The sequence below is a fragment of the Bemisia tabaci genome, chromosome 4 (assembly GCF_918797505.1).
Source record: "Bemisia tabaci chromosome 4, PGI_BMITA_v3".
NCBI classification, from domain to species: Eukaryota; Metazoa; Arthropoda; class Insecta; order Hemiptera; family Aleyrodidae; genus Bemisia; species Bemisia tabaci.
Genome location: NC_092796.1, coordinates 17,547,224 through 17,769,773, shown reverse-complemented (window position 1 = coordinate 17,769,773; position 222,550 = coordinate 17,547,224). Strand labels below are relative to the sequence as shown.

General features: G+C 39.7%; 4 protein-coding genes across 4 annotated transcripts; 2 read left to right on the top strand and 2 right to left on the bottom strand.

Annotated features, from left to right (window-relative positions):
* Window positions 1–1,657: 1,657 nt before the first annotated feature.
* Adsl (adenylosuccinate lyase) lies at window positions 1,658–35,467 on the top strand. Its single transcript, XM_019047510.2, has 9 exons — window positions 1,658–1,969; window positions 29,528–29,731; window positions 30,204–30,328; window positions 31,628–31,785; window positions 32,143–32,294; window positions 32,770–32,987; window positions 33,418–33,598; window positions 34,150–34,326; window positions 34,988–35,467. Exons 1-9 carry the CDS (start codon window positions 1,829–1,831, stop codon window positions 35,072–35,074), a joined length of 1,443 nt encoding a protein of 480 aa, XP_018903055.2. The 5' UTR covers window positions 1,658–1,828; the 3' UTR covers window positions 35,075–35,467.
* Window positions 18,108–26,093, bottom strand: Ssk (smooth septate junction protein snakeskin). The gene is made up of 3 exons (XM_019047511.2): window positions 25,700–26,093; window positions 21,057–21,263; window positions 18,108–19,586 (listed from the first exon to the last, which is right to left on the bottom strand). The coding sequence occupies exons 1-3, from the start codon at window positions 25,748–25,750 to the stop codon at window positions 19,362–19,364; spliced, it is 483 nt and encodes a 160-aa protein (XP_018903056.1). The 5' UTR covers window positions 25,751–26,093; the 3' UTR covers window positions 18,108–19,361.
* Window positions 35,468–35,781: 314 nt separating the features above from the next.
* On the bottom strand, window positions 35,782–47,845 carry Dnaaf5 (Dynein axonemal assembly factor 5). Its single transcript, XM_019047529.2, has 14 exons — window positions 47,233–47,845; window positions 45,821–46,115; window positions 45,087–45,270; window positions 44,514–44,659; window positions 43,480–43,568; window positions 42,997–43,140; window positions 42,065–42,274; window positions 40,921–41,071; window positions 40,134–40,295; window positions 39,545–39,724; window positions 38,960–39,084; window positions 38,552–38,693; window positions 37,620–37,814; window positions 35,782–36,746 (listed from the first exon to the last, which is right to left on the bottom strand). Exons 1-14 carry the CDS (start codon window positions 47,551–47,553, stop codon window positions 36,586–36,588), a joined length of 2,505 nt encoding a protein of 834 aa, XP_018903074.2. The 5' UTR covers window positions 47,554–47,845; the 3' UTR covers window positions 35,782–36,585.
* Window positions 47,846–47,924: 79 nt separating this feature from the next.
* Window positions 47,925–216,082, top strand: LOC109034410 (solute carrier family 7 member 14). Its single transcript, XM_072299442.1, is given in 15 exon segments — window positions 47,925–47,986; window positions 107,908–108,091; window positions 155,981–156,134; window positions 165,394–165,624; window positions 168,304–168,512; window positions 179,707–179,878; window positions 185,972–186,000; window positions 186,002–186,156; window positions 188,470–188,594; window positions 193,682–193,830; window positions 196,822–196,955; window positions 198,069–198,252; window positions 200,595–200,833; window positions 205,827–205,954; window positions 207,910–216,082. Coding segments are annotated over 14 exon segments (2,370 nt in total). The 5' UTR covers window positions 47,925–47,986; window positions 107,908–107,917; the 3' UTR covers window positions 208,197–216,082.
* Window positions 216,083–222,550: the final 6,468 nt, after the last annotated feature.

The window sequence follows — 222,550 nt, the reverse complement described above, 5'->3', positions numbered from 1 at the left end:
TTTCTTAGTAAATACACCGAGATTTTTGTTTTCAGTGCGGCCGCGGCCTCATCTTGCGAAAGAAAATTTTGGAAACTTTGAACTTAGAGCGAAAAACGATCGCTAGAAGCGCATGTACAACTGCAGGTATACTTCTAGCATTGCGCCGCGCGCCGTCTTCCCAAGGGAATACGGAGGGCAGCCCGCGTACGCAGCTTTGAAAGGTTTACGCCAAAATGGAGCGCATTTTGATGAAAACGTGATAGATTTTTTATCATCCATTCAGAGTCGTAGCCTACGCAGTTTGCGAACGACCAAGTTGGTTCGTGAACTTCCCGCACCTAGCCTGAGCCCTGGCCCTCTCTCCGCCACATTTTAAATTCAACTTTTCTGAAAACTGGTGCGAACGACCAAATTGGTTCGTGAACTTCCCGCACCTAGCCTGAGCCCTAGCTCTCTCTCCGCCACATTTTAAATTCATCTTTTCTGAAAACTGGTTTTGGTCAATTTAAACAAGTTGTTGAACATCTTACTATTTTCTTTCGGAGTACTTTTCCACCTCCCCCAAGCAAGATTTCGTTCTTCTCAACAATTTTCGCCCCCCCTCCCTCCCCCAATAAGATTCTCCTGAAATAAGAACCCCTGATTATTTTAACTGCGGTGTTGGAAAGCCTGCTACGTTTGATCTTGTCCATCATTCTGTTCGTGATTTCGATAATAACAACCTCTCCTCGTTATTTTGCTGAAAAATATAAATGAAGGAACAAATGGAAAAAGAAATAAAAAGTAACAAAAAGTCAAATCTAAAACTAAAAATAAAAGTTGAAGTGTTGGTGAGATCCAAGTAGAAAAGACAAATAAATTCCGAGGAAAGCAGTAACATGACTGACCGTACCGATTTAAAATTGGATTGCGAGTATTTTTATAGAACTCAGAAAAGGGTTGAAGATTTTTTCTGGCATTAATGTATTATTTCAACAAAAAACGTGAAAAAATTGTAAAAGCAAATGAAAAGAACCCCGTAATCAAGAGATATAGTCTCTTGTTTTATTCAATTTCATGGAGTCATCCATTACCTTTTCAAAAGTAAGAAATTCGTATCCGTGCAACATCCTAAAACTATGATAAATCACGGTAGTGATAGGTTCTAAAGAATGTTGCGGTAAATAGTAAAAAGATCCATAGAAAGGATGAGAATGCTTGACCTCCCTCGGCGGACGCTTTTCTCTATCGAAATAAATCACCATCATTTAATCGTACCAAGTAACCTGTCCAATAGCCTCTACCGCTTGATCATTAAATATCTGCGGGGCTTTACGAAAAGAGCGCAAAATTGAATTTGGCGCCTCGATTTCGAAGCTAATAGTTTGTACCGGCCAATCAGAACACGCCTCTCTTTACCGCGCGCGTAGCGCCCGCCTTTTTTACTGAATGTTGCCAAAGTGCAAGAGTAAATATTGTTTAGATTTTTACTTGGTCGTCAATGTCACTTATATGGTCATCTTTTAGATATTAAAGTGAAAAATCGTGGTCAGGATCGTATTTGTAACCATTAATTCCCAATTTTGAACTTCAATGAGCCGTATAGATATGTGTGTAAATCAGCAACACATTTCACAACAATGCGGTACTTCAGCTGTTGTTTTTATTGATAACGAGTTTTAGGTTATGTCATTTGTTTACGGTCAATCGGCCTTTATCAGTTAGCCGTCAGCCTTTTTCGGATTGTGTGTGGTGCTGTTGTGTGGTTCGTTAGATAAAGGCAAAGACTCGTGACTTTTCTCTGGACACGCGCTCTTTTATTTCAATCGTTTGTGCCACAAATTTTTGGTGCTTCTTAATTATTATCATGTCGAACGAAGAGTATAAAGGCTACCGATCTGCCCTCTCCACCAGATATGCATCTAAAGAGATGCAGTTTAATTTTAGTGATTTTAAAAAGTTCACCACGTGGCGTCGGCTGTGGGTCTATTTGGCTGAAGCTGAGAAGGTAGGATTTATGTCAAAACTTTATCTCTCGGTCTGTTACCCGTAACGTTTGGTTCCGGATTGATACCTTATTATCATGGCTACAACCTCTGTAAGTTACCAACCTTTTATGGCGTTATAAATCTGACTGGCTACTATTTAGATTTTACCTTCTTTTCGCAAATTTCACAATTAGCAAAATGCACAAATCGGAAGTAGCAGAAATTTCCGGTAGCTCAGATTGTAAGCCGAAGAAACGTTCAGCCGCAGGTCTCAAGAGAACTCTCAAACGATGACTCACCTAAACTAAATGAGAATTCATAATTGCCAAAGAAATGATATACTCTTAGCTTGGTTCATAATTGCTGTTCTCTTGTGTTCAAAATGAATTGTATCTGATTTTCAATGAAGTGCTAGCAGTCAGCGACACCATGTAGAATTTGATAAGCGTAATCACAAGAAACATTGGTCATGGATTAGAGAGGCGTCTATAGAACATAGAAGGAAGTAGGGCAAGTAATAATTCTGTCTCATCAATTTTCTGCATAGTCATATCACTTGGAGATTTCATTGCCCCGTGGCTAGAATTAAACCTTGAAATGAGACAGACATTGTTGAAATTTTTAGGTTGAGGTCAAAGCTACTTTTGGTGATATAGTCACATAAAATTGACATGTTCAGCATCATCTCCGCATTTTTCATTGCTGAATACAATGGAGTGAGGCTCTATCACTGGAAGTAACTTTGAAATTGAGCTAAAACTTTACCCCTGGCCAACTTCAGCATAATGACGGCATAAGTCCACAAGCACGTATCTCGTTTGCGGTGTTTGAAAATCTCTGCCTTGATATTATTTTTTTAATGGAGAACCAATTGACATCATTTTTTGAAGGTTTCGCAGAATTTTCTCGGCACAGAAGAAAAATCCAGGCAGTTTTAAAGAATTACCTTTGATTAGTTTTCCGTTTAAAAAATAAAGTATGACAGGAAGTCTGCGAAGTTGCGAACCGGGATACGTGGTTGTAGACTTACACCATTGATAAGGTTTCATTTCACTTGCAAGTCAATAAATTTCTAAGATCGGCAGAGAAAGGTCATGAAAAACCCTCTCTTGGGGCGGTTCTTTTCATCTGATTGGAAAATTTTTGTCTTCTCATCGCACGATAATTCAGATTTCCGGAAATCGTTTTCAGAGATTCGGCAGTCGTAAAATAAAGTTACTAATAATTGTGGTGCCAAGTGTCAATCAATTTATCTCTCACTTTAATCGCACAGTTCTTAAGGCAGTGGATATTATTGCTCTATTCTTAAAGATACCTCGTAAAGATGTTTTGAGGATTTTTGGATAGTCTCCTAAGATTATCATATCTGTCTTAAATATTCTGGATCTTATGTGATGTCGCCAAGGAGGATTACAGTCTCATCATTATCACAGCACAGATGAAACCATCGGAAAACATGTCACCGCACACAAAATTATGTCTGGGTAAGTTTTCATGACTGTTATGAGTGTCACTGGTTTTGCATTGATCTTAGCACCCCCTGCAATTTCTTCTCTTCCCATCCCTTCCAACTTGATTATTTCATCTCCAGTTATTTAGCTAACAGCACCTGTTTTCTAACTCTTAAATCATGAGCTAATTGCATCTAATTTTCCTTCGGATGAACCTGATAAAGTAACCTCTCTCCGCATCTGCACTTTGTTCTATTATGGTGACATTATTTTTGTACAGATTCACCTTTTAAGAAGGTATTTCGTTCTTATTAACAATTTTTTTACGTCGCCTGATGCTCAGTAACTCCCAGCCTATATTATTACTGGAAAAACAGAAGGAAGATGAAGTATATGTGCTCTGCGCGTGAGCGTTGGTGTGCCTTCTCACATGAGGAGTGTCAGCATTATGCAGTCTTATCTTGTTTTTCGATGAAACTGTTGTTTAGTTGACAGTGCGCCTTCAATTTGGCGAGATACTACTTTGCATACTGCGAGCTTTTAAGAAGGACACCGCAGGAATAACGATCAGTTTCGTTTTTATCGATTCAAAAATCCAAATTCACCATCATGGGATTTATTCAAATGGCGCCTCATGTCGTTTTTGCGCTTTTCGCTACGTTTTCGAATTTATTAAGTTTAAAAATGTGTATTTTGTGTGGGTTTTCTGTATAAATGAATCGATGAATGTTGCCGCAACTTCTTTTCTTTTTTTTTTTATGTATCATCGATAGTTTTTGAAATGTCCCCCTATCCGAATCTGCGATTTTCTGCGCTGTTGTTATGAGTTTGTGCTCCAACTTTCGGGTAAGGGTCAAACTTCGGTTAGGTGGGCGTACCTAAAATTTGTCCATGTACTCATTTACTTTTAAAGGATTGTTGTAAACTCATTTAATTTAAACACGCCCATGGACGAATTTATAAATAGGCCGTCGAGACCGCCATCAATGGCAGCAAATTTTGCGCCGGAAAGGCGGCGCAGCGACGTAGCGATTCAATCCAAAAGTATCAGGTGCAAGATGTTACCAATATAGACAGTAAAATATTTTACAGTCCGGAAATCTGCATGTAAAAGTGTTTTGGCACAATACTTGCGGCATGATCCGACACCCCCCCCCCCCCCCCCCCGGTGTAAGAGTCGGAAATATTGACGGCTCAGGGGTGGCAATGGAGCTCTTGCAAATGTCAGGCATTTGCGATTTTGGTACTGATTCCTGTGTAAAATTTTGCGAGAAAGACGATGGTGCCATTGGCCATCTCTGAACGCAACTTGAAAGCTCAAAAAAAGCTCTCAAAGTAGAGAGATTTTTTTAATACTGATCTGTACCGAAATCGCAAATTCTTGACACATACAAGAGCTTTAGTACCAAAATTCGGTCATGAACACACCCTATATTTTGGCTGTGATGCTCTTGCAGTGGTGGTTGCAGGGAACCGGGAACCTCTCTATCACCAGTTCTGCGCTAAACTCTTTTTGTGTCGAAAAATTTGGCTCTTAAATATATAACAAGAACCTCTCTTCTGATGTACATCTGTCACCATTCAAGTCATTAGATTTTTCCTTTTTAGAGAATACCAAATGAGGATGACCTTTTTACTTACGGCTTCCTGAATTTTCTTCGTCATTGCATGCGGCATCTATTGCCTATACCTCTGCGACATACAATTTAACTAGCCCGCGCTTACTTTAAACCGGCTGACAGGAAATGTGAACAGCACGCATCAATTGCCTCGTCGAACACCCTATCTAGTTGCTTAGTCCCCCTACTATTTTTCTTCACGATTTTGATACTTCGTGACGCTTGAAAACTGACAAATAACTGCGCGGCGATTATCAATATTGCGGCGAAGCGCTTATCACTCCTCTCCTGACCTATTATTGTCTCATTCACATAAGCATGTTTTCTTCGACTAGACTACCACGCAAGCGCGAGCAAAATGAACAGAGATGTATATCGTGACGTCGCCTATTATCAACGTATGAAGTTTTGTTGTCGATTTAATGAAGTAAATCTAGTTGCGTCTGTATCTGCTGTTCCAACTGAGAGATTATTATTTGCATTCTATAGCTCTCACAATTCTCTTCTATTAATTTTAAGTTTTGAATTCAAGTCCGCACATATGGTTCGAATTGGTCTCCGAAGTCAATATTCCCCGGGGCTGATAACCTTTCCCACGAAATTTCTGTTTTACCGGCTCCTGGGTAGCTTTTTTCAGACGAAAAGTATTCGAAAGCACCTGCGGTGGGATTGCATACTCTTATTTTGAAGGCGAATCGTGTGGGCACATTAGTCGTTAGTAATGAAATATCCGCTGGAGTCGATTCGTTCCCCTGAGATGAGGCCTCGCGCCATGAAGCCTTAATTTATGTAGTATCCATAGATTCTTATTTTATAACACTTTACGGTCCAGGCGGCTTTAATTACCTACCTGCATTTTACAAATTACAATGGTGTAAATGAAAAGCACCTCCTGCTTTCTTAAATCCTCCACTGCGGTTAAGACTCTCATTTTAATACATTTGAACTTCGTTTTGTTTTTGTTGGTTTGTTTTTTTGCCTCTGTAAATAAGCATGTACTTAATGTTAATTATCTTTTTTCCATCTTAAAATGCGCTTTGATTTCTACGGAAAGATGCTCTTGGACATTGATTAACCATAGTAAAGAACTAATATATATATATATATATATATATATATATATATATATATATATTCAACGTCACGAATTATACATATATAAAAAAATGTTTTCCTCGAAAACTATCAACTGTCATTTTATTTTGTTATCAAAATATTCTCCAGAAATTATATACGTAATAAATTTCCTTGAGTAAGGTAGAACTACTCCAACCTGAGACTTAGGAGTTTTCCTTTTAATGGCTCAGTGTTGAAGTATGCCTGTCTCCGAGTGTGTTGAAGTCATTTTCGAGGACCAACCACTATTTTCGCCTGTTGATGACTAAAGAGTCTTTTTGACCTGTTGAGCAGTCTGTTCAGCCAATTGCCCTACAAATTGCCCATTGACCATTATCAGGCGAAATGTAGTGTTGATCACCGACATCGACTTCTGCCTCATTCCTTTACATCAATAGCGGTTGTGGAACCCAAATAATAGTTGGCGGATTTAACCAAAATCGACCTAACTACATTTCATATAGCATGATTTCTTATTAGCATTTATCTAGCCAATAGAGTACTCATCATTGTAAAGTATGCCTTGGGATTTTTTTTTCGGATGTTCCACTTCTTCTAAAAATATTCTGTCAAAATTTAAGTCAGAATTTTGCTGAATTATTCGATAATGAATCAAACATGAGAGGAAATTTTACGCCGTTTGATGTAGTTAAGAAGATTCAGGTTGAATCCGTCTATTTTTTCTTTGGCTTCAACGAAACTTATTTTTAGTACCCATCTGAATGTTGAGAAACGGAAGAGTAAAGATTTTAATCCGTATCACTAGGTTTTTTCCCCCATAGTATGTTTTTTCCTCAGTGTTTAATTTCATGTTTTCTAATTACAGTGGAACAAGCATATAAGCCTTTACAACAAAGACACGAAGAGGAACTCTGGCCACAATAATCATCACTCATCGACGGCGTCGAGAAACAACTCCAACTCCACATTCCCGTCGCAACTCTGCCAGCAGCTAGCTAACACCAAGAAGGGCAGACGGATCTCGCCCTCGGACTTCAAAAACCTCCAGAATTTCCTCCCGTTGTTCAACGGCGTGCAGAAGAACACCCTCGGAACCTCGCACAAACTCAACGGTCTACATGAGAGCCCAAACGGCCACCCGAGCGCCTCCAGTCGCTCCTCGCTCAACCATTCCACCCCCAACCTCTACAACCAGATAAACCACAGAGCTCTCGCAAACCTCAATGGGATCTTAAACTCCCCGAATTATACAGCGAATTACAATTGCGCTCAGAATTACTCCGCATCGAACTACTCAGGCGTTCCGAATTACTCAGCAGCGAGCGTTCAAAGTTACAACAACGGGACGAACTATAACGGCACTGCACTGAATTACAACACTACCTCTAATTACAACAATAATGCGTCAAACTATAGTACCCCTTCGAATTACACAGCTCCGGACTATTCCGGCGCATCGAATTATAACGCTTCGAGTTACCTCGGTGTCATGAACGGCGGGAGTTACCCGAGCTTCTACACCGACCCCGAGTACTTCAACACCGGGCGGCGTACTTCTAACACGGACCAAATGGAGTTGCTGACGCGGCACCTGAGTCGGATGAGCTTCAGCCCGAACAACAGCATGACGAGCGACGATTTCACGTTCGACTACGACCCCAAGGATTTCAACAACCCCCGGCTCTTGAACTACACGCCGCGGCAGAGCCCGGTGCAGGACAACCAGTTCTATCGCACGCTCGGCTTGACCAACGGCACCGCCCGCGACCTGGACCAGTCCTACTTCTCGGCCCCCGAGAACTCGCTGGACGCTTTCCGAGCGGCCGACTTGGATTTTGGAAGCAACGTCTTCTCGTCGCCCAGCGCGGGGTCCCTAGGGGCCAAATCCCTCCCGAATTCGCCGCTCCGCGTCTTGTCCAGCCCGAGGGAGCCCAATTCTCTCGAGTCTCCCAACTCGTCCGTGACAAGGTTCGTATCTTCTAGGTGAAATTCTAAAAAACGTGATCATTCGCAAGCGCAGCTGAAGAGTGGAGATGTTGCATGTGTGAGGAATTTGCGAATTGCCTGATGATTCTTACGTAAAAGTTCGTGAGAAACATGATGGTGCCACTGGTTTTCTCTGAAATCAACTCCCAAGCTCAAAAAAAGCTCTCAAGTCGAGGCCAAAAGGGAGGGGATATCCCCCGCTATCCTGAGAGTCCACCTCTACATCAAGACGAACTCTTCATGCAAAGATAGGGAGCAAATACATTAGCAGTGATGCCGTGTTTTCAGTTTTGGAGTCCCCAAATAAAGTGGCAGCCCTGTCAATGTATTCGCTCCCTATCTTTGCATGGACAGTTTGTCTTGATGTAGACGTGGACTCTCTGGATAGCGTGGGATATCCCCTCCATTTTTGCCTCAAGTTGAGAGCTTTTTTTGAGCTTGGGAGATGATTTCAGAAAAAACCAGTGGCACCATCGTGTTTCTCGCAAACTTTTACGTACGAATCAACAGTCAAATCGCAAATTCCTTACACATGCAACATCTCCATTGCGCTTGAGAATGTCGCGATGAAAAGCAGTAAAAGTTTACTTCATCGACACAATATACGACGTTGGAACTTGGCTAAGGTGTAAGAGAAACAAGTTCAGTTAGTATCGCATGCAACGAACACCAAATTTTCGCTACAACACCTGGATGCAACTATTCGAGCTCCACGGATGTCTGTGTTGCATACGCACGGAGATGAAGGCGTTTTGATTCTCCGGGTACTCACCACTTCACTCGCGGTGCAGAACCCAAAATTACAGAGCGTCTTCAATCCTTCGTTCGTACAACAAAGATTTTAGCATGATTTGTGGAGCAACCTAAGATATGTTTTTCTGGGTTGCAAAGGTGAGGGAAAACCTGGGAAAGTCAGGGCATTTTACTCCGAGTCAGAGTATTTCAGGGCTGTGGCTCAACAGTTAAAACCTCTATTGCGCTCCGGTCCGCCGGTACGCACCACACGTCAACGTTGCCGAGTTTTCGGGTATTTTTTGCCGCCAAGCGAGTGCCACGAGTAGTGAATCCGCGACATTCTATGTACCGTTCGATTTCCAAGTTGGCATAGCTGTTTAGATTTAAATTAACTTTTTTTTTTCTTATCTAGAAGTCAAAGAAAATTCACAGAATTCCAGCGCGAGTGGTAATGGAATTTTTCAAGAAAGTCCGGGAGAAGTCAGGGAAATTTGAACTTTGATTAAACCATCAACCTTACCTTTGTTCTATACTATGTCAATTTAGCTCTAAATAAGGGTCATCTGGGAAAATCCATATATAGAAGGTTTTTTTGCGGAAACATGTTGCATTAGGCAACCAGAACAACATATCAAAAGTTTACCAAAATCGGCCGTCCGCTAAGGCCGCCATCTTGAAAAAAGGGGGGGCGGGGGGCCAAAATACGCCGCCGGCGACCGGTTTTTAGCTTTTATCTTGAAAAATATCGATGCTACGGAAAAATGTCACTGAACCTTTTAAAAAGATCATAAAATTTCCTATTAGAAACACTATACATTTATCAAGTTGCGACTTCTGGTTCGTGAGATATGGCGGTAGTTTCCTGCGGCTAGGAAAGTCAAATCTTGCGAGAAATCACGTTTTTTCAACAAAATCTGTAATTATCTTAAAAACGGCGAGTCTGAGGCAAAAAAGTGTTCTCACCGGAATGAAAGAGCATGAAATTTCCATGCTAAAAATGCTTATGAATTCACTAGGGGGTCCGCCCCCGGAGCGCTATGCGGTCCGAACCAACGGCGGCTACTACGCGGTGAGGCTCGGCTTGGCCGCGCCATGCATTGTTGCGGTCCAAGATGAAACGGCTTCACTTTTTTGGTAGATTTACCGCGAGGGTAAGTCATATTATCCATTTAAATATGTGCTAATTTCCTTTCATCATGAACCCCCCCCCCCCTCCCCCCTTAGGTCATGCATGTTGTATAGTTAACAAATGTCAACGGTCGCGCTTGAAGATAATGTTATTATTTTATGCTTTCTTATTCAAATTAAATTTGTCAAACAACAAATCTTCTTTTTTCAAAGTAACTAAAAGGAAATGAATTAATACAAAATATAGAAAGAGGGAGTTTAAATTCATCCTCTGCTTCCTCTTCGATGAGTGTTTCTGCTTGATTGCTGCATCCCAAGCCGGAACAATGTAGACAAATGTCACTGCATGGTAGACCAGCTCTCTTACAAGAGCAGCGGTTACTACAGCCTTTCGAACATGTACATGAGATGATTTGTAAAAGTTCTTGGGGGGGGGGGGGGGGGTCAGGCGGGTTGAGCATAGGCACAAGGAGAAGCCTGAGTTCCGAAGATTTCCACCCCTATTCTTTGGGATTCCGTTTTCTTCCTCTCCAGAGTTGAACTTGATAATATACACGTAAGAAGTGTTGTTTGCACGCATCTGAAGTTGGATGAGGCAACGTTTGCAGTTTCACCTCAGTTTTTGCCTTGCCAAAGCACGATTAAAACATTGAAATCTGCATTTGTTCAAAGCAGTAACTGATTTTTCAGCACCATACAGCAAAAGAACGAGTTGCTCACCCGCTTGACAAAGCTCATCTTGAGTGCAGTCGGTTTCATCAAATTTCTCAGCAATACAAGAGACTTCGCCACATTTTTCCAACAGTTTAATAAATTTGCCTTTGCCCTTGCCACGAAATGCTGAAGTAGTATCACATCCACTGACGACATGGATAAACAGAATGCTCTTCTTCAAATTTACATTCGATGTTCGCAATTGATTTGAGCTAAAAATTTGGGCTGCATATTTGCCCTTACCTGGTTTGAGTAATAGGACGTCGCTTGATGCAGGCGTCAAAGCTATCATTAGAACAAGGAGGTCAATGTCTTCACCAACGATTAGAGTACCTATATTGAGAGAGTATGGCCACCGGTGTTACCACCTCTGATTGGCTCAGCCATCTTAGGCTGAATGGAGCCCTTAGGACCCAAAAATGGCGGACGCCATAAATTAATGTGATGCAAAATGACTCAAATTGTAGTTTTCTTTGCTTATCGTAACGAGAAATTTACCCAAATGCACTATTGCGATTCTTTACATATTTTTAAGGCTAATCGTGTGCAATTTTTGAGAAAAATTATCTTAGATGTAGTAAGGTTGGCAGCAAGTGCGGTTGGTGAAAACCGTCAAAAGTTGCCAATGACCCCCCTCCTATCCACAAAAACCAAAACAAAGCACCGCCATTTTTGGGTCCTAAAAGTCTCTCCATGGGGCCCAGTGGCCATACTCTCTCAATATAGGTACTCTACCAACGATAACAACTTGTTTCTTCGTTCCTCTCGGCAGACTGAGAGCTTCATTTACGATGAGAGTATCCGCATCGTCCTCTGCTTGAGATACTTTAACTTGACTCCCTGTAGTAAAGTGTTTCGATAGCAAGCAAATCAAACGCGCCTCATTCTTTTCATTATAGATAGAAGCAAGTCCTGGGCCACGGATAGAGGAGTGTCCTCACAAAAAATTAAGGCAGGACATTTCTTAAAGCTATCACGTCGTCACCTTTCAACGCTTTTTGTAGAATCTGTTGCGCTTTTTGTTCGTATCCATCAAAAACAATTGAACCTTCAAGACCATCATGCTTTTCAACACATAGGTATTAATAAACGATTCCACCGCTTAAGGTAATAAACGAAGAAATGCTTGTCTTATTCCTATTTCTATATTTTGTATTAATTCATTTCCTTTTAGTTACTTTGAAAAAAGAAGATTTGTTGTTTGACAAATTTAATTTGAATAAGAAAGCATAAAATAATAACATTATCTTCAAGCGCGACCGTTGACATTTGTTAACTATACAACATGCATGACCTAAGGGGGAGGGGGGGGGGGGTTCATGATGAAAGGAAATTAGCACATATTTAAATGGATAATATGACTTACCCTCGCGGTAAATCTACCAAAAAAGTGAAGCCGTTTCATCTTGGACCGCAACAATGCATGGCGCGGCCAAGCCGAGCCTCACCGCGTAGTAGCCGCCGTTGGTTCGGACCGCATAGCGCTCCGGGGGCGGACCCCCTAGTGAATTCATAAGCATTTTTAGCATGGAAATTTCATGCTCTTTCATTCCGGTGAGAACACTTTTTTGCCTCAGACTCGCCGTTTTTAAGATAATTACAGATTTTGTTGAAAAAACGTGATTTCTCGCAAGATTTGACTTTCCTAGCCGCAGGAAACTACCGCCATATCTCACGAACCAGAAGTCGCAACTTGATAAATGTATAGTGTTTCTAATAGGAAATTTTATGATCTTTTTAAAAGGTTCAGTGACATTTTTCCGTAGCATCGATATTTTTCAAGATAAAAGCTAAAAACCGGTCGCCGGCGGCGTATTTTGGCCCCCCGCCCCCCCTTTTTTCAAGATGGCGGCCTTAGCGGACGGCCGATTTTGGTAAACTTTTGATATGTTGTTCTGGTTGCCTAATGCAACATGTTTCCGCAAAAAAACCTTCTATATATAGATTTTCCCAGAAAAATGCTAGATTGACTGGACTATAAACGAAAAATTGAAGGCACTCTGCCATTCTGGATAGTCGCGAGCCGCGGGTGAAGCGTCGAGTGCCTGAATATTCAAAACGCCTTCCAATCCGTGTGTATGCAACACAGACATCCGTGGAGCCCGAATAGTTGCATTCAGGCGTTGTAATGAAAGTTTACTGTTCTTTGCACGCAATACTAATTGAATGTGCTTTGCTTGCTTCTCCTACACCTCAACTTTATTCCAGCGTTGTCAGATGTGCCGAAAAAGTAAATTATTACTGATTTTTATTGCAACATCCTCGATTCTCTGAGAAATGCTTTGAATTTTGGAATGTAATGCAACGTTACAATGAAGAAATACGATGTTGCCGGTCATTGAAATCCCAAAACAAATAGGTATGCAAGCATGATTTGTAGCTTTTCTTTTGACCTACTATTTTCATTTATTTTTTCCCCTAGGAAAAGTTTAAGGCTTCCAATTTTTTTCTCTTAATGTAAAAATTCTGGATCTTAATACTGAAAACCTCCGAATTAAACATGCTCTTTGAATTGAAATCTGTCAAAAAAGTGATAATCGTTGGTTGATAATGTTCCTTTACTTTTTAAAATAATCAAAGAACACTAACTTGTAAAGTTGCTGGATGTAAGAAAGCGGCATCTACTCTTTTAAACTTAGACATGGTCTTCGTTAGTTAGTTACATTAATTTACCAGTACATATTATAGTTTGTATTGTTCTTTTCAGCCCCTATGATTCAAGCCGTCAAGAGAAAGATTCGCAAAGATTGATAAATCAAGGCAGCATCCACCCTGCCCCTCCAGATCTTCAGTGCGGGAATTTTGAAGACTTTAACAGCAGAGATCTTCTGCCTGACAACAGAAATGCTGGGGTCTTGGGAATGAACATCTCCCATTGGTACGGCAATGGTGGCGACTATGATCTCCAAATGAATCTCAAAGGTGTTAAGAAGCCTTTAACAAAGACGAATCTTCATTTAAGATCCTACAAGCGTGGCATAGGCCAGTGGCGTTAAGTTCAGAGGTTAACAGCTCTCCTCCCTTTAAATTACTTATCTAACGATAATGGAAGGTTAATTTTCTTGGATCTCAAACAAGGCTAAAATAGTTTGAGGAAGCAAATTGTACTTCTTAAGTTTTTTACATTTACTTTGATTCTGCATGTTTTCTTATCCGTTTTTTTAATTTAAAACTGTAATCTATAGATTCATATTGATTTGTTTGTAAATACTTTAATTTTGTACTTCAGTTTGCTGAATTATTTTTCTCTCTAACATCACATTGATTTTACGAAATACTTTCTCTAGTGAACTTAAATTTTGAACTGTAGGAAATCAATGTACATCCTACCTCCAAAATGACTTAATTTTAAGATCAGTTCATCCATGTGAAACGAAAAAAAAAAACATGAGAGACTTGTTCCTTGATTTTCAAGTTGATAATCTCTCTTGTTGGAAGAAAATAATTTTAGATGAAATGAAATACTCTAGCACTGAAATTAAGGTTTAGTAGTTCTGTATTCATCAGACAATGCGGGCATTCTCTTCACTACTGTTGAATCATTTTATATCCCGTATTATCATATCATTTTCCTGGTCATAACGTTTGATCAAGAATCTTGCTCTGAAATCCTCTAACCCCCTTGCACATTCCCCAGCTAATCTTTGAAATTAAGAGAAAAATCAGGGAAGTAGGAGCATTCAAGGGTTAGCCAGGTAGTGTGTGAGTGGAGGAGAAAGTACCAGTGCTTGCAATTATGTGTAGCAAGTGAAAATCAATGTCTCTTTTCGGGAAGAACAATTGAGCTATGTAACCCAGAACTCTTCTTGTAGAATTGTTCTTTTAAAAGGTGAAAGAAATTCACAAATCATTTCCAAGAATTAATATTTTTTCATTTTTCTCATCAAGTGAAAAATGATTATTGAAATTCACCAAATTTTTCCATAGGAATGAAGTATGAAGTGCACTTTATTGCAGTTAAAGTATGTCAACTTCACACTGTGAATTTGTGCTTTTATTTTTTCATCTATATGCACAGTCTTTTAATAGTTTACCTGTTTTATCAATCCGTTTCAATCATCGCAGTAATTTCAAACAGCTATTCAGTGTGCTACAGCACTCTAATTTACAACATTCCTGTAACTTAAGTTGGTCAAATAAAAAACTTTTTTCTATAGAAATCTTATTAAAGTAAACATTTTTAGGATCAAAAACTGCAAATTGCATGAACAAAGTATCCAATCTAATTCAGCTTCTGAAAATTTGATTTAAAATTTTCTCTCTATTGAGTTGTAATCAGTTCAATCAAAAAATCTTAAACTTCAAAGTATCACAAATCTTTATTATTCGATTGTATTTTACATCAAATTTATAATTTTTCAATCACATCCCTTCAATTTCAATCATACTGATCTTTCAAATTTGGCGTCCAAATCCATCACGCAAATTGATTTTAATTTACTCAGCTTGTCCTTTATGAAATTGCTCTTGGTTTAGATGTTCAGAGATCAGATTTTTAAAGTATAAGCCGAAATTTTCCTTTAAACTTTGCAACATTTAATTTCTCCCTTAAACGTGTTTCTTGTTTAAGTCCTTAATCATTGACATAAATTAATTTGTAATTCACTCCCTATCTTTTCACATTTATTAATTTGTTTTCGATCTGATGTTATTGTTTTAAACCACCCTGTATAAGAAAAAAGCAGCAGTAATGCATTTTTTACACTTTTTAAATTCCCCAATGCCTCTGGGCAATGAAAATAATTAAAGAGGAAGAGGTTGATGACTGAATTGTTCAATCCGCAAGGTGACAGAGGTGACAGACATAGTTTTTTATCCAACTCCTGTAAAAACCATGCAGATTTAAAGTTTTGTATTATCTCTTATTAAACTTTGTAAGAATTATCTGCAAAGGAACCCCAAGGAAAAATAATTATTTTGCTTAAATTCAGCCAATAGAGAAATCATTATGTCCGTAGAGTCAGGTTTGTCACCACTGAATTTAATCAGCTGTCATTTTGGTGTAATTTATCATTGTAGGTGTGGTTTTAGTTAATTTAAGAGCCAAGCCTCCCCTTCTCATCAATATTTGGATACTATCATCATTAAGTAAGATAGCAAGGCTGATTCATAACTGTACTGTATGTTACTAATTGTAAGTCCTTTTCATCATGTCACAAAAGGTGTTTTAATATAAGCTTGTATATTCCTCACGATAGTTCATGAACTGCAGGTAGCCGACGAGCAATGAAACCTTTGTAATCCTCCATCATTTCCAGTAGAAAACTTTGAGTTTTCAAATTTTTCCAATTCTGAAAATTTTCAGAAAAACTGAGAGTAAAAAGCCTGGAAAACCTCTGACAACAAGTAGGACTTTCTAAATTCAGGATCGCTAAAGTGGACACAATTCAGCCCTGTTAATGAGCTTACTGAGGTCTACGAACTCTGTCACTTCAGTTATGCGACTAGTATTAATATTCTGACTTTTATTATAACACCTCTCCACCATCATAATTAATTTGTAATGGAGAGAAAAGCAGAAAATTATTGTCTTACAATGGTCATCAGTTGTCATTATTAATATCAGTGTAGCAGCCTTATCTGTTTTCGCAACTCTTACGTGAATATACAAGTATCCCGAACTAATTCAGAAGAGAGAACATCTCAGGAAAATAGTTGTTCTCCTGATCCGCAAAAATTTTAAGAAAATTTAAGGTTTCATGCTACCCTAAGTCTGTCAAGAACATGTAGGCTGCTCATGATGTACATTTGAAATTATTAAATGGCATCCAGTCTGCAAATTTAGAAGAAGAATGATTCACATTTAAGGAGGCTTTGAAGTTTTCCTTTTTAAAAATGATAGCTTTGCTGGTCCCAAGCTTGTATGACAACTTCCCTTCCTATTCACTTTCCATTAGCTACTTACTCCCTCAAATTAGCTCTAATTTGCAGAAACTTGCCAGCCAAATGGCTCTTGTTGTTCCATTGCTCCTTAAGTAATCACTGTACTTCTGTGTAACTCCCTTCATTCAATTTAAAAAGCGGAAACATCACTTTTTTATGGATACCTCTGACTAAGCTTCATTTGCATTAAATTGATAAGAACAGCATATAAAACGAGATTTTTAATGAAGAGAACTGCTTTTTTCTATTTGCAATTTTTCATCTTAAGAGCGAGATGTTCTTTCAAGCAGAAAATGTAACTCTATTTTTATCACACTATCAGTACGTCTCTCATGATTACTTCTTTTGCCGTATATAAAATAGCATATTCCCAATTCCTAATATGTGTACAGAAATTACCATTATATTTGAACATTTTTTTAAATTTTTCATCAGTCGGTATCATTGAAGTTATTGATTGTTTTCTAACTTAAGTTTCATCGTTGATTTTCCTCTTTTCTCCCAATGATTGATTTTTGTGACAATTAATTTTTGATTTTTTACAACATCAAAGCCAGGTTTTTTCAACTCATTTCATTTATGCACCCTTTTGCTGTCTCCATTTTATGAAATCGAACAGAGCTCACATGCTGAGGCATTGACATTATTTTATATCAGCATGCAGTGAGGTAATTTTAAGACCATTTATAAATGATTTTATACATGTAATATGGCTTTTTCTCTTAGATTAGTGCTAGAAGGTGTTATATATTATTATTAATTCCATCAAAAGATGAGTCATCTTCCTAAGTAATTTACACTTGTGTGCTGTTCTCTTTTGAGTGGATGTTTTATTCCTCAGGATAACCGGTCAATACTTAGATTTTTCAAGTTTAATGTAGGTATTTATTGTTACTTTTAAAAATTATGTACTTCTGTGAGTGTATAATTTCTCTGCAGGAAGTCTTTCAGTATTCTCCTGTCAGTTCACATTTTTTCTGTTTAAAATTATGATTGTATGTATTCATTTTATGTATCAATTTATTTTATACGCAATATTGCATGTAATTTTTAAAGTTCTAGACAATTTGTTTGAAAGTCTTAAATATACTTCTTTTTTCTTAAAGAATCTATTTTATTTTCACAGCAAATAGCCATAAGTTGTTTCAAAAATTTAGCTGCCTTATTATGAGTAACTTTACATATGAAACCGAAAGTTATGGGAAAACGAGGTCTGTGAGCTAATGAATGAAACATAGAAAATCGGAAAATTAAGAAACTCAACCAACAAATTAAATTAACGGAAATTCCGATGCATTTCAGGTCTCCACGGTCCTTTCTCCAAGGCTGAACTTTCCGATTTTCTTTATTTCATAAGTTCTTTTTTTTTTTATCCAATAGCAATAAATATTATTTACTATAGAATATTTTCCTTTGATTCTTCAAAAATGAACCTGTTCTTGGTAAACAGCACATTTAATCTTTTTTAGAGAAATACAACAAGAATGACAAGTTATTAAACATGTACTGATCCGATTTCAACCCATAACTCTCCTGTGATCTGGTATTAAAGAAGAGCTGACAAATTATTTGTTCAAATTTACATTTATTTCATCCACAAGTGTATAAAATAAGTTTTAAAATTATTTAAGCTGCAAAAGTATAAAAAAATACAACTAGATCTTAAAGTAACATTTGGACTACATATTGCAATAAGGAACTCCTATTTCTGGTTTATCCATAGAGGCATCTAACTGCGCGTGGGAACTTGAGGCAAATCTATTGTTTCTAACACAAGCCAAGAATGGCACTTAGATCCTTTTTGTAAAATGGAGTTCATTTACAGTTATGCTACAAGTACACAGGATTAAGTCGATGACAGTCAGAAAACATCAATGCTACTTGAGTCTTTAAAAGGTTCTCCCATGATGGGACATTTATGTTGGCTACCTATTGATTTTATTTTGTCAAGTGTAATGTAGCATTGAAATTGAGCACTCGTCAATTTACTCAACAGTATCTTTGGCAGTGAACGAAAAATTCCCATCCTCTTTTTACGATTTTCTTACATGCTCTGAACAAATTCGCAAGTCTGAATGTGATGGCTTCCCACTCGTTACCTATCCAAAGCCAAGACCGAGTCTGAGTATTAAAAAATAATTTTTTACTAACTCAACGAATATGAATTTCTGCATACGCAACGAAAACTTACAGTCAGTGGGGCTGAAAACCAATCGTGACTTATCCTGATACCAAGTTTTTAATACTTTTTTACAATGCACAGATCACGAATACCTCCTTCAGTTTCGCTAATTTCAGATATAAACAATCAAAATCCTTGCTTTCAGCATTTAGAACGGAGGAATTATTTAGACTACATTTTGCACTTAGGAACCATAAATTCCGTCCCGGTTTCAAAACAACGTATGTGCCATTAGTTTCCCTATGCACTCAAGTGTTTATTCAGATGAGCCAGAATTTTTAGGTCCAAATTGCAAAATGCAGTCCATTTAACCTTTGTCTCAAAATGCTCTGCAATGACAAAATACTGGTGAAAGTTGAAAACATTTTATCTCAGATCGTTACAGTGCAATTTAAGCAACACTTCCTCTTACTGTTTCCTCATATTTTTGTCTTGCGAAGAATATTCTGTAAAAATCCAGAAAATTATGTCGGTCACTTATATTCTAAAATGATGAAAGCCGAGCTCAAATTTTGAAACTTGTAGCCGAGGTATGTGCTGTTGGTCTTTCATCAGTGAAACATCCAATGGCAGTTTATGTTTGTTATTCTTTCATTTTCATTTTAACAGTCAGAGATGATAACGTTTCAGGGGAGGTTTATCTGTATTCTGCATCCCTTGCAAAGTGTATAAAGGATAGAACACCATCGGTCAAGTAGATAGCTCCAGAGAATATGCAGAGAACGCCCACTGTGAGCCCTATCGTGCGTTCGGGCATTACTTTCTGGTAGTGATGCTCATTTTGGTAGCCAGACCAGTAGTGCAGTGCGATTCCACCAACAGCGATGAATAGTATTGTCCCAACGAAGTTCATGATTATGTCCTGTTAAACAGAAATCGGAAAAAATTACTCATACTACCGACGTATTGTGCAGTATAAAAAATTTGGCAGAATCAACATTATTTCCTGTCAGATGAAAAATGGATTTGTAAAATTACCAAATCGATGGAAAATGAGGAAAGTTTTGTTTTAATTTTGGTAAAAAATCCTTTACCAGGGTGTCTTGCATCAGGATTTGAGGTCAATCAGGATTTAATCCCAATTTCATCAGGATTCGAGGAAAAATCGGTCGAAAATCAGGATTCGAGAAAAGCCGGCCATCCGATCCGATTTTTTTATCGAAATATTTTTGTGAAGTTACTTACATTTCTCCACAAAAAATAAGGATTTCGAAAAATTATGAAACCCTGGTAAAAATTGGCAGTAGAATCTGTGTTCCAAAATACCATAGACCTACAGCCGGCTGTAAGATTTCCAATAGCTTCTATAGCCGGCTACACAATTTATTATAGCCTTTTATAGCCGATGGCGATTAAGCAACAGCCAGGCGATAAAGTGTATGCTAAACGTTACTTAGTAATTACGGATGCTAGGACTTAGTGAGTTTTTGGACTACTGCTCTCTTTTTCGGCCGTAGTATCTCGATTTATTTTGCAAGGAAAGCTCCGTAGGATGCTTGCCATTCTTAATATATTAGAGCGCCTTCAGTTTCGCATGATACTGTAATACCTCTGGTGTGAAATAGTTGCTTCAAGCGCCGTGGCACGCTGCGGCGCGGCAGGCGGGCAGCTAGCGCGAAACGCGCTTTGGCGCCTACAAACCTAACAGGGAGACTTCACGCGTTGCGCAATGCGTGAAGTATCCCTGTTAGGTTTGTAGGCGCCAGTGCGTCGCTGCTCCGCTTTGTATTTAGGCTATAATATTTAATCTGGCGGAGTCAGCGTTATTCAACTCATGATTTTGAAATGTTTGCACATCCTGTATGGATTGTTCTCATTTTAATTGATGAAAAAAATATGTATTAAAGGAAAATATAATGTGTGTTTTGTAAATATTAAGGTGGTTCCGCATTAAACTTAATAATTTCCAAAGCACACGAATTTCTACACAATTTCTTATAGCCTATTATAATCGATGGCGAAAAAGCAACAGCCAGGCGATAAAGTGTAAAGCCCGGCGATAGGAACTATAGCCCGGCTGCATAATTTTTTATCGCTTCGTATAGCCCGGCCGTATGATTTTCTCCGCATTCTACAGCCAGCTACACCTATGATTTTCTTTAGGCGGCTATAAGAATTCCTATGGTATTTTGGAACGCAGCTCTTATCGCCAATTTTTACCAGGGAATCGGAATTTGCAGTCAAAAATCAGGATTTCCCATAATGGAAAAGAAAATTAGACACCTTGTTTACCTATTAGAGTGTATAAAAATCAATTTTTTTTAAAATCTAGTCCCCCTATTTCATCCATATTTTTAAAAGAATATTTCTCGAGGAAAAGTTATATTCTTACCACCAAAGTTTTCTTCTGCTCAGTCGTTCCAAAACCATAGGAAATGAGAGTGACGATGGTGTATATTCCGAAGCCCACGAAGACGCCTGATGCTATTATTTCGGCATCTGGGTTCTTCTCCTCGTTCAGATTCCATGTTCCTCCTACTCCCAAAAATCCTCCTCCGTAACCTGTCCGATACAGGATCAAAATTATAATGTTCAGCACCTACACAGACAGGAAAAAATACTTCAATTAATGAAAACATCTATCACATATTTATATTGGAAAGTGAGGCATGGAAAAATGGTCGTCGCCATTTATGTCTTGTATCATTGCGCATCTTAAATGTTAAAAATACACACCAACATTTCCGCCGCAAATCCCAAAATAAGATCTTCAGTCATTTTCTCAACATTTCTCTTCTGTTGTGCCTGAATGAAGTATTTGAACATTGAAAGAACAGTAGGTAGTTGTTTTTCTAGCACAACCGACGTGATGTAATGTCGAAAATAATCTGCTCAGTCTCTTTTTAATGAAAATTGATCCCTTAATTTTAGTAGATACAAAGTTGCTCTAAATTTCACGCAAACCTTTCTAAATTTTTCTCTGTAAGAATTTCCTAGTTCCACATAACTTGTTAATGGGTCCATTGCGGCGGGAGAGCTGACTGCTTGAGGGGTAATGCGCCTTCATGTGAAATCCTGCAACTTGGTGTACACGTACAACCAGATGCCGCTCATAGCTGCGCATGTCTAGCATTTGGACTGCATTTTGCAATTTGGAGCTATAAATTCTGGCTCATCTGAAAAACACTTATGAGCATTGGGAAACTAATGGCACACACGTTGTTTTTAAAACGGGCCGGATGTATAGTTCCTAATTGCAAAATGTAGTCCATTTGGTCTGGCACCCGCTCACCCAGGTAGCTGACGCTGATGCCGCACATTTCCTGGTGCTACGTTCAATCCGGGTTGCCTACCTATCGTCTCATCAAAAGAGCCGCACGCGAAGCCCAAGACCGTACATTTTAATTTTATGTCCACGGTAGAGGGTGCATGATTTGGACCTGCTCATTTTGCAACACTAGGAACCACAATTTCTACCTCATCTTAAAAACAACACACGTGCCGTTAGTTCCCCCTGTGCAGATGGGCGTTTTCAAAAATGAACCAGAAATTGTAGTTCCTTTTTGAAAAATGCAGTCCGTTCGTCTTGCGATTAGAATGTTTTGTACCGAATACCGTAAGACGTCAGGAGGGTACTTAGGTACGAGATGTCACCACATCCGCCTTGCCTATGAGGAGATGAATCATTACTTAACGGGGTTTCCGGAAGTTGGCGACCGGAAGTGGAAGCGCCCTGCAGGTGGATGAAACGACGATTCATGACTCATTGAACTGGTTACGTGGCCAGCTCATTGCAGCTCGTAGTAATGAGTTCATGAATGAAAGGGTGACGTGTAACGTGTCAGCTCGCGTGTAAATATTTTCAGGCGTTGTCTTTAGTCTCGCTCTCAAGTGTCTACGAAAATAACTACCTGTATGAGTCACCTCACCGGCTTCGAAACAGCGCAAAAAATGGGATCTATGGGAAGGGGTCTTAGGTATGATTTGCGTAAAATACTTAGGTAGGCACTCATGCTTTCCCTTTTCTTTTGTTTTTTTTTTTACTTTATTTATTTTTTTTTAAAAATATAATTTACATACCTACCTAAGCATGTCACTACGTCAGAAAACTTTTGGGCAAGATGAGTTGGACCCAATAATTCAGCTCTGAACTACTACCTCAAATCACCGTGAAAAATTAATGTGGGTATATTTCTACCCCTACTTGAATCAAAATTATTTTGTCTGGGACGTCGAAAAATCGAGAGAGTCGGGATTCATCAGAGAACCAAAAATCTCCGAAAAAATCAAGGGCAGTTGTCGGGGAGTCGGGATAAACACAGGGATTTCAAAAAGCGATTTTCCCCCAAAAATCAGGTAGAATGATATGTACTTTTATTTTTGGGGGAAAAAAAAAAATTGCCAGAGCCCTTAATTGTTGGAACTCGGAAATATGAAATTTTGGATCTATAATCATGTGCGTGTCATTCTCGCGTGACACATCCACGCGCATTGAATACCTACATAATTAAATTGATGTATGGAATAAAGTTGAGTAAATAGAAACTCGGGAAGGAAAGAAAAGAATGAAAAATGAGTCACGGGCTAATGCTTATTTACCTACTCAGAATAATAATTTCCATTGGCCCTGCTACTTACAGAAGTATGACGGCAACACTTGGCGTACAGTGAAACGAGTTCATCAGAGAGGTCGGACATGAAATTTTTGACTTAAACTGCAAATTTTGATGTTTATTTCGTCACATTTTAAATTTAAGGGGTTTTTCTAGAAGGCAAGTTCACGAGGAAACCAATGGAACCACTTTAGAACCTCAAAGTTTTGTATGAACGGAGTTATAAGCGTTTAAAGTCTCCAAATTTTGTCCGACCTCTCCAATTGACTAGATCCACTGTGTGGCGTAAGTCTGGGTGAGTATTTCCTGTGAGCTTGGAACTTGGAGCTTTTTGTTTACTCGCGTGTCCGGGCCGGGTATCTTATCAGCGCAGGGCTGCCGGATCGTACCGACTTAAAGTCGACTTTCACTCAATGGAACAGGGTTTAAATCAGATTCATTTGCGCAAAAAACTGGCAACATAGCATGAGCTGTTTGCACCGAAGACGCTTCGTTCCAGATCAATGAGTAATGACTAATAATGACTTTTTGGTGGGAACCCTTCGCGTGTACCCAAATATGCACCTGTAGTATTTTGCATAAGCTCGTGTATTTGGAAAATTATGCTTTTATATTTTGTTTTCTTTACAAAACGATGGTGAATTTATGAAAAACATGCCAATATCCTCGTTGCATGATTTCTCTTAGGTGGCGTGGCGGCTGCGAGAGGGGGGCTAGTTTCACGGAAAAAATTAAATTGCTGATTTCACAATTTTGTAGTTTAAAAAAGTGACTGGCACGTTTTAGTCGTTCAATGCAGATGTTACAGTAAAAAATGCTAATTTATTTTTTTTTTAGATTTATTATTGGTAAATATTGTACAATAAATTAGCTTTCTCTTATTGTAAATTATACATTTGAAACAGGGTTGTCACTCTTTTTAACAATTGAATTGTTAAATCAGCAATCCATGTTTTCCGTAAACTCTTATGACAGGATGATTACCTAATTGTCTGTTAATCAGAGGGGCTCAAATGTGCATTATCGGTGCGTCTCAAAGGGAAGGAAGGGTAGACAAACTAGAAGTAGTAGGTACTTGCGTAGTAGTTGAGCGGGCTTCTATTTGCTCACCTACGCGGGTATGCGTTCAATTTTGAAAATATATGTTAGTGAAAGGTTGAGAGTTCACTGGAAAAAAAAACACATTGGATCTAGAGTCCAGACTCTTAAAAATCGACAAGAAAAATACTTTTGATTCAATCAGATTTAAGCTTAAATCAAGGAAATCCGCTCAAATTAAGAGGCTTGGTTCTTGATTTAGGCTTAAATCTGATTGAATCAAGAGTATTTTTCTTGTCGATGTTTTTAAGAGTCTGGACTCTATATCCAATGTGTTTTTTTTTCCAGTGTTTGATTCTATGTATAGGTATGTCTTATGCATTCAGCGTGGGATAAATTTATGAAAATATGACCATCTGTAATGGCAAGTTCATGTCGATATACGCTGTTTTTTTGGATAACGTGCGTCCAATCTCATACTTGTGCGTGTGTAATGTCGCGTCGGAGGTTGTTTTAAAGATATCGCATGGCCCACAAGGTGTCATAAGATGTGTTGAAGATGACCTCTCTCTCTCTTCCTCGCCTGTCGTGTGTTGCCTTGCGCGTTTCCGGTTCAAGGTATAAGAAAAGCTAGAGTGCCTGCATTTTTAACGATCTGCAACACAGGCAGCATTTGAGCGGGTACCTATAGTTGCCTCTCAGCCGAGACTCTCAAGGAAAGGGCTTCAATCTTATACCATTTGAAATTGAACCGCGATTAAATTTTTTTTCTCTTTATGGATGAAAAACTAACAGGAGACCAACTTAATTTTAAGCAGCTTGGTTTCAAAACAATGATGTGAACAATCGCGGGTGTAAGTTCAAAAAATACCTATCTTGGTTTGAGACCTCGCAGATTCCCCCGCATATTCCATTTTTTGAGAAGAAAATCTGATCAACATTTTTCTGTGAAATTCGTTTTTATCTGTTTTCTTTCTTTCTTTCTCATTTTACAAAAAATATTCCTCATCAAGTTCAGACGACAAAGCCGCTAAAGTTGTATAAGAACCCTAGACGGACACGCCTTTTTTGAATATCAATAAGCGATTTGTGCCCCACCTTAATAGTACCTTGATACCCTTAGTAGTATCTTACACCCTGATAGTAAAGTAGCCTCACCTCAACCATCCCCACAATGTCCAAAACTATCATGTAACCCTAGGGAGTGCGTTTTCCGCGGTGGTAAATTTCTTATACCTCTTGCTCACTTGAGAGCTTTATTCCCGCAAAAAAACGCTAGTTAGGGCAAGCACGTTTGACATCGTGAAAATAACATTTTTAGCAACTGGCTTTGCATATCGTAAAAGTGCCTTGGCGTGCGACACAAAAGAAGATTTTCACTTACCAATTTCACAACTTTGATGACAATCGTCGCAATCGTAGCTATGCTCACCATCTTGATTTAAGTTTGGTTTTTTGTATACGGTGACACTAGAAAAAATACTGAAAATGTTCTTAAACCGGGGTTGAAACCACAACACTCGGAAAAAAAGGAACCAAATTATTTGTATCTAAAAAAAAACGATCTCCGCACTTTCGCGAATGAATCAACCACACGAGAAAATTCAACTCAGACGTTTAATTTTTGCAATTTTAAAAGCTCTAGCAAGGAAACGTAGGATTTTCCCGGGGAAAATTCGCGTTTATCCTATTGGTTCTTGAAGCAGTGACGGTTTTCGGGTGGCACCTGTTTCGCAGTCGAGGGCGCGGGCGAAACTCTTGAGCGTGTTTGAAGGATCGCGCATTCGAGCTAAGCCCTCAAAAGATAGGGCCGAAATCTTGAGATAAAGCGATCGGAACTTACAGGTGTGTTCGTTCGGGTTATGAAATATTTTCTCATTTTTTATTGTATGCGTCCGGAACTCATTCTCTTGCACCTTCGCAGGATGAGTCGCATCGTTGCCTCCGAGAGATTCCGAGTGTGAGCGTCCTTGCGTCCTGCTGTCAGGGGTTTTTTTTCTCTCAAAAGGGATAAAAGTGGCAAATTTTTTAGACTAAATCCAGTGGCGTGGCGTGCTTTGCGATTTATCGATTGATACGCCACTCAAACCTATAAAAAAAGATCGATTATCAGGGTGTTCCCAGCGAACACCTTAGTAATCGATTCTTTACCATAGCTTCAAATGGCGAGATATCGATTATTCACGCCACGCCACTGATTAAATCAATTTTAGAGAATTATATTTTCAAATACATGGTCATTAAAACAGAGTCTCCACGATCAGGAAATACCGGGAAATGTCAGGGAATTTTAAAAAGTATATAGGAAAACCTGGAAATTTCAGGGGAAATGATGCAAGTGTCAGGGATAATGTTGTAAAGTCACCTTTATTTGCTTTCCAGAATGGGGTTGATACTCCGAACTTCAGGGTTCTGCGTGAAAACTATTTCTAATTAAGTCTCTTAAGTTGTTACGACTAATAAAAAATATGTCTTAAATAAAAAATATGTTTACTACAGATTTCAAACGGGCGCGTCGTTTAAGGATGACCGCCCCCCCCCCCCCCCCCCGATGCACCTCAAAGTTGAATTTTTGGGGGGAAATTTTGGTCCTCCTCCCTCAAGTAAATTTTTGCCTCTCTTAAACAAATGCCCAAAATGGTTGAAATATACATATAACTCCTAAAATCGGAACATTTCTGGGTGACGAGCCTTCAGGTTCATCTCAGACCCACAAATTTTTGACTGAACCCACTGTAGGAAGCAATGGTAGATGTTAAAATGAGAAAGTGTCGGTGAAGGAGGGCTCCGTTGTGTACTATTCTCTCATTCCTACTCCCGCATTGCGACATCGCGGATGCGTAAGTCTTGTCTCGAGTGGCCCTATAGTAAATGAACTGGAATCGCAGCGTTGCGAAACTTATTTCCGGCGATTAATGGTCTTGCGTAGCAGCTGTCGAGGCATATGACGGGTATGTACTAGGAGAGAACCTCAAAAGTATGTTGCAACAATGTAGTTATCATCGTGAGTACAGTAGAGAAACATGGTGAAAAAACATTTAAAAGAATGTTCGAGGCGGTAATTTAAGGCCGAGGGAAAAAAGGAAGGTCCCATAAGACGAATAGGTAATATACCTAGCAAATCCAAAAAATTAAATTTCGCGTCGCTAGTTCAAGCAATGCAGATAAGGTCTTCGAATTATTATTTTTTTTTTTTATCTGGCTACCGTTAGGCAGCAACCTTCAACACAACGCACATCCGAACGAATTAAGAAAAAAAAAACCCAAACTAAGCACCATAAGCGTAGCCAGTGGGATCCGGGGGACGAGCCCTCCAAAAGGCCTTCCCTAGAAACTGTAAAGGCTGAATTATGAATTTTTTACCCGGGGCGAGATTGATTTAGGCGTTCTGCGAGGGAAGGGGAGGTGGTGGCCTAGGGACGGCTGCGATAGGGTTGCGCGAATGCCCCCTTTTTTATCTTTTTGGAGATGCGTAGAATTGCGCGAATTTTTCTGGTACTGAAAGATCATAGGTTTGCGAGACTATTCAATATTCAACGAGAAAGCGTTAATCTGACAACCTTGGTAGTTTTTGGTAGATAACTATATCGCAAAAGACTGTTCATCCCCTCCTCACCTGCGGGCATGTCTCTCTTCAGTGGATAGCTCTCGCAGTACGAATAGCCCAGAGAGCTTTCATAGACATTTATAAAGTGAACTAAGGGCCTATGGCCGCTACGGGGCCGCCAACCACTGGAAAAAAGAACAATAAGAAAATCGTAGAACAGCCACGTTCAAGTTTTTTAAGAGCTGAATGGATTCAAAATCCGACGGGTGCACCCGGAAGAAAACGTTGCACCCGGATCTCTGATTGCAACGTTATGCACCACTTTTATGTTTTATTTTTAATAAACGTTTTTAAAAGTTCCACACAGTTTTTCCGAGAAGTTTCTGCGAATTTCCCGAAATTATCTCAAATACTAGTATCGAAAATTTCGACGTGTTATTTTAGTTCGTTATATTGTCTTTTAATGGGACCAAAAGAATTTAACTATCATCCGAGTTTCTGAATCGTAACAATGAGTATATATATATGTTTCATTTAATTATGGTAATAACTGGAGCAGGAAGTCAAGAAAGATGACACGCAGTCCTACAGCATTAGCATTCTTACAGTCTTGTAGGCGCTAATAACCGTTTCACGCCAACTGACTGACTGCACCGCGCTTGGTGCAATGCGAGAAGTATTCAGGCAGTCTTGCAGGCGCTAGTATAGGCTGAACCTCGACCGCGTCGTTTGGCGCAATGCGTGAAGTATTTCGAGAGTCTTGCAGGCGCCGGCCGTCAAAGTTTAACGCCGGCCGCACTGTGTTTGGCGCGATTATGCGAACCCGCGTCACAATAATCGCGGCATCGAATGGTAGAGCTTGAAAGGCCCATGTTGTGTTTCGACGCCGTATGAGCATTCCAACGATGCCTCGTCTCTCCTGATTAAATATTTTTTCCGAGAAAAGTTAGGAAAGTTCTTTATACCCACTATCATTATTCAACCATCTCACTTCATGTATCATCAGACGGTCGAAAGCATAGGCGGTTCTAGACCTTCATTCTTGGGGGTGCCCAGAGGTGGAAAATGTCGGAAACCGGCTCCAAAGAGGGGACGGTCGCTCAGGGGAGGCCTAAGTTTCTGCCCTCAAGTTTTATCCCTTCCCTGCCCTCTTTTCTCTTTTTCTCTCCTTCCTCTCCACTTAAATACCTGTAAATTCAATTTAAAACATTTTTAGCAGTACTTTCCTTCAAAACTACAATCTTACGATAAAAAAACAGTGGAATCTTTGTAAAACACGGCTATCAATTTTAATTCTGTTTAAAGCATTTTCTATTGATTGCTGGGATTTTTTCTCACAGTGAGCAAATACAGAATCTTTCAAAGCAGTAATTTCACGGTTCCGATAACCGTACTTAATTTTTGCTTGGGGGTGCCTGGCACCCACTGGCACCCCCGTAGAACCGCCTATGGGTCGAGGCGAACCCTGGGTGAACAGTATCTGCCAAGGTAGTTTTAGGTACGCATGTTCCCACCATCGATATCCTACATATTACATCTTTAGGTCATGCTATAAGCAATGGTTAGGTATGCTTCATTTTATTTCCGCGCGCTATGTTCAAGACCTGTCTCATGCTATTGTATTCATGCTACATTTTGATTGACAAGTGTGTGATTGTGTTTCAGCAAGCTGGCTTGAAGATCACGGACGCGCAAATCGAGGAGTTGAAGAAAAACATCGAGAACGTGGACTTCAAGGCTGCCGCTGAGGAGGAGAAAAAAACGCGCCACGACGTCATGGCTCACGTCCACGTCTTGGCGCACCAGTGCCCGACCGCAGCCCCTATCATTCACCTGGGGGCTACCTCCTGCTATGTCGGAGATAACACGGTAAGTGAATAAGCTCCAAGGCTCGCTACAAATGCAGAGCTTCGGATAGGTCATTGGAAGTCATTCGTTAATCATATAGGGTGGGGGCGTCTGGTCCAGCTTGGTGTTCTGGGGGAGGGGGGGGGGGGGTTAACGCTGGGCGACGTAATTTACGGTGCGAAGCGCCAATTTTTCGGAAACTTGTCTGGCGTTTTGGTAAGAATATCGACAGCGAATTCCTATGTTTTGGTGGCCGTTCAAGTATTACGGAGCGCACTTTTTCCGATTTTTGACACCCCCACCTCCTTGTGAAGGTTTTTTTTTTTGGGGGGGGGGGAGGGGGGGGAGGGCGTTACAATGTGTCAGTACATTTTTTCAATTTTTATCGAGAGAAAAAAGAGACAGAACCATACATATTATTGATACAAATTATCAAAACTAAAATAAGTACGTCCGTTTCATCTAACGTCCCTGTATGTTTTTATTTGAACAGGATTTAATCATTCTTCGCGATGGATTTGATATACTCTTACCAAAATTAGCAACTTGCATAAGCAAAATGGCAAAATTCGCTCACGAGTATCGAAGTCTTCCGACTCTAGGATACACCCATCTGCAGTAAGTTTCTTTTCGCTTCCTTATTTTACTTACCTCATTTAAGTACCTAGACATTGGACTATCTTCAGTACCTCTAGCTTGCTCTATTCGTAAAATAAATCTCTGACTAACTATCAGAGACTGATTAGCCTGAAGAGCCGGAGGGGAGGACAGGACCGGATTTAGGGGGTGGCCACATGGGCCGCGGCCCACGGCGGCAAATTTTGCAATATTTTTAAATGTAGTCATAAAGAAAAATCGGAACCAGAAAAAAAATTACAAACGAGAAAAGGTGACAAAATCTCTCATTTCCTGAGAGTATATTTCTAATTTAGTTGTCTCTCCGTGATACAATAGACAGCACCTTTAATTAGTTGAGTTAAGACTAAGAGAGAAACCGAACACGGAATTTGGTCTGGAATGGTGCGACGCAGAGAGCAATGATGACGAGGACTTAAAATGAAACGGAGAAACCCTCGGCGCGGCGCGGCGGTCGGAATGTAACACATATTAGCGCCTTCAGGACTGCATGAATACTTCACGCATTGCGTCAAAGACAGTGCGGTCGCTGCGGTCAGCAGTGGGCGGCGTGAAACGCATAGCGCCTACAAGACTGCATGAATACTTCATGCATTGCGTCAAACCGCATACAAGACTAGGAATACTTAACGCATTGCGCCAAACACAGAGCGGTCAGCGCGGCGCGGCAGCGGAAGTTAAAATCATTAAACCACATTCATTAAACCACATTAATGTTTGTTCTGTCATTATTTTTACGTTCATTTCATATAAATGGAAGGCCTTGTCCACACAGAGATAGGTTTACGGAACATAACTTTTGCACTAAGTTCCGTGAACTTTTACTAGTATATTGTTGACAGGGCTTTCGCAAAAAATGTGTCCAACACGAGTATACGCGTCTTATGAACCCCTCCCCCTCCAGCACGCTCACTTGATGGATCTTATTGATGTTTCAAAACGAACGAGAAGGGGGCGGCAAAATACAGGCGGCCCATGGGCGGCAAGTAAGTAAATACGGCCCTGGGGGAGGAGGGGGATTGCGTCCTAAACTTTGGTCAAAAAGGCCTCACAGGGGCCCTTTTAGTAGACTCTTGGGGCTCCATTCGGCACTTGTCATAGAATCTCGTAGAGCCTCTCAATTAAGCTCTTTTGAACCTTCCTTCCCCTCCTTTTTATCAGGCCCATATTTTTATTCTTGGCGGGACACCCCCCCCCTTTCGAAAATTTGGAGCCAATCCGTCCTGCATGTCGCCATTCATTTTACGTTCTTCTACAATTTGGTTTTCTTTTGTCTTCTAGGCCTGCTCAGCTAACTACAGTCGGCAAGAGAGCTTGTCTTTGGCTTCAAGATTTACTGATGGACGAAAGAGCAATAAGCCAAGCACGCAATAATCTGAGATTCAGAGGAGTCAAAGGAACGACTGGCACGCAAGCTTCTTTCCTTGAGCTTTTTGAAGGTATTGAAATTTTGGATTACATTTTTCAAAAGACCTGTAAGAGGGGGAAATGAAGCGCTGGTGCGATGTTATGTCTTTTGAATTTGGTGTGTCTCTGGAACTCAGACACAGCTTTGCGCACTTGATGTTTTTGAGTAGGTGGAGGTAGCCAATGGACAAAAAATTTAATCACTCATGGGAATTACATAATTTTTTTCAACATATTTATGTCCTTCAAACCAATTTTCTTTCTTTTCAAGTTTTCTGTTTTGAGGAACTTCAAATGTTTGCCTTCAAATAAATATTGAGTTGAAAGTAGTAGTTAAGTTTTGAATTTTTAACTTTTTATGAATTTTCAATCTTTTGTTTCAATTTCAGGCGATCACAGCAAGGTAGAATTAGTTGATGAACTGGTCACCAAGAAAGCTGGTTTTCACTCGGCGTATATAATTTGCGGCCAAACGTACACGCGAAAGGTTGATGCAGAATGCATTGCTGTGTTGAGTGGACTGGGATCAACACTTCACAAGGTTCATGTTTATTCTCTGTCTTGTTTTGGCGGATTCTTCTCCATAAAATGTCTGATATACCTAATTATACTTCTCTTGAAAATTTAGTTACTGGCTTTTAGGCTAAATACTCGATGCTTTAGGTAAATAAAAAAAGTTTGGGGAAGAGAAGCTTTGTATGCGACCTTTTTTCCAATTGCTTGACTGTCCTCGACTTTACTCACAGTCAGTTTCTTCCCAGACATCGCACTTTTGATAAAGGTAGCTATCTTTTAAAAAGTTAAACTGGAAGTAGAGCTGAAGCTGATATTATGTAGCATTGTAGCTCATAGCAAAAAATTTCCTTTTCAAATTTTGCCATAGTTTTCTTGTTTTAAGAATCACATTCTCTTAAATCTTAGATCTACTCTGGTCATTTTAATTACTATGGGACCCATGAATCAAACAAACAAATGATTTTTTAGAGAGTAATCCCTCCACTTCGCCTGTTTAACAGATTTGCTCAGACCTTCGTTTATTGGCCAACAAGAAGGAAATTGAGGAACCCTTTGAGAAGACTCAAATTGGATCCAGTGCAATGGCCTACAAACGAAATCCCATGAGAAGCGAGAGGTGCTGTGCCATTGCACGTTATTTGATGAATCTGTCTGCAAACACTCTTCACACAGCAGCAGTACAGTGGATGGAACGCACTCTTGATGATAGTGCCATCAGGTAGAATTTCATTCTTCTCTTATTTTCTTGCTCATTCATACTCAGCTTATACTAAAGTTTTTAATCAGAAAGTATGTAGTTAGATTGAATTTCTAACAGTCCACACAGGCACATATTGTAAACAGCTGACAAGCCTGATTTAACTTTAAGAGGCCGTAAACAACGTCGTCAAATAATTGTATAAACTCCTAGGATTGCAATTGAAAGCATCGGTAGATAAAAGTTCCCTAGAAAAAAGACCCAAGCATTTGTCATCAGTTCATCAGTGAAGTTAATTTTCTTTTGGATAATAAGTATATTCATGATTATTTCTCAATTAATTTCTCTCAGAGTCATACTTCATTCCTATTTTTAAAATGTGGAAACTTCGAAGTGAGTTTCGTAGCGGTAATGATCTACAGGAACTCATCTTAAGCTTTCTTATTTTCAGACGTCTGACGCTTTCTGAAGCATTCCTGAGTGCTGACTGCATTCTCATTACACTTCAAAACATTTGTGAAGGCCTTGTCGTTTACGATAAAGTCATCAGGAGGCACATAGATGAGGAATTACCTTTCATGGCAACTGAAAATATCATTATGGCCATGGTTAAAGCAGGTGCTGATCGACAGGTACTGTAGTCACTCTAACTTTTTTGCTTTGTAATACTTATCTATTTTTTATGTTTTCTTTGAACAGCTTTTAGAAAGCGAGTACCTGTTGTTATAAATTTTTCGTAAGACTAAAATTGTTGCAGGTGTTTGGTAAAGTATCAAATCTTTCTGATCTGCTTCTCAGGATCAAAATTTTAAGAATCACTTTTTTACCGAAAAATCTATTCGCACCTAATATGTGTTCCCAGTAATTTATGGTTCATGCAATTTCAGTAGTATTAAGTTAATCACTTTTTTGCAGAACTTATAAAGACTTATTATCAATTGCCTACTTCTCCAGATTAATTTTTCACATTAATTTTCTCTTGTTTTTTCATCAACTATTCTTCTAATTGCTGTTCTGTAATAAACTGCATTCTACACTGTGTGACTCAACAGACATTACTTTTACTCGCTGAGGTAGATTCAAAGAGAATGGTCCTCATTGAATACTGGAAAGAAAATTTGACTCAACAAGATTGACCCATACAGTCAGCTGTGACGAACCCTTCTCTCATGAATTTTTTCAGGATTGTCATGAAAAAATTCGAGTCCTATCTCAAGAGGCTGCAGCTGAGGTTAAGTTGAAGGGCCTAAACAATGATCTCATGGATCGAATTCGCAATGACAAATATTTTGATCCTGTTAAAAATCAGCTGAATAATCTCCTAGCACCGGACGCCTACATCGGAAGAGCACCCCAACAGGTTTGTTCCTTTTCTTTTCTTTTTTTTTGCAACACTCCTGGAGCCTCAGACAATAATGTTTTTACGTAATGTCTCTGGGAATTCTTTTAAAAAAACAACCTAAGAAGGATGAGATGTCTAGAAAATAGGGTTTTAAGGTGTGTTGAATTTCTGGCTAAAATCTCAATTTCCAGGAATTCATGACAGAAAAACACACGCAAATGCACATTTACCCAGTAATCGCTTACATTTTGAAGAGCCACTAGGAACATGTCTCACAACTTTCCTGAAAATACGTGAGATCCCACCCATTGGCACTGGCACCTAACTATCCCAGGAAACTTTAATCCTTAATTGGATACCCACTACCCGAAATGTCTCCCAAAATTGTAATATTAGTCATGAGAAGCTCTATCAAAGTCAACTTAATAGTCTCCCAAAGAAAAGAATGAGGTTCATAGTGAAGAATCACTTAATGGAGGTGGATATATTATTTGAATTTATGAGGAATGAACGTATGCCTTTTTCCGCCTATAAGCTTCAGCGAGAGAAGAATCTTTAGTACTTAGAGAAGTGTTGCTAGAGTTGAAAATAAACAGCTACTCCTTCTCTACAGTCTATGGTCATAACCTTTGGTTGAGTAAAAAAAAATGTTGTACTGATTAACTTTTGTATATTCCAGGTTGAAAAGTTTATCAACCAGGAGGTGAACCCTGTCCTGAAGAAATACGAGGGCAAACTGGTTGATTCTGCTGAGCTGAACTTGTAATCCTGTATGCATTTAAGAAAATATTTCCTTATTTAAAGCTTTCAAACTCAAAGTATCTGCCAATTAGAAGTGCACTTTCAATTTAGAAAAAAATATGGCATTTTTAGCACTTTTTGCTCAATCATCAAACGTTTCAACTCAGTGAAGGAGGAAAGTTCCTCGCAGCGCAGCTAAATTCATGTACCTTTGCGAAGTATTTCAATCATATGATTCAGTTGTTTACATTTTATCAATATTATATTCTGTGATTGTAGCTGAAGTAGCAAACTCTCAATTGTGCCTTTTATGTTTTTAGAGTTTTATTGTTGTTTTTAATCATTGCTTAATTAATTCTTAGATTGTTTTCAATTATTGTTAAATCTTTTTGATTAAAAACACTACCTCTTTACCATTCCTTTTGGTTTTTTTTTCTCATCTTTTAAAGTACGTAGTATAATTGGAATTTCATTTTTAATTATGTCAATAACCCAGATTGCATGATCAAACTGAAATTATTAAACTAGCGAGGTCACTGTCCAGTGGATTTTCACGTGCCCATCAAAGATCAGTGTGCTCTTGAATTACTGCGGCTGTTTGTAATGGCATACTGACCTTTGATTGGTATTCGCAGACTTAATCAGAACCCTCGCCAGATTGATAGCTCAGTTTGATTGGGTGACCAATGCTAATTTAAACAGCACTAAACATCCGATCAAAAAGTGACAAAATGATGCTTGACCAGTTTATTTTAAATAAATTTAATACATGGAGCACAATTTTTAGTAAAAATTTTCACAGAAGATAAGCCCAGTAAAAGCGATTAATTCAATTTCACAAGTTCTAAAAGTACATGTATTATTTTTTAAAGTATTTTTCTTGATGATGTCCTGATGAAAGGAAAAAAACTGCATAGTTATACTCACTATAAACTAGAGACATTTGGTGCTTCCAAAGGATGAAATTAAATAATTGTAAAAAATGAGTTCATTTAATAAATTCGCTTTGAGAAGTATTCAAATCTATTAATATGCAAAGACTTGTAATGTTTGACTGAGGACAATGTCATATTGCCGACGTCAAAACTTTTTTAATTACTTAAGGGTTGCATATTAATACTCAAAGAATCAATGAGAGGTAACCGTTTAGAGAATGTTTGAGAGCTAGTCAATTTAGGCTACGATATAGAACTTAAAGTCGAAGAACTTCCTTTATTGTCCTCTGTCTATGAACTTGTCTATTGTTCTTTTGTAAGATATTTTTCGATTATAAAATATTTACACAATGGTAAGCTTTACGAGTCAGCACAAAGCAGTTTTGGAATCCTAGGTAGAGCTGGAAAAAGCTCAATAAAATAAAAGTTTGATTATCTAAATTTTCCCAAAGGACTTCTTTCCAGAATGATTATGTTGCTGAATAAAGACCATCCTGATCAACATAGTCAATATTAAAAACCAGTCATAAAAGACCTCATGGGAAAATCCATTAAGATTAAAAAATTAATTTTGGTCAGTTTAGTAAGTGTTGACAAAGCATCAGCTGGGGTTCTCACTTGTTTTTTCATTTAGTGTTAAACTGTTGAAGTTGGTGATGAAATTTCTGAGGTCTTCCAAAATTTTTTTGTCCCGAAAATTCTGCACTGACAGCTTCTCTGCCAAAATATTAGGTTCTAAACTTCCAACACTTTTTAAAACATCTAAAAAGAGAGAAAAAGATCAATAGAGAAAATGGTATGTCCAAGGAAAATATTCTACCTAACTTTTCGAGAAATTCTTTTCGGAAAATAAGAGGGTAAACACGCACTTTAAAGTATATAAATTGTTCCACTTAATTTGATGGAGAAGCGATCACATCAGACTTCCTAATTGTTCATTTGTTGATTAGAAATCATAGACTTACTCTTGTACCCGGCTTCCTTGAATTGATGATATGGCCTTAGCTAAGCCATCACTTATGTGCTAGTTGATGCCTATAAAGTTGCTTTTCTACTTAATTTATGAAACTGCACTTTGTGATAAGGTCAAACATAATTGTTTTTGTTGCATTCTTTTATCAAAGTAATAGTTGCAGAGGAGAAAATATGGTTAGTAATTTTCGTTATGTTGGGTTGAAAAATGGGAATTTGAATTTTCAACTGATAGGTAACCTTCTCTACTTTCCTAGAAAGAGGGACTGGAATTAGAGAAAACTTTTCCTCATAAACATGTTTTGAGCTGCAAAGTTTTAACTGGAACAACTCTAGTTCGATTTGAAAGTTTTGGGTGTTTGTTTTGCCAAGATGTCTATAATACACTTCTTGAGCAGTGGTACCAATGTCTTGCTTTGATTTATTTGATATTAAGGGCCTCGCACATCAGAAAAAACATTCTCCCACCACTTATTCATGAGGTCAAGCACATTAATAACTTGTGCAAAACCACATATCTCTGTTTGCAACAGACACACTTTTTTCTTGGGAAAATTAGCCGGTGCAATTTCTTAAAAACTTCCTTGAGTTTTCCTCTCCACTGGCAGAATATTCTGTATTTTCAAGAATCGTGCTATTGATGGTATACAAAGAGATACTTACCTAACACAATTTGTTGAAACTTCGGGTCCATGTCGTCTAAGTGAATGAGTAATGTTTTGTAGATGAATTCAAAATGATTCTTTGAAGAACTCATGTCATAATCTGCAGGAAGTGGTGTTTGGAATAAAACAGAAATACAGTTTGCGGCTTTTTCTCGAACTTGGTCATTCGCATCGTCCAGTCGTTTCAAAATTTCTGAGATAAGAGGAGAAAAATGTGTTAATTCATATGAGGGAAAGATACATTCAGTTAGATGGCAAAAGGAATATTCATAATATTGTGAATGAGGAGTGAATTTGCCAGCTGCTGAAAATACTAAAATATTAGATTTTTTAGTTTATTTTGAAAATTTTATACGATGTTTCTAGAAGAATATGTTTAATGAACACTATTGTGACAGTTTTAGAGAATACTACATTAATTTCTATGTTAATCGGTTAATGATTTTTGTGCAATAAAAGATCTGTAATTTTTTTTTTGGGGGGGAGAGGGGGGGGGGGCAAGAAAAAGACAAAGCAACCTGAAACCACCTATTGTATCCACTCATTACCCAGAAAATAACGAAAGTTACAGGTACCATGGTTCATCCTACTCCCCGGGTGCTGAATGACTTTTACCACCATTTTAATTTCTGTATTTACCTTCAAAGCTAAACTAACGATAGCAGATCTTCTGGTGTGCTGCAGAGTTGCTGAAACTTATGTGGCGGGTACTTTATGAAAATCGAAACTTTCTTGGATACTTAGCAGCTGATGGCACTTAATAATTGTTTAAATTTTCTTATTTTGGAACTTGATATCTCACCGCTATATTTTTCATACAAGTAGATAGAGTGATTGAAAATAGTTCAAAAATTAGCAAAGGAAAGGGTCATGGAAATTATGGGGGTACTGATGTTAAAATGATACTTCTGATCGGTGTGTTTCTCTTACCAGGATAAATTTTATTAATGGTTGCAGCAGTTAAGCTCCCAGCCTCTCTTTCCATGTCAACAAGTTCACAGATGGAGGAGAGAGCGTACAATCTTGTTTTGTATGCTTGATCCTCTATTAAGCTTAGTACAATTGGGGTGATCTGAAACCAAATTTAAGAAATTACAAATGAAGTAAAAAGGTTGCAAGTGAAGTCAGAAGGAAAGGGTTTAATTCATCTACAGTGACCAGTAAAGACACATTACAAGAAAGAGCTAAGTGCATAATTGTTTCTTGAAATATGATACAGAGCACAAATAATCTAAGTGATGCTTGCAAGCTTTTGTGCCTCACTCATGATACTCACACCATCTTGATCTCAATCTCAACACATACAAACACAACAAAAAACAATAGCAAAATATTTACCTTTGACGGTAGACTAGAAGAAAATGGCCGCACTGAGAGTGCAGTCAAGACACATGTTACAGCTGCGGTTCGTAAAGCTTCTGCGGATAAGCCTGCTCGCCATATAAGCTGACACTTCAAAATATCTTTAGAACAAAAAAAAAAAAAAAAAAAAATTAAATTTCTGGTAGAAATACCTAAATCAATTTGTTTTCGGTGTGTTTCCATGGGTCCGACCAGAGGTGCTGGAGTTGCTTGCAACAGATATTCTGGTACATACTTACAGATAAAAAAATTTCACAGCAGTCATCAATTTTTTTCACCTTAAGTAAAATATTCAACAATAAATTTAAAAAAAATTAATTTTAGTAATTTTTAAATAATCAATTCAATAAAAGAAAATTTTGTACATTTGATAATGCCCCATACAAAGAACCATAATTCAAAAACGGTCAAACGTTTTTCTCCTAAAAAATACAGAAGTGGCAGCCTGACTTTTGGGATTATAAAACTAAAAAATGGATGAGACCTTTGTATTTTAATCATTTCTTGGATAAGAAATCAGAGAGGAATTTTAAAAATGAGATTTGTAAAATTTATACATACCTAGAAGTTTTTCGATAGCTCCTGCCTTGTCCTCAACTTCAGCAAAAGTTTCCTCCCAGTTTGATAAAATTCGAGCGATAATCATCAGAAATCTCAGAACAACTTCTGGGTCATTATCTACACTGAATGCCATCTCTAATATTTCAAGGATTAGGTTGATGAAATTGCCAATTACTGGTCCTAAAAATTAGAGTTAGAATCAAGAAAAATAAGTCTCAATTAAAGGAATATTAAAATGAACAAAAGGAAAGATGTCCAATTGATTTTCAGCAGTTTTGCAATTGTTATTGCAATCATGCAGAAATGATCCCAAGAGATCATACATAAAACTTTAATTTTATTTATAAGTAAGCTCAATTACCTGAAAAATTTTGCAAATTTTTCTAATATTTTCTCGAAAATTAATGTTTTCTATCATTCCTTTCTTTTAAGAATTGGATGAAAATGGATTTAACTCCATACAAACATAAATAAAGTGGGAAGTCATACTTCAGAGACAGTCATGACTAAAAGTATTAAATGAGAGCAGCAAATGCTTATTTAGAATTTCACCCAAGAAAGAGAATAGATGTAGAAGTTAGAGACATACCTGCATGAATGAGAATAGCTTCAAAGATGAACCGTTGAGGACATTGAATGGAGAGTGACTCGACTGAGGTTTTCAGTGATTCCAAAACACACTCAATGTGTTGTTTGTATAAGGCTGCTACATTATCAAATCCACAAATTTCGCTTAGTGAACTGAGCAACTCTATAGGAACAAAAAATAGGTATTATTTTTAAAAAGAACTTTCCAGGGGGGTATGGTATGAAGAAAAAAGTCAAGCATAGACTGAACTTTTCACAGGTATACTAATGACAAAAAGAAAACCATCAGGGCTGTGCCTACTATTGAAAACAAGAGGTGATTTGTTTCTTTGTTGAGCCTATAAACATTTAAAAACCATTTGATACCATACAAGATGGAGTTTTTTGTGGTTTGAGGCCATCCATGAAATACGGCCCCCCTCAACCCTTCTGAACGCTTTTGTGATGGAGGTCCCTATCTTCCAAATTGTGAAAACAAAATGATGTGACGCTCTCCTCGACCCATCTTCCTCCTTGAGCTTTAGATATTTTATGGACAACCAGAGTGTCAATGCCCAAGCATTGCTGATGAGACATTAAAACGATAGGATTTACAGATTATTTTAAAAAAGGACATGCAAACACTTTCGAAAAACTAAGACAAAGCCTTAGCCTTCTGACATGCGAAGTGTTTGGCTTTTATAGAATTCATTTAGAATAAATAAATAAACTTCTTAGGAAAACACTACCATGGCAGGAAGTAAGATAAGATTGGAAACAAAAATGAGTATAAATGAGATTTTGTATACCTAAAGCTTGCTCTCTAATTTCTTCATTTGCAGCAAGGCCTAGAACTGATAAAATTGCAACAAACAGCTGTCTTGAAATAACGCTGCAATTTTTTTCACAGACATTTAAAATGGATCTGCACGCCTCCAACAGGTAGAATTGATATAAAGCCTGGAATGAGAAGAAAAGAGGGAAAGTGATAAACATTAGATTTTAAAACAAAAGGAAAATTTATAAAAAATGGGAATGCAAATATACGAAGACTGTCCTAAAAGTTTTGCAACGGCCCACTGTATGAGTCAATAAAAGAAGCTGACAAGTTGCAGTTTGCAAGGTGTGTAAAATGAGCCCGGAGAGAGAGAACTGCACAACAAGTCTTCAAAAAACTATTAATCTTGGTAGATTTTTGACAAAATAAGCACAACAATTGCTCACTTTGCAGGTCAAAAGTTGATGTAAAGAATACCTTAACTCGTAACTTGCTATAGTCCATTTCACGAAACCTGAGACTTTTTATTCAGCATTAAAATCTGTAAATAGCAACACATCAGTCCCGGACTCAGTGACCGGGCTGCTCACCAGACACCCTCTTTTGGTCAGCAACCATAGGCGGGCAACCCGTCAATTGTGAGAATAAGGCACCCTTCATCCTTCCTTAATGAGCCCTAGTACCCGAACCGAAATTTTTTTGCCGTTGAAGAATTCATCTTTTAGCGTGAAAATTTAGTTCCAGCGTGAAATTATGATAAAAACATACAATCTTTTCAATAATAACAACACCACACACACAAGATAATCAAATTACAAACCCTGTCATAAATAAGACAACATCAGCAGAGACTTACAACATCGTAATTTGAGATACGCATTTTTCGACTTAGCCATATGTAATAGGATAAGAATGAGTGTACTATGATGCAGAACCTGATGGATTAGATGAGAGAGTAATTCTTTCAAAGGGCTGATTGCTGGAAAAGCTAGAGCTCAAATCCTTCAAAATGGCAACAAAGTTGCTATCCTTTTTTTAAAAGTGCCATTTTCTCTTTGCTTGCTTTTTTCATAATCTTGCAACTGTACAAATAAAAGTTTGGTGTTTTAAGGATTATTCTTTTAAGGGTTAACTTATATTCTGGAAATATAATTAACTGCATTCCTCTTCATTACCTCCCTGCTGTGACACACGTTGCTACTTGATAGTAAATTGGTGACCTCCTCTATTAAAGGTATCAATGAATCTTTCGGCGAAGTTGAAATTAAAGAAGCTAATACGCGCAAATGGCCTGCATGATGGCTTTCTTCGAGGAGAGGTAAGACTAATTTACAGTAGGTTTCAGGTGGCACAAAATAGCCCATTGTTTTAGCTGCTCTATCAACCTGAAACAGAGAAGAGTAACATTATAATATGCCTAAAAATTGAAAGATTGCCAGCCAATCTAAAGGTCTAAAGGTGGAAAGTGGACACATGACTGAGGGAAACAGAAAAGAGTTCTTCTGAGTAAAAATAGAGTTCTAAATATTAGTACTTTAAACTTTCATCAGTCTGTCTCTGTATTACCTGGCAAATTTGAAGAACATTCTTATTGAAGTCATTAATTGATTTTCCTTTTGAAAAATCAATTGTAAGAGAAGATACTGAAAAATAGCAATGAGTTTTGCAGGTCCCGATTCTGTCGATTTTTTTTGGGTTCCTTAGCTCACTAGTTGTTTTCATACAGTGACAATGCAAACTTTGCTGAAGTCCGATTTAAATGTTCTGAGATAGGATGGTCCATTCAATTCCACTAGAAATACAATAAATTTTAGATTTCGTCTAATATAGAAAACGTCTAAAAATTTCAAGGAAAGATATTCATAATTTTCCTATAAAATGAACATTTTACTGCAGGAAATCTGGCAACTCTCAAATGTTCATACGACGTTCTTCCTTAGCACTGCAGAATAGTGGAACAATAAAAAATTTTGGGACAGCCTAAGTAACTTTTGTTTTGGCCTAAATTGACATGCAAAACTCAGGCAGAAGTTTTTTTAATTTTCTGATAAATAAAAATTATAATTTTGAATAAGTTTTTAAATAGAGGAATATTATGAAACTTTACATTTTCGGATACTCTTGTATCGGTGTCAATGATTGCTCGGTACATTGTAGGAAGTATTTTTTCTAGATGCATGGTTATTGAATGTTCTCCATGTAGAAGTGCAACAGCTAATAACTGAGCAGACTTCACTTTCACATCATCAACCTGCAAAAAAAGAGAATACAGGACAACACAGGATAACATCAATTAAAAAATGAAATGCGTCACCAGGATTTGTCCTCAAAGAGGCAAAAGTACATTCTAATTGCTAAAAACTATTGATAAAACATTATAATGCCCTCAGTTAAGACTTTCTCTTCAGGAAAAGTTGCCTCTTTCAGCATAAATACCGCTAGAACTAGGCAATTGCTCTTGCAAACTGATATTTTGATTATGTTTACGTTACATGAGTACACACTGTTTTTGCTAGACTTTCTCGATATGTAACTTTAAAATATATAAGATATGATAGAGCACTTTATCTACAGGAAGATAAAAACTCACCCAATCTTCAAGTTCTTTTGCTATTGCTGGGATGAATTTTGACATCTCGCGTTGAACCAGAACTCTACACCCTAAGTGGGGCCTTTCCACTATAATAAGAGAAATTAAAGAAAGAAACATTTAAATTGACTTGATTTTTTCAGAGATACATCAGTGCCAAAAAAATCTCACCTGGGGTATAGAGAAAACAGACGATTATGAACTTTTGACAGACATAAAAAGAGCAAACAATGCAGCTGCAATGTTCATTTGTAGTTTTGGAATTTTAGAAGGGTGAAGATGAGAAATTTTCAGCAGTGACCGGGAAATAAATTCTTTGCTTTCCTTTTCAAGATCCTTCAATCTCTGGCTAGGTACGTAACCTTTTGAGAAGATTATAGCTTTGACATTGAATGAAGGGGGACTATGAATTTTCTCATTGCCTCCTGAACGGAATGGGCTTTTAAAATCGAACTCTCTAGGAGATGACCTCGAGAAAAGTGAGGCTGAAAAGTGAACATTTCGGCACTTTTGCATGCAATATCTGCTGAAAATATTGTAACATCTTAGTGGTGGTTAAGGAGGTCTATTATTTCCTCCCAGGCCCGGAAGGTTAGACAGATATAAAGATCAAATGAGAGACATAAGAGTGTGCAATGCAGCATCCACACATATATAGCATCAGTCCGCTAAAAAAGGCACTTTTTAGCCTCCTTTTCCTCAAGATTGTCACACAGAAAGTTCTATTGTAAAAGCTTGTGCTCAGGAAGCCATGCAGAGGATCATATTAAAGAATGTTAGACTTTATCCTTGTGCCAAATTTCTTGGTGTTCTGTGCGTAGTCCTTCATTTCTTTATTTATACCACACCAACCATCAACTTATCACTACCAAAGAGAAATGAGGATGTATTAAATGTACTATGGTCAATCTAATCGAAAATAAAAACTAAACTATGAATACATTTTTTTAAAAATTAAGTCTAAAGATGAATAGTTAAACATGAAGGAATAAAGGTAAAAGTAGAACTAAAAATAAAAGGTTTGTTATGCATACATTTTTGTGGATAGTGATCCGGTTTTGCTGGTAGATAGTCCAATTTTTCTTGAAGCTCTTTTTCGTTTTCTTGGAAATACTGTTGACCTATCTTATCCCATAACATTGCTGCTTCAATTTGATGTTCGGGAATTTCATCTGAAAGTCTGTGGTACCAAAAAAAAAAAAAAGGTCAAACACAGAATTGGAAGCATTTAAGCAAAATAAGTCTATTTACGGAGATAGACCATGGCAAAAGTACATTTCTCCTTGAAAACAAGAGCCTGATTTTGAGCAGGGCTTCTCAGTCAAGCGAGCGCCAATTTTCGTGCACCCCCTCCCCCTCCCCAGGTTAGTTCAAGACTACAGCAATGAAGTCCGAAGTTAAAGAGATTTTTCAAAAGCAAGGGATCTGACCTGACTTAATATTATCAAATTTCCACCTGTTCCAAAATCCCCAGGCTATAGATTTCTCAAATGAATCAGTAGGCAACACATTGCATTTAACTTTTCTGCGCTTCCCCCATCCTCATTCCAAGAAAACTAACAGGCTCCAAAACAAACAGCATGCAAAAAATGCCTTGAATTACTTACGATGTTAAAATCAGGGGTATCAAAAATCTGAAATATGAGTATCTATCCCGCAAATTCAGCAACCAGTCTCCTACAACAAGTGTGACTGCTTTCCTGACACCAGGTGATTGATCAAATAACCTTTCTGCTAGAGGACCTGCTACAACTTCAACACTCCTGTTATTTCCATTCTTCACGACTAAACCTGAAAAAGAAACATTAATTACTTGATGAAAGTCTAAAGAAGTTCTAGGATAGATGTTCTAAAAATTACAAAAAAAGAAGATAATATTAATGTTAAATGAACCAATACCTCTGAAATTAGAAGTTCCACATATCTCATTTGCGGTGTCTGAAAATCTCCGCCTCTATGTTACTTTTTTAAAGGAGAACGAAGTGACATCGTTCCTTGAAGTTTTTGCAGAATTTAGTTCGTACAGTGAAGAAAAATCACAACAGTTATAAAGAATTGCCATTGAATGGTTTTCCGTTTAAAAAATAAAGTAAGTATTACAGGAACTTTGCGACGTTGCAAACCGAGTTATGTGATTGCCAACTTACACCGTTGATTTATAATTTACTTACAATAAAATAAAGAATAAACTTTTTAATAGAATCATACAATCATAGGTAAAACTGGCACTAAAAGCTGCCGAGCGCACATGGGCTGGGTTGAAAAAAGAAACTGCTAAATTTGGTTAAAGTTTGCACAGGAAACTTTACCATTGAATACAAGAAAATTAATGAAAACTTACCTATCGCATTTATGGCACTTATTCTCACTTTTGACTGGCGATGTCCCAAAGTCTGCGTGAGAGGAGAGATCAATGATTCGGACTGCATGTGAAAATGTGCCGGAATGACCATGGATAACTCTGAGGCGCACGCACAACTAGCAATTTTAACCTCAGGATATGGGTCAATGATGGACTTGCATAAAATATCAATTATATCGCTCAGGTAAGCTGGAAGATGGAGTCCATATTTCGAAACTATCAGCCGCAGAAAGTTAATCTCAAGTAACCGCACTTCTTCTGAATTTTCAGTAACCTGCAAGAATCATTACAAGTGAATTGAGTAAGCTTTGATAAAAGAAAATGCTATGCAACTCTCTAGAGTGATAGCTTCATTAAATGCCCAAGCAAACTTTTCCCAAGTTCTTCCTGAAATTCTAAAGTTAAAGCTTGGTCACTAAATGATAACATTCGCTTGTTTTGCTGCAATAGTACAGATTGACTAAATATAATGACTACCTATCTATTACTTCACTTGATGCTTAATCTAGCAAGCAATAAGGCGACTGTAAAAATTTAAAAATATAAAACTGAATTTTTACGTCTGTTTTTATTTGAAATGTCATTTACCTCTTTCAGGTTTATTCTGCCCTAGAATTAACAAAAAATAAATTGAGCAGGAGAGTTTCTGTATCTACAGTGAGAGTAACCATAGTATGATATCACTTTGCAAATTTTCAAACTATATTCTAGACTTCAGTTTAAACGTACACATAATTTCTTCCCATCGCTTTACGGATCATAATTTATCTAAGATAGTTGATCCAAGGAAGCAGAAAAAATATATAAGCACCTGCTTAAGACATTAGCAAATGCCTGATGAATCTTGTGGCACACAATTTTTACCATATTAACGCCAGATGATTTTAAAGAAACTTGTTAAAATAGTTCTACAGCACTGATGGAAAAAAAAACCAAACAAAAAGTCTGAGCAAAAGGGGAGGTAATAAATTCAATAAAACTCTGTAAATGTTCATATCATTAATCTGCATCATGACATAGCAAAATGATGGCGTACGTCCGCAATCACTTATCTCGGTTGCTGTGTCTGAAAATCTCCGCCTCTATGTTATTTTTTAAAAGGAGAACAAATTGACATCATTCCTTAAAGTTTATGCAGAATTTTCTTCGCACAGAGAAGAAAAATCACAGTAGTTCTAGAGAATTGCTGTTGAGTAGTTTTCCGTTTAAGAAATAAAGTATGACAGGACATCTGCAACATCGCAAACCAGGTTATGTGATTGCCGACTTATACCACTGAAATGGCAAGGCTTGGGGTTACACCACAAATGACAAGTAAGGATACCTCAGCAAGAAGAGGATCTCCTTTGGTGCTTTTTAAGTGATTTAAAGGAATCTAAATGTTATGATACCTTTTCGTCTCCGAGGCGCTGATGTAAAGTTGGGATAATCACCATGAGGTACTTCTCGTTCACAGGAGATTGTTTTATCAGCGCCTCTGCGAGCAACACAGATTTTTCACGGCAAACTTCAGCTGAGTCATTGAAACATCTAATAACTGATTTTAGTATCTGTCCTGAGAGATTTTCTAGAGCATCAGCACTGAGAGTGGAGGAGCATACCATTTCACACATTTCTGAGAGCACTGACTTACGCACAAACTTGTTCTGATCCGTAAGGGAATTCAAAAATTTATTCACATGGGTTTCTGTTGTATCGTCACTTGGAGGCATTTTGAAGAGAAATTGCGGCTACAGGAGCGGAATAACTAATTGGGAATAGTAGAAAAAGAGATTGATGTTAGGTGATTACAAGCTACTCTTAGAATGAAGAACTTCAATTTAAACATTTATGAAACCTTATTTGGGGTGAGATATTGTTTCGATTTTTTAAAAGTATTTGATCAAATTTGTACTCGTTTGACCGCACAGGATTTTAGACCGATTACTTAAAATAATTTTAACACAAACTCAAGAGATGTCCTCCGGGCAGGGGTGCAGAGAAAGTTTGGTTAGTTCACATGGTTACGTTTGTTTACGTTGAGCAGTGATGTCGTCAAGTAAGACCAAAATCAAACCAAAATGTATGGTTGATCAACGTGAGAAGTGAAAAGCAAACAAGGTGATTAGGTGCAAGTTAGGTGAAAGAGAGGGAGTAAAATGCCGTGTAGGTAAGTACTTTTCATCATTTTCAAATGTTTTTAAAAATGAAATGGACTTCAACAGAGGAGGGATTGTTGCTTCAATTTTTTCAGGCGAAAACGACGACGACGCGAAAACACGTGGTACATTCTAGTTACTTTTTCGTCTTCACATATTTGCTGAAATCTTAAGAAGACATACATCTACTTTAAACAATCTCTACACTCTTGCTGAATACGTTAATCCCTATTCAATACAACTTTAAACCAGTATAGAAATCTGCGCTGAATAAATCAAGAAAATAATCATGCTTTGTTGTTGTTGTTGTTTGCTTTTGTTTACAAACTCAACCATGCAATTCATGAATGAGCTATTCCAAACAGAACGGGCCAATGAGAGACCAAGGATCGTACGCTTCGTAGTACTATGCGTAGTATTTTGTAGTAAGCGTTGCCAGATCGAATGAGCCAAAGACAATAGAAGCTTCGCAGACCGTGCAATAGTGAAATATGATAACACAACCGACATATGATTGAGGGGCTTGTAAGACTAGGCAATAAGTGCAGATTTTACTATTTCAATAAAAACGTGTTCAAAGTTTCAAAATGACACGGAGCCTTATGGCAGAATGGAAATTTAAATTCACTTTTTGATGCTTTAAAGTTGGATTTTAGTCGTAAATTTTTCACAGAATATAATTTCAAACTAGTTTTAGTTGAGTTCGTAAATATCTCTATTTTTTCAAAAACTGCACTCATGCGCCTTGTCCTTCAATCCCCTCAATTGGGAATTTCGCAGTTTCTCATCTTACACGCTATCTCAGTACGAAAATGAACTAAATCCCTTGCAAATCTATTCTTGAGGGTACTGGCGTGCGCTTTCCGTCGAAAATTCGGTTTCTTGACTCCTCTCGACGGAAAAAGCTTAGGTGAATGTTGAGCCTCCATAGACTGATGTACTTTTCCTGGCGACAAACGGTTACATGTGGATCAGAAAACCTGACAAGTCATATAGTATAGCACGCGTAGTACTCAATACCCCCTTCCCCCAAATTTTATGCAGACAAATTTTCTTCAAGAGAGCCTCGTACGCGCTAATGGAAATTTTTTACGATGAAAATCATCACCTTTTCCGGTCATTCCAAATTTAAACCTCCGTTTGGAAACATTTAAATAGCCTTCCCGACGAGGACTACGTAGAAGGTGTAAAACTTTGTTCATGACAGGGTCGGAAGGGCTCACATCTCAGGGCGTAGTCCCTTAGCCGGCTGAGGATGCGTAAAGTGATATTGGGGGGGGGGGGGGGGGAGGTGGGGGAGCACCTCGACGTGGAAGGCGGCAAATAGAGAATATGAATAGGAAAGAGATAGGAATACGCCAATACATGTACCTACATTGAATGCACCAGAGATCTAAAGCATGGCTACAGGAGGTCCCACTCAACAATAATTTTGTTGGCAATGACAATATTTGGGATGCCACCGAAAATTTGAAGCCTAATTTTGCAAGATCAAACATAACTAAATTTTATTAAAATTCACTGACTGATTGTGAATGGCTTCTTTTGACTCCCCTCTTGAATCCAGAGTTTTTGGCGAACAAGGCGCAACCATATTTTAATGATATTTTCATTAGCCCGTAGATGCTGAAGCCCGGTCAAATTGACAGGAGACTTGTTTAAAAAACGTGCCACGTGAGTTGTGAGGGGCCGCGATACATACAAGCCGTAGATGAAGGTCTGTAAATATGTGTGCATTAAAAAAAGAATCAAACCTCAAATTTAAACAAGAAGAAAAAATTGAGGTACAACAGAGTCGAGACCTGATTGGGCCCTTTAAATTTTTCTCTCGAATCCGAGCGACACCTCACTGGCAGCACAGAACGGAGCGTTGCGAGTTCACGCATGTAGCGCTATCGCGCCTTCAATTTTGCAGATGCAACACGGACATCCATCATGTACGAATAGTTGTATCTCTGCGCCGTCATCAATGCGTCTCCTTTTACTTAGCTCGATTTCCATACCGTGTTTGTTTCAGTTTGTCTTATTTGTATTTTTAGCGGTGCTTTGAAGGCTGTATGAGCAACACAGCCGTAGATAGGAGAGCTGTAATAATAATCGAGCCTCGTTTCTTAACTTTTCTCACGACACCTTATTGGCAGCATAAAGCGGAGCTGCGGAACATCGCGAATTCACAGCTCGCGCCGTCGCGCCTTCAATTTTGTAGATGCAACACAGACATCCATCAACCACGAATAGTTGTATCTCTGCGCCGTCTTTTCATATGCTCTGTTTTTTATATTGTGTTTGTTTCGTTTGTCTCATTTGTAGTGGTGCTTCAAGGGCTACTTGAGCGACACACCCGAAAATAGGATGTGCCCAAATCAATTATCATTTTGAAAAGAAAAAAAAAACTGTTAGAGGTCTCTCGAGCGATCTAAAGGGCGCACATCTAAATTGACTGTACTACCTCTTCTGAGAAAGTGACACATGGCGGATGAGGAAGGGGGGTGATAAAGCGTCTCCATTTCCAGTTCCAGGATATCCATTCACCACTTTATATCATGCGTACGAGGACCTTTCTGTACTCTTACTTCCTCTTCTTCCGTTCATTTATGAATTTTCCGCATTTTTCTCGGTCATAATTGTTTCTCTCATCTTATTTTGCTGTAAGTGGCAGAGGGGCGCGTTTTCGATGGGTCAGGGGGGCGTATCTGCAAATGGCAGCTTGGCCTTGTGGCCAGTCCGACCCTGTTTCTATGCCTTAGAAAATCTGCTGTGAATACGACACAACTCTCTGTGCTGTATGGATGAAAAAAATGATTTTCAAAGAAAGTATATTTGGAGATAACTCCACGAATCAGTAGCTTTATTTCTCCTCATTTTTTTTATCGATTCTCGGAGCAAGAGGTATAAGACGAGAGAGCTTGCACTTCGAGAAACTCGGGGAAACGAAGAGAGGAATAAAGTAACGCTCTTTGAAGGCGCGAAGTGCACACAGACCGTCCGAGACTCCTCTCCGACCTTTCACTATTTATCCAAGCTCTTCAATTTATTCAACCTCTTACTTCTACCGATGTTGCGATCACAAACTAATGAAGGGTTTATCAAGAAGTTGCTTAAAAGCTTTTCTTATCTGCATTTAGAGGAGGTCCAGGGATTCATGACGAACTTGTCAAGCAATTATTCAGATGTTTGAAATTTCTCAATAGGAGTTTTGTTTTGCTGTGAAATGACTATGTCCCAATATTCTTGATACAGGGTGATCCAAAAGTCCCGAAAGAAGTGATCATGGCCCAATATTCTTGATACAGGGTGATCCAAAAGTCCCGCGCCCCTTCCTGAACTTATTAACAAATTGAAACAGAGACTTGAAATTTTGGGAGTGTACCCATGAGTTAACAGGAACTACTTTTAGGACTTCTCAAAAATTTTGAGGGGCTACATTGATAGCAGTCTCAGATATCGCTGTCATATTGGTGTCCCACTTCCAAACAGATATTTTTTTTAAAAATCGACGAAATTTATCTCCCTGATTTTGAAATCCAATGTCGGTTTGACAGGAGCTAGCGCGTTCTATTGCAGTAGGGCTCTAAAAGTGGCAAAAATATCGGGAAAATGTCTCCTTTCAAAATGAGGCAGGCAAAGCTTTGTCAATGCAAGAGTACCGAGTACCTCCTGATCTTTAAAAAAATGTTGTCCTAAAAAAAAGCGTCAAGCTAATATTGATCAGAAATACTTTACACCTCGGGTTGCATCAGCTGATCGCCGGAAACACTCCCTGATTCTGCGCGAAAATTACAGCGTCAAACCATTAGTTACCGGAAGTATTCAGCAATTCTGGTTACATCAGCTGATTGCCAAAAACGCCATTTGACTGCGTGGGAGGGAAGGTATACAGCGCCTAAGAGAATATTCAATAAAAATATTCAGAATTTCTGATAAATATTTACTTGACGCTGCATATTTTCGCACGTAATCAGAGAGTGTTTCCGACGATCAGGTGACGGAACCAGAAACGCTGAATACTTCCGGTGCATTGAGAAGAAAATATGGCGATTTGTACCAAGAGAAAGGTAAATTCTTGCGTTAGTCTACTTTATTTTTGATACAGTGACACTGTAGGGTAAAGTTCACCAGACATCTGGTAACATTTACCATACTTTTGGGGGAATCCGATTAGAATTAAGGTCTTTGCGACCATAGAGTCCGTTGGTGATTTTCATTCTCAAATGGACGTATTTGTGCTAAAAAAAACTATGTTACACGCAATCCCCATTCACATAGTTCCTTTTAGCATAAATGTGTCCAAATTACTATCACTCAAGTCATGCTTTTTTCTCAGTGTAAATACTTGATGCTGTAACTTGCACGCGCAATCAGAGAGTTTTCCGGCGATCAGCTGATACAACCAGAAAAGTGAAGTGTTTCCGGTAAATATCCTCTGACGCTACATTTTAAGATAACGTTCTTGGGGATCAGCGGGTCGATTGTTGAATCTATATCGAATGACCTTGATCGATATACACCATTGTGGAGCTAGGGATTTATCAATATGGATCATTCGATAACGATTCAGCAATCGGCCCGCAGGGGGTATTATTGCATTGGGAAAACTTTGTCTGCCTAATTTTGGAATGAGACATTATTTCGGCATATCGCCACTTTTAGAGCTTTACTGAGGTAGAACGCCCCAGATACGGTTATGCCGACGACGAGTTTTGAGATAAGCAGGAAAAGTTCTGTCGATTTTCAAAAATTTGTTGCTCATAAAGTGGGACACCACAATGATCGCGATCTCCCAGAATATGAGAGAAGGCACTGACCCTAACTTTTTTCTTTCTTTTTTTGTCTCCTTTTTCCTCTTCAAATAGAAGAAGCCTCCCCCCTCCACACCTGTGGCCTGCTCGTATCGCCGGTATCTGCTGGAATTAAAATCAGGACTGAAATTTTACATGAGTTTAATGGTGCGATTAATTTGAAAGATCACGTTCATAATGTTTGAAACAAAAAACCCCTTTAAGTCATTTCTGACATTTTCAACTCTATACACTCAGGCGTTGCCTCACTCTAATCTCTCAGCTACGGCTTATTATGTAATTCAAAAATACTTTTTTTGTATAGTCTATGGTCGATCGCACCCCCAACCATGGAATCTTGCCGTTCGAGTATTTTAAAATTAAATATCGTGAGGTTAATCTGATCAGAATTTTCGCCCAGGATAAGGGGAAAAATAATAAGGAAGCTGCGAGATTAACGATGCTCTATAGTCGGAAAGAAGAAAGACTAACATCTCGCGAACAATGGAAAGCATCTCCATTCCTCTCAACGGAAATAGCCCCAAGCGCCCGTGGTGCCTGCGATCGGCGCCGCATACAACCCGCACAGCCGAGGTTTTGCAGGTCAACTACCGCGCTCTGTCGGCGGGAGGCTCGCGCTCGCCCTGCGAACGATAGAGGAATTACGCGAGGAAGTCGCAGCGGCTCGCTTGTTAAATCGTTATCGAATGAGTTTGATCGATAGCTCCCTATCCTCACAATGCTATATATCGATCAAGGGCATTCGATATCCATTCAACAATCGACAACAATCCTGCCGAGCTGAGGAAGAACGCCGTATGAACATTCGAGAGTTGCCAAATTTCCTCAGAAGAAATGTTTATTTTTGAGGAGAGTTTTGAATATTTTTCTTTACAATTTTCAGAAAATTTAGGCCACAATCTGAACAAAATTAGCTGAGAAATTTGAAGAAAAATATTTACAAGCTTTCCTGAAAATTAGTGATTTGTCACAGGAAGTTTGGCAACGCCTGAAGGCTCATACGGCGTTCTTCCTTAGCACGGCAGAATCGATTCCAAACGCCTTGACTAACTTCGGAACTCGGCGCCTGCGGTCGGCGCCATGCAAGTCGCGCAGCCGAGTGCTGCGGGTCGCCTACCGCGCTCTGGCGGCGGGGGCGGGCACCCGACCTCCAACTGGGGATGAACCGAGTTTTGAGTCCGCTCTCGGTCAGTTTGCGTTCGTCTCGCGGCCCTGGCACCCTCGCGCGCCTCTTCGCCCAAATATGTGATAAAGAAGGAATCGATGGCTTTTGTTATTTAGTTTTAGTTAGCTGCAGCGCCCCGGTCGCGCGCCGCTTTGTTAAGTAGTGTTTGTTTCCGTAGATCCTAGCGGTAGTGAGTGCCCGGATATTCGCCAGCCCCCCGACTTGCCTAGCAGGTAATCCAACTTGAACCTACCTGTAAACCTACCCTAACCTATTCCGTTCTTGCATCACTGAGCTGGGTGAAAGGGCAAGTGGCGCAATTCCACCCCTGGAGAAAATGAGTGCGTACTATATTTTCGGAAATTTTAAAAAAGGCGTCGCCTCGTACCCCACGTTTGCTCGCTGTGCGATCTAGTGGAATAATCAAAGAAGCAAAAATGTAAAATCTGCGAAATGACTCGGAAATTAACTAGAATCAGCATTTTAGGTAGCCTAATTTCGTCTTACGTTTTGCTTTTTAACCAAAAACCATCACATTTGATGCTTTGAAATTTATTGCGATGTTACCATGGATTATCGTAAAAGATACTCTCATAATTTTTTAATGCGAATTGTCTTGAAATGATAAAACTAGAGAAAAATGTACGCTAATAATGTGTAGTTAGGCTGACTCTGATTAATAGCGCCCCCTCAGACGCCGTCTCATATACCTATTCACTTATCAGATTGACTACAATTTTGGATTTATAGGGAGAAACTGTTGATCTTAAGCACACGAGCTCTATTGAAACTGAAACTGGATTCAGCAGTAGTGTGAAGTCGTCTTGAATATCCGTTGGTACTCAAGCGAAGAAAAGAAACATTCTAACTCTTTTACTCTAATTTAGATTTTTTTTTCTATCAATGTATAATTAAATTCATTATACTTCTTTTCCAAACTGGTCGTTTCCATTCAATGAGCAAATAATACCATCAGACTTGGTAAATTGTGTTGCAAAATAAATTTGTGCAGAAATCATAGAACTGGGGGGGGGGGGGTGCCCAGACAGTTCACATAACATGAGCTGGGTAGACTCAAATTCGAAAAATGAATATGGGTTCTAAAAGGAGAATGCGAGGAATACATCACGTTGGTGAGACTAAGTCTTGAATTTGGGCCAAATTTGACAAAACAGGAGTCCCTCATAAGTACACTTATACGTTTATGTGAGGGAGGAGGTTTTCAAGTTTGATGGTTATTTAGCGTCTCATGAAACGAAATGAAGGGATTGATCGATGACATGAGAACGCCCGAATTCACAGATATTCAATATATGAGAAATTAAAAATGGTTTGAATGAACAATTGATAAAAAAAAAATTTAAAAAAAAAAAAATAAATAAAAAAATAACCGCAAACCCAACAGCAAGCGACCATGGAAAATGGATGAATGGGCGAGAATTCTGACGAGGTCTTGAGCTGGTGCCAAATCTAATTAAGGGAGACCAACCCCTCTTTAACACATTTATGAGAAGGGAGGCTCTGAAGTTTGAAAGTTACCTACATGGCGCTTTCAGACACAGAATTGCTTCTTACGTCTAAATTGAGCAGTATCAAGAGGTAAGAAACCACTTTCTGGAAAAAGAAAAGTTCTGCGCGTTAAAAGCTGTTCAACATGCAATCAAAATAATTCCGACGAAGAATATTTTTGAGGTTAAAATTTTTAATTGAATGATTGAGAGGTCAGTTTTTCTCGTGTTTGTAACAAGAAAATTCGATTTAGTATGAATATTATGCCCTATCGAGTGCAATATGTGTCGTTCGTTGATTCTCTCTGTTTATTGAAACAAGATCTTAATCTAGAACGAGTGCCGCTCGTAATTTCAATTTAATCTATATCACCATGTTATCACTCTATACTATCACGTAAAATATTTTAATATTATAAATAAAAGTGAATTTTGACAGTGATTCCATCCATCCCAATTCACAGCAAAAAGACAAAGGTTTAAAGCTCGGTACAGGGCTTCTTCATTACATTCCGTTGAATGTCTTCCACGGTCAGAAATCATCAAGACATATGAAACGGAGGGCATAACATAAATCCAAACATTACAAACGAAAAAGAATGTTCAATAGTAATCGAAATCAATATTCAGCTCTCTATAGAAGGGTGGTTTTGTAGTTCGAACTAATAAAGAAGTATTCAAGTGTAATACGTAACGCATTATCATACAGCCAAGGTTATAAATTCGTCACGAAGGGACAAATAAAAATTCTAAATTAAGCGAAATTCATGAAACACAGGAACTTAGCCGTATCATCGCTGCCTCCGAAGCTTAATTATGCATGCGTTATAATGGTTCAAAAACAGACGGAAACGTTTAACAATTGGCCGCTGCAGCGTAAGTTATTGAAGAGCGATTACGGACGGATTCGCCTTCATTTAGCGGAACAGGCAAAAGCGGTTTCCCCGAAGCCGCAATAGTGGTATTCGCGGCGCATTTACAATACATTAATCTACTTTTATGTTACTAATCTGGGCAGAAGCCAGTGAGCCCACGTGTTGCGGACCATTTGGCAGACTTCGAGATTCGAGAGGACAGAGGCAGACACAAAGCGGCGAGCTAGAAAAAAGGCCGAACGGTTCTCCGACTCCTGCCAAGTTCTGGATCCGTTGAGGCATTTATTTGAAAATCAAAAGACCGGTAGACTTTTAATCTTGCACATCGAGAGTGAAACTGGGGAACCATGTGTCTCGATCGCGACGTCTCAAATCTCCGATCTTATTCAATTTTTGTATGATGTTTTCAGAGAATTTCTTCGGAACGGTAGAAATGATTAAATACATAACGATGATTACAGATGAACCACATTTTGCAATGAGGAACCACTTTTTTATGGCTCAATTTAGAAACGACATATGTGCCATTGGTTTTCCTACGCAGAAAAGTGCTTTTATGGAAGAGCCAGAGATAGTGGTTCCTTCCTGAAAAATTTAATCCAGATGATCGACGTCCTACCGATGCCGACCCTATAAAAATACGACTGAAAATCTGCAATGTTGCGAACCGGGGAGTGAGTTTTTTTTTTTTTTTTTTTTTTTTTTTTTTTTTTTAAATTTCATCATTGACATGTACCTGCGTCGATTTTTAAAATCTTTTAGAGGGCTCTCTTTTTATAATATTTTGATTAAAAATTGAAAGAATTGAAACTTTTTTCCCTACACTGGAAAAAAAAACACATTTGATCTAGAGTCCAGACTCTTAAAAACATCGACAAAAAAAGCACTCTTGATTCACTCAGAATCTAGCTTAAATCAAGAACCAAGCCTCTTAATTTAAGCAGATTTCGTTTTGATTCAAGCAAAAATTTGATTGAAGCAAGAGTATTTTTTCTTGTCAATGTTTTCATCAAGAGTCTGGACTCTAGATCCAATGTGTTTTTTTTTCCAGTGTATGATTTTATTTCATCAAGAGAGAAAGAAGCCTCCCCAGGGAATACAAATTCCATTTTTTTTTTATCATTGTGAGAACATTTCATCTAAAGAATGTTCTTTTCTCCGTTGAACTCCCTCTTTTTATTTCTTCTTAATTTTTCCTTCCTTCCCTCTTTCCTTCTGTGCTCTTGTGGCTTAAAGAAGGTTATCAACGTAAAATGTTTTCAACTCTCTATCACTGACGATAGCGACCACCAAACAGCCGGAAGGACCATGGACACGTCTTCGTTTCCTCTGAAAAGGGGATAACAAATGTCAAATCAGGAGTAGCGAGGGGGAGCAGGGGGCGGGTCGGGGATGGGGGGCGCAATCCAAGGATTCCGCGGTTTCAGCTTTCGGGTGTTCTGACACGGTGCGAAGGGAGGGGGCGGCAGCGGTGCTTTACTCTCCGGACAATCTTAGGAAGTCAGTTGCGAGACAAAACCAGGACTTCAAAGAGGACCTAGGATGAGCGAAGAGAAACGAGATTAGTTTGCAACAGTAATTAAATCTAATTTACTTGAAGCCACCGTTGCGTGGTTGTTGTTGTTTTTTTATTACCTCAGTGAAGAGAAACGACGTATATGCACTCAGACCTCGTCGAATTCGATTTGAAACGCACGGGAAGAAAAAAACACATTGGATCTAGAGTCCAGAGACTCTTGAAAACATTGACAAGAAAAAGGACTCTTGATTCAATCAGATTTAAGCTTAAAACAAAAGGAAATTCGCTCAAATTAAGAGGCTTGGTTCTTGGTTTAAGCTTAAATCTGATTGAATCAAGTGTATTTTTTCTTGTGGATGTTTGTAAGAGTCTGAACTCTAGATCCAATGTGTTTTTTTTCCAGGGCAGCAATGAGTTTTTGAAAAACCTGTGAATTTTTTTCTCCGACTTTTTCATTGAACTTTGTTTGCATTTGGGTTCGATCCGTCGGAGAATCTCGAGAAAAGATACTGATAACTTCATTCCTAAATCAGTATTTAGCGCAAGAGAATGTAGCGGTATTCAAGCTTTATGCTTACTTTCGATAGCGAAACTGCAAAAATGCGTATCTCGGTTTGCTTTGTTTCGAAATCTCCGCCACTATTTTATTTTTTAAAAGAAACCGAATCAACATCATATCCTAAAGTTTTTACAGAATATTTCTCATTAAGAGAATAAAAATCACTGAAAATGTCAAAAACTGTCGTCTAGTAGCTTTCCATGTAGATTATGAAGTATGGAAAGAAGTCTGCGATGCCGCAAACCGAAAAACGCATTTCTGCAGTTTTACCACCGATTTTCTCTTTGCGCGGCAGCACAACGCATCCTCAAGGAATTTTGCCCAACCCTGATAAGTCGCGGGGAAAGTAAGGGAATTTCGCTGCAGAAATTATTTCCTCCGGCAAAAACCTTGCATTTTTCACGTTCAAGATGCTTCGCGCTGATAATTATTTGTGAATAGAGTTTTCAACAGGAACCATACCAAACAAACACGGAAAAGTCATGAATTCTCATGTTCAAAATATCTGAAAAGTCAGGGAATTTTTAAAGCCATGAATAACTTGTCACCTTCAAACAGCGATGATCAGGAAAGGTCATTGTCTTCGCTCATTTTTGCGGTCCCACAAATTTTACCGCTTGGCAACGCTGCCAACGACGGAGGATGGTAAATAATTAATAGCATACGATTTTTACACATTTCCAAGTAAATTGAATGAGAAGACTCGGAAGAGGGTAAAGAGCGTAATTGCCGATAAAGCCAGGCGAGTAATTGCCGCATGAATAGTCTCCGTTTTATTTATATACCTAGTATTATTTCATTCATTTCTTTTTTTCAATTTGATTAAATATTCAAACCTCCCTGTCTTCGTGCAACGACAACGTATGAATGCAATAAGCGACATATTGTGCTATCACAAGCGGCAAAAATTGAGGGTGCGCCAGCCTTTAAAGCGGCTAGGTCTGGTTGCAACTATTTGTACTCTCGGGATGTGCGTATTGCATACAAAAAAATTGCAGGCGCTCTGACTTTCTCAGACATAACGTATGACTGCGGCTGTTAGTTCTCAAGGGTTTTCTACGTTGCCTCTACAATAGTGCTTACCACGAAATCCTCATAGTCAGAATGAGCCGTGTTGCAATATAACACCGTGTATCACTATGCGAAATGGTGCAAAATGCAGAAATGACTTCGGCAATAATTATGGGGTTGACCTCCGCGGTACCTTTGTGGAAATGTTTTTTCTGGAAATATGCACCAATTGGCAACGCTACCTCGTTGCAACATGGCTCATTCTGACTCCGAGGATTTCACGGTAAACACTATTGTAAGTGCATCGTAAAATACTCTGGAGAACTAACAACCGCAGTCGTGCGTTATGTCTGAGACAGCTAGATCGCCTAAATTTTTTTTTTTTTTTTTTTTTTTTTTTTTTTTTTTTTTTATGCAATATAGTGCACTTTGCAGGACCGTAATGGACCGCTGGGGCGCTTTGATTATTTGATCAATCTAAAAAAAAAAAAAAAAAAAAAAAAAAAAAAAAAAAAATAAGTGACATAAATGTAGGTAATCATTTCGTCCAATGCCATCAGATGATTATACTTACGCACCAAAAAGAAACTTTCAATAATTTTAAGGTAGTTGAAGTTTAATCGTTACCGCGGTGAAACCTAAAACTTAAGGGAGTAATAAATAGGATAAATACGGATAGACATCGGCGTTATAAAACTACACTGGAAAAAAGTGAAGTTGATTTAACATTCTGGATGTAAAAGAAGTGTGCGAGAACTTACAAAATGCTGAATTAACCGCTACAGCAGTTACTTTAGCAATGTCAAGATGTAGAACTAACTGCCGTAGCGGGTAATTTAGCATTTTGTGAGGTCTCGCACAATTTTTTTACATCTAGAATGTTAAATCAACTTCACCTTTTTTTCACTATCACACTCTATCTCACACTATCACTATCTCGACACACTGTTTCAATATCTCTGCTCTGACTTCATTCTGATAAGGAAGTATAATCAGGTACCTATTTAGCAAAATTTTCCAAGAATCTTCTCGAAAAAAGCTTAGAAAAATCACATTAAATGTGCAACAACAATAACCATCCCTCAAAACGTAGAGTATGATTGAAAATCTGCAACGTCGTCAGAGGCGGATCCAGCAATTTGGCAACACCGGATTTCCTCCGTTTAAACATATGCTAAATAATCGATTCTTGTCAGAGCACCTGGCCCCTTCAAGATTCGATACATTTCCATAGGTTCAAATGGAGAAAATACAATGTTGCCAATTTGCTGGATCCGCCAATGAACGTCGTGAACCGAGAACCATGATTTTGTGACCTCGATTTCGACCAAGATTTTAAAAGCTGCACTGGTTGCATGACACAGTGACTAGTTGTCATAAGTGTAATGACTCGATCAAGTTGAATCACCCACCAATAATATAAATTTCAACATGAAAAGCCGACCCAAGAATGATCAAATTGTTGTTTACTATGCGTTTACAAGTATTAAAATATCTTTATGTTTGCCAGAGCAGAAGTCATCCAATAATGAACATAGATAACAATCGGAATCATAAAGTTCCCGACAGCTGTCGTAAATCTCCTTTATTGAGTGCTGGGAAATTTCGGGCTTTACTCGCGGCCCCTTTCAGTCCACTAATTGACACCGGGGTGACTTTGGATACCTTTAGCAGGAGACTTGTGGTTTTATTTCAAATGGCTCCCTGGACTTAAAGTTAGGAAATTCTCTCGCCGGGAGCTGACCTCAATTTCCCTCCTTTCGACCTCCTCTCTATCTTTACTAGCCTCTGCATTTGAACGTATTTCTGTCAAACGGAACTATGTGCATTATGACATGAGCCCTGTAATGCATATATTCCTATGGGTCTCAGGGCTCATGTCTTAATGCACATAGTTCCGTTTGGCAGAAATATGTATGTCCATCTGTAACTCCTTCCTGTATGTATTTTCATGTTCCATAGGTTTTGAGCACGCAGCATTCTTGTGGCTCATCATGTAGATGTTTGACAAACAATCCTCTTATTATTATAGGAGGAACAACACTAAGCCAACTGGGATGGGCGAAAAAAAAACGCTCAATACGCCCTAACTTGATATGTGACAGGAGGTTTTCATGAAAAATGTTGATATTTTGGGGAGTGCTCCCCTCCCTGGCCCCCCCAGGGGCCGGGCGGGTCGTGACCCCTAAAGATTTCCCTCACGATTGGACAACAGTCCAAATCGAAGTATCCAATATTGAACTTATTCAATGTTGAACTTTGAATTAACTCAATATTGAAAAATTTATGGCGTATCGAGCATTTCTTCTATCCATCTCGGAATATTCGGTCGAAACGTAAAGCATTATAATAAGTGCGTTTGGAATCCCCCCCCCCCCCCCGCAAGTTACCCAAAGAAGCTCAAGGCTCGAACATGGCGGTCACTTTGGATGGAAGGGGTTTTTTCTAGGTATACAAAATGTTATGACATCTCTAGAAACTTTTTGAATACACAGAAGGGGCCGCGGAATCTTAAAAGTTGTGAAAATTCAAACTTGAAAAAAAAAAGTTATCCCGAGTTGAGTTCCGAAGCTCCTCAAAGCAGTCTCTGATATTTATTGCGAGTTCCATATCAGCCCCTGAAAATCTTGCGGTATTTTATAAAATGCTCTCAGCAAGGAAGAAAATCGTGAAATTTCAAATCGTCAACATTTAGCACCTACTGCCGCACTCGTGGCTGACGCTCCCCCAGAACGGTCTGCGTATTTTCGGAGCAACTTAATTGCGCGGATGTGATCCCGGTCGCTAGGCCCCGATCGGGAAAGAAAATAAGGAGGATAATAAGGACGGAATCAGGGAATCCAACTCTTGCTGAATGGAGCGGCGGGATGGTGGTGGCGGCGCACAGTGCGGCTCTTTGTGGACAAAAATTAAACATTCACAACTCGACATCTGAATATTTTTTTTTGGAGTTTGTCATCTTGAAGATATTTCTAACTCACAATGATGGTTCATTTCCAAATTTTTCACTCAGAACTACTTCAAATTTGGGTGGAAAGTGGGCGGAAAATGGGTCGAGAATCACTAGTCCATTGGAAATTCACAGGTAAAAGACAACAACTTTAAATGAAGATTTCTCGCTTTAAACGCAAAATGCTCTGGGTGGTTGACATTTTCTTAATCCTCAGATATCCAACTTCAATTCCAACAAAAAGATCTCGCGTCTGTTTGCGACTATCAGAGATATTTGAAGTCAAAGTTTGGGTGTTTCAAGTTGCTTTTACATTGTTAACATAGGGCTGATTCGTAGTTGCCAACTTCAAATGAACTTTTCTTGAAAAATGCGCAAAATATCCTGAGATATAACCTTCTCTTATTCCTCGAGTGATATACGTTGATAGTGCCAAAATATTTTCCTATGTCGGTGCTTCTATCTTCATTTTTTAAAGTTAAGCGTCTTACCTATTTTTGTCCGCATCGTCTATAAGGATGCCGCACTGTGCGGAGTAGCGGGGGGGGGGGGGAGGGCAAAATCACGGACGGCGGGTTTGGGCCGCCCCACCCCGCCTCGCCTCGGCGACAGCGTGCTTTTTTGCGGCGATGGAGTAACCGATAGCCGTCTAATTTTACACTGATCGATTTGTATCATGCTGAGTTTTCTTTTTACGCGGGATCCGCCGCGGAAGGGTTGGCGCAGAGGGCTGGGCGAGGGGTGGGGGATGGGGTCTCCCGGGGCGGATACGGCATTTTCCCTCGATGCCGAGTTAAGTGACATGTGAAAGTAGATTACGCGCTTCTGTCCATCACCGGTGGTCGCCAGGATTAAGTGTCGAATCGCGTTGCCAGGTATCCTTGAAAGGAAGTCGAATCGATGGCGAAACCGGAGTCTGCCTTATCCCTACTCGCGAATTCTGTCTCGCGGAAAAAATAAGTTATACTTACAGGCTATGATGGATGAAGGAGTTAAGTAGGGGCATTCTTGCAATTTCGAGAGGGACCGAGGTCGTATTTTGTTCGGAGGCAACACTCACAACATGTTGTGAAAACAAGCAACAATCGTGTTTTATTTGAAGTTGTCTTGTGTTGTAGAGGCGGGGCTTATTTTCGCGCGCAAAATTTGGGAACCTCTATAGTAACATTGTTGTACAACAACGGCAACGTGCTCGAAGCAAGTCGTTTTTATGTTGTTCAAAAAAGCAGCGCTGTTGTCTAACCTAAAATTGGAAGTTGCTCTTTCGTTGGTTATTCAGAATAGCGTGAAAAATAACAAGAAAAAACGGAAACATTTTGTTGTTTCGAACAAAACACGACTCAAGTTTAAATTTACAGGTCGTCCATAAACGTCGGCCAATTTTTCCAAACTTTTGACCCTTCCTTCACCCCACATCACCCTTTCCCACCCTCCCCCATAACAGGTCCCATTCACCCCTCCCATCTATGTTTCTACAAGGACTGCCCCTTTGACTTAAAATTGTAATTTAAGGCTGAAAAAATTATTTGTAGTGTTCATTTTCTTTACGAAGCATTATCTTCGAAGAGGTTTACTTGAAAGAGCTGATATTTTAATTGTTTTTGTTTTTATTGTTTTTCTTTTTTTGTTTTTAAGAAATGTCACTTCCGCATATTAGACATCATTAAAAAGTAGCAATACCGATACCCTTGCCGTAAAATTTGAAAGTACTTTTGGATTTTCTTAATTATTGCAACGCTACAGACATCTCAAAATGGGAATGGGTGATGCCAACATTCCTGAATGAGAGCAGCAATTGCCATGAGCAACAATTGCTACTTTCAAGCCGCTCACATTGCCTACACAAGTTTTTGCAGGTGAACCGGCCTGCGTGCAGGTCACTGCACGGGTACGCAACGCACTGGACACAAAAATTAATGTGCGACTGTCGCAAAAAGAGTAAATAATTAGCTGACACTCACACATGCGATTATTGCTCTGTCCAAGCTACTCATATTCCTTGGCCAGTCCATCGAAAACTTTTAAGAGGAAACTCATGACAAAAGCTTCATTTCTCGCCGTTTTGCGAGTTTAACTTCCGAAAAAGTGAGATCAATATTTTTTTTTATCTCTCAACAAAACTTTCCTAAAAGTTTGTGTAAAATTTCAATTTTGATGATTCAAAGCTCTCCTCTCTTTCTTTATTTTTTTATTATTCGTTTGTTTATTTAATTTTTTTTTTTTTGGGGGGGGGGGGGGAGTTTGTTGTGTAAATTTGATCATGGGACTCAAAGTTGAATAGAGTGGCACGTTGGCGCGTACGAATAGATATCCGGATTGATATGGGATTATATTCTGAAATTCATCAATGTACGCTCATGCTGCTTTGCCGTCAATTTTAAGCATACGGTTGACAGTAAGTAAACAGTTGGCCGGCGGAAGCTAGCAATTTTGATTAAAAGCAATCTGTCCCAGCATTTAAACCGATTGTATCATCGAATGCTGTCATTCAGACTTATTTGGTACAATATTTTAGAAACCTCCTATTGATAAAATTTTTGTTCTCGATTGCAGAGTTTATATTCTTGCCAAAGTTAAATCATAGAGTTGAAGTACATTGTAACCAGGTGTATTTTTGTATGGTGTTCAATTTTCTTGGTAAAAAACATTCCCCCCGTTGAACTCTCAATGCAGTAAGACAATAAACGTAGCTCAGTGGTGCTTAATAGATTAAATTATTGATTAAGGTATTCAAGAATAGAAGAATTATATCAAATATTAAACCTATCCTACATAATGCTGTTAAATTTTGGAGTTTATGTTCCTATACCGGTCGCACGTGAAAATTAGCAAACTGCCTCTACAAAAGAATGACATTATAATGATTCTTATCATTCTTAAGCCAGTGAGATAAGGGAAGGAAGGTCAGCAGAGGATTAGTAAAGCCCTACTGTGTTGAATAAATCAGGAGATGCAAATAAAAGAGCGTTTTAAAGTCTGTTGTTTAAAACGCAAACATTTCAATTAATTTCAAACGTCAGCAATGGTTCATTTTATTCAAGAATTTATGTGTCGGACTGTCGGAGTCCGTATAATTATTTTCTGCGGTTGCAAAATGTCCCTCAGTTTTAGGGTGGAATGGAAAGTAGTATTTATAAAGCAAGGAAAAGTGATTATCATAACTTTTCGTGTAATTTTAAATCTTAAAATATTTATCTCATTTGCGGTTTCGGGCAATATTGATGCCATGGTTGATTTTAGGCCCTTCGTAACACTCTATGTGAAAATTACTCATCATTTTGCATTCGACGTATGCAGCGCAAACAGCACTCAAAGTCAACACATACAGACTCCACTCTTCGCAGGTCGCGGCCGGACCAATGTAAAACGCCTTCAAATGCGCGTGATACTGTGCAACACACCGGAGTTAAAATAGTTGTATTCTTAGGTTCGAACCTAACTCATGTAAATTGATCTACCAAGTAAGGCATGCCAACCTGTTAACTGCTATATTTCAAGTTACCTTTATTGCCCGTGACACAAATTCAAGCCTCAATTCATTTTTGAAAAAAAAAAAGAAAAAGAAAAATTATCATAATCAATGTGTACAACGAAAGAGGCTGAATAAAACTTCAAACCTATTTTTCTCGTTTCAAACTTGATTAGTCTTGGTGCGTTGTTTGTCAAACTCGATTCATATGATTCACGGTTTGAACAGCATCTGGAAATCTAAAGAAGACATTTTTAACTTTCCTTTTAAAAACATATTCTGTCCGCCAAAGTTTGCCAACATTCAAAGGCTCATACGGCGTTATTCTTCCAGGGCAGGGGATGTATCCAAAGATTTGGCAGCTACCGTCAAATCGCGTGCACCTCTCGTATTAAGACCTGGGGAGAGTGTTTTAGAGCCTTCATCAAATATCAATATTTATTCGAGAGCACCCACTTTATGTAATACAGTTTTTTCCAGAAAAGCTCTTGACCTTTCACCCCGCAATATTGTGTCTCCGCTTACCGTTTGTCGCGGGACGTAGGCCACGTGTAAAAACGTTTCCTCTCCCAACACAACCGCGCTATAAAGGGGAGCATCGCATGAGCATTCAAATGTTGTCAAATTTCCTTCGATAAAAGACATATTTTTACAGATAATCATGAGTATTTCATACTGAATATTTCAACTTCATGGGATAAAACTATATGAAAATCTTTTATCATTTTACATTCAACTTATGCGGCGCAAACGGCACTTAAAGTCAACACATGCAGACGCTGCTCTATGTGGATCGCGGTCGGACCAATATAAAACGCCTTCAAGTGCATGTGATACTGTGCAACACACCAGAGTTGGAATAGTTGTATTCTTAGGTTGTAACCTAACTCTAGTAAATTGCTCTACCAAATAAGGCATGTGCACGTGTTAACTGCTGTATTTCAAGTTACCTCGCATATTTTAAGCCCATTACTGCCCGTGACAAAAATTTAAATCTCAATTCATTTAACTCCACTCTCCGTAGGTCGCGGTCGGACCAATGTAAAACGCCTTCAATTGCGTGTGATACTGTGCAACACACCAGAGTTAAAATAGTTGTATTCTTAGGTTGGGACCTAATTCAAGGCTTCATTTTAACTCAGCTAATGGAGGAACTTTCAACTAATGGAGAAGTATTTACAAATTTTTCAGGAAATCAGTTCTAGAACAAGAGAAATATGTCAACTTCAGATGTTTCATACCTACGGCATTTTTTCTCAGCGTGGTATGGGAGTAATTTTTTTGTGGGGCGGCATCTAAATTCGAAATGGGTTGCGGAGTTGGAAGACGAAGTGGGATCATGATGGGGAGGGGGGTGGCGGAGGCATCATGCACCATCAAACAACGCTTGCTCTAGAATATTTACTTTGGCGTTTTTCCCCAGCTCACATCGCTAAATTTATTTCATCATCGAACTTCTCTTGAAAAATACACATCCCCTGCGATTGGATTTCCGTCCCACGGATTGACTTTTTAGATTTCAGTTTGAATTTGATGGGTTAAATGAATGGCTGTGTCGGCAAATATGTAACCGTCATCAGATAAAGAGACCTTAGTTCAAAAAACTTAACATTAAGGTATTCATACTAGTGATCAGATGAATGTTTTGGGGACATTTTAGCACAATATAATGCAATGTCTGATCAAACATGAGTTAAGCTGGTTTGAAGAGTTGGTAGTTAGAAATATAGGTTTGACACTAAGCTGCCATTGTCTCAATCCGCTGTTTTTACAGTTCATAATTCCATCCGAGTAATTTGCAACTTTACGCCTTTTTTTGGTGCAAACATTGACTAAATTGCTTCCAACGTGTTTTCTTAAATACAACTCGAGAGTGTGCCTTAACCCCTTTCTGGTCCTATTTGATAATGAAAGCAGTCTTGAAAAAGCCCCAGATACCTTTAAGATTCCTTCTACTTTAGATAATCTCATGTGTGCAAAAGTTGATGATGAAAATCTTCGATTTCCAAATAGTCCCAATTTTTTTCTACTTTCAATACCTTTAGTGAATAAGGAGCATCACAAGCAATAGTTTTTGATGGCTGCAACGAGCAAGAAACCTCAAAAACTGCCGGAAAAATGATTTCAGGACACAAGGACTCCAGCGCTAAATACGGTGGCAAGGCTTATCAGCGTCATTTCTTTTGATTTAAAAATTCAAGATTTGCGTGAAAGAAAAAAAAAACTACCACAGAAACACCTTAAATACTGACATCAACTGTTAAGAATAAAAGGAACTTTCCAAGTATATGAGAGGAGAGGAAGCTTATCCTCTCTTTAACTAACATCCCTGCTGGCCATCATAAAAACTTGAGAGCTTTACCAACTCTGAAGCCAATTGTCTCAATCGTGACGTTTCACAATTTCCACTCATATTTTATTTTTTATAGAAGAAAAAAATCAATTATAAGACCCGACATTTTTGATAATTTTTCTTCACTGCGCCACTGTTACCCAGCAAATATTTCAAGCCGAGAGCTTGATTTGTCTTTCCTCCAAAAGTTTAGAATGCGCAGAAGTTTTGAAACTTTGCAACTATTGACGTATGAAGTTTTTAAGTTTAGCAATCGAACTTTTGCCCAGTAAAGTCAGTATCACCTCCTACGCCTTCAACATAGCGTAAAGGAAAAAAAACGAAAAACTATGGCAGCTACCGTTAATGATTTACCTTTAAAAGTCACAATGAAGAAAAATATGTGTGCAGTTTGTTATTAATTGGATGTGCAGATATTGCATGCTCGCTAATTACAGACCTGGGGGCGCAATAAGTCACTCTCACTTGACGTGATGTAAAAACTTCTTTGTTTTCTATTAATCGTTTTTGCTACCGCTGAGGCGTTTCTCCGTGTAATTCATAATCGATGAAACGAACTGAAATGAACTTTCCTGTTCAATTGATTACATTCGTGTCAAATATCTTGAGTGTTAACGGATTTCGATCTACGCCAATTCGACTTCGCGAGTAACTCATCGTATCCCAGGAGGCGTTTTTACTGATATTGAAAAGAAGGCTTACCGACGATTCCAGAATTAAGCTGATTTCACGTGATCTCTCGGCCACAGCCAAGTAAAAATCTCTGTATGATCCTGATTTCTCCAAATTGCGCATGGTGACCCACACGTCTAACACTTTTGCGAAGCGAACTTTTGAGAACGTGGGACCCTCACAGGAGCTACACGAAAAAAATTGCTGAATTAAGATCTGGGATGTTAAAAATCTGTGCGACAACTCTGGAATGTTGATACAAGCATGTTAATGTAACATCCTCGTGACGTGTTGAAATGACAGCCGCAACGAAGCGTTCATATCAACATTTCTCTAGTTGTTGTTGCGCAGAGTTTTAACAACCCGGTTGTTATTTTCATTGATTTTAAATTTTGTGGAGGCGCTTAGTGGCATAGAGTCTGATATTAATAAAATATTTAAATTATAAAATCAATCAACATGACAACATAACAACATGAAAACATGACAACATGACAACACGACAACATGACAACACGACAACATGACAACACGACAACATGACAACACGACAACAAGGGTCATGACGTGGCAGCACCGTCTCTCGAAGGACGCCTTTAAGACTATTCCCCGTCCCCTAATACCGCACCCCTATAAATTTCCCGTATTTAGTATGTAAGGCGACCCAAAATCAAATCTTATACTCGTATATGAGGTAGGAAATTCACTGAAAACTGGGTCGTCATGAATGCAAGGCCTGCGCGGTTTCTCGATCTCCCTCGCATTGTTGCCAGATTGTGCTGAAAATCAGCACTATTTCCCATTTAAACCTATTTTATATATCTTACTTTAGTGGCACGACCTGACAACTTTGCTCCTACGGTTCTGCTGCTCTGGCTTCCCTTTACCATGCTAAGGCAGAACACCCTAAGCATTCGACTGCTGCCAAATTTTCCCTGATGAAAAACTTGCTATAGAGAAAAGTAATCGACCTTTTTCATTAAAATTTCCACCCGCTAGAGCACAACCAGAAGACAAAGAAACTAGAATAAAATTCTCCGAGAAATTCCAAAAGGAAAATGTACATGAGTCTTCAAAAAACTTCATTCATTAACGTCCTAAAGTCCATACGGGTTTTTAATTCAGGAAGGCAGCTCTGTAAACGCGCCTCAACAAAGGATCATCGTGTACACATTGTACACACTCCCGGCTAAAAGGTATCAGGAGACGCTGTTGCGGTCGGGTAAAAGGGGGAGGGGGCTAGGGGGTGGGTGGTTGGGGGGTAAACTCGTTACATTCCTTGCTCATTGATCGCTCATTTCACGGTTCACTGCTTTATATTGCTGCACGAGGCTTGTAGTCATAAGTTTATAACCGACCGACCCACCGACCATACCTCACCATAACCTCACCAGTCCACCTTTAACAAGGTTACTTCAGTTTCTTTTTCGAAACCTAATCTCCTCGCACCCTTGCGTGTCTCTCCTGCTGTATTTATTAATGAGTCGACCTTATTTCACCTCTACGCAACGCTTTGCCGAAGCTAAACAAACAAGTATCTTCCCGTCGTTGCAAATTTTGGAGTACATAATTTTTTAAGGAGTCGATTTGGCACCACTGTAAAATAGTTTTTTGTGCTCTACCGAAGGAGCAGGGCTCAAAATTCTCCTAAAATCGAAATTGAGCTTTCGCTATCGGATCATAGTGGCTATATAAAAATGTTCGATAGTTTTCGGAGAGGAAGGAGAAAGATTTTTTATCCTCTTGATAACGGTAACATTTTCCAGTCTAAAGGTAGGTAATAGTCTGCAAATTTTTGAATGAAGAGGAACTTTTTATCATGATTCCTTCGATGAAGAAAATCCAAGCATATAACCACCTTGTAGTGAATTTATAGAACTTTCCCTCCCTTATTTATTGGGATGCGAAGTGTTTGGCTCATTTTCAGTCGATTAGGGACCTCCAATAAGGAGTGACCTATGTTGATGATTCATCACTTCATACATCGTCGATGCCAAAAGTAAACCATCCCTGGATAGTTAGTGACATCGCAAGATTGTACCTATGTAGTTTTGAGTTTTGTCCTAGTTACGCAGAATTTACACGAAGTGTTGGTTGGGGGAGGGGGCTCGCCTAAAGAGGCTAAATTAGAGTATAGCGCAGTGCCCCTCCATAATGAAATAACCTCCATAAGGAAATGAATCTCGAATGTACGATATCTGTAAATATGCAATACTGAATACGGTAATATGAAATATGCATATAAGGAGGTCACAGACACGATTTTAATTACAGCTTTATCCTGTAAGTACATGAATGTTCTCTGGAATGGATTACCGGGGAGGGCTAGAAATTAAGTTTCACAAATCGTGCTCCCTCATGAAAATTTCACGCGGAACGCGGAGGACACGTGAAAAATTAACAGATGCAACTCATGTGTGAGAATTTAGCGTTTTTCATTTTCGTAAATACTACCTCTCCGCTCGCCAAAAATTACGAAGTCTTTATGCTCCAGAGTCCGTGGGTTGAAACAGAAAATGAACTAATTTTAGCGGGCTTTAGGGCGAAAGTTGAAGGTACGGAGTATGAGGGAAAGTTTCGTTAAACGGACGCTGGTTACGTATATTTTAAAAGTTTCCCCCTAGTGGATGATTTAACCGACGTAGTGGCTTCAGGTTTTTCATGAACGCGAAAATTTTAATTCACCTATCGAAGATGTTAAAAAAAATTGAAAGACTCTTTCGTCACAATTTACAAATTAATACCAATGATATAGGAGCATTCCACACAGAATATATTCTGTAAAGATTTTGAACAATTACTCTCATTTGTTTTACTTTAACAAAAGTAAAAAAATTCAGATTTTGAAACCTTGCAGAGTTGCTAAAAGAAATTTTATCGAATGAAATTTCGTGAAATTTCCTCATGAAATTTCTTCCTATAATCTTTCACGAAATTTCTTAACTCTGGTCGCAAGTGATACGATGTTATATATTCTGATATACCAACAGCTAATTTTAATTGAGCTGCTCTGGATGATATTCAGGTAACGAAATATGCTCGTAGAGCCAGTATTCTTATCCTGTCTAATGTTTAATCCATTAAGACTCTGTCTCCCCGCCTAATTTATATTAATTTTTCCATCAACACTGCTCGTGCCATAACCTTTAAAATGTTCATCACTCAGTTAATATCACAGGAAAACTACATTTTAATCTGTCGCAAAGTGACAAAAGGTAACAGGGTTGTCCCTCACATTACTTGGAAAGTTAAGTGACAACTTTTACGAAGTAAGTGCTTCTTTTATAAGTATATAGGAAAGGAAACGTTGAGGCCCTTGAAACTTTAGTGAGGAGACGATAAGCTTTAAATGTTTTACAACATATTGTCCGCAACGGAAAATTAAAAGTTTTCCCGTAATAATTCGAAGATTGAGCCACAGTCCCCTGACTCTTAACGGTGGATACTGAAACCACGACGAGAGAATGAAAGTTCAAAGTGGAAGAAAGCATGAAAGTTACCGCAGGCTGTATAAAACTGAGCTTGGTAGATTTTGTCTCGGAAACTATGAAAAGACGTTTATTGAGAAAGCCACCTCAGCCGTTACGACCCACTCCACTTCCGTTTTTTCGATCGCTTCCGTTACTAGCGCACGAGCAATTAATACGTTTTTATCGCCATTATATTTTCAGTTGAGCCAACTTTTTTCCGCTCACCGTTTCGGAGCGTGACCACTTATACGCGGGATCATAAAACCCCCCTTTTGTGCGGGGATAATTCCTGGAAAAAGAGGCAACAACAGATTTAAAGTTCGCCACGAGCCTATTTTAACCTGGATTTGTGAAACGTGACGAAAATATATTTTGGGAGTGAAAGCGGTCTTGTTGCCAAATATACCGGTTTTTTATTATTCGATTAATTAATACGGAACCTCGGAAACGTCCTTAAAAAGCTTTGAACCTATTAATTGGATTATTTTTTATCAGAAATTTTACAGGAAAGGGGATACGGTCTCTTTGACACAGTGTATTTATTCATTTATTTATTTATTTGGGTACTTACTCTGATAATTAGTCTTCAAGTTAGACAATTCATGTTTATCATAATAATTTCCAAAGTAAAACGTCTCTGCCGTATCCTCATAATATTTATAACAAGGTAAATTTTTTTAAAACATTTTAAGGAGTTTGCTTCGCAGTATGCAGAAAATTCACTGATAAATTTGCACACAAATCCGCACCACCGTTTCCTCGTAAAAAACCAAATTGCCGGTTAAATTTGGCAATAGCTGATGTGGCTTGGTTCCTTTATGCTTAACACTGTTCAAATATTAAGGGAACTTTGCGACGTCAAAAAAACAATTTAGTATTTTTCCCCCCATTAAGGTGATTTGTCAAGCTCGATACAGAAATCGATTGCTGAATCGAATCCGAGGTTTTTTTCCTAACACTATTCCGCTTTCATTTCTCTGAATTTTGCCAATTTTTGGGTTTAGAATGGTTCTTTAGGCTCATGCGCAGGGGCTATCGTCCTTTTTAGGTATGCCAAAAATTCAAAATCTGCCGAGATTTTTTACCGAATCGATGCAATATATCGCATGCCAGCCCGATCACGTCACTTGAGCTTGACGAACCACCTCAACAGGGATTGAAAATGGTTTTTTTTAAAACAATCTGTCTACGTCGTAATTTTCCTCCCTTGTTAAAGAGTGTTGTGGCCGCTAAAAGCGAGAGAGCAGGCAGGGGAGAGGTAGTTAATGCTCGATTTTGTGTATGAAAAAAGCTGAGATAGGAAGGAAGGAAAAGACAGTTTTTGGAGGGAACAAGGTCGGAGATTTACAGCGCAGAGCGCTCCCGCCTCGTGCTCTTCAATTCCGTTTCATCCCGGTTTCTTTCGCGGCGCCTAACGCCGGGCTTACCTCTGTGTTTACTCCTTGTTGCTCGAGAAATTTCATTTTCTATTCTGGGGTCTAGCCTCCTACATCAACATGGAATAATCTCCGAGATATTTTGCAGAACTTTACGTGACAGCGCGAGCAACTCCTCAAGGCTTTGTGAGCTCCTTTCTCTTCCTAAGGCGCCACTTTGGTGTGCTTGTGCCCGCTAATTTGAAAAATAAATCTCAATAGAGCAGTCCTCTTTGTGGAGGGTTTCCTCTTGACTCCATTCAAAACAGCGTATGCATCTGTTACGATTCGCTTTCAAGCTCATTCGAGTGCGGATGCACGTAAAACACTCGGTGCGGCTTCGGAATCGGCGCTAATCGATCTTTGAAATAGTGATTACACTTTTTATTTAAGCCCTCACAACTGGTCATGAATTACAAGACGCCTTATGACGTGTCTCCACTATGCGCAGTAATAGGTGGTGAGCAGTGGCGACGCGTGAATTATCGATTATCGATTATCTCCATTTGAAGCCATGGTAAAGAATCGATTATTAAAGTGTTCGTTGCGGGCACCCTGTCAATCGATTCTTTTCCATAGGTTTAAATGGCAGATCAATCAATATATCGCAAAGCACGCCACGCCACTGGTTGGTGAGCAGTACTCAGCGGAGGGTTCCCAACGTACCGTATTTTCTTTTGTATGTTATATCACACACATCTGCCGTGATAGCGAAGAGAGCAAATTGGCGGATCCAGCAAATTGGCAACATTGCATTTTCTCCATTTAAACCTATGGAAATGTATCGATTCTTGGAGGGGCCAGGTGCTCCGACGAGAATCGATTATTTAGCATAGGTTTGAATGGAGGAAATCCGGCTTTGCCAAATCGCTGGATCCATCTCTGAGAGAGCAGTAAGTGCATGCTGGGATGAGCCTCGAGACACACAAAAGCATGTGCTAATCATGGCTCATACAGAAATGCACTTTGCTCTCTTCGCTATCACGACAGACATGTTCTCAACAGACATGTTGAGAACATGTCATGTTCTGTGAACTGTCTGTGAACATGAACATGTTCACAGACAGTTCCTTTCTATCTTACCATTTTTTATTATCACAGTACTTTTTTTGCTTTAATATACAAAGAAACTCAGATCACTTTGATTGACTGTCGGGTTCTATCTTACCATTTTCTATTATAGCAATAACTTTTTTGCTTTATCAGACAAAGAAACTCGGATCAATTTGACTGACTTTCGGGCATCTCTGGAAAGCAGGAGGGGCTGCGTTATTGTCAGAGCTTGCATTACGGCACTTGCAGCGGAAAACCGTGAATTCAGCATTACGTAGTTCATGGACGGTCCCTTGGGTCAATAGGGTGGTAAAATCCTTCAAATAGAGTACGTGAAGACATTGGTAAACGGGGCCAGTGTTCTTACTAATTTCCCTGTATTAGTCAATTTACTCCATGATGGTATTTTACCTAACACACTCCTTCATTTCGTTAATTAGGCAACTAGATGTACCCGCACGTCAAGAGAATCGCATCACTTATTTTTAGCCATTGAAAAGAGTACCGAGGACCGTTGACAGAGATCAGTAAGAGGAGGGGGTGCTTTTATCTCAGCAGTTTGACGAATAGGCTAGTCGGAGTCTACGTCTTCCCCCTTCTTCTCCCTCCCCACTCGATCGAGGTCGAGGTTAACCATTTCATTGATGGACCAGTAAACTCCTTCCGACCGCAGAATAAAGAGCAGTACAAACTTGTTGCTTCAGAATAGATCCGAAGCTCTGCAGAATCCAGTCGCTATGATGCATACTGCACATAAATGGTTTAATCTCAACAACCAGAGGCGATCCTCGTAAGTAACGGTATTCTGCCGTGTTAAGGAAAAACGCCGCAAGAGCCTTCAGACATTGTCAACTTGCTTTCGATAAAGAAAAATTGAGAACATTGCTTTCCGAAATTTTCAGGCAATTTTGTACGTAATTTAATCAAAATATCTGAAAATTTCAAGGAAAAATATGTAAAAAACTGTTATATGAAAATTATTAATCATTTTGCATTCGACGTATGCAGCGCATACATTATACTCCAAGTCAACACATGCAGACTCTATTCTCCGTAGGTCGCGGTCGGACCAATATAAAACGCCTTCAATTGCGTGTGATACTGTGCAACACACCAGAGTCGAAATAGTTGTATTCTTAGGTTGGAACCTGACTCGACGGTATTCGTCAAAAGTGCATGTTTTATCAAGGGAAATTTGGCAACTTTCGAATGTTCATAAGGCGTTCTTCCTTAGCACGGCAGTATAGAGGTTCGGTTATACAACTGCACGTAAAATAATCGATTTTCGTCGAGGCCGTCTGCCTTATTGATAATCGATTATTTTAAAGGGTTTAAATGAAGGAAAAACAGTGTTTCAAACTTGCGATAATAATTGCCGCTGCAACAACTGACAACATTACGGCGAGCATCCCGCGAGAGAAGCTTAGCGAAGGCAAAGACGTGTCCGCTAAAATATTCACCGCGCTCCTTTCGGTCGCGTCCTCGTTATGTGCTCTGCTTTTGGTTTAATTCCGTTATAAAAAGGGAGAAAAAGGAGCACGCGGAAAAATGAGGAGGATGGACCGGAGGCGGAGGGAGGGGCCTCTATTTTAAAATTGTAATCAGCTTTATCCAGGCTATGGCCAAAGGGTTGTCTGAGGGATGTGAATTTTTGATTTTTTCCCTCCCCAAACCAGCCGTGGTTGCCTTTTTTATTCCCGAGAGATGAGAGATTGAACATGATTTGGATGCTCTCCGTGGAAATCTGGAATGAAGGGCACGGATGAATTAATTTAAGGGTAAACCGCGCAATTCGCGTGTGATGAAAGCTACGCTTCATAAAAAAGAGCGCGGAAAATGTTTGTTGCGGTTGCGTCATGTGTTAAGTACGCAGAGGTGGAAGTATGTTAAGTGGCTCACTGAAAAAAAAACACATTGGATCTAGAGTCTAGACTCTTAAAAACATTGACAAGAAAAAGGAGTTTTGATTCAATCAGATTTAAGCTTAAATCAAGAGGAAATCCGCTCAAATTAAGAGGTTTGGTTCTTGATTTAAGCTTAAATCTGATTGAATTAAGAGTATTTTTTCTTGTCGATGTTTTTAAGAGTCTGGACTCTAAATCCAATTTGTTTTTTTTCCAGTGTATGTTAAGTGGCTGGTTCAATTTCATTCTTATTCGATTTTTGGTTTTTTATTTTTATCCAGAGGCGGCAGGCTGTTCCATGATATGTATTAGACTGGCAGTGAGGATATTTCAAGCTTAGCAAGTAAAATGTTGATTGCTTGATAGTGTCGAAAAAATGTTTAGTCGATGCATTTTATTATCAATCTGACGAAAACTGGATTATTGAATTTTCTTTGAATATAGGGTGGAAAGCTTACGTAAGGCTCAGCCCTACCCCTCTTCCCCCTCATAAGGCACCGTGGGGCTGTTAGAGATCTCCCCTCCCCCTAAGGGCCTTACGTAAATTATGGACGGCCGCGAAGGTTTCTGTTGTTAGGACCAAAGACTGTGATTGTTCGGGAGCACAGATTCAGTGACAATAACGAAAAAATCTGGGGCTCCCTAGAAATAGGGTATTCTTTTACTAGTAATAATTGTTTTTAGATGCAAAAAGGAATTTCATTTTCAGTTGGCGCATTCGATTTTCACCTCTTCTTTTTCTGCATCTTACACATGTTTTACAGTACGGTCCATATTCGACATTCACGATTATTACATAGTAAAGGCTATAGGTCGAGAATAACCACGGAGAAACCTATTGTTGGTATTATATGAACAACATATTTTACATGAAGGAACTACTTTTTCTGGCTCGTCCATGACAGCAGCACAGGTGTTGAGTAAAAAATTATCAGGAAATAGCAGTTACAAATTGCAAAATGTTGTCTAGATTACAAGCATGGGAAAAAAGGAATTCTAGCACTATTCAAATTTCCGATCATGAGCTTCATCAGAGGAATAATTGACTTGATTCAAGCAGAAATATGCTGAAATTTACCGCCAAGAAGATATCTCTATGAATTATTAAAGAAGATAATGATTGTGTAAAGAAGAAAAGATGCTTATATAAAAAGAAAAGTCGGTTACATCAAGCAGAAACTAGCTTTCATTCAGCGATTTTATTCTTGATTCAAAATAAAATTTTCTTGACAGCATACTCAAAAATGTTTCTGCCTGAATCGAGTCACTTTTTTCTCAAATGAACTTAAAAAAATTATGTTTAACGAAATTAAATACGGATGCTAGGACTTTGTGATTTGTTGGACTACCACTCTCTTTTTATGCTGTAGTATCTTGACTTATTTTGCGAAGAGAGCTCCGTACTCTTAAAGCATGCCATTGCCCTTAATATGTTGGGGCGCCTTCAATTTTGCATGTGCTGTGCAACACTTCTGTTATGAAATAATTGCTCGAGGAGCGGTGGGCGGCCAGCCAGCACGGAACGCGCACAGGCGCCTACAAACCTAAGGGGATACGTCCCGCATTGCGCAATGCGTGAAGTATCCCCTTAGGTTTGTAGGAGCCAGTGCGCGTATCGCGCCGGCAGCACGCCGCTCCGCTCTGTGTTAGGCTCCAATATTTAGACATACGAAGTCGGCGTTTTTCGACTCATGATTATGAAATGTTTGCACACTCTGCATGGATTATTCTATTTTAAATTGATGGAAGAACAACATATATTAAAGGAAAATATAATGTGTGTTTGATAAATATTAATGATCTCATGGAAATCTAGAGTCCAATACTGGGTTTCTGACAGTGCCTATCACACGGTTGGTGAGCAGAACCGTAACCACATTAATATTCTGATATATCCGTGACATTTTATCACGATCACTAACAGAAATCTGGAACTGCATTTATTAGATTTCTTGGGGATTGTATAAAACAGGAAAGATAACCAGGGATTTAAAACCAAAATTATTCTTTTTTATCCTCGCGGCACTGAGGATGTGGCAGGAAGTCAAACTATTTTAATTCACATGTGGATAGATTTCTTGAAATTTTTTTTTCGGGACGACTTCATCTTATAAACACTTGCGCGCATCAAATAAGGGCCCAAAAGTCGTATTCCGACTTAGATATACCCCACGAACGTCGAGGCTAGACCAGAGAGAGAAGCTAGAAAGGAGTGTTCCAGAGCGTATTTATTTTGCCTTCCTTACCCACAGTGCCGCCGGGTAAAGCAAAAATCGCGTATCTGCAGAGGATTACCATGAGAATTTCGTGGTTCTTGGCAATGATAGGGGCATGGACTTCCGATCCGTTTATTTTGACGCGATTGCAACGACTTCCAATGCGGGGCCATCGCTTTCAAGTGGAGAGCCGCCACCTCGGAACCGGCCGCCGCACAGTGGATCAAGTCAATTAGAGAGGTCGGACATGAAAGTTCTGACAAAAACTGCAAATTTTGATGTTTACTTCGTCACGTTTTAAATTTCAAGGAGTGCTTAAAAAAGAAAACTGTACGGGGAAACGAATGGAACCACTTTTAGAACCTCAAAGTTTTGTATAAACGGAGTTATAAGTGTTTAAAGTTTCCAAATTTTGTCCGACCTCTCCTATTGACTCGCTCCACTGTGCGCCGTTACATCGATGAGAGGACAAATGTTTTGTCAACATCGTGTCCTCTCCACCCTCTTTTCTTCGACGGTCTATTTTCTTTGATTCTCCATTCGCGCAATTATATTTTGAAGCCTACGTGCTGCGATGGAGCCAAACGATTTGCTTATCTTCGCTCTGAGAATTTTATACAGGAAGTTCAAAGGCGATTTTTTAGATATTCGTTCGAGAATACGACTTTTTTCAATGTCAGCGTTCTTCAAGTACCAGCGAAAAGAGGCCTCGGCCTCTTTTCTAGATGCTCCGCGGTTATAAATATTGATCATTTCATTAATTGATGAAGTCTTAGGGATTTATCGTAGCAATTGACAGGGATCGTTTCGATCCCATCTCTATTCTTCTTCTGCTTTTCTTTTCTTTTTCTTCTTTTCTGGCTCTTATCTTTTATCAAACACTTTCCTTTTCCCCCTAGAAAGATAGGGCCATTCGTTTCTATTGTTCCAACCCAAATAAACCTGTTTAAATCCTTTTTAAAATCTTAATATATTTCATTCCTTTTCTTTCTCTTTATTTTACCTGTGTCTATTTTCAACCTCTTTTTCTTTTTCCTTATCTACTTGTGAAATCTAAAATCTTCTTATTCTTATTCGTCTTCTTTTCCTTCTTTCGTATATTCTCCTGCATTCTTGCTTGGTCTTCCTGTTCTTTCCATATTCTACCTCTATTCATTTATCTCTTCTTCCTCCATGCCTTTCACTTTTCATCTTCTTATATGCTCTCTCTCTTTCCTTCTTCTGCCTTTACCTCTTTCTTCTTCATTTTTCCCTGTTCTTCGTATCCCTTGAATATTCTTCATGCGACTGTGCCAAAAATTAGATTTTCAAAATTTTGAATTCAATAGCGAGTTTTGCGCACTCATTATTTAAACAAGTATAATTAGAAGCGTATACTTTTGATCTTTTCGTAACATGCTCAGATTTTTATGGTCACTTTTTTTTCTCTGGAGAAGGGATGATGGATTTGCCTAGATACGACTGTTACTGCTCGATGGATGAGTCTGTGTTTCATAAGCCAACAAAAAATGGCGCTGCTTAAACGTAAGTCTGGATGCAACTATTTCTGCTCAATGGATGTCCGGGATGCGTCGATAAAAACTTGAGGCCGCTCTCTATGTCAGCGCCCAGATGGTGCTATTCCTGATCGATGGATATTCTTGTTGCAATTTTGCATACATTTAAAAATGAAGGCGCAATCGTTTACATCGGATTCTTAAGGCTATGATGCGTATAGTATGCGCATGTGCTGACTTCCAACACATGCCCGTTCAAATCCAAAAGTTTTCAGACTGGTGGCGAACATACCCAATGACGTGATCAAGAACTGTGGCAAACAATAGGGACGATCTTGGATAGACGTTTCTATTTTTGTGATGAATATGAATAACGAAAAATAAATAATATAGGTCAACAAGGTCTGCTTTGGCGCACATTCAAGACGGGGAATTGTCCGAGCGGAATATTCAATTAAGCGGAGCCGGCGTGCTATTCTTTCGACGGTGCATACAATTTTTATTAAAATATCTGCATCCACAATTTCTTTTATTAAGGACCATCGGAGATGGTCACGTCAATGTGATAGGTTTCTACGGCAAAGTTTACATTCTCTTTTCGACCACAGACCGCAAATTGGCACTGCCAACATGTGACAATGGATTAATTAGATTAGGCTTTAATTTCATGACAATCATAACTGGAGGAGTTAATTTTCCGGTCATTTTTTGTGATAGAGAAAATTCAGCAGCTCTTAAATCATACAAATCTACATGAATTTTACTTAAATGCCCGTTGTTTTTGTTGATTTTAATCTAAAAGAAAGGTATTTCAGTGAACATTTTGAGACACCGCAAAAAAGACGCGTATTTTCTTACATTCGACATAGGTTTGTGGTTTTAGTGCAAGAATTGTTGGCAACATGGCACGGTTAACTCACTCGGTCGGCAATAAATTCTCCAGAACACTAAAAATTTTCGCTTTACGACGCGCAATTCAAAACGTTTATGGTGCAAATTGAAAAATTTTGCGCGATCTACAGTAGCTTTCGTTGTGGAAATAAGCAACAGAGGGGCGTAATGAAATGCTCCAAATTCCCTTTCTCGCAGCAAATGTCAAAGGAAGATAATAAAACTGGAAATCGAGACTGAGAAATGGGTTAAAGGGCCTACAACCACCACGTCGTCCTTCCACGAGAATAAGAAATTTAATTCCAGCGTCTCCTCTTCGTCGTATGGAGAACTGTGTTTACATAATTCTCTCTTGTGTTATGTAATAGTGGCTGCGGCGCTCTCAGAAGTCCTTGGGAGAGGATTCCGATAAACGCTACGCGTATTTTATTTCGTGGAGGCGAGAAATATACAAGCTGTGAATTTTGATGGCATGCATTTAACTGTTTTCCGGTATCTAGGAGAGGCGCGAGGAAAGGGACCCAGAGAGCCTACAGTTTCTTATATATGCAACCCGGACATCCACCGAGTAGGTTTAGTTGTATCGAAATATTGTGTTGTGCCCAAAGCAGTCCTTAATGAATGAGTGATTCGTTCTGTTTTAAGTCAACTTTGATGGCTTTTTGTTTTGCATTATTTTTCGTGGGGGCCATCCATAAATTACGTAAGGCACTTAGGGGGGGGGATCTCTAACAGCCTTACGAGTGGTGAGGGGGAGTAGGGCTAAGCCTTTCGTAAACTTTCCAGCCTATATTTAAAGAAAATGCAATAATCCAGTTTTCGTTAGGTTGATACCTAATAAAATGCATGATAAAATAGAGGAAATCAGCACATCGTCGTTTGCTGACCGATCGGACCATGCTCCTGACATTTCTCTTGATTCCCAATTCTCCACTGAGAGAGATGATGAGTAGTTACTCCATCCTTTTGTCAACTTTGTACTTTTATATATTCCAAAGACGCAATGCCTCATATCAGCTTCAAATCAAGTTAACTGGACGGAATCTTTAAAATTAATTTACATCCAACATTCGAAAATCAATATTTTCTCCCAAATTTAGCAAAAAGTACCAATTAATAGAAATAGGAATGACATGAAAATAGTATGTGTCCAACATTTCAGTAATTCGGCACGCTTTTTCAACATATTCTTTTTGGGTTCGTCCTCTTGTTTCTTTTAAAAAATCTATCGACGATTCCTCATCACCTAAGTATACCGAGCTGAAAAATCGTGCACGTCCGACAACGAGGCCGCTGGGACCCGGAACAAACATAACCTAACCTCGTAATTTACGGGGACACATTCCGGTTGCTATGGTAACAGGCGAGATAATCCGAGAGTAATAGCCCATAGCCTAGCTTGCACTCTAACAACTACAGGGAGCGTAACGCTGTGCCGCCGCACGGTGGATCGAGTCAATAGGAGAGATCGGTCAAAATTTGGAAACTTTAAACGCTTATAACTCCGTTAATGCAAAATTTTGATGTTCTGAAAGTGGTTTCATTGGTTTCCTCGTGAAATTTTCTTCTTGTAGCTCCCCTTGAACTTTAAACTGTGGCGAAATAAACATCAAAATTCGCAGTTTTTGTCTAAAATTTCATGTCCGACCTCTCTAATTGACTCGATCCACTGTGCGCTGTGACGTGGCTGCCACTCGGTGGCAAGAATAAATACGTATTGCAGCGTTTCAAAATCTCCGATTGGATTTTGATTTTCAGAGGATAATTCATCCGGTTATAATTATTACAGTTTCCGGGTAAGATTTCAAGAGAAGGATCTTGGTATGTATAGGGAATATAAATTAAAAATATTTTTAGGATGGGTTCAATGGTCCATTAACCATCGCTCCGCAGAAGGAACCAAATTTTAAGGTAGAGGAGACTACTGATTGAAAAATGTCGGCAAATGTCCCTACTAATTCTTTCATAAAAATTTCCGTACCAAAAATTCTAATTTTAATGAAAACTGGGGTTTTTTATTTACTCATATTTTATCAGGGAAATTTCATTTGGTTGAGGAAGATAATTCATAGAAAGAAAAATAAGCGCAGTCAGTATCGGCTCATATGGAAGATTGTGTCGACCAACCAACATGCACACCCACTGTAAAAAAAAAAAAAAAAAAAAAAAAAAAAAAAAAAAAAACCTGGTTTTTTCCGATAAATGTGGCATGCGGCTCAATTGAGCAAATCACACGAATTGAGTATTGTTGATCACAGATTAAAGACAAATATAGTAGTGAAAAGTACCTAATGAGTTCTATTCTACCAAGTTCTCGCGCCCAATATTAACAAAGATATCGCTCCCCCCCCCCCCCCCAAAAAAAAACATCCTAGTTTCTACCACTTTGGATAGAATTGTTTCGTTTGACGACGAGAAACCACTGAAAATGTATGTGCACTCTTGACTATTGTGAATCCGAGGGAGAAGAAACCAGGGTGTTTGTACTAACATTCGCGTTGGATGGTGAGATTCATAGATAATATTTCCAAAGGATGATAACTTGATAGGTATTAGACGAAGAAAGTTGACGTTTGGACGGATCTCATTATTAAGGCCTAATCTGTAAACCTCGAGGATGAAACGTGATCCGCAATGACACGTGAATCTGACCCACTGACTCATTACTCATTTTTGGCGGATCCAGCAAATTGGCAGCATTGTCTTTTCTCAGTTTAAACCTATGAAAATGTATCGATTCTTGGAGGGACTAGGTGCTCCGATAAGAATCGATTATTTAGCATAGGTTTGAGTGGAGGAAATCCTGTGTTGCCAAATTGCTGGTCCACCTCTGTACTCATCCCCTGAGGGAAGGAAATGAGTCAAGTCACGATTCTCATGGGGTGCTAACGCTGTTTTTCTTCCATTTAAATTCATTTCAAATAATCAGTTCTATTTGAGGCTCCTTCGATATATATTGATATTTTTACGTGCATTTAAATGGAAGAAACCCGGCGTTGCCAACTTGCAAGAACCTCCACCGAAAGGATCCAAGTCCACGCTCTACGTGACGCTGGAGTATAAAAGGGAGAGGTTCATCCAAGCACACTGACGAAATGCGTTGGTAAATAATAGCCCCTTCAAGGGAAAATCCTCTCAGGAAAAATTTTAACCTGGGTTTGGAAAAAAATTGAAAAGAGAGAGAAAGCGGATTTGTTCAAAGTTGCGTCATAATCGTCGGCCTGATTCGTGAAAGGGGATTTTGAAAGAAGGAGTTTCATGTTTTTAGTACCCGGTTAATGGAATGAAAATAGACGAAAGAGACATTGGAAAAAAAAAAAACACATTGGATCTAGAGTCCAGACTCTCGAAAACATTGACAAGAAAAAAAACTCTTGATTCAGTCGGATTTTTGCTCGAATCAAAACGAAATCCGCTTAAATTAAGAGGCTTGGTACTTGATTTAAGCTAGATTCTGATTGAATCAAGAGTACTTTTTCTTGTCGATGTTTTTAAGAGTCTGGACTCTGGATCCAATGTGGTTTTTTTCCAGTGAAGGACAAAAATATTGGCCGAATATATTATTTTTTGTTTTGAACTCAATGAGAGTGAAACATTTTTTAAAGAAAGAGGTTACAGAGAATTATCTAAGTAGAACGACTTTCACGTGCGGAAATCAAATAAAATACCAATGAAACCATCACAAAAAACTGAACGTGAGGGAGGCCAGATGTCGGAGGTGTGTAGAAAGTTTCAAGCCTTCTTTTTTTCTTTTTTTCTTTTTTTCTTTTTTTTTCCAATGCCCTTGACGACAAAAAAATATAAAAAACCATCTCTCTCCCCCCACAATGTTTTCAGTACCAAAATGCTGTTAAAACCAACATTTTGAAAGAATCAGACAGGAACCTTTCGTTTTCTTCGTTCACACAGGGGCTCCCGGACATCATACGACCACACCGGTCGCACATATAGGTCGGAAAATATTTGTACTTGCCCGTGTATCGTTCTGTAACTACTCAGAATAGTCGGTTACTTTCCACTAAGAAACTCTGTACGAATCGAGGGGTAGTAAATATCGTTAACTGCAACCCGTGCAGATACAGTCAAGTTTAAATTGCACGATCAAATTTGTATTTCTTGATGACGTCGCCTCTAATGAGTTCATAGATCGTATCATCGATGAAGTGCAAGGTGACCGAAAAATTTGATCTTCCAGTCAGACTATTTTGATAAATTTTGATGAATTTTTAAAGTTCTTCTGAATTTATTCCACCAGGAACGGATTTTACTCTGTTCACGCCGATCTTTCTTTCAAGCTCAAGCTGAAATGGCACCCCTGGAAATCTCACCATTCGATCAACGGTTCCGAGGTGGATGGTCGCGTAACGCCTGCGGTGAGGTTATTCTCATGATGAGAAATGCATTATCGACGGATTAAAATCGCGAGATGAGAAAAATGGAGAGCGCGGAGTGGAGCGGCGCGGGAGGAGAGGGGAGGGGGAAGGTGGGGGAGTAGGTCGAAGTGGAGATGATATGCAATCCACTTGCCGGAATGTGCCGGGAAGTTATCCATTCCATTCGTGGACAATGGGAAAAAATAGAGTGGTTTTTTCGACCCTCCCAACACTTGCGCGACGCAGAGGCGGCATCCGTCGTTCCTCTGATGTAAGGGCGTAACTCTATTTTCACGTGAGCTTTGGAAAGCATGCAGTTATATGAGCGACAGGGCTCACGTAGAAATAAAGATACGCCCTTGCGTCAGAAGAGCGAAGAATTGAGGGCTGCGCTTCGTCGCTCTCGCAAGGTGTCACATTTGCAGGGTTGCCGCTCGCCCAGAAAAATACTCGACGTTTCCAATCCTCCGCGGCATGAGTGCGGGTTATTTGCGCTAGTCACAGAATCGTATTTTGATGCTAGATTCTTGTAGATAAGCTGAAAATGACGAAATTCATCCAAACAGCAACTCGCTACGTTCAATATTAACCGAAGTATCCCGCTTTGAAAAATTCGGTTTGTGACGTCATCCACCGCAATAGTGACACCATTGGTTTCTTCCACCTTGCTTTCATCCAAGTCACCAGTCCAAATGTGTGTCTTCCTGACCGATGAAAGCAAGGTGAGGGAAACCAAGGGTGTCATTACTGCGGAGGATGACGTCATAAACCGAAGTTTTCAAAGCGCGATATCTCCGGTTAATGTTGAACGTAGAAAGATGCTGTTTGGGCGGATCTCATTATTTTTATGTAATCTACAAGAATCGAGCAACAAAACACGATTCTGTGACCAGCGCAATGACCCCATTAATTGTGATATTACGGCTTCTGGGGGACAAAAATCTGTATTGTTGCTAATCCCCGAAACAGATTCTGTAGACTCACCTTTAAATATACGTGTTATTAATTTTAATGGGCTGATCGGCAAAAATGCTGCTTTGGAGAAGTTCCTCGAGTCCAAAAGTACAAATGGTTGAATTTTCACGGAAGCTGAGGCTCCGGCCAGGGACTCGTTAAAAAGACAAAGATGAATCGCAGTCTTAATTGGACTCCTTTCAGCAGAGAGGGACCAAGGCCCATTAGTTTAAGAAGAGGCAATGATGATTGAGGGTTTCCTCTCTCGTGAGCCTTTCATTTTGCTCTTTCACAAAAAAAAGAAAAAGAAAAAAAACTACCTTAATTTCATGTTTGGGATAACAACAACTTATCGCAGAAAACCCTTAAAAATCCTTTAAATCACCTTTATGACTCATTGTTTTCGAAAATTTGCCTGATTTTTCTTCTGCTTAACGCAGTCAAAGGAATTATTTGAACGTGAAATCGGAAATCCTACAGTGTCCAAAAGGTAAAATTTCACTATCCATGTTGATACAAATGCGTATAGAGTGGCAATTTACGATTGTTGTGACAAAACATAGTTCACAACTTACGGTATTGGATAATAGAGAGTGTTTCTAACCGAAGACTCAAATGCCGATTTTCCAACACAACTTAACGATAATTGCTCACCCGAAACATTTGTAAACAAGCATGTTAATCCGTAGTTGGTTAATTAATTTGATTAGAGGCATTCAGCATTTTAGGCTATCGACGTCTTTACAGAAAATATAGAGGGATTATCAGTAATTTACAGTATGTACATGCGAACAAAATTCATCCGTTAATTGAATCTCTATACGCATACATTGTCCCAATGAATACATTTATATCCTTAGGGCAGTGGCCACGAGTACGAGCGCCTCTGTTGAGAGTGTAAGCATTGTGAGCGCGCTAAGCGCCTTCTCTTTTTTGCGTATGCAATTAGGACATCCATCGAGCAGGAATAGTTGTATCAAAGCGCCGCGCGCCGTAGTTAGCGTTGCGGAATCAGCGGTGACATAGCCTTGACAGTTTTGGAGATGCTCACCGAGTGATTTTCTTTCTGCGTGCAATTGCATGTTTTTTTTATAAAAAAAAAAAAAAAAAAAAAAAAAAAAAAAAAAAACACCACGCATTGAAAATTGAAACCAAAACGTACAAAGAAAAAGTAAAGAAATATCTGCTGACTCGTTTTGTTGATTTTTCATTTAAAAATAAAAATATTACTGTCATTTCTCAAACATACAATTTTTTGAAAATGATTTATAGGCATTCAATTCCTTTTACCACCGACGTAAATGCATTCGTTTGATCGGAGACATTTTAATGGTCCATGGATTCAATGAAAGATAGAAACATAAGGGTAATTAGCCGGTATTTGAAATCAAGATGTTACGTGACGATACATACCAAAATTAACCTAAAAATCATTCCGTTCAAACTCATGATATGCCATACTTTGTGAAATGATAAACACTGAACATAATTTTTTCGTGTCATATTCTCATTTATAAAGTTCCGTGTTTCTGATTTTAGAAGTGTTTTCTAAAGATTTTTTCAAATTAAATAGTGCTAATTAACACCTCTTTCTGCGATGTCCCTAAATCGATTTTCTTAACAACACCAATTACAGATTTTAACCAAAACACAGGACATGATGTGAAACATTAAACTACTAAATTCAAAACTCTATGGCAAACTGCCAAAACTTTTTGGAAAATTTTATATATATCATGGTTGGGACGATGACTCTGGTTTAATGCCGTTTTTTCAATCCAGATGCACGTTAATATTTTTACACGCAAAATGAAGCGTTTTTAACAAGGGACGCGTTGCAAAGATCCCTTCAATGATTGATTGACCCTGTCAACATCAAAAGTTCAGGGTTAAATGGCTGTTCCTCGTCGCCGAAGTAACTTTCGTGAACATGAGAGGAATGGTTCTTAAATTTCTCCGCTTCATTCTCTCCTCTTTTCCCTTTGTTTAACGACTTGCAAGAAAAATGAAATTATGTCATGAAACTCAGAATGTCGCGCTTAGAGAAGATAAATTGTCCAATTAACCACCGGTATCTCTTAGCCTCAAGCTAACTAACATAGAGTTAGTTGCTTCACAGGGCTGCCACTCTTATTTCCGCGAACAGTATGTCTAAAAATGGAATTTTTCTACGTCCTCGGATATTTTTTCATTAAAAATAGTTAATATTAATCATTTTTTCTCTTAAAATCATCTGACTATCGAACCCTTTTCTCCATCAGTCCTAGTGCCCTCGCTTTGGTCACGCCGCGAATTGATGACCGAACTTGGAAAACAGTCCCAAGATTTGCGACATTGCAGATTTCTTATAATATTTTATTCATCCAAAGAAAGCTATCTCTTTGAAGTTTTACTAATTTTCTTTAGTCTTGTGCAAAATATTCTGGAGAGTTTTAAAAAATACCATTACAACTTGTTTTTCTTTAAAGAGCATAACGAAAGCTGATATTTTGGAATGTCGTACTCAAGATACGCGTGTTCCAACTTAAACCATCAATGTGTGAAGAATTGCATGAAAAAGGACCCAAGTTAATTTTTTATCATTTTCAGGAGGCCTAATTATTAGTTTTTTCTTCTTCTTTTTTTTTAAAATTTCCATTTTTGTCAGGTCGGACTCAATAATATAGCTCACAACCACCTTGGTCTATCACAGCAGTTCCCACACTTTTTCACTCTCGGATCTATCAGAGGATCCGGAGGGTAGATCGAGGACCTCTTAAAATGCAAGACCCCTTTTCTCTCCTTGCAACTTCTTCATTATATCCAACCCCGCTCCCCGTAAAAATTTTTCTTCCAATGCGATTCTCTTTTTCCCAAAGTTCAAGTTCATCCTCGCCGCTCCCTCTCCCAATTACCCTGTTATCTTTCCTCTCTCGTTTCGTTGATTTTGATCTTTCGACTGTTTCTTTATCGTCTTCATTCTCATCTCGCAAACCACCATGGTGGCATAGTGTGGCATTTTGATGCCCGGAGCGACTGTGTCTACTTTCCCCAACTCCCACTCTGTTCCCTCCAACCCTATTCCTCCACATCCCTCGATTCTCCTGATGAAAATCGACCGTGGTAGGAAAAATTTAGACTTGCCCCTTACTTTCAATACTGATCTTGATAAAAATATTTTTCTAACAAAATCAAGCACGTCTTTACAAACACATAGGAGGGGAGGAGGAGGGTTTGTTGAGTTTTAAATGGACCGCGCAGAAAGGAACCAAGCCACATCATTCATTGCAAAATTTAACTGGGCAATTTACTTTTTTCAAGAGAACGTTTGTGCGGATTCCTTTGGAAATTGTGAGGCCTTTGCTTCGTGCTGCCCAGACAATTCACTGAAATTTGCACAAAAATCTGCACAACCGTTTCCATGTAAAAAATTAAATTGGCGATAGATGATGCGGCTTGGTTCTCTTCTGTTTCACGCGGTCCAAATGACCCGTTTGGCGCCCAGTCAGGCTGACGAGCCATAGATTTGGCCACAATGCGGGGCAAACAAGATGAAATGAAGGGATTGCTTGTGTCGCTAATTGATGACACATGAAGATAGCGAGTTTCGCATTTGCAGTCGAAGCGCACTGTCAGGGTCCCCTTAACCCGGGGCTTGAAATGAGCCCTGACGACAGACCGCGCAAGTGTGAACGCGTCTCCTTTCATTAAAATCAAAATTACTCCGCCCGCGCACCTCTCTCCACCCTCTCACCCATGTCTCCTTCCGCTTTCGTCTCTTTTCTTCCCTCCTGCGAATCCTGTGCTTTTGCACTCATCCCGGTTGCCTTATTGTTCCGGTAACAGCTGCCGTCATCCGATCCATGGGTCGCCGTCATTGCGACCTATCGAGGAACGTAATGGAACTTGTGGGAAGAAACGACCGTGGTCAGTCGGTATTGTTTTCTTACTGAAAAGGTCATTTTCCAATCCTCCGGCTGGAAATTGTTCTACGTGGCAAATTTTACTCCGTTTTAAATTTGCCATTACCACAAAACTCTGAGTTAGCTTTGCATCGGAGGAAGATTTCTGAAATAAGCCAAATTGATCCAAAAAATCTAAAATGGGGGGAGATGAGTGATCCCTTCTTCCGACTCCAAGAGTAGCTCTTTTGCGCTGGTTTCGTTCAATTTTGATTGCGTAGCTCTGCCGTGCTAAGGAAAAACGCCGTATGAGCATTCGAAAGTTGCCAAATTTCCTTTGATAAAATGTTTATTTTGGAGGAAAGTTATGAATATTTTTCCGAGAAATTTTCAAGAACTTTAGGTGAAATTACAAATAAAATTATCTGAAAAATTGGAAGAAAAATATTTTCAAATTTCCCCGAAAATTCGTGATTTACCGATGAAAATTTGGCAACGCCTGAAGGCTCATACGGCGTTTTTCCTTAGCTCTTTTCCATTCTACAAAGTCCCACCACTGCTCTTTCCTAAGAGGCTTCCCTCTTTATTTGCCCACTTGGAAAAGTTAGAGAATTATTCTCTGCACGGACGAAGCGATTCTGAGTTCTGCATGCCATTAGCAGCCTCTAACACAATTAGTGATCTCACACACACGAGACCCGGAAGTCCCCTCACGCGGCTCTAAGCCCCCCTCCCCAGCCCCCACCGACCCCCGCCAACCCTATCCGACCCCTCCTCATTCGCATATCAATTGCCCGCCCGCTCTTCCTCTTAGGCCGATCGCCACGCTTTTATTTATGCATTATTAACGTAGCTCGTCTCTATTATCGAACGATGAGAGGAATTCCCTAACCACGTCCACCGCGAGATCGAATTAATCGGACACTTGCACTATATTTCAATACCGAGGCTCCGGATACGCGCTTCGCAATTAAGCTTGTTGCCAAATCGCCGCATTTTATTTTTCAGAATGTTTCCCATGCGGGAGAAAATGGGCTCTGCCTCTGACTAGAGTACCTGGATAGCGAGAGTATGGACAGGTGTGAAACTCCGAAAATCCATCAGGCCTTCACCGATGCTTCTGCGAATAAAGTTAGGGCCCAGAAATGCAGCCAACCTATGAATTTCAATTATCCAGAACGATTTACTAATAATATTGTGACGAACCGTCGTTTATTAAGCACGTGTTTGACTCAGTTTTTGCATAAATGTACGCAATTTCGCGGAAGAACGCTCATTTCTGTACATTCTTGGCTATCTTGGTTAGAATTGGAATCTGCAGACTGGCAGTGAAATTTTGTGCGTTAGAAGTTGGTTAGAAGGGTGGCTGCACTTTTGGGCCCTAAGCCCTCCATGAAGCGATCTGTCTATACTCTCGCTATACAGGTACTCTACCTCTGACGGAACGAGATGCATAAAATAGTTACAGTTTTCTGAGCTTACGATATTTGGATCGCATTGAGCAAAAAGGAACCAGCGCCATTACAGTGTTTGCAAAGTTGTGCAACTTCCTCCTCCCTTTTAAAAATACTTAATCTATGTGCAGTATTAAAATTTACAAAATTATTCTCCTTGAAAATTAACAATTTTTTTGGTGGGAGGCAAAAAACATTTGCTATCCTGGGAGATGTTTTAGATAATTATGAAGAAGCAACATTTTTACAACACTTCAATCGCTCTGGTTCTTTTTTGCCAAATGCGAGCCGTTTGTCTCCTGGTCAAAACGGAACCCGCTCACAGCGGAAAATAGATGTCCACGTAAATTATTTTCAGTACAGCGAGACCTGCCAGAAAGGGAAAGCTCTTCTGGGAAATTGAACGGAGTATTTATTTAACCCTTAGATGTCCAGAGCGGGTCAAACTAACCCGAGGCGAGTTGGAGACACATTCCCCGCGGGTTGTATGGGGCCAGTACATTCGAGCTATAGGAATAAGTCTGCAAATACATCATAAAAAGAATCAAATGTCTATTTTTTTTAAAAAGGAAGGACAAAAATCGAGTGTCAACACAGCCAAAGACAGGAGAGACGTAATCGGGCTTCATTTTTTTGATGTTCATTCCGAATCTGAACAACGCCTCAATAGCAGCATAGAGCGGAAAATTGCGAGTTCACTCTTTGCGCCATCGCGCCTTCAATTTTGCGTACGCAACACGGACATCCATCAAGTACGAATAGTTGTATCGCTGCGCCGTCATCAATGCGCGTCCTATACCTCGCTCTACTTCGATGTTGTGTTGCTTCCGTTTGTCTGTTTTATAGTGGTGCCTTGAAAGCTACGCTTGCAGCACTGCCGAAGATCGGAGGGACGCATTCGTTCTTCAACTTTTCATTAATAAACAATGCAAAGAATTTGAAAAACGAAAGGCCTCGAGTAGTTTGGTTCTCTGTCAAAAAGAAAAACTCTAGAGAAAATTAGGCAACCGGAAATGCAGTCCGGCTGATTCCTGCTCTGTTTTGGTGTTAGATTTTAAAATCAATGCCTATTTCCACTTTCAAAACGTTTATTCTTGACTGTGAAAATTTGGGAGGAGATAATTTGCTGTTTCTTAAGATTAAATCCACGCCTTACTAAGTTTGTCCAAAAATGCAGCCTATTTCCCATATATTACATTCGACCTAATTTACATAACAACGGCCGTAGGCTCTCCGTGCGTATGGCTTGTTGTGTTTTTATGCAGGTCAACGACTTCATTTTCCAGCCTGCCTGCCTCCCCCTCCCCCTTAACTTGGGTGAGTGCAAACATTTGGTCACTAATTTGATCTGCGATGCTTTGTTTGAAATATAGGACAGCACCCCAGGTGCTAATTAAATTAATATGCCTACATAATATTCATGCGAGCACGAACCTGTCGACATGCTACAGAATAATCCAGTTATACTCTCACAAATCGGTTGAATATGTCGATCAAACTTTATAAATTTGTTTTTAGGCTGCAATGTCTAAAAAAGTTCGATCAAAATCCGTTTATGTGAAAGTTGTCAAATTCCTATTCAACGACACATGTAACTGGCGTAATATTCTTGATGTGGTTGAAAAATGTGAAGCGATTTAACTCCTTCGCCAATCGCAGAGTTCAAAAGAATACCGTAATTATAATGATGAATAATTTTATTGTACTCAAGGTCTTGTTGAGAAACTGTGATGCGAACAGAATTGAGATTTTCAGTAATATGACAAGTAATTGGATCACGTTTAGCAGAAAGGAGCTAATGCCAAATTTAAGTGGGCAATTTAATTTTTTACAAGAGAACATCCGTGCGAATTTTTTTTTTGGAAATTTTAAGGAATTTGCTTCGTGCTGTGCAGAAAATTTACTAAGATTTGCACAAAAATCTGCACAGCTATTTTCAGGGAGAAAATTAAACTGCCCAATTAAATTTGACAATGATTGATGTGGCTTGGTTCTTTTCTGCTTAACACGGTCCGATTGGCAAAGTAAAGAGGCTGCAGTAACGTTGAAAAAATGTAGATTCATCAAAACCACGATTAGGAATTTCGGTAATTTCTAGCTATTTTCCGTATTTGTTTCTAAAAATCATCACGAAGATGAAAGACTACCCTTCATATACTGCATGTAAAATATTATATCGACGGTGCAAGTCGGCAATCACATAACTCGTTTGCGGTGTCTGAAAATCTCCGCAACTATGTTATTTTTTTAAAGGAGAACAAATGGACATGATTCCTTGCAGTTTTTGCAGAATTTTCCTCGCACGTAGAAGAAAAATCACGGCAGTTTTAAGGAATTACCGTTGAGTAGTTTTCCGTTTAAAGAAAAAGTATGACAGGAAGTCTGCGACGTCGCAAATCGAGTTATGTGATTGCCGACTTTCACCGTCGATATGTATATCTGGTTTTTTGTTACCACCTAGCTGTGCATCTTCTCGAAACGTAAGGAGACAAGTATGAAAGATACCAACGAAGAAAAGTCAGAGAATTTTTCTCGCATTGTGAAAGTTCCGAGGCTTGTCCGGACAACAAAGTTCACAAATGCGTGCAAAATTCCTCTCCCGCTCACAACTCTATTTCCGGCGACAGATTAATAGCGCCAAGATGGGGTATTTTCCTTGTCACGGCTTTGTGTATTTTTTGTGATGGATTATAGCGGTGTGCGCATGTTGAATGGGACAGTTCACTCATTGTAATGGATCAACTTTACACGCGGCTTTTAAAACCCTCGGAGTGACTGCAAAATCGAGTTAATGGACCACTGGCCAGAGCAAGGACTTACAATTAAATATTTCGATAATTTGTAGCTCATTAAAATTTCAACCGCAAAATACGGGCCGGCAAACTAATTCTCTCGTACCCCACATTTTAATTTTTTGTCATAGTTATATCTAGAGATCTGCCAGGCCGATTTGCCACGAATTTTTGGCGAAGTCGGTTTTTAAACTCTTAAGTACCTAGCTGTCTTCAAATTTTCGGATCATGATTCGCAGGTTTACTATTGTCGCAAGGCAGCCCTCTAAGGGGGCAAAACATTTATAGAGGGTTGGACCGCATATCGGCCATAAGAGCGGGCCGCTAGTATTTTTAAAGTTGACTTGAAAAGGAGGAAATCGAAAACCTCTTATGTCAACCAAATCAAATATTCACCAAAAAACATAAACGTACATAAGTTTACCTTTAAATTTACCATTGATGCTGAGACGATAGTGTAAGTATTACTTCCCTCCGTGAACTGGTTTTTCTTAAATGTCGTGTAGGTATCATAGGAGAGAGATGCACACTTTTTACACGGCTTGACCCGATAATTAATCGAACATATTTATTAATTCTCAATGACTTAATAGTGGTCCTATCGTAATCCTTTTCGACGAATGGAAATTTTGTTCGACTAAATTTCAATATGGACGATAAACGCTACTTTCTAGCCTCTGAGTTAAGTGTGGAAGTTTTCAATACCTGTCTCGTGTTCTGCGTTGAAATTCAATGAGGTAACTTTCTTGATTACATGCTTTCTCGCACTTCTAAAGCAGAGCCTGGAGGAATTGAGGGTTCAGAGGGTTTGAACACCCCCCGAAACCAATTACTGTTTTTTTCTCAGGAAACTCTCTTTAACTCAAGCACTCTCCAATGATGGTGGTACTTAACCATCAAAAATTGGTAGCAGTCTCTCTCCCATCCAAAGTCGCCGCCATTTTTGGACCCTGTATTATTCATGAATAAAGCGAAAATTGTGTCTATGGTGTACCAATAGACACTTTTCTATCCTCTGTGTCTCAGATCATCCGTGCTAGGCTTTTTATCAGTATTTTATGACGGATTTTTCTGAACTATTCGAATAGATTTGATACAAATCTGGATGAAAATAACTCAAATTTGCAAAATTTCAGCCGTTGAGCGATGACTGTTGACTTCCATATTCAGCTGCCAAATTCAGCATGTAGCCCCGGATAGACGATCAAATTCCGATCAAATTAGACATGCTGATGACTGATGGTCACCATCTACCATCAAATTTTGACGGGCCGCACTATTTTGTTCAAAGTAAGATCAGAATGGAGTGCCACCATTCATCATTTCCTGCCTCATGAAACATTTCCGCCAAGTTTTCATTTTAAAATTAAGCAAATTAATGAGTTTAAGACTGATGACTCCCGACACTTTGATGCTACTTTGATCGGAATTGGTTCGGGAATTTGATCGTCTATCGAGGCCTTATGGACAATGGACCACTAGATAAGGTACGAATTTCAGCATTCTGATACATGTTTCTTAACCAAAATTTTACGTAAAACACGATGCACACAACGAAAATTACCGAAATTAACTCCTTACGAAGATATTTAATGATTCTTAATGCGTGAATTCAAACCACCCGCTCATGAAAACACAATGCTCTACGTGATTCACATCGCGCGCTAAACGTTATCATGACAGTCTCTGCGATATAAAAATCTGGCAACCTTAATCTTGACGCTTTGGCTCAGTTATAGCAAATTGCTAATAGTTTGAACAACACATGATGGGAAATGAACATTGCTCGATTGAGAGGCTTGCTGAAACCGTTGTAGTGGGCGATTTGACTTACGTAGAGTATTGAGTTTCTTGTGAGCGGGCAGTTCAAATTCCTCGTAACCAATGTGAAATAAAAACGTTAATATCTTCGTTAGGAGTTGGTTTCCGTAATTTTCGTTGTGTGAATCGTTTTCCACGTGAAATTCTGGTTAAGAAACATGTATCAGATTGCTTAAATTCGTACCTTGTCTAGTGGTCCATTATAAAGGAGCAATAGTCATCACTCTTTTTTCGGCTGTTGACCTACCTACATGGTGGATGATGAGCCTCGGGTGACGTCATGAGCCGAACAAATTTCTCAAACTACGACTTGTTTTGGCTTTTTTGCAAAACGAAACTGCCAACACGTTGTTAAACATCAACCATGTAGGTAAGTCAACAGTTTTATGTTGATGTCCCGAAAGTAAAAGCTTCGACAATAGCCGAAATACAAGTGGAGGGTCTCCTGTCTCTGCTCCCGGATCAAAATCGGGAGACAAAGCGAGGGCGCAGGACAAGACGTAAAACGACGAGAGCGTTGACGTTGATGCGGACGTCGGCGTGGAGCGGCAACGCAATCAGAGCGTGGGAGTCGGCGGCCACGGTGAGTCATTACCGGAACGACGGTCGCTGGAAATTGTTGATACAAGGAGTCCCGTCTGCGTTTCAGACGACTCGCGGGTCGGGCGCGAAGGGGGTTCCACGGGCGGCCGGGCGGATGGTGGATGTTACGGAGGGAAAGGCATATGGATCGATGCCAGTGGTGTGACGTCACGGGGACTCTCAATGCGCTCGGCACATTTCCTCCTTGCTCTTGCCCACCTTCGCCGCCCTCGCCCCCTCCCCCCCACGCCCCGGCCCCCCGGTCCCGCGCTCGCCGCCCCCGCAACCAGCGATACTACCCCCGAACGCGCCCTTGTGTACGAGCTCGACGGAAACCGCGGGTTCCCGTCGTGTTTGCCTCGCAGTTGCGCGGTTCTCGCTCAGCGCGGTTTCAACTCGATGATTCTCACAGGTGATGTTCCGATGGATCGATGGAGGTGAATGGTGACGTCACGATCTGAAATAGCTAGGGGTGAAATCGCGTATTTCTTGATGAATTTCCCCCTCCGTTGCCTTCTCTATTACAGAGAATGGAGATGTTGCATGTGTGAGGAATTTGCGATTTGATTGTTGATTCTTATGTATAAGTTCGCGAGAAACACGATGGTGCCAATGGTTTTCTCTGAAATCAACTCCCAAGCTCAAAAAAAGCTCTCAAGCTGAGGCCAAAATGGAGGGGATATCCCACGCTACCCTGAGAGTCCACCGCTACATCAAGACAAACTCTCCATGCAAAGATAGGGAGCAAATACATTAGCAGGGTTCCCGTGTTTTCAGTTTTGGAGTCCCCAAATAAAGTGGCAGCCCTGTCAATGTATTTGCTCCCTATCTTTGCATGGAGAGTTTGTTTTGATGTAGACGTGGACTCTCAGGGTAGGGCGGGATGTCCCCTCAATTTTGGCCTCAACTTGAGAACTTTCTTTGAGCTTGGGAGTTGATTTCAGAGAAAAACCAGTGGCACCATCGTGTTTCTCGCGAACTTTTACACAAGAATGAACAGTCAAATCGCAAATTCCTCACACATGCAACACCTCTATTCACCAGTCAGCATCTTAGCTGGAGATTTGCGAGGGGAATCGGCATTCGTTGAATGGTAAAAACCCAATAACGTCATGCTTTTTGGCGATTGCTTTTGCCTCGCAGATTTTGTGATGCAAACGTATCGTAGAGAACGGAAATTTCTGATTGAAACTATTCAATCTCACATAGAGTTTCGTAAAAAATAAAATAATGACACCGGATTTCTGTTGCTTAAAATTAACTATCATGCTCAAAAGAGCACTTACGGTTGAGGCTGCAACAGAGGAACTAAGCGCTTTTTACATGTAAGAAACTGCCTCCCTTACGCCATGCAAAGTTAGGGCTGACTACAGAGGAGAAGTTATTATGACAAAGTCGCTCTATCTTGTTTCATGGACGCTCCACACAAGTTGATAGCTCTACTTATGTAAACTGCCCTACCTCTGCATGGAGAGTTTGACTATGTATATGGCGATTTATTCTCCTCTATGGTGGAGGAAGGCTGGAGCTCCTTCATTACTGTCTCAAACCATGGAGCACATTTGAACTTGGGAGTCGGTTTCGTAAACCATCGTGTCTTCGCAAAAATTTACCATCAGACAAAAAGATGTTTGAATCAGAAATGTTCGTTATATGCGACGGCTTCAATTTTGCTATTATGAGGAATCAGAATTTTAAGCAAATGTTAGAAAATTCCATCTCAAACTTTTATGTTAAAAGTAATAAATTTTATGACAAGTGACTTAATTAAACTTCAGTTATTGTAAAAAATTAGCTAGACATTATTTTTTGATAAAAATAAAGGAATGAAATACCTGACCTCCCAAATATAAGTCAAGAAGGATCAAGCAAGAGAGAGTTGTATGCATTTTGAACCAGAATCTACAGATTTGGCTGTTTCCTAGAAATATGAAAACCACTCCGTGTTACAAAAAATACAAAAAAACAATTTGGGGCCTGAAATCCACTACGAGTATTAAAAGGGTTACGATTAATTTATCTAAGTGGACTTATTTTCAAAGGTAGGTTGCATTATTTAAGGTTCTTTTCAATGATTATGCATTTTCTGGGAAAGCAGTAGAAAAATCAGATAACCTTTTCGAGTCATACCGTTTGTTTTCTGTTAATCTGACCTTTTAATGGTCTAGATGTTTTACGATGAGGTCATATCCCTGAAAGGAGAGGTAAATGTGGTGAGGGATTTCAGCCTTAAAGGTGAAGCAGGGATTTAGGAGGTAAAAGCTAAAGGGTTTCAAGTTACGTAGAAGCTTAGATGACCCCTCACTTCGCGTTCCAGACATAGCCTTGAACTAACGCGCAACAGAGTGGCGTTAACACAATGTATAACGGAGAGTGATACTGTTGCTTTAAAGGCAGCTTTTACGAGCGCCCAAGCTTCATACTTATATTCCTTCCCAATTTTATTCTTTCATCGAAGACTCTTTTCTTAATCAAGTATTCAAATTACTCACTTGAAAACGTATGTAACGCTCCAAGAGTCTGCATTGACGCCCGGGGAGGTAGAAAGCTCAGCAGAATGTTACGTTACGAATTATGCAACCTTATTTCACGTGGAGTTCGACAAAAGAAACCCGGGTAAACCAACAATTAAGTTGAATTATTGCAATGCCGTAAGAGCAAAAATTAATACGTTTCTCATCAGCTGAGTTTTTTCATAACCTCCGGTGCAATATTAGAAAAAGTCGATACACCGAAAAGCGCTGTTCTTATCTCGTTGATCCCTTAATTATCCCTGCATCCCTACGAATTATTCTGCCCTATTTACGGTTTTTTAACTGCAATGCCTTCAGTTTTTGGAGGAAACACGCATACTATGAAAACTTTGCCCTGGTAAAAATTGGCGATAGGAAATGCGTTTCAAAATACCATAGGAGTTCTTATAGCCGACTAAAGAAGGCTATTGAAAATCATATAGCTGGCTGTAAAAAGCGGAGCAAATCATATAGCCGGGCTATACGAAGCTATAAAAAAGTATACAGTCGGGCTATATCGCCGGGCTTTACACTTTATCGCCATTGGCTATAAAAGGCTATAAGAAATTGTGTAGAAATTCGTGTGCTTTGGAAATCATTAAGTTTGATACGGAACTACCTTAATATTTACAAAACACACATTATATTTTTCTTTAAAACATATGTTTTTTTCATCAATTAAAATGAGAATAATCCCTACAGAGTGTGCAAACATTTCAAAATCATCATGAGTTGAAAAACGCTGACTCCGCGAGATTAAATATTAGAGCCTTACACAAAGCGGAGCGGCGACGCACTGGCGCCTACAAACCTAACAGGAATACTTCACGCATTGCGCAATGCGTAAAGTATCCCTGTTAGGTTTGTAGCCGCCAATGCGCGTTTCGCACTCTCTGCCCGCCCGCCGCGCCGCAGTGTGCCACGGCGTCTGAAGCAACTATTTCACACCAGAGGAATTGCACAGTATCATAAGAAATTGAAGGCGCTCCAACATATTAAGAATGACAGGCATCCCGCAAAAGTACGGAGCTTTCCTCGCAAAATAAAGCAAGATACTACGGCACAAAAAGAGAGTGGTATTCCAAAAACTAACTAAGTCCTGGTATCCGTATTTAGTAACGTTTAGTATAAACTTTATCGCCTGGCTGTTGCTTAATCACCACCGGCTATAAAAAGCTATAAGAAATTGTACAGCCGGCTACAGAAGCTATTGGAAATCTTACAGCCGGCTTTAGGTCTATGGTATTTTGGAACACAGATTCTACTGCCAATTTTTACCCGGGTGATGAATGCCGGGAGAGTTTGGTCGGGACCGGTGCGTGTCACCTAATTTTAAGAAGAATCTTACATCACAGTGTTACGAGACGGTACATAGAGGGTAAAAGGACAACAGACCCTTGAGATTCAAATTTTGTGACGTAATAGACGGCTCCTAAAGACCTTTAAGATATCTTTTCTTGGCCTTATTAGAAATCTCCCCCATCGAAATCCAATCTAATTTTTTTTTTAAAAAAATGAAACCACAAATATCTTTCATCCATGACAGTCTCCTTTTTGATGAGCTAAGGCATTAAAAATATATCTACGGAAAAACTCATTTCCACCTCCAGCAGCGTTCAATTTACAGATATCGAATCTGACTTCACAATAACCGTATTGACATAATCCAATTATAATAATCCATTTAAATGCTCACCTTGGATCAACCTCTTCCCCTTTGGTGACGTATTTCAAGAACTTTTTTTTTTTGGAGTGACGTGCCCAAGTGAGACGTGCCTCCTGTTTCTGTCCCGATGAAATCCGTACTTCGCCGCGCAACTTTAACTCGATTATGAAAATCGAAAAACACAAACGGAGAAACTCGGTTTGCGACGCTGCAGATTCCTTGTTTCATTTGATTTTCTCAATTGAAAACTTATGAACGTATTTCTTTGATTTCATACCGTCTTCGTTTCTTTCTCAACATAATTTATGTGTAAAATTACCAATAATAACGTTCACTTTCAATATTTTAGGTAATTTCCTAGTGTCCGACGTAAATCGCCTCGTTGCTGATCGTCGTAATTAACGAACTAACTATAAATAACTCATTCCTTAAGGAATGAACCAACATCGAGGGTGTTGAAACGTCGCAATTCGTCGTTTCGTGGACGAAGAAATATAACCCCATTTTAAGGTTGCCAAATTGACTCAAACAATCAATTTATTTTACAAGAATATATCCGTGAAATGTTTGTCCAAAATTTATCTGATTTTTGCATGAGTTTCGAAGAAAAATGGGTGAAATTTTTGGATAAAAACGCGCATGCTTCTCCAGATAAAAAGGCAATTTGCCAGTGGAAATTTGGCAACATTGAAATATCGTTACGTTCTTTCGTGAGGGAAACGACGAATTGGACTACATTTTGCAATTAGGAACTATAAATTCCGGCCCGGTTTAAAAACAACGTATGTGCCATTGGTTTTCCTATGCACATCAGTGTTTTTTTCAGATGAGCCAGAATTTATAGCTCCAAACCAAATTGCAAAATGCAGTCCAATTAAGATATGTGTTTTCCAACTTTCACTATCGAATTCTAGTTTCTCATTAAACATGGCAACGGAAGTTATTGTTTGAAATAAAATTTTCGCGAAAGTAATTATTCTAATGACCCGCGGGTGAAATCCTACAGAAGTAGGTTAATAGCTCCGAGTGAAATAGCTAATTTTTACCCACTATTTTCTCACAATACGTGTGAGTGTACCTCATTTAAATAATACACCAGTGGCGAGGCGTGGATAGTCAATTATCGATATTTCCCCATTTGAAGCTATGGTAAAGAATCGATTATTATGATGTTCGTTGCGAATACCCTATTTATCGATACTTTTCTATAGGTTTAAATGACAGATCAACCGATATATCGCAAAGCATGCCACGTCATTGTAATACACCCGGAAATGCATCATAACCAGCTCCAATAGGTTGCATTATGCGGTGCCCTTTTGGATAGCAATAAACTGCATCTTGTTCAATGAGTCTAAAAATATATTCCAAGTGACATTTGCCACGCATTTTACCGAAAACTCTTCACTTAATCATTTATTTACTCAACGAATTCAACCAGGTTCAGCTTAAACTCAAAGTCATCTTGCTTAATCTCCTTTTGGAATTCATTTTGTTATCATGGAATAAAACAAAACAACACCTTGAAACTGTTCGTGAGAATCCCGTAGATTATGAGAAGTATACTCACAGAATTTCAAGTCAGAATGTTGCTTTGTTTCCTACTGAAAAAATAAAACGTGGGAGGATTTTAGGCAACCTATGGATTTTATTTAAACCTATGGAAAAGGATCGATAAACAGGGTGTTCGTTGCGAACACCCTAATAATCGATTCTTTACCATAGGTTTAAATGGCATAAAATCGATGTTTCGCAATTCACGCCACGCCGCTGGAGACACTTTAACGACGGTAAAACTCCCAAACCACGTATCTCGTTGCGGTGTTTAAAAATCTCCAATCCTGTTTTATTTTTTTCAAAGGAGAACAAACTAACACCACGAACGAAGAAAATTCACGGACATGTTTGAGAATTGACGGTGAGTAGTTCCCCATTTAAAAAGTAAAGTATGGCAGGAAGTCTGCAACGGCGCAAATTGAGATCCGTGGTTTGGCAGTTTCATCATCGATTAGTGGTACGTCACAGAAAAGCGGTATATGTCTCATAGATTAATTTCTCATTGTTTGCATTAAAGCATGATGTTATTGCTGTCGTCTATATCAAATTCGATGTAAGTCATGGAAAATCCCTATGGTAACATCACCTCTCACTAATCGTGTCTATTAGGTTGATTCTGTTCAAGTCCATCTACTGTACCTTTTGTGAAGGTAACCCTCCAACAATCGCAAATTAAAAAAAGAAAAGAAAAAAAGTCCCCTTAAAGTTTGTAACTAATCAGAGCGAATTTGAAAACGTTCAAATATCCCATACAGCACCGCCGTGTTTCCGATACCACAGATTTGACAACACAAGTTTTTAACGCCTGCTTTCTACTCACGAGAGAAACATTATAAATTCCTTTTTTTCCCATTTTACGTACCTACTTTCCGTTCATCTTCTAAACTCCTCCCCTACTCCTCCGATCTAACTCACCGCTCCAACCGCTGCTACAATTCCACAGCGCCTGTCTCTCCACATTTTATGCGTTTTCTTTTTATTGGCGCCGTATGGTTGCGCATTCAAGGATGGGTTTGTCTTCTGTTAATCATCCCGGCATATAAAGCGCGCGCGGTCGTATTTATTTTACGAGCACTTCCGTTGCGTCTTCCCTCGAGGAACACCTTTCTCTCGCTCGCGAATAATGCACCGCAATTCATTTCGACCTCTCGCTCATGAATAATAACCTCGCCGCGCGGTCGCGAGGAGATGATTCCGGCTTTTAATTATCGCGCACGCGGATGAGAATGGGAGGAAGGAAGGAAGGAAAAATGAAAAGTATTCGTAAACGTAAGATTCTCTCATTTTATCTCACGTGCAGATGGTGTTCTAACCTCGCCAGAGCGCCCTGCACATATGTGCCTGGCACACATGCTTCAGCGCCGAAAAATCTTGAGCGCTCTTCAACCGTGATGGGTCAAAAATTGTGAAAAAGTCATAAAATATATGGTCTATAAAAAGGAGACTGTGGATTAATTGTTGAAATTGTTGAATTTTCAGCCGAAACGTTTTGGTTTTGTGTATGTGAAATTTTAGCCTTGTTACCCGTTTTTTAATTTGTTTTTTTATTGTATATCTTGTCACGGGCTGCAGAACATCTATCATACTTAATTGTTGAAATTAGTAGACAAAGCTGTAGAAAAAGAAGACAAGAAGGATATGGAGGGATCCAACTGGTGAAAGCGGGTGGTTTCAATGAACGAAGGAGGGACGTAATAGACTAACTACTGGCAAGCCACGAGAGACCCACTGGGAAAAAAGCACATTGGATCTAGAGTCCAGACTCTTAAAAACATCGACAAGAAAAAATACTCTCGATTCAATCAGATTTAAGCTTAAATCAAGAACCAAGCCTCTTAATTTGAGCGGATTTCTTTTTAATTTAAGCTTAAATCTGATTGAATCAAGAGTCCTTTTTCTTGTCAATGTTTTCAAGAGTCTGGACACTAGATCCAATGTGTTTTTTTTTTTCCAGTGCCCTTTAGTTAGTCCATCATTTTCTCCCTTAGTCCACAAGAGCCACCCATGTCAAGCAATAAGATCGCTCCATACGCCTTATGTCTTCTTTGCCTATCGTTTTGTCTATAAATTTCAACAATTAGCTCGCAGAAATTCATTATAACCGATTTTGGGTCAAAAAAATTAATATTCAGTTTTTGATATAAAATGCTCTCTGATACTTTCAAGAGTATGGGGTCAGTATTTGGAGCAGTAATTTTCATCATTGATGATGTTATACGTATGCTTTTAAAGTGAAGTATTCCTAAGATTGGAAACAACGCCAGCAAACTTTAACGACATTTTTTACAATACCTGGCATTGTTCCCAAATATTTAATGCTTGGAATTATCTTTCTTATCTTCGGCTGTGCTGTTCACTTATCTCTTGAAGTACCACTGCAGAAACAACACAATCACAATATGGAAATATAGCAAAGGAATGGACGCGCGCGTTGATGACGGCGCAGAGATACAACTATTCGTGCTTGATGGACGTCCGTGTTGCATATACGCAAAATTGAAGGCGCTTTGGCGCGAGGCGTGAACTCGTAATGCTCCGCTGTGTGCTGCCAATGAGGTGTCGCTCAGATTTGGGATAAAAGTTAAATAAGGAGACTCGAGCAGTTTCTTCTATCTTCAACTGTGTTGACACTCGATTTTTTCATTAATTTTTTTTTCAATTAATGTCTGATTTATTTTTTACGATGTATTTGTAGACCTTCAAGCCACGGGTCAGTTTGACATGGTTTGGGCATCTAAGGCTTAACTGACTCTTAAGAATACAAACCAATCACAGTCTCATCAGAGATCAGTGATAAAGAGCTTCCTTTATACAAATCGTGTTTTTCTGCTTCTGAAGTTTTTACCGCCGTTAAGAATTCACTATGCGTAATGGCAGAGTTTCAAAAGGTTTATAAAGCACTCGGATTGCTTTTGTCTTACGGAGGCCTGTGCTTTGTGACGGCTTGGACAAAGAAAGGAACCTGCGCCACTATTCCAAGGCAGAATATCGCGTTCAGCATTCAAATGTTGCCAATTTCCCTCGATAAAATGCTTGATTTTGAGAAAAATTGTGAACATCACGTAGAAAAATAAAATCAACTTTGCTTTAACTCCCGCCGGATGTAGTGGAGCACAGGAAAACATGTCGACTAGTAGAGGAGGTATGTGCGAAAGTACAGGAGGAATGTGCTGAGGGCAGTCGCCGGCTGTGCCCAAGTGCGAATTGAACGTTTTTCTATCAAACGGAACTATGTGCATTATAACGTGAGCCCTGTTATGCGTGTATTCTTATGGGTCTCAGCCTGAGACATGAGCCCTGAAACTCTCAGGACTCATGTCTTAATGCACATAGTTCCTTTTGGTAGAAATACGTCCAATTGGAAGGGTAAAGCAAAATCACCATCCGATGCACAGTGGATCGAGTCAATCATAGAGGTCGTCCATACATTTTTTTAATAAAACCGCAAATTTTGATGTTTATTTCGTCACTTTTTAAATCATAATTCGAGCTTCAAAAGGAATATTCCACGAGGAAACCAATGGAACCACCTTTAGAACTTCAAAATTCTGTATAAATGGAGTTAAAAGCTTTTAAAGTTTCCAAATTTTGTCCGACCTCTCCTACTAACTCAACATACACTGGAAAAAAAACACATTGGATCTAGAGTCCAGATTCTTAAAAACATCGACAAGAAAAAGTACGCCAGATTCAATCAGAATCTAGCTTAAATCAAGAACCAAGCCTCTTAATTTAAGCGGATTTCGTTTTGATTCAAGCAAAAACCCGATTGAAGCAAGAGTATTTTTTCTTGTCGATGTTTTCAAGAGTCTGGACTCTAGATCCGATGTGTTTTTTTTTCCAGTGCACTGTGCGCTGCATGTGCTGAGGTGCAGACTCTGTTGCTCAGCGTGCTTCTATTTTTCCCCGTGATTTTCACTGCAAATTCTCGGTCAAACCAGGTCAATTTCGTAAGATTCTGTAAACATTTCGGGGCAGAAAATTAAATTTTTCCAGAGGCTTCAAATTCCATCAAGAAATTCGGCAAGGTCGGAATGTTCTTACGGCATTCCTCCGTAAGAGTCCTACGGAGGACGGAGTGCGGGCGAGGGAGGATGTGGAGAGCCGTGGCTCCGGAGACGGGGTTCAAACGGGGGGATCTTTAAATTGCATGCCTCGTCTGTCGTTCATCGATTCAAAGGAGCTCTCCTGTTTTATTTTCCAAACCCACTGCAGACCTTAAATTACCCCTTTACTGTGTCACCGGGTCATGCCTCCCGTATTATCAACTTCCTCCTCTCCGTGCGCGGCGCTGCCGAGTTCGACGGTGAACTCAGACGCTGATAAATCAGGTCTGAATGCATGGTCTTATGTTTTAAATCATGGCGTCGATGAACCCAAAAGCTGAGTTGGTTGGTGGTTTTCTGAAGCGTTAATGGAGATGTTGCATGTGTGAGGAATTTGCGATTTGACTGTTGATTGTTAAGTAAAAGTTCGCGAGAAACACGATGGCGCCACTGGTTTTCTCTGAAATCAACTTCCAAGCTCAAAAAAAGCTCTCAAAGTGAGGCCAAAATGGAGAGGATATCCCACCCTACCCTGATAGTCCATCTCTACATCAGGACAAACACTCTATGCAAAAATACAATGACAGGGCTGCCACTTTATTTGAGGACTCCAAAACTGAAAACACGGCAACCCTGCCAATGTATTTTCTCCCTATCTTTGCATGGAGAGTTTGTTCTGATGTAGAAGTGGACTCTTAGGGTAGGGTGGGATATCCCCTCCATTTTGGCCTCAACTTGAGAGCTTTTTTTGAGCTTGGGAGATGATTTCAGAGAAAACCAGTGGCACCATCGCGTTGCTCGCGAACTTTTCATAAGAATCAATAGTCAAATCGCAAATTCCTCACACATGCAACATCTCCATTGTAAGAATAGCTTTCGGCATGTGGCAGGATCAACTTGTTTTGTTTCCCATGAAAACTACATACATATGCCTAATTTTTCGTTTTTATCTTTTTTTTCGCAGCTTGGTGGCGATGAAGATTCCAACGATCCCTGGGCCCGGGTTATTCCCGACGGGCGACTACAAAAAAGACGGCCTCTCATTATTCGCCAAATTAATTAGGACAAAAAATGTGGAAGGAATGGACGGCGAGATTTCGCTCAAAATTAGGACTGAAATCAAATCGGATAAAAAACTTAAATTGAAGGTGAGTTCTTTTTTGTACCTCAGACTATTGGAGCTGCACCGAGGGAATTCCTACAATGTGAATTGAGGTCTCTCAAAAAATTAATTTTGAATTTCAAAAAAGGTTTGTATGAAACTGTTTACGGGGAAAGGCACCTCAATGCATGATGGCTAATTTCTCGACAGGGAAATTTTTGTCGAAGGTGGGTCGAAAAATCGGTATCTGAATTTTCGAAAGAAAATGATTCTCTCTAACTTACTTCAAAGATCGCGTTTCGAGCCATGTAGTTCAGTTTAGTGACAGTAAAGGGCGTGTATTACAATTTTCGTACCAATAAAAATTTCAAAATTTTCAATTCTAAATCGAGCAGATGAAATTTTAAATCTGTAAAACACTTCTTTAACCATTGACACCCAATATCTCAATAATCCAGAGTTTCTCGGCGCCGAAAGCCCTTGATCCATTCAATGGTCAGATGAACACGCTAAATGGGTGTATTTTATGATGTGAAGACTAAAATTATAAAATCGCCGTACAATTGAGATATACTAAGAGCTAAGCTTTTTTCCACAATTTCACAGAAATGAGAGTTGGCATGGATATTGATAAAACGGTAAAATCTGCTGAAATCAATGTAATTATCAACGCTGGTTTTTCCCCCGAGTGGAAATTGGATTTGGTGGCACGATTCTGCGACTGCAAAGGCTTATTTTTCCCCCGTGAGTTGATTATTGTGGCCTCAAATACAGATGCTCTGTTTTGCAAAAAATTCTGATGAGCCAAATACTCATTATCATGATGATTTAATCCTCCTCCCAATAATGATTCATCATCTGCAGGATAAAGTTGAATGAATATAGAGATCGGAGCAATGATGGTTGATGATTGTGTTAGTCGACCGGAGATCATCGCGGAAATGCAACAGCCATGAGTGTGATTCTCCCTCGGGGGGTATTTTAGAAGAGCCGGGGGGAGGGGGGACAATTTGATCGGAATCGATTGCTTTCGAACAAGAGAGGGGTGGAAGCAGGTGTTAGGGTTCTCGTCAGCAAGCAATTGTGAGGATAAATAGAGAAGAAGTTGAATTGATATCGGTTCGTAACCTGACCCCCCTGTCCCCCTCCCCTGGAGTGCCGTGCGCCACGCGTTGTTAGTCTCAGAATTGAGTGCAGGTTGCAATTGATGTAGTTGTGATCACCACGTTTGGGATCTCTTGTCGTCTACGTGGATACAAATTCAAATTAGGATGAATTTTGTACGGGTCTTTTTTTCTCTTTTTTAACATTATAGAATTGATCTTCTTCTTCTTCTTCTTCTGCCTTCTGACTAGGGCCGTGACCCTGTTTGTCTGGCCTCTAAAACAGTAATATGATGCCGATGAGAGAGATCACTTAATTCTCCGGGGATGAAAGGCAGCTCTGTGCCCATCTCTTGGGCGGTCGTCCGGGTTGCCTTTGGCTATGAGGTCGTCCTACCATACAAATCTTGGCAAGCCTTTCCCCGTCCATCCTCTCAACATGTTCCGACCACATTTTCCGGCGCATCTTGGTCCATTTGGCAATATCTTGAATTCGGCACTCTTCGCGAATTGACTCGTTGGTCTGCCTATCTCGGAGCGTAAAGCCTGCTATTTTCCTCAGGACTTTCATTTCTACGGTCCGCAACTGTTGTTTAGTGCGCTTCGTGTCCGCTCGGGTCTCCGCAGCGTAAGTCAGCACAGGTCTTACAACCGTTTTATAAACTCGAACTTTGCTCTCTTTAGCCATGTACTTATTCCTCCAAACCATTTCATTTAGGCATCCGGCTACTCTAGTTGCCTTGATTGTCTGACTCCGCACCTCGGTCCCTAAATCCTTCACACTCGTTATTAAAGCGCCCAAGTACTTAAACTGCATTACTTGTTCAACTACGGTACCGTCCACGACTAGCTTACATCGTATTGGATTTTTGCTGATGACCATACTTTTTGTTTTTTTAGCCGACACTTTCATGTTGAATACCTCTGCAGCCAGGTTGAAGGAATGGAGCATTCTTTGCAGATCATCCTCGGAGCTTGCTACTAAAACAGCATCGTCTGCATAACAGATTATATTGATATTCGAATTGCCTAGCCGATAGCCTCTCTTAAATCTAACTGCATCGATTAGCTTATTCATTAACAAATTGAATAGAAAAGAGCTGAGGGAGTCCCCTTGTCTTACTCCTCTGTTTACAATGACTACATCAGAGGTTCCCTCCCTGGTGACTATCCGTGTCTTGGTGTTCGAGTTCAAGTCGGCAACTATCTCGATGAGACACCTGGGAACATTCCGCTCGTTAAGTATCCTCAAGACATCTGTTCTCCGTACGCGGTCGAATGCCTTCTCCAAATCCACAAAACATAAAAATAAAGGCTTGTTGAACTCGATGGATTTCTCTGCCAATTGTCGTACCATGAATATGGCATCGTTGGTACCTCTGTTTTTCCTAAACCCTTGCTGTTCCTCGGCCATATGCACAATCTGCTCCAAAATATCTTTGAGAACGGATGTAAATAGCTTGGAGCACGTGTTTAGGAGCGTAATACCGCGATAATTTTCAGGTACAAATTTGTCACCTTTCTTGAAGATGGGAATTGTGAAACTATCCTTCCAGTCTTCCGGCATTTTCTTTTCTTCCAAAATTTTTTGGAACAGACGATGCATCCACACAGCTAGGACTTTTCCACCATATTTAACGAATTCATTTCCGATGCCATCTGGTCCAGGGGATTTTCTGAGCTTTAATCTGTGAATGGCTTTGGTCACCATCTCCAATGACACGGTCACATTATCTTCGTTCTGGTAATCAATCCTCTCTTGGATGTCGTCATCTGCATCTTTGTACAGTTCAGTAAAATAAGTGTGCCATTCTTCTTTCCGAATGTGATGGGCCTGCCTAAATTCACAGATTTCTTTCCGCTGATTTCGAAGAGCATTCCACATTTTCCGTTGCGCACCATAAAAGTCATGCTCCATTCCTTTGGTGTAACTTTCCCAATAGCCTTCTTTAATTTTCCTAATTCTCTGGTTCATCGAATTGCGGACCCTTTTGTACTTTTCATATTCTTCTGGAGTGGGATTAGATTTATACTGTAAAAATGCTTCCTTCTTAGACCTTGCAGCATCTCTGACTTCATCACAAAACCAGGGTGTCCGGGTATCTGTGCGATTTCTGTTTACTTTTCGCCATCCTACTGCCTCACCAGCTGCTTCCAGCACCTTCGATTTTACATGCCGCCACAGCTCATTTGCTGTCAAATCTTCATCTGGCACACTCTCCAACTTGCCATGCAGCCTGGAGCGATAGAAGCTCCTGATGCTGGGGTCGGACATCTTTTCAACACAAAGTTTTTCGAAAATCACCGGTTGCTGTTTTCGCTGACTGAAATCGATTCTTAGTTCGCATAACACTAAGCCGTGCTGAGTACCAGCATCTGCGGATGACAAGGTGCGAACATCTAGGATCTGCTGTGGATGTACATGCCGATTACTGATGATGAAATCAATCATCGATGCTTGGCCTCTCCGATTGGTCCAGGTAATTTTCTGTTGTAACGGGTGATCAAAAAACGTGTTATTAATCCTCAATTCATTTATGGCGCAAAACTCAATGAGTTCCTCACCGCTGTCATTCAAGGTGGGCTCATTGAATCTATTTTTGATCCCAGGTACAACATTATTCCCAACACGAGCATTCCAGTCACCCATCATGACTAACTTTTCCCGAGCTGGTATTGTGTCGATGACTTTTTGTAAAGACTCATAAAACGTATCTCGCTCTGGCTTCCCTCTACTCGTATCTGGCGCGTAAATTGATATCAGATTTAATTTTTCTCGGCCTAAGTAGATGATAACTTTTAGGATCCTTTCGCTTATATAATCGATATCAATGATATTATCAATGAGGTTCTTATGAACCAACATTCCAACGCCGGCGTGTGCTCTTTCACTCTTGTCGACGCCTTTATATATGAGCAGGTAGTTGCCCCTCATTACACTTCCAGCTCCTTTCCTCTTGGTCTCACTCAGCGCACAGATGTCGATCTTCTTTCCATCCAATTCAATAATAACTTCTTGCTCCTTATTTGTTAATGATGTTACATTCCAAGACGCAATTCTCAATTTTTGAGCCGCTTTTGTCCATTTGTCCGTTATCCTTAAATCTTTGGGTCGAAAGTCCTTTCTATTCTGATACCGAGGCTTTTTATTTCTCCTATGAGCAAAAACGGGTCTTTTTACCGGAGGCAGGTTGCTAGCCTTACCTCCGAACCCTCCTCCTTAGCCCGGGCTTGGGACCGGCAGTACCGTCGAGGAGACGGCACAGGCGGAGTTATAGAATTGATCGATTGTGGAAAAAGGGACCTTAGCTCCCAGAGACAATTATTTAGGAGGGCCACTTTTGTTGCATTACATGCAACTAACAAATGTTAGTTGCATGTAATGTTTCTGAAAAACGTTACCAGTAACTGCGTGCCGATTATTGAAATGTGTAGACAAAGCTACAGACAAAGAAAACATGATGAGTATAGAGCGATCCTATTGGTTGAAATGGGTGGTTCCTAAAGACTAAGAGGACAAATGATGAGAGGTAAATGATGGACTAACTATCGGGCCTCTCGTGGGTTGCCGTTAGTTGGTCTATTACCCACGTCCTTTGTCCATTACAACCTCCCGCTTCCACCAATCGGATGCCTCCATATCCTTTTTGTCTTCTTCGTCTATTGCTTTGTCCATCGATTGCAATAATCAGCCCGCTGGACAGTCTGGAGAATTGTACATCCTTCTTACGAGGGTTTCCTCGCAACTCTTCCCAAAAGAGTCCGTACTTACAACAATTTTCGAATTTATTGTTAGCAGCAACGTTTTTTTAAAGGAGGTATCCCGGTTGCAGCAATTCAAAATCTTCGCTCATACATTATTTTTCAAAAGAAGACCCAACCAACATCATGACTTAATATTTTCACAGAACTTTCATCCCACAGAGAATAAAAATCGCCGATGTTTTCAAAAAATGACGCTCGGCAGTTTCCTAAAAAGAAAATAAAGTATGACAGGAAGTCTGCAACGCCGCAAATCAAGAAACGCATCTCTCTAGTTTCACCATCGAAGTGTAACGACGAGTGAACGCGAAAGTTAGTTCTCCTTCAATTCGATGACTATGCAATTCGACCTACTTTGACGTCGAAATAGTTGTATCTCGCATTGCGGCTCCTTTAATCCGGAGTTGATAATGAAACAAACAGACGGTGAAACTCCGAGACCGCGTAACTCGGTTTGCGACGTTGCCAACTTCTTGTCATTCGTTATTCTTGAAAAGAAAGACAGTTCAACATCGATCTTTATAGGAGCTTCCGTCTTTTTTCCTCTCAGTACGAAGGAAACTCTGCGGAAACTTCGAGGAATCTTGTTGATTATGGGAGTTTTACCGCTGAAACAGAGTTAACTACCTAGAATAAACGTGTAATCGAGGTTTTTTGCATGAATACGAAAGCCGAACACTTTGGACCTCATTGAAAACCAACCGCATAGCAAGTCTGCCGTGCTAAGAAAAAACGCCGCATGAGCATTCGAAAGTTAACGAATTTATTCTTGGAAAATATTTATTTTTGATGGAAGTTATACATTTTCTCCTTGAAATTTTCAGACTTTTTGGATCCAATTACGAATAGAATCCTTGGGAAAATTTGAAGAGAAATAACCACAAATTTTCCTGCAAATTCGTGATTTCTCGGGGGAAATTTGGCAACGCCAGATGGCTCATACTGCGTTCTTCCTTAGCACGGCAGACGTAGAACCAAACTTATTTTTTCAGTGATAACTGCTTACGGAACGGCACTCGTTATCGATGAATCGGGCGGTATAGGCGGTGGGGAACTTCTCGCACCGCTCATCACACATGAACCGGAGGCTGTTCATCACAGAGGCAGCACAATAAAGGGCGAAGAGCCGTTTCGGAGGTGCCGCGCTCTGGCGGGTATAGATGGCGAAAAAACGTAATTGATGAGATCTCCGGGTGTTTTTACGTGAGGGCGGGTTTGCTTCGCGCGCCGACGAGACAGCGGGCCGTTTGCCATTCGCTCACGTAGAGCGGGGGCGGGGGAAGAACTCGTCTTTCCGATGACGTAAGGACTCAAGTCGAATCTCACGTGGGCCCCAGGTAGCGTGGAGTCAAACGAATAGTAGGGCCCACGCGAAAGTCGAGTTACAGCATTGCGTCGGTAGAGCGGTGGACCGCGAGACGGTTTTATCATCTCCCTCAGATAAAATTAAAGAGCAAGCGAACCGGAAGCATTGACGTTTTAAATTAGTTTTCGCAGAAACACCTCGCTCGATCGCTGAGCTTAATTTCCCACGCTCTCGATTCGGAATGGGAAGGCGGGCGGTCGTGGGTTCTGAAAGAGCAGAAAATGAAATGAAAAATTGATTTGCTAATAAAAAAGGAATAAAGGGTTGTCGATAACATTGATAATTGGGTTGGAATTGAACTCGAAAGTCTTGAAAAACAGACAAAAACAAAAATGTGTCATTGTGTTGTCTTTATTTCTGTATATTAAACACCTGGGGTTTTCAGGCAACGGATGCCGTCATCTTACGTAAAGAAAATCTGAACATTACTAAAACACTTTGAAAGTTTACAGAGTAAGCTTAATTCAAGACAAATCGTAAACCATTCTATACGTTTTTATAAAATACGAGTCAAAACTGTAACGAATAATTATTCACTAACAATTTTTCTTTAATTATCGTGCCGTCTGTCTCAGACAATTATGACGTGATGCTTTTAATTTTGTTTCGTTATTTAACCCCTAGATGCCCAAGCCGAGCCTACAAACACGCGCCTCGCGAATTGTATGGGACCAGTACGTACGAGCTTTCGATATAAGTCCACAAATATATCCTATAAAACGAATCAGACATCAAATTGAATAAAAAAAGAAAAAAAAAATCGATCGCCAATGAGCCCAAGATAGGAGAGAAGTAATAGGGCCTCGTTTTTCAACTTTCCCTCCAAATCTGCGCGACACGTCATTAGCAGTGTAGACCTGAGCATTGCGAGTTCACGCCTCACGCCATAGCGCCTTCAATTTTGCGTATATGCAACACGGACATCCATCAAGTACGAATAATTGTATCTCTGCGCCGTCATCAGCGCGCGTCCTTCTCGCTCTATTTCCGTGCTGCGTTTGTTTTCATTTATCTTCGCGTTAAATAAATCGCGTTACTGTTCTGATTTTATATTATAGAGTGAGATTAAACAGTTTTTGCAACACGTAACTATAAATTTTTGTATTTATTTGTTGTTAATTCAATATTATTGCTGCTAACCCAACAATGTCTTGGCACGTGCAAAATTTACTGGTGGACACTATCTCTAGTCATTTGGTTTGAATGGTGTACATGTTGTCGTCCCTCTGACGTAAGGACGTATCTCGATTCTCACAATAGTTCCGTTTTACATATAAATCCATGCTTTTTGGGGCTCAAGCGGCAATTTAGATACGCCCTTACGCCAGAGAAACGACGATTTTTGACTATTCTAAAGAAAGGGATCATAAAACTTAAATTTTCTGCATCAATGTATTCATACCAGCTGGAGAATCGTGTCATGAACATTTTGGCGTAAAACTTCAGGAGACTCCAAATTCAGAGGACCAATTCCTGACCTCTAATCCGACGACAATTTTCTAACGGTTTCTTTAACGGTTCAAGACTAAACCAATGAAAATACCCTGGAGTCGCGCAGGAGTTAGTAAATTTGTCAAAGGATATGTGGAGCAAATCTAGATGTTTATTTAAAAAAATGTTCACCCCTCTTACCTTAACTCTCTTTCTTTTACCAGGGTCTTAGTTAAAATTGTAAGCGTGATGGAAGCAGTGAAAGAGAGGACAAAAGGATACTGTTTACAGAGGAGAGAGGGTCAAAAAACGCCTAGCAGTGCGTAGACTTTCCCTACCCTCTAAGCTCTCCTGAGCTACAGCCCTGCATTTTTGAGCTATTTTGGCGAATATGGAGCGAAGGGGATCTTCTTCCACTCCCCTAATGAAGTCACGTGACCGACAAACAAAAGGATTGAACGTGGCTCCCTAGTAAAAAAAATGGGGAAACGATTCTTTTGATCCACATTATCCCATCATCCAAAAAAATGGCCTCGTTTAGTAAGAAAGCCGCCTTCACATCTCGGTGCGTTCATTTTCTCCCTCATTTCAGTAAAAGCAAGTTTCGGGAACCTAAAAACCTCCGGAATCCCTTTGTCCTCCGGGCGACGGAGGGAGGAGGAATGGCCGCGGAGGGTGATAACCAGGAGGGGAGGGGGAGGGGTGAGGTGGGATGGGATGGGGAGGGGGAGGGGGAGGGGGGGGGAGTTCCCTCACGTCGCACGTCGCGTCGGAAGTTGGTCGTGGCCCCGCGTTTACAAGGCGACCGCGGTTCGAGCCGTGCAGGGCAGTGCGTGACGTCTTCCCTTACAACCTCCTCCCCTTCCCCTTCCGCGGCGCGGGCGCCTCCCCTCTTTTTACTCCCCCGGTCTCGTTGCCCTTTTTGTGTGACCCACTAACACAGAGCCGCCGTGGCCGTCTCCGTAGCCCACCCGCACTTGTTGCGTGTATTATTCAAATACTCATAATTTACCAACGACTCTCTATCCGTCAAAAGTTACGAGTAACTAGCATTTTCAATAAAAATGAAAACGCACAATTTAAAAAGCTGATAACAAGGCTAAAATTTCAGGAATAGAACCAAAACGTTATGTTGTTAACGTTGTTATCAAAATTTCTGTCGTAACAACATTCTCGCTTTGAAAGGTACAGCCAGGTAATATTTTAGATTTTTACCATTTTTCTTTTTATTTATCCAACGGAGGAAGGCTGAGTTTTCGGCCGAAATGTTTTGGTTTCATTTTTATTCGTGAAATTTTAGCCTCGGAACCCGCTTTTTAAATTGTGCTTTTTTATTGTATATCTTGTCACGGCGGGCTGCGGGGCGTCTAGCATTTTCACGCTCCTCGAATAATGGTGCACCGAAAAAAAAAGTTACCGGCTGGATACCTTAATTAATAAATACGTACTAATTAAAGAACTGTATAGGCACAGAAAAAGCATAGAGAAAAAACGGAGGTGTTTGCATCTTGAGGATTGTCTACCCTGTGACGTAGGTTGGCACAACCTGGCCAGCAAAATCCGGAATTCGAAGTATGAGAAACTGACCATAACCACCGATTTTTTTTGCTTAGATCAACTCATGATATAATTAAGAGCACCTCACATAGAATGATTTTTTTCCATAAACTACACCATTTCCGAAAAAATCGATGATAGAACTCTCCGTACCGACCTGCGCCAGCAAAAAGTCCAAGATGCCCGAGATGCAATTACACACCTCCTTTTTTACCTCTATGGAGAAAAAGGTCTAAAGGGTTCTTTCAGTGACGGTATTGATTAAAAAACATTTACCAGCAAAATTCATGCTTTCAAGAATTATTTATCACGATGCAAAAATTCTAATTCGCTCCAACTACGAAAATGGCTTCAAAATAACCCAGCAAGCATTGAGACTCGATACACGTATATCGACTTGCTAGACTCTTTGCGATCGCAATGAAGCCCGCCAATTGCATGGCGCGCTTAATATCAAGATGCAGTATTGAATCAGTTTGGAGCATCGCGTTGGGAGAATTTTCGATTCGAAACAGCGATCAAAGCAAATGGTTGAAAACATGAAAGGGCTTAATTTCTTGTTCTGCATACAAATTGCGTAACGTGGTATCAAGCTTGAGGAAAAGGGACGTTTTTGGAGTTTCTGGTTAACAAAAGCTTCGATATCCGCAGTTCTGAATCATTATGTAATGCTAAGCCCGCCCCCCTCCCTCGATCCCTCCTTACGTACCATAACACAGGTTCAGCCCCCTGTTCCTCTTTAATTACATTACTTAATAATTGAACTGTCCCTCCGGCGAATATTAGTATCGATCCCTCCAAAATAACATTACGGTCAAATCGTCGCTTCCCGGACGAAAGGACGTAACCGCAATCCAAGGTTGCAAAATTGGCTCAAACAATTCAACTTTTCACAAGAGGTATACCTGTGAAATTTTGTACAAAATTTGTCTGATTTTTGCACGAGATCAGGAGAAAAACCAGCAAAATTTTCAATTAAGAATGTCCAAGATTCTCCCGGTGAAAATGCGATTTGTTTGGTTGAACTTTGTTGAATTTGGCGATATTCAAATAAGGGGCTTGTAGGACAAGGCGCATGAGAGCAGTTTTTGCAATTTCGAGAAATGCGTGTTTGAAGTTCCGAAATTACATGGAGCCGTATGGCAGAAAGAAAGTTCAAACTGACTTTTTAGTGCTTAAAAAGTAGAATTTGGGAGCGAATTTTCCACAGAGCATGCATTGAGACTAGTTTTACTTGAAATCATCAATATCTCATTTTTTTCAAAAACTGCACTTGTTCACCTTGTCCTCCAAGCCCCTCAAATATAGTTATGTTGTTTCGTGAGGGTGGGTAACGACGAAACATGGAATGCGATCAATGCGGGCTCTCTAAAATACATTGTCGCTGCTGGTTGGGTAGAGCTGGACAATGAATTTTGGAACTCCATCAGAGTATTTTTCGTGCTGCACGTACAGGGTAATACTAATAAAATAAATAGCCTAATTGCTGATCGTCGTAATTAACGAACTAACTAACTAACTAACTAACTAACTAACTAACTAACTAACTAACTAACTAACTAACTAACTAACTAACTAACTAACTAACTAACTAACTAACTTATTCTTTAAGAAATGAACCGACATCGTGGGTGTTGAAACGTTGCAATTCGTCGTTTTCCAAACGAAGAAACCTAACTCCATTCGAAGGTTGCCAAATTAATTTAAACAATCAATTTCTTTTACAAGAATGTATCCGTGAAACGTTTGTCCAAAATTTGTCTGATTTTTGCACGAGATTAGAAGAAAAATGGGTGAAATTTTTGGTTAGAAATGTGCACGATTCTCCAGATAAAAATGCAATTTACCAGGGGAAATTTGGCAACGTTGAAATATAGTTACGCTCTTTCGTGATGGGAATGCGATCAATGCGGGCTCTCTGAAATACATAGTCGCCGCTGGATGGGTAGAGCTGGACAATGAATTTCGGAGCTCCATCAGAGTATTTTTCGTGGTGCACGTAGAGGGTAATTCAGGCCGACGATCATTACACCGAAGCTAGAGCCGGAGGGAAGAGGGTAGGCGACGGCGACGGGGGTGGTCGAGTGGACGAACAGATGCGACGCATGGTGGTGGCGTTCATATTGGATCAGCGCCCATGTCCAGCGTCCAGCCGGCCTCGCTCCCGGCCAGATGACCTCATTCGTCGTCGTCGTCCGTCGCAAATTTGCAATTAATGATGGCAGTTCCGTAGCTTCGGTGTCGCTTCACCCACATAAAGTGCCCCGACGATGCCACCATGCCGAATTTTCGCCTCTCGCAAGCTCGAAAATGGACCAAATGGACCGCGTTTAACAGAAAGGAACCAAGCCACATCAGCTATTGCCAAATTTAAGGGGGCAATTTAATTTTTTATGAGAGAACGTTTGTGCGGATTCCTTTGAAAATTTTAAGGAATTTGCCTCGTACTATGGAGAAAATTCACTCAAATTTGCACTACAATCCGCACAACCGTTTTTATGGAAAAAATTAAATTGCCTGATTAAATTTGGCAATAGCTGATGTTTGGTTCCTTTCTGTTTAACGTGGTCCAAATTATTAGTGTTCCTTTGAAGGGAGAGTTAAGTTGGTTGCTCGGTACTTAGGAGAGTGATTCAGTGGTCGAATCATCAACTGATAACGGGTTAGTAAATTAACAGGAATTTTGCTTTGCGAATACACCTCTCTTAAGCGGCAGATACACATGCGATTACAAGTGCTTGTTGAAAGTGAAGCACCAATACTGCCGTGCTAAGGAAGAACGCCGTATGAACATTCGAGAGTTGCCGAATTCCCTTCAATAAAATGCTTATTTTTGAGGAAAGATATGAATATTTTTTCTTAAAATTTGCAAGGACTGTAGGTGAAATTGCGAACAAAATTATCTGAAAAATTGGAAGGAAAATATTTATAAGTTTACCAGGAAATTCCTGTTTTATCGACGGAAATTTGGCAACGCCTGAAGGTTCATACGGCGTTTTTCCTTAGCACGGCAGAATAGGCAACCAGGATGGCGAATGTGCGAATCCATGTGTTTTAATTGCGGCGTTTCAAAATATCCGCTCTTAATTCATTTTTCCGAAGAGAATCAAGCCAACTTTACAACTTGAAATCTATACAGAATATTCTGCTAACAGTGATGAAAAATCAAACAGGTTTTTAAAGAGTTACTTTGACTAGTTTTCGAGAGAAAAAATGAAGTATGATTGTTAGTCTGCGACGTCGCGAGCGGAGTGGGTTCGCACTTTAGCCATCGAAATTATCAATTGATCGATCGACTATGGAAGTGTTCTTCAAAATGATCTAGAGCCACCTGACATGTATTTACTTTTACTACTACAATAATTTATTTTAACCCGAAATGTCACGTTAGGCTCTTTGCAACACTAATATTTGAAAATTACTCATCATTTTGCATTCCTCGTGCGCGGCGCAAACAGCACTGAAAGTCAACACATGCAGACTCATCTTTCCGTAGGTCGCGGTCGGACCAATGTAAAACGCCTTCAAATGCGCATGATACTGTGCAACACACCAGAGTTAAAATAGTTGTATTCTTAGGATGGAACCTAACTCAAGTGAATTGCTCTACCAAATAAGGCATGTCGACCTGTTAGCTGCTATATTTCAAGTTATCTCGCATATTTTATGCCCTCTATTGCTCGTGACACAAATTTAAGCCCAAATGTATTTAAAAAGAGAGAATTATCATTATTAATGTTGACAACGAAAGAGGCTCACCTACAAGTGATAGTGAAACCTGTTCTCAAACCTTTCATGGTTTTTGAGCACGCCCGTTATATACCCGGGGGGGGGGGGATGATTTTGACATTAAACTTATCGTTCAAATTTTCAGAATTTGAAAATCCAAAATGGCGGACGTGGTCTAAACGGGTATTTCGGCTCCTGTTGGATCAATTTTAGTGAGACTCGGTATCAAGGAGTATTTTTTAACGGTAAACTCGAATTTTTATAGTCAAATTTCCAAATTCAAGTAAATTTCCAAATTCGGAACACAAATAATTGTATTTTGCAATTATTTTGGTCCAAGATCATGGTCCTCAAGAGTGCTTTCACCTTAACTCATCGGTGCAGGTCAGAATCGAGAGCGTTCAGTATTAGTAAAATCAACTCACAAGGGGTGGCAAGACAAGGCTGTTTGTTCAAAATGACTAGCAAAATTTTCTATTCTTTGCCATTAGTGCTGTTTTTTCATCTAGTATCAATAAATTGAATTCGGTTCAAAAATGATATCAATTGAATGATATAATTAAGAGTTGTCAAATTTCTTCCGGTAAAATGATTATTTTTGAAGAACTGTGTTAACATTTTTCCTTGAAATTTTCAAGAAATTTGTGTAAACTATTATCAGAAAATTATCAATGATAATTGAATAAAATCAGGAGCGTCTCCAGATAGGTAGTTATACTATTTTAAGCACAAAAGAACACGAATACACCAATAAATACATGTGTGTTCTCGTGTTACTTTCGGTTAATGTAGGAAGTGAAACACAAACCAACCCACCTTTTATGTTAATTTTATTACAGTTTGCGGTGAATTTAGCATAGAAAATTATGGAGAGACTGGGAAACCACTGACAATTACAAAATTACAAATTTATTAACTCACCGATGTATTACGGCTGCATAGCCATCATCAGGATATTATATAAGAGCAAATATTAACAAATCCTTATGACGATGGCTATGTTAGCCGAAATTCATCGGTGAGTTAATAAATTTGTACTCATTTATGCATCTGATCAAACATTCATTTTTGTTTTATTGTCGATTTATAGCTGCAATAATGCATAGTTACAGCAACGGTTTGTGTTAAGTTTCCTCTCTGTGTAGTTGCATTTCACAGTAATTTCGACTCATACTCGTGATTCTCTAGGATATTTACAACTTCCTTTACTAATGTCAGACAAAATGACATTCTATCACTCGGATTTCGTGGAAATGGGTGACAAGGAGTGTGCACGTAAAGGGTGCGACAGGAAACCGCATGGAAGAGCGTGAAAAATACTCTGACTATCTGTTCCGGCTTCGTTATCTGGTTTCCTGCGGATGCCGCTCCATTGTGTCGGGACCCGAAAGAAAACCGCGAACAACTGAGGACGAGAGAGAGTGAAACACCGGAAAGATGGATGGCAAATTAATTCCGACCGGTGCCACCGATTTTCCGAGCATTCTCACAATTCGTCTGTTTTAAAACTCTATTGAACTCAAAAGGTGGCAACTTTGACTCCGCCGCAGGGGCAATACGCTGTCGCACTACCGAAAAGTGCAGTCTGAGATGAGCCTTGAGAACCATAAGAACATGTGGTAACCGTGGCTCATATAGAAATCCATTTACGTCTCTCTTCCTTGACACACTACTACGAGAGAAAGCAGTAAGTGAACCGCGGTTTGAGCCTTGAAGGGCGTATGGAACCCGGCAGGACTGCGGTCCAAACTAAGATGCACTTACTGTTGTCTTGTTGTGGAGGGATTGAAGGAGGAATACTTCGACTTCTATCTTTCTCGTGCTCATTCTCACCGGTTCTCACATCTCAAATGTAATATTCGAGAGTAGCCGCAGACGCAACAGCCAACTGTCACTCCTTCCGTCAATTTTTCAATCTTCCTCGCTCCCCGGAAATGGGACTGCCACCAGTGCCACCCTCGCAACGCCTGCAAGACTCGGAGATTTCTTTCTGTAGGTCTACACATTGTTGACTACGATTTCACAGGTGGTCCTGGTCACCCTCATTCGTGAAGAAAATGAGGAATAAGGGTAATAGTTAGAATCTTTGGGCATCGTTTTGTGACGAACCTGGACATGCCTTGATAAAATCCAAGTTTTAAAGGAAATGGTGAATTACACTGCAAAATCAACGGAAAACTCAGTATACACAGATGCCAATCTGAATGAAAAAATCCCAATTCTCTTGGTTGATAATTTCCATAGTTATCCAGTTTTAGCCCAATTTTTTTGTTTCTCTTTCCTTTAAAATGGTTTACTCAGAGAGCCGTTGTGCAGCATGAAGAACTTTGGATTTCACGGGTGCAATACAGGAGAAGAGGGGAGACCTGGAGACCATGACCGCGTTAGATAACGCTGAAATTCACGCCACGCGTGAAAATTTTAACTGAAAAATTGACGCTAGGAGGCAATTTTTTATTCAAATCTCATCACAAAACGCCAATTTGAAGGGAGTCTAACAGAGCGTTACGTAATCTTTTTCAAGCTTCAGATTTATGTTTTAGGTGCATTACAGGGGAGAAAGGAGTGAAAAAATCCGATTTTAAGCGTTATGAATGTTACGAAATCCTCCTAAGTCACACTTCTCGCCCAAAGCCGATTCCCTGCCCACGTTTTTATTCCAAATTAAAGACAAGTTGGCATCAGAGAGGGTTGAACTGCTTCTTGATGAACTGGCTCCTTTTCTGCTTCAATTACGTCGGGTTTAATTCGGAAATTGGGCGGTTGAGTGCGCGCAGAGCGGGGACTGAGGAATGAGAATGAGAGGGGATCGCCGGGGGGGGGGGGGGGGGGGGGGCTATAGAAAGAGGGTGGCGTGGCGAGAGTTAAGAGGGCTGAGGCAGGAAGGCGGCGTGATACGTCGAGATCGAAAATTTTACGCGGGTCGACGTGAAGCATTTAAAGGAGCCTCAATTCGAGGACAATAGGAACAGGGGCGAGGCGTGAATGATCGATTATCGATAGTTCCCCATTTGAAGCTATGATAAAGAATCGATTACTAAGAAGTTCTTTGCAAACATCCTATCTATCGACCCTTTTCCATAAGTTTCAATGGCAGATCAATCGATATATCGCAAAACACGCCTCCCCACCGAATAGGAAGTGTTTAGGGCGAATCGTAGCCTCCGGCTTGGGCCTTGGTCTGTCACCTCTTGTTATGCTTAAACTCAGGGTTAAAATTCGACTTGAACTTTCAGAACTAGTAAGTTTGTTGTTTAGACTTTGGCCAGAAAATTGGGAAAATTAAATAGAGAGAGAAAACAACACCATTTGAAGAAAAGAAATTGAGTTAGAGATGGGTTTAGCTTACTTTGCCGTGCTACTTACACCGGAAAAAAGTTGAGAAAAAATATTTTATATGTGGAAAACGAAAAAATTTAGGTAGGTGATTTACTGGATGGAAACACGAGATTTTTGTTATTTGGAGTGTGCTTGGTTCATTCCATGATTAAAATTCTATTTTTAAGATGCGCCAGCACAGAGTCGACAATTGACAGTTGGCTCTACCATGCAGGGTCGGATTTACTTACTTGCCGCCCTTAGGCCGCCTGGATTTTGCTGCCTCCTTCTCATTCGTTTTGAAACATCAATAAAAGCCATTAAATGAACGTGCCAGCGGGGGAGGGGTGCATAAGACGCGTTTACTTGTGTTGAACACATCTTTTAGGAAAGCCCTGTCAACACTACTAGCAAAAGTTCACGGAACTTCGCGCGAAAGTTAAGTTTCGTAAACCTATCTCAGTGTGGACGAGGCCTTCGATTCATAAGAAATGAACGAAAAAATTATGAAAGAACAAACATGAATGTGGATTAATGATTTTAACTTCCGCCGCCGCGCCGCGCCGCTGCTGAACGCACTGCGTTTGACGCAATGCGTGAAGTATTCACGCAGTCTTGTAGGCGCTATCCGTTTCACGCTGACCGCAATGACCGCACTGCGTTTGATGCAATGCGTGAAGTATTCGTGCAGTCTCGTAGGCACTAATACATATGTGTTACATGCCGATCACCGTGTCGAGGGCTTCTCCTTTTCATCTCAAGTCCTGGTCATTATATCTCTCTAAGCCGCGCCATTCCAGGCCAAATTGCGTGTTTGGTTTCTCTCTTAACTCGACTAATTAAAGGTGCTGTCTTATGTATCACTGAAAGACGACAAAATTAGAAATTACTATACTCTCAGGAAATGAGAGATTTTGACGCCTTTTCTCGTTTGTAATTTTTTTTTTCTAAATCGGATTTTTTTTATACCTACCTTTAAAAAAATGGCAAAATTTGCTGCCCCCTATAGATTTGCTGCCATGGGTCGCGGCCTACGTGGCCACCCCCTTAATCCGGCCCTGCTACCATGAGTCTCTTTTTCCACTCATCAGAGAGAAACCACTGCTCAACACATACCAAAGAGGACTATTTAGAGAAGATCATACCAAAGTTGGTTCTTTTATAAATAGTAAGCGAACTAAACTACCGTGGCTCATTCAAATAAAGTTAGCGCACAAAAAACTTTATAGCGATCGATGAGAAATTCTGCTCACCGCTTCCAAGTAGGAGACTCATTCCCTTCTTGATATTTGACCTTTGTTGGTTTTTAACAAGATCTGCACCCCCGGTTAATGGAATTTTCCGAAAATAATCAGTTCTTCCTGGTCTTTGTCAAACGACATTATTATCAGATTGATTTCAAGTAGGTAATTTCTTTTTCGTCTTCAATATATTATTCTCGTATCGAGATATTTTTTTTAGGTTGACGTTATACACCGCCACTCAACATTTTGTTTCTTAAACAGATTTCCACACAGTTTAAAATATGGCATAAAATCTCAATTTCCTAGAGCTTTCGATCTCAAACGCGTGCCGTGCGAAAATTGGAAACGAGATCAAACCAATCGTAGCTTTGTCCTTAATTTGTTTTTCATTGATTTCAATTTGCGGTAGCGGAAGGAGCTTCACGACCGATGAAGGAGAGGCTGAGGTTTATTTAATGGGAGGCCTCTCCAGTAGAGTGAGAGCCAAAAAGAAGCCTATAATCGCGCCTAGAGAAAGCAAGTGGGCCTTTTTACGGCGGGGCAAGGAAGGGGTAGACTACTGTGGTCGGTGAAAACCGCGTATGTATAAGAAAGATTCCTATTGGGGTTGCGGGGTTCTAGCAGTGGGGATCCGTGGAAACGATGAAATCGGGGAGGCGTCCTGGGACGGGCCGCGAAAGAGGAGCAGCGTGAAGGGCGGAGAGGGTGCAGGGGGTGGAAGCAATTGAGCGCGCCTTGCTCGACAAAAGAATGTCAACAAGTTTATTTCTCTGTCTTCGTGGACCTTCTCTCTTGAAAGTTCATCGCGCGACAGGGTTGCCAACCCGCGGCGAGCGGAAAATAAACGACTCGGTTGGCTTGGCACAGATAATCCAACTCCTCACAGTGCAAATATGACCATCCAAGAGATAGGGGATTTTACGTTCAAAACTGAAAGGTTGGTGCTATTCGATTGGCATGTATTTGAAGAACATTTTAGCATAAAATGACGCAAAATTGTCGAATCAAAAGAGTTTGAGAAACTGTGGTCTTCTTAACGCCAAAGATCTTGGTTACTGTTTCTCCGTCTATTATTCGAATTTATATCCTTATAATACATGACCGCCTACAAGGGAAGGGTCTTAACTCCACGAGAAATTGATATATTGGCACGACCATGGGTCTGTTGCATGCAAGAGACACAGCCAACTGAATACACTTTCTAGCGGCAAATTCGCTCGAAAATCACGTCGGGCACAACAAAAAGTATGAGATCCACTTCTTAGCGCGCAATCTGATTAGTTTGTGATGCCGCAATCACACGCTGAATGTGGCTTGAATGTGGAAGTCATCGGGCCGATGCTTGAATTTTGCGCGGCACGCGCAAAATTCAGCAACGATTCTCAGCGACCATCGGATACGATAATGTCGGACTTGTCTGAACCATTCGAATAGATTTGATATATATTTGAACAAAAATAACTCTAATTAGTGAAATTTCAGCTGTTGAGCGCTGACTGTTGACTGCCTTATTCAGCTGCCAACTTCAGCGTGTGATTGCGGCATGACACGCTTTTTCAAATTTACTTCATTCGGGCAGTTTTTCTTGGTAGCCGGCAGTGAGGTTTGCCTGGAGCAAGGCTTAACTTAAATAAACAAACAATTTCGCAAACTGTTATAAAGTCTCCTTGCGTAAGATTTCAATTGATTCAAAGCTTTTGTTTTTGCAAAGTTATGAATGAAAAAGGAAACAAAAGCCTGATAACTATTGAAATCATGCAATAGAAAAAGTTATGTAGTGAAATCATTTGTTTACTCAGATTAGTTTTTTACTCCTCTGCCTTTTCCCTTTTTGCCGTGCTCAACGTGATTTTCGTGCGATTTTACCCGTAAAAAGTATATTTATTTGGCTTTGTCTTTTGCATGCATGTCTTGCTTGAGTGTCTTGGTATAAAAAACGCAAAAAAAGTCATATTATAAACTGGAGTTATGATGGTTAAACTAGAATAGTTTCAAAAAAAACCTACTTTTTTTAATCCAATGGATATTCTGCCATTAAAATGCACTGTAAACACTTGACATAAAAATGAACTTGGTCGATTGCATCCTATACCTCGGGATACTCTGTTCTTTGTCGAAACCCGAATTCCGATTTTTGACCCAATCAGTGGCGATTCTCGCAAGTTGGCAACGCTGTTTTGCCTCATTAAAATGTATGTAAAGTAATCGATTCTAGGTGAGGTAGCCTACCTCACCCAGAATCGATATTTATAAAGGATTTAAATGGAGGGAAAGCCGCGTTGCCAACTTTGTGGAATGTCCATGCTGCTAGACTCACCTAGACGAAAAGGGCTCTCCTGAACTATTTTCTCCTTGCAATGTGACGATCCCTTTATGTATGGATCAACATATTTAGAAACGATCATATTATACTTTATTGGTAATTACTATTTTTTATAGTTTTGAGTTTCGAACTTTATTATAAACAAAGTTATTGCCTTCCGAAAAATACGGAGATTAAAGTAACCCACCGCGATACTGCCGTGCTAAGGAAGAACGCCATATGGACTACATTTTGCAATTTGGAACTATGAATGCTGGCTCTTCTGGAAAAACGCCTATGTGCATAGGGAAACTAATGGCACATACGTTGTTTTTTAACCGGGCTAGATTTTATAGTTCCAAATTGCAAAATGAAGTCCATATGAACTTTCAGGCGTTGCCAAATTTCCTCGAATAAAACTCGAATTTTCTTGGAATTTGGGGATGTTTCTCGTCCAGGTTTTCAGATAATTTTGCTCACAAGTTTACACTTACCTGAAAATTTCAAGGGAAAATATTCACAACTTTCCTCAAAAATAATCGCATTTTATCGGAGGAAATTTGACAACTCTTGAATGTTCATACGGCGTTTTTCCTTAGCACGGCAGGATAGTGAGTACGAGTCTTCCATCGATTCCTTCAATCTTGAATTATTAGTGATAAGCATAGAGCAACCTGACGTGCGCAATGCATGCATAATGGATTGATGATTTCAAGACGTCAAGAAAGTCAGAAATCACATTCGTCATTTCGCCGCTCGTCTGACGTAAGGGCGTATCTCTATTTTCACATGGGCCTTGGAAAGCATAGATTTGTATGTAAAACAGAGCTCACGTGGAAATTGAGGTACGCCCTTACGTCAGAAAAGCGACGATTTGTGCATCCGACTGAGCCGAACTCGAATTCGAGCGAGGGAGAGAGTCACGGCGAAAATCACCGCTCTCGCGTTTTACGTCCCCACGACAAAAACTCGCCCTTAATTCCACGGCGAAACGCCCCGATGAACGACTGCGCTCGCGAATGCCTGGAACATGATTGATGAGGATTTAACGTCATGAACTGCAACGGGGTCTCTTGTCGATATCAGCAAAACATATTATCTCGGGGATTCTTTTTTTTAAAAATAAAATATGGAAAGGGAATATCGAAAAAAGAGAACCCTACCGACGTAACTGTGTAACGTTAATGAAGGTCTCTCGCTCATTCCAATTCACCCCTTTCCACGCGCTCGTGGAGACTAACTTTACAAGTCTGGGCAAGGGGGGGGGGGTGATCAGGAGTTAAACTTCATGATTCCTTGTCAAATTTCCGATTATTTGATGCAAAATTTATTCGCAGCCCCTGACAGTTGGTTGTTGAAATAGATAGACAAAGCGATTGACAAAGAAGACATAAAGAGTATAGGGTATCTTTTTGGTTGCAATGGGTGGTTCCTATAGACTAAGAGAGGAAATGATGGACAAACTTTAGGGTCTCTCGTGTGTTGCTGTTAGTTAGTCTATTTCCTACCTATTTTGTCTATTTCAACCACCCATTTCCACCAATAGGGTCTATCGATTTTTATACTAACTTATCTTCCGCGCAAACTTGTCGCAGATAAGCCGCGTCTGTCGAGACGATAACTGGGAAAAATCCCGGAAGTTTCATTCCTGCGGTTCAAACTTTGGACGAATTCAATGAAAACGCCCCGTGGAGACAAGGCCCTGGAAATTCAGGAAAATTTTAAATTTTTCCAACCGAAAATAAATGTTACGTTTATCCATCCTTTCATTCGGTGAAAGTTTGATTGTGCCTCTTGCTATTCCAAATCTATAGGAGGATAAGACTCCGATGGGGATGGGGCATAAACTAGGAAACAAGGAAAGTTCGGGACACATGGGGGCTGGGAGGGGGCCTCCTGTTACCTATAAGGGTGTATGACTCATAGTTACAAGCCGGCAGCCGTGCGGTCATTAAGACATTGGCGTATAGGAGAGGCGGCGTTAGGGGCGACAGTTGCCTCATTTAGCCGCCAAAATGGGGTAAAGGGCGGACAAAGTGAAAAAATGGAAAGACGCCAAAGTTTTGGGTTCATCCCTTTTCATCAAGGTGGATGGATTTGCCTCTGCTTGAATACGGTTATACAGGGACGGTTATCATTTGAAGATGGCAAGGGGTATAGTTTCTGTCCTTTCCAAAAGTTGTTTTTCACGTTAATGGTTGGTATTTAATAGAATTATCAAGTCCCCCCCTTGACATTTTCACCACCCGAAGACTTGCCTGGACCGTTACCCCTGCCCCTTAAATTGAAGTAAGTGGATCTCCCGATGGATTACTGGTCAGAGTAAAAAGTCAAGCAACACAAGATATATTTTTTCATCAATTAAATACTAAGATACTAACGTCTACCGCTGAATTGAATAATTGCACCGATCGACATTAAATGATGAAAGCAGTGGATGCATAAATGCTCAATAGCATGGTAGCGAGGGCGCCTGCAATTTTTCGATAGGCAACACGGATGACCATGGGGCTCGAATTGTTGTATCCAGCCTTGTACATTGTAGTCGTGTGTTATCTATTGCGTCGCATGTGACAACAACTTCTGAATTCCACTGAAAAGCTCTTGTCAAGCCATTATTCAATTCAAAGGTCCCGCCCGATGCAAAAATAAAAATCGTTGTACGTTGTAGATCAAATCAGTTGCTGAAATAAACTTATTATCAGGCAATAAATCATGGGTCTGATTTTCACTAACATTATAACAAACTTTTCAGGAACAGTTCTGTGCTAAAAGAAGATTATTTTATAAAAAAAACCATACTGAAATTATGGAGAAAAAAAATTTCTAGCCCATGAGTTGAAATTCGAAGTGTACATTGTATTCGCCGTGTTCAACATACAATTTTGATGAGAACATGTGTATCAAAATAAACTTTAGGGGGCGACAAATCGCGCCTAGCCACACTATATGACAGAGCACCCAGCTCTGCTTTTTACCATTAAGTGTAAAAATTTCTGTCGGAGGTCAACGCTGAGGTTCACTTACAACATGTCCAAAAAGGTTGAGCGATTGGTTTAGCAATCCCAACCTTATTTGCAAAGTCACTCCAAACCAAAAGGTCAACCCGACATTTATTAGTTATCATTCGGCGAATTCTATTTGATTTTATGCAGGCAAGTTCAATCATAAGGCAAATAGTGGTGTTGACCTCCGAATTGAACTTCGACTCACCTGATTATATTGCTTGGACTGTTAGTACGGGGTCTCTAATACAGGGTGATTCAAAAGTCCCGCACCACTAGGACCAGACATCACCTCACCTCTATAACTTTTGAAAAAATTAAGGTACAGACTCGAAATTTTGTGACTAGTCCCAGGCCAAAGAAAAGTACTTTCGAGAGCTCCCAAAATTTGAAAGGGACCATTCGCAAAAGGGACAAGGACTTTCGGAGTTGCAGGGGTGGTGCAGAACTTTTAGATAGTGTCTCTTCGGGAAAAATTTGGAAAATGCGGAGTCGTCTCTGGAACAATTTAGAGCTGTCCACCGCAAATCGACGGTGTGTGTCGGCAATCACATAACTCGGTTTGCGACGTCGCAGACTTCCTGTCATACTTTATTTTTTAAACGGAAAACTACCCAACAGCAATTCTTTAAAACTGCTTTGATTTTTCTTCTCTGTGCGAAGAAAATTCCGCGTAAACTTCAAGGAATGATGTCAATTTGTTCTCCTTTAAAAAAATGACACAGAGGCGGAGATTTTCAGACACCGCAAACGAGATATGTGATTGCGAACTTACGCCGTCGAAATGTACCAATGGTTGCACTTCTTGAGAGGGGCCAAGTAGAGTCCCTTCGTACTGAGAGTCAAGACAACCTCCGGCACATTTATTAGTTATCATTCGGCGAATTCTATTTGATTTTATGCAGGCAAGTTCAATCATAAGGCAAATAGTGGTGTTGACCTCCGAATTGAACTTCGACTCACCTGATTATATTGCTTGGACTGTTAGTACGGGGTCTCTAATACAGGGTGATTCAAAAGTCCCGCACCACTAGGACCAGACATCACCTCACCTCTATAACTTTTGAAAAAATTAAGGTACAGACTCGAAATTTTGTGACTAGTCCCAGGCCAAAGAAAAGTACTTTCGAGAGCTCCCAAAATTTGAAAGGGACCATTCGCAAAAGGGACAAGGACTTTCGGAGTTGCAGGGGTGGTGCAGAACTTTTAGATAGTGTCTCTTCGGGAAAAATTTGGAAAATGCGGAGTCGTCTCTGGAACAATTTAGAGCTGTCCACCGCAAATCGACGGTGTGTGTCGGCAATCACATAACTCGGTTTGCGACGTCGCAGACTTCCTGTCATACTTTATCCTTCCAAAAAAACAAAAATATGATTTTTGTACAAAATTTCGGCCCAATCCAAAAAATGTCACTAATTACCAAAAACAAAAAAAACAAAAAAAAAACCAGGCACCCAAAAAATATGATGGCAGTACCGTTTGGATTCATCATATAAAAGGAAATGATATCAAAACGGCCCAATTTTCTCTTTCATGCCCATGCAATATACCAAACACCCCAACTTTTTTCACAAAAAAAATAAATAAATAAATAAATAAATAAATAAATACCTATAAGGTATGATGACCTGAACACGTTTATTGGATCCATCGCTTTAAAGGAGTATGATATCAAATCGGCCCAACTTCTCTGAAATATGCCCATCTCGGATCAATAATTTTTTTGAGACCTTCCGACTCATCGCTGAGGAGACACTGATCATTACTTGACCCTTAGTATATGTCCTTGTTTAGATGTCAAAGAGTTCCTTATGAGAACTGTAATGAATTTTTTTTCTTTGAAGAGATAAAATCAAAAAATCGTCATAAAATTGAAAAAAAAATTCGAAGAAAAAAAAAGGAATGGGCCGGCCGGCCGTACATACAAGTGGTAGATAATATAGGGTGATTATCGTCTCTCTTTCACATATACATGAACAAGTATCATCGTCAAAAGGAGGATCAGTCCTTCTTGAAATCGTCATTGAAAGATAGACTGAAAGATATTCACACATGAGTGAACAACTTAACAACTTTCAAGCAATGCCATATTCTTTGTTTGTTTCTGATAGAAGGCCTTACAAACTACTGAACCTTGGCGTATTATTGCGAATATTATGTGCCTCCTACTTGTACAATGCTTCTTTCTTAGCAACTTCATGGATGTTGGCAAGACCGGGTCGGTCACCCATGCCAAAATGTTGGGGCATACCAATGTATCTACATTTCCCCCTTTTTTTTTGTACGTGCCGGCCGGCCCATTCCTTTTTTTTTCTTCGAATTTTTTTTTCAATTTTATGACGATTTTTTGATTTTATCTCTTCAAAGAAAAAAAATTCATTACAGTTCTCATAAGGAACTCTTTGACATCTAAACAAGGACATATACTAAGGGTCAAGTAATGATCAGTGTCTCCTCAGCGATGAGTCGGAAGGTCTCAAAAAAATTATTGATCCGAGATGGGCATATTTCAGAGAAGTTGGGCCGATTTGATATCATACTCCTTTAAAGCGATGGATCCAATAAACGTGTTCAGGTCATCATACCTTATAGGTATTTATTTATTTATTTATTTATTTATTTATTTTTTTTGTGAAAAAAGTTGGGGTGTTTGGTATATTGCATGGGCATGAAAGAGAAAATTGGGCCGTTTTGATATCATTTCCTTTTATATGATGAATCCAAACGGTACTGCCATCATATTTTTTGGGTGCCTGGTTTTTTTTTTGTTTTTTTTTGTTTTTGGTAATTAGTGACATTTTTTGGATTGGGCCGAAATTTTGTACAAAAATCATATTTTTGTTTTTTTGGAAGGATATCACGTATTTTTGGTATGACTTCTACGAAGTATCAGGCAAAGAGAGTTCCCATTTTAAATTTAAAAGTTGTTCCCGCGGGCGCGAGGCAGAGAGGAAACGACCCCCCCCCCCCCCCCCCCCTCGAAAGCGGCCCACCTTTTTTTAAGGAATTTCGTTCAAACCGCATGTCAATAATCTGTAATCGTTCTCGAGACATCAGTAAGGAAGGATCCATATTTTTGGCACACCCTGTACGTCACAGAAAAAAAACCGCAGGTCAGTATTGAAATCGTGACAAAGTTGGGTCACTTGACGTAATGCCTAATTCTCATTGGCTACGAACGATAGAAACTACAGTAAAGCGCATTGACTTATAACGCAATCTAGGTCGCGCGGTAGGTAAGACAGCTAGCGGGGTAAATCAGGGTAAAGACGCGCCTTCCGCTTAGTGGATACATCCGGATATACGAACGAAAAGTACCCGTATCAGGCAACGGCACTGGCATGACAGGCATTTCCATTGTCTCGGTCTCGGACTTGCTGGGTGTTGCTGAGTTGCCTATCGTCCCGCCTGAAGGGACTCTAGTCTCGCCGAAATTTCCTAATGCGCAGTCTAAGCCATAGATAGTGCATAGAGAGGTTATGATAATTATGTTATAGGCCGTGTATTGTTTCGTTTGGAAATTTTGAATCGGGTTTGAGCAAAATAGCATTGCAATTTCAATTTCTCCTGGCTCCTGTCTCTTTTTCTATGTCATATTATTTCTGAAATTAATAACAATATAACTTCTTTAATGGTTTTCTCATTGTACGCACGAAACATTTTCAATTTTATGCTGCCCCGAGGAATAATACTTCCAAATGTGACCATTCTTGATTTTGCATGATTCCTTCTCTCTCTAGGTACCTTTTTCGTTGTGAGTGAGTTTTCTTTTATGATTCTCTGATTACTGAGGGCACAATGCTTGGGCACAATGTGCCTGAAACGGAAAGTTGCTACTTACTTGTTTACTATGTGCATTCCTATCCAGACATCATATGAAATCATCTTGGTACTTGCGTTAAATCTTTCCGTTCATAAGGAGATGGTATACAATAAACTTTAGTTGTGATGACATAAATTTTCTCAACTGCATGCTGATTATTGAAACTATGTCAGTACGACAAGGCAAGACACCCCTATCTTAACCGTGCAATATATCGCATTTCGATCTCTTATCAGACTGCTTCAAACTTTCAATAATCGGCCTGCTGCAATGAAATCCTTTTATAGCTTTCATCATTATGATTCTCCATTTGGCCATTCTGGTCAACTAGAGTCCACAAAGACACATTGACTTTAAACGAGCAACAGGGTGAAAGGGAGAGTGCCAGTTTAACTAATAATGGGTTTATTTTCAATGATAAATTTAACCAGTCTATTTAATGTCACACCTTCAAAGTGGGTGAATGTGTCAGGCAAGAACCCTGATAATCAACAACTTCAGAGCTGCTCTTAATATAGGACTTCTATGTAATGTTCCATCTCCTGTGTACAGTAGGCACAAAACCAGGATTTACATTAGAGGCATCACCTGTGTTAAGGGATACCTTTTATGACTTACATTATCCAACATTTTTTTTTGGATTCTTGGAACTAATGATAGAATGCAAGCTAAATTCTGCAGCTCAGTGCAGGACCTCTATCATTTACGCTGCTTATACCTAGTTATGCCTGCCAGGTCCTTTGACCATTCGAATCGCGCATTTCTCCGAGCTCCAATTTCATCATCAGTAATAACATTGCAAACGCGTGATACCGTCTCATAAAGACAGTAAGCAAAGTAAGTATTTATCAATATTTTTAGTTTTATGAGAGACGTCTCTAAAGCTATGGCATTCTGTATCTTGAGAAATGTGACCAGTTCACTCGTCATTGGAAAAGATAAACAATAAAAGTTGATGCTTCCGCAAGCAAAAATTACAGTTACCACAACTGAAATTTCGATCTCAATAGCATGAATCTTCTGAACTGTAATGAAACAGTTTGATAACATTTCATTTTCAGGAGCCTTTATCTGCCAATGCTGGTCATACAGAGTCAACAGCGATTGAGTTTCAGTGTGTTATCAGGGTACAACAGAGAATACCACTTTAATTTTTGGTTTTCCTTTCAATAACATTTCATTTTTATGAGTCTGTATCTGCCAATTCTGGTCATGCAGAGTCGGCTGCGATTGAGTTTCAACGCACTATAAGGGTAAAACGGAGAGTACAATTTTGATTCTTTGTTTTACTTTCAAGGATGGAAAAAAACAGTCCATTTTCTGTCACACCTTCAGGCATGAACTTTTCAGCTAAGGACTCAAATAAATGCCAACTTAGGAGCCACTTGTCATGTATGGTTCTTCTGTATTAGTCCGTCCCTTTCGTACCGTAGACCGAGAACCAGAGGTTAAAGTATAAACATCACCTACATTCAAGGCTTAATTTTATATCCTATGCTATGTGATCCCTCTCATACGATTCTATCGAGCGAATGATTCTGCCGGTAAGTTAATTATGTGGAGCACCATCATATCTATGCTGGGAATTGCCAGGGAGATTCTGCAACCATCCGATTAAGGTAACTCTCACATCAATACAGTGGCAGGTAAAGTAAGCAGGTATTTATGAGAGATTTCTCAACTCGGGCATTCAATGCCCACTTTCCGGCAAAGAAGATGCTCTGTTGATATACTGTTGCAGCCCAAAATATCAATTACAACTAATATTTTTAGTCGCCTCAGTCTCAATCGATAGCTTTCATTATTCTGCCAGTTCTGGCTACCCAAAGTCCACATCTAATGAGTTTTAACTCACTTTCAGGGTGTGCCAGAGAATTAATTCCTGTATCCATTTTCCGTGCTAAATGAACCAGCTAATTTTCTGTCGCACTCTCATAGTGGGTAAATTTGTCAGGCGAGGACTCAGATAATCTAGAGGTCAGGCGGCACTGATGTATTATATCGAACAGCTGCTCTGTATTATCTCCTATATGTGGTAAGCAGTGACGGCAAGTTTACGTCTCCAGGTACTGCAAATTTTAGCCGATGTATAGAGAGGTTATCATCAAGGATATCCTGCATTAGTTATAGCATTTCAATTTTATCAAACCAATGAAATAGTAGCATATAGATACATACCTTCTGCAGAGGTCAATATGAAAGACCTTGATTTGAAGAATTTTATCCAAATACAGGCAAATTAGACGATTCAATCAACTTCTGACACAGAATCAAGGAGACTTGCTGATAATCAAATTAACAGTAATGTTTGAAGTCAAGTATCTTGGATGTTGTGACATTGAGTTGATTTCATTAACAGAGTGCTGCGTAGCTTCTTTAAGAAGACACATACGCACGACTGATGGGTGAATGCGTAAACCGCGTTTCCAATATAGAGCATTACAAGTATATGAAAACATTGAGGCTTTATGCACCGATATAACATGATACACTGAGAAGAGACACATCAACTCCAGAGGAGTTCGGCTGCTAGCAAAATTTTAGGAGAAAGTGGAAACACAACTTCATCCCCACAAATTGAGAACCCGACAGACATCATCGTATTGAGGGAAAGGATGATTTTCTGGTGGATAGTTGTTGAATCTGATTAACGAGAAATAGTATCTAGGACTCACTATAATGGGATATCATCAATTATTCATGAACAATTACTTGTAAAGATCACTAGATCCGGGCCGCTGGGAAGAAATAGTATAAGTAGCAGGTTGCGATCTGAGTAGGTACTTACTGTAACAGCTCATGCAATGTAAGGGTGTGGGAATCATAAAAGGATTATATAGAAATGGATCCAGTTATCTTCGGCTACGATAAAATGGAAACACGCATCAATTAATCTATCTTCATCTTATTATTTCAATTAATCTATCTTCTTCGTATTAATTAAATATTTAAAGCCATAATAACAGTAGCATAACCTGAAATTTAACCTCTGGAGTCGGCGCTCACCATCCATCGCGCGGTTCTACAAGTTATTTTCAAATTCAAATGTGCTTGAAGAATTGAAGGACCCGCTCCTTCTTTCGATTATTTCTCCTTTCGACGTCTATGTAAGTCTGCAAAAGTACCAAAAGTTCCATCTCCAGCGTCTACAGATTTAAATTTTACCTAGTTTAATGGGTTTTATGCTACCATTACTTCCACAGCCGTGCCCCCAGGTCGCCTATTGAGAATACTAGAAAATGAACTATTTACCGTTATTTCTCCCTTATGTCTCATTTATGTCAAAATTCCAAAAATATGTATGAGCTTTATGAATAGAAGTTTCAAAATATCTACAGTTGTATAGGGTTTTTTTCTACGGTTATAGCTGTAGGTTTGTCTAAATAACACGCCCGCCTTCCGCGGCCGGGCGTTTCGCGGGCCTCGAATCTGCCCCGAATCTGCTCAACAATTCCATCAGTGTCAGCTTTTGTTGGGGTCCATGTCGTCAAAAACGATCGTCAAGTTTTGGGGTCCAAAATTTGTCGTTAAAGCTTAATAACTTTTTTAATATTTAACTAAACTTAAAAAGGGTGGGCATTACGAGTAGAGCTGAGCATACTCTACCCAAATATTATAGGGTTTTTGGGGTTTACTCTCCGACTTAATTAGTAGGAGAGCTTAATGGACCGCAAACCGTGCAGAAAAGCCCGGTCGCGTTGTTTCGTGTAAAACTAGTTAGGCAGCAGCCACCCGTCTTTTTTTTTTTTTTTTTTTTTTTTTTTTTTGGGTCGTCATTTTTTAGAGGGAGTTTTTTAGGATTGGGCCGGGGTGGCTACCGCCACCTAGAAAATTTTTTAAACGGAAAACTACCCAACAGCAATTCTTTAAAACTGCTTTGATTTTTCTTCTCTGTGCGAAGAAAATTCCGCGTAAACTTCAAGGAATGATGTCAATTTGTTCTCCTTTAAAAAAATGACACAGAGGCGGAGATTTTCAGACACCGCAAACGAGATATGTGATTGCGAACTTACGCCGTCGAAATGTACCAATGGTTGCACTTCTTGAGAGGGGCCAAGTAGAGTCCCTTCGTACTGAGAGTCAAGACAACCTCCTCTCATGGAGTCACAAACGGGAATAAAGATTACACAAATTGATTGTTTTTTTTTTAATCTTTGATCGGCTCATTCTCAAATTCCTTTCTCCGTTCCTTCTCTCTATCCGTTTGTTCCTTGTCGAACCCGTTATTCCCCGGTCCATTCTACATTATAATCTTTGCAATCGGTGAAAATGTAATCTTTATTCCCGTTTGTGACACTGTAGAGGCGTAAAATACGGGAACCAATCAGAGGTGTATTCACATTGTCTTGACTCTCAGTTTAAAGGGACTCTAGGGCCAAGCAGATTCTTGGGGAGGGGCCAGCCCCCGGTGACCCCATATTTTCGGATCACCCTGTATATTGTTGTACCTGGACTGCCGAGTCCTGGAACCCTCTCCGGGCGGGCGAGCGGCGCCAATCATTTCCATACGATCGATGGCGACGCGTTGATTCGTAATCGGAGATGGAGCCGGGAGTGGGTGGGAGGCGGTGGGGGGCGGGGGAGGGAGGCAATTACCCAGTTCCGCTTCGACTTAGAGTTGGCTGTTGCTACGATTCCGTCGACGTCGACACCCAAGACCAAGACGGGGACGCATGTGGGTCCGGGCCGGGGGCGTCGGGGGCGTCGGGCGCCGGGACGCCGAGGGTGGCGGCGGAGGAGGAAGCGCTCATCACTCACTCACTCGATCAACTTGTTGAATCCGCCGTTGCGCCCGCGAGCCGCGACTCCCTCGCGAAGCCCCGTCGGGTCAGTTTACTCTATGCACCCGCACCTAATTGAGCGACCGCTAATCTCCCCCGCCCCCGCCCCCGCCCGAGCTTCAATTACTCGCCGAGGAGATTTTCCTATCATGAGCGGGAACATATATCAATCGTTGTTGACACCGTCCTCACCTGCCTCCTTCTGAGACGTCGTGATCGTCGCCACTAAGTTCGTGTAAAGTGATTAGACATGGTTTCGATTAGCGAGGCGTTAGTAATTTTCAATCGAAAATGAAAGCAGGCAGAATCTTTTGCATGTTACAAAGAGAACCAATAACGTAAACTTGTGTGCTGGAGGCCTTTCAGACTCTGCCCCTCTTCAGTTACAAGAAGAAAATAAAAACTTAACGATAATATCTAGTAGATAAGTGAAACGGAAACCACGAAGTGAGTCATGTTGAACATCGAAATAATACAAAATCAGTCTTTATAATAAATGAAATAAAATTACATAAACATCAATCAAAATCTGGTGTGTAAAAAATTTAGTAAGATATGAAAATTCATCTGATAATAATCTCCATTTAATGTAAACTGTATAAGGTATGAGTTAAATAATTTGCCGAGAAAAATAAAGTACCTAATATAAGCAACTGCTTATAGCGCGTAGCTTGTAAGCACTAGTTGACGCGGCATTGCGCGGCAGCCAGAGCGCCTGCAATTTTTGTATAGGCAACACAGATGTCCCCAGAGCTGGTATAATTGCATCATTTCACCATTAACATTGAGGTCGCGTGTTTTTAAGTTCGCCGCTGGAATGGTAACCTCTAAATACTACCGAATATTCCTTTCTAACCCCTACCTTTTCCCCTTGCTTCATATTTTTTCCCAATTGTAAAATATTACCCTATATTCCTTTGAAACAAGAAGCTAAAACGCCTCTAATTTAAAGGCAAGTCCCATTTATTATCTTGACAGGAAAAATGCAAGAACTTTCAAGAGACGAAACGCAAGACCTCTTTTAAGGAAATGACAATAAAGTGAAATAAAATAAAATAAACAGTGCTCTTTAAAATAGCATAATTAATGGAAATCAAACTTGGAAACTATTAGGATGAGGTTGATAAGGTACCTGCTCTCCTAACTTCTTATTGTGAATTCGTTGGAAAATAGCTATCGCGTCAAAAGTATTTTGCTTTTCCAAGCTCAGAACTCTCTCTCGGGAATTTCTAACGGAAAGTAGCGAGGCATTTTTCCACGTTTTCCCGGAGGAATTTCTATGATCTCCCCTCAATGCGCTTGATGAGACCATTATATCAAACTGTTTTCAACGATGGGCGATGATAAAATTCGAAGAACATTTCGTCGTTCCCAGCACGGAAAAACGTAACTCCATACCAAGGTTGCAAAATTTACTCAAGCGATTGAATTTTTTCACAAGAATGTACCTGTGCCATATTTTTTTCAAAATTCGTTTGATTTTATAATGAGGTCAGAGGAAAAATTAGTGAAATTTTCAGTTAGAAATGCCCAAAATTCACCTGGTAAAAATGCAAATTGCGAGAGGAAATTTGGCAGCATCGAAATGTGGTTACGTCTTTTTGTGAGGAGAACGACTATTTGTGGGAGGTGGGTCGTGACTTTCATCACGAGGGTCTCTTATAACGAGAGGAACGAGGAAAATTATGAAGACCACCTAAATTGTAATCGAAATTTGATTTGTAAAAACTCAATTATAGCAATTTAAGTTATTCCTCAACTCGATGAATATTTATTCACCTTAATTCAGTTTCAATATAATACTGGTGCTATGCTTCAAAAATTGAGATCTTACATTTTGCACGGCGTTTACAACGTCGATCGATCTCTCTTGTAATTAAATCAAAGAGTATTTACTTGAGATATCCACCGATGCTTAACGAGGTCGACCCCTCTATTCAAACTGACTTGCTACAGAGGAAATAAGCCCGTCTCTTTTAATTAAAATTTATCATAAAAAACGGGCCTTTTGACTAGGTTTAACTTAAGTTGCCGCTTTCAAAGTACAATTTGTTAAAGTATTCCTGAGCGATGAGCAAGCATATTTTTCTTTTATAATATTGCGATCAAAAACCGATGACGCATCCAAGTCAATGAAAATTATTCATTGAGAGTTTGTAAAATTCACTCAATGACGTCACTATATAAAAGGCATCTTTTTACAAAGAGAGTTCTAAACAAAACACCCGTGCCTGCGAAATGAATAGGTATCTATGCCAGAAAAAAAGTTGCAAATTTGTGAGCATTGCCTCTGGTGGTGATAATGAGGATTTTTATTTCAGTGCAGAGTTAATGGCACAAGTTATTTCACAGATGCTGTATGACCTAATGTGCTAGTTACACGCTCAAATTTCCATCAATTTCCGATCAAATGGTAACTGGTGCGCACCATCTACCATCAAATTTCTGCGGCCTGCAAAAATTTGATGGTGGATGATGGAACTGTCAGGCTCATCCTTCATCTGATTTCCACACAAGCGAGCTTATTTCATGCTTCTTTCAATCAACACGCTGTTTCAATTAATTTTACTCATCTACCTAGATAACTCTCGACCGCCATCTTGGTCATCATTTTGATCGGAATTGGCCGGAAATTTGAGCGTGTAACCAGGCCATAAAGGATTCCAACAGTCTCGACTTTTGGCAAACTAAGACTGAAGGAATAAAAAAATTGATTCAAGGAGTGTGTAGTAAAACAAGACTTGAAGCGTTTAGGCGTAGGCCCCGCCCGCCAATTCCATGGAGGGTAGTTTTTAGGGACCTTGATACAAAACATTCATGAGGATTAATGGAGGGACTTTCCCTTTCTTCGAGGGATTATTCCGCGTGGACCCATTGAACAAGTTTATTCTGTCGGGGGCGATGTTTACACTATGTCTCTCTCCCGGTGTAAGGCCTTTACAGGGTCATTGGCAAACGAGCGGATTCCCCGGGAATATTAATTCGTCGCCTACCTGACATAAGGGCGTAACTACACTATGCAATGAATCTTGTCCTCCATACAATTCAATGTTTTTCCGGGCTCATCTTAATGTGTAGTTACGCCCTTATGTCAGCCAAGCGACGAATTGTGTAGGCGTTTTAACATCAGCCTGATGGACAATTTCAGAAGTGACATCACTGTAGACCGTAGAGATTCACTTTTGAAACTGGTGTCGATAAATTGAGTCGAGTCGACAGTAACTTTAACTCTTTACACGCTACGATAGACATTTTAATGTTATACTTTCTTTCGCAGTTTAGTTTTTTTATACACAACATCGTTTCCTATTATATGAAAGGAGTTTTATGAAGCTAGTGTAGATGATACTGCGCTTAAATAAGCATGTTGAGCTGATCTACAAAACTGTGTACTTTTGGGTTTTTTTCATATTTTAAATTGGGTAAAATTAATAATTTTCAAAATCCTATAAATAATTTGTTTTAAAAAATTTAAATAGGAGAGTGAACTCACGTATACAAGCCTTTTATCGGGCGCCCCCTCAACACTCATTAAACGAACTTATAAAATACAGTATTTGTTTCATTGCTGAAACCACGGTGGAAGAAATGGTAGAAGGTCCCGATGGACGGACAGGCCGGATCTATTTTCCTCTCTTTAGTATCAGAGAGCCTACAGTTATAACACGATTCTACGATACGTGCTACTGACCAGGGCCGGACTAAGAGGGTGGCCACATGGGCCACGGCCCATGGCGGCGAATATAGGGGGCGACGAATTTTGCAATTTTTTTAAATGCAGGTATGAAAAAAATCGGATTCAGAAAAAAAAATTACCAACGAGAAAAGGCGACAAAATCTCTTTTTCGTGAGAGTATAGTAATTGCTAATTTTGTCGTCTTTCGGTGATGCAAGAGACTGCACCTTTAATTAGTCAAGTTAAGAGAGAAACAAATCACACGATTTGGCCTGCAGAGAGGCATGATGACCACGAGGACTTTAGATGTAAAGGAGAAGCCCTCGGCGCGGCGGTCGGCATGTAACACATATTAGCGCCTACAAGACTGCACGAATACTTCACGCATTGCGTCGAACACAGTGCGGTCAACGCGGCGCGGCGGTGGACATTAAAATTATCAAACCACATTTTTGTTTGTTCTTTCATAATTTTTTCGTTCATTTCTTATAAATGGAAGGCCTTGTCCACACAGATGTAGGTTTACGGACTTAATTTTCGCGCCAAGTTCCGTAAAATTTTGCTGGTAATGTTGATGAGTCTTTCGCAAAAAATGTATCCAACACGAGTAAACGTGTCTTATGCACCCCTCCCCCTCCGGCACGTTCACTTGATGGTTTTTATTGATGTTTCAAAACGAAGAAGAAGGGGGCGGCAAAATATAGGCGGCCCATGGGCGGCATGTAGGTAAATCCGGCCCTGCTACTGATCCCCTGGTCGCCTTTTTAAAGCAAAAATCGCCATAACTACGTATCTCATTGCCATTATTCGCATTGAGCACTGTCAAAAAGAAAGTAAACATAGAGATTGTCTTCGTGTGTCAGGAGGCACTTATTGCGGTTTTTGATTATAAAAACTACCCATGTTGTATTTTTTAAAAAAAAATAGAACTGTGGATGTGTCATTTCTCAAAAAATTCTTTGATTTTCCTCCTCAAGGCGAGACAGTTTTTTTCCAAAAATTGAAAGCAGCGCGGCAAGCTCGTTCTGATTCGGGGGAGGGGGAGGGGTATACGGTAAAAAGGAAAGGAAAAATTTCAAATTCCGTAATCGATGTATGTGATACCCTAATTTCACTATCGATCAGTGATTGCCCAAAGGAGCTAAAGGCGCACTAACCCTCCATACCCTCTTCCCTAATAACGCCGTCATCACTAACGACTGAAATCCCAAAATGAGAGATGAGTGCGATTCAAGAATAAATCATGACCATAAAAAACCGTCTGAGGGAAATAAGAATTACTGACCTCAGATAAAGGTCGTCAGTCACAAGGCGGGGCCATAAAACTCAGACGGAAAAGTTCCAAACTTTAATTTGTAAAGTTTTCTTAGCTAGTGCCAAGAACGGAAAGTTATACACGTTACACGTCACGTTCAGTTTTGATCATCCAGCAAAACTTGATGAGATTCAAGCCAATGGCAATTGCTAAGCATCGAAAGCGTTTCATTTAATCGAGCGAAATTAAAAGAAAAGCATGACTTCGATCTTCTAAAGTGAGCCACAGAAAATTGCCCTACATTTTGAGGGTGAGTGGTAAATTGCTGTATTGGAGTGTCTGAATATTGGGTCATAAATTTTCTGGTGGGGGATACTCATTTCCTTTAAAGGACGACGTTTCGCTCCGTCTAGACTCGTTCATGCCGTAATTTCGTTAAGTTATGGCGCCAAGAATCCCAAAACGCCCTTGGTATCGAACAGATTGATAACAGCTGAGATTATCAGGGCTCAATTTGTCTGTTGCGATAGGTTTTTCTTCACCTGTTAACCTTCCTAATTAAAACTAAGGTCTTAATCCTCTGCAGATCTAGACATATCATATAAGTCCCTCCTACCTGTTCCATTCTGATCCTTTATTCAATGTCTCATCGCTTTCTTATCCCAAAGTGTGTGATGAGTTAGGCAAAAAGCGCATTTAAAGTAGAAAGAAAGAAAAATGACACTAATACTGCATGATCGGGTGGAATAAATAGCCAGAAATTTCAAGGGCTGCCTCTTCAGGGGCAATTTTAAGTTTGAAGACAAGAAACGGAGAGTTCGAGAACAATTCTTATTAGCTGGCGCTGTCGCCCGTTAAATGAACGAATCACTTCGAAAGCTTTTGATAACATTGATACTGAAAATTATTATAGCTTGAAAATTTGACTTGATATTCTTTGAAAGCGTGTGAATTTTACGATTAAGCGCGTTGTTATTAATAATTGAGAATAGATTTCTTCAAATCCCGCATCGATTTTTTCACTTTTTGAACAATTCAGTATCCCACCTCTATGAGCTTTTCTGCCCTATTCCGTACATATATTACGCGCCCTCCATTCTCCCAATCCTCATGCAAAATATAGATTTATGACATTCTTCAGTGACAATTCTTGAAAGTTGGCAACACTATTTTTCTTCCATTAAATGTAGCTAAAACATTCGATTCTTGGTGAGGAAGGCTGCCTAACTTAAAATCGATATTTTTAATAGATTTAAATCGAGGAAAAACAGTGTTGTCGACTTGCAAAATTGCCTCTGGCGACATTTAAGGAGACGAAACAAGGTCGATAGCTCATCTTAATTTTCCGAGGACAAAACATGGAACTTTCTAAAGCTCCGAGTTCTCTTAAGTATCGAACTCGAAAGAATGAGTATCGAAGTAAAGAATGAGTCTCCACGAGCTTGAACTTGTTTGAGTAAAGATTCGGTCGCCGGAAGGCGAATCATTCAGACGTCTCACGTCTCACCAAATAATACTTTCCGTTCGAAACTTAGAACTCTTTCAGCCTGGAAATGCTTGATTACCCGGCCTCCTTTCTCGATACTTTGAATTTTCCTTCACAAATCATCGCTTTTCTGACGCAAAAGGGCGCATCTCAATTTCCACATCAGCTCCAGCACGTATAGGATTATATGGAAAACAAGACTCACGTGAAAATTCAGGTACGCCTTAATGTCAAAGGAGCGCTGAAATTCCCTTTCAAACGAAGCAAGAACGAATCGATAGTGAGACTCAACTATTGAAACTCGGATCTCTATTGCGGCAGTTCAAAATACTCTCTGACGTAATTTTATTCGAAGAAAATGAAGTAGTTATTGTTTTGTTTTTTTTTTCTAATACGTATGGGAAATGTTATTAGATATTCAAAGAAATAAATGCAACATTTTACGTCTAAAGACAATTGGTTTTCAGGCGGTACAGATAAATTCGAACGCCAATAGAAAAAGGTCCCTCGTTACCGGAAAACTCAACATTGAAATACTGCTGTCGTTGGTTAGTTGCGTATTTTCTGAAAATCCTGGCGAAAATTCCCGGTGTGTTAGAGAACCCGGCAGTGAGAAAGCCCAACAATGTCATACTAAACAGCAGGGCCGGATTTAGAGGGTGGCCACATTGGCCGCGGCCCATGGTGGCAAATTTAGGGGGCGACAAATGTTGTAACTTTTTCAAATGTGGGTATCAAGAAAAAAATCTGATTCAGAAGTAAAATTACAAACGAGAAAAGACGAAAAAATCTCTCATTTTCTGAGCGTTCAAGTATAAGTAGTGATTTCTAATTTGTTTGTCTTTCGGTGATACAAGAGCCAGCGCCTTTCATTAGTCTAGTTGAGAGAGAAACCAAACACGTAATTTGGCCTGGAATGGCGCTGCGCAGAGAGCAATGATAACGCGGACTTGAGACGGAAAGAGGCCCTCGGCGCGCCGGTCAGCATGAAACACATATTAACGCCTACAAGACTCCATGAATACTTCACGCATTGCGTTCAACGTAGTGCGGTCAGTACCGGTTGGCGAGAAACTCATAGCGCCTACAAGACTGTACGGATACTTCACGAATTGCGCCAAACACAGTGCGGTTGGCGCGGTGGCGGAAATTAACATCACACATTCATGTTCATTCTTTCATACTTTTTTCGTTCTTCCTTGTAAATGAAAGGCCTCGTCCACGCAGAGATAGGTTTACGGAACTTAATTTCCGCACAAAGTTCCGTGAACTTTTGCTAGTGTTAACAAGGCTTTCACAAAAAATAAGCCCAACACGAGTAAACTTGTCTTATGCACTCCTCCTCCTCCGACCCGTTCACTTGATGGTTTATATCGATGTTTCAAAATGAATGAGAAGGGGCGGCAAAATACAGGCGGCCCATAGGCGGCAAGTAGAGGTGAATCCGGCCCTGATAAACAGGAACAATGACTATTCGAGGTCTGCGGGGCAGAACATGGAGTTCTGAGAAAAAAAAAATTGTGCTTGTTTAGGAACTTTTTAGGCAGAGGCATTTTAGATTATAAATTGCCATTTTTGAGGCTCTAATTTCATCGTTTCCCGTACGAAGGAACGTAACTTCATTCCAAGGTTGCAAAATTGACTCAAACAATTTTATTTTCTATACGAATCTGCTTGTGCAATTTTTGTCAAAAATTTGTATTAAAATATTATATTAGAAGAAAAATCAGTGAAATTTGCAATCAGAAATTTTCAAGATTCTCGTAGTATAAATGCAATTTCCGAGGGGAAATTTGACAACATTGGAATGTACGTTCTTTCGGGTGGAAGACAACGTATTGCTCACCTAAAATCGTACCTGCATTCTCAATACTGCTACAAAAATTAACTCACTGGCTTGCAACTCATTCTTCGGGTTACGGATGAGAGTTTTTCGTCGTTATAATACCCGATCTTTCAACCTGACCACATAGAAACCCCTCTCTATCATTTTTTCAAAGATAGTCATGAATATAGCTGCGAGTTTGGAACAACGTAAAGCGAGGTACGTGTTTTTCTAGTTTCACCATCGAAATGCGTTGGTTTAATGAAAGAATTTCCGCGGGTGTGAGCATGGAAGTATGATTTGCAACAAATGGCTCGTGTGAATTCGCAATTCATTTGCCTCCGTCTGCTTTCACGCCGGGACATTCATTCAAACTTGGATCATGCAAGCGCGGCACCGCACCGAACCGCTTAGAATATTTCGCAAGGATTATGGTTGAGTTAATCCTCCTTTTATGATTCAATTGCGCATTCGTGTGTTAGCGGGTGCGGAGGAATTCATCCCTTCAGATCTGATAGTTTTTTTTCCTCGGTCTTTTTTAGTTTTTTCCCGCTGTTTCCTCGTTCCACAGGTTTTTACTGAAGAAATACTCGTTTTTCATCAGAAATTAATATAAGAAAAGAGTTAAAAAAAAAGGAAACAAGGCCCAAATAGCACAAGGTTCGGATGTGTTAGGGTGGTTTTAATCCTTTTTAATACCCAATAAGCAAAAAAATAAAAAGACAATGCGTACTTAAAATGAAAAACGCGGATCCCCTATCCTTGATAACTGATGAGAGGTTGCCTTGTGTATGTACCCATTTTCTTGTGGTTTTCTTTCGTGTAATTATTCATGTTACGTTGTATATTGCGTTCCCATTTTTTTGCTATATATACCTAACCTGTAGGTGTGACAATTTATAGGAGACCATTAAGTGTGGAAGAGAATTTTGTAGGAGAGTGATTTCTATTTGGAAGCAAAATTTTTGATATGAAGATTTGATACTATAATTTTGGATGCAAAAATGTTATGCAAGTTGGCAGTGTTGATCGCCAACCTTCCAGTAATGGGAACAAAAAAATTGCTGTGTTGCCAAATAAAACACAAGTCAGGGCCAAAAAAACTAAGATAGATAGACCGATGAAAATGAGACAATGACATCAGTAATAGTTCAAAGTTGATTCTCTAAAGCACCGATTATTTTAAGTCTCTATGAACGCTAATTTTAGCAACAAGATCAATATTGACTCAATTTTTTTCCTCTTGTTCCGGTCTTTTACAAATTTGGCTTCAAAAATTTTTGGAAACTGACCTCATTCTTGGATCTGTCTAAAATGCAATTTCCTTTTGCCATTTTTGCAATGGCTCCTAATTTTAAAAAAAAATTAAGAATGATAGGAGTTTCGCAACGTAGAAAATCAAAAAACGTGCTCAAGCTTCACCATCGATACGCAGGAGAGGAACACAATTCGGTTTCGTATTTCTGGGTAGAATTTTCGGGCGAACTAACTACGTTTCCTCTCCCTTTCGCACGCCCGCTCCCTTTTCACGGAAGTGAAAAGAAATGTTCCTCGCTATCGTTTTCCAATTCTTGCATCCTTGTGTCTCCGAGTATCTCCACACGAAGATTGGTTTCACATAATCCAATTTTCAATTTGTCGGGTTTATTTATTCACGTGTTTATCGTCCTCTTCCGCAGTTCTCTGAATCGAATAGTGTAGGTGAATGAAAAGTGTTAGGAGAGAATCCGAATAGTCTCGTCTCCTGTCTTCAAAATTCGAATTGGCCAATTTTCGATACCCGTGGGGCCGTGGGGCCGCTCATAAAATACGTGACGGCAAATTTTAGATTTTTCGACCCCTTTTACCTCTTCGTAACGCTTTGTGACGTAGGTCCCAATCTTTAAACTCATAAAAACAAAATAGCATAACGTTCTCCTTGACCTCCCCCCTCCCTCTAGAGTCTCACGTATTTTATGAAAGGCCCCCATGAGAGTTCACGGTTTTTTGTGTCTGTTTTTCACTTTTTCCCCTTTCACTTAAAAAACCTCTGAGAGTTTTTTCCTCAGTTGGAATTTTAAATTGTTCATACGTTTCCCTGTATACCAAAATTACTGTGGTCGTTACCAAAAAATTACTGAAAATATCGCGGGAAATTGCAGATAATTCGAAATTAAGAAACACGGCATGAAAAATTTAGGTGGTCCTTCTAAGTTCTAAGAAAACACAATGAAAACACATAATTCAACATTGCAAATGAACAAAAACAGTTGAAAGAGATAAATTTTGCCCTTGTGCCCTATACTGTTTTCAGAAATGTACCGATCGTGAGTCTAATTTTTCCGATTTTTTTCGGTTCTATTATCAAAGCACGCCGGATACCTTTTCAATCAACTGTGAATTATAGGAATTGCGGGTGATTAGTGCAAGCTAATCGTTTTGCTACCAAAAGTGCGCACCTATATTTTATGGGTATTCTTCTGCCTTTAAAATTAGACCAATTCTCTGGAATGGTCTCAAAAATAAGGTCAGGATTCAGCTGCGTGCTCCATGCAGTCGCTGGGAACTCTTTTCATTGTTCTAAAATTTCTCTCGAGAGAAAGCAGGTTGCACTTATTATCATTACTCGTTCAAAAGTCGATAGAAAGTCGAAAGAAAAGCAAAATGAGCGAAGTGCGATAAGTGTTTTGCTTCTCGTCCATCTTAATTCTGCGGAGGGAGGAAAATGAACAAAGTTTGTTAATATCTTGAGAAAAGCCAGTTGAGAACCAACGCATATCGCACTAAGAACATTATTCATGGTCTCAGTTTCGCCAGACGCTCTCAACTCAATGCACTGCTGATTCAAACTAAGCAGTATGTTGCCTTTTTTTAGGCTAGAGCTCTCTCCGTTGGCGAAGCACACTAGTAGATCTGCGAGCTCGTAGGAAGTTTCCAAAAAGTTCCAGTTCTAATAAAGAATTCGCTTTGGACGTTGCAAAAGTTCTTCTCTGTTTTCCTTTATGGACCCGGCGACTCATAGTGCCTACAAGACTGCATGAATACTTCACGCATTGCGTCAAAAACAGTGCGATCAGCAGCGGTCGGCGTAAAAGCGCATAGCGCCTACAAGACTGTAGGGGGATACTTCACACATTGCGCCATACAGCGCGGTTGGCGCAATAGCGGAGTAGGTGGCAAGTAGGTAAATCCAGCCCTGATACCGACGGTGTAGCTTTGCAGCCACGTATCTCAATTGGCGACATTTCAGACTTCCTGTCATATACGATGTTTTAAATGGATAACCATTCAAATTCAACTGCACGATTCTTAAAAACTGCCGTGATTTTTCCTTTCTGTGCGAAACAAATTCTGATAAAACTTCAAGGAGTGATGTCGATTTGTTCCCCTTTAAATGCGAGCGGAGACTTTCAAACATCACAAAGGAGGTACGCGATTGCAGACTTACACCGACGATATGCCTGAAGCCATAAGTCTGCGTCTTCCAAAATATATCCCCTCTGAAGTCGGCTCCGGAGCGTATCGTCACAGCTAATAATTTTTCCAAATTCTAGGCATTCTTGCCACTTCACGGCTTTCATGTTTTTGCTTTGTTCCGAATGCATACTCAACTTGAGTGCTTAATGCTGAATAAGTAATTAAATTGAGCTTATTATGCGCCACTCCAGAATGTTCTTAATCCCTTCAAAGCCCCAATCGACATCGCAACGGGCTAATCCCTCCACACAGTGTTCTCCGCTCCGCCCGCCCCCGCCTTAACATCCCTTCCGCCGAGTTCACAATACTACGGTTGTAAATGCAGTCATAAGAGTTGAATCCTCCGTATTTACGTTTCTTAGATTTCGCCCGCGCTAATAAGGGCGCTTTTACGTGGTAGAGCCGGAGGGAGAGTGCCACCTTCGGTAAAATTTTTAATCCCTCGAATCCAGAAAACATCGGATTCGGCGAAAATCTTGCAACATGTTCAAAATTTATTTGGGTCGAGGTATCGCACGTGTAGAAAATTGCGGTCCAGTTCTAGCTGGATTCCACAGAATTGAAACGCTTTGCCGCGCTTGCAAATGGGGACACCCCCATTCTGCGAAACCATGGCGTACGTTTCTGGTCCTGAAGGATATATTTTTAACAGCTCGTCTTGAGCTTATTGTTTTCTTCTGGGAAAGTTAAGTTTGATATAATATGACTAGCGACTGGCTCCTACGAAGAAAAAACTACCCCTAAGTGTCAGTGACACGGTTTTTCATTTATTTTAGTAGCTTCGTTGAATCGAGATTTGGAATCTAGGATTCGAGGGTGGCTCATTATCAAACCCAAGTCACAAGATCTTATCCAATCCCTTGTCACGTTCAATGTGGATTTGTAACCACGAAGCTTAAAATCTGGGTTGGAATTATTTTCATGAATGGCAACTTGGCTTGATTAAATCGGAGGAAAAATTCTCGACGAGTTGGCTGACATCTCATGACAAAAACAGTGAACAACTTTTGATCGCCTAGTTATTTTCGTCTTTAAAAAATCTTGAACATAAATTGAATCGCTTTTTGTTAGACCGGCGTAAGTAAAAATAGTCGTGAGCCATGGCTCTCGTTAATCACGCAAGACGCTAGGGCTCATGAGTTCTTAGACTTACACCCGTCTGACTTCTGTCAGACTCTGACAGAAACCGATTCAATTTGAGCCTGCCACCCATGATTTAAGATGTGGGTCTTGAGGGAAGATTTGGTAATCTCGAAAGCACTGTGCAACTCCACCAGAAGATTTCCCATATTGTTGGCAGAGAAGGAGGGAGAAGGGAGATAGAACGGGAGAGATGGAACAATAGAGGGAAGTAGATACATAATTGGAGAAAAACTTATTGATATTCCAGGATCCCTTGGTCATAATGTGAACTTAATAGTGAAAGGATAACTGAAGACTTTCGATTAAAAAATAACGGTCTGTTTAGTGGAATCGGAATGGACATGGCGAGGGGAAGAGAGTCTAGATGAGGTGGCTCATAGAACGGAAATTGGTCGGAACCGCGCGATCGATGAAAACGATAGAGAAGTGACAAGCAGCTCAAATCATTAACGGCTCAAAGCGAGATACGATAGATTACACTTGTCGCGCTGATGAAGCTATGGATATTAGGTACGAAATGGTGAACTTGGGTGACAATGATCTCTCTCCCTCACTCCCAGTCTGCCCCCCTCCGCCCCGCCCCTAACGAGAGAATTAGTATGCAGTTAGAGTGTCCTCATTTTCGACAAGAGTCATTAGAAACAATTTATCGAAAAAGGAAGGGACCTTTGACTACTAAGGTCCGATCAAGAAGCTCATTTCGAGTCGCACTCGCAGTTGGCGAGCCGAACGACGCATTTTGAGCTCCTAGAGCTTTCACTGATCGCTCGCCATTTACATTGGAAATGCTCACGGCGATAAATGGATGGCTCGTCGTTCCGACAAAGAGTAGCTCTTATGCTATTTGTTTCCGCGGAATTTTTACACATTTCCTTCGATTCCAGGAAATTTTCCTTGTCTAGAATGTTTTATCCTTTCATATCCTTATTCTTACGAAGGAGCAACGTCTTGATGTTATGCTTCATGGAAGCCAGTGTACCTCTTTTTTCTGCAATCTGATATTCTTTTTCTTTCTTTCAAAACTCTAAAAAGAATCTTAGTTTGAAACTTTTGCTTTAACACTTGTGGTTAGTACTTACTACTTTACTTGCTATTTTGTTATTCTGCTACATTACCCTCTATCTCTTAAAGTTTCAAGTAACTACATATATATTCGACGCTAGAAATTGTCTGATTGTACCTGAAGAAAGGAGGATGTCAATTTTTTTGGCGCGTATACGTAGTATACCGCCTTTGCGATCGTTTCGAACCCTGCTCGATACAATAACCGAGTCCCTTAGTTCCTTACCGAAAAGTGACTACCGCGAACTTCTGAGATTTTCCAAAGCGTGTAAAAAGTTTATTTATCCGTCAATAATTATGATTTAAAGTTGCTTCTCATTCTGGGGCTCTCTAGTTTATGTGCAGTGAATACCAAGAGTCTACGTTACTTGGTTTTCTTAAAAAAAGCCTAAGAGTACGACGCGCTGATTCAAAATATGCATATATAAGCAGAATCAAGCGAACTGATTCGAGGATGGCTGAGCAGGTCGGCACTCTCGGAATGAGAATTTAACTCCTCCGTTTTGTTCAAAACGTTGCTTTGACAGATCTGTAACCTCGGTTATACTTTTCAAAAGTTGGTACCCGTGCTCTGATAGTGCTGTTCATCTGACAACAATGTCAGTGTCAGCTGATAATAATATTTTTTTCATATGAGGTTAATAAAAAGTTTTCAGTCAGTCTTTGACATCCTGAATAATTGTCTTGGTATTTATTTACTAATTTTACAGAATTATATTTTATTTCTTATTAAAACTAAGAAATACAGTGCAATCTGTGTAAGTGCAATCTGTGATGAGCCTCGAGACTCATTAGACCATTAGCTAAACGTGGCTCATACAGGAATCCACTTACCCCTCTCTTCCCCACGCTCCTGATCACTGCGTCGGCGTCTCGACGAACAATAGCTAATGACGGTCGCCAAGCTAGACCGGGATCCTCAGCCCCTCGCCCAATTACTTACGCTTCATTAACCATTTCACCGTCACGCTAGGATTCGCCCAATTTTCAAAAAAATTGTTTCGCGAGTTTTTAGCAATTTTTTCCTTACTTTCCGTTGAAACACGAATTAAAAGAGGTCTCATTCATAAAAATCGGCCAAATAGAAGAGAAGTTACAGTATTCGAAATCCGAAGAAATCAACAAAACTTCTCCAAACAAAAAATAAAATGAAGGGGGAAAAAAAGAAATGTATAAATTACAATTTAATATGATTGACCTCAGAATGTGACAAGCAATTCAATTATAAAAAGGAGAAAAAATTGAGTGAAATTACAAAAAATTAGCCTCTTGCAAGGGGCTTCCTTGTATGAGTTTTGACCTGAAGACAAGTAAATCCCGTTACATTATTAAAACGAAATTGACTCCATAGTTTAATGCCTTAGTTTCTTGAATACGATTATTTTAAAAAAAAATAATCGAAAATTTATACCAGCAATTTTACCCATGGGGTGATTTCCTGAGAGCTGATAATATCACGAATTTCTCATAGAGCCCTTCAAAAATGGCTTGCTTTTTGGGCAGCCGATTCGGCCATCAAACCGGGGTTTAAATGGAAGCTGATAATAACACAAAGCTCTGAGAAAAATTTTGAGATGAGTATAGGAACGGTTTGTAAATTACGAGGAGAGGCGGGCATTCTGTTCAGCATATCGATACATAAGTATTTTCACACGTAGAATTTAATTTTCACGTCAGGGAGTCGACATATTTTGATTTTTGCATGAAAAGACGTTTAAAATAAAAAAATCAAGACATATTTAATACAATTGCATTTATATCGAGTAAATCTCTTTTCAATAATATAACGGGATTTACAATACCGGTGATTTGGGTATTTTAGCCCCAAAATACCTTTAAATCGACTTTATCTTCTAGGAGTTCGACAGAATTTTTCCTTTCTTCGCTTAAATTTTTCCGTAGCACTTTTCTTCAAGAATCTGATAAAATTTTGCTTGAGGCAGATCAAAAAACTTAAATTTGTTCGAATAGCTTTCTAGATTCACAATACACGGTCTCGTCAAGGTGCGTCGTTGACCTTGCACTGTTGGATCGTGAATTCTCTTGTTGTGCTGCTTGCCTTTTTTGAAATCTCTGTAAATGAAAACTAAAGGGGTTGATATGTGCGAGTTAATGACGCGCCTTATCAACACATTGTGTTGGAGTTCACTGCTTGTTTTTTTTTTTTTTTTTTTTTTTTTTTTTTTTTTTTTTTTTGCAAAAATAAAAACAAATTAACAAATTAACATCCAAACTATTAAAAAACTGATTGGAAACTCTGAAATATGTCTTTAAAGCTCTGGCTGTTAATTTTACGTAACGGGGATTGTTGTATTAACAGCCGAAGCATTCTTATCAACGCACAGCGCTGTGTCGGGTGGGTTTTCAACATTTTGAATGTTAATTTATCATCCAATTTTCTGTGTAATGCAACTGCATGCCCTTCACAGGTACAACAATAAGGGAAACTAGTCTTTTCCGTCGAAAATCCAAAATGTAAATTTTCTGACTCAACGTCACAAAATTGCTCTCCTGACAAAGTGCATTCGTGTAATGTTTTCTTTTTCCGTGGACGGTTGCGAATGTTACATAGATTATGTTTTCTAATGAATTTTATCGTTCTGTGTTTCAGAAATGTCTAACAACGTTAGATTTAACTTCACTCGGTGTCGGCAGTTGTGTTGGCACAGGAATGTATTTAGTTTCTGGAATGGTCGCAAGAAATTACGCCGGTCCAGGTGTAATAGTTTCGTTTTTTATAGCAGCTTTGGCTTCCATATTTTCAGGTAAAGACACATTTTATATTTAATTTACAAAAAAATGTTCCCCTTGTTTCCCACATGAAAGGAAAAAATTAAAAATGTTTTATCGTCGGTGAAACTCCCAAACCATGTTTCTCGTTTGCGGCGTCTGAAAATCTCCGCTCCTGTTTTATTCTTTTAAATGGAAACAAATCAACATCATTTTTTGAAGTTTTTTCAGAATGTGCATCGCATTGAGGAAAAAAATCACAGAAGTTTTTCAAGAACATGAAGCAGATCTTCACTTTAAAAATGAAGTATGACAGGAGAGTCTGCAACGTTGCAAACGAAGATATGTGGTTTGGGGGTTTCAACATCGATTTGCAGAGGAATAGCTACCTCCAAAGGGTTAATAGTAACCCACTTGAAGTGTCAAAGGATGATCATACCTCCTAATTTTTCATACACGTAAGATGTAATAATAAAACTATAAGAATATAGGGTAGAGTTGCAATTCACGATCAAAATTTGAAGATGAAATAATACACGAACACAGTAAATTAAGTATATCACTTAAGGCATTTAGAGATGGGGTGGGGGTGTGGGCTTACCTTTTCTGGTATTAAGAGACGGGGAGATGGGGGCAAAGCCCAGTCCTTCGTAAGGTTTTCATTTTTTTTAAAAAAAAGAACGTGTTTCAATAAACAGAGCAATGTTTTGGTGATACCCGACTTCCTCCATTATTTTCGGGAAAATGGGGGAGGATGAGGTGTCAGGCCAATTTTATGTAATTCCAAAGGAAGGAAGAGAGGTGAGCTTACAGCTGCCCTTAATTGGGGGGGAGAGGGGGTTTAAAAGTCGTTCAAAATCCCTTACGTAATACTCAAACGGTTCCTAACACTAATTAAAACATTTTCAGGGGTGATTATGATTGATAGGATTTGTCACGTGTTATGAGGTACTTCATTTCGTCGGAATTTTGCGTTTTTTGATGGTGCCGTTATTTTTATTTCCTATCGAACCACCTTAAATGAACAGTTTCGGTGATGAATTCGGTGAAAGGGGTGGATTATACGTGAAACTCGGACACCTTCATCATTTAATTAAATTTGTGTCAGGAAGGGAGAGCTCGCGGAGGATCGGGGCTCAATCACATTTCCATGTTAATCCAATTACCTTGGTGATAACATGTAAATTTGTTTTTGTAATATCGAGTTAAACAATTCGATTAAGTTGGAATTGCATTAAACGGTTTCATTGAATTCTCCTGTTTATTAATGTCTATTCTATGATGCCTATTCTTTAAAATAAGGTGATCCTTGTTTCCGGATAACTTATAAGAATGATGAGAGTAAAGCTTATGCCATACTATCAAAGCTAGCCATCAAAATATCGAGGTCAGGTGTTGTGATTGGCTTATTCGATGACTTGGACCAATCATAGCACTTAACCTTGACATTTTGATGGAGTATTTTGATAGTGTGACACAGGCTTAAGTATACCTAAAGATCAAGGTGGACAGGCGTTAGAGCGTGGAAGCATCAGTTTCATTCTTCGTTATTTTCAGGAATATTTAGGCCCTTTTGTAAGAAATTTTTGACCATGAAGATCTACCACCTCTTTTACAACAAAAAATTGTTCAGTTATTTCACTAAGTCTATTCTGCCGTGCTAAGGAAAATCGCCGCATGAACATCCAAAGGTGCCAAATTTCCTCCAAGAATCTTTTGATTTTGGAAGGAAGTCAGGTATATTCTTCTTTAAAATTTTCGGACACTTCAGATCAAATTACGAACAAAATGCGCTGAAAAATCGGAAGAAAGATATTCACAAATTTTCCTAAGGATTCGTGATTTGCCAAAAGAAATTAGGCAACGTCTGAAGGCTCATACGCTGTTCCTCTTAACCGCAGGAGTATCAGAGTATGAGTGCTGGGAAGACGATTATCACAGTTGTGTTACTCACTCCTTGATGTCTGATTTCCAAAGGCTTCAGACCCGCCTTAAGGGTGGGGAGACTGGGTCCATGGTACCGGGGCCCGGGCCTTGGAGGGGCCCTTGCCGCCCATGACACCATTTCAAATTCACATGTAATCCTTGTCTACTAAGGAAAAGTAAAAATTTCGTCAAAGGTGAATCAATTTTCTAAAACAAGCTGGGGCACTGTAGAATTCTTTTGACTGCTTCGCAGGTTTTCATCTATATGTTTTTAAGAATTTTAGTAGAAAATGATATTTTTGCAACAGCGTGCTCTTAAGTTTAAAATACAAATTATTTTTCTGGTGGTAAGGGGACCGGGGGGGGGGGTTAGTGTCAGTCACGGGGCCCTGATCTTAATATCGGTACTAGGGCCCGAAGTGGGATGTGGCAGGCCTGGCTAGAGTACCTATGCAGAAAGAGTAAGGGCACCACGCCTCTTGATTGGGTTCGTTCACATTGATCCTCACGAGCCCTACAATGAACCCAAAACTGATAAACCAATCAGAGAGCGGCACAGATATGGTAATAGTCTCCTGTTATAGGTCCTCTAATGGCGGTCGCCGCGAAGAATGGACGTCGAAGGAGGGAAAAACCTGAGAGGCTCCCTCGATCAAAATAAACAGTCAAATTTGTTTCCGCTGACGTGTGACAACCACATCCTGTCCCCTTCGCCGGGAGCGAGGCTCAGATTTCTCCCTTTTCTTCGCGTGCCCGGGCGACGCGTGACGTCGAGTGCCGTCTTAAAAATCGTCGCTCCTCTGACATAAGGGCGTATCTCGATCTATACGTGAGCCCTGTGCTCCGTATAACTCCACGTTTATCGGATCCCACGTGGAAACGGAGATACGGCCCTACGTCGGAGAGGCGACGGAATACGGCACGCTCCGTCTTGTGTGAAACGAAGTTTCGGTGATCTTGTTTTTCCGACGCGGTTTCAAGAGGCTCCCTGCCGTGCCAAGGAAGAACGCCGTATAAGCCTTTAGATGTTGCCATAATTACTTAAATAAAAAACGAATTTATTGAGCAAATTGTCAAAATTGTTCTTCAACGTTTTCAGACAAGTTTGTCAGTAATTTAATCTATGATGTGTTAAAATTTCAAGAAAAAATGAGCATAACTTTCCTCAGAAATATAAGTTTTATCCGGGGAAATTTGGCAACTCTCGAATATTCATACGGCGTTTTTCTCTAGCACGCCAGCTCGGCCCCGTCATCTTCGTGAGCTTTCTTCGAACAAAAAAAAAAAAAAAAAAAAAAAAAAAAAAAAAAAAAAAAAAAAAAAAAAAAAAAAAAAAAATACAAGCAGATCGACTCAGATTTCTCCCCTCCCTAACACAATACATCAGCCTCTCCCGCTTTCTGGTATTTCAAGAATTGAGTCACGACACAATATTTAGTCAATATTTTCACAATATAACCTACCTTCTCAGGTGTAGTATTTCCTTAAAAGGTATGGTATGCATATGCAAGGAATATGATTGAAATCGGTATTTAAATACAAATATTTTAATACGCAATGTTATTTTAATCTTAAATGGACTTTAAAGTATGGCTAAAGTCGATAATTAACAAGGGTATCTGTAATTTTGACGTTTCGTAATCTACGACTCGAGATCGGTGATCTTTACATGGTCCCAGGTCTAGGTCCCACCATGAGGGAGAACGCAATATTGTATTTTTCCTTTGGAAAATACAGTAATATTTTTCTTTCTGATAATACACTAAAAATTAACCAAATCCAGTCACGAAAATTTGCCTCAGTTGGTGCAAAATCACTTCTAGCTGACACAAAAATCAGCCAGGAACTTAATTGAAACCACCATCCTTTTTTTCGGCGACGTTTCGGCGAATAAGAACCCTGACCGGGCTACACTGAAGTGAAAACTCCGGCCGTGGAAGCTGTACTTACAGGCTACGTAGACATACCGCCCGCGTTCCGAGCTTAGAAGCCGATAATCCCTAGCGTAATATCCGGAGCAATCGAAGCTACGGCTCCAGCCCCCGGAACTTTCAATCTATGAGCCCGGAACGGACGGTATATCCATATAACCCGAAACTTTTTTTCAGTGTACGAGATTAGACATTCCATCCGCGTTCCGTGCTCAGAGGCCGACAAATCCTGACTTCGCACCCGGAGCAATCATTACGGCTGTAGCAACCGGAACTTTCGGTCTCTAAGCCCGGAACGGACAGTATATCCATATAGCCCGTAACTTTTTTTTCAAAGTACGAGATTAGACTTACCGTTCGCGTTCCGTGCTCAGAGGCCGACAAATCCTGGCTTCGCACCCGGAGCAATCATTACGGCTCCAGCAACCGGAACTTTCGGTCTCTGAGCCCGGAACGGACGGTATATCCATATAGCCCGTAACTTTTTTTACAGTGTACGAGATTAAAGGGATGTCTCGCAAAGTTTACAGGCGGAATTAACTCATTCTGCTCGGAGGGGTTTCTTAGAGTCGCGAGCATTCCGAGCCGAAGCGGGACTTCTTCTTTGACGGTGATTAGTCAGTCTGAGAACATTAATGTCGACGGAGCGCCGGGTTGTAATCGCTGTTGGGTGTCGGCGAGATTGCGGGGTCAACGAATTGACCTACATGAGCCGGGCATCCGCGATCCTCGCCGCTTGAACCTCGCATCAACGGGATTAAACGCTCCGGACTCCGCCGGAAAATCCAGGGTCAGCCCCGGGTCACACGGACGGGACGGGGACGCGCAACTTCACGATAAGTTCCTCGTCGCGGGAAATAATTATCCGCGCCCGGGGAGGAAACTAAATCGTCATCGATGAACTCGCATTTATACTTTGGAGAGGGAAAAGAAGTGGAAGGAAAACAAATCGGAGGCGATTAAGGGAAGAGAACCCGAAAGTAATAAATTCCTGAGCAATGGAAAGATGTTGTTCCAAAACAGTGTTCGAAACTCACAGGCGCCAACGCGCCAAATGCGCCTAAAAAGTCGGCCATGGCGCCTAAAAAATGAAGGCTCTGCGCCACCGTGGCCTCTAAAAGTTGCCCCCTAAAAATCTGGATTTTCATAAGAAGTCACTAAAAGAAAGAAAAACGAATCTATTTGAATTGAAAAAACTCAGAATTGTCAGCACTACAAGTGAAAGCTTTTTTTATTCTTTACGATTTCATTCTTAGTGCTTTAGTCTTTCCCAAGTTACAGCTACTCACTAGTTCGGTTACGAAAATATCTTGCGTCTAACTTTTCACTAAATGCGCCCTAATATATAGGCAACAAGTCAATTTGGCCCCTAAAAAATCTTCAATGGCGCCTAAAAATCGGGCTTGATGCACCACATGGCTCCTAAAACTCGAAGGTGAGTTTCGAACACTGTTCCAAAAACACGTAACGCTATTGGAGAAGGAGAGAGAAGGGTCTGAGCTTACATTACAAGTGCGTTCTGATGGGAGGGGAGATAAAAAAAATCGGAATTTCAGCGTGACGTATTTTAGAGAAACGGGAGAGAAAAAATTGGATGCGACTAAAGATAGAGAACCCAAAAGTAATAAATTCCTGAACAATGTGAGAAGATAATGTCCTGAAAATACGTAACGCTCTTGAGGAAGGAGGGATGAGGGTCTGCGCTTACGTTACGAGTGCGATCTAAGGGGAGAGGGCATAACAAATCAGAGTTTCAGCGTAACGTATTTTATGAAGAACGCCTCTGAAATCTGATCGGAGAGAAAATTTTGGGGAAATCATTTCTTCTCGTTTGCGGTGTTAAAAAATTTCTGCTCCCATTTTATTTTTTTACGGAGATTAAATCAATTACATTCCTTGAGGTTTTCATAGAGTTTTCTTCGCAAGGAGAAGACTGATTGTTGAAATTTTCAAAAATTGACGTTGAGTGGTTCTCCACGTAAAAAATAAAGAAAGACAGGAGGTCCACAACGTCACAAGCTGAGGAACGTGGTCTAGTGGTTTCACCGTCGATATTCAGTATCTCGCGGTGACGTTTTACGACTGAAACTTCGGATGGATCGAAATAAACACAAAAAGACTCGTAAAGGTTATTCATAACGCTATTTATAGCCTCAAGCTTTCAATATGTCCCAGAAAACAACCTCTACATAGTAGCAGTTATCTATTCGAAAATTTTTGTCTCAAATTAATATTATCCATTCAGTTTGATAGCGCGTCGAACAACAGATCCATCTTCGTAGAGGACCTTTTGATGTGATTTGTTACATTCGTAATATTATATCTAACGTGGACGCCTCTTGTCGAGGAAGTAGAGCGGAGGAAAGGAAGCGCGTCGATGACGGCGCGGAGATACAACTATTCGTACTTGATGGATGTCTGTGTTGCATGTGCAAAATTGAAGGCGCGATGGCGTGAGGCGTGAAGTCGTGAACTAATAACGCTCCACTCTACGCTAAGTGAGGTTTCGCTCACATTCAGCAGAGGAGAAAAGTTATAAACCGAGACCGGATTACGTCTCTCCTATCCTCAGCTGTATTGCTCAATATAAAATATTTGTATAATATTGTATTGCAAATAAGACAAATGAAAACAATTATAATACGGAAATAGAGCAAAGAAAAGGACGCGCGTCGATGATGGCACAGTGGTTCAACTATTCGTACCAATATTAAACTCCAATAAGATGGGAGAGGCGTAACCCGATCTAGTTTTTTAACATTCGGCCCCAATCGGAGCGATACCTCACTAGAGCACTGTAGAGCGGAGCAGTGAGAGATTCCACCTTAAGCTATCGCGCCCAGCATATTAAAATAGCCTTTCCTGAAACTCTAGAGCCTCAGGGTTCTTCTCGGAGGACAACAGGGTTATTGGAACAAACTTTCAATGCTAACTACATACTTTTGGTTACTTTTTTGCAAAAATAGCGTATTAAAAATGCTACAAAAGTATCTTCATCAGTATTGCTTGACTATTTTAGTACTAACGCTTTGCCTCCACTCATTTTCCCGAGTGGGTATCACTTTCAGCACGCAAAAAAATAGTCGGTGCTGATGCTGATGACAGAACCCTCTGTTCACAGGGCTCCTGCACTTTTTTTTTTTATACTTGCAAAACTTTTCTATGGTGAGAACAGAACTTCGGTCGTGAGCACAGCGTGCTCTGTCCTCATAACGGAAACTTCTGTGACTGTAACAAAGAAAGTGTCTATGAACAGAATTATTTTTTTCAGTATATGAATATTAAAGGAAGTGAAAAAGTGAGCAAATCTGGATATACTGCAAGGATCTTCAGCGAAGCTGTGGCTTTAAAACTGAATAACCTTTTCCTGGAGGAGATTGTGAGCTTGTGTTCCTCTACACAGCCGCTCATAGGCATGCCCCGCTAGAGGCTGTCAAGGATACTCTGGAGCAGTTATTTTGGCCTCTGACGAATGGATTGCGATAAAAAAGGTTGCGATAACATTATCGAGCATGTGGGTTGCGCGATTTTCACCCCCGTGCTGCGCGGTAAAGAAAGCGTGGTTACAGCGAACAATCCCGCCCTCCAGTGGCGTGGCGTGCTCAGCGATATATCGATTGTTATGCCATTTAAACCTATGGAAAAGGATCGATAAACAGGGTGTCTGCAGCAAACACCTTAATAATCGATTCTATACCATAGGTTTAAATGGCATAACAATCGATACATCGCAATTCACGCCACGCTACTGCCGCCCTCCCGCTCCCGTTAAACTCGACAGACAAAGCAAAGTTGATTTTTCCTGCGGAGGCGCGAAGCGTTTGACTCTCTCCTACATTTTATTTATTGCCTTTTTATTCATCGCCGAGCCGCACCCACCCTCATCGCTGATTTTTCTCCGCCCCCAGTTTAGCGGACGTCATCGCGCGGAGATAACCCATTTTAAACGCGTCTCTCTTTTTCAGTGGAACATCTGAAAATTCCTCTATTTTCCTCTGAAACGCCTAATTTCCTCAAACGGGAGCTAGAAAGTGACTGAGGTAAGGAATCGTCACCTTCCGGCCATGGTATCACAAGCGCCGTGCGACGTTTAAAAATTTACGCCGCCATTTTAATTTTTACAGAGACATTTTTTGTTGAATCTGTTTGATAATTTCACTGAATTTTATCGGCAGCACGAAGAAAATTCAGTGAAATTTTCAAACAGTTTCGTTGAATAATTTCTCTGCGAAAAAGTAAAATAGCGGCGAGTATTTTTAAAAGTCCCATAGTGATGGTTTCAGGGCATTCCGTCAACGATTTTTTGTCCGCACATCTGTTTTGCCCAATAGTTCACATCCACGCTTGAAATAAGCAACAGTGACTTGGTCCAATTGTCATATTTTCGTCCGTATGTAAAATTATATTGACAATATCGAAATGAGAAAATTGAGAGAGACGGATGAGTTGTTGTGGTAACTCATTTTTTATATGAAATGTTATTTCCTTCTTTTGATCAATCTTTTTAAATTGTCATGGGTGAATATTTGGTTTTATTTCCATCCTTAAAATTTTCGATGAAAAATAACCCTTATAAATACTTTTTTTAAATGAAAATATCGCTTTATTTTAAAAACATTTACATTTTTAACACGTGGCAAATATTTCCAAGCGATGGCATCGATATTAAAGTCAATGAGTTGTGTCGAAAGAAACTATGCACAAATGAATAAAATAGGTAAAAGACCGAGAAGCACGTAATCTTTGGTTTTAGCTCATTTGTACAACAATCTTTCAGAGTCAAATACGTCCTATTTAGAGCGTTTGGTTATGCACTCACACCACGCCGCAGCACAGTAAAAGCACAAAATATAAAAGAAAAAATTAATGTGCTTTGAAAATCATTAAATACGACAAGGAAACACCTTAATATTTACAAAACACAAATTAAATTTTCCTTTCATGCATATATATTTTTTTATCAATTTAACTTAAAGTAATCCATAGAGAGTGTGCAAACATATCAAAATCATGAGTTGAAAAACGCTGACTGCGAGTTTAAATAATAGGCCCTAGCATAAAGCGGAGTGGTGCGACGTATGCTGCCAGCACGAAACGCGCACTGGCGCCTACAAACCTAAGCAGATACTTCACGCATTGCGCAATGCTTGAGGTATCCCTTAGGTTTGTAGGGGCCAATGCGCGTTCCGCGCTGGCTGGCTGGCCACACCGCGCGCCGCAGCGTACGGTCCACCTAGAACTCTCGACCGAAAAAAATTTCCCCATGAAACTTGCATTCCTTTCGAGAAATTGCAAAAATGTATTTATCAAATTGTGAAGTGAGTTAGCTTCAGCGCCAGGTTTTAAATGTGCCAAACCCTCATTAACATCATTATTTTGCCTAATTTGTCGTTTTATTGAAAAGCGCTAAATTTAAAATTTATATCCTGTGTTTCAGGTGCTTGTTACGCTGAGTTCGGGGTACGAGTTCCGCACACAACAGGATCGGCATATATGTATAGTTATGTAACTGTAGGTGAATTCATTGCATTCGTAATTGGTTGGAATATGATATTAGAGTATTTAATTGGAACCTCAGCATGTGCCTGTGCTTTGAGCGCTTGTTTTGATGCCCTCACGAGTGGCGCCATTAGTAAAACGGTAGCCAGTGTGACGGGAACCATATTCGGTGAGTATTTTTTCTCTTTATCAATCACTTAATTCCCTCCATCTCCTTCCTTTTTCTGAGGTCTGGATCAGTGTTCGAAACTCACAGGCACCAACGCGCCAAATGCGCCTAAAAAATGAAGGTTCTGCGCCTACGTTGCCCCTAAAAATTACCCCCTAAATATCTGAATTTTAATATTAGGTGATTATTCGAAATTTTCAGCACTACAAGTGAAAGCTTTTTCTATTCTTCACGATTCCATCCTTAGTGCTTTTGTCTTCCCCAAGTTACAGCTACTTACTAGTTCTGTTACGGAAACATCTTGCGTTTAATTTTTCACTAAATGTGCCGTAACATATACGCAAAAAGTCAATTTGGCCCCCCAAAAATCTCCAATGGCGCCTAAAAATCGAGCTTGATGTGCCAAATGGCTCCCTAAAACTCAAAGGTAAGTTTTGAACACTGTGGTACGATGCCTTCATAGAGAGAGTTGAGACACTTTGTATTATGATGTCCTGAGCCGCTCACAAAAATTACACGTTTCGTCGGGTTTTCCGTATCTTTGACCATCATACTTATACAGAGTGATCCGGGGTTAAACGGCCAGACTGCAGGAACCAAAACACCCCCCCCCCCTTTAAATTGGGATTTCGATTTTTTTAGATCATTTTTGAATTCAGGGCATAAAAGTACAGGAAAGTACAAATTTTCATGAGATTTGGTTCACAACCGTTGCCAAAATTCATGAAAAACTATTTCCTTTCCGAAATTTTGGGGGGCCATAGCACCGACCGGGAGGAATTTTGGAAAAAACTTTTATACAGCAAAAAGGTCTTATTCTGACCCATAGAACACGCTCCTGTAGTTTGGCCGTTTAACCCTGGATCACCCTGTATATTATACCTCTTTTCTCCCTTCATAATGTCTACCAGGTAGGGAACTTGCTTCATGCATATCTTTAGAAGGCATCTCAGAAAATTTTAGAGGCCGGACTAAGATATACTATTTAAAACCTATTTTGAGGACTTGATTGAAGAGGGCGTCTTTTATTTATTGGATCGGAACGAGACACGTCACAATACATATTTATGTGAATGAAAACAGTCGTCTAAAAAACTTAACTATCACTTACTTTCATTTGTCGTGCACAGAATTGTAAGAAGAACTCCGCCCCTGAGCGACTGAGCCGTCTGATAGAGCACGGGCGACTGACTAGGTAGGGCGGGGACTATTTTTAACAATCGTATGCACGACAAAAGAAGTAAGTGATCGTTACAGTTCTTCAGGCGACAATTTTCCTTCATTTACTTGTATGGCTTTCAAAAAGTCTCAATTTCTTCGAAATAAGCGCATACTTCTCTAAATGTCATTTCTCTCTGGGCTTGATGTATATGAACAAATTGCCATGAAATGAAGCTCCCAGCAATTCGTGCTCATCACACACTTTCTAATAATTATAATCCCTCCAAGGATGGTAGCTAGGAAAGTCAAGTATACTGTGATATATTAAGATCAAATACAGCATATGACCCACAATTCGATTCTAAAAGATTTCAAAACCAGTTTTGTGATTTTAAACGGTCTTTGAAAGCAGAAAAAAGTGCGTGATGAAGGAAACTTCAACAAATTTAGAGAGGTAAGAGCTGCATCAGAATCATCAAATTTTCGGATCTTGTATGGTCTCGAGTCATTGTAGAATCATCTCTCTTTCTCTTTTAAAATTCCGTAAAACTTCAAAGGCTTCAGGCTTTCTTTTAGGCTAAGAAAATTTAAAGCATCTTGGAACAATTGTATCCCATGCCAATATTATATGTGCACTACATTGCACACTAATTTAAGACTGAGAATCAGCTCAGTAAATCTTATTAAAATGTGGTCTTGATTTAAATAAATAACATTTAATTTGCTCTGCGGAAATCCACCCGGGTACGCTAAATGCCTTCACCCCTCCTCTCCTAAGCCAGCCCTTCCCCCGCTAACACTATTTCAGGTTCCTCTCTCAGAGTTGGACGAGCCGATTCAATTAAGAATGTTAAGGGGTTCATCCATCACAGCACTGCGAGACTGAAAGAAGGAAGAGAATCAATTTGATGTCCAAAAGAACAAAGAAAATTAAATCGAAGCAAGCGGGATCTCTATCCCCTATTATACTCTTGTTAAAAAAGGCCAACACATGTTGTCACGTCAGACTTTTGTCGACAATGTGATCGTGACTTTTGGTTGGCATGCTTATACCGATTATCGCGTTTCCAAAGAATAGCAGAAGCTGAGATGTACATTACGAAGGGAAGTGGAAATTGGGGTTAGCATAGGTTAACTTAAAAGGCTTAGATCCACGTGGAAACTTCATAACCTACCTCGTTAAAAACTCAGACTGGTAGTTTCTGACAGTCAACATGAAAGATAGGAAAAAATAAACAAAATTTAGTGCATTCCACACCTCGTGAAAAAAAGCCTTATGAGTAAGACGCATTTTGGGATCCTCGAGCCCTCTTTAGTTGCGCATGCGCACTCCAGCAGCCTATAGCGATGATCACAAAACGCGATCAGCACAGAAAGAATTCTTCTGTGAGGTGCAGAGTTGATTAGTTGTTAAGGTTTGTAGTTCCATTGCCTCATCTTCGGTAATGGTGCAATCTCATTCAACTTAAAGAGAGAAAAAAGGGGAATTCTAAAAGGAATTATTTCTCTTTGTTTCAGGTCGCCCTCCCGACTTTCTAGCTAGTATAATAACAGTCTTGATGACAATTTTAATAGCCGCTGGTGTAAAAAAATCACTAGTTTTTAATAATGTTCTAAATGCAATCAATTTAGCCGCGTGGGTCTTCATAATGAGCGCAGGCCTCTTTTACGTCAATACGGACAACTGGTCCCAGCACAAAGGATTCCTTCCCTACGGTTGGTCCGGGTGAGTTTTATTTTTCCTTTCCTCTCAGTGTCAGAGACATTCAATCAGCCAGTGGCGAGTTTGCAAGTTAGCAACACTGTTTTTCCTCCATTTAAATCCATTAAAAATATTGATTTTAGGCAAGGCAAGCTGCTTTACCATGAATCGATTGCTTTACATACATTTAAATAAAGGGGGGAAATGTGTTGCCAACTTTCAGGAATCGCCACTGCAATCAGTGCATGTTATCATTCATGATTTTAGTGTGCGTGACTATTCCGAAGCACAAACATGTTTATGTCATTTGAAATTAAAATCTTCAACTGATAGGGAGAAAAAAGTTTTTTTTCTTTTTTTTTTTCTCGATGTATCCACTGCTGCTGAGCGCGGCATTGATGTTCGCGCCTGGATGCAACTATTCGACTTCAAGTGATGTGCGGGTTGCGTACAGAATTATATGAAGGCGTTTGGGAATTTCGGACTTTGGAGAGATGAAAATCGCGCCTCCGTTATAAGTGAATATTACTTGAATAAACGTGGGACGTTAATTGAAGGAGTAAGAGAGGCATGCCGGGTTTGACACCCTTTTGCATTTTATGATTGCAGTTTCGATGGAGTCTTGATTATTCGCAGTACAGCCATCCGCGATTCGATTTATCTTTGATCCATCATTGCTAAGGAAGTTTTTCTGACATAATTTGAGGATTGAAATGAAGTTAATAAAGCGCACGAAATTTGCTTTTAAGTTTGAATATATCTTAAAATAGTTTACGGGCAATCGCCAACGAAATAAAGGACCTTAATCTACAAGGGTGAAATTTTCAGTTTATCGGTATTATGTCGAATTCGGTCAAAAACGTTGCAACCTCCCTATTACGTTACCCCTCACATTTTATTTTCGAGAGGAAAAGCCAAACGTTATTATTTTGAGAAACTGCTTTTGGGTATTCTTTACGTGTTCAAAAATATGTTAATAATTCATGCACAGATAATTGTTGGTTTTTATTTTAAAATAAAGTAAGGGTGAGATGCGCCTTTTGCTCGCATGACTATGGAAATTACATTTTTCATCTATCTATGCTTGCTAAAATGTGGTTAAAACAGGTTTAAATTTTTCGCGCTAATTTTAGCAATAGAAAAGGTTAGAGCTATTGCGAGAGAATATGGGTGGAAGGAAAGTCAAACAGCTAGAACATCAAAACCTTCAGCTTTTTGCAAAACCGAGACAATCGTTGATAAAAAAAAAGAAGAATAAGAAGGAGACGAGGAAAAAACTTATTGCCGATTTGCTCTATCTATGAAAGTTCCAATCCGAGATCCAAAAATAGGACTAGCTCAAAGCTTTGAAATCGAACCTGTGGCGTGAAATATTGGGTACGGAAAAAGTTGAATATCTCAATAACTCGTGGGCCAAATTACAAAACTTTTGCGACTTTTAAAGCTGAAAATAGAATCACCGGAACACTCTTCACCATTCCGCAATATCTGCAGAAGTTGCGAAGAAAAAATAAAGAAATACTTGCGGAGACTTACTTATATACTATGCAAACCTCGTAGGTATTTGCGCTGGGCCCGGCCAAGAGTAGGAAAGGGAAATACTTGACTAGTTTTCCGAAAGTTGCCTTTATCAAAGTAAAGCTACGGAGGCACTTTCAGGTCAACAAAGGCTCTTTGACCAGAACCCGAGAGAAGAACACCCTGAGGGTAGGTTCTCTCTCATCAGCTTAAATAATTCCCGAAGTTCTATCACCGGCTCAAACTGCTCAAAAGCCACCTACCGGCCGATTATTGAAATTGATAGACAAAGCTATAGACAAAGAGGACAAAAGGGGTATGGATGGATACTATTGGTGGAAGTGGGTGGTTGCAATGGACAAAGGCGGTAGGTAATGGACTAATAAAGGCAACTTACGAGAGACCCTTTATACTTAGTCTATAATTATCTCCCTTAGTCTATAGGAGCCAACCATTTCAATCAACAGGATCGCTCCATCCTTCCTATGTCTTCTTTGTCTATCGCTTTGTCTATCGCTTTGTCTATAGCTTTGTCTATCAAATTTAACAATCAGCCCGCTGGTAGCATTGAGTTTCTACGTGGACAGATGTGTTTTCAATTTGCACAGAGGCACCCAAAGGAATAACAGCCTTTCGTCGGTCTTGGTAACAATGTGACGACAAAACCACTTACAGCGTTTTAAGCCGATGCACTTTTCCTATCCTATAGATCGTTTTCGATACATCAAATAGGTGAGATTGTATCGATATCGATTGGTTCAACATGTAAACATAGCCTCAAAATTCAATCGAGTAATCTGAGGAAACGGGATTTTTCTGATAGATTTTTTTATTCATATAAGTACTAAATGGCATCGCAAGGTGAAATAGTTAGGAATTTTCTCATTTTCAGCTTTTCCGACTGAAATCCTGAAAGTTTTGTTTGAGGTTATGTTCTATTGTTTGGAACCAAACGATACATCGAAACACTATCAAAAACGATCTATTATACATTTTTGAAGGACGAGTGATCACACGGTCCTGAAACTTTTAGGCCATGTCAAACTGTTTGAAGGAGCTTCAATGATTTCCATATGCTTCTTCAGCGTTTTTAGGTGAAATTTCGAAAACTTTTATCACGTATAGACTTTCCATGAATTCAACGTTTTTCTTTTTTAAGGGGAAAATGGTTTCCAAATAAAAACCAAATTCCCTTTTATTCATGGACATTCAAAAACCGCATTCAATTAAATACATCTCCACTGATGTACTGGGTGTACCAAAAGACCAAAACCAAAAGATGGTGATTTCTTTTGGGTTTAACCAAAAAATGTCAAGAATAACTTTTCAATATTTGAAAACAAGTTTTTCTCATTTTAATAGACAACGAGACATACCCAAGAGAAAATAGTCCATTTTTTGTCATAATCCCTGACAAATTGCTTCATAAAGTGTTCTTTCCCCAGGTTTCCTTTTCAGGGACCTACAATCCATTTGAAAAGATAAAAAAAAAGTTTCTAAAATAAAATTCCGTTTGATTTGCTTTTCCTCCTTCTTTGTTAAAAATGTATCCGAAACCCTGGTAAAAATTGGTAGTAGAATCTGTGTTCCAAAATACCATAGACCTAAATCCGGCTGTAAGATTTCCAATAGCTTCTATAGCCGGCTACACAATTTCTTATAGCCTTTTATAACCGATGGTAGCCGAAGTGTATGCTAAACGTTACTAATTATACGGATGCTAGGACTTAGTGAGTTTTTTGAATACTGCTCTCTTTTTGGGCCGTAGTATCTTGATTTATTTTGCGAGGAAAGCTCCGTACTTTTGATGGATGCCTGCCATTACTAATATATTAGAGCGCCTTCAGTTTCGTATGATACTGTGCAATATCTCTGGTGTGAAATAGTTGCTTCAAGCGCCGTGGCAGGCGGGCAGCCAGCGCGAAACGAGCATTGGCGCCTACAAACCTAACCGGGATACTTCACGCGTTGCGCAATGCGTGAAGTATCCCTGTTAGGTTTGTAGGCGCCAGTGCGTCGCCGCTCCGCTTCGTGTTAGGCTCTAATATTTAATCTGGCGGAGTCAGCGTCATTCAACTCATGATTTTGAACTGTTTGCACATCCTGTATGGATTATTCTCATTTTAATTTATGAAAAAAAAAAATATGTATTAAAGGAAAATATAACGTGTGTTTTGTAAATATTAAGGTGGTTCCGTATCGAAATTAATGATTTCCAAATCACACGAATTTCTACACAATTTCTTATAGCCCTTTATAATCGATGGCGAAAAAGCAACAACCAGGCGATAAAGTGTAAAGCCCGGTTATAGGAAATATAGCCCGACTGCATAATTTTTTACCGCTTCGTATGGCCCGGCCGTATGATTTTCTCCGCATTCTACAGCCAGCTATATGATTTTCTGTAGCCTTCTTTAGCCGGCTATAAGAATTCTTATGGTATTTTGAAACGCAGCTCCTGTCGCCAATTTTTACCAGGGAAGTCTCACGGAAAATGTCTAGATAGTGCTCTGTTAAGATTATAAAGTAAGGGCAGAAATTTCGAGACATTAAAATCAAGGCCCGAGTTTTCGTGGTTTCACCGCCGATATGTGATAAATCCCCGGAGGAAAAATGAGAATCAGATTCCCACGACTAGCCCAAGTGTTAGCGCAAATAAAACTTTACGGTAGAGATTGTTTGAGGAGGTTTTAATGCCATCTGCAAACACCCGAGCTGTAACCGAAAAGTTTTAACTTGCCCACGACACCTCTCATTCGCCGGCCTCTGGCTGGCGCAGCTTTGGTGACGCCACGTTGTCAAAGGTTTACCTAAACATTAAATTTTCGCTATCGCATATGATACGTTCTCGCATCATCTTTTAGTGTTGTTCGTTTGTTTTTCATCACACTCGATGTTTCCGGGGGTTTCATCGAAAACTGTTGAATTCCAATGATTGAAAATATCCATTTAACTCGCGGAGTGGATAGATATATCAAATTAATGAAACTATTGGGAAGATCTGTCATTAATGTTCTTTCGCGCCTCAAAAAATCCTGTTCCCATTTCGTCATCTTCCAACCAAAGTATCACAAGCGCCATGCGACGTTTCAAAATTTTCGCCGCCATTTTATTGTTCTACGCAGAAATTGCTCAGCGATGCTGTCCGAAAATTTCACTGAATTTTCTTAGTGCTGCCGAGAAAATTCAGTGAAATTTTCAAACAGATTCAACCAGCAACTTCTCTGTAAAACAATAAAATGGCGGCAGAAATTTTTAAACGTCGCAAGGCGCTTGTGATACTTTGGCCGGAAGGTGACGATTTGAGTGTGGCATATTTGTTTTTTATCACATTCGATGTTTCCGGAAGTTTCATCGAAAAACTGTTGAACTGTTGAAACTATTGAATGAATCTGTTCAATGATTGAAAATGTCCATTTGACTCACGGGAGTGGATAAATATTTCAAATCAATGCACCTAGTGGGAAAAAACTGTAATTAATGTTCTTTCGCGCCTCAAAAAATCGTGTTCTCATTTATCGATTGGATTGAATACCGTTGATTGAAGTTTCTGAGGTTAAAATGAAGTGCTCGGCGTATTTTTATAAATTAATTTATCTGAACTCAATTTTTGTTAATATTTTAAGATGGACGTCATTCTCTCTCCTGCGTATTCTCTGCAAATCGAGGAATCCTTTCCTTTATTTTTAAAAAAAATTTGGTTGATTCATTTATTCTCGCTTCTAATTGGTCGAAATATTTGGCTTACATCGATAGGACTAAGCAATCACCAGTTCAAAATTCGTATCATATTCGATCTTAAACGTTCACCGACAATTTACTTAAAATCTGCCTGCTTTTGCGCCAACCTTTTGTTCTATTATCCCCATTAGATTTCATAGGATACAGCTCATTTTGGACGATGCGTGCAAGACTATTTCCGGTTTGTTTCTATATCACGCGGGACCGCAAATACACAAAAAGCTCTCTTGCAGCACTTATTACAAACGACATAAGTGCCACTGAATTTCCGTTGTAGATGGGCGCTTTCATAGATTATCTAGAAAAAGCAGTTCCCCAATGCAAAATGAAATTCAATTTTTCCTCGAGCTGTTTCCGGGAAAAGAGAAAACGTTACAACCCGGACAGTTCATATACCACCTTCAATGGAAGTAGACGCAGTATTTGAGGAGTTGAACGTTGTTTCCGGGAAAAAAGAAAAAGTTAATATTCAGACCATTTCTTACGAGAATTTGCCACTTACTTGAACGGTCGAGTGTTATATGTCATCCATTTAGCGTTCACATCAAAGAAATAGAAGTAAAGGACTCAACAAGTTTTTCTAGTCTCGCCATCGATGTGCGATTATTTTGCGAAAATCGGCAACAAAGTCGGATCGGCAAGTTTGTATGCGGGGGCGGTTTGTTTCCCATGCTGACGCTAATGCAAATAAGTTTCGAGTTCGTGGAAAAACTATTCACGAGGCCGGCGCATTCCATTCAGTCGGAGTCTTGTCTTCGACAGTATTTCTTTGATCCGTATTTTAGCGTTCTGTAATTTCCTCTCTTGGATTGAATTTCTCCTAAAATTCAAGCGTCGTGTTTTGGTGCTTTGAAAACAGCGTACAATTTTATATTATAGGGGGGGGGGGGGGCTCCCCTGAACGCTACGTAGCTCAATTCAAAATGGACGCTCTGCACCTCCTGAGGACCGCATTGTTTCGTGCAATACAACCTGGGTCAAACCCACACTCAGATCTCACATCAAAATTTGAATGAAACTAGCCTCATATATTTTCACGCTTAATTTTAGCAAAATTTTGGCAAGTATTTTGCTGTGAAGATACATCACTAGACCAAGTCTGAAACCAATCAGGGGCTTGCGGAAGTTACGAGGCGGCTGCCACCTCGAACCTAGGGTATTTCATTGTGATATTCTGCGTTCTTTTAATACAGTTTTTAGAGAAGCTGGTAATGTTCTTTGAATATTTACAAACTGGTAAAAACTCTTTTTTGAAAAGAGTGTTATATTGTGCCCGTGACATATATTATGATGCAATGTTTTCATTATTAAGGCGTCATTCATGAACACGATTCATTGATCCTGAAAAAGTTAAAATATTTCCTCGCAGGAATAATTAAAATCGACGTGGAAAAATTGACCATTGAATGATAACATTTTGCAATTAGGAGCTACAATTTCTTGCTCATCCTTAAAAACACTTATGTGCATAAGGGCATTAATGGTACTTCCGTTGTTCCTAAATTGAGCCAGAAATTGTAGTTTCTAATTGCAAAATGTGGTTTAAATGATTGACATTAAAGATTTTTTGTTTTTCAAGTTATCTTCACCAAGGTTTATAACACTAAGCTTGCCTCTTTAATGAACGAAGTTTTTAGATTCATCAAGGGAAAACATTTCACATAATCCTCACGATGGTTAGTTACGAAATCTGCAACGTCGCAATCCAATCTACGTGTTCGAGGTGTTATTTCTCACCAGCCAAATTCGATAAACTATGTGGCCAGCAATTTTGATTATGCGAAGGGGTGAAAACATTAACAACACTTGGATAGAGAATAATGGTGCCGGGGCGTTATTTTTAATGGTTTTTCCTCGCCCTTTTCATCCAGTTTCTAGCCCCGGGTGAGTTCCCTCGGCCGCTCTGTGACTTTTTTTGGCCGAGTGCCAGTCGGGTAATACTTTAAATGAAACAATTTGTTCCGACAATCGCCAAGCATGAGACGTGAGAACTAATACTCAGCGTTTCTGCTCAAGGAAAAATGCCTGATCTTGCCTGGGATCGAGTATCTCCTTCCTCTCGTCCTTCTTCATGTTGGCAGCGAAAATGTTTCACAACCCCGAAAAATCGCCCTTGAATTTCCAAAAATGTCGATGAAAGAAACTAGAAAGAAAAGTCTAACCTATCAAAGAGCCGAAAATTATAGAAATACTAGCAGGAAACCCGTGCTACGCACAGGAAAACCCCACCATCAGCAATCACTGTGATTAGTGATCAGTTACTAATTGTGTTTCTGAATTATCGTCTACTATTTCAAAATTGGCGAGACACACTGGAGTGATAAAAAAGTAGAAATTAGTAGTATGCTGCTATTTTGGTCTGTTCTTCAGTAAGCTCATATGATAATGTAATAATCAAAAATACCCAATCAAAAGTTGGTTATTTTCATAAAGATTTGATACTTTTGTCAGTTCAATGTTTAATTGAAGTTAGCTGGTGAGTTTCAGCCGCGAAAATTACGGGATTTAACCAGCGGTTTCGTTTAATTCTCAGCAATGACGGGTTTGTCATCTACATCGCGGAGAAAACTTGATTTTTCCAGGGATTTTGTAAAACAAATTAGAAATTACACGATAATCACCACGGTATCACGGCAAATACGTCGTGTTCCTAGCGAATTTCTAAGATCATTTAATTAATTGCGAGTTATTCACATCAATATCGTGGCATACACGCGAATTTCTGACTCAATTAAGACTACGTAAATGTGCGCATACAACGCATAAACATCTGTTGCTTGGGATGGGCGGAAACGTATGATTTTCCTTCAATTTGTATGATACCACATACCCACTCCGGAGTTCAAATAGTTTCTCGCTTCATTTCAAGCAGGTGAAGAATGTCGGAGCGATGTTCTGTTTGCTCCGCTGTCGCTGTCAGCACCGCGACTACAGGCGCAGTGTGACCGAGCCGTCAGCACAGTATAGAACGCCTTCAATCTAGCAAGCGGCAATGTGCGCAGAGGAGACCAACGAATTACACCTCTAGAATGGCCGCGAGATAGCAAACCTGCGTAACGCGCATGGGCCGGTTTTGAAGGCAGAGGGGGTGGGAGCCCAAGTATAGCTAACCTCAATCTCCATTTCTGCTGCGTCTTGCCCATAAGGATTACATGTGAAAATTTCAACCTTTGTAAACTTTCATTTTTTTGAGGTTTTCTTTCAAAGTTCCTATTTTTTGAGTAAAGAAAACCTTTTGAGGTGCGATTAAAAAGACTACGTCAGTCTCTTTATTCTATGCCAATGAACAGACAGATTTTCCAGATTTTCACATCTCTGAGAGGGTAGCCCGGCAACGGAGGCACGAGTCGGAGCTCGCAAAAATCATGGCGCGGCGTTTCCAACAGCGCGACGCCGAACTCGTTCCATCCTCCTCGCACTCGTTGGACGCCGAACTCCTTCCATCTTCCTCGCACCCGTTGCGCGCACCATAAGAACACACGTAAAATTTATCAGCTGTCTTCGAGCGCGAGCCGCGGAAATCGCTCCATCTCGCTCGCACTCTCTCTCGCACCCGTTGTCCTTACGGAAAATCGACCCGCGCGGACCGCGATATCCCGCGAACCGGCGGGTGGATCGCGAAATCCTCCCTTATCCGGCGCCTCGGGGTAGAGAGGGATCCCAGTGCGGAATCTCAGGGTCACACGGCCTCCCGTTCACGAGATCCGCTGATACGTGAGTCAGTGAGTGAGTCAATCAACGTGAAGTCTGCTTTATTAGTATAGATTGGCTGTACAGATCTCTCCTTATAACTGGGCGGCGTTTATGCGAAAAACAGAGGCAATTTTGCAAGTTGGCAACACTGTTTTTCTTCCGTTCAAATCCATTACAAATATCGATTTTAGGAAAGGCAAGCTGCTTCACCATGACTCGATTCTTTTGCATACGTTTAAATAGAGTGAGAAAAAATGCGTTGCCAACATTCAAGAATCGCCACTGGCAAAAAAGAACCAACTTACGTGGCGTTTGGGTTTACTATAGGTTTGGGTTTACATGACTATAGGGCAGTGGCGTGGCGTGAATTGCGATATATCGATTGTTATGCCATTTGAACCTATGGAAAAAGATCGATTATTAGGGTGTTCGCAGCGAACACCTTAGTAATCGATTCTTTACCATAGCTTCAAATGGCGAGATATCGATGATCGATTATTCACGCCACGCCACTGCTATAGGGTTGATTTTCTTTTTTCTCGTGAGGTTCAATGATTAAACACAAATTTTAAATAAAATTTTCGCATGCTAAAAATTTTTGAGAACCCCATTTTTGACAGGCAAAAAATGCCTCTAAAAAGTTTCAAATTATCCAGAACTCAATTTTCCTGAGAATGTCTTTTGATTCCCTTTTGTTGAACGCGGCCCAGCCTCCCTTAAAAAATTTAAATATCGGGAGGCAGACAGCCTCTGCTGAAGATGAACCAAATATTCTCATGTGGGGAAAAAATGAAAAAAGAGTTTCTTCATAATCTCTGGATTGGTTGAGTATTTATCAAAAGCAGCCCTCAGTTTTCCCACAGCCCCACCTCAAACAGTTTCCAGCCCGTCCCGATAAAGAACCAGGATAAAGGGGGAAACAGTGCGGCTTCTGGGGCGAATTTTGGGCTGAGGGGCGGAAGGAGTGACTCGAAATTGACAACTTCGGCAGTAACTTTTCCGACACGAAAGAACATAATCTCCGTGGAGAGAGGCACTCCTCGCCGAGATAAGACACAGACGAGGCGGCGCTTATCGGGCCGCGAAAGGAGGGGGAAGAGCGACGTGCGATGAAAAATGAAGGAAAACAAAAGCGCTCGGCGGAGACGACTAACTCAACAAATTATGAACTAAACGCTCGGCTTAAAATTCTTCGAGGCCATTGCCGAATTCGGGTGTAATTAATCAATCGGGCTTTTCAAACTCGTTTTTATCCATAGATCGTCTTTTGATAATTGAGGAGTTCGGTGCAGAAACGGCCCGAGCGGAATCGGGCCCTTTTGTGCAGAGCAACTTTTCGGATTATACGTATCATTATTTTACGGAATTTTCAATTTTTTACAGTTTTTAATTTCAATTTTTTACAGTTTTTTTTTTTCGTTCAACTTGTTCTTTTTTCATAAAAATCCCTTTTAGCATCCCCCATGGGTTAAAAGTGACTCCATCAAAAAACGGCCTAAGTATCAGGCATATAAACACAAAATGTACCTCTCAAATTAGTCGTTGTACGCAAAAATGGCGCAAATACACTGTTTCTATTTCCGTCATTTCTCATTTCCAACAACATTTTTCTGTGTTTCAATCGTGCTAACCTTAATTTGAGGATAAAATTAAATTTTTTTAGCCTCAGCCAATGCCATACCAGATAATGTGACAACCTGGCATGATAATGAGATAGTTAATCGTTGTTTTTTGGAATTGCGATTTTGCAATTGAGAGCCGTTTTTGCACCAATAACTCTTCAATGCCGCACGGAGGATCGAGTCAATTAGAAAGGTGGAACATGAAATTTTTGACTAAAATTGCCAATTTTGATACTTATTTTGTCACATTTCAAATTTCAAGCAAATTTCTGCAAGAAAATTTCACGAGAAAACCAATGGAACCACTTTCAGAACCTCAAAGTTTCGTATAAATGGAGTTATAAGCGTTTAAAGTTTCCAAATTTTGTCCGACCTCTCCTATTAACTCGATCCACTGCGTGCCGATGGAAATTTAATGTAGACATGTGGTTTCAGACCAACACGGCGGAAATTAATCTATTAATTTTTGACGACCATGGATTCAAAATCCACACACCAACCAGTTGTTCTAAAAGCACTGAGAACTGAGACTTCGGTCCAAAAGTCTTTTTTATTTTGGCCATAGTTACGATTGTTTGTTCATACATTTTCATTTGAAATGATTTGAAAAATTGAAAATTAATTCTGCTTTTTTGTATGTTTTAGGTATTCACAGGCGCGGCGACGTGCTTTTATGCATTCATAGGGTTTGACATAATCGCGACGACGGGCGAGGAGGCGAACAACCCTAAGAAATCCATTCCTTTAGCAATAGTTAGCAGTTTAGTAATAATTCTCATGGCCTACGTCACCTCATCTATGATGCTCACACTAATAGGTTCGTATAAACATTCAATGGTTAATTGCACAGAGTTTGATAGAAACGCAATATAAGTCGCATTTTGGGGGAAAAATAGTTGGGAGTAGTTTTGATTCCAACAAGTCGTAAATCTCCTTCCGAAAATTCAAATTTCCAAAAAAGAAAAAAAACTGATCGTGAAAGTCAGGGCCGGATTTACCTACTTGCCGCCCACGGGCCGCCTGTATTTTGCCGCCCACGGGCCGCCTGTATTTTGCCGCCCCCTTTTCATTCGTTTTGAAACATCATATCAATAAAAGCCATCGAGTGATCGTGCCGAAGGGGGAGGGGTGCATGAGACGCATTTACTCGTGTTGGATACATTTTTTGCGAAAGCCCTGTCAACACGACTTGCAAAATTTCACGGAACTTTGCGCGAAAGTTAAGTTCCGTAAACCTATCTCTATGTTGACAAGGCCTTCCATTAATGAGAAATGAACGAAAAAATTATGAAAGAACAAACATGAATGTGGTCTAACTTCCGCCACGGCGCCGCGCCGCACCGCGCTGACCGCACTGTGTTTGACGCAATGCGTGAAGTATTCATGCAGTCTCGTAGGCGCTATGCGTTTCACGCGGACCGCTGCTGACCGCACTGTGTTTGACGCGATGCGTGAAGTATTTATGCAGTCTTGTAGGCGCTAATATGTGTTACATGCCAACCGCCGTGCCGAGGGCTTCTCCTTTTCATCTCAAGTCCAATCTGAGTCCATCTGAATCCAATTTTTTTTACACCTCCATTTAAAAAAATTGCAAAATTTGCCGCCCCCTAAATTTGCTGCCATGGGCCGCGGCCCATGTGACCACCCCCTAAATCCGGCCCTGGTGAAAGTAGTCGTCTATCCTTAGCATTGATTCTTATGCGGTTGTCTAAAATTTCAAATCTCTTTTGCTCGGTCCATACTCATGCGACTTGGGGCATTTCTGTTAAATCCGATCCTACCAAGGTGAATCCGTCCCGCACCGCTCTAGAAAACGGTGACTAGGATCAAGCGAAAATATTCTGGTATTGCTGCCGAAAATAGATTTCTCTTGAATCAACAGGAAATCGATGGTGTAACTACCAAACCACGTATCTCGGCTTGTGACGTCGCAGACTTCCCGTCACACTTCATCCTTTAAATGAAAAACTACTCAACATCAATTTTTGAAAACTTCCGTGATCTCTCTTCTCTAAGAGATGAACTCTCTTTGGAAACTTCAAGGAATGATGTTGATTTGTTCTCCTTCAATAAAATAAAATGGGCGCGGAGATTTTCAAACACCGCAAACGAGATACGTGGTCTGATAGTGTTACCGTCGAAATGCTGTTTATATCAAGGAGAAAGCCACTTATATCAAGCAAAAACCTCATCGAATCTAACGATTCTAGCTTCATGAGAGGATCCTTTCGGCAGAAAATTCAAGTCAATTTTTATCTCCAGTGCGCGCGGAGTGTTAGTTTTATCCCACGCAGAGAATGGCACCAAAGTGTTTTGATTTTTGTGCAACCATGCTATTTGGGATTAGATTATGTTTTTAATGAGTACGTATAGATGTTGGAGGATCTGTTCATAATTGGCTTGGACATCCTAAGATACTATAATAGTGGTTGGGTTTAGAGTTGTATTCGATGCAATGTATCGTGGTGATTTTTTCACTGAGACAAACGAGGTTGATTCATCATAAAGGCTCTTTAAAAGTCGATGGGAGGCTGCGAGAAACAGAGGAGCACAAAACAAAAAATGAAACTTTGAACTTGTTGATCCATTGAACTTTATCTCCCACCGGGGGAAAGTTCCCTCCCTTGTTTCGTACCTCGTCAAAACTCCACGGTCCTCGTCGAGTTTCAGTATTTAATCTTCGCGACTTCGTGCGTAGTTTAATCATCTAATTTTCCTACATTTTAATAAGTTTCCTCCGCGCTACAAGTCGGAACTCCTTGGAAATATTCTCCGCGGCGTTCAGAGCATCCCTTTGACGATGGGAGGACCGAACGCTTTTTGATAAACCCCCTTTTATAAGGACAACTCAAAGGAAATCCTGGCTTATTTATGGGCTATTTTGACGCATTTGAACTGTAGACTTGCAAATTTGTATTACAAAATCTAAGGAATGACAGCCGATGAGGGTTTACAGAGCCCTGAGATCTCCAATGTAATCAGCCTATCCTAAAATTCATTTCGCGAAACCCTTTTATGATACTGGGTAAGCACACAGATAAAGAAAAAAAAAAAGAAAAAAAAAAACCTCTTCACTTCTTTCTTGCTGTTACTTAAAAACCTCCAGGCTGTTTTTAAAACCCCTGTTTTTTTTAGCCCTCTCTTAAAAATGTCGCCATGGTGAATTTATTATACCCATCCTTATCTCATCTTGTCATTGCAGACTTCCTGTCATATTTTAAATACATGAAAAACTACTGAAAGTCATTTTTTTGAAATTTCAGTGATTTTCCTCTCTTTATAAAGAATATTCTGTGATCACTTCGAGTCACAATGTTGGTTCGGTCTCTTTTGAAAGAATGAAATAGTAGCGAGATTTTGAAACACGGCAACCGAGATACGCATTTTTGCAGTTTCGCTGACGATATGATGACGATATGATAGTGCTTGATGAGCTGAGTTCATTGATTTTTTTTAAAGAAAACATTTGGTATGGAAACTGAGAAAAACATTGTAACCTGGAGAAGATCACTGACTTCTGAAGAGTAGATGCTTGCCCTGGTAAAAATTGGCGATAGGAGCTGCGTTTCAAAATACCATAGGAGTTCTTATAGCCGACTGAAGAGGGCGATAGAAAATCATATAACTGGCTGTAGAAAGTGGAAAAAATCATACGGCCGGGCTACACGAAGCGATTAAAAATTATACAGCCGGGCTATAGTTCCTATCGCCGGGCTTTACACTTTATCGCCTGACTGTTGCTTTTTCGCCATCGGCTATAAAAGGCTATAAAAAATTGTGTAGAAATTCTTGTGCTTTGTAAATCCTTAAGTTTGTACGGAATCACCTTAATATTTACAAAACTCACATTATATTTTCCTTTACTACATATTTTTTTCATCAATTAAAATGAGAATAATCCATACAGAGTGTGCAAACATTTCAGTCATGAGTTGAAAAACGCCGACACCGCGAGATTAAATACTAGAGCCTAACACAAAGCGGAGCGGCGGCGCACTGACGCCTACAAACCTAACAGGGATACTTCACGCATTGCGCAATGCGTGAAGTATCCCAGTTAGGTTCGTAGGCGTCAATTCGCGTTCAGCGCTGGCTGCCCGCCCGCCGCGCCGCACAGTGGATCGAGCCAATGGTAAAGGTCGGACATAGGCCCAAAAATGAAAGTGAAGGGACATAATGTTTCTTGGCATTTTCTTAAAGTAGACTCTTTAGCCGAACATAAAATACCAATATTACATCTGAAAAAAATTTAAAGCGATGTAACGGACGTGTGATACACCGTGTCCATATTGAGGTGAATTTCGGGTACATTTTTAGCCTAGACGTTACTCCCTATATTTTAATTATCCTGCATTTTTGTATCAAATTTTGGGGTTGTCCTCTATTATTGATGCAATGGGGAGAGAGAAACACCCGTTGCCATATTTTTCATCCTTATTTTTAATACTAATATCAGTGCACAGACATGGTACCCTAAAAAACCCGGTTTTCCAAATTCAGTGAATGATTTCGACATTGTTTCAGAACATTTCAAAGAAAACCGACCTAGAGGAATGTTCCTTATATCCCTAGGAACCAATATCAATTGAGAAGTTTTGCCTTTTTTTGCCTTTTTAGAAGTTAGGCCTATAAATGTGATGACAACTCGCTCCTCGAAAAAACCAATATTTGAATTTTAAATGAAAAGTCCTAGTTTTTTGCATCTAGGAAGGCTGGAAGGCTCCCATTGGGTTGGTATAACTTACCACCGTTTCGAATTGGCTTTCGGAATAAATTAGTCATGCCCTCCCCCCCTCTCCCTTCCAACGCCAATATATCATCTTGCACACCACAATCTTGTTCTTTCTATATCGAAAAAAAGGAGGGAACACTAAGTCAATTGATCGTAGCGCAATTTGATTTCTATTTTGGTCAATATATGCATCAATTTTAGGGATTTTTGACTTTATAAAATTTTACTCTCCCCTCCCTTTCAGTAATTTTTATTCTTTTAAACAAATGTTACTCTCAACCTCCTACAATTCTGCAGAAATGATGCCCTGGTTTTCGTGAAAAATCGTTCGACTTGATTTGTTGGTTTGAGTTTTTTACAATTCGTCGCTCTTCTAACGTGAAGGCGTACCTATCTCTATTTCCGCATGAGCCCCAGAAAGATGAACTTATGTCTAAAACGGGGTTCACGTTGAAATTGAGATACGCCTTTACGTCAGAGGAGCGACGATTTGAGCGGTCACCATATCCTCAGATTTGCGTTTGTTCCTACTTCGCTACGATAAGCGATCAATCAGCGATACTGATAACTGAATCAAGATGATAGTACGTCTCAAAGCTGCAAGCTGCTCGAAACTGCAAATGAAGGCATCATGCATTTTTTGTTGGTCTCCGCGCCTCAGATCCTATTATTTCGAGCCTCCGACCCCAAATTACGGTGAAGAAAAAGTCAAAACTCCTTTTACCGGAAGCTCTGGATCTGCTCGTCAAGGAACAGTGCTTGGAGCACCCTGTATAAGTGGAATATTTCTGCCCCCTCAGTTTTCATTGTGAGTCATAAACTCTCTTTTTATTTTAATTAAGTTTTGCTTTGTACCTGAACAGCTCACTTAACCGCGCATCGTATCCAGCTAGTAAATTTTGGAAGCGGGGGAAGGGGGGGGGGGGGCATTGCTTGTTTAAAAATATTCACATTGAGTTTACAGCAAAATAAAAGAAGAAAACAAAATATTTGTAGCTCAGCAGAAACAAATAAAAGAATAATTAATCGCAATAATTATTAGAGCATTTACTATTTTTTGAAGGGTTTCAAAGAGGGGAAAAAAAATCAATTTTTCCTACAAACCGCTGACTTTAACGCCTTTTCAATATGATATTCAGCTTTCTCGTGAAAAATTACCGTAGAAAACATATATTTGTGTATCATATGGCGGTTGACAGTCACACGATAACCCTATGTCCGCGCCGCCCTATCCTTCGATCCACAGTGCGCCGCGCCGCAGCGTACCGCGGCGCTTGAAGTTGAAGCAACTATTTCACACGACAGTATCATACGAAATTGAAGGCGCTCCAACATATTAGGAATGGCAGGCATCCTTCAAAAGTACGGAGCTCTCCTCGCAAATTAAATCAAGACACTGCGGCCCAAAAGATAGCGGTATTCCAAAAACTCACTAAGTCCTAGCCGCCGTAATTAGTAATGTTTAGCATACACTTCATCGCCAGGCTGTTGCTTAATCGCCATCGGCTATAAAAGGCTATAAGAAATTGTGTTGCCGGCTATAGAAGCTATTGAAAATCTTACTGCCGGCTGTAGGTCTATGGTATTTTGGGACATAGATTCTACTGCCAATTTTTATCAGGGTGACAAACAGGGCCTTGGCTCTATGAAAGAAGGAGAAGAACATTGAATTACATTTTGCAACGAGGACCACTTTCTCTGGCTCCTCTGTAAAGGCACCTTTCGTCGTTTCTCTCACGAAGGAACGTAACTCCATTTCGATGTTGCCAAATCTCCCCTCGTAAACTGCATATTAAACAGGAAAATTTTGGGCAGTTCGAACTGGAAATTTCACGGATTTTTCCTCAGATTGCACGCAAAAATCATGACAAATTTTAATGAAAACTGCATAGATGCAACTTTATAAAATAAATTAATTGTTGAGTCCATTTGGCAACCTTGGGATGGAGTTACGCTGCTTCGTGCGGGTTACGGCGCTTTCTGCATACGGAAACCAATGGCTTCAATGTTGAATCTAGAATGAACCGGAAATAGTGGTTCCTTATTGCAAAATGTGGTCCATTTAGTCTAATGGTTTCGTCTATAAAACCACGGATTTTGTGCATAGTGCAAGTACACAAAGGTCCATTTTTCATTTTTCACCTCATCTCAAGTTTTTTCATTCTATCGTATTTTCAGTTCCCTACGAAGAGGTGGATCAGGACTCAGGGGCTGGTCGAGATGTTCGGTCAAGTGGGGGCGTACAAGTGCCAATATATCGTCGCCATCGGGGCGCTCGCCGGGCTCACGGTCAGCATGTTCGGCTCCATGTTCCCCATGCCCAGAGTAGTCTACGCCATGGCTCAGGATGGCCTCATTTTCAGGTTCGTTTTCTACCCTTAATTTAAAATATTCGTGAATCGATGGTGCATAGTTGCCAGATTGTGATGAAAATTCAGCAATTTTCCCTATTTAAAACCTCTATGAAGTATCTATATGTCACAGGCAATTAGCAATCACCGGCAATTTACAAGCTGGTGGTGGATAAATATAGAAAATCATAAAATTCAAAAATAAAAAAAACAAGATTAGAGTGCTGATTATGTTGCCTGTAATGTGAATAGACACTTTTCCATCCTTAAAAACATGGCAGGAATATGCACATTATGCACACTTAGAAGAGCGTGTATAATGAACTCTGTGACATTAGTTGGGTTGAGATCGAACAGGCAACTAAACTAACTTCGTGACAAAGCGTACAGTATCACAAAAAACGAAGGCGCTTCAAGCCGAGCTCATACTTTTGAACACCATTACTCTTAAAAATTGCATTATGCCGATGCGGATCATTGCGATTTATTGAAACAACGTGTGAACAGCTTGCAAATTGCCGGCGATTGCTAATTGCCTGCGACATATACTTTATCGCGCAATCTGACAACTGTGCGATGGTGAGATCACCAAACTACGAATCTTGATCAAGTCAATTCTTTTAAAAGTTCCACCCATATTTCTTCTTTATTTTTTTCAAAGGATACCACGGAGAAAAAAAAGGTGTTGCTCTTATAATGATCATTAAGCATTTTAGGTCCCACGTATTTTCATGTTTTTTCATAGTTACAATGGTTTTTTTCTTTTATAATCCATTCATTAGGTCTCGGTAATAACAAGGAATTGTGAACGGGGCTAACAGGGCTGTTACCATAAAAATAACATTGTAACTACCAATAGAAAGTAGGAGGAACCTAGAACCCGCTTTGAGCATTGTGAGAACGATTCTTTTTTCACGTGACTGCTCGACATTTCTGGGGAAAATTTTCGGAGAGTATTCTTAAAAGAACGAAGACTAATTAATCAAAGTATATTTGTGCAAAAACGATGATCGAGCGATTTTTTTAAAAAAAAAATATATGGCGGAAACTTTGTAACGTCGCAAACGGAGATTCGTTGTATCGTAGTCTCGCCGTCAGTAACGTTTCGGACCGCAAGGTTGCTAGCTATATAATGTGGATAATTTAATTAAATAAGGGAAAGTGCTGATTTTTCATTACTGTTTGGCAACAATGGTTGCCAAGGTATGCCATTTAATGTGGATATTTTACATGGGTTCAGATGGCTAAAAGTTCTGATTTTCAGCGCTGTTCCGCAACAACGAACCCTTGAGGACCATCACACAGAGCAGGGTTGGAATGTACACATTAAAATGCAAAACTGTACATGTTTCCTCATCAAAATTTTACGTCGAACACGGGAGACGCATCGAAAATTAACAAGTCTCATTTCATCAGTGAGAAATTAACGTGTGTAATGTGCGATTGCGCCCCATTCTCAAACGAAAGTATTCAGTTTCCCTAACAGTCTGCTGAATTTCCTTCATCTACTGCTGTACTTCAGTACAGCTTCAGTACATTACAGCAGTACTGTACAGTGCGTATAATATGTTTCTCAAGTTTCTTCAGTACAGCATCCCTTGATTGTCGATAATAGGAAGTAAACTAAATGTTTCAACTTGGAGGATATTAAATATGCTTTTCGTGGAATTGAATATTTTGTCGCCTATACATTTCAATAATCGCACATGTACTCGTTCCCAAATTATTTTTAAATGTTTTTTAAACCAGGAACTTCGACTTTGAATACCTACTGCGTGCATGCACCCGATTTTTCATCCATGTCAGAGTGTCAGATATTTTCAGAGCAAGAAAGGGGAAGTGTACTGTTAGAAAACTCGGGATAAAATCTGGAATGCATTTCACTTCGGAGCTAATAATGTTTCCAGCAAACCCGAGTGATCTGAAAGTTAAGTGCGAAATTCGCGCCGCAAGAGCGTAATTCACTCCGCAGAAAGAATAATTTCCGTTCGGTAAGAGCAAAGTTCGCTCCGCAAAAAGAGTAAAGTCCATTCCGCATCCACATCACTCGGGTCGGTGGGGAGCAAAAGGGTTAGGAGTGAAATGCACTCCGGATTTCATCTAGATATTTCCAGTGAAGGAATTATCCTACTTAGTCTCTCTCAAGATGTTCTATAAGGTTTAAAAAAAATCCATGCGCCACTATTTTAATGGGTAATATTTCAAATTTTATCTCCGCTATTAGCTCATTTTCTCGTGTCTGAAAAGTGGGAAGTTTACACTGTGCCTGTTCCCTATTCATTTATTAATTATTCTACAGCACGTCTTGCGATTATTTACTTACAGGTCTCTGGGTCAAGTTTTGCCTTTCACCGGCACTCCGGTCTTCGCCACGTTTTGTAGTGGTGCCGCGGCCGCCATTGCCGCCCTTCTTATTAAACTCGAAGTTCTTGTTGAAATGATGTCTATAGGTGAGACTCCCGCTTTTTTTTATATCTGATCTGTGAAAACACGCTGTAGATTGCATCGTATGCTTAATATACACGCCATCGTATTTGTTTTTAAAAACTATTCATTTTACTAGGGCCGGATTTATCTACTTGCCGCCCCTCTCTCATTCGTTTTGGAACATCAATAAAAACTATCAAGTGAAGTGCTGGAGGGGAGGGGTGCATAAGACGCGTTTACTCGTGTTGGAAACATTTTTTTTTGCGAAAGCCGTGTTAACACTACTAGCTAAATTTCACGGAACTTTGCGCGAAAGTTAAGCTCCGTGAACCTATCTGTGTGTGGACAAGGCCTTTCATTTATAAGAAATGAACAAAAAAATTATGAAAGAACAAACATATTTAACTTCTGCCACCGCGCCGCGCTGACTGCACTGTGTTTGACGCAATGCGTGAAGTATTCATGCAGTCTTCTAGGCGCTATGCGTTTCACATCGACCGCTGCTCACCGAATTGTGTTTGACGCAATGCGTGAAGTATTCATGCAGTTTTGTAGGCGCTGATGTGCATTAAATGCCGACCGCTGCGCCGAGGGCTTCTCCTTTTCATCTGAAGTCCTCGTCATCATTGCTCTCTGCGCCGCGTCGTTCCAGACTCGACTAATTGAAGGTTCTGTCTCTTGTGCCACCGGAAGACGACAAAATTAGAATTTACTATACTCTTTGGAAATGAGAGATTTTGTCGCCTTTTCTTGCTTGTAATTTTTTTTCTGAATCCAATTTTCTTTAATCCTTACATTTAAAAAATTGCAAAATTTGCTGCCCCCTAAAATTGCTGCCATGGGCCGCGGCCCATATGGCCATCCCCTAAATCCGGCTCTGCATTTTACCAAGGCTGTTCAACGGCCATCATTCGTCCCTGCAGGTACCAACGAGGGTAAAAATTTCTCAAATAATCCAACAATTTTCAAACCGTTGAAAACATCGAAAAACGGTTGAAATTCGTTGCAGGAATGCTTTTTTTTTTTTTTTTTTTTTTTTTTTTTTTTTTTTTTAAAAACGACCTTTATTATTAAATGATAAAAGACAATGAAAAGTGAACTGCGACAGATGCCGTGTATATAGATACAATTTAATAGTAGAAAGAAATATAAAAAAGGAGAACAAGGAAGTAGCGAAGTAAGAGATAAAATAAAGAAATTGATTGGAGATTAAGTGACTCCTAGAGTCAAGGTCGCGCCGGAATTACAACTATGTATACCATCGGCGGGGGGGTCCTTCGGGGAGAGGGACATGTGGTTGCTTTTACACTTAATTATGGAATGCCTTTAGAGGCTTTCTTCAATTCAAAAACAAGAGATGGAATTCAAACACGACCGGTCCTCAAAAAGCTCTATAAAAATCCACCTTACACCGAAAAAAAGTAGCTTGGATCAAGCATGGTGATTCTCGAATTTGCCGCCAAGAATTTTTTTATTATCTTGCTTTAAGCTGACTTTTTCTTGATACAAGAAAAATAATGTTGGGGTTAAGCAAAAAAGTAGCTTATGTCAACCAGAAAAATTCTTGATTCAAGAAAAAATACTTTTTGGTGGCAAATTAAAGATTCTTTTTTTTTCAGTGTAGTTTTTCAAAAGTTGAAATATTTTATGAGCGGGATTTTACGTTCTGTCACGCGGAGCTATGTGCCAACTGTATGCGGCACTCTTGATCCATGGGCGTAAGAAAAGAGCGTGGTGGACATGGTTCATGAGTTAACGCCGAGCAAGAGCGACAACAGAAACGGTTTCTTTGGCGCTGACGTCACTGGCGCTTTATAATTCCCATTCATTCTAACGGCCCTCGACAAACAAGCACACCCCTTCTTTCCCACCTGACACTGGTACTTTTTGGCAGAAATTCGTTAACACGGCAGCGTTGTGCTGCGGCGAGCCTTGGAGCCTCGTGGTGGGAGGGGAAACGTGCCTTCGCACACGCACGCTGCATAACGGCATCGAACGTAAACAAGAGGCAAGAGTCACACCGGATACCGTTTAGGTTCTCGCACATTCCACTGTTTTGCAAACAAAAAGTAAACATTCGAAATTATGCATTTTATCAGAGGAGCTGCACCGTCGAAGCTCCCGCTGCGCCACTGCTTGCGAATTCGCAGAAAGCACAGTCGCCAATTCGACAAGCGCCATCCAGGGAGTTAGAATTTCAATGCAAATACATTTTCATCATGGAAATTCTACCCAGAACACTGTCAACATCCATTTATAAAAAACCAAATCGCGGGTGAAAAATAAAGATTTCCGTACCGGTCAATGCAAAAGACTCCCTAACCGAACTGAACCGGGGCCATGGAGGGAGTAATAGTCTTAACACCAATACATTTTCGTCGTCGAATTTTTCCTAGAACACTGTCATACATTCATAAAAAACCCAATCGCGGGTGAAATATAAAGTTTTCCGTATCAATCAATGCAAAAGACATCCTAACCGAACCGAACCGAACCTAACCTAACCTAACCCAACCGAACCTCAGTTCCAGATGAAACCGCCGCGTGCTACAAGACTGTTGCAAAGTGTCTAGTTACAGTCTCCGCTAAATAAGTATGCGTAAAACCCCATTATAATTGTTAAAACTTCACATGTACATTCTGAAACATAAAAAACTTCGAGTTTCAGAAATTACATGATAAAAATTCAAACAGCGTAGCCTCAAGGCATTATGACTCAATATTTCGTTTGATATTCTGAGGAAATTCTTATGCCAAACTATTCTTGAAAATTTTCGGCAATAAATTGGATGATTTAATTTTGAGCTTTTCGGCACTCAGTAGCCTTTCTACACACGATCTCACAAACATTGAATTTTAAACATACGGCCGCCGATTTTGAAACGCCATTTTTAGCTATGTTTTTTCAGAATTTAGCCTTTATTTTTGTTCTTTTATACTTACATAAAAAATAACATCTTGCACTCATTGAAACCGCTTGTTATATCACTTAATTTTAGTGAATGTGTGAACAAAAATTTTACGTAACATATAAGCATAATTAGTTGCACAAGTAGTAATATTTAGTTGCATAATTTGCAATTTACTTTACGTTCCGCAGCAATTTGCACGATTTGCAGAATTTTACCAACTTTGATGCTGACTTTTTCGGAAAGCATTATTTTTTTATTTTTTTAATTTTTTTTTTTTACCGAAAATATCACACGGATGTAAATATTAGTATTCTTAGGACTTGGCATCAGTGGATGAAATTATAATGAGCGGCACGCTAAGTGCAGCAGAGCCGAGGGGATTTGTCTGCGTTATCAAGAGGAGCAACAGCGTTTGTATGGGCCTTGATCTGGAACAACAGGGGTCAGCGTTTTTGAGCGGGCGAGAGGGGTGGGGTTGTAGTTACAGGGCTCTCAGCGCTCAACAAGCAAATCAAGCTGCGACAGGTGATGGCGGAAGGGGTGGAGGGCATCCAGCTAACAACGAGGAAAGTGGTTTTTGGAGCTCTGGGGATGATTTCTATAATAGCTATGAGCTTCTTACATTTGAGCAAAAATCATAAAAACAGAATAACGTGCATACATAAAATTAATTATAAAAACGTTGATATTTAAGAACCCTAAATTGAGTAACTGATACCAAGCATGGGTGTGTTCCTCAAACATTTTAAGACAAAGAAACCTCCCAAAATTTCCGATTAAACCGGAGTTATTGCAGCTTAAAGTAGTTCAAAAGAACGTAGTTTTGAGAAAATACTGTTTGGAAATTTAATATGATGTGTTCCATTGTTCGAGGCACAAAATAATCGAATTTTTATGTAACTTATATTTAAGCTCTTATTTGACACGAAAATGAACTTTATCACTCTCAACTCGTTATGTAGGACTTTTAAGTGAAATTTCTAAACACCTGGTTGTTTTGCTTTTAAAAAGTAATAACTAAGAAAACAACCCGAATATCACTATCAATTTTCTTGGTGGTCACCGGTCACTATGAATTCTCAGTCATTTCACCAATTTTTACCAGAACTTTGACCTTGTTGGGTGTGGCAGTCAATAAAATGTTTCGTTTTTTTAAAGTGAAAGATTATATGAAGGGTTTGGTGGACAAGGCGCGTAGGTGCAATTTTTGAAAAAATTGAGATATTCGTGAACTCAACTAAAACTAGTTTGAAAGTATATTCCGTGAATAATTCCTAATTAAAGTCCAACTTTAAAGCATCAAAAAGTTAGTTTAAACTTCCTCTCTGCCATGAGGCTCCATGCAATTTTGAAACTTTAAACACGAATTTCTTGGAATAGCAAAAACTTCACTTATGCGCCTTGTCCTCCAAGCCCCTCTTATTTGCTGCCTATAGCAACCTCGCATATTGACTTGGGAACCCACAAATTAGCGTGCAGATCAGTGGCGTGGCGTGAATTGCGATATATCGATTGTTATGCCATTTAAACCTATGGTAAAGAATCGATTATTAAGGTGTTCGCTGCGAACACCCTGTTTATCGATCCTTTTCCATAGGTTTAAATGGCAGAACAATCGATACATCGCAATTCACGCCACGCCACTGGTGCAGATTGGCGCAAAGGGCTCTTGATATGAGCTCAAGGAATGTTCGCTTAGTTCCGGAGCAAGTCAACAAGTAGCACAGCAAGCCCATCTTCATATCCAGGAAACCCCGTTCTTCTCATCCGTCAGTTACTAGATCCTCGATAAGCCTTCTAACCATAGCTCAATAATCCTCTGATCTTCCTTCAATAAGCTTCTAATAAACCCAAAATCAAGCACCTGTCCGCTTAAAAATCCATCGGCTTATCTTGTTGTTATTTGTTATAAATAATAAACCAGCAAAGAATGTGAGCGCGTGCATCTAGAAATTTTCCCAGGGGAAGGCACTGAGCATCGTTTGATGCTTAAAGGTCAGTGTGATTTCTTGGGACATGTCTTGATAAATTTATAATTTGGTCAATTTTAAATTTTCTCCAAAAACTTGGGCTCATACGAATTTCGATATAGAATGTAGGAAAAAAAATTGCCTTGTTCTACACTGCTTGACGTGAAAACTTCTTGAAAAAGTTTGAACATGTTATGGTCTTAATTACTCTCGTTTTGCTTTCAACAGGTACTTTACTTGCATATACTTTAGTCTCAACATGTGTCCTCATCTTGAGGTATCAACCGCACACCACGAACCTCATGGACCTTTTACCAGAGTCTCTCAGGACGCCTCTGAACAGGTCGCCTTCGAAAGAAAATGTTGGCAACGGCCAGGTAAGCTTTACCAATTGAAAATAATTATCCGCGGCCGATAGATCTGGGTTTCATGCTATATTAATCTCTCTCTTTAACGAGAACGCAAGAGACCGGCGGATTTCTTCGCCATAAAGAGGTTCTCGTTTTATCAATTGTCGATTTAAAAAAGACAGACGAAATCCGACATAAATGACCCAATAGAATAAGGTACCATTGAAGGGTGCAAAATATCCACGATCCCTCGATCCTAAGATTGCACGTTCGCGGTGTGCACAGGTCGCCATGGTGTACATCCCGGTAGATCCGGCACCAAGAAAATACGAATTTTCAACTAGTTTAGCGCGCACCGTAGTGAACGCGCAATGCGTGAAGTATTCCGTCAGTCCTGTAGGCGCTGACGTGCGGTCAATGCCGACCGTGCGCCGTGCCGCGCTCGCCGTGCTGTGTTTGGCGCAATGCGTGAAGTATTTCCGCAGCCTTGTAGGCGCTAATCCACTTAACGCCGACCGTTCTATGTTTGGCGCGATTAGTTGACTCGTGGAATCAGCGTTTTTCAACTTGTTACCAAAATCAAGTTTTTACACACTCGGTATGGATTACTGTCATTTAAAATTATGAAGAAACAAAATTAAATAAAACATACATACCATAATTACACAAATTCCAACTGATTTTCATCTGTTTATTTACAAGCGGTTAACCTCCTGGAGCTGCACCGATATTTGTGAGCCGCTTGAAACTCGTGAACGACGGCAATAGTCATTGTTTACGCTCTTGAGAGGGCAAATTCCTAGGTATATGTATGAACCTGCGTTTAGACCCATGAGTCTGGTCTATATGGCCGCTCGCTACCGAGAGATTTCCTCCGTTGCCACGTTGGGATGAAAACACAAGTATTCAATAAAGCTCAATAGACCGCATGATTTTCTCGCTATTTACAGGTTCTTGTTATAACGATAGTGTGAACGGAGAAAGAAATTTAATTTATTTTAATTCTTCCGCGCATGATTACAATCGTTTTACAGCATTGAATTTTTGCTTTTTTGAAAATAATGCCCGCACGCCCCCCACATGGGTATCCTACCTAAGACTACTTAATATTCCATCAATGTATCTTGATTTTGGATTATAAATGAGAGAGAAACACTAAGAAGTGACCCGAATACTGTATGTAACAAAGTGGAGAAACGGTGCTTGATCCATACCATTCCGCGGAGAAATCAAAGCCAAGAAGTTCCAAAAATTATAATTACAGTCAAAATTGACTGTAATCATAATTTTTGGAACTTCTTGGCTGTGGTCAAAATTGACTGTAATTATAATTTTTGGAACTTCTTGGCTTTGATTTCCCCGCAAAATGGCGTGGACCCAGCACCATTTCTCCACTTTGGATCATATGTACACATGTTTTCGACGCCTTACGCTCCAGCCCCCCCCCCCCCCCAATGGTACCCTCGGCCCAGATCGCCGTGCCATCCCGCTGCAATTTTCGATCCTGGCTCGTGCGAATATCGGCTAATTTTACACTAAACAGGACTTAGGAATTGCTCCAATCTCCCGCTCGTTTTGTTGTCTTACGCTGTTCATCAATAACCAAAGACAAGCGCCCGTTCCCCGTTTGCTGGTAAATCATGCGATGCATGGATGAGCGAGGGGGAGAGGGGAATATTTCCTTCGCAAGGGAGACAACAGTAAGTGCATTTCAACTCGAGTCGCGGTCGGCACATATCCTTACGCGCCTCGAGGTTCATATCGAAATCCCCTCTGCTGTGTCCCATGGTCTGCGACCGAAAGCTTAACCGATACAGAGCTACGACTCAAATCAAGATAAATACGTCGCGTTCATTGTTTTAAATAATTAATTACGGCCGCTTCGTGCCATTCTGTGCTCCCGAGGCCGGGTCCTCTAATTCAATTTACCCCCGACCACCCCCGCCCCCACCCTCCGTCTCTCTTTCTCGATCCGCCTGGTGGCCCTTAAATGCTCTCGATTAGACCGGCCATGTTGCGCAAGAAAGGAGGAGCTCTATTCTGGAGTGGGCCGTGAAACGCTTTAGAGGGATTGCAAACTGAGGCTCATGTTCAAATTGAGTTACTGCTCTTTTCCGCAACATACCAGTGAAGGCGTCCTTGTGGGGGTGTCGCTGTCTGTGAGCCCAGGTACCGTAGCCTTTTCATTGTAAGTGGTGTGGGCGGAAATGGGAGTGAGGAGGGGAATATTTCTCCCTGAGGACTGACAATTTCAACATGTATTTAAAAACAGAAAATTGGGTGTATAACTCTATCGAGATTCTTGTGACTTTATAAAAAAATTTCTAGTTAAGAGAGGGGGGGGGAGAAAAATCCCCAGCACGAAGAGAGTTATCCTCCTTCAAAAAGAGGATGATTGTTAGGGAAATTTTAATAAGAAGTCCTCCTTTCCTCTCGTTGAAAATGAGACCCTCAAAATTCATCACTACTATGAGCTCTCTGACTCCCCAAGTTTTCAATTTTTTGTAAAAGCTAAACTTGGAGATTCGTTGGGCCGATTTTTATTATTCATGGGCGATTTTTCGGTTTAATTATAATATTTTGGCGAGTTTGTTGTTCTCTTCAAATTTTCAAATTAACACTGAGATTTTTCACCAGTACGAAGCGCCTCGAAGTGGTTCTCTAAGGGTGCGAGGCATCCGGAGGAAGGAGGGGGTAATATTGGTGGGGGGGGGGGGCATAGTCGTCCAAGTAGCTCATGGAAAAATTTTCGTTTGGGTCAAAAAGAACTTCCTGCAAAAATTTCATACACTGGAATCTTTGCTGTCTTAAATATATGAATTTTGACTTTTTTTAAGAGAATGCCAGCTGTCTATAGAGAAATCCAGTTGTGATTCTTGTCGATCCAAGCACAAACTTTCCTCTGTAAAAACAGCACTCTAAATTGAGACAAATAGCTGTGAAGGAAGTTGAAAATATGTGTGTGTCCAACTTACGGCATGAAATTGTACGAATTAATGCTTGTAAAATGTATTTCAGGCGGGAAAATATGGCACAACTCTGCCAGCAGATAATATGAAAACGAGTTACAGCGGTGTCATATCGCAGCAGCCTCCAGTCACAACCCTGAATAACCAGCAACATCGAGTGATGGTGCGCAAAGTTACAAGAAGGTAAGTTTCTAATCTATGACTAGATCTACACAAAATCGGTTTCCGCAATGGCATACAGATCGAGGATTCTAAATCACGAAGCTCTATTTAGTCAAAGTTTATAAACTTTTTCAACTTCCAATTTATAAACCCATAACCCAAGTGGTTATAATAATGCATCTTTGTCGGGACTGGCGCAGAAATCAAGGAAAATTATGTAACTTAGTAGAAGTAGGAACACTTTTTTTTTTAAATCAGGGAGGTAAAATGAAACAGTAAAAACTTCTAGCATTGAAGACACAATAATAAGATACGCCCTAACATCAACTTTCTACGTTCGACATTAACCGAGATGCGCTTTTAAAAATTTGATCCATGATGTCATCCACCACGGTAGGGACACCCTTGGTTCCTTCCACTTTTATTCATCCAAGTTTCATGTTGAGCAACCACTGCAAATGTGTGTCTCCCTGACTAATGAAAGCAAGGTGAAGGAAACCAAAGGTGTCATTGCCGCAGTAGATGACGCCATAAACCGAATTCCTCAACGCGCGATATCTTGGATAATATTAAACGTAGCAAATTGCTGTGTGGGCAGATCTTAATATTTTTAGTATAAATCTAAAAGACTCAAACATTCAAACACGATTCTGTGACCAGTGCAGCTGACTCATTATAACAGCACGCAATGTGCTTGGGGAAACTAATGGCATATAAGTTGATTTAAAATTGATCCAGAGATGGTGATGTTTTATTACAATATTATCACCTTCCGGCCAAAGTATCACAAGCGCCATGCAACGTTTCAAAATTTCCGTCACCATTTTAGGTTTTCACAGAGAAATTTTTGGTTGAATTTGTTTGAAAGTTTCATTGAATTTTATCGGTAGTAAAAAAAATCCAGTGAAATTTTTGGGCAGCTTCGTTGAACAATTTCTCTGTAAAAAATTAAAATTCCGGCGGAAATTTTGAAACGTTGCATGGCGCTTTTGATACTTCAGCCGGAAAATGACGATATGTTATCCAATTCATGCTTTGGACCCTTAAACTAGAAGCATGATAAAAATGTGATTTTCGGTATAACCAAGTCAACGATTATATGTAAGCTTTGGTATTATGTTTTTGATCCGGAAGTAGTTCGCCCGATTCGGACGACACGTATGCGGGGGAGGAATCTGAAGACCTCTCCATGCGCGACGACCAGTTCCTGGTTTCAGATAGAAACGAGAACAAGTTCTACGGATCCGTTCACGCGGGTTCAACCCAAGCCAGCGCGGGAATCAAACCTCGCTTCAGCTATATCAGTCATCGGCTTCAGGTAAACAAGATATATAGCCCATTAATTGAATGATAATACATTACCCGTTCAAAAGTGTCGTCAGGGCCGTTTTTGCCATGAGGCTGCATAGCAACGCACAGTGGACCGAGTCAATGGGAGTGGTTGGACAAAATTTGGAAACTTTAAAAGCTTAAAACTCCGCTCTTACGAAACTTTGAGGTTTTTAAAAGTGGCTCCATTGATTTCCTCGTGAAAGTTTCGGCTCGAGGCACCCCTTGAAATTTAAAATGTGACGAAATAAACATCAACATTTGCACAAAAAATTCATGCCCGACCTCCCTGATTGACGCAATCTACTATGCTTCGGTGAAACTCCTAAACCACGTTTCTCGGTTTGCCGCGTTGCAAACGTCCTTCCTGTTTTTATTTCTTATGTGGAAAAGTATTCAACGTTAATTCTTAAGAACTCCGGTTATTTGCCCTCTAGCTCTGTGCGAAGAAAATTCTGCGAAAACTTCGAGGAATGTTAATGATTTGCTCTTTTTCAAAAAAATAGAACGAGAGCGGAGATTTGGAAACACTGCAAATGAGATTCGTAGTTTTAAAGTTTCAACATCGATAGGCTGCTAGCCTTGGGGCATAACATTCGGACGAAAAATGTTTGAGCCTCTGGAACGTCTTCATAATTTGTTAAGTCTTCCGTCAATTCTTACTTTTCAAAACCAGGTTTTTATTCTCGCGTTAAACTGTTCCCAACTCGGCACCTCCAAATCGTTTGAAATCGTTTACTTTTTAAAGGTGAATTTTCAATTATTTTCTATTTACCCAACATCTTCCTCCTATTTGGGGGGGGGGGGGGTTTCTTGTTCATTTTTAATTTTACCCTTTTTAATGAGATCATATAAATGTACTTGAATGTAACATTAAAAGGATACTTCTTGCGTCTTCTCTCGGAAAAAATTTAAAATCGGAAATATTTTAAACTGTTCATGCCGCCTTACACGCACAAGATAAGTAATGAAAAAATTGCAACGTTGCAAAGTGAGTATGAATGTAATCTCACCGTCGGTTATGAGAAAATGCGCAACTGTGCACGCACTTAGTTGTAATCTCAGCGGGTAATCGTGATCTCATGCAGTTCTGCCATCAAGACGATGCGACCGTGCTGTGAGGCGCTCTCAGCAACTATTCCACCACGGAAGTATTGCACAGTATCATACGAAAATGAAGGCGCTTTGACGTTCGTAAATTGACTCGCATCGTATCGTTTACCACTGTGCATCTTGGCTCCTGTTCTATCGATTCTTGTGAAACTCGGTGTGAGGGAGTATTTTTTGACGGTAAACCGATTTTTTCAAGAAATTCAAAATTTCCACCAAAATTCCATAATCAAAGACAGCGGACGTAACCCAAAGTGCTACATTGGCTGCTTCAAAGGTATCTATCCTTGAAACCAAGATGTGTACTTATTTTCTGTTCAATTTCAAAATCAAATCACCCTCAGCTTATACAGACTTTTACAAACGGGACTCTTTTCAACACTGGTGCGTTTGAACTACTTGTTTTTAACTCTCTACCGCTGAATTTTACTCTAGGGTATAGTTAAATAATCCTTTCCATCGTGTTATTTTAAAGGTCTCGTAGTCCTCGTAAAACCTATCTTGATCACGATGCCTGTCACACCTCCACGATAGTAAAACAACGGCGTTTAGAAGTTAGTCAATCTGGATCTCAGATGATCAGAGTTTTGATAACTATGAGCAAAGAATATATAGAAGCGGGAAATTTGGAACTTCATGATCGAGATGTATCCTCTCCATTTTTGTCACATCGTCACCTCCGGCCAAATTATCACAAGCGACATGCGACATTTCAATTTTTCGCCGCCATTTTATTTTTTACAGCGAAATTATTGGTTGAATCTCTTTGAAAATTTCACCAAATTTTATCGGCGGTAGAAAGAAAATTCAGTGAGATTTTCGGACAGCTTTGTTGAACAAATTTCTCTGCACTGGAAAAAAAACACACATTGGATCTAGAGTCCAGACTCTTGAAAACATTGACAAGAAAAAATACTCTTGGTTCAATCGGATTTTTGCTCGAATCAAAACGAAATTCGCTTAAATTAAGAGGCTTGGCTCTTGATTTAAGCTAGATTTTGATTGAATCAAGAGTACTTTTTCTTGTCGATGTTTTTAAGAGTCTTTAGACTCTAGATCCAATGTGTTTTTTTCCAGTGTGTAAGAAAATAAATTGGCGGCGAAAATTTTGAACGTCGCATGGCGCTTATGATACTTTGGCCGGAGGGTGAGGATGTTTATCCTGCATTTTTGTAATATAGATTTGCACATGATTCATTGGAAGGGATTGGGGTTTTGCAGGCGGCGACGTACTTGTGCCCGGCGATCTTTCCATGGGTGGACACGGGCCCGGCTACCGAGGAGAGTGGCATGATGGTGATGAAGTACGTGTTGCTCCTATACATCCTCATTATCCTCTTCGATCTACTCATCGTTTGTGCCATGGACTCCATGGGGACTTTCCTCAAACTTGTACTCTACATCCTGTTCGCCTCCATCATAGCCGTTTTGGCTCTCATCTCGAGAAAACCGCAGAACAGGTGAGTTGAAACCTCTTTAGCCCCTGTGGCTCTCAGTAAAATCAACGCTAGATTCCATGTTTTGACAAATGCCACCAAGAACAGCCACTCTCTAAGGCGCGGCCAACTCCTATTTCTAAAGCTCCCCTCAGCTCTAAAAAGCAAATACAGGGACTCGAATTTTCTTAACGTTTTAAAAAAATTTTTTATTGCCAAATGTTTTTATAGTGAAGCAAAGTATTTAGCACAAGCCCTTTTTTGAAAAATCTGTATTCTCTTTTCCTTTCTTTTCTTTTTTTTCTTCTATCCTCACTAACCCTGACATATATTTTCTAGCTGTTGAAAAATGTGCATTTACAAATAAAAATATATTATTATTATTGTTGTTGTTACGTTGTGCTCTCAAATCGGAACGAGGGAAGGGGGGCATTCCAGCTATATGAAGGTCTAAAACTCGTAGACCAATCAGGGAGCAGAACAGTTGTCTGTTTTAAGAAGATACGAATGGTCATACTGTCCCTAAGAATGTACGTACTCTTTCCGGTTTCAGGACATTCCGTCAACGATTTTTTGTCCGCACACCTGTTTTGTCCAATAGTTTACGTCCACGCGTAAAATAAGCAACAGTGACTTGGTCCAAGTGTTATATTTTAGTCCGTATATAAAATTATATTGACATTATTGAAATGAGAAAATTGAGAGAGAGGGAGGAGTTGTTGCAGTAACTCGCTTTTTAAATGAAATGTTACTCTCTTCTTCTGATTTATCATTTTAAATGGGCATGGGTGAATACTTGTTTTATTTCTATCCTTAAAATTTCAGATATAAAAGTAACCTTATATAAACTTTTTTTAATGGAATATTACTTTATTTTAAAAACACTTACATTTTTAAAACGTGGCAAATATTCATAAAACCTTTGCCGAGCGATGGTATCGATATTAAAGTCAATAAAAAGTAGTTGTGTTGAAAGAAACTATAAAAAATGAATAACAGGAGAAATAAACCAAGAAGCACACAATTTTTGGTTTTAGCCAATTTGTACATCGATCTTTTAAGAGTCAAATACATCCTATTTTAAGCGTTTGGTTGGGCGTGCACCACAATGTAGCACAGTAAAAGCACAAAATATTAAAGAAATAATTCATAAGCTTTGGAAATCACTACCTTAATATTTACAAAACATACATTATATTTTCCTTTCATGAATATATATTTTTTTTTGTCATTTAAATGAGAGTAATTCATGCAAAAATCACGAGTTGAAAAACGCTGACCCCGCAAGTTTAAATATTAGGGTCTAACATAAAGCGGAGTGACGCGACGTGCTGCCAGCACGAGACGCGCACTGACGCCTACAAACCTAAGAGGATACTTCACGCATTGCGCAATGCGTAGAGTATCCCCTTAGGTTTGTAGGCGCCAATGCGCAATGCGTGCTGGCCGGCCACCCGCCGCGCCGCAGCGTGTCACCCACGGCGCTTCACTATTTCACAATAGAGGTGTTGTATAGTATCAAATACAATTGAAGGAGCCCCAACATATTAAGAATGACAGGCATCCATTAAGAGTAAGGAACTTACCTCGCAAAATAAATCGAGATAAAAGAGATAAAGAAACATTCTTGAGTATGCCGTCAAGAAGATTTTATTTTGAATCAAGAATAAAAAAGGTGAACAAAATCTGGTTTTTGCTTGCTGTAAGTGACTTTCTTTCTTAAAAAGGCATCTTTTTTTCGTTTAAAAAGCATTATTTTCTTAATTGGCTCATAAGGAAATCTTCTAGGCGGTAAATTTGAGGATATTTTGCTTTAAATCAGGTCACTTTTTCCTCTAATTGAGTTAAAAAATCATGCTAAACGTTATTAGATACAAAGTAAGTCAAGTCAAGTCAAGTAGTAAGTAGTAGTAGTAGTAGTAAGTCAAGTAATACAAGTTATTCAATAGCCAACGAGGTGGTAAGTTAAATGGTGAAGTCGCGAAAATAAGGGTTGCAAAGAGATCTTTGGTTTTATGTCCGAGAGGCTAATATTTTTGCACATTTTCGCAACGCCAATGAAACGACTTCGATGAGAGCAGCAAACGTCTGGTCCGAGAAAAAATGCAGGTGCCTGTACCCCAACCTCCTCTCTTATCGTGACATATCGCGGAAAAATATGCATGTTTTCATCGTAGCTTTTTCACGGTGGCGGTGCGGTGTAACGACTCCACCAAAGATGAATAATTTTTCCCTCGCTCAGTGTTGCCGCTTCTTACATGTTCGAAAATGTGTTTTCTCATGAACAATACTATGAAACAAACTAATTTACCCGTAATGACGCAACATAGCTTCGGGTTGCGATGAAACAAAATATGATCCCTGCAGGTCATAGAAACGATGCAAATCTCATTTACCATTCACCGTTATTCCTGCGGCCTTTTGAACTACAGCACGTATGATCAGAATATTTCATCGCAAAGTTGTTTGAAAGCACCCGCAAAAAGGAGCTTTCGTGGGGTCGAAATTTTCAGTTTAGCTTTTTTTGTGGAGTTTTGAGAAAAATTGGATTTTGAGATTTCGACGAAAAACTTTCCAATGTCCTAAGGTGTTAAACGAAAGTTCTTTACTTCATTTTCGTGTCAATCGAGGGCGTTGAATTGTAATATAATCCGGGATCCTCCGTATCTGATCGTAGTAAATTAGGATTCAAAAGAACACGTTTTTAACCTGTTTATTGGCCTGTCAAGTTCAAATCGGAAAAACATTCGATTCGGTTGGATATTTCTTAACGTTGAATAAAAAATAACCGCAATTCAGCTTTCGCAAACGACTCACTTTGAGCGAAATCATTTACTTATTATTCAAACCTTTTAAAAAGGCACATTTGCCTAGTTCCATTGTTAGTTCCACTGTATTAGCAGAAATTTAAACAAGAAAAAAATAAAAAAAAAGTATACAAAGTAAGTACACATTCTCGCAGTTCCACAATTGTCAGTGCAGACGTTCTTTCACTTTTTCTTAAAAATTAAATTATCACTTTCATTTTCTCAATTAAGCCTTCTTTTTTGCGCCATCTTTGTTTGACTGCGCACTCGCCAAAACGGCTGCAGCATATTTGATCAAGGATGAGACCGGAGCTAAGAAGGGAACTCACCTTACATCAATTTAAGTTGGCTAAGTTAGTGGTGAGCTGGCGATGGCTCACAACAAAATGCAATTTAAACTTAGATGCACGCGAGCTTTCTCCAGCAGGTTGCCAAATGGCCCTTAAAATTTCTTGATCCCTGAGAAACCCATCGGGCGAAAACAAAGTTTGGATCTGAAACTATGGCGTGTTGGCTTTTAATGCGTTTTGTTCTCTCGCATTGTTGCTTTTCGCTTCTGCGCTGGGTCTCTGCCGTTCCTAAATTACTCGGCTTTTTCATTAAGGTTTAGAACATTCTGCCAAATTGTTTACACATGTCCTTGCTCTACTTCACCCGAGTCCTTTGCTCCTATTTTAGTTTCGCAAAATTCGTTGATTGCGCTACCCTGCTACGAAAGTATGTGCAAAGGACTGGATGACAGTTTCGCACAGTGTGTATCACTGTATCATTTTAAAATTTGACATTTATTTTCGAATTGGATCGATTTTTCAACGAACTAATTTTCAGTCTAATAATTTATAAAACTGATAAATTTAAGATTTAGGTCAAATGTTTAAAACTCTCGTAAATATCGAGACAAACATATGGAAATCCAAACGCCTCTGATATATCAATTTCAGTAAATTTAAGGGCGTTTCATCGTGTGATGGATGTTTCACGAATATTTTCAAGTTTATAATGGTACTATGACAACATTTTGATAGTATTTTTTTTTTAGTTTGGTTGCTCTTTTTCAGCTGTGTTTGGTGCACAATGAAAAAAATTAACCAACATCTTGCATGAATATAGCGAGTAGAACAGAGAGAAGCACATCCTGTAGGTTAAGTTTTTCTTTCGGTTGAATTGACCAAATCTTTTGGTTTAATTAACTGAATTTTGTGGTTCAAAGCTCCAACCCCGTTTAAAGTAGACACGGGCGGCCTTAGGCTCGAACCCGGATCTTGTTGTAGATGTGATTTTAATCCAATGCTCTATCTGTTTGCAATGCGTGACCGGAATATAGAATCGAGAAAAACTTTATAATACTAGGTCAGGAGGACAGCTGCGCAGTCCTGAGATGTCATGGAATGATTTAAAGGTTTCGGTTGGTTTAACACAAAATTCAGTCGTCAGTGTCACTTTTCCGTATGTCCTTACTTTTTCCCCTAACCAAACTATGCATTATACTAGGGTTTTTCCATAAGCGCAAAATGTAACGCAATGCCTTATGGAAAGAGACATTGACTTGTTTTATCAGTACGGTAATTTGATACAACTATTACAGCACCGGTGTCCGCAAAATTGCCAGGCGGTCAAAATGAAGGAGCCTCGCAGGCTCTGAGATTATAGGGCTATGATGTGTGCCTGATTCGGATACTCAAGTAACCTATCTCCCTCGTCCATCTCAAGGTAGATTTACACAGGTATGGAAAAGTTGAAAATTTCCCATGAGCCTCAGTACGTGTCACATGACCTCGTGACGTAGGTTAAGGGGCCCGTTTTTTAATTAAATTACAATCAAATTAACATTCAAACGTTTGTGCGTTTAAACGCTAAAATTAATATTGTATAACCAAAATTGTGCAAAAAATCCACAAAATTTTGACAAACGATAAACCGAACATAATAAATCAAAATAATCAAAACATACAAAATGGCTGACGTTAAGGGGCCGCTGGAGAGCCAATCAGAGGCCAGTTGTTTAGTTCTGTCCATACCTGTGTAAATCTACCTTGCGTCCATCTCACCACATCATAAATGACGACTGAAGTACCACCTCGTCCTCCTAAATTTGCATACTTTACATTGTGCGGTCGAATACCATTCGATCTATGCTTTGCCTCCAATCATCGTCCCATCAATGCGCTTCACAACACGGCTCATGGAACTGTTTGATGTTTGCTTCACAGGAAAGCGCTACTCTTCATGACTCCATGCGTCCCTTTTGTTCCTGGGATTGCAGTGGCGGTCAACATATACCTCATCTTCAAACTCTCCGTTCTGACTCTTGTTCGATTCACGGTCTGGATGACGATAGGTAAGATTTCACCACCGTTTCACCAGAATTACTTCAAAGCATCGCTCGTCTGGAGAAACGTCTTTCTTAAATCAAAATATTGTATACGTATACTCTCACATTTGAATTTAATGGGCACTGGAAAAAAACCACATTGGATCTAGAGTCCAGACTCTTGAAAACATTGACGAGAAAAATACTCTTGATTCAATCGGATTTTTGCTTGAATCAAAACGAAATCCGCTTAAATTATGAGGCTTGGTTATTGATTTAAGCTAGATTCTGATTGAATCAAGAGTACTTTTTCTTGTCGATGTTTTCAGGAGTCTGGACTCTAGATCCAATGTGTTTTTTTCCAGTGGGAGTGGACAGGGAGGGAAGATAAAATTAATCATTGTAACCTCTTAAAACTTGATTCTTTTAGATGGACAGCAACCGTCATCCTACTATCCTGACGGCCGTTGAGCTACATGTTGAACAGTGTACCAAACGAGTTTATCAAACTTCGTAAAGTTTTACGAACGAATTGCATATTATGTAGCTTAACGGTCGACCTTACAAAGTATTACGAGGGGGCAGGGTTAAGGTTTCAAGCCAAGATTTCTAAATTTGAAAGAAGGTAACATTTTTTCAGCCATTTTTAAGGCTTTTCTGTTGTTTCCTGCAGCTGGGAGGAGGGGAGGGTCGGTCTTACGCAGTACAAAAGAGAAAAAGGGGCGAAAAGTTGTCTCATCGGTGCCTTACATTACAAGAGGCGGAGGAAAGTCAATAAGTCAACGGAAATGTCTTACATAATGCTTGAATGGCCTTCCCAAGTAGCAAAAATTGCGATAAGTTGCGATTTGATCGGATAATTTATCGCAATTTTATCGGCGTTGATTTATTGCAAAATGAACGGATAAAAAATTGCGACAAATTGCGATTTCATCCCGAAAATTTTCAATCAAATCGCGATTTCGTCGACGGCGATTTATCGCTAAAAAGGATCGTGACAAATTGAGATAAAATTTCAATTTTATCGAACACGATTTTTTAGAGATAAAATTGCGACAAGATTGAGGATAATTGCTCAGATTTTGGTGATCCTAGCGATGTCATCGCCAATAAATCGTAAAAAAATTACCTACAACTTACTTTCAAACTACTCCGATTGATTACTCTACTGAAACTGATACTGAACTTCCCGATGATTTTTCCGTTAAAAAAAAGCTGTTTGGGTTGTATATCGACGGTGTAAGTCGGCAATCACATAACTCGGTTTGCGACGTCGCAGACTTCCTGTCATTCTTCATTTTTTAAACAAAAAACTTCTCAACGGCAATTCTGTAAAGCTGCCGTGATTTTTCTTCTCTGTGCGGAGAAAATTCGGCATAAACTTCAAGAAATGATGTCAATATGTTCTCCTTTAAAAAAATAACATAGGGACGGAGATTTTTAGACACCGCTAACGAGATATGTGACTGCGGACTTACGCCGACGATATTAGAGTCCCTTTATACCCAGAGTTAAGACAACTCGATTATCAGCTGACTGGCAGCCGGCCTTGGCTGGCCATGGAGGCCGAAACGAGTGCACCCAAACGAACGATATTGAGGGATAAGGATCAGGAATCCTGCGATGTCTGTCACACAGAAACAACAACATCAACAAATTGATCAATTAAAAAGAAAATGAGATTGGTTTGTGAATAATTTCTTAATCTATTTTCATTTTGGACCGATGGAAATAACAATTTACTCTTGAAAAACCACAATTAGGTAATATTTTCATTATTCTTGTTCACATTCGAGGTACCGCCATCTTGGTGCACTCGTTTCGGCCTCCATGAGCGAGAACCAATCAGAATTGGATTTTTTTTTTAGGCCACTTTCAGCCCAACCAAAAGTGAGTTGTCTTAACTCTGGGTATAAAGGGTCTCTAGGCGATATGGGTTATACCTGTATTCTGCTCTGATAAATAATGATCTCATATTACAGGCTTTGGCGTGTACTTCTACTACGGCATAAAGCACAGCTCCCTGGAGCACGAACCGGACGATGAAGACGGGCTCAGAGGGGCGGAAGGCGGTCAGCAGAATATCGAAATGAAGCCGCCTCTGAGCAAGGCGACGAGCCCCGCCCGACAACCGGTTTCGGCGCCCCACAAGCAGGAGGTGAAACCTGAGCCGCCCGCCAGGCCGCCCACCTCCAGGGCGCCACCGCTCAGCCAACGATCCGAGAGCCTTTTCGTCCCACCCACGGAATTCCCGACGTGGGACGACTAAAGCTCTTCACGCACTTCTCGCAATTAAGCTCAGGATACACATTTCGTTGGGGGCTGGCAAGAGAGCGTTGCCCCCACCCCTCCCTGAGAGATACATCTTCACAAAGAGCCTCCTAAAAAGTTGCCCCTTTTTTCCGGAAACACTATAGATATATTCGTTAAATCGTCGCTTGGCTCATAAAAGGGCGTAACTACAATTGGAAGTATTTCTATCAAACGGAACTAAGCGCCATAGGGGGAGGAAGGGAGAGGGGAGCTTGGATTGGGAGTGTTGCGGAACGCGATGTTAGCTCGTCCTATACTCGCAATGCTTTTACATGGCGCTTAGTTCCGTTTGACAGAACGCGCTATCCGGCATTCTGAAATCCTCAAAAGGAACTCAATTTGGCGCTTAGTTCCGTTTGACAGAAATACGTCCAATTTGAGGTGAGCCCAAGAAAGCATCGAGTTATTTGGACAATAGGGTTCGTCGTCAAGTGTTGTCACGCCTTTATGTCAGGAAGGTGACGAATGTGGGTGGATTGAAACCCAGTAATGATGAAAGACTCTTTTGCGATTCTTAGCTTGAGCTCAAAGCTGGTAATGGTGACATCCCTGGTCCAAACTTGCAACTTTAGCACATACGTAGGCAACTCTTGGACTCGCAAACAGTGAAAATTTACAATGTTGTAGCACCAAAAATAGCTTTAAACTCGAGCCAAAACTTTCCCAGAGGTCTCATTACAGGTTTTTTCTACAGCCGCATGCCGATAAAATTTTCAGGCTCTCGCAGTAAAAAGGCATACAAAAGAACCTTTCTTTGAATTATCATCCTTTTGTTTACTTTACGTAACTTACTGTTGGTTCGGCCTAGTATAAATCACTCAGAAAGTATTTTAAACACCTAAGATTAAAAAAAATTGTGATGAGAATTTTTTGTGAAAACTCGGCAGAGAATACGATCCCCCCTTTTTTGGGGGACAGTTTACTCAAACTTTAGGCGACTCTCGAGCATCGGAAAGGCAGATAAATTGCTGAAAAATCACCCAGGACTCTTTTCCTCTTGGAAACTTGCAGATGGTTCACGTTGTCTCATAATACTCGTGCAAGAGATAAATTATTTTCAGCCTGAAAATCTTTTCTCTTCGAAGATAGAATGGAGATTCGGCAGGAGGTCAAACTAACACTTGAAGCCGACCTAAACACCACTGGGAACCCGTGTATTTTATCATGAAAATCTTCATCTAATAAGCGAGATTCAGCCGATAATTCATTCATTCCGTCTAATCCTGACTAGAGTCCCTTTATACTGAGAGTCAAGACAATGCGAATCCATTTCTGATTGGTCAACCGGATTTTAGGCCTTCACAGTGTCAGAAACGGGAATAAAGATTACATTTTCACCGATTGCAAAGATTAAAATCTGGAATGGACCGAGGAATTTCGGGTTCGACAAGGAACAAACGGAATGAGAGAAGGAACGGAGAAAGGAATTTAAAAATGAGCCGATCAAAGATTACGAAAAACGTTCAATTTGTGTAATCTTTATTCCCGTTTGTGACTCCATGAGGGGTGTTGTCTTGACTCTCAGTATAAAGGGACTCTAATCCTGACGTGTGCGACGTCAGAAACAAAATACATTCGATAAAATTGAGACGAGGGTCTCCCGCAGGCTTGAGACTTTTTGGAGGATGAAAAAGAAGAAATCAGACTCTTTAATTTTTTCTCTTTCAGATTATCTTCACATTATGAGTGAAGTGTGAATACTAATACTGTTATTATACATGATAGATTTCAATATCTGCATAAAACTTTTTTTAATTAAGAATTTTCCCCTTTGTTTGTACAGTGTAGGTACACATAAGAAGGTGGAAAGTTGTAACTTGATTACTGAAATGTATCATTTTATTACGGCAAATTTTTTGCAGTTGTAAAAAAATATTGTTTATTTTTTAATTTAATTGGGTTAATTGCAGCCTATGTCTTATTGGATGACTCTTTTGCTTACCTGAGATGACACCGGCAACTACTTCTTTCACTTGTAGCCAAGTTCCCTCCTTTTCCCATTGAGTACCTATATCGGACACTTGCTGCGGTTTCATTTAATATTCATGTGAAAGTTCTCATATTTTTAAGTGTCTTTTTTTCTTTTTCTGTTTACTTTGTTCATTTCTCCTATGCATTTGCGCTGATTTAAAAGGTGCGTAAATGTTTAAGTGATATTAATTATATTCAACAGTATTTATATGAACTAAAGTGTGATCTAACTTGTTTAAGCATAAAATAATTATTAATTATTGTACAAACATGTTCTTTTTGCACGGTAAGCATCCTACAGATTAGGATCTCTAAATGTTACCTTGTGATATTGCTTTCATGCACATTTTAGAGTCAAACTATTTACAACGTTTCAGTATCGTAGATATTGGTACAGTTCAATCTCTTCAGATATTGTGTTCCCTGTGCCGCACAAAGCGGGCAATTGTAAGTAATTAATTGATTTTGACTCCATACTTAAGTTCTAACTTTTTTAATACACACACATATATTATACAATTCGTGTGGAATGCACGTCTTGAAAAGCGAAAGATATTGATGCTTGTCAGGCAATGACATACGCCGTACTATAACTGCAATGTAGGTACCTTCGGATGACTGCACCACAGAATACATATTGCTATTAAAAACCTATAACATGACTTTGTCTACAGTCGTTTCTGCCCAGCTACTTTACACATATTTACGTGTGAACTCCCACGGGTAAAGAGACCTTAGTATCTAAAAGTATTGAGCTATTACTACCATCCTATTTTGAGGAACACTGTCACGACCAAATGGGCTGCTAGAAGTCTAAATCGTCGTATTATAGTAACAGGGCCAGATTTACCTATACTTGCCGCCTATGGGCCGCCTGTATTTTGCCACCCCCTTCTCATTCGTTTTGAAACATCAATAAAAACCATCAAGTGAACGTGCCGGAGGGGGAGGGGTGCATAAGAGGCGTTTACCTGCGCGTGTTGGATACATTTCAAAAGATGCAAAATTTCACGGAACTTGACGCGAAAGTTAAGTTCCGTAAACCTATCTCTATGTGGACAAGGTCCTCCATTTATAAGAAATGAACCAACAAATTATGAAAGAACAAACATAAATGTGGTTAGATAATTTTAACTTCCGCCGCTGCGCCGCGTTGATCGCACTGTGTTTGGCGCAATGCGTGAAGTATTCCTGCAGTCTTGTAGGCGCTATGCGTTTCACGCCAACCGCTCCTGACCACACTGTGTTTGATGCGATGTGTGAAGTATTCATGCAGTCTTGTAGGCGGTAATATGTGTTACATGCCAACCGCGCCGCGCCGAGGGCTTGTCCTTTTCATCTCAAGTCCTCGTCATCATTCTTCTCTGCGCTGAGCACCGGGCCAAATTGCGTGTTTAGTGATCTCTTAACTCGACTAATTAAATATACTGTCTCTTTTATCACCGAAAAACGACAAAATTAGAAATTACTATACTCTCAGGAAAAAGAGATTTTATCTCCTTTTCTTTTTGATAATTTTTTTTTTCTGAATCCGATTTTTTTTTATACCTACATTTAAAAAAATTGCAAAATTTGCCGCCATGGGCCGCGGCCCATGTGGCCACCCCCTTAATCTGGCCCTGCATAGTAAACTAGCAACCAACCCGTGCTTCGCACGGTGATAAACCGTCATTAATGAAATTACGTCATTATTGGAAGGAGAAACCAAATTCTTTTTCATCATCTTCTCTCATATTGCATCTTATGTAAAGCGGTGATTTGAAAACATCAATTTTGCTAACGAGAGTCCGAAAATGCTTTCCTTAATGTGGTGTTTCAAAATTTACGCGTTTTTTTTCTGGGTCAAAAAAAATCAAGCATCATTACTATCTGACGTTTTTTCAAAAAGACATTTTCGCAAAGAGGAGAAAAGTCAGAAGAGACTTTGAGGAAAAATATAAATTCAAGTTTCTTTTAAATGAATAATTTATGTTAAGACACCTGCAACGTCGCATTACGAAGCACGCTTTTTTGAACTTTCACCAACTATTTGGAGTCAATATTCGTACCTCATCAACGAACGACTGTAATAGTCGTTGATCTTAAACTACGAGCATTTCTGTAAATATAGAAGTAAGTTTATCGTTTATTTTTTTTTTTTTTTTCATTTTGTTCATTCCCGTCACTAATTCTTGTTGAATCTGTAAATATTTGTAATTACCTGGTTAATAAAATTATGTATCCTAAGATGAGATAATTTTCTGCATTAGTTTATCGCAGTAATGTGGCTATGTATAAAATAATAGATTGAAGTGATGTTCCTTTTAAGCTGATGGGATTTATTTTTATGCTTAAAATGTTTATTTCAATGAATAATGAAAGAGTATGGCGCTTTTTGAGAGAACTTGAGTTAGGTTTAAGTCGATACGTAGTATGAATATTGGTCTATTTGCCTCAGAATTTGTTGGGCAAAATCATCTACAAGAGGGACTCATTTCATTGAAACTATTTTCCACCATCGCTGTGAGATCCAGATTAGCGACGGAAAAATCAGACTTTAATCTGTCACCTTCCGTCCCTGATTGAAGCTACTTTATCGTGTAAAAATCTCAACCAAATTATTCCCCGTTGAAAATCAATTTGAATTGGGTTTCACTATCATTCGCATATTCGTAATGCAACAATGAACAAGGCGACGGTTTTTTATATGAAAATGAACGATGCTAAAAGGAGTCTACAATCACTTTGCGGGCTTCTGGTTTTTTATTAATGAAAACATATACTGAAATACACAGAGCAAATTACATCTATAAGCGATGATCAGGAAAATATATTGTAGTGCATAGTGCTCTAAAATAAGCACGTTAATTTAATTAAATCTCTCATGCACCTCGGAAATATTTTGCCTTATTTTTTGTAGTTTCTGCTGATTTCTATGTAATATAACTCAGATACTTTATTTTGAGTTTTCAGACGTACATACCTTCTTTTTAGATTCTTGATCTCAGTAGAGTGAGTAACATTATAAATACGACTGAACCGTAAAAAGAAACATATCCATCAGCTTAAATCTTGTACCTAATTCAGTGTTAAATTAAGGTTGTAACGGTGAATCCACTGTGCCCCCCCCCCCCCCTCACCAAAATTTTTTTAAGTCTCAGACAAATAAATAAATCGTAAAATGACACTGACTGAACAACTAGTGATTCTCTCATCAATTAAATCTCTCATATCATCTCTCATCAATTAAATTTCTGCCGTGCCCTATCGAATAGCTGTAAGAGAGAGGAAGCATTGTCTATTCCGTGAATTATATCGATTTCATTATTGTGAGAGACCTTCCTCCGTGCTAATGAATATGATCCGTAATATATAAAATCTCTAATCCTGCAGATTTTTAATTTTTTTTCATAGTTATGTCTGAAGATTTACCGGGTTGATCTCCATTATAACTCGGCTATTAGCGAGTAATAATCGCCAGATAAGTTTTTTTTTTTTTTTTTTTCATCGTTTTAAGGGCGCGAAAAGTCCGAGGTTGGGCTACAAGTGGTGTGGGAGCGGTCCCTTTGTAACGTAAATGTACGACTTTTTCTTCATATGATTGCACTGTAATTTGATACTTTGCCTACATCCTGCAGCACAGTAGGGCGCTTCACCACTGTGAGCTCAACAAAATAGAGCGCCTTCAATTTTTTCTACATGCAACTCCTTCATCCGAAGAGCAGGAATAGTGGTATCTATGCGCCTTCACAAATGTGACCATCTCGCGCTCTCCACGCATTTCCCACATGAAGATGCTTAACTGTGCTCTGTCGAAAGGCTCTCCTCTATCCTTAAGGTTTTTACTAGAAGTATAGAGCGTCGCGCTGAAGAAAAAAACAAGTCAGATTTTTTAGGATGTGCACAATAAACGAAATTATCCCTTCGTATCATATAGTTTTCAAGATTTTCGAGATGAAGAGAGGAAAAACCCTCCAAAGTCTAAACATGAGATTATATTTGCACGAAATCGGCTGATGCCTCTCTCATACATGCATATGGCTAAAGTCGAAAGATGTGTATCTGAAAATACCAAAACTTAATTTAAAATTTTGCATGAAACATCGACGATTTAAGTGTTTGACTGAGACTGACAACCATCAACTTCAGTGAAGCGCAACCTAAAAAACACAGTGCACTAGATTAGGGGTGTTGCCTGGATTACGTGATTTGTTAGTATACTTATTTGAAAATTTTTATAAGTTATCGGGTCGGTTATGACTTTCGTAACCGTCTTTTGACTGACTTTGAAGTGATCAATTCAAATTTTTATAAGCTATTTTAAAACCCAGCTGCTGCTTTAACTTAGCAATAAAAATAATCGCAACATTCTCCTCTAGATATCTATCTTGTGTGATTTGTGTTTTTTGTGCCGCATTAGGACGATTTTTGTTTTTAAAATTGTACGTTGTTGCATAGCCTCTCTTATAAACCGAGAGAAAATCTTAGAAACTCTTCATTAAAAAGATTGTTTTCTATCCTTAAGCCGATTGATTTTTTATCAAGAGCGTTTTCTAACTGAACATTTAAAGGTAAGAAGGAGCCTTGGAAAGAAAGAGAATGAAAGCTACACTGTTGCATTTCACGTTTAATTTTTGAGCTGAACTAGAGAAGATCAAAGACCAAAGCTCCACATTTGCTGAGTTTACGCTGACACCGCTTTTCCAACTGTATACTTACTTCACAAAATATAAAGAATAATGATTCCAGCTTCATACCTATTCTATATGAGAATCAGAACTTCTCTGGTGTACCTATTTAGAAAACGCCATTGCTTGACTCCTCTCTTTAATTTAGTCAAATGAACGTCGTTTTAGATCATTTATTTTATCAGGGGGCATATTGTGCATTTTCAGCTAATGTGCATCCCTAACGATAGCTACATGAAAAATAACTTTTAATGACATTAAACTACTGTAAGATTCAACCAAAATACAAACTGTCTGATACCATTGCCCTAGCCATGCAAGCTAAGTTACAAATAGATTCTGCATTCTACGTATGATGTGTGACATGGTGGCAGGTTTATCGTTAACAGCTTGAGAAAGATACATTGAAATGGCGTTTTTCTCTCGTTGCTGGAGTACCTTGTGCAAACTTACATGTTACAGACTTAATCACTTGAAAAAACATCTACTGGACTAATATCAAATTTCGGGCCATCAGCCACCACCAGTCCACGAGAATTTTTCTGGGTCATATCGATGGCTCAAGTTGGAAAATGCGTACCTCCGATTGTCGAATCACCACTCGTGTTTTATTTTATATCAAGATATGTTAATTTCTCTTGTTTTCTTCGAGTTTTTATCACTCACTCAAAAATACCCACTGAAAATTCTGATAAGATTTGTTGGATGGTTTTACTCCGAAAAAATGAAGCATAATTTTTAGAGATTGTGCGGTAAATACAATAGGAATACGCATTTTTCAACTTTTGCCATCGATATTTTACTTATTTATTCCTACCTGTATCCCCGTATAAAGGTTACAAAATAATGATGAATTTCACTTCTCCTGCTTTCACCAGCAGTCGGATTTCAATAGACAAAACCAGCTGCAGTATTATACAATTTAACTCGTATGCTGTATTATTTGAAGCGTTTCCGTTTCAAAAATGGGTGAAGTAATTTCACCCAAGATATATTATTATATACTGTGAATACTCATTGAGAAAGCGTTTTGTATTGTTCCTTAATTTAAGTTGAGCAAATACTGAAATTGAATGATTGTTTGTTTTCTTTTTTTTAAATGTTGCATCTATCAATATTTATTATAACTTGTTATTTACTAATATGGACAGAGTGTGACAGGAAAATGAGTCAGACCCTCCATTATAAACGATTCAAAATTTGATTGTTACTTGTTTGTCTTCATTTTCTCCCCTACCTCCTGCTCATATCCTCCTAAGGATTTACAGTTTATATAAGGGTACATAAAAATAAAAAAATTAATACATGTATTAAACTACACCGATGTTTACTTATCTGCCTTTGAAATCAAAGACAAATCGAGCTGTTCCAATATATCGATGACCAAAGTACGAAAACACGTATCTCCAGTGCGGCGTTTCAGAATTTCCGCTCCTATTTGATATTTTAAAAAGATACAAGCGAACTTCATATGTATACAAAAGAATCTGCTGACCGGGAAGAAAAATAAAGGAGGTTTCCACGAAATCACGTTGACCTGTTTTCAAAAAAGAAGAAGGAAAAAAAAAAAAAAAAAAAAAAAAAAAAAAAAAAAACTATGACAAGAAGTCTGCAACGTCGTTAACGGATCAGATAGTGGTTCCGCACTTTAGTCGCGCAGAAGTTGAAGTAGAGAAAGATTGAGTGAAGGAGAGAAATTCCTCGGTGGGTTCGTGCCACTAGTAACCAGCATATTTTTATGCGCTTGTCTACTTTTCTACTTTAGTGTTTAATCCTCCAAACATGTGCTTGTGCACATTCAGAAAGCGCCAGTGCTGAAAGATTATAATGAGGCATGTTTTTTCATGAAAGTTGTACATTTCACAGTTTTAACACGACTACAAATCGTCGCTTCTCTGACGTAAAGGCGTATCTACATTTTCACATGAGCCCCGGAAAGTATAAAGTTATACAGAGAACAGGGCTCACGTGAAAATCGAGACACGCCTTTACGTCAGAGGATCAACGAAATGTTAAAATCCTTCTCACAAAGGTGAAATTGGACTGCATTTTGCAATTTGGAACTATAAATTCTGGCTCTTCTGGAAAAACACTTATGTGCATGGGGAAACTAATGGCAAATACGTTGTTTTTAAACCGGGCTAGAATTTATAATTCCAAATTTCAAAATGTAGTCCAATGGGCCTGTTGCAAACTTTTGCTAGAGCAAAACTAAGAGTTGTTTCTTACAGATAATGCCTCAAAAATCACGATGAGCGCATCGGCAAAGTCTGAAATGCACTCATAATTTCACAATCTGCGTAAGAAATTTGCGGTTTTTTGAGCTTCCCGCTTCAAAAACGATACTACGGTACAGGTGAACATTTTGTTGCAGGAGTCGTTCCATTGGTGGCAATACTCATCATGGCCGACGCCAGTCCGCCAAAACACGTGTGATGGGACGAGATAACACCTGAACAGGATTAAACCAGATAACAATCGGCGTGTTTACGTTCATATTTTCCTCGCCCGCCTTAATTGACCTTGAACTCTCCTCGAATTACGCGAGGAACTGCGCAAGCGTCGGCCATGATGAATATTGCCGACGATGGAGCGACTCCTCTAACAAAATGTTCACCTGTGCAGTAGTATCGTTTTTGAAGCGGGAAGCTCAAAATAACGCAAATTTCTTACGCAGATTGTGAATTTATAAGTGCATTTCAGACTTTGCCGATGCGCTCATCGTGATTTTTGAGGCATTATCTATAGGAAACAACTCCTCATTCTGCTCTAGCAAAAGTTTGCAACAGGCCCATTCGTCGTTTCCCTTATCGTCCAGCTCAAATTTCTTACTACCCAAACAACAAACAACCATAGTCCATTTGAGTCAAACTGCATGATGAAATAAATTGTAACTTTACTTTAGAATCAGTTCCCTAGTAGCAATGGCTTTTAAAAAAAGTTCTACAAAAAGTTATCCAAAAGAATGTAAAAAACTTGTAAATTTTAAGAGTTCGTAAATTTAAGTAAAAAACTCTTAAAATACTCGTTTTAGGAAACCCTTTTGGGGAATTCTTTTAAGTGAAAAAAATAGTATTATTTTAATGAAAAGGAAACGTAAAATTCACGTGAAAATCAATAAGCTATATCCACAATTTTCATGGGCTGCAACTGTTCCTTTTATACTTTTTTGTTCACCACTTTTTTTTCCTCGTTTCTGCCCGCAGGAAGTTAAAAAAAAATACGTAAATTTTACTTAAAATTTACGAATTTTTTTTTTTTAACTTCCTTTAAGTTTCCTCCTAAGTTTTTACGTAATTTTCAAGTGGTTTTAAGGTAAATTTTAAGAGATCTCTTAAAATGTACAAGTTTTTTACAACTTTTCTCAACAGCCACTGCTACCTGGGTTGACTCTCTCGGTACACATCGATATGAAGCTGATCCAGAGAAACATGATTAAGTCTCAGAGTGTTTCATAAATATACGATTTTACCAATTTTGACAGATGGCTCAAAGAGCCCCGGCAGGTCTCTTGTATGGGCCCCCAAAACTTGAATAACCCACATGAAGAAAGACTTTAGGTTATAAGTTTAGGCTATATATTCAGGTTATAGTTAGAGGGGGCCCCGTATAAGTATCAGCACCCCCAAATATTTTTGAGCCAGACCAACACTATGCGCTAAATCTGCAGCAATCTATGGTGCTCTATGACACCTGAACGCCACTAGAATTCGTTAAGGATGGTAGGTCCCTGGTACCGGGGCCCGGGCCCCGGAGGAGGCCCGTGTTACCCGTTAAAAACCACTACGAATTCACATGCAACCCTTATTTCGTAAGAAAAGGTGAAAAAGTTTACCCTAAAAATTTCGCAAAAGGTGAATAAATTTTCAGGAACACGCTGGGGCACTGTAGAATTCTTCTTAAATTTTCAAAGAAGTATACTTCTTGGAAAATTATTATCTATTTTCAAGATTTTCAGTACAGAGGGATATTTTTAGTAACTGCGTTTCATTTTCTTCCGTCGTCAGATGCCAAGGGTCTCCAGTCTGGGCATCCTCGACTTTAATGGCTCATGGCTCAACTCCCTTACCATAGACAAACGAAGGGGGAGTCCAGGGGGGCCTGGCCCTCATAGAACTGAAAATAGTATCATATGCCCCCCCCCCCCGAAAAAAAATAAAAATTTTCCAGGTGTTTTGAATGCAACAATTCGCAAGTATTTTGTGCTGAAAGAATAAAAAAAAACATAATTGTTCCGCAGAAATTCGTGGAAAAATTATTTATGGAAGCTTCAAAGTGCGTCGAATTAGTCGTATAAATTCTAAAATTTCTCGGGGGATGCCCCTCGGACACCCCCCCCCCCTCCGTGCTTGGGGCACGGACCTTAAAACTGTACCGGGGCCCGAGATGGGATGTGGCGAGCGTGCATGAAGGCTATTTCCTTTTAAATCTTCCGTCACATTCATACGGCGCAATGATACAACTATTTGAACTCTCCGGAATGCGTGAGGTATCACGCCGCATTTGAAGGCGTTTTCAAATCAGCCAAGTTACGATACCCGGATTATCGTTTTGCATAGTTCATATTATTTTGTTACATTCCGTACCACTTGTTTAATTATAATCCTCCTATAAAAACCACCCATTTGCTAAATACAATTCTACCTGGAGCGCACTTCAGCTATGCATTCACCACTGCAAAAATGTCAAAGGAAAGCGACACGCCCAGCGTGCATGGAGGCTATTTCAATTGTCATCTTCCGTCACATTCTTACGGCGCAATGATACAACTATTCAAACTCTCCAGAATGCGTGAGGTATCACGCCGCATTTGAAGGTGTTATCAAAACAGCCGAGTTCCGTTATATCGGAATAATCGTTTTGCATAGTTCATTTTATTTTGTTTCCATTTCTAACCACTTGTTTAATTATAATCCTCCTATAAAAACCACCCATTTGCTAAATATAATCCTAGCTGAAGCGCACTTATGCGCATTCATGACTGCAAAAATGTTAACGGAAAGCGACACGCCCAGCGTGCATGGAGGCTATTTCAATTGCAATCTTCCGTCGCATTTCTAAGGCGCAATGATACAACTATTCGAACTCTCCGGAATGCGTGAGGTATCACGCCGCATTTGAAGGCGTTTTCAAAACGGCCAAGTTCCGTTATATCGGAATAATCGTTTTGCATAGTTCATTTTATTTTGTTTCCATTTCTAACCGCTTGTTTAAATATAATCCTCCTATAAAATATCGGTTTGGCTAAATGAAAAGCAGCAAACGAAAAAGGTGGAAAACTGAGAAGACCAAGGTTTCGAGGGAACGAACAACGTGTATTCACATTATAGACAAAAGACAATTGGCTAAGACCGATGCATAAGTGCATCGGTCTTAGTGCATCATTCTTCACCGGGCTAGAATGCATGTTTGCCGCAAGGGGCAGCACCTGACGGAGCACAATCATGTCGAGGCCCGCTTTACACCTACATCGACATAAAAACCACCCATTTGCTAAATACAATTCTAGCTGAAGCGCACTTAAGCGCATTCATGACTGCAAAAATTTTAACGGAAATCGAAAAGGCCAGTGTGCATGAAGGCTATTTCAATTGTAATCTTCCGTCACATTTCTCTGGTAATTCTGTCGACCTGGTCGTCGCATGAAGGCAGGCCTGCCACAAAGGGGGGATACTGGGTCCCTATTACCGGGTCCCGGGCCCTGGAGGGGGCCCGTGTTACCCGTTAAAAACCACTACGAATTCCCATGCAACCCTTGTTTCGTAAGAAAAAGTGAAAAAATTTACCCTAAAATTTTCGCAAAAGGTGAATAGATTTTCAGAAACACGCTGGGGCACTGTAGAATTCTTCTTAAATTTCCAAAGAAGTATACTTCTTGGAAAATTATTATCTATTTTCAAGATTTTCAGTACAGAGGGATATTTTTAGTAACTGCGTTTCATTTTCTTCCGTCGTCAGATGCTAAGAGTCTCCAGTCTGGGCATCCTCGACTTCAATGGCTTATGGCTCAACTCCCTTGCCATAGACAAACGAAGGGGGAGTCCAGGGGGGCCTGGCCCTCATAGAACTGAAAATAGTATCATATGCCCCCCCCCCCCCCGAAAAAAAATAAAAATTTTCCAGGTGTTTTGAATGCAACAATTCGCAAGTATTTTGTGCTGAAAGAATAAAAAAAAAAACATAATTATTCCGCAGAAATTGATGGAAAAATTCCTTATGGAAGCTTCAAAATGCGTCCGATTAGTCGTATAAATTCTAAAATTTCTTGGAAGATGCCTCTCGGACCCCCCCCCCCCCCTCCGTGCTTGGGGCCCGGACCTTAAAACTGGTACCAGGGCCCGAGATGGGATGTGGCGGGCCTGGATGTCATATGTCCACCTCATGGCTGGACGTCTCTACGACGCGACGAGTACCTGGTGGAATGGAATCCGCTTCAAAACCTTTTTCGGAAACCTCGTTTCCCGTCATTTTCTGCACATGCTGTCGCCGACAGAGCACAGAGGAGAATTTCATGCTCCGCGCCATCCGCAGCGCTTGTACTTGTTTGGTACGTTTGTCTCTTTTTTTCTCTCATGAAATCTACGCTTCAAAGTTAGATCTCGCGTCTCGTTTTTTCACTCCTTGCTCACCCGCATTCCCGTCTCCCACGACGGTTGACACATGCCCGTAAAATATCAACTGCTTGGTCATGGTATCGTGCAACATTGTCTCTTCAACGCCAATTATCTCTCAGATACGTTCGTTTTCAAGTCATTTCACCCATTTTGTGAATAGTTCATTTTTGAGTGTGTTCCAAGTATGAGCGCGATTTCATGATTATGCCACTGCACAGTGGTCTTGAGGCGAAAAAACAATAAATGAGACAAAAATTTGCCAGAAACGGGTTGCATGGGATGAGTCTATGGTGCGTGTGGACTTAAAATCTCGAAAAATTAAAACCTTGGATGATCCTAATTTTGAGATATCGCAATTCGAAATTTTCATAGTAAATGCAAGTATTCTGCTGATTTTTATCCGCTTTTTTATTTATGTGTCCATTAAATCGGTGTTGATCGGTTCACGTTTTTATTTTTCGTTCGATTCATGTCGATCGCATACATATGGACTACCTATCATAATCCTTTTTTTTTTTAAACTGAACAATTTGCCTTCTGGTGCGTCTGCAGCAATTGAATCAGTGAGTTCGAAAACACACCAACTCGGGAAAAAAAAATTGTTCAGGAAACATCTAAAACTGCGCAGCGGGCGAAGAAGTTAGTTTAAGAAAAACCTTTTTGGTGCCAAAAGACAAGTACTTAGAGGCTTGGTAAAGCACCAAGTTGAAATCGATACACCATGTTTGATGACAGAGAATTAAGCGTTTAAAAATTTCCGAGTTGGTGTGTTTTCGTTCTCACCGACTTTCAGATACTGATTTTTCATAGTCTGCCCTGAAAAATTTATATTTTTCGACCTGAATAACGCTTGAATATTTATATAACTTGTTGGTACAAGGTATACTGAACCGAAAAAAGAAAACCGCAAAATCGGATGGTCACCCGTTTCCCTTGAAATGGCCAAAAATTGGTATTTCCGATGAAATACTACGATTTTTCCCTTTTCCCGTCGCTGTTTCGAGCACTTTCGAAATTTCCGAATTCTAAATTTCCGAGAAAATTTGTTTCGATGTTCA

What these genes read in the sequence shown, in the direction of transcription:
- Adsl (XM_019047510.2), top strand. Translation starts at nt 1,829, where the DNA reads ATGTCGAACGAAGAGTATAAAGGCTACCGATCTGCCCTCTCCACCAGA. An exon ending in ATTTGGCTGAAGCTGAGAAG is followed by an intron (nt 1,970 to 29,527) that starts GTAGGATTTATG and finishes ATTGTGTTTCAG; the next exon opens with CAAGCTGGCTTGAAGATCAC. An exon ending in AAGCAGGTGCTGATCGACAG is followed by an intron (nt 33,599 to 34,149) that starts GTACTGTAGTCA and finishes GAATTTTTTCAG; the next exon opens with GATTGTCATGAAAAAATTCG.
- Ssk (XM_019047511.2), bottom strand. Translation starts at nt 25,750, where the DNA reads ATGGTGAGCATAGCTACGATTGCGACGATTGTCATCAAAGTTGTGAAA. An exon ending in TCATCAAAGTTGTGAAATTG is followed by an intron (nt 21,264 to 25,699) that starts GTAAGTGAAAAT and finishes CTGTCTGTGTAG; the next exon opens with GTGCTGAACATTATAATTTT. An exon ending in AGCAGAAGAAAACTTTGGTG is followed by an intron (nt 19,587 to 21,056) that starts GTAAGAATATAA and finishes TCTGTTTAACAG; the next exon opens with GACATAATCATGAACTTCGT.
- Dnaaf5 (XM_019047529.2), bottom strand. Translation starts at nt 47,553, where the DNA reads ATGCCTCCAAGTGACGATACAACAGAAACCCATGTGAATAAATTTTTG. An exon ending in AGCGCCTCGGAGACGAAAAG is followed by an intron (nt 46,116 to 47,232) that starts GTATCATAACAT and finishes TGATTCTTGCAG; the next exon opens with GTTACTGAAAATTCAGAAGA. An exon ending in CAAAAGAACTTGAAGATTGG is followed by an intron (nt 43,141 to 43,479) that starts GTGAGTTTTTAT and finishes CTTTTTTTGCAG; the next exon opens with GTTGATGATGTGAAAGTGAA.